This window comes from Equus quagga, chromosome 5, assembly GCF_021613505.1.
Source record: "Equus quagga isolate Etosha38 chromosome 5, UCLA_HA_Equagga_1.0, whole genome shotgun sequence".
In the NCBI taxonomy this organism is placed as follows: domain Eukaryota; kingdom Metazoa; phylum Chordata; class Mammalia; order Perissodactyla; family Equidae; genus Equus; species Equus quagga.
In genome coordinates, this window is record NC_060271.1 from 110,102,563 (window position 1) to 110,390,920 (window position 288,358).

The window sequence follows — 288,358 nt, forward strand, 5'->3', positions numbered from 1 at the left end:
ACTCTATCAAATATGCTAAGAAATTAAGCAGATATTTAAGTTTGATAAATGGTTTGCCCCTATATCTGATAGAACAGTCCATTTCAAAAGTCCTTCCCTGGGAAGTCTTAGGCATTTCTCTAATTTGAGCCCTCCAAACCCTTTTTAGTTTGTATGGATTTGTGTACATTTTCTCAGCCTTTTAGCAGAATGAGTCAGATGCCTCTAGGATGTACCCAGTTCCCCTTTGTTTCAGTTATAGCTCATCTATTCTCCCTCAGTGACAGCTACAAAGAAACTCTAGGAGGGTTTTACCTCAATAGCTAAATGATTCCACTGGCACCAGTTTTTCACCAGAATAGTCCACAAGTGAGCTTTAGAGTGAGTAGAAAAGCTCTTTCCCTCCGGTAGCTTGCCTGACTCCTCCTTTCACAGAGAACCCCAGGGATTTGCTGTGAATCATTCCCATTGAGGTTAATTGGACAACACATTGAGAAAACTGGTCATAAACTCAAACATCGTCTCCTCTGATGCTAAAGACCAACTAGCAAAATTCTAGTTTGTTTTAATTGGCACCCTCCTGTGAGGGGGAGGAAGAAGTTAATTAGCAGATTATTATAATTATCAGAAGCATACCCCTGTGATGATTGTTTTACTATTTTTCCTTTTCCATTCAATAATCTATATTGTCTATGGCATTTTATTTCATAGACAATATCTGGGTTAATAATTACAGCCCTTGCTAACTGAATAAGATATGTACCAAAATGGAAATAAAATGTCATTTAATCTAAATCTGGCTGTGTTTTTCTTCTTATGAATTTAAAACCTAATTTATTCGTCCATTCCACATACTGTGGGCCTTTATTATATGTCAGACATATCTTCTTTGAGAATATATGTTTTAAATATCTATTTAAGGCATATTTTCTCTGAGACATTTTTCCTGGTTTATGTTTACCTATTAATTAGAAATACTTGAGAAAACCTAGCCCTTTTGTAAATGGGTTATTTCTTCTGCAACATATAGGTGGGACAAACCAACTAACCTGAATATAGGAGGTGAGACTATGTTTAGTAGGAAATATCACTGAAATTACTTTAAAAATACAATTAACTAGATAATTAAAGCATTGAGATCTAGAAGGGGAGGTCAGAAACAAATTAACAGCCATCTCTTTTCAATTAGTAAAATTTACTCTATTTATTGTTTAATTATTATCACTGACAACATAGTTGTAGCTTTTTTTTAGTTAATTAATTAATTATTTTTTATGCTGAGGAATATTAGCCCTGATGGCTTTGTTTTTAAAGTGCTAAATTATTATCCTCTCAATTAAATGTTCTTCAGCTCAGGATACTGGACTGGCTACTGAGATATTTAAAACTGATGTAAATGGTCACTACATTTACAATGGGTCAAAAGACCTCTAAGTCAGAATATAGATACAAAACATATAAGTAGTGTGGTATAATATAAAATATGTTTGGTCTTTGTCCCCAGTTCTTAGCAAAGAGCTCCTAAAACCCTTGGAATTTCCCCAGTGATAGGAGTGTCTTTTATTATTCATAATGAGCTGCTTTAGAAGACACTTAAGTTGATGATAATCACGTGACTTAGGGTGGGGCCCTTGCAGAGTCTGGTGTGGAGCTGGACATTAAGCTCTATGAAACTCTTTAGTAAGGATATTTAATGATCTTCTGGGTTGGTGAGCTCATGGATGCTGTGCGCCCAGAGAGGATATGACAGCTTCTCATTCCCCTTCCCATACCTTGTCTTATGCAACTCTTCCATCTGGCTGCTCCTGAGCTGTATCCTTTGTAATGAACCAGTACATGCAAGTAAAGTGCTTTCCTGAGTTCTGTGAGTTTGACAGCAAATTATTAAACCTGAGGAGGGGGTCCTGAGAACTCTCGATTTACAGTCAGTTAGTCAGGAGCATGGGTAGCCTAGGACTTGTGATTGGCATGTGAAGTGGAGGACGGTCCTGTGGGACTGAGCCCTTAAACTATGGGGTCTATGTTAACTCTGGGTAGTTCGTGTCAGAATTGAATTGAATTGTTGAACACCAAGTTGGTGTCTGTAGAAGCAGAAAATTGGTTGGTGGTGTTAAAAAACACCCCAGAAGTAGCATCAACAAATTTTGTAAAGTGCCTGACAACATGGACCATACGCTATAGTATCTATATTTAACAATTTCATATTAACTTGAATATTCTAAGAAACTTATTCAATGCTTAATAAAGAACTGAGTTGATAGTAAATTCACTTTTCTTAGGAACCTATTACATTCTTGTGATCTGAAGCCATTAATAAATTTCCTTTAAAGTGGCTTATTTTTTTTTAAATTTTTCTAAGGAAGATTCACCCTGAGGTAATATCTGTTGCCAATCTTCCTTTGTTTTGTACCTGGGTCACTGACACAGCATGGCTGCTGATGAGTGATGTAGGTCTGTGCCCAGGAACAGAACCTGGGCTGCCAACATGGAGTACGCCAAACTCAACCACTAAACTACCTGGTCAGCCCCTAAAGTGGCTTATTTTTACACAAAATGTGGAAGTCTTCATCTTGGAAAATGAGTTTACATGGCAGTCTTTAGTATCAGGACCTTTTAGGCTATGCTAATGAAGGAAACAATCAAAGGAAATGTGGAAGGCAAGATTCTTATGATAGATAATGCTCCACTCTTTGAGTCATAAAACGATGAACTCAGTCTTGACTCTTACACTTGCTGGATATGATTTATCTCACTTTCTTCTAATGTAAAATGAGAACAGTATCTACCTACTTCAAAGGCTGTCATGAAAATTAAATAAGCTATTGCAGTACATAGTAACATGTATACTACCAAGTATGCAAAATTTTCTGTCAACAAGATTGGTCTTGTTTAGCTCGGTTTAGCTGGCACTATCTAACCATCATTGGAGACAGCTTGACTCATTGTGATGTTGCTACATTTTATGGATTGCTAGTACCTGTTTCCCATTGACAAGCCCAAGGATAGGACCAAACCAACTTAAAATATCTCATCTTTCAAGGTCTGTCTACTAGCTTTACTTCTGTCATCAAATCTGTACCAGTCAGAGGCAAAAGTCACTAGTAAATTTGAACAGGGAAAATTTAATGTAAAGAATGGATTAGCAAACTTTTTCTGTCAGAGGTTAAATAGTAAGTATTTTAGGCTTCGCAGGCCATAAGGTCTGTGATGTTTTTCAACTACTCAACTCAACTACTGAATTCAACTCTGCCCCTGTGGAATAAAAGCAGTCATAGACAATATGCAAATGAAGGGAGTGGCTGTGTTCCAGTAGAACTTTATTGATAAAAAAGGTAGCAGACAGGTTTTGGCCCGTGGGCCAAAGATTACTGATCCCTTATACAAAGTATTATTAACTAGTAAAAGAAGGTTAGCTACAAAAAGTGGTTAAGAGGATTCAAAAGAATATGACTAGCAAATACAGGGGGACTCTACTACCTTTAAGGATAAGAACCCACTTTAAGGAAGGAACCAACTTGGAAAAGCAACAATCCCCTTACCTCACCCAAGGGGCTGACTTTTAAGCTTCACTGGAGACAGTGTGGCTACAGTTCACCTTGTTCTGTATGGCAGAGGAATTTTCTAGGGTTCCATGGTCTGGAGCTGAAGCCTAGGAAGTTGCTGGCTGGGGTGCAGTGATGTTTGTTGCTTACTCAGTTAGCTGTCTGTTTGCAAAAGTAGCTGGATAATGCATTACTAAACCCCACCCAACAGATAACATCTCTGTTGCTTGGGTCACCACAGTAATGGTTGGGGTGCTTAAGTTTTTGGGAAACTGAGATTCAACTCCTTGTCTAATTCAGGCTCGTTAAGACTCATCAACTGGGCCTCCAAGGATGACTGATAGGTGACCCTTTGACATCAAAGATCCGAAAACTCCACCCTCAGATCATGGTAATGCCACCATTTTGTGAACATGCATCCTATGAAGATCCATGAAGCTTAACTATGCTCGCACAGATCAGCAGTTACCTCACTTATCTTCTCTTCCAATCATCTATCCCCACAGTTCAGACCACCCTACCCCTTTATTCCATAAATATCCCTAATCCCCATTTTTTGGGGAGGCAGATTTGACATTTGTTCTCCCATCTCTTCACTTGGCTGCTTGTGAATAAACCCTTTCCATGCTGCAAAATCATCGTCTCGGTCATTGGAATAATTGTGCAGTGGCAAAAATGAACCTGGTTTGGTAACAGAAATTTAGGGGCCTTGTCATAGGTAATAATGCAAAAGCATAATCAATCCAGTGACAACCAGGATTTTATCCTGATCTCAAATATTAATCCACTATCTATAATACTAGCAGGGTGTGTTCCTATAGGAGTAAATTGTATAGGAGCAATGAAGTCTGAAATTTGGTGCCTTTGGTAGGATGTATTACTGAAAGGGTGCTCTGAAGAACACATATTGAGAAAAGCTATGTAGCCTGGGGACAAATAAATTCATCAAGAGTAGAGGTTTGCAAACTACTGCCCAAATTCTTCACCCTGCTTTTGCAAGTGAAGTTTTATTGGCACATAGCCACATCCGTTTATTTGGGTATTGTCTATGGCTGCTTCTGCTACTATGGCAAAGTTGAGAGTTGTGATAGAGGTCATATGGATGATAATGCCTAAAATATTTACTATTTGGCCCTTTATAGACAAAGTTTTTCAATCCCTGAACAAGAATCTTACCAAATAAGGGACTGATAACTGATATAGGAAGAGAAATTGCCTGCTATAAGACTTTCACTTGAGAAAACTTGAAGATTGAGGTATTCAAACTGCTCTATACCCCAAAAGCAAATGGAGAGCTGCCGATCTGTTGGATAGGTAGGTATTAGACTGGTTTGAGGAGGTCGGCTGCATATGTGCAGTGTCTGATTTGGGATTACGGAATATCCAGCTGCCTTTGCTGCCTTTTGACCTGTCCAAGTTAAGATTATAGTACTGGGCAGGTCTCCAGCCATATCCTCAGGCTCATTGGCCAGATCAGGGTATGTTGCTACTATAAAAATATTGTGAAAGAAACTTCAGGCAATTTCAACACAGATCTTTTGCTGTGATGGATGTAGCAAAACAGGCTTATGATTGCCCACAATCATGTTCACTATAAGAAACAATGACCACTCTAGTAAGGTGGCATAGCCACAGTCAACCACATAATCTAAGTCAAGTTATCAATTGTAAACTGATAGAAATACAAATTATCAATTATGTTCCACAATAAAACTTCACAAACTCTTAGTTTAAAATATTTCTTCTCATGCCCAAGCATAATAAAGATAATGAACCAAGTCCTTCTTGTGTATACATGTCTCTTAGGATGAATAATAAATATTTGGAAACTGTATTTACTGTACAATCAGTACACAATTCAAAATCTACTTTGTAAGTTACGAGAGAAAGACATAACCTGAAAAGAATTCTTTTTGACCTCTCTTGTGATCTTTTAATTTTTTAAGAATTTGTTTGTTTGTTTTCTGACTTTATAACTGATGCCTGGAGATGATCTGGATTTTGCAATATTCCTCTGGAAGGCTCCCAGTCTTTTTTTTTTTTTTTTTGGCATCCTCTCTTCTAGTTTCCCAAATTTCTGTCTATATAATCACAGAATATTTTACCATCGGGATAGAAAAGTGAGTGTGCTATCATTGCAACCAGAAAAGAAAGGTAGGGGCATACCTAGGAATGAAACATAATTTCCAATAATCTCCCTTTTACCCTCTACCTGCTCCACCACTGACTGACCACTTCCCGGGAAAGTATACAGTTCTCAGCTTTGCAAATTCCCATTCTTCCTCCAAAGGCTAGCTATCTGTAAATGAATTTATTGGCAGTTGGTTAACATGTGAAATTTAATACCATGTTTATTTACTGTTGAGGTGCTGTGTGTAAATACAAAAGAAAATAGGAGAAGAATTCTTCTGTTTAAGGAGCAGGAGAAGGAATATTAGTATGAGCAGTAAAGTTAAGCTCAAGTAGCGGATATATTTCATGAGTGTCTATGGGAACGCCTAAGAGCATTTTTGTTTTTTGTTTTTGCAGAAATAAATTTGCCAATAGTTTTTATTTGGGCTCAACCTCTTCCTTCTTCAAAACCTCCATGCCGAATGACATCTCAGAGAGCACTGAGCAATGAGCCCAAGTAATGTGCATTCATATTATTTGTAGCCCAGCGTGCGCACAGTTGTTATTTTTGGCAAGGACTCCCCACTGCTCTAAGGTCACATCACAGCAGTCATTACCTCTCTAAAGATCACATTTATCTTTATCAAACTCAATATTAATCTCAAGAGAATATGGAAATGCCCCCTCTTTTTTAGTGTAAGCAGTCATGTATGACAAAAAGGACCCGAAATTAGACGTTGCCTCTGTGACTTTTATAATTTTATAAGTTATAAGTTTATTTTATAAGTTACCCGACTGATGAACACCACAGCCTTAAGAGAGAAAGCACAACTACATTGAAGAAACTGGAGTCAACACTGACCCCTCTCTGGCTGTACTCAGTGCCACATCACTCTGACATTTGAAAGAGTTGTACAGCATTGCTTTCAATGGTAGAGGCAATTCAGCCATCTCAGGGAATGCCCCGGTAATTTGGAAGTTTCCATGTCTACATTCTACATTAATATATGAATCCAGGTAATAGTAAGCTGATCATTAGCTGGGTTTATGAAAATCTGGCTGCACAGTTCTCTTGAGGGTTTCCTTAACTTGTGACTTGGTATTGGCACAATTCTTCTGCCATTGACTGCTTTACTGTCCTGAACTATATTTTAAATTCTTTTGATTTTAGACTTATGGTCTAAGAACCTAATGCATTCTTGCAGCAAGTTCAATTTCCAATTACTATTTGGAATGCACTTTGAATCATTCCGGGATTCTGCCTTCTAAACAAAAGAGAAAATAGAGATTGTAAATAGGGAAAAGGAAAAGGGAACTGTTGAGAGCACTGAAGATAACGAACTATGATACTGAGAAATAGCTTGCCTGAGACATAATGGGAATGAGCAGAGAATCTCAAGTATTAATAAGTGCCTTATCTGTGCTTTTAAGAAGACAGGATTTTGAAAAGCTCTTAACTGAGTTAAAAGGCCACGTTGGAAAAAGTGGATAGAAAACTCTACTGGCTTTAAATATGTGAGATATTCTCTTCTGTGGGTAATTGACTAGTCTAATTAAAATGGAAAAGCCTTAGAGAGAGAATCGAGCAGAGGAAATGAACAGGAAGTTCAACATAAAATAAAGACCTACTTAATCTACTGTGAACGGACAATGGAGCCTCTGACTGTTCAAGGGCATAAATTGATGTCAGCAAAGAACAGACAGATTGTCCAGAATGAAGACAGAACTTCACCTTGCTGGCAAGATATGTCAGCAACACGTTTGCTCTGATCTGGCTTGAACATTTATAGGAAAGTAAGGGAAAGGCAAAAAAACTGTTAGTAAGTTTGACCTACTTTTTTAGAAAAAATGGACAATTTCCAAAGTCCTAAATTCTGTAGGGAGTTCACATGAGTAGAATATTGAAGATACGAGACATTAGAAGGTAGGATGATCTACATACATCATCACATGAACTTCAGATGCTTAGCTATCATATGTATTTTAAAATCTGTTTAAATGTTGCAAGAGAACAGCAAAGCTAAAAAGAGAATGGGGGAGGGTCACATAAAAAAAATAACAACAGTATAGGAAACTGGACAAGGGGGAGAAAGGAAAGGGAAGAGTAACAAGGATATAAATCAAGTTTGAGTCCTAGTTTGCCTGTGTTCTCCTGACTTTTTCAGCCTTCTTTCCAGAAAAGCACATCTATGCCTTTTTCTGGCAGACAGCCCTTTGTGTCCTAGGCATTCAATAAATATTTGTTAATGATGCTATTTCTTATCTGTCTATCACCCTCAAGACAAATTTCATTTCCAAACATCCTTCTCCCATCCAAGAAAATCATTATGTTTACAATTCAGTGTTATAAAACAATTGATCCAAAGCACTTTCCTGTTAAAACATAATTTGATGCAGGAAAAGACATAAAAGAATGAGTTTCTGAGGTAAAATCTCTCTCAAATTACTTTATACTCCTTCTGGACTATCAATGGCCATAATCTGACTGAATAACAATCAAAATTTTGCTTTTTTTAGTAGAGAGACAAACACTTTCAAACATACCTTTATGGCCTGTCATAAAACAACATTTAACTCTTTCGAGTCATATAAAAATGCCTACTAATAAAACAGTCTCAAACAAATATATTATTTTTAGCACCATAGAATGACTCTTTATCCAAAGTTTACAAACAGATTATGTTGGTATTTAGCCGCACAGAATGATAATTACCACTAAAACAAATGCTATGTGTAAGCTCCTTTAAATATAGAAGAAAAAATATACCAACATATTCTTCTGTTAATACTCATCTTGAACTAAAGTGCACTTAAATATTTTCTTCATAATACTTCCCTGTTTCTTTAGTTTAATATAGTTTCATAATTCAATGACACAAGAACCTATGTTTGCTTCACTTCTGTTTCTAGACGTTTAACAACTGTAAATACTTATTTACAATAACTTTATGTCATCACTTCTAACTTCTTTGTGACTAGAGATAAGTTTGAAATACAAATAAAGATGGCTTCTTAAGACTGGCATTGTATTTCTATACAAGTACAGAAAAATTTTTAAATGAATTTAGCAAAATAAATGAAAGATAGGGGAATATTCCTTAAAGCCTTTTGTTAATTTATGAATCATGAAAATAGGTCTTTAGATGGGTGTTTAAAAATCGTTTTTTGTCTTTGCAATTCCACTGGAAAAATCCAAATAAATTTGATCTGAGAAATTTACAGCGTTGTTAGAGATCATCAGAAAGCACTTAAAACAACCTGATCATTAAGAAAAACATGGTAATTGTGCTATTTTCCTATAACTGTGACTATATTTCCTATAACAGATTAGTTGTTTTAAAACTAACAAAAAAATAAAATCCAGTTGCTACTGAAAAATGCAAACAATAAACCTGATAAACACATCTTTAACTTTTCATTCGCAAGAGCAAAATTCCATTATTTAATGTATAATCCCCGGGTTAGGATATATAGACACAGATATAACATTTGGTATTCAATTAGGGGTTGGTAGCCTGTGGTGCATCCTTCCCTAGATCCTTCTATAAAACCGTGAAGACACAGCAAACAGTAGGGAAAAAAAATACCCATATAAAACTAAGACTAATACAAAAGAATAAAACAAGAGTCAAGAAAGATTGTCCACTCTATATAAACTATATGGGGCAGAATTGAGATGGAGCATATTGAATATCCATTGTCTTTAAAGATGGGAAATGGTGATTTTTGAGGTAGCCATGTCATATTCTCACTCCTTGTAAACACTCTCGCATCTCAATTGTTCTACATCCATATCTACATCTGCATTACACTAGGAAAACATCCCTGCAGTGAGCATGCGTGTTTGGATGGGGGTGGTGGTAGGGATAGTAATCTGATAAGCAAGGAACTGATAATAGAGGTGAAATTCCTTCTGATGTAAGTGAGGCAAAGATCGTAAAAATGAAACAAAACAAAAATAATTCTATTTTATCTCAGATAGGAATGCGATAGAATCAAAAGAACAAAGAATACGACTAACAGTGTTTTAAAAATTAGTTGTTTTTTGCATTTTTTAAAAAATAGAGACGTATGCGGCCAGCCCTGTGGCATAGTGGTGAAGTTCGGGCTCACCCCGCTTCGGTGGCCGGGGTTCACGGGTTTGGGTCCCAGATGTGGACTTACACCACTCGTTAGCAGTGCTGTGGCAGCAACTCACATATAAAGTGGAGGAAGACTGGCACAGATGTTAGCCCTCAGCTCAGGACTAATCCTCAGCAAAAAACACCCCAAAAAAACAAAAAAAAACAAAAACAGAGAAGTAAATGGCCGCTGGCCTCAGCTTCTCAACATGTCGTCAGGGACCAAAATCTTCCCCCACCCTTTTTTTCCTTCCACCATCTTATGAATTTTGACTTATGCATTTGGCTTTTTTAGTATCCTTCCTTTCCATCCAGACTTAACAACTGCATTCAAGGAAGAACGCAAAGGGAAAAGACAAAAGGGTCTTTGGTAAGAAATGTATAAGTTTTACTTCAATGTAGGTCTCATGGACCAGAACTGAATCACACTGCCATTCCTAGATGCAAAGGAAGGTGGAAGTTTAGGATTTTTTTGTTTGTTTTTAATCTGTATTTTTAATTTGGCCTCATGGTGGAAAGTGGCAAGGGAGAAGTTTTAATATCTAGTCTAGTACGACCACCTTGGCATACCCCACTGGCTATCTACTATCTGTAGACGCACTTCAAAACACACTAGCCTCTGCCTCATTCAGCCAGTTTCTGTATCCAGGTAGAAGTCTGTATCTTTGTCTGCCCTATGAGGTCGAGATGTGACACTTCATGTTCTAGTGACCTATATATAAGCTAAAAGACAATTTATTTACTTCTAAAATACTCAGTGTATGATGATGGAGAAAGCAGGGGATAACCACAGTAAAACCTCTATTTGGAAAAAGAAAGACAAAAAAACATGCAGCCAATACTGACTCTGGCTCATATAAAATCCAGCTGGTCAAAACAGGGAGACTGCTCTGTTTGAACAGAAAATGATGTGTCTTGTTTGGCTGAACTCCAGTCGCTGGTCTTATCTTTGAACATCTTTCTTGTCTGCTCTTTCATAGCTGCTAACTCTGCCCTTTGGGAGACTTTTTAAAGAATGGGTATTGCTTTTTCACTTTTTACTGAGAAATATATCATACATACAAAGCACAATGCATTAAATTTCCGTGTAGTTTTAAGTATATTAATAACATAAGCACTCATGTATCCATTATCAAGCTCAAAATGTAGGCTAATATCAGTAACTTTAAAGCACCCTGTGAGCTACCCAGAAAAGACATCCTTTTTCCCTTCTAAAAATATAGTCAACTCTGAAATTGTCATTAATTTTCACCTCCTTTTTACATTGTTGTTTCAAAAGCTTCTCCACATGTGTATACATAGAAAAACATTATAGTGATATATTTTGCCTATTTTTGACTTTTATATAAATGGGATCATATTCCACATTTTTGTGACTAGCTTTTGCATTCAACATTAAGTTTTTAGATTCATCTATAATGATGAATGTAGCTATAATTTACTTGTTTTCTCTAGTGTAAATGCCAAGATATATTTATCCGTTTTCCTGATGATGAAATTTTTTTTCTTTCCAATCTGTTATTACAAATAATGCTTCTATGAACATATTCTTGTGTGTATCTTTGTGCACATGTGCAATAGATTTTCTTTATATCTAGGAATGAAATTGTTGACTCTTAGATGTGCTCATCTTCATATTTACTGTTTTTGGAACTGGTTATAACTATTTAAACTACCACCTGCAATATTTGTAAATCATGACTCCTCCATAGTCATAAACACAATCTTATAAGATATGATTTTAATTTGTATTCTTCTGATTACTAGTAAGCATGACTATCTTTTCACATATTTTTGGTCACTCATGTTTTCTCCTATTCTTGTGTATTCTTCTACTTTTTCCATTTTTATATTGATTGGTTTTAATTTTTCTTTTTGTTTTGTATGATTCTTGTTTATATTCTAGGTACTAAATTCTTACTTTTTTTGTGTTGCAAATATCTTCTCGCAGTTTGGAGGAGTTTTATATTTGTTTTCCATGATTTATTTATTTCAGAGTTTTAAAAAATATATTATGAACAGAAGTTCTGAATCCTTTACTGTAAAATTTATTCCTCTGAAAATGTTCTTTATGTTCCCATTTGTGAAATTATTCCCTAACCAGATGTCGTAAAAAAATTCTCCCATGATGTTTTGCCTTTCATATTTAAGTCATTAATCTCATGCTGCATATAAACTTGAGATTCAATCGTATATTTTTCCAGGTAGTGTACTAATAAATGAAGCTTACCCAGGGAAGAACAGAGGCCTTCTATTCAGAGCTTGCTATAGCAAGTGAGTCCACTACCATCACTTGCATTTGGCATAGACTCAAAGGCAAGCGTGGGAGTGGGAAAAGCTTCATAATACATATCAGATGTGCTCTGATAGGATTGTTGGAGGCAGGCTAACCAGAAGTGGGACACCTCATATGACTGTTTGGGGGAGTATATTTGACTTTCTTTGGTTGGTTCAAAGTGGGAGCAGGGGCAAAAAATATGGCAGCTGGGCCAACTGCTGCAGAGGTTGTGGCTTGACTTCTTAAGGTTGTGGCAGAGATTGTGAGTCAGGGTTCTGTTGTTATATGTGGTCTGGCCATTGCCCTTTTGTATACTCACTCTCTCGGCAGATAACTCATTTTCCCTTCACCATATGTTGAAAGCTCCCCTGTCTTTTCTCTAATGATCTACTGGGTAAAATATACCCCACTGGTCTATTTGTCCACTTTTGGGCTAGTAGCACAGTGACTTAATTACTATTGCTGTATAATATTTGTCACCTAGGAAGTCCTAACATCGCTTTGCTCTTCTTCGAGGCTATCTTAGCTGTTCTGGGTCTTTATCTTTCAGTGCAAAGTTTAGGATCACTTTTAAGATTCATGAAATCAATAGAATTTCATAGAAAAGATATTACTAAGATAGCATGTCTTCCTATCCAAGATTATTGTGTACCTATCCACTTATTTAAATTTTTCAGTATCTTGAAATAGTTTTAAATCATTTAATGATTAACTTTGATGTACATTATATACCTTACTGCTATGGTGAATATATTTTAACTAAATTTTCTGTGTCTGTTAGTGTGCAAGAATGCAATTTGTGTATATTCATCTTATATCTAGTATAATTGCTAAAGTGTAGCTTTAACTTGCATAGTTATTAAATAGTTTTGTATCTTTGTATAAGTAATCATATATATTTGAATAACACAATGTATTTCTTCCTTAAATTATATGAATTTTAATTTAATTTTCTTCTTTGTTATATAAGACCTCTAGTAAAATATGGAGCAAAGTTTTGATAATGGGCTTCCTTGGACCATCTCTGATTTAAAGAGAATTCATTTAACATTTTTAAATTAAGCCTATTGTTTTCTGTAAGTTTTTATAGATAGCTTTTATTTAAATATGTAAGGTTATTTTCTATTTCTAGCGTGGATTTTTTACTGCAAATATTTGTTGGAATTAGCAAAATATTTTTCTTCTATTGAAATAAACATATTTTACTTAGCTTATTATATTAGTATATTTCCTAATAATAAACCAAACTAGCTTCTCTCGTGTAAGTCCATTTTGGTTAGTTCATTTTATACTTTGCTGAGTTTGGTTGTATTTTGTTTATATTTTCACACGTATATTCCCTGAGATTGATATGTAGTTATATTAATGTCGCTGCTGTATTTTGTTTTGCTTTGATATCAAGGATATAGTAACCTCATATATAAGTTGCAGAGTGTTCCCTCTTTTCTATCCTCTGAAATATTAGAATAAAATCAGAACTATCATTTTCAGATTTGTTTGTTGGCTCATGATGTCAACGTATCTGAGCCTGGTATTTTCTTTGTGAGAACATTTTGAACTACTGGTTCAATTTCCTGACTGGTTAAAGGATCAGTTCTGAGAATTTTTATTCTTCTAGGAATAAGCCATTTTACCATATTATTACCTTATTTTTAAAAATTTCCTCTACACTTACTCTAATAATATCCTTTCCTTGGTATATCAGCCAACTATCTGCTGAAAAGTGGTTTACACTGAATCTCTTATATGAGGGGAGATGCAGAAATGTTTTTTCATTAGAATGGCTGTTTACTCTGTATATGGATTGACCTTTCCTGGTGAACCATAATATGGCACTATTACTCTCCTTGGTTTTAACGAGCCTGATATAAACATTGTTTCTGACCACGGAATTTCTTTCCTAGTAAAAGAAGTAATGCAGTGGGCTCAAGTCTATGTAATTCACAGATCTTACCACACACTCCATCGTCCAGAAATAGCTTGATTTCTAAGCCAATACAATGATATACTAAAAATAAAATGACAATTCTAGGTGGGAGAAAAACCGTGTGAGTTTGTTGTTCAGTTGTAAAGGAGGTGGTCTATCATCTGAACTCTTTCTCCTAGGAAAGGTCTAGAAATCAGGAGAGGAAGTTGGAATCAAGGAGATAAAGTTAGAAACTAATAACCATTCTCAAATTCTTATTTCCCATCATCAAGATTTTGATTTGTACCGGCTTGGACTTCTATTAGGGGACTCAAACAATGGCTCCATTGGCTTGGAAATTAAGATGCCACTTGGCCATTGAATCCTCATGTCACTGACTTTACAGGCAGTAGAGAGGATTACAGTGTTGCCTGCAGACATTAATTCTGATTATTAAATGGAAATAGAGCTGCTGCTGGCGTGGTAGCATAGAACACCAGGGATCCTCTGAGACACCTCCTACTACTTCTAGATACACTGGAAACAGTTTATGAACATTGCAGGTATGTGCACTAAGGGCTCATTTGTTTTTCCCCCAAGAATGTAGTTTTGGGTCACAACACAGAGTAAAAAAAAAAATCCTAACCAGTGTAAATATGGGCTGAAGGGAAATGGAACTTGAATTGGGTAGTAAAGAAAGGAAATAAGATCTGTAATAGCTTCCTATATTTTGTTATTCTATCTGTAATAAGAACGTATGCATATATCACTATATCTCTAGCCCAATTTCCTCTGTTTTTCTCTCCTATATTTTATAAGGTGTGTTGATGATAATTAACCTTTAAGTTGTTCTTTAAGTTACAGGATATCAAGTTAGGATTGTGATGGGACCAGAAGAGAAATTACCACCACCCAAAACCTATTCAACAACTTCAGGGACATTGAGCCCCACTTTGTCCCCAATACAATGTATTGTGGAATTGCAAATAATTCTGAAATGTGTTGTTAAATTAAAAAAATTCGAGTATTTTTGAAAGCTCATTTTTGTCAATCATATGTGTAAATATATTTTCATAAGAAACTAAAGCAATATATACTTAATTGTTAGCAGGGTTAGAATTTGACAGGATTTATGCTAATTTTTTTATAGTTTACAGTCTTTTCTAATTGGTCTGTAAGAAACATGAATTATTCATATAATAAAATACAATAAAGAGAAAAATTAACATAATAATATAACTATAGAATTAAATTTTGCAGCCATTGATTATGCTATCTTAGGATATGAAATAAGCATAAAATATTAATAAGGAAAATAGGTTTATATTGGTATTTCTATCATAAATTTAAAGTGTTTTAAATTACGCCAATTTAATAAACTAGAAAGATGTACATAAAAATGTTAAAAGTTAACTTTAGTTTTGAGCAATGCAAATGCACTGGATTTGTGTGTGTGTGTGCTTTTGTGTGTTTTACAGATATCTGATGGAGGTTATATGTTACTTTGTAATAGCAGAACAAATTATTACTATTAATAGGATTTTCTTAGAAATAAGTTCTTACATTGGGTTGTATGAGTAAGGTATTGAATTCAAACTAGATATCTTTATTGGTAATAATACCTCCTTAGCTATACATATTTGTAAAATGAGCAAACACTATTGCTTGTTCCTTTCTTATGACAAGAATTATTAAAATGTATATGAAACATATTCTGCACAGCATGAGCTCCAAATTAATTATAATTATGGTCATATTTCTGTCATTATATTAATTATAGTGAGAGACTTAAGTATTAGTGTGTTTTACTATTCCACGTACAATTGGAAGTAATAAGTAACACATTTCAGTTTTGCTTCTTTGCAGCACTAATTGGTCTATTTGGCTTGCCTATTATAGCAACTATTTTCACAAATATTCCTAGCGATTTCCAAACATTGTTACCTTTTTAGAAATGAATAATTTGTGGCCATCTACACTTCAAATTGAAGTATAATTTCAATCTTTTAATATTGATGACTATTGTGACACATTTTGTTTAGTAGTTATTTTCAATTTAATTTCATGAATATTTTATAGAAGAAAGTTTAACACATGCTTAACTAGAATATATTAGCAATATCTTAAGACACAAGATTTGGTAAAAGATTGCTGACAAAAGTATAATAATTTATGCATCTTGAATATGAAGTATGTGTATGTACCTTTCTATCTATCTGTCTACCCATTGAACTATCCGTTCATCTTTCTGTCTATATTCAAAATCATTTTCTTCAATGGTTTTCAATAAAACACTTTACAGTTTCAAAATATATTGACGTCTGGCAACCATATTTGTTTAACTATCTAATTCTAGGGTAAATTGGTAGCTGAGTGTTAGTAATGTCATATTGTCTTTCGTCATTGGGAGCTAGGGAAGGTTAAAGTCCATTTAATTCTTTCTAATATTTGAAGAAACTCTATTTGGAAACATAAAATAAAAATGCTCCATTCGTCATTATATTCAGCTAGGCAAGGAACAATGAAATAGGTCTGTGTCACTTTAGCCTTGATGTTACAGAGAACTTCTAAGTAGCTTTAAAATATATTAAGATCACTATGAACAAATGCTCTCTCTTCATAGATTTTAAAAAGCGAGATCTAACTGATGATGATGAATCTAACTGACTAACTGATGAATACTTTGGGGTAGAAAGGGAGCAATCTGTGCAACAGGGGATTCGGAATTTTTCCCTTTTTTGTGTGTGAACAATCAAGCAGTTGATCACAGTAAATTCCAACTCTATTGGCTCAAACATGAAAGGCTGTATTATCTCAAATAACAGAAAGCCTATGCAGAGGATAAGTTTCCATTTTGATGTAACTAGGCTGTGGCCATGATCTGCTGCAATTCTCTTGGCTCTGCGCTCCTGCCACGTATTGGCTTCGTCTTTAAACTGGAAACAAGACAAGTCCAACAGGAAAACAAGAACCATCTCTGATTTGTGTACTTTTAATTGAATACGTAATATTATTGCATCACTTTGCAAGACACACAGTGTCAGTCTGAATGCTGGTAATGCTTCTGTTGGCAACGCTAAGTGTTCTCTCTCTTGCTAGTGCTCAATGTAATCACTTATATGATGATCACCAAACGGTTACAGTGTAAAATAATATTTTTACTTTGTGACAAGTATTCAGTTAGCACCTACTTTGAGAACCTACATTTTCTACCCCAACAGCCTTTAGGATCCACTGATGATTCTTACTTGTTTCAGTTATTACATTGGTGATTGAAAAACAGTGATTTCTAATTCTACCATTTCTTCTATATTTGATAGCTAAGTATTGTTTTGTAAAAAAATGATTTACACCCTGTTACCTTGCTTTTCTCTCTCACATCCTTTCTCTTTCCCTCTTTCTTTTTCTTTCTTTATCTCTTTCTCCATCTCATCTTTTTCTTTTCTCTTTTTAAAAAATGATGTTATACCATGGACCCATGAATCTTTTCGTTGTAGTTAACATGTCATAATTCTTTAGTGTTTTACTTGAAGTTCAAATTGTCCCAAATTTGGCCAATGGAAAGCCTTCAAGTTTCTTTGTATAACATTGACATAATCTGTTTATTCTTAAACGCTTTTAGGCTTACCATGTACTTTTCCTACTGTAGAACTGAGATCAGCCATTTGTCAGTGTCCTTTTTTGGGGAAATGTCACTTGGAAATCAAGATCACAGCACTCTGGGCACTCACTGTTAACTGAGGCGTCATTGTCTCTAAGTGCTTTCTGTGGGTTGAACTCAGACTGATTTTTTCCATTCAAATCCAGCATCATAGGACTTTTATTTTTCTCTATTGCATATTGATCTTCTTTCTCTTTTATAGGCAGATTAATATGCATGGCTACAAAAATGTTTGCATGGCAAAATATCCTTCTGCTTATGATATTTTGAGCTAGTAGAGGTTAATCATTTGGCTAAAATTCTAGAAAAGGACTTGTTGGGACAAAGAGAAATGCACACATAGTTTCGTTCAATATTGCCAAGTTCCTCTCCGTAAACCTATAAGGTTTTATTATATTGCACCCTCACCAGGAATGTATGAGACTTCCTGTTTACCAACCCTCACCAACAGACTCTTATCAAGTTTATGAATTTCTGCCTCTCTAACAGGTGATAAATGGTACCACAGTACATTTTAAGTTGCATTTAAGGAAGATTAGTTTTTTATCTGTAATATAAATTGCATAATTTTATTCCAGTTTACCGCTTATCTTTTGTCTTTGCTTATCATGCATTTTGCCATGAAACTTTTCCGTAACCAAATTTATTAATCTAGGCTTTTCTGGATCCTGAAGTCATACTTTGAAAGACTTTCTCCAAATCCAGTTTATAAAGGAATTCACTTAAGCTTTCCTTCAGAATTTGTATGGTTTCCTTTTTTTTTAACATTTACATTTTTGATCTATTTGAAGTTTATTCTGGTGCATAATATAAAGTATGGATCCATTTTACCTTTTCCCGAAGAGCTGTTCCAAAGGATCAGTATCCATACCTGTAAATGCACAGGCAGGACAAATTTAAGTCAAGCAATAACTATAAAAATATTTGCAGTTGGTTCATTCATTTGGTTGTATCATGCTGTTAATTAGACCTAAATTATGATCTAGTAATGTGTATTGAGGAATTTTGTTGTTCAAAGTTTATACCTCTAACTTACCCAACTTTTTCCTTTATATCTTTGACTATAAGTAACAGTATATAGATTTTTCCATCTTGGTGAATTCCCCATCCCTTCCTCCAAAGCCAGAACTGCTCTGTTATCTAGGTGGGCAGACTGTTGTGGTAAATAGCTCAGCTGGCCAGAGTAAGATTCTGAGTGCCCTAAGCATGCTAGAACTTTGAAAATAAGCAAGTACAAACTTAAATAAGCAAATACTATAAAAATTCTGTATAGTGCATGCATTAAAATTATTATTCTACAGACACAACCAAATATTCCAATGTTTGCAATTTATAAAAGAATAGACACAGAAAGAGAAATAATCTTTTCTCAATGTGAATAAAAAGAGGAAATAAATAATCCTTTATGCCTTTCTTCTTCAAAGATATATATATACACACACATATGTATATGAATTTTAGAGTTATTATGAAGGATTTCTCTGATCTAAAAAGGATAATTTCTATTTATTTAGCAATTCAGTTTGTTCTTTTGGTTTTTCTTAGTATTATTAAACTTCTATCACAACTGAATAAGATTTCTTTCTGAAACAATCCGTGTTTGTTATCGAGTATTTATTGTTTTAAATTGTTTTCTAAGGAAATTAGTAATAACAAATAATTCAGGAACTGAATAAACTTTATATTTTACAATTTTAAAAAGTAACCGATGCATATTGAAATAAAATTAACGTCACTTTTCGGTTTAAGCATCTTCTTGGCTTTTATAAAAGAATGGAATTATGGTCAAATTGTTATACCATCTTTATTATTTTTGAGCAGTTATATTATTATAAATACATAACACTTTTTTCAAATTTATTTACCTAGACAATGATATTCACTCATATTCCATTCAAGCACTTTTGATATTTTCAAGTTGCTCTGCTTCCTAACGTTAACAACTGTTCTCAGGCATGGTACACAAAACAAAAATTAAAAGGTTAAGGAAGTAGCTTATTTTTGCAGCTTTAGCATTATGAAGTAATAGGGCTTTAAATATTAAACTGCCAATCCTTGAGTCTCAGTATTATAATCTGCAAAATGGTTATCTTACATATCTACCTTAATAAAGTTGCTTTAATGAATAAGTGAAGTATTAATCATGAAACTTCTGTTACTGTTATGTGATATTGGATTTATTTTTTATCATTGTTCATGCTCTTACTATATTTAATAATTCTAAATTTGATATGTTTTCCGGATTCACGTGGATATTGTGTGCTTTGTGTAAAGCAGTCAGTTGAGGGAAGTAGGAGCTCATTAGCTGGTGTCCTTAGGATCTGCTTAATACTTAGGACAACCTCACCTTATAATTTTAGACTGTGTCAATATTGTGTAAATTGTTTCAGTTAGTAGCTGAAACTGTCACTCTGTATTTAATCTCTTTCCTTCCAGGTGAAACCATTTCCTCTCCGCACTTGCAGACTTGATCCCATTCACATATCCTGAGATGAGATCTTGCTTAGTAATGGAATATGTTTATGGAAGGCCCCTGAATGAAGAAGCCTTTACCTAATAATGATGTTCACTGCCCAAATTGCTTATGCTTTCACCTGGCTTACCTATGTACTTTAATGACCTTTCCCCTAATTGCACCCACCTGAGTCTTCTACCGTGGATTGGGTTGGTAGTTTCCACCAGGAAAAGGCGTGGCAGCTGAGTTGATAAGTAATCCTCTGAGTGTGTTGGGTTGAAGCGTGGAACATGAGCTTCGGAAAAACAGCAAGTCTTCTCTGCCCCTCCCTGACCTTCCCTCACCACCACTGTGAGTAAGAATCTCTTTCAATCTGAATCTAGCAGCTCAAGTCAGACAGATGGCCACAGTGTGTGGATCTCCCAGATAATCCAAATATAAGTAATTAGGAGTGCACTATATTTTAATAACTTAGATTATAAGTAAAATAATTTAAAATAATGTTTATATTTTGGGGGCTAGGAGAAAAATTTGGTAGTATCAAATACACATTTATTTATGAGCATGAACAACAAAATTTTACTTGAGAATTTGCATAAACTGAAACATTACAATTTATACCCTTAGATACTGGTACCATTATACATGTAGATTTTTCTTTTCAGATATTAAAGTAATATAATATAATTACAGCCTTATGAGGATTTAAGTGCTTTACTATTGCCCTATGATTAAACCTCACATTTTTCGTATTATGTTGGGAAAAAAATCACATAGTTATTTTCTAGTAGGGCATTTCCATTTTTATTTATAAATATTATTAGCCTACTATATGGTGCAAATAAAGGACAATTACTCCCTCAACTTTTGCATATATAAGAATCAAAATAATTATTTTTATTTTAGAGCTTGTTTATTTTATGATCCTAAAGGTTTTGCTAAATAGTGAAAGCTATTTTCTATCTACTTGATATTGATAAATAAGTGGCAAGAAGCAATAATATATATTGGAGTATATGAGGAAGCCATTTGGTGTGAAACTAATTCAGCCTGACTATGTTTTTCCCAAAGAGCCTGACGTCACCGTTGAAGATGCATTGTATATCTGCTTTAAGGATTTGCTATGTCCCAAAGACAAGAATGATGCCCTTTAAGGTAAAGATGTAACCTCCCTCACATGGGCATTTCCTTAAGGATAAGCATCTCTTCCTAGGCTAGGGATTGATGGCTGACCTGCCGTGAGACCCAGCTTGAGAACACAGACCTGCCACCTGCTGTGTTTATCAATTGCTTTGTGAATCACTGTGCCAGCTAGGTAATCTTGTGACTGTTGTAAAGGGGACATTCCAACCATTTCTGATACATACTCTTTGATGGCATACAGCCACTCTGTGCACCCCACTTCTTTGGAGTGCTCCATTCCTTTGTGAAAGGAGTCTCCCAGGCTATGTAGTCCTCATATCTGGCCCATAATAAACTCACCCCAATTTTGATTTATAGATTTGTTGTGGATTATTCACATTGACAACATCTTGAAAGTAATTTTGCAAAGTGCTAAAAGGAATCATACAAGGTATTAGCTCTACTACATTCTGCATTCTTAAATAGACCAATGACCTAGAATGCTAAAAATTGTCCTGTACTCAACACAAGTTAACTAGCAACAATGCCATTTTACTTAATTTTCATACTTATCTTTTTTCCCTTTTCTTTGTTTCAAATTATGAAATCATATCTACACTCTTCAGCCTAGAGTCAGTCATTTCTTCTTTGATGTCCCAAACTTTATTTTCAAATTAGTCCCCACACTCAAACTCATGTTGTGAATCTGCTTTTAGCTATGCGATGTTTTAAGATCTCCTTTCTCTAAAATATTAACTCCACCCTTTAGCATTCCACCATTAATTCCTCTGTTGTTGTTGTTACTACACTTCTTAACATCCTACCGAGCCATTCTCCTATAAAACGCGGTATAGGCAATGCTAGTAAACCCTCCTGGAAAGGGTCATACTGTAAATTCTTATTAGCAAACATTTTTTGCCATTTAATGCTTTAATAGAGATCAGTAGATGTAGCAGGTAGCCCTTCAGGAGAGGAGGCTTTAGGAAACTGATAGTTCCTACTTATTATTATATTATAACATTCTAGAGTACAGAGCTTGCGTTATGCTTTGCTCTGTACCTTCACATACTACGTAATATCATGAAGCAGAGGAGAGTGTCAAGAGCAAGAGTGCTAAAGACAACTACCTTGGTTTGTATCTTAGCCCTGGTAATTTCTAGCTTATTATCTAGGTGAATTACTTAACCTTTCTCTGAATCAGTTACCTCACCTGTGGAAGGGAATAATAGTGCCTAATTCACATGGCTGTGGTGAGAATTAAATTAGTTATTATATGTAAAATGTTTAGAACAGTGCCTGGCATGTATTAACATTCACTTATATTTTGCTATTATGATTTGCACATAAAAGGTGCTAAGTAAGCATTAGGCATCAGTAATTGGCTATACTGTGATGACGCTTATATTGTTTTCACCTTTATTGAAAACTTTTAGCAACTGCAGAAACAGAGAATGAATTTCCTGCAATTAGTATAAAGAAGACTGAAATAAGAGAATGGCTTCCTTGACAGGATTCATGAGAGATGTGAACAGCACAGGACACAGAGAGGGTCCATACAAGAGAGGAAAGACAAGTAAAAAGAGGCACCAGTAGAAGTCTCCTTAGGTGCAGCTACCCAAGAATTTCTATAAGACTTTAGTACAAACAGATTTCTGCTTAAATCCTATTTGGGAGAAGAGAGTGATAAACAAATAAACAGTATAAAATGCTGTGAAGTTATTGAAATTTCGTATTGAAACTCACTGATTTTTATCTGTAGCTTATCTTTGTAATTATAATTAATCACAGAGATTACACTGTTCAGTATATATATGTATATCTATTCTGTTTAGCTATACTTTATGGATTGGTTTCATTCATTCTAAATTTAATTTGTAAGGTATTTTTATTGTCTTTAGTGAAAGCATTTTTTAGCGTGATTGGATCTGAGACCACTGACTGAGCACGTGCATCTCATTCCTGCTCCATATCTCCAGGAAAGACAGAAAAAAAAATTACATGACAGCTCTGGAACACAAGAAGATGTACACTGCATAGACCCAAAGTCTGAGGATATCTTGAAAGATAAAAGGGACTAGTGACCAACATTTCCACAGGGGAGGGTTTGTGTGAAAGGTGACAGCAGCTACTTGCTTAGAAGCAGCAGATGAAAGAGCCAGGGAGATTTCTCAGGCAGCCGTCAGGGTTATGGCCTGGGTACCTGTAAGAGGAACGACCTGACAGGTTACTGTCTCTCAAATCAGCAGGCAGCAGACAGGTGGATGCCCAGGAGGAGACAGAAAGAATGAGCACCTCATCCCACACCCGGAAGATTAGCTACAAATGCATCTTTCATCCCATCCCCATGATCACTGGAGATGCGCTGCAACACACTGAAACAGTATTTATGGAAAGCTCTAAAACAAAGATGAACATACAAAAAAGAATCCCCAAACATTTGAGAAAATCCAATATTTGGCCCAATAAGAGAGGCACCAAAGTCAAGAAACATTTTTTAAAGCAAAAGTTTAATTTGAAATAAAATAATATGTAATCTCCTCAATTGGAAGATAAACTTCAAGTTCATGTAGCGAGAAGATGCTGTGATATGTGCACATACATGGATATTTTTCCCCAAGATTTCTGCTTCCCCCAGATTCTCCCAGAGACCTCATTCCCTTTGTTCCATTAGGTTTTTTTTTATTGTGAGACTATACAGAAGAAGTTTTTTGAACCACTCCGTGTAACTAGTATTTCTCTGCAATGCCTCCAACACACACACAAACCTGGATGACCTTCTATCCTCTTCATCTGCTACTTCCTCACCCAGATTTATTTTTCATTCATAGAACTTATGACCACTTGATCTATTATAGGTATAATTTTTTTGTTTATTTTCTGTTTTCCTCTACAAGAGTATAATCTCCACGAGGGCAAAGAAGTTGTCTATTTTGTCTTTCTTCAGGACCTCAGTGCTAGCAAAATTCCTGGAATGCAGTAGGCACCTAATAAATAGTTGTTAAAATATTAACACATTTTTGCAAAACAAGTCATACAAAGGGAAGAGGATGTCCTTTAAACTTGGCTGTCGATGTTCTACGTCGCTTACATACATCAACTAGAATTGAACATTTTATCCAAAATTGTGAGATTCAAATATTCTTTGGAGATTTAAAATTATTAATGAATATTTCAAATACTAGATGTTTCTGACAAACAGGTAAAAAATAAGTGCTTCCATTATTCAACTGCTCTTAGGAATGAAGAATGGTTTTACGTAATGATTTTACGTGAGTAGAGGACGGAGGATTGGCCTGGATGTACTTCTTACGAGTCTGTCTTTCTGGTCATAGTGTGAGTTCCATGAAGGTTAGTGGCTAGGGTTCATTCTCCTTCACATTCCAACCTCCTGGCTTAGTGTCCAGCCTGGAAAAGCCATCAATAAATGTTTGCTGAATTAATGGTCGAATGAATGAGTAATTTTACTTTCTAAAAAGTGAAAATTCAGGTTAAGTCATGCTCTCTTTTTTGCCTTCACACTTTTTTCCTTCTTCCTTGTTTATATATTTCAAGCTCTAACTACTTAGGCATTCAGACTTTTTAGCATATATATTATCTCTTTGAGCAGAAATTAGCTGGAGGGTAAAATGTCTCTGCTTTTGCATGATATTTGGTATCTGCTTTCTAAATATCGTCAATGAGCTTGCGGCTAAGGGAGACAAACAAGTTATCAAATACCTGCAATACTATTTTGTACTGAATGATGGAAATCTGCATCGGATTCTAAGGAAGGCAAAGGAGCAGCAGAAATGCTTTAGGAAGGTGTTGATGCTGACTAGATATTTGCAAAGCTGAAAAATAGTGAAAGAAAAGTCCAGTGAGCAGGAGCAGCCAGGCTCCCTTAGGGTTTCTGGGAACAGGGTGTAGTATTCAGAGTCACAGGCAGGACAAAAGAAGAGGTTGTAGAAACAAACTGAGTTAGATGACTGGAGCCTTTTAGTTATTCAGTTATAAATAGACCCAACACACATTTATGAAGAGTCTATTATATTCTAGACTCTGGCTATAAAGCTGTGAAGACAAATCATGGCCCTTATGGGTGTATACTCTAGTGCTAAAGACAGGCCTTAAAAAAGAGATAACAGGAGTTGGCCTGGTGGCATAGTGGTTAAGTTCACATCCTCCACTTTGGGGACCCAGGGTTAATGAATTTGGATCCTGGGTGCAGACCTAGCTCCACTCATCAAGCCGTGCTGTGGCGGCATCCCACATAAAATAGAGGAAGGTTGGCACAGATGTTGACTCAGCAACAATCTTCCTCAAGCAAAAAGAGGAAGATTGGCAACAGATGTTAGCTCAGGGCCAATCTTCCTCACCAAAAAAAACAGAAAGAAAGAAAGAAAGAAAGAAAGAAGGAAAGAAGGAAAGAAAAGAAAAAATGTAGAGTGTGGTAAAAAGTAAGCACTAAGAGAAAAATAAAGCAAGTGAGAAGAATAGGAAATATCAAAGAACAGACAGGGAAAATAACATTTATATAAGGTCATAAAGAAGAGAGAAATGAGCCATGTGCATATAATTGAATGTGTTGGTGGTGGGAGAGGAAACATTCCAGGCATAAGGAACACTGAATGCAAAGACATAGAGGCAGGAGTGTGCATGGACAGTGTGGTGGGAGAGACAGTGTAGACTGGGTCAGAGAGACAATGATGCCCCACAGCTCAGGGGGACTTGTAGTGTGTAATGATAACATGGTTTTCACAATGTCTGAGAGGGATGACAGTGAAGGGTATTGAAGTGAGGAGGGGGACAATGTGACTTACATTTTGACCGGGTTATATGCTTGTCCAGAGGGGAAGGAGGAGCTCCAAGAAAGTCCTGTGTCCTGAAGTCAACTGAAGCAAATGCTGTAAAGAAGGTGGTGTGGTCAGTTGTGCCTAAAGTTTTCAATAGGTCATGTAAGCGTCACCCGAAAACTGATCACTAGATAAAGCAAGAGTGATGACATTGCTAAATCCACTAAAACTGCAGATTTTTTCATGGAAACTTGGGGCAAATGTTTAAATGGAGAAGGCATAAGACAGAAAAAAAGGGAAATCTTCACAAACTTGCTGTGAACAGTAGTAGGGATGTAATCTTGAAGGGATCAGGGGCCACAAAACAATTATTTGCAGGAAAATATAATGGTTTGTTTTAACTCTTTTTCAGATGTCTTACAAGCCAAGTGGCTTGCAGGTTGGAAGGGGTGATGCACGGCGCAGAGTCCCAGAGAGAGGCTTTCCCAATGACAGTCATGCAAGAGGTAAGTATACGGATCAGGATGCTTTGAAAGTGCAAACTAATTTGCCCAGAGAACATTTCAAGTCAATTTTTATATCGTGTCACTTTTAAAAATTAAAAAAATTAAATTTTTATTGGCTGTTTTAACTCTGGCCAGCTTGTTGTATATGAGATGATGCTCACCAGCGAGGTGAGCTAGGTTTCTTATAGTGGAGATGATTGGCTGATGGTGCCTTGTTTCAGGACCTGGTCTCCTTCCTGAGCAATGGCAGATATTTATAGGCTGATGCATTGAGGTTAAGGGTTCAGATAGAGATTGTTAAATTGCATCTTTCTTTGTGCAAAGCTAATAAACTCACACAGGAATGGTGGCAGTGCCCTTGGCCTCATTAGCACTGTTTTCTAGCTTTCCCATGTATTCTTCTCTTTAGAATAAATACATCCAGGGTTGCCATCTGCTTTTAGTGCTTTTATTCCTTCCAATGTTTTATCTTTCATCTCCTTTCAATCAAATCTTATGTTTTTCTATTTTTTTTTAAAAAACAGAACTTCACAAAGCAGTTGCCAAAAGGGTTCAGAAAACCCTGACCAAGCGCCCCAGGCAGACTTGTCATAGTGTGAAAAATTACTGGTCAGCCTGAGCCTTTGCTCTGCCCTGAAAACTTCCCTTTGCTGAAAAACTACAAGAGTTTCCCTTGATTCTTGTCTTCTGAGTTTTCCCATGAATGGTAGAACATTTTTCTCTTAAACTAGAGTTTGAGTAAACAGTTTGTGGGCCCATTATGAAAATGGGCAATCCTTTATGAAATAGTTTAAGGGTAAACAGATTTTCAGAATAAATGAGTTTTGTGCGAGAGTTTTGCTTCACAGATTTGAGGCTTAAGTCTGTACAATAAGCTTTCTTATATGACAGGGGGCAGAGACCCAAATATTTTCAGGGATCAGGCAGATATATAAATGAATGAAACTGTATGGTATGCGTCAATAAGGATTGGTGGAGGTGGAAAAAACAGAGAGTACTCTGCCCAATGGCCTAGGAGGTGGCGGTAGAAACAGGGAGCTAGAATGAAGGAATAGAAACATTATACTTGAGAATGCATAGAGAGGAAGCTGGCCTTTCATTGTTGGAGCTAAGAGTAGAATACAACACAGGAATGCTAGGAGCATAAAATGGGGAATGTAGCACACAAGGTAGAACCAGGTCAGTAGCCACAGCTGGGAAATAGGAGTTTAGGAGACGGTCGGCAGGATAATTCACTTGGCATGGGATTCATCTTTATAAAATGTTTGGGAGTCTGAGCCCCACCTCCTATGGACATACTTGTGCCTTTCTTATAGATCAGAAGTTGACAAACATTTTTGTAAAGAGACAGATAGTAAATATTTAGGCTATGTGGATTGTACGGTCTCTGTCAAAGCTACTCAATTTTACCATAGTCATGTGCAGAGGCAACTAGTAAAAAATGTGTATACAAATGAGTGTGGCTATGTTCCAATGAAGTCTTAGTTGTCAAAATGGGTTGTGAATCGGATTTGGCTAGGGGCTATAGTTGGTCAACCCCTGTTATAGATGATGAAGTTGCTACTATTTCAAGAGATGCTGACAATCACTTGATGCTTAATTTAGAGTAGTTTTTCTCTCTGTTTAAAACCACTATTTCTGCATACTTAATTGGATATTTCTGGACAATTCTTAAGGTAGTTCACAACTACAAATAAATCTTCAAATTTTCTAGTATTTTTTGTCATATATATCTATTTATTCACCCAACATATATTTATTGGGTTCCTATTTTTCACCAAGCCTAATATTTGGCACTAGAAATATAGGAACAAACAAGACAGATACAGTTGCTGATGTCAAGGATGTTTACAGTTTATTAACATTGGGACTTACTCCGTGAACATGAAAGATGGCATTTTGGGTCGATTTTGTCAGAAAGTGTGGAAATTCTCTGGAAACTTTCTCCCTGGCACTCAGGAAAGAACATATGTTGAGCAAAATAAAGAACTGAAAGAAAGGAGTCTGAGTGGAGAGCATTTCTGTCTGCATTCCTCCCACTGACTCTTGTGAGGTGTAACTGTGGGGTCAGCCCCTGCGCAACAGGAAAAGATCATTTTTGTCACCTGCTCTTCAGCTGGTGCTGGTACAGCACAGAGGAGGCAGGGACTCTTTCCATCAAGAACATTTTCACTTTCTTTTTGGTTGTTTCATTCTCATAGAAAATTCCATTAGGATAGAATGGGGAGAGATATGCTAAAATGTGATTAAAATAAGGATTTTTTCTTGGGATGTGATGGCCAAATCTTCTTTTTTTAAAGCCGTGATAATGGTTTCTCGTCATGGTCTGAAAGCAAAGAATAAACTGGTTAAAATGCTTGATAGATCCCACACTATCAGTACAAGTGCTTAGCAAAAGAGCTGAGGGCTAAAGCACCCCATAAAGCAGTCGATAGTAAAAGCGGTGATAGTTCTAGTCAAATAAAATAGGATGGTAGCCAAAGTGAAGATTTACTGCAACTTCTCAAACAATATAATAACAAAAAGAGTGGGATGGATTTTTTTTCTCTATATGATGGTTCAGCAGCCCACAATTCTTCCTTCTGTTATTTTCAAAAATAAATCTTTCACAGTTCTTAAACGTGCCACTTCCTCATTGTAACTCTGCAGCATTATAGTTCGAGATAATCAAGAACCCTGAAGGCAAATACTTTTCAAAGTTTTTAGATCAAGCATGAAAAAATAATCCTTGTGAATGTCATTTATGCTAAATTTCTATCATGCTATCAATTATTTATGTACAGCCTCTGATCTTGATGCATTCTGCATTGACAAAATAGTTGTACAACGGGTGTGCGTGGAGGATGAGGGAAGACGTATAATGGGATGGAAATAGAGTGGTTGCATGAAGAAAGAGAAAACTGGAAATATTTTAAAAAGTACAATGAAAGCTTAGAATAACTCAATTCAGTAGGTAATTTTTATACTGTAATTTTTACATTTAGATCTAAAAAGATTGTTAAAGACATAGATGAAAGAAATCTTCCTTTCCAGTTGGTTTGCTATCTGACAACTGAGGACACGGCCTGGGTGATTTAATATGACGCTTAAAGTGGAATAAGATAAAATCTGATTACTTAACTTTGTTTAATGAAACATCAATTTAGTTATTTGATCATTGCTAATCTGTTTTCTTTTCAGCTTCTTTAAATGATTATTTAACTATGTGATGAGATTTTTCAATCTGCTCCATCGTATGGCAGTTTCATAAACCTGTTTTAAGCTACTTGCATGGGTAAATATGATTATGCATTTTTATATATAACATATATTTCTCCTAGTATGTTTAAGGCAATGTATATTAGTATATCAATTAATATTATATAATATGTAGTATAATTAATTAATATTAAGGCTTTATATATATTGCCTTAACATAGTAGGAGTTTAACAATTTACTTTTTGAAACAACAAATCAAAAGAGATGAAAATTTAAACTCTGATTTAACATGAATGCAAGTAGCATTTTGGAGTAGATCATTGTCATTGTCATTCCATTACCTTTCCTGAGAAAAGGCTATATTTCATGTTAGCAACAGTTCAACCACAGAATTTTTCATGAGACTTGAACAGTGGAAATTTATCTGTGTTAAATATTATGAAGTTCCACTTTGGATGAGTTCCTAATGTATAAGGGTTAGCCTTCAGCCTTTTTGTAACCTTGTTTGATGACCTCACATATACTTTTAAGGTAGGATTTGCTGATTCATTTTGTTGCTATTAATATGACACTCTCAGGCAGTAAAAATGTATGTAGCTGATTGTAAGAGGTTTTGATGATATGTGTGTACTTTTTTTCTGATAAGCAAGATTTGAAGGAACACCATGATCTTTATCATATAACTAATTCTAAATGCAGTTTTTAAAACAGTTTCATTTTTTTCACTTCAATGCTTTGAATATATTCTAGATTTCATCACCAGAAATACATATGGAGATGACTAATAGGTCAAGTATCCAAATTCCTAATTAGTTTCCCTTCTGCAAATATTTTTTGGACATCTATTTTCCTTGAAGTATTATGCCTGACATTTTAGTGAACATCTGAGGTGTTATTTGTTTCTTGTGGAAGAAACGCAGCAAATGAATGAATAGTGATATTATAGGGTAAAAAATAAACGCTCTGGAAGAGGAATAATTCAGTGCTATGGAAATTCACAAGAGTAAGCACTTATAATTTTCTTAGGTGGGAAATAGATCAAAAGTGTATTATAAGGAGTGTGGCATTTGAGAATGATCTTGAAAATGAATAAGATTTTAAAAAACAAACAATAGGCAAGAGACTCCTAGCGGCAGGGAATACCATAACTAAGGAAGGGACAGAAAAGCGTGGGCTGTGTTCAGAAAATGCATATGACATGTAACTTATTGATGATGTACAAGTGGGAGGGCAGAAGAAGATAAGGCTTAAGATGTAGGCAGGGGCCACTGTGGATATACCTTGATCTATGAGTCTACACTTAATCCTTTATCAATTAAAGCAAGAAGGAATTTTAGTATTTGTTTTAGCAGTGGATTGGCATAATTAGAGCTATGACTTTGCAGAAGTGCTTTGCCTGGTGTATTTAGGAAACGTTTAGGGCATCTTTGGAAAGGAGAGGTTGGAAAGCTCACTTCACAGAGGGTATTTGAAGAACTAAGCTGGCTTCAAGGTGGGTAGCATTTAATATTGTGAATTCATCACTGTCTGGTGTCTGGATCTTTGTCTTGTAATCTTAGGGAAAATAGGTGTTTCAAAGTGTCAAAGTTGATTTTTTAAATATGCAAACAAGAACATGTCACTCCCCTTCAATGGACATTTATTGCTTTTAGGGGGAAAATCAAAATATCTCACATGGCTGATAAAGTACTAAATAGTTAGGCTTCTATTAATTTTCAGACCCTCATCTCAGAATATATAGCTCATTTCTGTTTCTATTTTAGTCACATCAGGGTTTGAGTTTCTCGAATGTGCCAGGGGACCCTCCTTGGAACAACTTCTCCCCTCAATCCATTTTCCTTGGTGAGTTTCTACTCTTCTGAGACTTCAGCTCCATAATGACTTTGTCAATGAAGACTTCCCCAACTCTGTGTCATTTCCCTATTAAGAATTCTCTTAGGTCTCTGTGCTTCTCATTGGTGATGCTCATTCTGGTCATAATTATACATTTAATTTTCCAGCTTTTGATTGATATTTCCCTTTCAATAGACTGTACACTCCACATGGCATTTTCAGCCACCACTGTGCCTGAAGTAGAGTTTTCAGATATATTTGTTGAATAATGAAAAAGAAAGAATGAATTTTCTGTTTATTCTAGACAAAATAAAATATGGCTATAAAAATGTAGATTAAAAGCTAATCAAGTCAACTGGCCATTTATATTGAATTGACCAGAGCATTCTCTCATCTATTAAAGCCGCATGAAAAGGATATGTAGCATTGCATTGTATGAACATACCATAATTTATTTCTCAATGCTATTCTTGACAAAACATTGGGTTGTTTCCCATTTTTGTATTACAAACAATGCTATTTTATCATTCTTGGACCTGTCTATAGGCATACATTTTTACAATAACTTATTCAGCAAACTTGCTAAATACAAGTATTTAATACTGTCTATTTATTATTTTTACATATAAACTCATTTTCTGCAAATAATGGAAGTTTTATCCTTATAATAAATTTTATTATCTGTTTATGTAAATCCTTCCTTTCTGTTCTTATTCTTCAACATTTTCTAACCAATTGTTGGTCTTTTGTATTCCCATACAAATTTTAGAGACATCTTGTGAGTTTCTATGAAAATACAGCTGAGTTATTGATTGTAATTTCATTGAATCTATAGACAGGCTATAGACTTGGCAGTTATGTAGGGCATCAAGTAAATTTAGATTAGGTAAACAGAAGAGCATTTGAAAAAAATCTATAATTAGCATACTTAGAGAGATTTGCAAATATATTCTAGTCATTAAAAAGAACAAAATGCCATGAAAAGTGAATAGTGAAAAAGAAATAGTTGGGAGTTAAAATATAGTTTTTTGGAAAGAATTAATAGAAGTCTGGAAAGTTAAGACTGTTTCTCAGAACTATATAGCAAGAAGTCTCAGATAATAACATACAGGAAAAGATAAGATCTATAGAAAATGAGTTCAGAAAGTTTAACACGTCAGGTCTAGGAACTTTGCAAGGAAAATAACCAAAAGTATGAGGGCAGGGAAATTATATAGATTAAAAAAAAATAGAAATAATTTCCCTTAGTTGAATACCAGAAGACAACGTATATTTTGTTCTTGTTTGTTTGTTTGTTTGTTTAAGCAATCTGGTTTCTCCAAAATTAACAACATCAAATTGGCAATGAACTTCTCATGAGTAACATTGGATGTTAGAAGACAAAGGAGGAACGCCTTGAATATTCTGTGAGAAACAAATTCCAATGTCAAATTCTGTTCACTGTCAACTTACCAATAATATATGAGGACATATTATATGAGGATATACTACACACATTTTGAACCATGCTGCAAATCAGAAAAATTGCTTTGTACATTGAAGTTTATGAGGAAGTTACTTGAGGAGATGTTTCTCCAAAATTATAAAATATATAAAAATCAAGAAAGAAGAAAGACAGACCATATGGAACAGATAATTCAACTCAAGAGAGCAAAGATCAAAAGTCTTAGGAGGAAATCTATCTTACAAACCTAGATAACAAGTTCAGATTGTTGTAGGAAAACCGAGGGTCCTGGAAAAAAAATTATTAACAAATAAGACAGGTAAAACAAAATCAAAACAAAGTGACCAATAGATATAATATAAATGAAACTTGGAATACAAATTGAGGATATGCAAAGATATAAAAACATAAGACAAAGGGAGGTAATTCAAAATTCCAGGAATTATATAATTCTTACAAGAAAATCATAGGAAGCAGACTAAATATGATATAAATTTAGATAATTGTTTCGGTATAAGAGAAGAGAATCTATTTGATCCGACATGGACTATTCCCTTTGAGAGGCCTAGGAGTTATGACATTGAAGTCAGAGTGCTTCACACAGAGTGCTGAAGGCAGAGCGAAGTCAGAGTGAAAACATAGTGCTAAAAAACTGTCTAATCTGGCATTGGACAACGCTTCTCCGAGTTCATAATGAAAATGTTACTTATGGATTTCCAGTTTTAAAACTCAACCAATGAACCGAATACTAAAGGTGATTGTTGGATCAGGGGATGCCATTTGCCTCACAATTTTATTATCTTCTATTATTTGCTAATTAATTACTTACTAATAGAACCTATTTTGCTAGAAAAATAGGCTGCCCACCACAGACTACAATTGCCTGAATGTGGCCATCTGACCAAGAAGTAAGATGAAAGTCAAAATGATGTGATGAATCTTCAGGAAGTCTCCTTGAAAAGAAAAGGCTCACAGCTCTTTCTCCTTCTGACTCCTTTTTGGTTTCTGCCTGCCATGCTTCCCTATAGCCAGAGCTATATTAGTTACCTTGGGCCATGTTTGGTCCTGAATATGGCATCTGTGCACCAGAATGGTGGAGCAGAATAATAGAAAAGCCCGAGACTTGGTTGAGAAAGGATCTGGCATTGATCCCAGGACTACCTACCTCTAGACTTCTTTTACAAAGAAAAGCAGTTGGGCCAGCCCCGTGGCCTAGTGATTAAGTTTGGGACAATGTGCTTTGGCAGCCCAGGCCTGGTTCCAGGCACGGATCTGTACCATTCTTTAGCAGCCATGCTGTGGTGGCAACCCACATACAAAAGGAAGATTGGCACAGATGTTAGCTCAGGGTAAATCTTCCTTAAGCGAAAAAAAGAGGAAGATTGGCAACAGATGTTAGCTCAGGGTGAATCTTCCTCAGGAAAAAAAAAGAGAAAAAAAAGAAAAACAGATACACCATATTTTCTTTAACACAATATAATTTCTCTCTTTTGTATGTGGCTGAAACCAATCTAACTGATAGATTTGTGCTTAAATAACAAGAATAATTTATTAATAATTATCACAATGTTGGTAATAGTGAGATGGAAGAATTAGAAAATGAGAGGATTTAGGAAAATTAGAGTAGTACCAATAATAGCCTTATCTTTAGAGTAGAAAGTAAAGATTAAAAAGACAATGAACGGAGAAATAGAGATTTAGCAATATTATCTAAAGTTATAAGTGTTGGAGAGCATATGAAGCAAAACATTAATATATCAATAAGACACTGAAAGAAAGGAATGGGTAGGAAAAAATATAGTGTAAATAAGCTAACTTTTTTTTACTTTTATTGTAGGGAGTAAATGACATACGAAAAGACATGTTGAGAATTTTATGTTTTGTCTTTCTGAAGAACCCAAAATTGCAAATATAAATAACTAGAGGAATATTGCAATATATGTTGAATGAACAATTAAATGGATTAATAACTGAAATAAGAGAAGAAGTTAGAAGATCTTTTTATTTCTAAGTAAGGCCAGGAATAATATTGCAGTCAACTTTTCTCCAGTCCTCAGAATTTATCCTCATCAAACGTTAAACACACTTTTCTTTACTTTTATGTATTGGCTGTTTATTCCTACACAAACAGTACCAGAATGTTTCTGAGAAATTTTTAATCTCAAACAGGCATGTTTGATCATTGTAGTCTGTCTCTATGATAGTGCTATTTGATAACATATAAATTATTTGATCATTTACCTACCTACATGAGTGTTTTGTTTCTCTGATTTTTTTCTATTCATATATGCAGGTATAACCAAGGATATATATTGAAGAATTTGGTAGAACTCACATTGAGCTAGAAATATTGTCTGCTCTGTGTACCTGTATTGAAACCTCATTCTAAGTTCTGTTTCACACAAATCTTTCAACCTGATTGTAGTCTTTAAATATTTAGTGTTTAATATAAATATTTAAGCATTTAATATAGGTAGCTGACCTCTGAAAAACTGATGCTGAAGCGATCTCTCCGTATCTTTCTTTTTTTCTTTGTAGTTTGCCAAAAGCTTTTCAACACATAAACTATTTCCATGGCAAAGATTATTATGCAATGCATGAGATGCATGTAAAATCAAATGTGAGCTGAATAAATGGATAGAATACTAGACTTAGAGAGGTATAACGAATCGATATTTACATTTTCCCAATATTAAATAAAATTCCTTGTGTGAGTAATAATGTTTACTCTTCTATTAAACTGTAAAATCCTCAAAGGTACACTCAGTGAGCTACTTGTTATATCACTTGATCCTTGTATAGTGTCTGAACATACACTATCATGAGTGCAGTAAATACTTAATGAAAACTGAATGTGTGGTAAACATGAATCTTGAGACACAAATTCTATATGCTAGTAATATAAAACTTATTTCCTGATAATGACAATCAAACCTAATAATCATTTCAGTCTTTCATTCTGCCTGGAAAAAATGAAATCTCAATCAACTCAAGGTCGTTTCTACTCTTTGCTCAAGGTGAATCTGAGTTACACTGGAGCTTTCAAAACATCAAGTAATTTGGTGAAAATGAGATCCATCTGGTCTTCTCTGTCATGATATGTTCATGCTGGAATCCATCAATCCAATCTTGCATTCATTTATGGGCCTGTGTCCCCTTTTAAAGCCTTCTTTACAATTGCAAGTCATTCCTGTGTCCCATATTAGCATATAGGAATCCTGTCATCTACTCATTGCAGATTACTGGGTCAGAAAGGAAATACTTTGAGGTTGCCTAGTGTCTCTCCACCCAGACAGAACCACCGTATTCACCACACGCTTCTCCCTGTCATGTACTAAGAGAAGCGAGTTCTAGGTTCTTAGTGCTTTTCCCAGAATTATTCAGAACAGCTCAGATTAATCACATATTCTTTCAAGTCTTCTGTCTCATGCCCAGGTCCTTTGAATTTTTTCATTATTTGGCTGTCTTATATCTTTCCTAGGACAAGAAGAGTAGAATATTGGATGGCTTAAATTGGGGAGTAATGGGAAGCTTATAGATAACAGGCTAATAGCAAACAAATGATTGAATTCAAATAGTGCTTTTTTTCTGCAATGCTTTCCCATACAATGCATTAGATTTACACACCAACCTGTGAGATATCAGTTGTAAGTGTTTTACTTTCATAGATCAATAAATTGGCTCGAAGAAGTTAATTGACTTTCCTAGATCTAATCTGTTGTTGATCCATTTATTGACTTTTCAGTGTCAATCATTTTAATTTCTAAAAGGTTTATTACTCTATTGGTTTTATATATATGTAAATAATTCCTCACTTTATTTATTTCTACGTTGAATAAATGTTTTTATTTTATATTCTGTGCCTAAGGGAATTCATTTTTGTTTATATTTCCTGCTTAGTCTCACTTGTGGTTTGTTTCTTTGCTCTTTTTCCCCCCCATTGTTAAACTCATTATTTGGGGTTTCAAATGAGGCATAATTTGAGGTTTCTGTTGAAGGTGTGTTATTCCATAAACGTTTGCATTATTTTTCTACCAGGTACCCAAGAACACAAGAAATTGTTCTTCTTAAAACCAAATTCTTGGCTTGACCTTTTTTAGACCACCTAAGTAGTATGAATTTGGGACGAGAAACTGCATGAGAAAGATTTCTTTCTCTTTCTATTCAAGAGCAAAACGCAGGGGTCTTGTTCAGAGCATTTTCTTTTTGTTTGTTTGTTTGTTTCCTCTTCTAAGAATATATTGTATGTGGGTGTGAAGATTGATGGGGATTTTTGCTTCACCCATAAACTGAGAGATTAGGCCATTATGATCCCAGTTCTATGAGGATCATTTTCTACTAGATTCCTCTATATCTTATGTCCCGTGGGCTTCAAAGCCATGAAAATCACAGTTAACGTTGCTTGGAATTGAAAAATGCCCACAGGGCAAACACAGCTTCACTGCTCTACTGATGCGTCTGGAGTCTAACTTTCACTTAGTATTTGGCCTCTGAGGATTGTTTCCTTGCTTGCCAGTTTGATGATGTGTTTAAAAGTATAGTTAAAAATACTTCCAGCATTTTTAATTGTTTTAATCAAGAGAGACATTCAACATATCCAATCTTCTAAACTACCTGAGACAAAAATCGAATCCTCTATTGTTGGAATACTAATTTATTTTCTATTGCAGATACTACTAAATCTTTGTGCACATCTTTAAAAAGATTTATAAGAATAATTCAGCAAGTGAAATTCATTGGTCAAATAGCACGTATATATTTAAGACCCTTGATTTTATACCAACATATTGACCATCAACAAGGTTTAATGCTATACAGAGCCAGCAAAACAGGATAGGAGACTAGATATAATTATTATTCCACCAATAAATTCCACATATCTACTAATATGATATTAGTAGCAGAAATCTAATTTTAACTAACTTAATAAATGAAAAAAAAAATTCTAGGTGAAAAAGAGAGAATACTGGCTTGCATAACCAAACCATGAAAAGGTGATATGCTGGGCTGGATGGTGGTCCCTAAATAGACATGCCCATGTCTTGACCCTTGGAACCTTTGAATGTTACTTGGAAAAAGGGCTATTTTCAGATGTGATTGAGTTAACGATCTTGAGAGGAAGAGTTTGTCCAGGATTTTCTGGGTGGGCCCTAAATGCAATCACATGTAACATTATAAAAGATAGTGAGAGATATCTTTTTTGGAGGGGGTGAGGAAGATTGACCCTGAGCTAACACATGTTGCCAATCTTCCTCTTTTTGCTTGAGGAAGTTTATTGTCTAGCTAATGTCTATGAAATCTTCTTGTATTTTGTATGTGGGATGTCACCACAGCATGGCTTGATGAGCAGTATGTAGGTCCGTGCCTGGGATCCTAACCCGTGAACCCCAGGCCACCGAAGTGGAATGTGTGAAACTTAACCACTATGCCACCAGGCTTGCCCAGAGGGATATCTTTATATAAGAGATAGAAAGATCAAGAAGCAAAGAAGTAGGCAGACACACAGAAGAGGAGGAGGCAATGTGACCACAGAGGCAGAGATTGGAATAATGTGGGCACTGGTTAAGGAAGGCCAACAGCCATCAGAAGCTGGAAGAGGCAAGGGAACAGATTTTCCCGTAGAGCCTCCGGAGAGTGTGACTTAGTTGATATTTGTGTTTGGACTTCTGGGTTCCAGACTGTGAGAGACTAAATTCGTCTTGTTTTAAGCCACCAGTTTGTGGCAGCTCTGGGAAACTAACACTGGAAGTTTTAAGAAAAATCTGTATTTCTCTCTATTTTTCTGTCTTTTTTCCTTATCCCTTCTCAATTCTATAGGTGAACTTCATTCCGTAGGTCAGTATGTTTGTATGCTACCTGACAAAAGATCTAGTAAAAAAGATGGACATTCAAACTTGAGTGTTTAAACCCGAGGGAAAAGCTCTTTTTTCACCAATTTTGGTTCCCGGTCCTCGAACAAGTCACCATTACCATGGGGTGAGACACCAGGATGAGTTCAACATGAATTACATAACTATTCTTTTGAATAAAGAAAAAGCATTTATGACTATCAGACACTAATAATACTGCCTGAATAGTTCACAAAAGAAGGAAGAAGATTTCTGAACAGGTACAATTAAATAAATTAATAAATGTCCACTCCAGCTCATCGCTTTATTTTGCACAATACACACAAACACACACACACACAATAATAACTTCAATACCTGGAAAATGTTGCACTTTCCTTTCAGGAACACCCTTTTTGTAACACCTGCATCTCTTTCAATGAGAAAACACCAAAAGTTCTATAGCCAATGGATAAGTCTGGCCCAATGTCTGGCCTCTGTTGTAGATGATGAGGATGACAAAGGTGGCTTGTTTTAAGAGCTGCCGTAGTTTCATCTCATTGACAACAATGACAAACCTACTGTGCCAGACTCTCAATGTGCTTCAGTGAGTGTCCACATAACTCTCCTAAACAAACATGCAAACTTGAATTATTTTCTGCAGTTGTCTTCTATGTCATGTTAAATTTTTAGTCTTAGTGAAAAGAGTGATGTCAAATTTTTAGATCTAATTGTTTCAAATAATGTTCTTGTGATTGATCAATTGATATTTTCTAAATAGTTTATTTTCCTCAGAGGGAGATTATGATGTGGTTCTTCCAGCCTCTACCAAACATACAGGGAGTTATTTTACATTGCTGAATATGAAAAAAAAAAAAAAAACCCTGTAAAGTACTGTAAGAAAGATGGACTATAGGTAAATAATTTCTGGAATTTAAGTCAAATAAAATCCCAAGAGATCTAGGTATAATACACAAATACATAGTTGAGGATAAGAACTCTGTCAATCATTACTCTTAATTACGTTAAGTGTCATACCTGGCATTCTCTAGTCGTGCTGTGGAGAGAATGCAACATTAGAGACGTAATAATAATTTCAATATATATAACCTATTGTACTTGGAAGCAGAAACAAAGAAAAATATGTAAAGCATAAAGATAGGATGGTTTACACTCTTTACTGTCAAATAAAATTTTGTCTCAGACTTTGCTGTCCAGCAGAAAATTTTACATTCCAGAGGTTGAACTAGTCAAAAATGGGTAAATTTCATACTTCACATAAACTACACTGACGATTTCAGAGATCTAGAAAAAAGTCATATAACATTTTGAGATACACTTAGCAGATGAGAAAAATGATATACTACAGGCATCAATTGAACTGCAAGTTGTGTGTGAAGCAGCATAAAACATTAGCTTGGAATTCAATGTGCCAAAAATATGAAATTAAATATAATAATGAATAAATTTGAGAGCCATTCCATCTCAAAGGCAATCCCCATATTTTTCAACAAGAGAAATGATAGATCAGCATGTGACTTCTTTAGAAAGATGTAACAAGATTCTTGAATTCCCAGATCTGATAGATCTGCCAATCATGTAGAGAAAAAAATCCATGCAAAGCTGATAAGTTATTGCAGGAAATGATTTTTCAAAGTAAAAAATTAGCTCTAAGCTACATTAAACAAATTCATATTTCCAGAAAAATGACCACAAAAGGCAAAAGAAAACAAACTACCCCGGGGAGAGGATAGGATGATGAAAACTGTTTTCTTATCACCTTGATTTTAGATATGCTCAAAAGTAAGTATATAATGATGTGGCATATAGAATCCTACAAAAGTGGGCACCTATATTTTCAGGCCCTTGTCTTTAGAACGTATGTTTTTGTTCAGTGGAATTTACAGCCTAATTTCATGGGAACATGTAGACGGTCAAAAGATTTTGTTTGCCTGCATCCTTCACCCGTGGTCTGTGCTGGATTGAGTGACTCTGTGTACACAATGTCAGACAGTTAGATTTAAGCTAAGAATATTCACTCCATTTGTTAAACATTTTCAAGTATCAAAATTTTGGGGTTTCAGTAAACCAAATATTCAATTAGTAGAATGACTCACTTTTCACCTGGCTCTATTCTTTCGCATTGTATAAATTACTAGTTGGCAAACTATGGCCTATGGGCGAGCTATGGTCCATGGATCAAATCTGGCCTGCTTCTTCTTTTCGTAAATAAAGTTTTATTGGAACACAGCCATGTCCATTCATTTAGGCGTTATCTGAGGCTGCTTTCTTACTATGATAGCAGAATTAGGTCCTTGCACCAGAAACCATATGGCCCACAAAGCTGAAATATTTACTATAGGGCTCTTTACAGAAACAGTTTACAATCCTATGTTCTATATATAGTAAATTGCAGTATTTCGTTGAGGTCTTGTAAGAAATAAAGTAATGCTGAAAGTTGGGTCCTATGTTAAAATTGGAAATTCCTCTGGCCACTGGAACATAGGCAAATAATAGCATTCAAACAGTCATAGAAGACAGTTCAGGAATTGGTGTGTTGGTAATGAAGAAAAGTAAATTTTTATTCAGGAAAACACTTCAAATTAGATACTATTGAAAACCCAGAGAAGTGCAAGGAGCTCAGACTAGGTGTGGTCTCACTTGACCTCTTAGCTAAGAGATGAAAAGAGACAAAACTCAGTTTCTTCTGCTCATTCCTGGGCCTGATCCTGATTAAGCAGTGGTTGTGAATGTTTTGTCATTTTGAGTCGCAAGTAAAAGGGAAGCAGTTGCCTTTCGGGTGGAATACTATCTTGCTCCCTGTGTCCCTCAGAGTAAATAATCGGTATGGGAGTATGGGGATCCTGGGTGATCCATGTTATTTTAATGCATCCAATAACCCAATCAAAGTGATCATGTAGCAATTTAATCAATCATTCATTGATCTGCAATTATAGTTTAAAAAAAGAAACAGGTTGACTAGAAAATGATTGATTTGTTTTCATTATGTCCACAGAGGAGCTAAATAATCTCTTTAGCAGTTGTTTAAACAAAATTCACAGAATTACCTGCCTGCATTCATAATGCAAATATGATAAAATGTTTTACAATCTCAGTTTTTAAAATACACCAAAGAGGAGAACAAAGACAATTGTCAAAGGAAATATTGAAAAATATCATTTTAAGTGAAAATTGTGAAATAAAAATTGCATTTGAATAATGATTATAGCTATATATATGTGCCTTTGGACAACAGTTTGAAATTTGTTTTTAACACTATATGTGGAATGGCAATAAAACTTTGTTGTGGTACAAAGCAAAGACTTTAGAGTTAGGAAAAAAAAACAAACAAATTTGGCTTAAAATCTCTGTCCCATCCTGGTGGAGTAACATTTGAAAGTGGCAGGGATGTGGTGCTGGCTCAAATCCTTTTTCAAGATTAAAAGGCTTATCCTCCCTTTCAGCCTCTATGAAAGGAAAGTTGACTGGTGTCAGCTATCAGACCTCTCAAGAAATTGCCCTTGGCTAAAGAGAGCCACCTTTCCTAAAGGCACATCCCCTTTCCAGGGCAGCCTCCATCCAATGACTGGCCTGGCCAATAAATTGTATAAAGGACTGGACCCTTTGTCCCAACTTGAGACAACTCTGAAGGGCTATTCTGGCCTCAGAGTTCCATGTAAGGTTGGCTGAAGCCTTACTGTGACTGCTCCGAAAGCTAAATTATTCATCTGTCAAGTCTTGGTTCTTTCCCTTCCTCAAAGTATTGATCCCAGAGCTCTCTTGAATTACCATCCAGCATGCTAATCTCCATCTCAGTTCTGCTTCCTGTAAGAGTCGGTGGTTGCAGTAGTCTAAGAAAGTGCATGTTTAGAAGAGATTTTGGAGACAGAGCACCCATCCTGCTGGCAATGAAAAATTCATCATAGTGGCAGGTGGAGAACAGATAACCCCTGACTCAAATTAGGTAGCTAATGTGGCCTGGTAGAGATAGAGTGACTGATATCAAGTTATCATGTGACTGTCATGTGATTGGTTCTGTTGTGCCAACCAGGTCATGAAATAAAAGAAGATCAGTAGAATCCATTGTAAGATGGAAGTGCATTTGGGCCTGGGCGTGAGCAGAGCCAGAAACCATAAGCATATCACACAAGCAAGTTGCCCAGACGCCATGTAATACATAGAGTTGAATCAGTATCCCCCATCTCACTTCTATGTCCACATGATAGCTTCCCTATGACCAAATGATGGACGCAAAAAACAAGGTCATGCTGTTTCTCTAATCAGGGTGCTTAGTATAAGTGACTGTAAACTGAAAATGTTTTGCGGCTGGTAATCTGCTTTGGGTTAAATAGAAATGACCTGAATCACTATATAGATTCATGGACAGTGGCAAATGGCTTGGAAAGTGGTCAGAGGATGAACAGAGAAGCATACATAGGTTGGCAAGTTTGTCAGAAGCTGAAAAGAGAAAATTGGAAAATTGATGAGGACATCTGGAATAGCAGCATGGGAAGTGCCTATAGGAGTGGGTACAAAGTGTAAAAATCTTTGTATATCATGTTAATGCCCACTGGTGAGTATCCACTATGGAAGGGGCACTAAATAGCCGAGTAGAGTATGCCATGCCTTGGCTAGTTGACATCACCCAGCTTCTGTTATTCCCCTCTCCCCCAGTTCTGGCACAATGAGTGAATGAACAAAAGAGTCATAGTGGCAAGGATGGGCCCAACAGCATGGATTCCCATTTACCAATCTGGTATAGATACTGCAACTGATGGATCCCATCCTGTCAGAAACAAAGTCTAAACCTAAACTCTGATACAATCTCATCCCTCAAGGAAATCAATTGTCCCATTTGTAGCAGACTTACTACGTTAGACTCCTTCCACATGGAAGGGATGGTGATTTGTTTTGATGGGAATTGATACATATTTTAGGTATGGGTTTTCTTTCCTGCTTGAAGGGCCTCATCCAGGACCACTACCAGGGACTTACAAGTATTTGATACACTTACACGGTATCCCAAAGAACATTGTTTTCAAGGAACTCGCTTTATAGCATAGGAGGTACATAGCATAGAATCCTATGGTCCTATCACATACTATACAACCCAAGAGCGCCCAATCTATAAGAACAATGGGACGACCTATTGATGGTGCAACTGAAGCCCCAATTCAGAGACAATACCTGTGAAGATGAGAAAAAATACTCTTAGCAGCACATGTACCCTAAATCAATGACCATTATATTGTTCTGCATCCACAGTAGGTAGAGCAGACAGTTTGGTGAACCTCTGAAAGCAGAGGGCCCTGATTCCTTACTCCAAGTAACTCCAAGTGACTATTTTGGAAAACTGCTTCTTTCCATCCCTCTAATTCTGGCTTCTTTAGGCTTAAAAGTCATAGTTTTCAAAGGGAAAACACTTTCACAGGAGACTTAGCAAGAGTTAAACTGAACTTTAAGCTACACTGCCACCTGGGCACTTTGAATCCTCATGCTAAAGGACAAGGAGGCAAGAAGAAAAATGATCATCTTGGTAAAGGTAATTGACTCTGATCATCAGGTGGAGATGAAGCTGGTGCTGTGCAATGGCGGTAGAGAGTAACATGTTTGGCATCTCAGGGATGTCCAATTTCATAGTGGACAAGTGCAGCAGTCTAGACCTGATACGTCATGCTAATTAAGAACTCAGACCCCTTAAGAATGAGGATCTGGATGACCCCACCAGGAAATCTACTTAAACCAGCAGACATGCCAGCCAAAGTTGGGCAGAATCTAAAGTGGACATTTTGAGAAGGCAATTTTAAGTATCAGTTTGTACTGAAGGCTAGCTGCTCTAAGGCCTGCAGTTCAACTCACTACCCCTCCTATTACGAAAAGCTTCCAAGGAGCAGAGTCTCACTGGAATTCAAGAAAGCTACTCTAGAACTTATAAGATTCAAGCCTATCAGAGCATCCAACCTATCTTGGTTGCTTGAGTCTACTGTCCATATTTCTCTTCAGTTCAGCTGCTGGAGAATTTTTCAATTAAAGCTCTCAAAAGTCAGCCCTTTCTAGTAATTTCCCTTGGGTGAAGAGAGGCACTCTGACTAAGGTCACCCTCGTTTTATGTAGCGCCATACATCAAATGATTGGTCAAAGCAGTGGTTAAAGTGTCTGGCTCCATAACCCCAAATTCAGCCGTCTCAAGGGCCATTCAGCTTCTGATTTCATCATAGTTGGCTGAATCCTTGTTGAGACTACATTACAGCTCAGTCTCTCCCTTTGCTCTATTCTTCTCCTTTACCTTCTTCCAAAGACGTTGATCCTGAGACCACTAACTAAGAAACTTTTTGTATGCTAATCTCTGACTCAGAGTCAGTTTCCAAGAGAATCCATTTTACAATAGAAAGTTACTTGACTTCTCTTATTCTCAAATTTTCCTTTTCTAAATTGTGGGTAATAGAGTACACAAGACAGAGTTATCATGGTAGTTGAAACAATGTGCAACAAAGTGCCCAGAAAATTGCTTAGAGCATCTGAATATTTAAGTAACTGCTGGTTCCCTTATTTTCCCTGCTTCCCAAAGTAACAAAGTGATTATTGGCAGAATTGACTACTAAAACAAACGTATTATAAAATTTCTTCTAATTTGCTAACTTCTGCAATTTGCAAGTGTCTTCTTCCTGGTGATGTCATGTATCATAATCATGTAAAAATAGACAAACAAACAAAAAGCTATTTTTATTTTCTTTGACTATCAGATCCCATATGACCAGAATACAGTTCAAGAGAAAACTTCACTTCGACCATTGCTTTAGTCTACTTAGAGAATCTAATACATCCTTCCAGGTTGAGTAGTCAACATGGATCAGCAGAGTACATCTCCAGCAAACTTGTGCCTATGGATTGAAATTATAAAATTTTGGACAGAATGTAATTCAATTTGATAATTTTTTGCATCTATTATTAGGTAATGCAAGTTTACCAAGGGAAAGGTAGACCTGAATTGCGATTTAAGGCATGAGTAGGAGTTGATTAGATGGAAAAAGGGAGAAGACATTTAAGTAAAGAGAATAACATATATAAAAATCTTAGGGTCATGAAAGTGTGTGTGTAGATGGCTCTGCATGAGTTGGAGGATACTGGACTGTGAAATATAACAGGGACAAATGTAATATATTGAATTTAAATTGAATAAAACATTATTATGTGTATAGAATATGGTTTGCTTTGTTTCTGAAAGACTGTATGAATTACATGAGAATTTTAATTGGCATGGACCTCATGTGACTCTGACATGGATGCTGAAAACAAAAAAAAACCTGTTGTGCAAGTAGACACATAATATTTTCCACTTATTCCCCATTGAGATCGTTGTGTTCAGATTAGGTTATCACATCGAAAGAAGGGCCTTTTAAAACCAGGAAAGAAAAATCAGTATCCAGAACTATCTGGCAACTACTCCGCTGAGATAACATGTGGTAGTTTCTATGGCAAAGCCCCTGAAAAAGGCAATTCATCCCAATCAAGGATTGAAATTATATTTTTAGTCATTAGCATTATTTTCTAATTAACTGTGTTAGCTCTCTAGTGCTATACAATTTCACAGCTTGTCTGACATAATCTGTCTTCCAAATAGGAAACTTTATAAAGACAAATGAGGTCAGTATAACCAGCTAGACTACAAATAGCTCTGTGGGCCAGATTGTTGGTCAGCCTTCCATTTAAAAAGCCCAGAAACACTGGACAACCAGATCGGTTTGACTTGGATCTGCCTATATGGGTCTCTGCTTCTTTTTCCTGGCCTGACCTTTTGTCTGACTGATCATTACATTGGCTTCCAACTCTATTCGGCTTAAACATTGCTGAGTGTTGTGATTGTCATTCTTGACCTTTTGATAATTATCCTTTCTTTGATTTGGGGACATGTGGGCTAAGAAAGCTGGATAGGAAACATGCATAGCTGGGAATGCTATGGGAATAAGAGACAGTAAATAGGCAAAGTACACCTCTGGCCCGCAACTAAGTGTTTGAATCTTGTGGAAGAGACGGTTTGTTGATATAACTATTCATTCTCTACATATTCGATTTAGGAATAGACCCCTGTCTTCCCCTCTGATGCACCTAGATAGAATTAGCAATTAGGGACTGTCATCTTGCAATATCAGTGCAATCCTGTGCACATGAGCAAAAGTGGATTTATTCATTTATGGATCGCATCTTTAAAGAGGAGTTACTTGCCCTCCACTTCCTCTTTCCCTTTTCTGATTTCTGGGAAATAAGTAAACCCAGAAAGAGAAACTATGTGTCAGGGATGAGAGTCGTTCCTCAAACTTTCATCTTCCCTCAGTCACCTTATTTTTGGAAATTTGTTATAGCAGCTTAATTTAAACCATATTAATAAATGAATCATATTAATCAATAATAAGTGAAGAGAAAATAGGAGGTACCATGATCAATGTGAGCTGCTCATATCAGCCCTAGGAATTAAGAATAACTAAGAAGGGCTGGCCGGGTGGCGCAGCAGTTAAGTTCGCACGTTGCGCTTCTCGGGGGCCTGGGGTTCGCCGGTTTGGATACTGGCTGTGGACATGGCACCACTTGGCACGCCATGTTGTGGTAGGCATCCCACACATAAAGTAGAGGAAGATGGGCATGGATGTTAGCTCAGGGCCAGGCTTCCTCGGCAAAAAAGAGGAGGACTGGCAGTAGTTAGCTCAGGGCTAATCTTCCTCAGAAAAACAACAACAACAAAAAGAATAACCAAGAATGTCTTTCAGGAGTGTGGTGAGAGGTGAATAATATAAATAGAGGCAATAACTCAAAGGAAAATCTAAAGTAGGAAAGCTGAGAACAAGGAATGGCAACAGTAAAAATACACAAAATTGACTCCATGATTTAAATACATGGCCAGTGCTCCTGGCAACTTTATATGAACTCCCAGTTAGATTGGCATGGACACTTCAACCTTAATAGTGATGTTTACTCTTAGATTTCCAGTCCAGGTTCCCTTACTCTTTTCCTGCTGTTCAACTCTGAGCTGTGACATAGAGTCATAGAGAGGAAGGACGCCTAGTCCATTATTTGAAAGCTTGTGCTATAAAACCACTTAGACTTGATTCTGTTCCTTCACTTATTGTTACTAGACTGTTTGAATTTCAGCTTATTCTTCCATAAATGAGAAAAATCATACCCACAAGAGAGAGTAAACATAAGGTTCAAATGAATAAAAATGTCAAAAGGGCTTAGATCATTCCTTGGCACATAGGAAAAGACGTATTTAAACAGTTTATTGTTATTAATGTATTATTATTGATAATAAAACCATAACTGATGCCTATTTTCTTCAATGACTGAACCTTATTGATATTAAAATATCTAAATGTGGAAGCGTTGTGATCTCTCTTTTTTTTATTGTGGGATTCCACCTCAGGGAAGAAGAGAGATGCACATAACCAGAAACTCGTAGAAACAATGAGAAGCTTGCATCTATTTTCCTACTTATAGTGATTACTCACCCAAAGACATTTTTAGTGTGGAAACTCGAAAGTCGATTCTCTGGAGTCCTTCATCCATGCAGAGTACTGTGTACTTTCTCTATTTTCAAGTCACAATTGAATATGGGTCAAAGTCCTGGTGTTTAATGATAAATGACAGTGAGAATGGCCGCTTCAAATGACAATAAATTAATGGGCAAAGACCACAGGTCTGCCTGCATTGCTTACTAAGCTTTGAATCCAGCAAATAGCTTCCCGGAAGTATATTAGAATTATTACAGATAGGTTTTCCAGTACAAAGGGACCTCATGTTTATAAGTATTCATACGGACCATTTGAAGTTTTAGGAACTTTAAATGAGATAGGTAGAGCTCCTGAAGAAAGCAATGAATCTCTGGAGCTGAACTTTAACACCCGTTCAACATCTAATTAGTTGAATTAGAGCCACTTTGTAAGAGAGGTAATCAATTCTCTAGCTTTGGCTGGCCCAATGCTTCTGAAATTTGCTGATGTTATCATTACATTGGAAGGAGACAGTCTGCATTTTAATAGGAGCATTTCTTCTAAGACCCTAGTGGTACAACAGAAGCAAGCATTAAAATATGTATATATGTTCTGCAAAATGAGGACTTCACCAGGACAAGATTATACTCTTATCTGCACAATAGAAAGAAATAATATATTAATCAAATGTAACTTCCTGGAGGGCTAGTCGGTAGGTAGACACTGTACCTAATGCAGTATCTGGCATAGACTAGGATTTAAGAAACATTTTCTAACATCATTCATGTTAATGGTAATACAATTATCCATTTGACTAGACACCTAAGTGCAATGGGTTGCTAACTACATAATATAAGGATCCTCAGAGAAATGTTTCCTTTACCTTTAAGAATATTTTTTCATTAAAATTCTCACATTACCTATTACTGAAATATCCTGTGAGCAAACGGCAAGAGAGTGTCCTCTTTAGTTGAAGTTACATGTTTATATTTGGCAACTACATATCAAGCATGAGGCTAAGTACTTTAAATATATTAACTCCTTCAATCCTTACAACACGACACATTAGTGTTATTATCATGAGTCATTAATAGTTAATTTTGAATGCATTTGAAAAATTAGTGAATTAATCAATCTACTAGGGTTCTGAAAATGCTGGGAATTCAATGTTAGGAAACTATTTTAGAAAATTGGATGTATCTAGATATTAAGAATTCAAGTAAGTAACAATAATTTATATTTTACCTAATTATGGCTTAGCAGTTTAAAAATATATAGTGCTCTCCCAAGTTTGAAGTTGTTACACTCAAGATATATGGGGATAGTAATATGCAAGGCAGAAAATGCAATTTACTATATGTAGTATATTCAAGAGGGAATGAGAAAAAATGCCTTAGGGTAAAATACGTTGAGTTTATATAAATGCCTCCAGCTTTACTGACTGTCTACATTAAACTATCATTTCCCTTCATCAGTTCGTATTCTATACCCAACATGAGCATCATAAAATGCTGTCAGGGAACCTTGAGTCAGGCCATAACTCTTGAAGCCCTATGTTAGAATTCCTGCCATCATGTATTTCAAAAATTTAATACCATTGTGTATTTGTATGATTTAATATCTCTTCTCTGTGCTATATTGTTGATCATCTCCAAACATTATGTACCAGAGGTCTGCCAATGCCCAACATGATCTTTATTGATTTTTAATTGTACTTTTTCACATTATTTTGAGATTACTAAAATTTTCAAATAGGAAATAGGTAAATTAATTCTCTAGTAACAATGCTATAGAACCAATATATTTTTCATATGCCAAATAGTACTAAGCAAAGAAACTTGAGCTGTATTGGTATCTAGTATTTAAGATATTAAACAGGGCAAGCCTGAGGCCTAAACTTGGATATAAGGATACTTCTTGTCACATACCATCCCTGCTGTCACCTTCCCAATGGACTCAACAGAAGAATGAACATGATCCCCTTTATTCCATAAGTACAGCTTTTTGAGACTCATATATAATGATTACTCATTCTTCCCTCTACCCCAAACCCTGCAGTTCCAGTAATACTCTCCATTCCACATCTATTCTAAAAGTGGAGTGTCAGTAAATGAGAGAACAGGCAATTAGGGAAGAAATGAGGGGGTGGTGATTTATTGTATTATGTATGTTAAAGAAATAAAAGCAGAAGTGGAGATTGAAAGGTTTTCATAGGCAATGCCCACTGGAGATTGTAGTTTTTAATATTATTTAGTGTTTCCAGCCAAATTTACCCTGTTTTGACGTAGGACAGCCACAGGAGACAAATATTTGCTAGGCACAAGAAATTACACTAGAACCAGTGTACATCCACTAGCCCTGCAGGTGTTGATCAAGTAAGAGACATCAACAAAATCCAAATCATCAGTAAGTATAGACAAGGGAGAACTATACATCCTGACTAATCATGAGTCCAGGATAATTTGGCAGGAATAAAAATATTGTGGGACCTATAGAAAGAAAATACTGCAGGATGAAGGAAATATAATATCATTCCCACAGCTTAGTAGAATAGCAGAACATGAAAATTATTTATTTCAGTTATGAGAAAAAAATATATAGGAAATCTTTTGGTATCTTCAAAAGAATGCCAGAAGACAATATTTTTATGAAACAGGAGAAGAACATCAAAAAAGACAAAAAGGAATATGGGTGAGAAAATGACAAATTGCAATGAAATACAAAATGCAGAAATATGGTTAATATCCACATTGGAGAGGTAAAGGAATGGAATTAACCTTGTGGAAAATGGAAATAGTGGTTTATATGATACGTTAGAGAAGCTATCCTACGATTAAAAAATATGGAATGAAAATGATGATAGACATGAAGTAGACGTGTTGTTAATAATAGCTAATGTTTAATGAAGGCTTACAGTGTGCCAAGAACTCTCCTTTGTGCTTCACATACGTGAAGTCATTTATTCCTATAATTCATCTACAGGTTTAGTACTTTTAATAGTCTATTTCACAGATAAGGTAGCGTCAGAAAGTAAGGAAGTGTTCAAAAAGAGGAAAAGGATGAGAGCATGTTAAAGAGATCCAAGAGTCAACCTGGAAGAGCTCCTAGTGGCCAAAGCTGAACAATTTGAGCAAGAAGATACTATTGAATTATAACCTAAAGTATAAAATAAAGATATGCCTGTCCATATATGTAAGTAATTGATTGAATAGATACGGTAATGGAGAAAAAGAAACAAATCTTTATGGAAAAACTCCTAAATAATTTTTGCAGATTCCCACCCACCTTGCTCCCCAAGATGAAGCCTAATTTCCCTTTCTCTCTTTCCTTCTTGAGTGGGGGCTGCGCTGAGGTGGATAAAGGGAAAACTTTTAACTTTACAGTGTAGAAACCTTGGCCAGGTGATCAAAGATAGCATCATCAGTGATAACCCATGTCAATGGCATGTACCTTAATATAATATGATGAAAAGGACACTTTTACTTATGTGATATTCTTCCCCTAAACCCATAACTCCAGTATGATGACAAGGGAAACAGCATCAAAATCCAGATTGAGGGGCCGTCTACAAAATACTTGACCACTAATCCTCAAAATTGTCAAGAGAATGAAAAATAAGGAAAAACTGAGAAACTGTTAAAGATTGGCAAGAACTAAGGAGACATATGACTAAATGCAATGTGGGATCCTGAACTGAATACTGGAAGAGAAAAAAAATGTGTCAGTTGAACAAGAAGTGAAATACGAATAAATCCCAGAGTGTAGTTAATAGTGCTGTACCAGTGTTGGTTTCTTCATTATGACAAACACATTTTAATATAAAAAGTTAAAAATAGGTGAAGCTGGGATTGGGTATATGGGAACTCTCTGTAGTCTCTTTGCAACTTTTCTGTAGATCTAAAACTATTCTAAAATAAAAGGATATTTAAAAATATATATTAATAGAGGCTGTTTCCAGTGTGATTGATACTCCCCTAAATAACTATATACTGCACGAAATTAACAAGAAGTAAAAACTACTTGAAGACACTGGAGAGTGAGCACATACAAGCAGATTTTAGAGGGGTGTTGACACTCGGAGAAGGGGATGACTCAGAGTGTTGTTCATGTTTACAGTTTTCAGCCGGAGGACACACCCCAGATACAATACAGGGTGGCTGACACTCCAGTAGAAAATCTCCAATCACGTCTTTCTGGCCTTAAAGAACCAAAGGACAGAGTTCAGGAAACCACAGTTTCTAGAATTTAATGGAGGGAGGGAGGGTCTTGAAAAGGAAAGCGCCAGAAGGAAAGCTGAAAATTCTGTGTATAAACTCTGCCCAAATCTCTGGAGGAACCCTGAACCATACACACATGGTTGGACTCCCCACAGCCTAGCGAAGGATAAAACAACTGAACTGAGATTTGAGTGGACCCCAAAGAACAGAGTTTACAGTTCAAGTCCAGCTGAGTTAATTGCCTGCTAAAGTGACAAAGTATACATTTTTCTCAAGAATAATAGAGAATTAACCTCCCGGAAGGGGAGGTATCTATATATATTATTTTTAGTTGTAAGGAAGATTGCTCTCTTCTCTCCCATTTAATTATTTATTGATCGTTTCATTTATTTCTATCTGGATAGGCTCATATACATTTATTTTATACTTTGAGTATAATCCAGTACTAGTTATTTATTTTCTGGCTCAAATTTTTCCAGCTTTGTCCATTGGGACCTCTTTCAGGTTAACTCATAATCCCATTGACATGCCCTCATTCTTTTGTTTCTTACTTTCTGGCACAACAAGATCTCCCTTGCTGGTCTTGTGTCTTGCCTGCCCCCAACTCTTTCAGTGTGGGCTGTATTCAACAAGAATCCAAAAACATTTGCCTGTAACCTGAAAGTACATATGGAAAAATAGATATGCAAGTATAGCTAGAAAACTTTGGGAAAACGGTGGGAAGAGCAATTGCATGGGTTCATCAGAAACAGGAGACTTATTGTACCCAGTAACTAAGTACATTGTAAATCTATAGCAAGTAAAGTTGTCCCATTAGCATTTATATTCATAAATAAACAACTATAGCAATTTAAAACAATATATAACATGGAGCTTAGAAGTTTATAAACATAAAGGAATTTAATATAAACACCGCTTGTAATGTTAGTATGGAAAAGACGAATTAGTCTAAAATCACGTTAGGAAAATTGTCTTTCCATTAGAAAAGGTCAAGTTAGCTTATTACCTTACACTTTCAGACAAATAAATTCCAGATATATAAACAACTTTAAAAGATAATGATAAAAACAAACAAAATATTAATATGAAAACTCTAAATAGAACATATTTATTTAAGAAAAGGCCAAATGAATATATAGGAGAATATGTTCATGGCCTTTATGGGAGGAAAGAACTTATGAAGATAAAAAGGTAAAACGCATGATGGACAAGAATAGGTAATTTTACCTCAATATTTAAAACATCTGTATGCTGATATAAAAGAGGACATAGTTAAAGAAAATACCTGAAACATGTATCAGACAAGTTACTAGTGTTCAAAATTTTACTAAAGGCAAATAATTCAATTTAAAAATGGGCAAAGTGTATAATAAACAATTCAGACAAGAAAATGCAAATGGATGATGAAACTGTGATTGAAACTTAGTAGTGATCAGAATCATGCTAATCATTGTATCAGTGAGATGTCATTTTTCAATCCAGCTGACTAGCAAACATTTTAAAGTCTCAAAACATCAGTTTAGACAAGAATGTGGTATAGCGGTGCTCTCATTCACAGCTGGTGATGCAGCAAATATGGAGACAATTTGGAAGATTTTAATAACTTAAAAAATTAATATATCCAGGGCTGGCCCAGCGGTGCAGTGGTTAAATGTGCACGTTGCACTTCGGTGGCCTGGGGTTCACTGGTTTGGATCCCAGGTGTGGACATGGCGTCACTTGGCAAGCCGTGCTGTGGTAGGCATCCCATATATAAAGTAGAGGAAGATGAGCACGGATGTTTAGCTCAGGGCCAGTCTTCCTCAGCAAAAAGAGGAGGATTGGCCGTGGATGTTAGCCCAGGGCTAGTCTTCCTCAAAAAAAATGAATATATCCTATGACCCAGTAAAGCCATTTCTTAATATCTATTCTAGATCCCATGCACAGCAGAGTAGGAACAAGGAAGTTAATTTGTTAGTTTCATGGTAATATACTATGTATATGTAATATGGTAAAATATTCAAACAGTCTAAATAGGGGAATGGCTCAATAAATTCTTGTGTGATTAACACTATGGAATACTGTGCTATGCAGCAATTAAAAAGAACAAAGAAGATTTACACATACTATCAAGGAAAGATTTCCAAAACACATATTTCTGGATGAAAAGAAAGTTTCAGGAAAAAACACATATGATATAATTTATGTAAAATCTAAACAATCAGTGATAAAAATATATTCTATGGCTATATGTGTAAAGACATAGAAAGAAAACATATATAAGCTTACATAGCTAATTAAGGATTCCAGGGAGAAATTTGGGAGAAAGTGAAGATTTGAGTCTTATCTGACACAGCTTAGATTTTTATAAGGAAAACATATTAACATACTCCTTATAAAATCAAAACTAATTTGAAATGACTGCAGAAGAATAAACATTGTGTAATTCATACAATTGGCATATTAAATGGCATAATGTGGTTATTGTATATAGCATTGGGCCTGATTGACAACAGTATGTGATAGCTGCATATGGCATGTGTATAGTAGTATAGGTATATGATATATGATAGTATATGATAGTATAGGTATATGATGTATGATAGTATACGAGAGTAAGCATATAATAATTGAAGGATATGTTGCAAAGACATTAACAGCAGTGCAGCCTTTATTTCAGAAAAACAAAGCAAAGCCCTTAGATATCTAAGACTAGAAAGATACACCTCTAATGATGAAAATAAAGGTTTCTCTAAAGCAAAATGATTACATCATTCTTAAAATCATCTCTACTAAAATCAAAACAAGATAAATATCCCCCAGAATCACTACAATTATATAATATTGTTCAAAAATATTGGCCAATGCAACGAGAGAGAAATCAAATTGAAACAATAAAACAAACGATTATAATCACATAATCACTGGAGAAGAAGAGGTCCACATTTTGTCTTTATCATTCAGTGCGACTTTTTTTTTTTTGAAGTGGGAGACAAATGGGTAGAATTAACTCACGTTGCTCTAAAAACTGGGTCTAACCCTGGCCACTCCCATCCTAATTTGTTAAGTATGTAAATACCATCAATGATAACTTCTATACTGGAAAACAAAGTTTAAAAGATTTAGGAGCCATTGAATTAAAGAATTCCATAAATGTCAAGCCTTCATATAATTACAAAAAAATCTGTAAACGTCACACTGTGATCTAAAAGGTCTTATATGTTCCCGCCTCAGATACCACTTGGATCGCACTGACTGTTGACAGTTCACCTGAAATCTTTGTGTGTGTTTTCTTTCGACCTCTTAAAGGATAACACATAATCAGAAAAGAGCACACCTGTCTTGACATCTTTTGACACCGCCCAAAGCCTAACCCGATTTCTGTCCCAATCCTGACTCCTTTGCAGACCATATTTGCGTAAACAGGGGTAAGTCCAAGGTCTCTCACCTCGGTCCTATAATTTCTCTTTCTGTAGTAGGAATGGATTCAGGTTTTACAGGCTCTGATGTTTATACTCATTGCAGGGTCCCCTTCAAGAAAAAGAATTTAAAACTACAGATATCAAATTTAGTATGTAAATACATGTGTATTTAGAATGAGAAAAGAAACCAAACAAATTACAAATGTTGAAAAGCTGACAAATACCACAAACATCACAAAGTAAAACAAAGTTATCATTATTATTAATTAACTGCCTGGTACACTTCTATATTTTTTCTGTATTTTGGGGTGTATTCTAATGATCATGTTCTCGTACGGCAAAGATTTTGTAAACTTTTCTCTAGAGAAAACAGTAAATTCAGTCTTCTCTTTAGGTTGGCAAATAAATTTATTTTTTATTACTACTGGTTTAAAAAAGAGGTTTTCAGCTTCACCTCTTGTTATTGGTAAGGCTGCGTGCATTACTTTCTTAGTAGTATTTTGCTTAGGTAGTACTTTTTTAGAGGTCAAGGAAGTTTCCAGTAATTGTAGCCCTTTGCCAGTTTGACACAATCCCATAGCCCATAATGCAGCAGCTGGTCCAGCTTGGCCGAGAAGCTTGGGTTGGAGTTGGACCCCCTTCCAGCAGGGGGCAGAGCAGAGCCTTCTTCCGTTTTCTGTTTTATATCATTGCCGGGTTGTAGCTGTTTCTTCCTTTGGGAGATGGGAGTGAAGTAGAAATCTCAAATCTGCTTTAGGCTTTGGTCTTATCAGCATTGATTTAATTTAAAAAGTGTTGGTGTAAATAAATGCATGCTCATTATACCAAAAATGAGAAGTATAGAAAATATAAAGAAATAGGGTGGTACTTGGGCCTGCCCAGTGGTGTAGAAGTTAATTTCACGCAGTCCATTTGGTGGCCTGGGGTTGGTAGGCTCCGATCCCAGGCGCGGACCTGGCACCGCTTATCAAGCCACGCTGTGATGGTGTCCCACATAAACTAGAGGAATATTGGCATAGATCTTAGCTCAGCGACAATCTTCCTCAAGCAAAAAGAGGAAGATTGGCAATGGATGTTAGCTCAGGGCCAATATTCCTCACAAACAAACAAACAGGATACTGTTGCCTAGTGGCAATCACAGGGAATATTTTCATTTATTTCCTTCCAGTTTTCTAACCATTTTACATAGTCATGAACATTCTGAACCAATATTTATTATTTGGCTTTATCACTTGCCATTTTCTTATGAATTTGTCCCAAGGCATTAAAATTCCCTAGCGAATATTTATTAGTCTCATAATATTTTATTAACTGAGTGCATCATAATTTACCATTTCTCTATTACTGGATATTTAAATCATTTTGTCACTGATATAAATAATGTTAGCCTATCATCTTTGTGCTTTAACATTTGTCTATAGCTCTGATTATTTTTGTTGCATAGACTTTTAAAAATAGAATTGCAGGTTTTTGAAATGGCTCTGTTTCTAAGGTTCTAGGTGTGTATTGTCATGAGTCTTTCCAATAATTTTTCACTCCCACCTGCAGTGCATAAGATTATTTATTTCACAGCGCCCTTTCCAGCCCTATTTATTAATTAAAACACTTGTCAATTTGAGAAACACAAAGTGACGCCTTTTCAAAGGTATAATATTTGATGATTTTTTCATGCTTTCCTATGTTTTACTTGCAACTGCATGTACTTCTTCACTTTAATACTTTATTTTGTGATCAGCTGGTCATGCAGAGTAGATGTCATCAAACTGTGCCCTTTACTATCAGGCATCCATTACATAGATGAGTATTACATCTATCCAGTCTTCCTTACTTGTATTTTCCATTTCGGAAAACGTGCCCACTTCAGCTAGTCTAACATTAATTAAAGTATCATTACTATAACTGACAAACACTCTTTATATTGATGTCATTTTGAATCTTAGGTTTAGAAATAACTAAGAAATGCAGTGCCAGCAAAGTAGTGGGAAATTAAATGTAGAGATAGGGTCTATCTCTCTACCTATCTATTTATATATCAATCTCTCTATCATCTATCCTCTTTACATATATCAATGCAAAGCACAAGCTTCAAATGAATCATGCACCACTGTAGGTTTGGAAGGAGGAAGTGGTCATTAAGGGCTTCTACGTCTTCATTCAATTTCACAGAGGAGGAGAGTTGTTAGTCTTGGAGAAAGAGTAGGTCAGAGAGGAAGGGAGAGGATTAAAAAAAAGAATACGAGGAATTACTTGAGCAAAAGTTTTCAGGTGGCTAAGTGCCTGGCATCTATGGGTAAGAAGAGGGGGGACTGATTTGACTAGCGCTGTAACTTCAGTTGTTTTTAAATTCTGCTCCACAGACGTTGTACAGCACACTCTACCTACCCTCCTGGCCTACTGTGGTGGAAACGAGGGCTATAAGTGAGAGAGAGACTTTGAAGGGTGCATCCTACCAACACTCTCCCATACCTCATACTCCACCTTATTTACGGCAATTGTTTTCATCTGTTTGCCTGTAGGAATTGCATGTAAGATTTCATGTGAACGCAGATGTGCTTTCTTTTAAAAGAAGTTCAAAAATCTCTGTTGAAGAGGCAGGAATATGGAAAGAAGCCTGTAGAATAAGTGTAGAGGAATACGTTGGTAAGAGAAGTCCAGCAGAACAGCACAGGATAGATTTAATTGAAAGGAGCTTGTTCTAAAAAAGATGAACTTGAAGATTATTGCAAATGTTCAACATTTATCAATCGCTGATTGTTGGCAAGATATCATTAGTCCAAGAGTGAAATGACAAACTCACTCTAGGGCAACAGCACTTGGAATTAAAGAAAGGAGACTATATAAGAGACAGTAACATAGAAAAATCCAGATTTGATGATAGAAAAGGAAAATTTAAAAAGGACCTCAAATTTTTCAGATTGGAAAATTAAGGGTAAAAGTGGTAAGAAAAGAAAAGAAAGAGAAAAAAAAAAAGGAAGACTACTGATAGGACTCTCTTGTATAACTACAACACTGTATTTGTATTTCCCCGTTAGGAACATATGAGTTTGAAGGAATGTCAAAATATTAGAATGGAGTTGTTCTCCTGCAGCTAGAGATGTAGGGTCTACTGTTCATCTTTTATCCAGGAAAGAGGTTTTTGCAAATCTATGTAAAGATAATAATAGAAGCCTTTGTGAATATGACTTCTGATAAAGAGAATTTAAAATGAAAAAGGGAGAATATAATATATTGACCTTGAGAGGCATCCTTGCTTAACTCTAGAAGTAAATAGATCCATTCAGGTAGAGGACGGTCTGACGGAGTCAACAACAACCATCCCTCTGCTGCCGTCTCCCCTGCCCGCATGTCTAGGCTTTCTTCTTCAACAGCTTGAGTTTTTGTTTTTCCATGTGTGTTTCAGGGTGGAGGAGGAGAAGCTAATTGCATCAAATCCTAACTGCTTTGCCTGACCTTCAAGTTGTTGCATAACATGCTCATCACTCTATTGAAACATTTCCTACCTAGTCCCAGGAGCTTTGAATCCTCCCTATCTCTTCAGCAGTGTGGACTTGTTCGTATGTTCTACTTTAAGTGAGGACAATGACTTTTAACTTCCCCTGTTTGATTTGTGTCAGAGTAGATTCTCCTTAAGTGGCAGCTAGGCAGTGGTGAGCTTCCTGCTTCACCATTCCCTTTGCATCACTCTTTTGAAGAAGATAACCCTCCAGACAGAGGAAGACCCTTCCTTACTCAGAGTCACGTATATGAACCATCAAAGAATCTCACAAAGATCATTTGTAGCATAATATGGGACAGTAACGTTTACATGTTCCATTTTTACTAGAATGCTGTTTTGTATACATTCATCCTTCTCTTTGACTTGCTTTCACTTTATTGCCAGCTAATCCTCATTGAGTCCCAGGTCCAAATCAGGCGAGAAAACTATTATACCCCAAACAAATCAAATTTCTCTATTATTTCCTGCTGCATTTCATAATCAGTATCATCACATAGTTGAGGTCTTATTTTCCAAAGTCTGTGGGTCTCTAACAGCAGGAAATTTATCTTAATCCCTTTTTATAGTCATCATAATGCCTATTGTGGTTTTATGCATGTAGGACATTATTCACAAACACTTGTTCATTTGTGCATTTATTTAAAGTGGGTGGAAATAGATAATTCTGAAAAAGTTCAGTACAAAGACTATTAATAAAATGGAAACTGCTGGTTTCTAAAAATCTTTGGAAATGTAAATATGAAAAATTACTGATACTGATGTTATTGTTTCTTTTGTCTCTTTTTATTAAAAAAAACCTCTTACCTAAGTCCAAGTTTCCTAGCAGATATTAACCAGCGGTTTAGGGGATGAAAGTCGTGTGGGAACTGCTAGAGTTTTAAGCCACCAGACGCTGCTCCTGACAATCCTTCTCCCTGTTCTCACCTCTTCATGCTGCCTTTCCTCACTCCTTTCCATCTCTAGTCTTCAGCGACCCTGACTCTCTTTGTTCCCTTTCTGCCACACTGGGCTCTCAGGCTCCTTGTTTCAGACTCTCATTTTGGCTCCTCCGTTTGTTGCATGATTTTACACCAGTTTTTCTGATTCTGGACTATGTCTTGACTTGAATTAATCCTGCCATACTGTCTTTGAGTTAATCCAACCCAAGCTCCTTTTATTGATATATTTATATGTATCGTTGGGACTGATTTTGTGACATTGCAAAGTTGTGGGATTGAGTTGTCAAAAAGTTAATCTGTTTTTCTCTGCAAGGCAAATGAAAAAAAAAAGGCCCCATGCAGTTATTTTAGCCCTACTATTTTCTAAGTTTGATTGGCAGAATGTTGATAGCAGCAAGAAAAACATCAAATGAAAAATTGATGATCTGATGCCATATACAGATATAGCATAAGATACCACAGCTAAATTGATTCAGGGTGAAAAAAATCCTAGTGAACCACCTAATGTTTCTCTTTATATCTTAAACTCAGCAGGATGAGACAGACCTTTAACTCTCTGAACATAGACTTGTTAAGCTATTCAGTACTGTGCAGAAGAAAGGGAAAGAGCTTAGGCCTCAAAGACCCAAACTGATCTACACTCTGTCACATACCAGCTGAATGACCTTAGATAAGTCATTCATCTCTTTGAGTTTCAAGGTATTCTACAAAATTCATGCAATAAGTAGTAGGACAAGATATCATTTAAGTAGATTCAGTTTATTTGAGAGATGCTCAGAAGCGACAGAGATGAAAACCAGTCAAATCATATTCAGGTACTTTGTTTTTTCTGGAATGTATAACTCCAGCCATAGGGCAGCCATCTTTTCTCCTCTCCCTGTCACCCCTCATCCTCATCTCCATCCCCTACAGACACATGAACCACCATAAAACACGGAGATAATACATTTTAAAATGCAAATAAAAGTGTTAAGACACCTAACACACTGCTCCCAAAGGTATTTAGATGTAGCTAAAGCTTTTCTGTCTCCAATTTCACAAAATCAACATAATCTCACTCTTTTTCTTCCTTTTCTGAAGCACAGACTCCCTGTCCTGCTCTACATTAAAATGATCTTTGCAACTACATTTGCTTATTTCTTGAAATCAGACAAATTGGTGGGGGTTTTTTCTTTTTGGAGACGGGGTGAAAGGGTAGGCTTGAAAATGCCATATATCGCTTTTATCTATATTTCATTGGCCAAATCAATGACAACAAGGGAAATGGAAATATGGTCTAGCTGTGTAGCCAGATGGAAAACAGACGCACTCATCTCCCTCGAAGTCTCACCCAAAGTCAATAAGTCCATTTCAAAGGGCAGGGCCTCCAGGTAGGGAGTGACTTCTCCATTTAAGATTCTGAAGTGCCTCTTAGTGGCCCTAAGACCACTCCAACATACAATCAATTCACGGTGTTGGAGCGTGTACGTGAAACAAATAATATCAGCTCTCAATAAACAGAGAAAGAATCTGAGACATAGCAGCCATCAGTCTATAGTAAGTCTGAAATCTTGCCAGGCATCTTTTGTAAAGACTCCTTCACTCTTCATGCAATCCTGCTCTCTAGGAAGAATTCTCCTGGCCATTGTTTCTTGCGGTCTTTGACTGCATCCACCCTCTGAATGTTCTCCCCCATCCATTATTTTTACTGCTCAAATTTGATATGAGGAAAGTCAGGAACTTTTTGAGGATACCTTCTTAAGTATATGCTTTAATCCTAAAACCAATATCTTATTTAATGGGGAAGTATTACTGGGAAACTAAGGAACATGCGAGAACTCCTACTTTCTCCACTACTAATCACCATTGTACAAGAGATTTCAGTCAATTCAATTAGATAAGAGAAGTCAATTAAAGACTTAAGAATGGTTTTGAGGATTGTACAATAGTATACTTGGAAAACACTGAAGGAATAATCATAAAACAAACTGAAACAATAAAAGAATTCAGTGAAGTGACAGGAAATAAAATTAACACACAAAAGTCTATAGCCTTCATATACCCAAATAATAAACAATTAGAAAACACAATAGTAACAAACACCTCATCTATAACAGCAACAAAAAATGTTTAAATGGTAAGCAGTAAATTATTGTTTTTTAAAGCTGTATTGAGATATTAAGAACACATTTTAAAAGAAATACGAAAAATCTCCATGAGGAAAATTTTAAAGTAGTCCTGAAAAGCACAAAATTAGACTTCAACAAATATTGATAATTACTTGTATCAAGAGCAATAAAGAAAGTGAAGCAGATTTATCAAAGCTTAAATACGGATATTAGCATGTAACCCATCTGAGGTCCATAGTAAAGGTATATAGATTGAGCCACCTGATTCTCTAGTGACTTCTTTCCTTCCTTCCTTTCTCTCTCTTTTTCTTTTTTATTGTGACGTATTTTCTTTAGATTTTGATGAGTTGCCAGGAAGAATTAGCACCCCAATAGTACAAAGAAATTCTCTAGCCCGGAACATTTTAGTTCTTTCCTCAACCTACAGATTTGTCTCATGTCTATCCAGTTTTAAGATGCTATTTTCATGCTGCATCTAGATCTCTGTTAGGCCATGTACTCTGCTTTGTGACTCAGCCTAGTGTTGTCATGTACTAGGCTCTCTCGGAAAATAAAAGGACTGTTGAAAGAGTAATTTTTTTGCTGAATCACAGAGCATAGTTAAAAGTTTACAGGATGCTGTCCTCCACAAGGTGCCCATCTGTGCTTGCTGATTTGTGAACTAAGTATAGGGCACAAGAACACTTCAGTTGATGCTAACATGGAGTTAAATAATGCAGCTGTTCAGAAATCTCTGTGGTTCCAATTGCTTAGTAAATTATTGCTCAATCTATAATAACAAAAGCACAGGAGACTACCCAGTGTTCTCAGACTGAATGATATATGCTCACATGCACACACATACGTACATGCACACTTGCGTACACACTGGATTAAAAATGAAAGAAAACTTTACATCGTTAATAATTACTTATAGAACTTCAAAGTCCAAGATTTAATGTTTTAAACTTGTCAACAGGTGCTCTGTGAATGCTGAACTGAACAATATTCTACAGAATCTTGCTGTGCCTTTGGAAAAAAACTAACAACCAAAAAGGAAAGGAAAATCAACTATTAAGAAACCTTGCACATATATACGTACTTTAGAACCTGAATTTAGCACTTTCTGTTTTCTTTCCCTTGCTAAAGATTACGCTTTGTACCGAGGAAAGGACTGACTGAGAAAGTAGTTAAGAGACATGTATTTATTTAAGGCTCCCCTAGGATTTTGCTCAGCTCTTAAAATGAGGAATTAAAGCCAAAATGCTGTGCTTAATACAATAATATTACCCACTTTTTAAAAAGTAAAACACATTGAAAGTTAAAGTTTGAATTCCATAGTCTGTTATCATGTCAAGTACAATATTACTATCCTCAAATAAGTGACCTTTTTCTTTCATTTTTCTGTTCTTTCTGAAAGAAAAGACTTCTTTTCCTTAAGCAGTATGCGGTGGTTTTTATTCATTTTAGTTAGGATGCAGACAAAAGCAGTTTTCAAGGAAAATTCCCTCTAGAAATATTAGCTGTTGTCGAAGCACCTTTGTTTGTTCGTTTCTGCAATACTTTAGGATTATTGGCAAGGAGAATGCTATCCACTGAAAAAGCAAATTGATTCTTTCTATGGGAGATTTTCTTTAAAGCAATTCCTAATTTATTGTCTTTGAAATTGAGAATTCTTCCACTGGAAATGTTGTCAAATTAAATGCAAATAAAATGAGATAAGTGGAAGTTTATTGTGGCATGATCATTTTGATGTCTTAGAGGATAGATGGAGCAGAATAAAAAATGAGTTACCACCTCATTTTGGCTGGTTGCCACATTCACCTCCACCCAAACGGTATGTATTGTGAAGGCATCATTTTGAAAACAATAGACTTTAATGCTTAACTTAGCACATAAGAACTGAATGACTTATAAAACGCTCACAAAAGGGATGAATCTTACCCTTTGTGACATAGGTACCTTCATCATTTCCACTGAGTGGTGATTCATTTCCTCATCATGGTGTCTCATAGGCAGCAGATTTAGCTGTGACTGGATGAGCTTGTGTGTACTAAACACAGAACTCTGTATAACTCTCAAGTCTATTTAGTGTTTCTCCCTGAATTATGTTGTGTGAGGGGTTGAGAGAGTAGGACGCAAGGTAGGAGGAGTGCATTTAGAAATGACTGCAGTGTGTTTCAAATTTTTTTGTCAACAAGAGATGAAACCTTGGATATGGGTGACAGCTTGATGATACTCTTTTTCAAAGAGAGAGTAGAGAGGGAAAAGAATTGTGCTTTTTTATTTGATAGCTTACATTGAGAACAAAACTCAGAAGAAGGATTTGGTAATTGGACTCATTCTCCCCATTCAGTTCTCCCCTAGACAAGCATTTTTGCATTTAAATTACCTCTTCTCTTGGTTGAAGCAATACTTGTAGCAGCTCTCTGAGCATGGGATAAGCAAAAGTGGAAGAAGAAGTTCTATTTTCTATTTTCATGGATGTTTGTGGAGTGGGAAATAAGAGCACCTATGTAGTGTGATTATGAAAGATATAGAAAAGTTGTTGAAGTGTCATCAAGATCTGGAATAAGAATGGAAGAATAGTAGGACTTCCCAGCATTATGCTGGGAATTATGCTAACAATTCCAGTAGCTGCTAGCAATTCTCCAGGTGCAGGGAGAAAGAGGGGCAGGGCACAGAAAAATGGTAAAGCGTATTTCATGACTGGATAATGGGAAAAGCTGTTCAATGACACAATCTTACCTAATGATGTGTTTAATAAACAAAAATCATATTACTGGAATTTAAACTATTTTATTGACTAATCCCTATATATAAGCCCCATAATAAATACATCAAAATAAAATTTAATTTGTCATTAAAACCCAAGGAATAATTTAAGAATTTTTGTCATCAATAAAAGACAAAAATCTACTTATTACTTGCTTGACTTTATGCTTAATCTTAACTGTCTCAAGTATTTTTTAGAATATCTTCCTCAATTCTTTCTGTTTATTAGTTTGTTTATTCTCGATAGCGTAAAGGAATTTTTCACTGCTTTATCTTTTCATTTTACTTTCTTAGTCAAATCTCCTAAATTAGAGATTATCCTTAGAGATCTTTTTACTCTGATGGAAGGGTCAAGAAATCAAAGAACGCATACCGTAACAAAAACTTTCTTTCTTTCTTTCTCTTTTTCTCTCTTTCTTTACTTACTTTCTCTACTTACCTATAGATTTGGAATACAGTCATGAGTCACTTAATGACAGGGATACATTCTGAGAAATGCATTGTTAGGCAATTTTGTCATTGTGTGAATATCATAGAGTGTACTTACACAAACCTAGATGGTATAGCCTACTACACACCTAAGCTGTATTGTACTAATCTTGTGGGATCACTGTGGTATATGTGGTCCGTCATTGACCAAAAAGTCATTATGTGGCACATGACTCTAAAACCAAACAATACTAAATATGTCTTCAATTTTATATTTTTATTTGACCAAACATTCAACATTGAAACTCATATTTCATGACTGGATAATGAGAATAGCAGTTGAATAACACTTCAGGCAGAGAGAACGCAGCCATAAATAAGACTGATACATCCTTACCAACAGGAAGCTTACACTCTAATTTCAGGTTCTAGATAATGAACACACAACTACATTAACAAAATAATTTCCAATAGTTATAAGTGCCGGCAGAAAAATAAACAAATGACATATAATAATGAGTACTAGGTGTTTGGGGTAGATTTCCTTTAAATAAGCTGGGAAGAGAAACTTATCTGAGGAAGTAATATTTGAACTGAAACATGAAACATGGTAAAGAGCCATAAAGCAGCCAAGATAGGGTTTTGCAGAGAGAGAAAACTCGTATAAGAAGATGGAGAGACTATGGTGCTAATCAAACAAAGAGAAGGAGGCAAGTGTGGCAGGTAAAGTCTGGGGAAGGTAGCAGCATGCATGCGATGAAATTGAAGCACTAGGCGAAAAATAAATCATGTGAGGAAATAAATCATGTAAATTGTTAGGCTGGTCTTTCTAACAAGTTTGGTTACAATTCCAAGTAGAATTGGAAGCCATCAAAAGGCCTTATAAAGGGAAGTCACACAATTTATGTCTAAATATTCTTGCTCAGTGGGGGAGTAGATAGTGGGTAGAAAGAGTGAGAGCAGAGAGCTGGTGGTGGGCAACTACAACAATCCAAGTGGGAGATAACAGTGGTGTGTAGACTAGGGAAGCAGCAATGAAGAAAGTGAATACTTTTGATTAAACTATAAATTATATGAGATTATACAGTGGCTAAAAGCTTGGAATCTGGAATGAAACTGGCTGGGTTTAAATACTAGCTTTAATCATACTAAAATTTTGTCTTGGGCAAATCATTTACTATTTGTTTTTTCATCCTTATAACAGGGATAAATAATAGTTTCTACCTGTTTTTATGAAGATTAATAATATATTCCATATGAAGCACCTGGAACAGAGTCTGAAACACAGTAGTTAGTCAATATATTAGCTACGAATGCCTCTATGTTAGAATCAATAGTGGAGGGGACCAGAATTTGTCACCCCAAAATATGTCTTTTTGGCATAAGGATTATTTTAGGCTGATTATTGTTAAGAAACAGCAGACATAGGAGAAGCTCTGAAAACCAAGTAGAAGTTAACCTTTTGTAAGAGAAATTTATAAGGAAAATCTCCATTTATAACCATGTCTTCCTCTTGTACCAGGAAGAGGACGATGACTGAATCTCCAGAAATTTATAGCTGGAGAAGGCACTGACTTCAATCTGTGTAACAACCTTGCCCTTGTTTACCATTCTTTTCCTAGTAATCTCCTATAACTGGCTCCCTGGACCTGCAACATTTTCTTTCCTCTCTAGGTTGAGATGGTACTTAAGGTAGTGGCTTGGGCCATTTGGGGAAGTTATTCAGTTTTCCTGGGTATCTCCCATGTATACAGGAGGTAGACATGTCATTAAACTTCTGTTAGTTTTTCTCCTGTTACTCTGTCTTTTATTACAGGGGTGATTTCAGTCAAGAATCTAGAAGGGTAAAAGGAAGATTATTTTTCCTCCCCCACAAATGAATCACTGTCTAGGTGTGGAGGAAAAGGAGAAGATGTTGAAAAGCTTTGGCTCGCTATTGGATGAACACTCAATATACATATAATTTGATGGTATGAGGAAGGAGTATGAGGATGGTGATGAGGGATAGCGTGGGCATAAAGAGTTCTTTCCTGGAAATATTTTATTTGATATCCCTGTTAGATATCCGAGTGTAGTTGTTAAGAAGTAAGTTAGATATATGACTGTGAGACTTATGACAGATATTATAACTACAGATATTATTATGGAAATTATCTACAGATAAATAAATAATATGTAGTGGATTCAATTATGGAGATTGCTTTGAGAAATTCTTGAGGAAGAGATAGAAACCTAAGATAGAGTCTTGGTACACTGCCATATTTTGAGGTCAATAAGGGAGGTTGACACTGCAAGAAGACTGACAAGCACATAGTTACCATGGAGTAAATTTATATTAATTTTAAAGTTAAAAGAAGGAAAATTAAAAGACAACCCCTGGAGATAAATGCTCTTGCTTCGAAACTTTTAGGGGTTTTGTTGTGAAAATATTTAAGAAATGGCTTACTTTCTCTAAGAAAAACTACTTTATATTTTTTACAACAAAAGTCAACAATGACCTTCAGATCACTGCCATCATAAGGTTATCCAAATCACAAGAATGGAAAGGTTTCTCAAATAGAGAGATGAAAAGGACGCTGCATTTTACATATTGTGATTCCCCCCCCCCCAGCTATTGCTTCTTCATCTATTTCACTACTAACCTCTTCTATAGATTTCTTGTTGGAAACCAGAATTCTGTCTTTGAAAATTTCAGAACGTTAAAGAAAACAAAATTTTTAATATTTATAAAATTAATTAATATTAATTATTTAATTTAATAAATTAAAAAGAAAACATTGAGATCATATTGTCTCAAGATACTATATGCACTGTTCTATTTCTGTTATTAGAAACCGGTTTCTCATTAAAATACTGATGCTCCCTATTAAAACATAATAATTCTAACAAATCACATTTATTGAGTACTTAGTAATGCTAACATTGTAACAACAGCTTTATAGACTTTATCTTTCAGATAATTAATATTAACCCTCAAACAGATATATGAGCCTAAGAAGATGGCATTTGATGAAAGAAAGCAAGATCAGGAGAACACAGGTAGCAGGATGTCCAGGCAGCAGGGGTGGCACACAGAGCTTGGAAGTTGCCCCAAACATTGATAGCAGAACCAGAAACAAGACAGACAACAATGGAGACCAGCTTCCCAAACTCCACAGTGATAATTTAGGTCTTTGTGCTAATATTGTTTTAAAGAAACACCACAGTCCAGCAGTAAAGTAATGCACTGGGTCCATACAGATCCAAATTTTTATTCTGACTGCTTACTTTGTAACCATGGGACTTTGGACAAGTCACTTACTTTCCTTGAGCTTAAGTTTCTCCCATTTGTAAAAGAGTGATAAGTATCTATCTGACTTTATTCCTGGGAGGATAAAATAAGATATGAAATGAGCAGAAGCCTTAGCATATAGTAAACTGTCAATAAATGTTCAGTATTATTACTGTTCAGAAAAGGACAGGACAGTCTGATTATCTCCTATTACTTTCATTTGAATAACAATAGAGCCAACTCTTAATCAACCTTGTAAGGGGAAGCAATGGCAAATGTTTTCGAAGTAATGAGTGATCTCTTCATAGGTGATCAGAGATAACCCTGATAACATATCAAGAGGAATTGGAAGCAAGCTGGGCATCACAAAGAAGGCAACTATAGACATAAAATTGCTCATAGCCAAACTCCACTATGATCAGCTTGGTTGCATTTGTTTTAGCTTTCCAGATGTTATTTAAGACTAAAGGTATTCCTCAGTAGTGACACATCTGATGAAATACTGTGAATGTGCCCACCTTACGAAGAATGAAGTTCAACTATTTAATATGTATTATAGCACCTTCTGTTAGAACAGCAAAAAAATGGGCGATTCTGAACTTCTCGGGGAACCTCCTATAGGGATGAGTAATGTTTTAATAATGAGTAATGTTTTACTCATCCCTGTAGGAGGACCCCTACAGGCAAGAAAGAGTTCTCCACGGGAGATGAAAGAACTCTCCCAGAAACCAGACTACAATTTAAAATGAGGAGCTGCATTTATTCAAAGTTAATCTAAAACTCTAGCATGTTTTTAGGTGGATGGCCATATTAAAAACAACAACAGGGGCTGGCCCCGTGGCCGAGTGGTTAAGTTCGTGCGCTCCACTGCAGGCGGCCCAGTGTTTCGTTGGTTCGAATCCTGGGCGCGGACATGGCACTACTCATCAAACCACGCTGAGGCAGCGTCCCGCATGCCACAACTAGAAGGACCCACAACGAAGAATATACAACTATGTACTGGGGGGCTTTGGGGAGAAAAAGGGAAAAAAAATAATAAAATCTTTAAAAAACCCCCAAAAAACAACAAATGCAAAAGCAAAACTATTTCATTTTCCTACCAAAAAACCCCTGAATTTTGTAAGTTATCCAAGTTTAAACGTTTAAACAATCTCACGGGCTGACTTTATCAATTTAAGTCTCCTGAATACGCACTCACACTCACTCCCCACCAACATCAGCCAAAACACACACACACACACACACACACACCTGTCCTTGCAAGAATTTCATAAATCACCAAGACTAACAATCACTTTTGAGAATATTCCAAAGGGTGTGGTCTTCCTGAGTCTTGTTGGCTTCTTTAACATCCACAAGTTTTCATCCCAGCAAGGGAACACTCAGATTATTTGTGCATTGTTTAGTGCTCAGTGTATTAATCTCATAAAACTACTGAAAGAATAAGATTTCTTTAACATTAAATGAATGATTCTCTTCTAAATATTAAAATGCTTTTTTACATGTGATAAATCAAGACAAATGCAAGAACTTCATATTTCCCCAAATGTTAGACAAAATTTACAGTTTTATCTAATTTCTCTTGAAAACTGAACTGAAATTACAAGTCTAATACATCTGAAAAAAAACCCACCAAAACCCATTCACTTACCATAATGATTACAAACCATATTACTACATTCTTACTGAAAGCTATAATAATGGAAAAGGTTACTATAATTTCAAATTCACTACTTTCTATCATCATCATTATATCACAAAATAATCATCATCATTTTTTTTATTCTTTTTATCTTTGTATGTCTTCCTGAGGTTTTGGTAAGCTTAACACAAGAATACAGAATAAGAGAGTTGTATCTTCTCCCTTCCCAAAGGAAAACTAGGCTACAACGTTTGTTCCTAAGGAACATGTTTAGACAGATACCAAGAGAATGATTTTCTCCTTTTCAACTTGGGATTCAGTTTCAGTAATATAATGGGCTAAATGGACTTTCCCATAGACATCAACTAAAATCTAGGAGGCAAATTTTTAAAAATATTTTCAATGTATTAATGAGCTAGCGATTCTCAGATCAAAAGATTAAGTGAAGGTAGGAACCTTGCTAGGTAAGTTGGCCTAAAGACATTTACTAACCAATATGACATTGAGTTTTGGTTTGCGCAGTCTCAGAGTACGTACAGGAGGGCGAACTAAGTTGGATTGGGTGTTAAGAGAGTCTTGATCTGTGAAGCTGGGAATACAAAGCCTACAAAATTAATATAACACATCACAAATGGAAACACAAATGAAATATATTACTTCAAATCAAGTTATTACGAAGACTAGAAGGAGAAGGGGGGAAAAAGAGTCCCTGAGAAGTTGGAACAAGTGAGTCTTCAACTAGTTTTTAGGGCCGGATACATATCATATGATGGTCTAAAAACACTCAAGGGAAGAGATTAGTTTAAATGATTCAACACTAGCATCCTGTGTCTCCTGGAAGAAACAATGCAAATCTCTGGAGGACACCAACTTTTTCCCAGACCTCAAAGATTTTCCATAAGTAAAGTTTTATGGAAAATAAGCAGCTCACAGTAAAAAATAAATAAGTAAATAAATGGGAAAAGGAGAGCATGTGACAGAATGAGCAGTGTCTTGTGTTCCTAACCTCGTTTGGAGGCTCTGCTTCTTTCCACCTTCCTAGGTAAGGGCGTTTATATAAACCATAGCCTGAGACTACAGTTAATCACAGCCTTTTCCCAACCTTTCTACTACAGATGTTTGGGAAGAAGTTCCAGGATGAGACATTCCAGACCAACCCCTGGTTTCAAGTAGTGGCAAAAACTCCATTATCCTCTGTCTATGAGGCTCTTCAAACCCCTGGTCTCCCTTCTAGAGACTAGACTACAGCCCCCTCTGTCTAATTCTGGTCTAGAGCTTAGCAAGATCATCTTTAGTCATCTTTCCTCCTTGTCTTTGTATCCTATTATCATTGATGAACTTTTTCATTTTTTTACTTTGTCCTTTTACATATTGTTATGGACTTAATGTTTGTGCTCCCACAAAATTCATATGTTGAAGTCCTAATATTCAATGTATGGTATTTAGATAAGGTCTTTGGGAAATAATTAGGATGAGAGTAGCTCATGATGGTGGGCCCTCATAATGTGATAAGTGGCCTTATACAAAGAGGAAGAGAGAGAGAGAACTCTCTCCCTCTCCACATGCACATGCTGAAGAAAGGCCATGGTGAGGACACTGAGAAGGTGGCCATCTGCAAGCCAGGAAGAAGGTTCTTACCAGGAACTGGACCAGCTGGGACCCTGACCTTGGACTTCACAGCATTCAGAACTGTGAGAAATAAATTTCTGTTTGTCAACAAAGGTATCTGGAATACAAGAATTTAGTTAGGAAATCTTTAATGCTCATACAGTTTGCAAACTGGGGAGATGCAGCCTCTGAAACAAATTGAAATGCTCTGGGGAGCATGTGGGAGGGCAGAGCTTACAAAGGCAAAAATCATAGATCACAGGGGTTGTTTTGAAAGCCTTCTGATTCGTTGGTTCCCCTATAGATACTGGTGTTTTAAAATCAGCTATATCAGGCTTCTGGGCATCTGTCAGGAAGGAATGCAAGTTTTTGGTACAAGGTTGGTTTTTCTGTCAGAGTACATGACTGCACCTTGGTCCTGGCACGGCCACTTGACTCTGTTTTGTTCTAAGCCCCAGTTAGCCACACAGAGTCCGTTTTGTCTTTTTCTTTTAAGGGTCCTCTATCTTTTGTTTTGATTCCACCTTTTGATCAAAACTTGCCGCAGGGAGCGTTGATGTTCAATTTGATGTTTGGTGGCCTCTGCCTGCCTCAAGTCCATCTAGTCCCATGAAGGGACTCATGGGCTTAGTGGGACTCAGTTATCCAATTGAATACTTGGGCCATGCAACATAGGGGCCCAGCCAGGTACCTTTAATAGGTCAATTAAGGTCTCAGAGTGGAAGTTCATGGAGGTTCTAGTGATGGTTGCGTGGAAGGTCTGAAGGTATATTGAGTCATCGTGATTCAGGTAGGAATTTCCCAGAAGCAAGCCAGAATTATTTTAAAGACCAAACAGAGGCTTAGTCCTAAACTCAACAATAATGTAAGGACCTAGAGACCCAATCTTTTTTTTTTTTTTTTTTTTTTAAAGATTTTATTTTTTCCTTTTTCTCCCCAAAGCCCCCCAGTACATAGTTGTATATTCTTCGTTGTGGGTCCTTCTAGTTGTGGCATGTGAGACGCTGCCTCAGCGTGGTCTGATGAGCAGTGCCATGTCCGCGCCCAGGATTCGAACCAACGAAACACTGGGCCGCCTGCAGCGGAGCACGCGAACTTAACCACTTGGCCACGGGGCCAGCCCCTAGAGACCCAATCTTAAAAGTGAACTCAGACCTGAGGGTAACCAACTAAAAAGATCTGGAAAGCATGAAAGGAGGAAATAGGAATGAAGTTATAGGTAGATTGGTAAAACAAAAACAGTATGAGAAAAATCTTAAATGATATTTGAACAATATGACAATGATAATATTAAATAGTCATGGAAGTTGATATACAGGCCTGGTCTGGGGTATTGGGATAGCTGCCTATAATAGATGTCAGCTACTTCTCTTCCTGAAAGTTATTATTTTGAGTTGGTTTTATTTTGATGTCTGAGAGTAGCCTGGATTTCTAGTCATCTGAAGGAGTTGGTAAGGCCCTTTCCAATGGGACTCAAGGGCTGTCTTCTTTTAATTATGTTTTCAGATACACAGTCACCAGGCTTTAGACTGTGATCAACAGGATCCTTTAAGTTGGAATCTGGGGAAACTTCTTTAACCTACTGATGATAGGCTCAAGCATAAGACAATAGAGATTTATAGTAGCTGGGCATGCTAGTATAAGACAACGAGGGACCAGCAGAAGGTCGCACATTAACAGACATTGATCTGCCATTGATCCTCTTATGTGGAGTCAGTTTATGTTTTCCAAAGAGGGCATTGCAAACAGTTGACGAGACCAAAGGTGATGCCTTAGTCCAGGGGATTCCAGTCTATAGGTATACAACAAAAGCTCAAAGACAATTAACAGGGTTAGAATCCAAGATTTACAAAGGTGTAATATAATTTTTCTCTCCACAGTTACCCTCAATTATTTTTACCAAAGATAATTACAGTAAAACTAATTTGGTTTTATTAAAAATTTGGCCTAATTATTTATATAGGTAAAAATAAGAATACTCACTGAGAGTTTCTGAATTCTGGATGGATCAGGTAAATTTTTCCTTCTTGTTTACAAAGGTATTTCTTACTCAATAGTTGATAGCCTAAGAGAAAGATTTCTTTAAATCTGGAAAAACAAAACATTAGAGCATTCTCCTTGGTTCATGAAGTCCCATTTAATTAATACTTGTTCTTGATCTTTTGTTAGCAATTTTTTTTAAGCTATCAGTTTCCCTGTCAGAATTCTGCAAGTTTTTATCAAGTTCGGTTTTATGATCTGAAAGTTTATCAGAAACCTGTATTCTAGAGTAAGTAACAGAGTCCTTTCCGTGAATCTCTCTGAATATAAAACATTTTTGAAGAAGCATCAGAGTAAACAACTGGCGTAGATGACAAAAGACAACATTATAATGTAATTGACAAGGAAATTTGGCTATTTACGTGATATACAACATTTTAAGATAACTAGAATTACAAGTGATAACATTATGCAAGAACATGTTAGAAATTTTTAAAATCTCATATAATTTTTAAAACATTTATATTAATAACATAAATGTATGTAAGGATATCTGTAAAGGAGGTTTATCATCACTTATCTGACAATGCTTCCAATGCAGTTTAACATACCAAATAAACCTAAATAGTTTAATATTTCCATTTTTATAAGAAGAGACAACAAATTCTTTGAGAAGTCAAAGAGGTCTGTGGGAAATCCTCAAAGTTACTTTCAGGTCAAAAGAAAAACGTTGGGGCCAGCCCTGCGACTGAGTGGTTAAGTTCATGTGCTCTGCTTTGGTGGCCCAGGGTTTGTGGGTTCGGATCCTGGACACAGATCTATACACTGCTCATCAAGCCATGCTGTGGCAGCATCCCACTTTGAAGAACTAGAACAACTTATGGCTAGGATATCCAACTATATACTGGGGCTTTGGGGAGAAAAAAGGAAAAAGAAAAAGAAAAGAGGAGGATTGGCAACAGATGTTAGCTCAGGGCCAATCTTTTTCACTAAAACAAAACCAAAAAAAGAAGGAGTTTATTTTGAATTTCAATTTTGGGAATTTTGTCAAAAATATCAAAAGGTACTAGAACACTTGGTCAAAATAGACCAGATGTCGCTGTGAAACAATGCTTAGTTATCTGTTTAACCATGGTGACAATTAAAGATTTTCAGGCAAATATAGAGATGTAAATAGTTGTAAGAAAAACCTTAACTCTTGTGATTAAAGACCTGATAAAAACAATTCAGGAAATTTATTTTGATAAAACATAAAATCCCTGCACTTTTGGTAGAGTACTCAAAGGTAAAAAAGAGAAAAAGATCTTGTATAATTTCTTTATCAAAAGCAGACTATAACTTTAAGAAAATTATCCTTTTAAGAAAGAGAAAACCAAATTCTAATTTTGTACCAGCTTGTTTTTGACATTAAAACTTATTTACTTAATTAAATTCATTTTAATCTTAGCCAACTTGACCATACATAAAACAGTTTTATTAAGGTGCTTCTTCCACATACCTTTTATAATTTTCTTTTTTATATTCAGAGTTTGTCCCATGCCTTCCTGCCTTCTTTCCTACTATTTTAGGGCAAATTTACTTTGTTAACAAAACAAACAAACAAAAATATATCCATTCTTTATTCCTTCATTACTGAAAAGATACATCTTACTTTTCTCGAGTACAGAGATGTTTCCCTTGTTAATTTTTAGTAGCTTTAATCACATTCAATAATTAGAACTCTTAATCCTAGAAACCTTAATTTTTAGTGGAAACCTAAGAAGTAGGTAATTACAAACTGTCTTTTCCATTAGCATTCTGTGGATTGGCAGACTTATAAAACACTGTCTAGAAACACATTCTTTCTCGAAAAGAAAGAAATTCTAGAAAATTTCTCAGTGTGGCACAAAATAAGTTTATTAACAAACCCAAATGTTTCAACTTTTTCTGTAACAAGAAGCCAAAAGTAGATAAATCTATGTGTAGTAATTAATGTCTAATATTTTTTCTTATTTGGAAATAATCTAGATACTCAATAAATTTCAATCATTTAATTTAACTTAGCAAAACTCTAAGGTTTTTCAAGTTACCAAAAGATTTTGAAGCTATTTTTAAGTACACATACTATAATGCCATAAGACATAATTATTGTTAAAAAGTTCACCTAGAAATACTTTAATCTTATTACAGTTATTTAGTTTACTTGTTCCTAGTAATTATATACAAAATATTTAATGAGACATTAGACAAGGTCAGCCATAAATTTTTGCTGACAAATTTTGTGACACAGATAACATGAATGTGTTTGTTTTTTGGTAAACCTAGGCAGAACAAAAATTTTATATATAATGTTTATAACTCTAAAGATAACAAATTAGCATTAATATTAAGTATTTACCCAGATCACATGGTCTTGAAATTCATTTGGGTTAATTTTTATTATATTTAGAAATAATTTATGTAAACACTTTAAGCAAATTAAGTAGAGCTCTTTTAGAAATTATACCATCTGGAGGTAGAAAAATATCATATATACATATAACATACATATGTAGACAGACATAGAGACCCCGTAGCTATTATTTTAAAATTACCACTTTGAATAATCAAGTACAGTAATATAAAGCTCACTCGTATTGAAAGAATAGTTGAATCCAAATTTTGTGTCTGGCAGATGGAATGTAGCAGTTTACCAGAAAATCTCTTACAGTCTTGTTCACTCTTGAAGGAGCCCATGCGGGGGCTCTCTTTCAAAGCTAGATATGGGAGTGTCTGTAAAGCCATTAACTTAACAGACTTTTGTATAGTCTTTTCTTTTAGGTACCTTTTATATCTTAGTTTTTCATTGGCTTTTTTGAAACAAAATTTACAATAAGGCCATTTCGGAATTTTGAAGTCTTTGCTTTTAAGTGCACTTCTTAAATGATCTCATCTAATTGGAACGTTTCTTCTAATGGATAATGTAATTTTAAATTATCCCTGGTGATCTTGGCCCCAAGAACAAGATATTTACAGGACCCTGGGCCATGATTCTTAAATATAAACCCAGCTGTGGTACTGGAGGGCAGTTGATCAGCACAAGCTGTCTTTGAACATAGATTCCCCATGTTGAGCTTGAGAGGACTTTATCTTTCTGAATGGGAATGTCTGAAAAATCTTATCTAGCTGTGACAAGAAAAAGGAACTAGTGGTGTGTGTCCAGATGACCAGATTGGAGTCCCTTTTCTCACTTCTCTGAACCTTTAGTGAGGAACTCCTCAGGCAAAAAGCTTTCTGAGTCCTCTACTTGAGAGTGTGGGAGATCTTGGATCCAAGAGTTCTTACCTGGATGTTTCTCAACACTGTCAAGGAGCAACTGGGCTCAAGGGGCTATTGCAGTACTGATGTGTTGGTCCCAGATGGTGTGGGGAAAGGTCTTAGGATAGCTTCATATCCCACTTCTGACACCAAAGAATGTCAACAAAAATATCTGGAAAACAAGAATTTAGTTGGGAAAGCTTTATTGCTCATATAGTTTTCAAACCAGGGAGATGCAGCCTCCAAAACAAATGGAAAGTATGCTCTTGGGAGAATGTGGGAGGGCAGAGCTTATAAAGGCAAAAATCATAGACCACAGGGATGTTTTGAAAGCCCTCTGATTCGTTGGTTCCCCTATGGATACTGGTGTTCTAAAATCAGCTATATCAGGCTTCTGATATATTCCATCAGGAAGGAATGCTCAGTTTCTGGTACAAGTTGTGGTTTTTCTGAGAACATAGCACGTGATGGCACCTTGGTCTTGGCATAGCTGCTTGACTGTTTTGTTTAGGTCCATGTTAGCCACACAGATCCTATTTGTCTTTTTCTTTTAGGGGTCCTCTATCTTTTGTTTTAATTCCATATGTCATTTAAGTCATTCATTTGATGGTATTTTGTTATGACAGCCTGAGATGACTAAGACATAATATTATCCACATTTATGTGTGGTAAAGGAAGTGTCCTCATCACTTATTGCCTTAATGAATATATTTTCCTTGTGATTTAGAGATTAATGAGCAAAAGCAATAAATAAAACTGAGTCCTGGCAAAGGTGCAGATAGAATTTGAATACTCCCCTGGTGCGAATATAAACTGATATTTCTTCTGTGAAAATCATACTGGCAGTGTGCTTCAGAACACTTTTATTTGTTAATCTCATCTCTCAGAATGTATCCTAAGGCTAGAATAAGAGATGTAAAATATTCACTTCCTGCTTATGGTCCAGACAGATTCTCCATTATATTTTGTTAAAACAAACTCTTAGCCAGTATTTAAAAACAAAAAGCCAGCAGCAGTAACTTGGCACATAGCTATGTTATTATTTACTATCCACTTTTGGATAAGTTACTACAGAATTAACTTATTTCTATATGGATATTCACACGCTGACTCAATAAACATATGTGAAATCTGGCTATGTGCCAAATTTACATCTACAGTCAAACCACTTGCCTCAAATCCTGGCTTGTATGGCTTCTGCCTGTCGGACCTTTCAGTTTGAAAGTCTAATAATTATCTCAACTTAATATGCTCTGAACGGATACCTTCTCTGCCTACAACTTTGCATTGCTCAGGCTAAAATATTGGATCAATCTTTCATTCCCATCATTCTCTCACACTCTAGATTCAATACATTGGCAAATTCTGTCAACTCCACCCACACTTTTTAACCACCTCTGCTGCTACCAGACTTTTAGAAGCTACCAATATATCTCATCCGTATTAATGCAAAAGCCTAACTGGACGCCCTTATCCATGCTTAGCCCCTATATAGTTTATTTTCATCACAGTCTACAGAGTGATAGTCTTAAAACTAGTCAGCAGAGGTTACTTGTTATGTCAAAACCCTTCAATAGCTCCTCATCCTCGATATAAAAGCCTTGTGCTTTCAGTGGCCTATAAGCCCTGCGTGATCTGGCTCAATACTGCTTCTGGCTTCATCTTCAACTCTCCCCCATACTTACTACACTCAAAGTTACTTGCTTCCTTGATATTACTTTACTGTACCAAACACAGACCTGCCTCAGGGCCTTTTATTCTTACTTTCCTTCTAGCCAGAATCCTCTCTGCTTGACATCTACAAGACTTACTCCTTCAGATCTTCAAGTGTCTGCTCGAATATCATCTTTTCTGTGAGGGCTTCCTTCCCTGTGTATATCGTTGGCTGTCTGTATCTGCAGGTTCCAAATTTGTGGATTCAAACAGTCTTGAACCAAAAGGCCTATGATGTTTGTACCTGAACTGAACATGTACAGAGTTTTTTTCTGGTCATTATCCCCTAAACAACACAGTCTAACAACTATTTACATAGAATTTATATTTTATTAGATGTTATAAGTCATCTAGAGATGATTTAAAGTATATAGGTGGAAGTGGGTAGATTCTATGTAAATACTATGCCATTTTGTATAAGAGATTTGAGTATGCGTGGATTTTGGTATCTGCAGAGTTCCTGGAACCAAGAGACGACTGTGTTTGACTACAGTCCCAGCTCTCCTTTTCTCCTTATTTTTCCTTATATTTCTTCATAATTTATATACCTTTTTCATACACTGTATATTTTCTTATGTAATTGTTTATTAGTTATTTCTACTTCTACTGACTAAACAAAAAAATCCACTTGTGCAAGGATATTTTTTTTTTTTGCCTGCAACAAAACAAGTGTGCACTAATTATTGGTTAGTGAATAACTACCATGCATCAAGTAAAATACTGGTTTATTTGTGGCATTTAGTTTTTTATAGTGTAAGGCATCATATCCTACTGAAAAACTCATTGACTTAAGAGGAACATACTCTGATGTTCTAAAGAAATCAAAAGTTTTTTCATTACAAATTTCCCTGTCCACACGTGATATGAAAGTATCATAGACTCCTGCCTCAAAGAGATGATACTGACTTTGGCAATGAAAACATCACCTGAAGGTTGGTATGGCCCAATTGCTTGAAAAGCATGGGACAATATTCTCTGTCCAAGACCCAAAAGCCTTTGCATGACCAAGTGGTAGTGATGGAGGAAATCCCAATAGTGACTGAGAGTCACTTGCCACCCTTTTGTAAAGAATGGAACTCGGATTTATATTTTGACTGATTTAGAAAAACGCTGTGACAGATCTTGCACTGAATTTTGTCACATGTTTATATTGCTTATTATATTATTATATATTTATAGCAATATAAATGCTATATATTTATATTAGGATCTAAATTAACAATTTTATTAGGCACAAAAGGAACCTATCTATCTAGCTATTTGCATTTCTTGAACTTCCAGACGTCTAGAAGAGCTGTGATTCTGGAAGCAGCCCTTCTCAATCATCACACTCATTCTTATTCTCTTAAAACCCTCTTACTCTTGATGGATATTGTTCAAAAACAGAATAGCTAGTCATAATCACTAATGAATCTCTAAATTTAACCAACACTCTGTATACATTTAGAAGAAAAATAATGCTTTGTTTGGTGGTAGGTGTCTATAAAGTTGAGTCATCTCTCAGGTGAAAGGATTCTGAGGTAAAATTTTTTTTAAAGAGTCAATATTATTTCCCAAACTGAACCTTTAGAAAGAAAACATAAAGACAAATCTTCACATCACCCACATATATAATTTTTGTCAGAATTAAAAGTTTTAAGAATAGAGATCCTTTGTGGGGGGTTTGCTGATATATTTTCAGTACCTAATGTAGTATTTGGCCTAGAAAAAGATTTAATATATGTTTACTAAATGAATGAATGAGCCTCAGGTGCTCTTTTATTCTGCTAGATGCTGCCAAGAAACTGAATTCTCATGGCCCTTATATGCAGTGCTGAAAACATTGCTTTGGTTTCTTTGCTATCTTTTTTAAAATCATTTCCATTTATTGATTAACTTCAACTTGAACTAGAAGAGTCAACTTTTGAGGGCTGTGACATTCGTTATTTGTCATGTCCAAACTCTGCTATCCCTTTTTGTTTATTCTCCCATAATTGTTTTCCAGTAAGATTTTGAAATTCAGATTCTCATTGAAAATAATCTATTTGTAGACTACATTTTCCTTCCAGTCACAGCCTGAAGTTATCTTTGCATCTGTTTATTGATGAGTCTTCAGTGTATGGTAACTACATAATCATCCCTTGAGGTTGTGTTTTGCTGATTGTGTTATTCATGGTGTCAACCAAGAGGGTGGGAATAGAGGGTTCAGGAAAAACAATATCTGACATGCTAATCTTGAAACTCATGCGAACGTCAGTTCACTGAGATGAAGTCTTATTAAGCAGCATCATCTTACAGAACCAAGGGTTGATTTGCTTTAACAAAACTCACTAAAATAAGCTAACAAACTACATCTTTTTGTTTTGTTACATTTAGACAACATTTAAAATATTTCCCATAAAAATATGGATATATAGTACATCTTCAGATGTCATATGTGAGAAAACTGGGCCCATATTTCTTATGGCAGCTCTTGAGAGGAGCTACAGAGAAGCTACCTCCCTTCAAATGAGTCAAAAATCTCCAAATTATCTAGTTAAAACAAAGAGAGAGATTTAATCATGGACATTACCTACTTAGACTTTGTCGGTACTTGAGTCTGCAGCCTATATTACTGAAATCTATAATCTCAGATAAATCTATAGTTTAATACAGTTATTTGTGAATATGAATATTGACAGGTTAATTAAGAAAAGTTTTATTGAACACCTGCTAAAATGAAATAAACTAGAACAAAATGCCTCAGTTCTCCAAAAGTTGCATTCCTTGAGAATCCTGGATAAGGAAGCTTTATATTTTATTGGATTTTAGCAGAAGGCAAGCTTGTAGCCTCTAAGTTGAAAGTGGCAGAAACAAAATTTGGAATACCACACAGATTTATACATTGATCTAGAGGAAACTGCAGTCTACTCAGGAGATACTGGTCATAGAATTCTAGCAATCATAAAATACTGAGAATTCTTTTACAGCTACTTTTATGGTAGCCTAAATTGATTTAATAGAGCACTGTCAAATCAATTCATTCTCGTAACTCTTGGACTGCATTATCTTAATTTGAATTGTTGGTGAACCAGGCTGTCCAGCAATTATAAGGATGCATGGCTCATGATATATTCTCCATAAGGCGAGCCATCTGAAGAATGAAAGCAGAGGTATAAAAGAAATTGTGAACTGAGCTCTCCATAAATTGAACACCACTGAATGATGTTTCTATATTTGCAGGCACACTAAATGCATATCTTTATACCAAGGAAAGAATTATCACACACACTTATATGCATGAATGGTTGGAAATGTAAGAATTATAGCTCATATAGAAGTAGCTGAACTGAATATACTGTTTTAAGCAATAATTTAATATTTATGAGGCAATCTTTAGCATCATGCATATAGCTTCAATTCTCTTCAAGTTGAAATATTCTATTGCAAGTGAGTAAGTATGTGATGGGAAAGGCCATGTGTTTTATCAGATACACAAAATATCTTGTTAATGGCTAATTATAGCAGCTAATGTATACTAAGTGTTTTCCATGTCCTAGATAGTTTTCAGGGACTTTGCATGTATTATCTTATATAGCATTATGAGTAAGTTCTTGTCATAGGTGAGATTAATGAGGATTAGAGAAGAGATAGCGCTTGCCCAAAGCCACAAAACTAATAACCATCCGAGCTGGCATTGGATTCTGGCAGGCTGCATTGGCTGTGTTGTAGATCATTATACATAATTCCTCTTCAGTATGTCATTACTGTAGAGTCAGAGACCATGATCCTGGAACCCAAATATTCCTTGCGTTTTTTTGTGTGTATGTTACCAAATGAGTGATAAATACTCGCAAAAATCAGCAGGATGATGAACTGAAAAACTTCAAGTGTGGCTTTCTGTTTCCCAACAGAATTTCAAAATTTTGTGGGCTTTTTTGTCAAAATAATTTTTAAAATGTTTTTTTTAATTCTCCAGTGTGTGAACTCCTTACTAAAATATGCACCAAAAAATTTTAATAATTTTATTTCTTGCAGTCCCTGAATATATTTAAGCATCTTCTTGGTTTGTTCACAGTCTAGATAATAAGAATACAAAACTAAACATAATACACATCGATTTTAACTTTTCTACAATAAAATACCATACAACAAAATAAAAGCTATAGAATAAAAAAGAATTTGCAATGGTCTGAGTGAGGATAGAAGTTTTCAATTTTTAGTTTATTAACAATCTCAATGACCAAAACAAGTCATTCATTAAATTGGAAATTTTAAATGGCTACAGGCATGCTTTTTTTTTTAAAGAAGTACATTTTACATTGATAATCAGTCAGGATATATTAGAGTTAAACTAAGTCAGTCTGCTGCTTCACCAAACATTTTAAATCCAGAAACATCATTGATTTACTATTATTGCACACTTAACATTACATATCGGATGTTGAAATATTAAGAAGAATAAGGAGGAGAGAAGAAAAAACTATAGAGGAGCAGACGAAATATGGATAGGGTTTTGACAGATATATCCAATTAACTTCCAAGTCTTTGTAACATTCTGACCAATGCCTATCTATTACAGACCATCCATGTACCTTTTCTCATTTCCCTGAAAAGGGAAATAATCCCTTTAAACTTCGATTTTACTTCAGGTATATATCTTATATGGTATTTCTTAAAGTCAGCTTCATATTATAATTATCTATGCACCTGTTTTATTTACTTTCTTTGACTCTAAGTACTTCAAAGCCAGATCTGTGTTTTTGCATAATTAAATACTTTTTTAATACATGGCATATTTCAGTAAGCAGTTGTTCCATTAACTTCACCTAATATGATTGATCAAGGGCTGTTAGAATAATCAAAAAGGCATTAAAGTACATTTTTTTAGAGTAAAATTCATATAAAGTTCAGCAAGGATCTGAAGCCTTCCACATGAGTGAGCTTCCTGGGTCAGAGACAGAGAATAGTTTGTTATTCATTAATAGTAAAGACCAGAAGAATTCATTGTTTGTAAGTTTCCTGACCTCCAGTTCCCTAGGGTGAGGCAAAGAGGAACAGGTGACACCTGCGTATGCAATGGGTTGCATTTATGTACACCTTAAACCTATGCAATGTTATCAATTATATTTCAATAAAACTGGAAAAGAAAAAGGAGTCTTTACAGGCCCAAATAATGGGGTATTCAGCGAGGAAAGTAAATATTTAGTGAATTTAAGTAGTTTTACCTCAGTAGGACCAATGACTGTCACACAAGGATGCTAGAGGAGACTACCATTTTGCCATTTGAGAAACTGTAGAGAAGAAGAGAGATACCAGAATAATACAGGCATGTAGTTCTTTGCTTTTTTTCCTAAAAGAGAAAATCATGTTTTCCAAACACTATACAAAACTCTAGTAGGATGGATTTTCAAACAAATATTTTATCATCATTTAGCATTAAATAATGTCAACGTTGAGGCCAACAGATTTCAATAGGGACAAATCATTTCAAAGTAACCTCATTTTCCTTTCACAATAGGGTTATTGACCTTCTAAGTGAAGAGAATGAATTAAAAATATTGTATCTTAACTTCAGTAGAAATATTTTACATGACGTATTTACAGAGAAGATGATAAAAAGTGGATAGTGATACTGTGTGAGGGATTTGTTGCTTGTGTGACAGCCACATCTGAAGACTATCAATTTATTTATTTGTTATTCCTGAGAGAGTTCTTGATTGGCATACCTCAGGGAAATTTCCTCTGCCTAATCATGTCTCAATTCCTTTTGTCAAGGACATGAATATAGATTTCATATTTGTCAGTGCTAGAAATCTGAGAGACACTAAGTATATTATAAATGAAAAAAAAAACCTTTCTGAATGTTTAGAATGAAACTACAGACTAAAATCAACAAGATGAGATTTTATAGAAGTAAGTTAACAGGTGTTAAAACAATCAGTGACCAACACATAAGAAGGAAAGAATCTTCACTGCATAATTCTTCACAGAAAAAGTTAAAAACATAATGAAAAATCTTAGAATGAGACTATGTATAAAGTTAATAGAGTGTCAAAAACTGGGGGGAAAAGTTTCTAAGTTTGTAACCTATTTGTAAGCAACGAGTTAGCCTTTCATAGTTTCATGGATAATGGCAGAAGATAAGAGATTCCTGGGTCAGAGTCAAGGGTAGTTTGTTATTCTTTAATAGAAATAACCAGAATGTCATCATTTGTAAGTTCCTTGACCCCCAGTTCCCACAGGGTGAGGTAAAGAGGGCCAGGTGACATCTGCACATTGCAGTGGGTTGCATTACAGGAGAGAAACTCTGAGTTTACAATGGACAGTAAGCAACCTTCTCTTTTCCCCAGAGACAGACATTATTTTTATCATACTGAACAGTAAACAAACCTTCCCTGACTTTGGAGGCAGACACAATATCTCCTGAGGCTATTTGCTATATAAACATCCTTGAAAAGGTAGTCTGGACAAAAAGGGCAGTTAGTGCCTTTGCTCGAAAGCCATGCAGAAATGTGAGAAAGCCATGGAGAAGTGTGTCCCAGCATAAGCGCTTTGAAAATATAAATAGAAGCCTGGAATCCAGATCTCAGACAATCATCGTTTGACAGCACACTGTACTGGTTGCATTAACTGAATTATTTTGTTCAATTTTGAACACCATATTATGGAGTACATGTGAAAAAGTACAAAATGTACACCCAAACCCTTGGGAGAATTCCAAATGTGGAAAAAGCTTCACTTGAGAAATTGTTGAACTACAGATTATAGAAGAAAAAACTAAAAGAAACTTGACTGGTGACTTAACAATGATTAAATTCTTGTCCTTTAGAGAAGGAGAAATTAGTTTGTTTCCACGCTTTCCAGTTCTCAGCTTTGCTACTGCCAATCAGTACTTCCAATTAACAGCTGTATTTCTTTGAGCACGGTCTCAGAATCACTTGAACTTGAATTAGAATCTTTAGACAATCTGTAATCTTTCAAGCACTAGAGAATTATGGCATAAAATATACTTGCTTCATCATAAGACCTAAAAGAAGTCACTGTTTTGGAAATTAAAAGTAATCACAAATTAATGATGTTTCAAGTCTGAGGAGATCTGCAGTAGGAGGAAAAGAAATCTAATTAGTACAATTAGAAAATTCCATGAAATTAATGGTAATAAAAGTGTAGTTTAGAAAGAAGTAGGGAGGAAAAGTACAAGGAAATATTAGAGAATCATGGTCGTTAGTAAGCGAAGGATCTAGACTGGCATCATTTCAGAGATTCTATTTTGAGGAGGACTGCCACTGAGTCACACTCATGGACCTTGTATCATGTTTTCTACTTCTTTTCTTATATATTGTGGGAAATGATGACATGGAAGAGCATTCTCAACCAAGGCCTGGAATTTCAACATGTGAATATTCAACAAAAGCAATGTATGATCTGTAAGTAAAGGACAAGTAGGATAAATTTTTAAGTTTATGGCATCAACTAAGTCTACGACATATTTAGCACATTCTATGTGGGGGAACAGGGGATACAGAAGAAAGTGAAGAAATGATTCAACCAAAAGAGTATGATTTTCAATCTTGTATGAGTGACAAAATATCGCCTGTGAAAAACTGATAACATTTTAATGACACATACACACTTGTAAATCAATATAGACAAAACTGGTCACGTGAAAAAGTCAAGGGAGATGAGTCAATATAGAGAAAAGAAAGATATCTGAAAAGCAATGTTATCAAGGGCTTCTAAGACAATGATATTCTAAATATCTAGACATGAGCTTCAAGAGTCAGGAGAAGGTTTAGAACAGTATTTTCAACTTCTACTGTATCCTGGAATCACTTGGGGGAGCTATAAAAATACTGATGCCTTAATGATACACCCAGGGATTCTGATATAATTGGTCAGATCTGCAGTCTGGGAATCATGTTTTGTAAATATTCCTCATACCTGAGGAATATTCTGGTGTGAGGCCAAGGTTGATGGCCATTCATTAGAACTGGATAGATTAGGAACCATTTACAGAGAGTGATTTGAGGAGTATTAAAAGCCATACTTGCCCAAAGAATTTTTCTCAGTAACAGCAATAGAATGTCTCCCTGGTAACGATATTAAGTTTTTGGAAAACCTTTGTTGAAATACAAGTACTGTCAGGAGGAATAACAATTTAAGTGTAGTGAAATCTGGAAAACGGTAAATACTCAATAAAGTTTATCGTTATTATCAGGGCTGATAGTTAGCTGGCATGCACCGTTAATCCCACAGGTTCTTATCCACAGGATACTGGTTTCTTACACACTGTCTTCTACATTATGTACAATATCCATATTGGTAAGTCCGTGTGCCCTACTGGTCTTTAAATGCCTAAATGATCAGCAGCTATTAGTACTGGTAAACACATTTGTCATGAAGTAACTTCCCATTTAGCAATTGCTAAAGTAAATTAGACAGAGGACGTTTGAAATATCAAAGAAATCAAGTTAGTAGCAAGATAAGATGGCCACAGCAGAAGACCGTGGAGCACTCAGGGTAGGCAGGGGGCTTGGATCTTAGTTAACCGGTGGAAGACGCCTAGGTTTCACTGGGAAGATATTAAGAGGTTTACAGTCACAAGGAAAAGTAAATGGGGGGACCACAGAAGAAAAAATAGTTAATATGTCAACTAAACATGAAACTAGCCTAGTTAAGACTAGCAACAATTTTTTAAAATTGAGCCTAGAGTGCCATGTGTCTGTATTCACACTATAGTGACCATACGCAATATATGGTTAATAAGTACATAAATGATGTTTGTATTAGCAACCTGAGTTTCTAATCTCTCAGTATTGTGACTTTTTAATATAATTTTTATATAATGTCTCAATGAAAATTGATTATAGTCATTATAAATTTTAAAAATTGTTAAATTATAAAAGATAAATAGTGTAGAGATGATTTATTGAATTTTTACATATTTACCTATATATGAACTCCATATTCATTCACGTATTCTCTGATTTATTTTTTAATATATTAAGCTCTATTCCAATGCAGGAAATGGTACACAGGGACAGCAGCACAACTAAAAGGAATGGATGATATTTAAATAATTAGCTCAATAACACTGATATTCATAGAGAAAACCTTAAGGGTAATTTTTGAAAGCATATATAGTAATTTATAGGTGATATATATTTATATATCTTCATATTTGATTTATTTATATATCACATATAAATAAGCTTTGCTATTTATTTAAAATTTTTACCTATACATTATTCATATTTTTTCAAATTAAACTGTTTATTATCAGATAAGTATAAGTTTATATGTAGTTGTAACTAGTAACACAGAGAGATCCCATTCACCCTTTACCCAGTTTCCCCCAACGGTAACATCTTGCAAATCTTTAGCACAAAAACAAGCACATCTTTTCATGACTAGGCTATTATAGTGGGTTGGAATCAAGAGTACACCAAGGCACACGGCTACCTTACCTGGTGGAAAATCTTCTGAGACCTTGAACAATACAGGAGTCTGGAAGGCAGGGCTTAAAAGACATATGAAATTTCCCCCAGTCTCATGGCACTTGAAAGAGATAATCTGGCTTAACGGAGGTCTACACAAGCACATGATAGATTTTTCTCCTGATTACTGGAAAATATATGGACAGAGGTTAACTTTATTTTCTACTCAGCCTCAAACCAGGGCAATCTTTGTTGGGACTGAGATGATCGAATTCTTCTCTATCTGCCAAAGGGAAAAAATGAATGGTGTACTCTTCCAAGGAAGGAAACATTTTTAGTTTTTATGGTTCTTGTGTACAGAATAGCCATCATTCAACAAATAATTATAAGATGTGCCAAGATGCAGAAAAATGCGAAAGGCAATCAAAAGAAGAAAAGGTCATAAGAACAGACTCACAGTTAATTCAGGTATTATAGTTAGCAAACAAGGACTTTAAAACAACTGCTAAAGAGTTTATCTTTCAGCCAGCTAGAAAACTGGACAAAACATATAAAACAACTCTTTTTTAGATAAGAGCTAGCAGGCAGTGAAAGAAAGTTATTTCTGAAACAACAACAATGACAAAAAAGAGGTGAGCCCTGTGGTCATCCTCACTTTCTGACTTGAGGCATTTCTGGACTACATAACATAGGGAGGATCAAGTGGACTGTGGCAGTCTTGCTGAGTTAAGGAGACAGACATCAAATTTTGGGAAGGGTTTGGCATGTGGAAATAGCATGATAGGGAGCTAAACAGAGAAAGAGTTCCAGAAATCTTAATAGGGATAACTTTGAGACTTTGATGGAATTTAAAGCTGCTGATATGTAGGGTGAAACTCCATGAAGTCAGGAAAAGAACAACTTCTGGGGAGCGAGCTGTATTCTGAATAGGAGATGTTCAAATTTTTACCAGCTCTAATGGAGACACTTCACTGAATACCCAGGACATTCAGTACTCGGTTTGCTTTTTAGGAATAATGCTAAGTAATCCTCAGAGAAATGACTATTATAGAAACATCCAACTAAGTATAAAAACATGCCTGGAAAGTATCAAGCTCATCTAAACATAAGATAATTATCTGACAGAACAACACTCTTTAAAGGGAAAGTAATAAAATACAGACACTCAATAATATAACATAGCTATTGTCCAGCATTCATTGGGAAAAAAATTCTGGACAGAGGATGGAGGGCAGAATGTGATCTAAATCATGAGGAAAGTTAGTCAATAGGCACAGACACAGAAACAACAATATTGCTAGAATTTGCAGGAAAAAACCCTTTAAAACAACTATAATAAATATCCTAAAGGACGATATGAAAATAATGAGAGAAAGGGAGACCATTAAGAAGACTCAAATGGCATTGTTTTGTAATATACAATATCCGAAATAAAAATGCATTGAATAGATGTTAGCAGTTTAGATAGTGCAGAAGTGAACTTCAAGACCTAGCAATAGAAACTACTTTAAACTGAAGCAAAGATATAAATAAGTTTGAAAAATAATTAACTGAGCCTCAGGAACCCACGAGGTAACATCAAGTAGTCTAATATATGTGTCCAAAAAAGGTGATGTTTTTTGAAGCAACAAAGATTTTTCAAATAGAATGAAAATTGTTAGTCCACAGGTTTGAGAAACTCAAATACCTCCAGGCAAGGGACTCAAAGAAAGGCACACACAAGCTCATCAAAATCGCGTTCTGAAAACCAGTGCTAACAAGAGAAACAAAAGTGCAGACAGAAAACATGCAAATTAGATATAAGAAAACAGAGATAAGAATATCTCGACATCTTTGCAGAAACTAAGCAAGGCAAATGACAAAGGAACAATATCTGTAAAGAACTGTAAGAAAGAACAAAAACAAAAACACTCACAGCCTATTATTCTCTATCAAATAAAAATATTCTGTCACAATGAAGCTGAGGAAAAACCTTTTTTTTCAGACAAATCAATGTTGGAGGAATTAGTCACCAGCAGACCCACACTATAAGTAACATTGGAAGGAATTGTTCAGGCTAACGGGAAATGATAGTACATGGAAACTCCAGTTTGCCCAAAGGAATCACGCCATCAATGGCAAGCACGTAGATAAGTATGTAAGATTTTTTTCTCATTTAAAATAATTCTGTAAAAGATTATTGAAAATTTAAAGTAAAATAATAACAATGGATTGCTCATAGAGGCTTTATCATAGCCCAAACAGGAAAAAACAATAGTCCAATCACAATAGAATTTATATTTTGTGATATATTTTCAAAATGGAATACACGCAGCCTTAAAAAGAATTGTTACATGCAATAACATGGACGAGTCTTATAGACAAAATGTTGAGCAAAGGAAGTGAAGTATATAAAATAATAATTCTAATGATTCCATTTATATGAAGTTAAAGACAGGCAAAACTAATTTAAGGTAATAGAAGGCAGAATACTAGTTACTCTGGAGAGGGTTTTGTCTCAGATGCATGAAAGAAAATTTTATTTGCTCGAGGTTTTGGAGTTCTCCATCTAGATGGTGATTATCTTGGTATACACATGTACAAAGTTTTATAAAGCAATGTAATAAACATTAGTGCTCTTTCCACACAAAACTGTATTCATTTTATACTTTCATTAAAGGTTTTGTTTAAAAAAGAAAAGAAATATATATGTGACCCATAACTGCCAGGGAGAGATGGGTAGAAAAATATTTGGGATTCCAGGCATTGGTTTACAAAAATACAAAGAAAGAAATGCAGCAGGAGATAGCCCCCTTATTCTTTGGATTGTCGTCCTCAATCTGAATGTGAAGACTGGAACTTTAGCTATTTTCCAACCCTGAGAAGAACCAGACTGAGGATGAATCTTACATGCGAGGGCAGCAGAACTGAGATGTCAGGAGAACCCTTGTCTCCTTGAGGACCCGGGACGCTGCATCACCATTCGTGGAATCTGATCTGCCTCTGGTCTTTTTGCTGAATGCCATCATACATATTTGAATTACGTTTTTAAAAATATAAAAACAAGGCATTTACAATTTAGTTCATACAAATCCTTTTATGTGAAAAAACATAAAAATTGGAATTTATGATCAATTAGATCAGCACTCTTTGGTTGTTTGTTTTTCTACATTTTATAATATTTAAGTAAATCTTATGATTCTCTTAATTTGAATTTAGAGTGTCTTAATGAATCTTCAGGCAGATACTTTCCCACAAATTTTTCCAAGGATGTTTCAATCTCCCAGTGGCTGTCCTGAGGGTATTTCTTCTTATTATCTAATAAATCTTGACTCCTCAAATTCAACAGCAATTTTTCATTACAGTGACAAATTAGTCCTTTGCCTTTATCTTCTCTTCTCTCTTTCTCTAGCTAAATTATTACAGCTATTGAGGCTAGGTGATTGGGGAGGTGGGGAGAAAAACTGATTCATAGTATTAGCTTCTCCATCTGATGCTTAGTGTTAGAAACGGGTAGACCAAAACTGACTGCTAAATAGTCAAGTTTGAAACTTGGCAATTTATCTTAAATAATATTGATATTGATGACTTCAAATTTGCTGAATTCTCTCTTCCAGGCACAACTCATTATTGATATCTTTATATTAACATTATTAGCAACAAATATAATAATATTCTTGTTTTGGTTTTGCATTAAGAAGTTATTTTAGATGCACTCTGTAGACTTATTTCTTATTTCTAGTATGATGTTTTCCAAGTTACATCAAGTTTTTCAGATAAAAGATAAAGATTTTATTTTTATCATGTTTATATAGAGATCTTCCTCAACTCACAACGGGGTTATGTCCCCCCAAAACCACCATAAATTGAACATATCATGTCAAAAATACATTTAATACACCTAACCTACAGACCATCATAACTTTGCTTAGCCTAACTTAAACATGTTCAGAACACTTAAATTAGCCTACAGTTGTGCTAAATCATCTAACACAAAGCCTATTTTATAGTAAAATATTGAGTATCTTATGTAATTTATTGAATACTGCAATGAAAGTGAAAAACAGGATGGTTGTATAGGTACAGCTTGGTCGTAAGTGTATCAGTTATCTACCCTTGTGATTGGTGGCTGACTGGGAGCTGCGGCTCACTGCCACTGTAGAGCATCATGAGAGAGTATCATACTGCAGAATCCTAGCCCAGGAAAGATCCAAATTAAAATTCAAAGCACAGTTTCTACTGAATGCCTACCACTTTTGAAAAATCATAAAGTCGAAAAATCCTAAGTCAAACCACCATAATTTGGGGACCGTCTGTGTTAGATAAACAAATGAAAAGGAAACTGCTGAATGAATATTTGACAATATATAATTGATGGATAAAATATGCGGTGTCAACAATATATACTCCAGATGTTCAGAGAAAAATAAGTTCAAGGAAAGATGAAAGGACAATTATTCTTGAGCATGACGGATCTTGATTTGGTCATTAAAAGGTAAATATTGCCTATTATACTTGGCATGATCGAATGATATAGAAAGCAAAAATGATAGTGGGAACTGAAAATGTTGACATCCAAAACCTGTAAATATGGCACAAGAGGTAACGCACATCCTTTCAGTGTCATACTGGAACATTGCCTATCAGGCCCACGGAAGGACTATTAGGACTATTTAGTTATCTAGGGTGGTGTGCTACGTTTACTGGACTTTCTCTTCACCATTGATTAGAATAGAGACTTTGTGAAATTAGGGGACAACTTGTTGATTTTCTCCAAGTCAAGATGCAAAAGATCCCTGTCCAGTAGAAACATAGCCCCAAAGTTACAGTTTATTGCATGTAGGATGTTAGTAATTTTGTCTCTAATTTTGCGAACATTTCAGTATGTCTTTTCTGGTAGCATACATAGAATCCTTTTTTTCTAATTTTTCTTTGAACCAACTTAGCCATTCAGCTGGTTTCCTCAGTAAGTTAAATAAACCTTTGACAAATGTTCATTCTGTATATACAGGAGTCATGTTTTTAACACTTTTTCATACTTTTACTTTGATAAAAGAAAGAGAAGATATCAAGTACTGTATAGAGACTGTTAAGAGGACTTGCTGACAGAGTGGATATGACAAGTAAAGATAGCATAGTATCAATGATGGCATAAACCATTTGCTTGAGAGTTATTTTAGAAGGCATTTGTACCTCCCATATGAAGTATGTTTCTTCTATAACATATTTTTAGACTAGGTGGTTTTTATAGAGACATGTGTCTTCCGGTTGAAAACGTCTAATGTCAGGGCTTTCACTATTTTTGTGAGACAGTCCATTAAATTTCTAAACTGCTTATTTATTAGCAATATTTTTCTAATAATAAGGCAAATTCCTCTGCTTTATAATTTAATTTTCAGTCCTGTTTTTGAATTCTGAGCTACGAGGAACATTAATACTTGCGTTTTGATATGCCTATTCTACAAATTTTTCCAGCAATTATAGAGTATGCCTCAAATCTTCTCTTTTCTAAGTTAACTATCTCTAATTTCTGTAACTGACTTTCATTTGAAATTATATACAAATCTGTACTATCATCCTAGTAGTTGCTCTACCATTATCCTCAATTTACACTAATTTTTCTTTTAAGATACGTTTAAGAAGAGGAGCAAATACTCTTGTTGGGTTATAGGAGCAGTATATAAGGAAGTGGATAAAATGCAACTGGATTTAGGAATTTTGAACTTACTCGTGATCTGTGAAAGAGAAACCATAAAGGAATATAGCTCATATCGCATCACAGGCAGCTTCTTCTGAGTGTTTTGTTTCAAGAGTGACAAAAATTTCTTAAATTTCTTTCATTTTAGAGTCTTTTGAGAGATGTGTACTGTGACATCCCAGTAACTAGACCTAATTTTCATTAATAATAACAATCATAGAATGATTAGCATATAAATGTCACATCCCCCCCACCAGCCAATCAAAATTAAGTGCTCTTATTTTTCTCCTCACAGCAACCAAAGATTTTCATCCCAGTAAATCATACCTTCTAAGTGTGTGCATGTGTGTGTGTCTGTGTGTGTGTGTGCATGTTGGTGTTATTTGTCTTAAGACTGATTGACGTTCCATGACAATGAGTAAGGTAAATACTAATATTATCCACATTTTACTGACGAAGTGGTTGCTCAATAAATTAAATTTATCGAGAACACACAGTTCCTAAGTAACAGAGACAGAATTCAGACTCTGGTCTCTCTGACAGGAGCAATACAACCTCAATAACTTCGCTATTCCACATTCCATGCAAATACTCTGCATATGACCGAAGAATGTGAGTAAAGTTGGACTGTGAAGTAACACATTTATTTTTCTTATCTTTCTGTGCTTCCCTATACATGGTAATTTCTATGTAGATTAAAGCATAATTATATTAAATTAGGAAAAATGATTAACAAATAAACGTGACGTATAAGAAATGTTTTATAAAAAGCTAAAACTAAAGCAATTATAAGTTTCACAATAATACTGTAAGATACAACTTGAATGTGCTCATATCTGCATCTTTCTAATAAAGCAGGTATAACAGTCTGTTTGGCCATCCTTCCTAACAAATCTCACAAAAAATAATTACAGAGATTTAGCAATGATTTGACTATTTTAGACAGAGAAGGGCACTGCCAATACTTGTTCTCTGAATTGTTTTAAATGTAAAGCAATATAATGGATATAACAGTGATTTAAAAGATAACAAAGTAAATTATTTCAAAAATTGGAGGTAATTATCTCAGTATGGCAGACACACTAATTTCTATTGAGTTCTTTTTTCAGTCTACTTTTGGTGTTTTTTTAGTCTCTTCTGTTTGTTCACATTCTGAATAAGTTTCTTTTTCTCCTCCATCTATAGTGATAGAATTTAATATTTTTCTTTTTAGAAAATGTTCTCAGCCAATCTAATTACTCTATAATTCATGTTAGATAATTTCAGAAATGTCTAAATTTTTATCTCTTTAAAATTACATTGTTTCTTAATATTATATGCACATACTGATAAAAATTTTCACTACTTATCATGACTCCTTTCTTATATATACAAAAGAGAGGGTTTTACTTAGAAAGAATGTTTAATAACATAATTATGGAGCCTAGTATTCCTCAAGGCAAATCTAGCCCACCGGAGTTCTCAAATTTCAGTTATGTGGCTTTTCCAAAACATGTTAGCCTGTTAAAATGATTTACTTTCTCACATTTTATTTTTAGCATCCTTAATTTCTCTCTGCTCACGCCAAGGGGTGGTATTCACAAGCTCCCTCCCCAAACCCCTCTTCTCTGCACTTAGGTGGTCTGGAGATGCTTTGTTATTTAGAATTCTGCAATCATTTTTTTCTGCAAATTTTTCTTGACTCTCCATCATTGAGGCTGGAAACAAAGCATTTTGTTAGACCCCCATAGCCCTTTCTGCAATTTTTAAAAAGAAAAAAGATAAATTCAGCATAGAATTGAAGGCTCTTGATGAAAAAAAATTGTCCCACACATCTGAGATAAATGTCTTAAAGCAAATAGAAGATAGAGTAATCCCAGCCGAAGCCGTATATACTCAGGGCAGGGAAATGCATTTCTGGATACGATTTCAGTAAATGAATGAATTTTGATTCTATTTTGTAGGAATTCTTAATAAAGATATTTCATAAATGACATATATAAAAAAAGAAAATAGGTTGTAAAATAAAGGATTTGCCTTTATTTTAGAAGAAGTAGGGCTGTTTCCACCATGTGTTGGAGAAGGTTAAAGATGATGGGAGAAAGTAGACATTAGCCTAAAAGCCATTCTCCAGCTGGTGACACACTTAAAATTGAAGGAAACCTGGACTTATAACAGAGTTGAAGGCATATACTTTGCTATGAAAATGTTAGACTACATGAATCTGTTGAAAATGGGGTATGTGAGTTGAGAGCAAAGAAGAGAAGGATAGATGATGGTTTCAATTTTGGACAGCTGTATTTGAAATATCTATGAAGAGATCAATTAGGCCATATGGTAAACAGTCTGGTCCTCAGAAGAAAGTGTCTGGGTAAAGGTACAGTTATGGATATTTTTAGAATCCGGTAGTAGTTAAAGCTATAGTGAGGATGATAGTGTTCATAAGTACATGAGGTAAAAAGAGGAGTACATCAATATAGTAACTTATGAAATCGCAATATGCTAATACAGGCCAAGAAAAAGAGCAGAAGTTTACAATATGATATTTTATTAAATTTTGTGTTTATTTATGGTATAAAATAAAAGTCAAACGTTGCTAGTATTATAAAAATTATGAAGCAAAAGTAGTATTATGACGAAATTATGGACGTGGAGGACAAATTAGTGGCTGCCAGTGGTTGGGGACAGGGAGATGATCTGGAGAAAGATAGATGTGGTTATGATAGAGCAACTACAGTACAATATTACAACCAAGAAATTGCAACCAAGAAATTGACAGTGATGTAATCTATCGTGTGTGTGTACTTAGTACTATGCAATTTTATCACACGTGTAGGTTCATCCATCCATCACCACAGTCAAGCTTCAGAACAGTTCTATCACCACAAGGTGATGGAGCTTCCTCCAGTACATACTCTCTGCCAAGGCCAAGCCCAAATCTCAGCCCATACTCAGACAAAGCAAAAAACTCCAGAGAAAAAAGTGGTGTCAGTCTCAGCGCAATGAAGAACAGCTCTTCCTTCTACAGAATTTTGGTTCATCTAATCATCTTTGTTTCCACAGCTCTCTGATGTCTTCAAAAAAGTATGATTTTGTAGTTTATCAAGGTATTTCTAGTTATTACAAAGAGTGATGCCCTTCTACTACTTATGATATACTGCCCTGAGTTGGATATACTACTTTATACTACTACTTTTCTTTTTCCCCATCAAATTGCCTTGGAAAAAATCAAACAATCACATAAATGTAAGTCCATTTATGGTCTCCATTTTTCTGTTCCATTGATACATGCCTGTACTTATTCCATTACTACATGTTGAAAATATTGTAGGCTATTGTATGTCTTTAAAAAAAGCAATAAATCCTCCAAATGTGTTTTTCTTCTTTAAGATTGTATTCGTTATTCCAGATTTTTTCCATATGAATGATAGAATAAGTTTGTCAATATCTAGCAGAAAAACCTGTAGAGATTTTGACTGTGATTATATTTCACTTATATATCAGTTTGAGAAGAAACAACTTCTTAACAATATAATGTCTTCCAATTCATTAGCATGCCTTATTTCTCCGTTACTTAGATTACCTTTAATTTCTTCCAGTAAAGTTTTTTACTTTCTGTGTAGAGGTCTTTCAAGTCTCTTGTTAAATGTATTCCTAAGTATTTTATGTTTCTTTTAATGCTATTATAAAATAAATTGTTTTAAATATCATTTTCCAATGGTTTGCTATGAAAATATAAAAACTAAATTGATTTTTGTGTTGACCTTGTATGTGGTGACTTTGTAGAATTCATTTATTGGTTTTAAAGTGGCTTTATTTTCATAATATTCTACACAATCTTATCATCTGTGTAAAAAAAGAATTTTGCTTCTCCTTTTCCAAACTTAGTGCCTTTTATTTCATCATCTTGCTTTATTGTATTAAGATCTACAATACTATGTTTAATAAATGAGTGAGAGCAGACAACCTTGCCTTCTTAAAATCCTAAGGAGAAAGCATACATTTTTCACCATTAAGTATAATAAATCTGCAGAGTTTTCATGAATATCCATTTGTTACTTGCTAGACATTTTCTGGCCATAAATAGGTACTGAATTTCGTCAAATCCTCTTTCAACATTTATTTAGGTGACCCTATGTGTTGTTTTCCTCCTTTATTCTGCTAATGTAATACATTTTATTGGTTGATTTTCTCATCTTAAACCAACTTTGCACCACTGGTACAAACGCATGTGGTCATGATGTATTATACTTTTTATATACTGTTGGATGTTTACTTCAAGATGTTTGCTTCTATGTTCATGAGAGATATTGGTCTTTAGTTTTCTTTTCTTTCATTGACTTTATCAGATTTGATGCCAGGGTTATGCTGTCTTCATAAAGTTAGTTGAGCAGTGTTCCTTCCTGCCTGATTTTTCAGAAAGTTAGTGTAAGATTGATATTAATTTTTCTTTACGTGTTTTATAGAATTTGACAGTAAAACCATCTGGGCTTGTACTTTCCTTAGTAGGAAGGCCTTTGATTATGAATTACATTTCATTTAGACTTTGGAATATCCAGGTTTTTCCATTTATTGTTGAATGAGTTTTGATCAACTGTTCTCTAAGGAATCTGTCCACTTCATCTATATCAGGGTTTCTTAACCTCAGCGCTATTAACATTTTGGCCTGGATAATTATTTATTGTGGAGGACTGCCCTGCTCTTGAAGATGTTGAGTGGCATCCCTGGCCTTTCTCTACCAGATGCCATTAACACCATTAACACCTCCCCAATGTGACAGCTAAAAATGTCTCTAGACATTATCAAATGTCCCCTGGGGAGCAAAATTTCCCTTCATTGGAAATCAGTTGTCTAAGTAGTAAAACTCACAGCATGAAGTTCATGACGTTTCATATTCATTATTTTGTTTTATTAAGGGTTTGTAGAGATATCCTTCTTTTAGTTCGAAAATTTAGATCTTTCTCTGTGACTGCTTTTATTTTTATTTTTTGATTAATCTTGTTTTTATTATATCAGTTTTATTAATCTTTGAAAGAAAGAACTTTTGACTTGATTTAATTGTTCTGTCATTTGTTTTCTATATCATTGATCTCTGATCTTACTATTTCTTTTACTGTTTCTCTCTTCCTTCTTACAAGAATTCTTTTATATTAATTCATTTTTCTTTTGAGAATGATTAGCACTAAGCTAACATCACCACCAATCTTCCTCTTTTTGCTGAGGAAGACTGGCCCTGAGCTAACATCCGTGCCCATCTTCCTCTACTTTATGTGTGGGATGCCTGCCACAGCATGGCTTGATAAGCAGTGCGTAGGTCCACACCAGGATCCAAACTGGTGAACCCTGGGCTGCTGAAGCAGAGTGCGCAAACTTACCCACTACGCCACTGGGCCGGCCCCTGTATTAACTCATTTCTTTAAATTTATTTTGAATTCCTCTGACTGTTTAGGTATACTTCTTTTGTATTTTATAATGTTTCCTGCAGAGTTGATAATATACATCCTTAACTTCTCATAGACCTCCTAGAATTAATATTTTACTATTTCATGCACAAACTAAGACATTTATAACAATACAAATTTATTTATCCCATATTCTTTTTGCTGTCGATGTCATATTATAAATCCTAAAATGCAATGTTATAATTTGTGCATTATACATTTGCTTTTTAAAAAAATTTAAATTAGGGTTAATATCCAAAATATACAAAGAAGTCAAACAGCTCAAAAACAAAAAAATAAACAATCCAATTAAAAAATAAGTAGAAGATCTGAATAGACATTTTTCCAAAGAAGACATACAGATGGCCAACAGACACGTGAAAAGATGCTCAACATCACTAATCATCAGGGAAACGCAAATCAAAACTACAATAAGATATGTTTACAATAGCCAATATGGAGACAACCTAAATGTCCATCAGTGGATGAATGGATAAAGAAGATGTGGCATATATACACAATGGAGTACTCCTCAGCCATAAAAAAGAATTAAATCTTGCCATTTGTGACAACCTGGATGAAACTTGAGGATATTATGCTAAGTGAAATAACTCAGACAAAGACAAATACCATATGATTTCACTTACGTGTAGAATCTAAAAAACAACACAAACAAAACAAAACAAAACAAAACTTATAGACACAGAGAACAGATTTGTGGTTGCCAGAGGAGAGAAGGGTTTGGGGGGTGGACGAAGTAGGTGAAAGGGATCAAGAGGCACAAACTTTCAGTTATAAAATAAGCCATGGGGATGTGATGTACAGCATGATGACCATAGTCAATAATATTGTGATGCTTATTTGAAAGTTGCTAAGAGTAGATCTTGAAAGTTCTCATCATAAAAAAAGTTGTAACTTTGTATGATAATGGATGATAATCAGACTTATTGTGGTGATCACTTGCCAATATATACAAATATTGAATCATTATGTTGTAGACCTGAAACTAATATAATGCTATATGTCAATTATACTTCAATAAAAAAGTTCATCTTATAAAGGAAAACAAATTAAAAAAATGTAATATTTCATGTTTATTTACGTATATGTAATTTCTGGTTCTCTTCCTATATGTTTGAATTTCCTCTGGTACCATTTCCTCTTAGTCTGTATATCTTCTTTTAGCATTTTTTAAAAACTGACCTGATGTCTATATCTCAGATCTTATTTATCTGAACACAGCCGTATTTCAAATTCCATTTATTTATTTATTTATTTATGTGCTAAATAGAGAGCTATGGATTGAATATTTTTCTTGCATCACTTTAAATACATCATTCCATTGTCTTATAGAGTCCATTGTTTTGATGATAAGCCAGGCAGGCATCATTCATGCTTTTATTCTTCTGCATATCAAGTATTGTTTTTATTCCAACTGTGTTGACAATTTTCCTTTTATCCTTGGCAGCTGTTTGAATATGCTCTGTGTATTTGTGGTTTTCTTTTTATTTATCCTGCTTGAGTTTGTTGAGCTTTCTGTATCTGTATATTATTCTTCACCAAATTTGTGAAGGTTTCAGCTATTATTTCTTCTGTCCCATTTTATTTTTTCTTCCAGACCTAAAATCACATATATGTTAGAAAGCAGGTAACTGAAGTTTTATTTCAAACTGATTTCTCTCTGTCTTTCAGATTGCATATTGTCTATTGCTCAGCCTTCAACAATTCTGCTAAGTATTCATGCTGCTGTCTCCAATCTCCTGTTTATGCTCATTTTCAAAATTTAAAATTTTTATATTTCATATTTAACACCAGAGTTTCCATTGGGATTCTTTTTATTGTTCCCATTTATTTTGATGTTCTCTCCATATTAACTCATTATGATTATTTTATTCTTTGTCTTTGAATATATTTATAATAGTTGCTTTAAAGTCCTTATCTGCTCATTTCAAAATCTGGGTCATCTCAATGTCTATTTTTATAGACACTTTTGTCCATGTCACATTTTCCTGTTTTCTGTTTCAGATGTTATTGGACATGGTGGATGATATGTTATAGAGATGCTTTATCTCTTATCTTCCTTTAAATCATGCTGATTTTTATTCTATTGAACAGCTAATATACTGGCTTATCACCTTGAACTTGCAGAGGCTTGAGTTTATACTTTGTTATGGCAGATGACATCATCTTTAGTCCTGCGTGGTGATTCTGATGTTTCAATGCAAAGCATGAGATCTTTACTAAGGCACTCTAATTTGGGATTATTCAAATGGCAATGGCTGTCTTTTCTGAGACTGGGAACAGTCGAAATTTCTACTCAGCTTTTTCGGGCTTCCAGATGGTGCGCAACACTAAATTTCTTGAACTCTCCTCTTCAGATGCACAGCTCATGGGACTGCCACAAATTGGAGAGGAATTTATTCGTAACTTTGTGGACTCTCCATCCACAGTTCTCTTCCTGCTGGGATTCCCCTCCTCGATTTCTAGGGTCTCAGACAACCTGGAACTTTGTGTTCTGCAGCTAGAAGCCTATAAGACTGAATCTTTCTGCTTGAGTTCTTGACACGCGGCATCATGTGAACAGATTTCCCTTGGGGAAAAACTGGGCAACAAGTATCTCACCCACCGAAGTTCCTTCTTTCAAAGAACAAAATCCCTCCAGGTTGTAATTGCTTTTGTTCATTCTCCAGTACCTTCAAATAGTTGTGTGTGTGTGTGTGTGTGTGTGTGTGTGTGTGTGTTTACGTGTGTGTATTTACCTTTGTATATTTTGTCCAGAGTTTATAATGTTCTTCATGGGAGGATCAATCTTATATAAGCTACCCTACAATTATCAGAACTGAAACTTTTCATTTTTAAATAAAATGAATGAAAATAATTTTAGCAAATATTAGCCAGACTCTCATTTCTTTTCTTTAATATAGATTCTTAGAGTTGAAATTTTATGCTTTAGATGCTTACTACAAAACTTAAATATCTGGGTTTATTGTACTATTTTGATAGCTTTTCTAATATTAATGTGTAGCATTTATATTAGAAAACCTACATAATTCTGCTCACATTTTTATTCTGATTTTATTGGTTTCTGGATTTTGTATCTACACTGAAATAAGGAATGCCTATTTTGGCATCATAATTTGAATCTGTAGTATTTCTCTATTTTCTCTATTCTGTGTGTTTGAAAATTTACATTGAAAACATTTTCCATAAAAGCTATCTAACATTCCCAAAGTAAGAGCTTACGTACTGTGATTTGTCCTGAAAATGCTTCGGGAAGGAAGAATTGCCCTGTTACACCTTAATTAAATTCACCTTAATTTAAAAAACAAAATTAAGGTACAGAATCACTGGAGTTTGGAGTAGAGTGTCACAATCTTAGGAAAAAAGCCCTAAAATTATAGCGTACGTACGACACCCAAACTGGATATGGTTTACAGTTTTTCTGACTCTCAGACTGCTAAAGACAAATATGAAAGACACAGAAGTGGAAAACAGAGCCAGTTTACTGAGATTTAACAAAACAGCAACACAATCACATGGGGCTTAAATCAGAAAAAGAAAAATGTACCAGAACCATTTCGTTAAGAAGTGAAAACATGTTTAGGATCCGTAAGTTCTAAGGAAAGTGTAAAGGGTTTCAAAGGTAGAGTTCTGCTCTGACAGTATAGGATTGTTAAGTTTCCAGGATCTGTATAAATTTTGTCACCCTGTATTTTACCCAGTAAAGCAAAAGTTCCCTTGTTTCACAGCAATAATCGATGTCAAACTAATAGGAAGATTCAGGTGAAAGTGACATGCAAGTCTGGATTTATTCGTATTAGGAGCAAGGTGAGCCCGTCATTTAGAGAGCTAACTGAGAAGCAGCTGTGCGGGGTTCACAGAGAAGGCATTCCTCGAGGTTCTAAGGAGTCAGAGCAGAGCCCATAGAAGTTGGAGAGTTGTGGTGTATGCTTTGTTCTCTTGTTATTTCCCACTGCAGCCCTTCTGAGGAAACATTGTTCCCGCTTCTGAGCCTGTCATGCCTCCTGCCTTTATGAGGCAAACACACTCAGTCTGATTTATGATAATTTGCTTCTTCCTCCACAGAAGGGAGAACTGGACCAAATGCTATTTTGATTCTGGCCAAAAGATTTTTCAAGCCTGAAGAGATCATTTCAAGTCTTTGCTTCTCTTTTCTGGCAGAGTTGCTCTTCAGTTATTCCAAATATATGAACGTGCTTCCCGTTCAGTAGAGCAGCGTCTGCAGTATGTAGATGGTCCATCTCCGTGAGTCGCAGCGTTTATAGGGAGCCTCATGAGGCCTGTTTCTCCTGTGTACTGAATCTCAGCTTGAGTACTTCCGTTGATTGAAGTGCCCCATCCATCACTGAAGATTTTACTTTTCTCTAAGTTCTTGTTTGCTGCTTCTTCAGCATACGCTTTGTAGGATTTTAGAGCGCTCCACACTTAAATTATATATCACTTTGGTATTTAAATCAATGAATTTAAATTACTGCATAATGATTACTTTCAATTTGCTTTCACTTAAGGAAGATGGTATAATTAAACATGTTTGTTTGATCACGTCTTGCAAATGAACCTATACATTTGCATTAGGTCTCTAGAGTTAATTCTCTCGAGCTTTTTAAACCACTAGAAGAGGTTGTCAGTTTTATGGCTAAGTCAGCAAACAGTCTTTCCTACCTCTTTTTCTTCAACCTTTCCTCCCTCTTTATATCTTTTCTTTATGACTTTCTCCCAATTCCCATCTCTCCCCTTTTTTCCCCTCCCTTGCTTCAACTGCAGGCTTATAGTGTACCCTACACCATGCTAAATACTAGAAATAAAATATTGAACAACTTAGAAGCCGATCCGAACTTACGTTTCCAACCAGGGACTAGGTAAACTTGATCTCACTTCCTGTGCCCAAGGAACTTGCAATATTGGTCAGAAAGGTCTTGTGGAAGTTGAAAGGGAAAGGGATTTTAAAGAAAGGTCAGTATGTTCCAAGTTACAGAGAAGGTGAAATGAATGAGGATGACAGGCAATGAACCTAGAAGACTTCACACGTGCTTTGAGACTTTTCACACATCTTCCATGCTTACATTCTCATGCTTCATTGTACCTTCTTGAATATGTGGCATATAGTTATAAAAACTGTTTTCTGTCGCAGTCTACTAATTCTATCGTCTGTGTATTATCTCTGTTTCTCTGGGTTGATTTTTCTCCTCATTATGCCTTGTATTTTCCTGCTTCCTTTAATGCCTGGTGTTTCTTGATTGGATGCCAGACATTAGGATTTTACCTTTTTGAGTGATGGGTAATTTTATATTCCTTTAATTGTGAGCTTTGAACTGATATGCAATTAACTTAGTTGGAACCAGTTTGATCCTTTTAAGACTTGTTTTTACGTTTGGTTATGTGGTACCAGAGCACTTTTAAGTCTAGGGCTAATTTTACTCCACTACTGAGATTAAAAAAAAAAAAAAAACCTTCTGAATACTCTACCCAAAGGCCTGTGTGTTACGTGGTGAGAACCCTAACTATCCTCAGCCCCTTGTGAGCTCTGAGGGCTGTGTCACCTTGTCCTTTCTGGTGGTCTTTCCCAGCCTCAGATATTTTCTTTACATGCACTGACCTATACTCCACTGAGGACTCAACAGGAACTCTCTGAAAATCTCTCCAGAGCTTTCTCTGCATGCAGCACTTTCTTAAGCATATGACTCTTTCCCCTCCATCCGGCAGTCTCCTCTTTGGTCTAGATGCTGCAAGTTCTGGCCAACTTGGTCTCTTGAATTCTCAACTGTATGTCCTCAACTGAGGGAGGGAGTCTGCTGCACTCTGTCTGTGTTCGCCCTCGCTGTGCTGTGACCCAGAAACTGCCTTCAGGCAGTAATTTGGGGCATTCATTGCGTCATCTGATTTGTTTCTCTTATCTCAGGATCATTGTCTTGTGATAAAATTGCTGTTGTGTATATTTTGCCCAAATGTTTTAGCTGCTTAAGGCAAAAGGTATATCCAATCCTGTTACTCCATACAGACCAGAAGCCTATATATGTGTTATTTCAATCTCTCTCATAGCGAGGAGTTAGTACTATATCCATTTGTATCAATGAAAGAGATGAAGCTCATCTAGAATCAACAACTTCCTCAAAATCGCTTATTTACTACAAGAGTCAATAGGCAAATCCTGATCTCTAATACAGAAGTTCATATTTATTCCACCCTTGCATTTGACCACACATTTTTGATCTCACAAAATAGCTTTGGTATGGTGGGATGGATAAAAGCTCATTTCCAGTAATTCAGAAGTAGGTCATGGGAACCGAAGGTGGTAAATGTAGACATTTATTTTTCCAAGAAGTTTTGTAGTGAAGGAAGGAGATAACCTGAAAGAAAGGAAAGGAAGCCTCAGAAGAGTGTGTTAAAACTGAGGGAAATTAGTATATCATAGATACGTGCTCTCAATCTGACTACTCACTTAGAGTAGAGACCAGCAGTGCCCCACCTACCCAGAGCTCAAAAGTCTCAAGGAATAGAAAGATTCTTATGAGAAGAGTGTCAGGAAATGCTTACTGGAGGGGGTAAGGCTTAAGCAAGCTCCTGAAATAGTCACCAAGGATAAAGAAGATTAAAAGGCACCCGGGTCTTCATTGCAGTAGGAAAGGGATGTGGAGTGGGGAGGGCATGGAAACCAAGCTGTGTTTCCTGGGCAGGGAGGAAGAGCACAGGCAGAGCAGAGAGTTTTGTTCACTCTCATTTCCTAGATTTCATTCCAAGAAACACATCTACAAGAGGAACAGTCTGTGGCCAGTGATAAAGGCTAGGACAGCCCATTGGCTTGTCTGACTCCCTCTTCTTGAACACACACCCTCAGCTATTGTCCGATATGATTTACTAGCCTATCTTTGCAAGGGAACTTGGAAGATTTGGGTGGAACCATTAGGAACATCACTGTAAGGTGATCGATATGTAATTGATAATTTTGTCTACAGATAAATGAACTGAGTTTTTTCTATGCCACAGGAATCTAAAGGAGAATAGTTCCCTTTTGTCTCTGTTCTACATTCTTCTCAGGAGAAATGCTTCTTTCTGTCATCCCTTTACATATTTATATAAGCCATCCCTCCTCCAGATGCACATCTTCACCCTTCTGCGGAAAACAGAGGAGCTCTGAGCTAAGGTAGAGATGAGGATTTAATTCATCTTGCTCTTTTGAACTTGATGAAATTATAATCACTTCACACTTAATTGGTGCTACCACTGAAGATCTACCTTAGTCAAAAATCTGATTAATTTGGTCGGTACAGTTAGCTCTTTTCTGTACTTACAAACTTTAGAAATAACTATTCTCATAAACAATCAATCTTAAATATAATATGTAACAATGCAAAGAGAACAATAATGATACTGCCTAAGACATACAAACTGTTTGTAATGGTAATAAGAGAAGAAATGGAGTAAGTACTACATAGGAAAAAAAAAGTAAATACCTTAATACCTACTTTACAGTTAAGCCAGAGTTACTAAATATATATTATAAACCAGCACTGTCATATGAACTAGGTATATTGTCTGGTTGCACGCCCGGTTGCACAAGCAGTGTGGGATAGGTAGTGGAGAGATGGAAGAAAAGACCCAGAGATGGCATATGAGACATACAGGTTTGCTGGGACTCATGTACAGGGAGTGTTCAGGAGTGGCTGCCTGGACAGACTGTGCACCCCCTACCACGGACAGAGAGGGGATTTCTTATACAGACAAGGGAACAAAGGCAAAGTGCTTGCCAGGGACTATCCTTGGTACGAGTAGCATTCACAGTAGATCACAGGGAAGGGCTCTGTGTTCCTGCAAGATGTGAGGTTCTTTGAGTTGGGTTGAGATCCAGGTTGGCCAGGCCCTGGATCGTTACAAATCCCAGAGGGTTGGGATCCTGCCCAGACGGGGGCCAGGAAGACATACGGTTACAACAGGGCAGGTAGGTTATTGCTGAGCAAGCAAGGCCCTATGCGTATAAAAATGGAAAATCTTGGGCTCTGCCCTTAAGGAATTTTTCTATATATCTTAGAGATGACATAAGCATTTAATCTAATGACTACTATACATGTGCAGCAAAGTAGTGTATATGTGTACAAATATGTGATTGAAAATTCTGGGGGTTAGGATTAGGGTTCAAGACAAGCAAATATACACAGCTGCAAAAGTGAGTAGAGAAAGTTTTGGTACAATAATATGAATGTTGCAACAGTATTCTAGTGGAGGGAAACAGCCACAAGAAATTTTTGGGAAAAAAAAACGTAGTAACCAGGAAAGAAAGTAAATCTAACCAGTGTTTCAAAGTTGCCAAATGAAGGTTTCTTAAAACTGAATAATAAAAATCATATGACGAAAACCATTATTCATATGTGTTTTATTATTCTCACTTAGAGATGAGGATGAAAGATGCTTTCAAATTCTTATTTTATTTTAAGAGAAAAAAGGCAAAGAAATCCAAACTAGTAAGAAACTGATAGCAGTAAAGAATTCAATGAAATGTATAATAGTTGCTGACAAGTTTAAGCCGTTAAAGAGACAGGGTATGCAATGGAAGTTCAATTTTATTCCAACTGACAGATAAATCCTGTTTTAAAAATAGCTTTTTGTGATCTGAAAAATGATCAGAAGAAAATTCCGAGTATGCAAACAACTGTAATAAATCATCTGCATATAGAGAAACAATATATCAAATGTGCCAGTTTAAATATCTCCCGAGAAATTGAATTAAGGTCAGCAGTAAGGATCTCAACTAAAATTTAAAGCGGAAGGTCCGATAAAAGGCAGGCTTGTCAATGCCTGGTTCCTATTGCTATGCAATGACAAAGACACATCTTGGTTTGATAGCCAGGACACAGGCTAAGCCGTCTCATCTCACCCTTCAACTTTATTAGTCGTGTAAGCACGGAAGGAAACGCAGACGACCTGCAATTCCTCTACTTTTGTCCAGATGACATCTAAAAGTTATATGCAACAACAAATGTTTGAGTCTCTAATGTCATGCTACAAAGAAGCTATTGCTTCATACATGTAATTTCTAAAGAATTACGTATTTTTAGAAAAAAGTGTATTTCTGGTAGCACTCTGCAAATAATGTGTTTATTTAAAGTATCATCCAGTTCAATTTAATTTTTATACTTTTCGTGTACCATTTTATAAAAATTTTGTTTTTAATTTTTTAATTCTATGACTTTTAGCATATGTACAGATTCACACAATCATTGCCATCAGCAAGATAATTCCTTCACACAAACACCCTCTCAGGCTCCCCATGTATAATCACATGTTCACTCCACCCCTAGACCTGAGAACCAACCTCTTCTCTATCACTACAGTTCTGTTTTCCAGGTGGCATGTGTAAATAGAATTACATAGCATGTAACCTTTGAGAGGGTAACCTTTTGAGACTGGCTGCTTTCACTTAATATAATGCCTATGAGATCCATCCAAGTGGTTGCATGTATTAATAATTTGTTCATTTTTATTAATGAATGGTGTTCCACAGTCTGGTTGCACCATAGTTTATCCATTTGCCCACAGAAGGATAGTTGCATTGTTTCTAGGTTTTGGCAATTATAAATACAGTTGCTATACATATACATGTGCAGGGTTTTTTTTTTTGGGAATGTAAGTTTTTGTTTCTCAAAGATAAATACCCAGACATAGGGTCACTAGGTTATATGGTGAGTGTATGTTTACCTTTATAAGAAACTGCCAAATCATCTTCCAGAATAGCTAGAATTTAAAAACATTATCTCCTCATCTAAAACTCACCATATAATGTTATGTTTTTGTGTTTAACTGTCAAGCCTACTTTAAAGAACTCAAATTGAGAAAAACAATCTATTATATTTACGCAGATATTTTGCATATCTGTTGCTCTTCCTTTATTTCTCGTGTTTCACATTTTCTTCTGCTATCATTGCCCTTCCTTCTGAAAAACTTTTCAGCCACTATTCTTCAAATTATATGAGTGATATCTTCAGTATCACTCTTTTTCTTCCTCTTCTGGGACTCTGGTCATGCAAATCTTATGTATTTTGTTATTATCCCACCGTTTCCTCAGGTTCATCCAGTAAGTTTCTCATTTTGGTTATCTTTGCTTTAGTGGGCAATTTTCCTGGTTAGATTTAGGCCACAAGTTCCAACCTGCCCTCTGAGTGCCATGGTTCCAATGTTACAACATCAGTTCAACATTCAAAGCTTTAAAAAGAAACCATCAACCAAACAAAAGGACAACCTATCAATTTGGAGAAGATATTCGAAAATCACATGTCTGATAAGGGGTTAATATCCAAAATATATAGAGAACTCATACAACTCAACAATAAAAGACCCCAAAGTACCCAATTAAAAAATGGGCAGAGTATCTGAACAGATATTTTTCCAAAGAAGATGTAGAGATCGCGAGTAGGCACATGAAAAGATGTTCAACATCGCTAATTAGTAGGGAAATGTAAATCAAAACCACCATGAGCTATCACCTCACACCCATCAGAATGGCTATTATTAAAAAGACAAGGAATTACGAATGTTGAAGAAGATGGAGAGAAAAGGGAACACTCTTACACTGTGGTAGGAATGTAAACTGGAGCAGCCGCTATGGAAAACAATGTGGAGATTCCTCAAAAAATTAAAAGTAGAACTATCATACGATCCAGCTATTTCTCTTCTGGGTGTTTATCCAAAGAACACAAAAACACTAACTTGAAAAGATATACGCACCCCAATGTTCATTGCAGTGCTATTCACATCAGCCAAGGTTTGGAAATAGCCTGTGTCCATCAGCAGATGAATGGATAAAGAAGATGTAGTGTATACACACACACACACACGCACACACAATAGAATACTGCTTAGCTACAAAAAGGATGAAATCCTGCCATTTGCCATAACATGGATGGACCTTGAGGCTATTATGTTAAATGAAATAAGTCAAATGGCAAAAGAAAATTCCTGTATGATTTCACTCGTATGTGGAAGATACAACAACAACAAACAAACGCATAGATACAGAGAACGGATTGGTGGTTACCAGAGGGGGAGGGGGTAGGGGGGAGGGTGAAAGGGGTAAAGGAGCACATTTATCCAGTGACAAATGGCAACTAGACTTTTGGTGGTGAGCACAATGTGGTCTATACAGAAGTTGAGATATACTGACATACACCTGAAAAAACAAAAGCTTTTGCAGTGGTTTTATTATCTCCTATTCCATGTTCAGTCTAGGAACTTGGTGGAAGTCTACCCATTAACTCAGTTCTCAGTTTTTGGAATGATAATTAGAATCGAATGCACACACATGCAACTAGAGAAGTAAAACCAGAATTCATAAGCAACTTTATGGGATTGATTTCCCAAGAGTCTCATGCTTCACTTTCTAATCTTCCTGGTTCTTTCCTGTTGTCTAGTACTCTCCTTTTTAGTCCTCCATCCAGATGCCATGCATTTCCATTCTTGCCATTTTGTGTGTGGGGCTAAGCAATAATGAGGGGCTAGAGAGTGAGAGACAGGAGAGGAGAGAGGGAAAGAGGAGAGAGTAGGAGAGAGAGAGACTCAGAAACAGAAAAATCAGAAGAATTGGCCCTGCCCTCTTGGAAGGGTAATCTACACAACCTGAAGGAAAGGTCCTTCCCTCAGAGTTTGGCTCTTATGGTTTTTCACTGTGGCTGTTAGGTTGTCACCATGGCATTGTCTGAGAACTGGACTATGAGAGAATGAACCTTTGGGTTATTTTCAGCTTTTTGAAGTCACAAATAAAGCTGTTATAAACATGCATGTATATGTTTTGGTGTAAACAAATATTTTTATTACTCTAGGTATAATACCCAGGAATAAGAATCTAGGTCAAATGGTAAGTATATGTTTAACTTTATAAGAATTGCCAAACTGCTTTCCAGGGTGCTTGTAACATTGCGTATTCCCACCAGAATGCATGAGAGTTCCAGTTGCTCTACATCCAAGTCTGCACTTTTTATCGTCTATAATTTTATTTTAGCCATCCGAATATTTGGGTAGTAATATGTCATGCGGTTTAAATTTTTATTTTCCTAATAGCTAATGATGTTGGACATCTTTCCATGTGATTATTTTCCATCCTTATATCCTCTTTGGTGAAATGTTAAAGTCCTTTGTTCATTTTGTAAGATTGAGTTGTTTGTTGTAGTTTTCCGTGGTTTTGAGAGTTCTTCATATAGAGTGGATACAATCTCTTGTAGATGTATGGTTTGCAAATATTTTCTTGCAGCCCATAGCTTGTCTTTTCATTCTCTCCATAGCGTCTGTGACAGAGCAAAAGCTTTCAATTTTGATGAAGTCCTATTTATCATTTTTATCATCAGATAAGCTTTTGATGTCTTTTCTAGGAACTCTTGTTTTAAACCTAGGTCATGATGATTTTCTCCTGAGTTTCTTCTGAAAGTTTTGTAATTGTTAGTTTTACATTTGATTTATGAAGTTTTTTGAGTTGATCTTTGTATAAGGTGTGAGATTTAGGTCAAAGTTCATTGTTTTTGCCTGTGGACGACCAATTGTTCCAATACCAGTTTTTGCAAAGACTATCTTTTCTCCATTTAATTGTTCTTTTGCCATTGTTAAATATCAAATGGAGCTATTTGTTTGGGTCTATTCCTGCATTACTTACTCTGTCCCAGTGATCTATGTCTTTCTCCCTTTGCCAATACCAACCTCTTGATCACTGTAGCTTTATAGTAGGTCTCAAAATCAAGCAGTCTGATTCCTCCAACCTTGTTCTTTTTTTTTTTTTGGAGTTGTTATAGCTGTTCCAGTTCCTTTGTTCTTACATATAAATTTTAGAATCATCTAAGACAAGCCTTTTCAAAGAAATAATAATTTATGCCTATAATCTTAACCAACACAAGGGTGAATTTACAGTTTCGATTTCTCTTGTTTAAGAAGAAAAAGGAATGTTTTATTTTTCAAATAGTGTATATTTGATGTCTACAGAAACCAGTTTAAATAACGTTGGTTATAAAAAGTTTAAGATTAAATCATATACATATTTTGCATAATATATGTGTATATTAGACCTACCTACCAACTGCATGTTGATTTATTTGAAATTGACTTGTTTGCCATAGACTACTGTTTATATGAAAAGATATAAATACATTAGCAAAAGTAAATTTAATAGTGAAAATGTAGAAGTCTGCAACTGAGTTGGTAGAAGTTTAACACATCTTCTAAACACTACTAACAATGACAAGTTTTGGGTTTGGTAGCCTTCAAGGTGAATAATGTTGTGCCTTTAAATACTTGTTCTTCAATTATGTCACACACTTTCAGCGGCCCAACTACCTCACTACCTTATTTTCTGCTAGATCCCATCCACCCCAGTAGAGGCAAAAATGCCAGATTGTTTTCTTTATAGCCTCTTTTATAATGATCCAATTCCAGAAAATAGGATCGGAGGGAAAATCCACTTGTGATTTTCTGGAAAATTTTTCTCCTAAATGACAGATGGAAAAATGTCTGTTTTTGTCTTCCCTGGATGTAACCATGTTTCATATGTCTCATGCAGCAACCATGCTGTGACAATGAGAGAGGAATCGTGGCCATATTTAGGACTGCTGATGTAACAATAGAAATGTGTATCATTGACTACACTTCTGAGTTGCTGAAACCCACTCTGGGACTGCCTTTTGCTTCCAGGAGTATTATTTGAAATAATAAACTTCCTTATTTTCTAAGCCACTTTTGGTTAGGCATTCTGTAATTTGTAGTCAAAGGCCTCCTAATAGATAGATCTCTACAAACGTACAACCAAGGTGAAAATAATTTCATTAGAGTCTCTTCATGTCTCTTCTGGAGAAACTGATTCCTTAATAGATTAAGACATCTATTCAGGGCCTTTTAAAAAGCCATGGAGTAAAAACAGTACAGTCCATACACTCTGCCTTCCTTTATCAGAAATCTATTTTACTTTACTTATATGGAATTTCACAGCTGTGATCATAATCATAATTAAAGTGGGATGATATGGTGGAAAAGGGCTACACATGGAGTCCTCAGATCTCAATCTGTTGTTGACTTTGCTAGTAATTTACTCCATTGGTTACAGTGACTCATTAACCACTCGTGCTTCAGTTTCCTCAACTGAAAAATGATACATCATATGAAAATACTGTGAAGTCTATGAGAAATTAACGAGCACACCACCCACTCCCATCCCCCAACATACAAACACACTGGACTCCTACGGAGCAGGAGCTCTGATAAGGTCCAAGAATAGGAAGTGTCAGTTTTATTGTACAGGAAAGAGGTTACAAATGTCTACTGCCACGTGGAATGCTGTTTGGGATGTCTTTTAGATTCTTATTTTTGGAAATCACAAAATCTTCTTGCTCCTTTGGTTTGCTTTTTCCTGTGTCATTGGTGGGAGTGTGACAAGCCTGGCATTTTCTCTGCTTTGAGATCACCGTCCCCACCCAGACAAGGACTAGGTGGATGTGGAAAATTCTACTATTGAACTTGCATTGAAAGGCTATTATTCCTGCAATTCTTCTTCCTATTAGAATAGAAAATAAATTAAGTCTACAGTTACTGTATGGGGATGGAGAGATGAGGCCAAGGAGTCCACTAAGCCAACTTAAGCTTTAAGCCAGAGGAGAAAATAAAAGCTGTGCTTGCTTTAAATGAGATCACAACTCCTTGAAGTAACTCTTGCTTTTTCTTCTCTTGCTGATTCTTTCAAAACTTCCACATATTCTCTAGGCCCTCAAATAATCAAAGCCTATCATCTGAATATCTGGCCTATCCTGTTCCATCACTGTATCGATGTTTGGCACAAGCTGATGGAAAGGACAACTGTTGATTAATCTGAAGATGTGAATCTGTACTTTCTCACTGAATAGATGTCAATTTTTGCAATAAACTAAGGAATTTTTGCCCAACTTTTAGAAATGCATATCTCTTATGTCTATAGGGAGAAAAGCATAAGAACTCTAACAAAGATAACAAGAAAAGATACCATAAGACATCTTTAATAATTGGTTGAAACAGGGGTGATGGACAGATTGGCAGAGTGGAGAGAATAGTGGGAAGATCATGTTGTTGAAGGAGGTGTAGGGGAGGAAGACTTTTCCTCTACCTAATGTGGGTTCATCTGGCCGGAGAACAAATTAAATTCACAGGAAACAGAATAGCAAGAGAAAATTAAACAAAGCTTTATGAGGACCATGGCCCGGGGCCTGTCTTCCTGGAAGAAAGGGCACTGAAGAAGTGGGGTGCACAGGGTGGTTATATACCCCCAAACAGGGTGTTTCACATATGATTGAAACGTCCCTCCCACAATAGTCACAAGATTGCCCTGTGGGCACAATGCTTGATGGACATAGCAGATAGTGGGTCTGCTATCTTGGAGGGTAGCAGGAGGCAAGTCTATTGTCTCAAGCTGGATGGTCACAGGTGAGTGCAGCAATTAGTTCCTAGCCTAAGGAAAGATGCTTAATCCTTAAAGAAATGACAGCGTTGGGAGTGGGAGGGAAGTCAGTTACAGGAGGTTACTAGACAAGCACAACAAACAAATGCAGATTTAAGTCCTTGCCTTCCCCATTGATTAAGAGTTTCTAGAGAGGTCATCTCCTTTCTTCTTCCTGTTACAGAGAGGGAGGCACCTTTACAGATAGAGATTTACCTTATAAATGTAAATGTCTCCTAACAAAGGGTAAGTAAATTCTACTTTTCAGTTGCTTTCCTGTCTGCAAAGTAACTAGCCTCAAATAATCATGCCAAAGAGACATATCTTGGGGTGGCCATTTCCAGGTTCCCACAGAGGCCAAAAGAGTGGTAATGGCCTGAAGCATGTACCCAGTGGTCTCATCTATTGACTAAGATTGCAATCAAGATTTGCATGGACATCAAAGATACTAGTTTTCATATCATAATTAGATCATATTTGAGACACCTGAATTTTGAAGATATAACTCATGCTTTATTTAGCAAAAGTGAATTTTTGTATCCAAGGCCCTCTAATAGCATGAGGATTGATGAGGATTTTAGGCTGGTTAATTTTAAAACTGCAGATGAGAAGCAGGCTCCGAGGAGTGCAATTTGCTAGCCCTTTCATGAGAGACAGTTGCATTTGCATTTGTGAAGGAAATCTCCATCCCTCCCTCTCTGTGCCAGGAGGAAGGAGGGATGGCCTTATCTATGGAAACTCTTAATGGGGAAGACAAGAACTTAAGTTGTTTACTGTCTGGCAACCTCATGTAACTGACCCTCCCACCCCCAAATCCTCCTTTGTCTTTAGCTGAGGATAATATTTAAGCAGTGACTTCTGCCATTTACTCAATCCGGTTTGATTCTTATCTAAAAGTTGTGGGACTGCCCAATGGCTGGACCCTATGGGCACTGATACCATTTTAACTTTTTTACATATTTTTTCCTTTGTCTTGTAAGGAGATAACTCACATACCTATGCCTTAAATTTAGCCTTACTCTCCACCCATGTTGGCAGCAGAAGCAGCAGCAGCAGGGGCTCCTCCTGCCCGTGGGCCCTGTCCCCACACAGCAGCCTGACTGCCCATGGGTCCTGTCCCCATGCTATTCTATGCTATTCTCTAAATAAAAGAGCACTACTGCCAGATCTTAAGAGTCTAAGAAATCTTTCTTTCGACTCGTCCGCTCACCGACCCCGCATCAAGGATTACGAAGATTAAAAGGTCATTGATTTTGTCTTCAATAGGCTTAGACAAGCAGACCAATAATCAAATAAGTGCAATGAAATGTTCTATCTGATATAAAGACAAATACCTGTTATAAAGCCTGGCATGCAATAGCTACCTAATGAATGTTATTTTAAAACGAATAGATGAATTCATAAGTATGTGTGTGGCACACTGAATGATGGTTATGTGATCAGAGAAAGGTGTAGGAAGTGTTTATTAGAGGAAGTTTGTCTAGAAAAAATGGTACAAGTTGATCATGGTGAGCACAGAGGCGAATAACATTACAGGCCCAAGACGCTGTGACCAAAGACTCAGAAGGGTACCTTGGAGAACTGTATTTACATCTGGCACAAAGCCTGCTCCAGAGGATGCCTAGGCATTTTGCAAAGGTGCAGAGAGAGTAATCTGGGGACTCCCTACCTTTCCCAAGATGAGAAGTATTTGTAGTCAGTTACCCATGGAAACTTTCCTAGTTACTACTATGTTGGGAATTTGCCCAGTTAGCTTTAAGAAAGCTATTTTGTTCATTCATGAAGTCATACATTCTTGCATTCAACGCATTTCTTGAGTGAATATTTATGTGAAAATCTGTGTTACTAAATCTGTAAGGCTTTGCAGCTCGACCTGTTTCCCAGGGACAAGAAGTATCTGCATCACCTAAGAGCTTATTAGAAATGCAGATTACAGGGCCAGCCTCAGACTTACAGATCAGTCTGCATTTTAACAAGACTCGCAGATAGTGCGTGTGAATAGATCTGAGGGATGCAAAGAAAGCTTGCTTAAAGCTTCCTACGACTTCCTAGTCCAAGAGGGGAGATAAAATACACATGCTAACAAGTATGCTGTAATACCAGTGCCCAAATGGCATATGTTAATACGCGTGACAGCCCGACACAGACTTTGAAGTCAGACTAACACTAATTGAAAAAAACTCAGATGCTTGTTTTCTATGTGAATTTGGACAAGTTATTTTTCCTTTCTCTGACTCAGTATCTTTACCTGTGAGGTTTTAATGACAGCCACTTTACCAGGCTGTTTAAGAATTAGGAATGACCCACGTAAGTGCTTAGCACAGTTCCTGGAGCAGAATAAGCACTGAATAAATAATGAGGATTATTCTGGAAATTTAAAATTTCACTGCAGGTAGATATCCTGTTGTAGATAAATTTTCATGGAAAAGTGACGTTTTCTGTCTCTTATAGATAGACTTTTAATGTAGGGTGTTAAGGATGCACAAGGAGGGGCCAGCCCAGTGGCACAGCGGTTAAGTGCATGCGTTCTGCTTCTGGCAGCCCGGAGTTCACAGGTTCGGATCCCGGGTGTGGACATGGCACCGCTTGGCAAGCCATGCTGTGGCAGGCGTCCCACACATAAAGTAGAGGAAGATGGGCACTGATCTTAGCCCAGGGCCAGCCTTCCTCAGCAAAAACAGGAGGATTGGTGGCAGATGTTAACTCAGGGCTAAACTTCCTCAAAAAAATGCACAAGGAAGATATTCCTCCCCCTAGTAATGATTTTTCAACTATGAAAAGCTCTATTTCTTTCTCTTAGAGATACTACCAGAGAGTCAAGGACCTTATATGTTATAACAGAACATCCATCATGCATTTTAGACCTAACCGTCAATTTAGACATTCATCCATCTGCAAATTCAATAATATAGCATAAACTGGATACATTGCTCAAATGCATTACAAATTTGATTGTTTCAAAATATCTTTGAAATGAAATCCTTTTCAAACAAACAAACTACCTCTTATAGTTTCTTTGTTTAGCTTAGAATTAAAATTAAACGGCTTGGCCTTTTTACTTTCGGAAACACAATGAGGCTTTATAAAAATCATGAAATTCAATCCTGAGTAGTCACAGCGAATGGACAAATACAAAACACGTACCTTAGAATTTGTTGTAATTTGTCAATTTAAGGACTTTTCTTGTTAAAATATAGACTTCTATATATTATGCATAGTTTGATTGAACAAATTGTAACTGCGTAAAATCATTTCATCAAACTCACCTTGATCAAAGCCAGCATGGGTAATAATAACTGGCCTTCACAGTATGCATCGGCAGGAGCTGCCAGTTCTCTCTCAGCATGGACCAAGAGAAGGAAAGTGTCTAAATTCAGCTGGTGAGAGGATGACTGACCCTAGCTGCTTGGTTATGTCATTATGATTTTGCTAAATTTTTAGTTAAAAGTGCTATGGTTAATGCTCATTGTAGAAATGTCCAAATTATAAAAGAAAAAGTAACGAGCTGCTACCCAGGGAGAAATATGAGTACAGTTATTTACTGTTCCAACCTTTCCTTCCTCTCCCAAAGCTCTGCCCAACTACATTGAAAGTGTCTTCAGAGGCCAATAGGAAATTGTAAGGAGACTGGCCCGAGGCGTAGAATAAAGGATTTAGTGCTTCCTCACCAAATAATCCTGGCCTCCCGGGCTTGTGCATTTCCATCTGACGTGGGTTATGCTTTTAATCAATATCCTGGCTTTCTTTTTCTTTTTCTTTTTTTTCCTCCTTTGGGAGCCTATAAGTGGGAATATTAAGGACTTCCATCTGCCTTCCACCTGGTTACTCAAGAGAGTGGAATTTTTGCTACAGGTAAGAGATAGATGAGCAGTTTGAGTTGCTGAAATCTTTTGGGTTTTGGAGGTTGATGAACGCCACAAAGCAGGGATTTCCACAGTGTGTTATGTGGGCTACTGGTGAATGTTCAATATTTTATATATATATAAAATTTATATACTAAATATATGTAACTTATATAATAATATATGTAATTTTATATATAATTTATATAATAATAAATATGTAATATAAAATATATAATAAATAATAAAATTACATATATTTTGTAACTGTTCTATGGGCAATTTGGTCATTTTGGAGAAGAAATGATAAAGTAATGTGTCCACAATTATTTCATAAATTTTATTCTATGTAAGATTCAGCTTTTCACCAAAATACCATGATAAGCTTAAAAATGGCACACATTTTTATCAAAAACTACTTGGAGCAATTTCTTTCACATAACTGTCAGTTTACAGGTTGCTCCTTGTCTCAAGCAAAGTATTTTCCTATCTTCTAAGTGTTATTGTTTTTTATCTTCTAAATTGTCACTTTCATTGTTTTTATTACTTTCTACCCTAAATTGTAATGAGGTCTAGTAACTCAAAAATGATATGTTAAAGCACGAGAGTAGCCGTAAGCATAATGAAAGTTCACGAATCTTGTTAATCCAAAACGAGAACATGAATCTGGGTGTGCTGAAAAAAGTGAATCTGCATGTGGGCTGACTTTATACAGAAATTCTCAACAAAATGTGAAGGAGAAGTATAAGATAGATATCTGAAAATGAAATTTCTTTCTGTAAAGGCAACCATTGTGCCCGTAGTCCTCACTGAATTATCTGTTAAAAATTTGGCCAAGTATCTTGAAGCCATTGATTATTTTCCTGACATTTTCATAGAGAGCACAGTAACCTCTCTGTTGTGTCAATAGATTTTCCTGAACAAGTGCAGAGGAATCCTGTTCAGGATGACTTTGATAGATACAGTCACTAATGGCAGAGAAGATAACAAATCTATAAGACAGCATTTGAAGTTGTTTTCCCTGTGACAAAAATTAGTCAATTGCCTGCACAGTTGCTTATGAAATAACCAATGAAGTCAGTGCCCTTGCAGAGAAATGAAATGAACTACTGTCAAAATCCTTAATCAAATGACGTCTTTGACCATCAACTATTAAGTGCTTTTAATAGGAGATACAAGTACTATCTTGTGTGCAGACTTGCAGATATTTAAACTTATGTTTTGCTAAAACTGCAGTGTATGAATCCATTCTTAGCACATATGGTGAGTATATATTTATTATTTGTAAGCCTTTCTGTAGCTGTGCACAATTTTATTCGAATCAAGGCTGATGGAGCAGTGATGCAAAGAAGAATGCTGTGACACGAATAAAGTTTTGCACCTGAGTACCTGTATACCCACTGCTTTAATCACAGAAAACAGTTGGAAGATAACAAATTGTTGTTTCATCTTGCTTCTGTATTAAGGAAAATGGTGCAAATTGTAAATACAGTCAAATCACAGCCATAGAGCAGTCTCATTTTCAGTGTTCTCTTTGGAGAAATTGGCAGTGAGCAAAATACTTTGCTTTTCCATTCTTAAGTAAGCTAACAAGTGGGCAAGGTGCTCAAATAAGCAATGTAAATGATGGATGGGATAAAAATTTCTTAATGACACTAACAATGCTAGTAAATCACATTTATATAATTTATAATGCATTGCTTAAATGGAATGTTTCAGTAATATAAACGATTTCTTGAAGAGTTTTAACCTATCATTTTGAGACTAAAATATGATTTCAACGTGGTAGATGAAATATCTGGGCTTAGTAGGCAGACAAAAACATAATGCAAGTGACTCAATTGCTGAGAACAATGATGGTTGTTCTTTTCCAGAACATGATAGTTGTTTTCGTTCATCTTCAAATCACACCTGAGGGCTGAAACAGAATGTGATGAAATTCTTTCTAGAGCTGAAAGGAATAAATAAATGTATTAGGAATATATTCATTCTTATCTCCCAAATTGAACCATTGTGACTTGCCACATTTTTCGTATAATAGGCTTGTCAATTTAGCTTATGATGGCGCCCATGGAAAGAGTTTTATGCAAGAGAGTCTTTTTCTTTTATAATTTCATGATTGATCCTAACATAGAGAACGATCTAACATAGCCATCAAGCAGTTACTTCCATTCCAGACCACTGGAATAGTGAACTACTGTAGTGTAATTTAGCAAAAATAAAGAATAATAAAAGAAACTACAGGACCATGATCAAGCTACTCATTACGAAATCAGATACAGGGAAATTATAGAAAGACCGAAAATTATGTCATCTCGGGAGTCTCTTCCAGATGATTTACAGAAATCTAGCTCATCTGAATTCCTATAACATTTCTTCTCATCTGTATCAATTATTTTCTTATTTTTCTGTGCTTGGCTTAGCTCTTCTTCTTTGTTTGATTTATATTCATGTCATTTGTGACTCTTACTATTTATAGTAAGGCAAACTACTAGTTCCAGCTACAGCCCGTGGGCTCAATCTGGCCCACTACCTATTTTTCAAAATAATGTCTTATTGGAGCAAAACCACACCCAATTGTTTATGTATTGTCTATGCCTATTTCAGGTCAATAACAGCAGAGTTGAATAGCTGCAATAGAAACCATATGGCCCAAAAAACCAAAAATATTTCTTTCTATCCCGGCCCTTTATAAACCTTTGTAGGGTGTAAGTTGTTCAAGGCCAGAAATTTAGCAAGTTTCTTCAAATAGTTGATGAATGAGTTGTCTCAGGTTTAATACCATCTGATATTTTTATAGGGAATTTGTTCAACCATGTATAATTACCCTTACGGATACTTTGACCAGGAATGTCACTCATATTCAAACTATCTTCAGTCAAGTTAAAACCATGTTGGAAAATTATGAGCAATTATGCATGAATCAGAGATGTTATCCTATTTACTGCTGGTTTAGTAAAGTAAGCCTGGTAAGCTCTCATGGGACTGAAACAACACATTTTGACAATTTCCAATTAGCACCCCAAACTGATTCTCCAAAATAAGATTACAGCTCCTCAAAAGACCCACGTTCTCCGCAGGCAGTGGTGAGTTACTATAAATCACAGTGACATGGTGCCCTCACCCATAAGACCTAATATAAGGATAGTCTTCTGAAGCACATTCCAATTCAGCTTTATCATAAAAAGCACCTTGGGGCACACTGAAAACTCTATGGCCACTCAAATCTTTTCATCAGTTATAAGTGAATGATTTTTAAATGCAAAAATTTTCTGTTAAGAGAGCAAAGTAAAATATGCATATTTTTGGAACATTTTCAAGATTAGTAACAGCTTTGTGGACGACGCAGACTGAGTTCAGGATCATTTCATTTTCAGTCACATCCAGAGCCTCTAATCTGTAAGATTAAAGTCAGTCTATTTGTAAATTCTTGCAGCACATCCCCATAGCAGCTGACTCTCAAATAAAGAGGTCTATTTCCTCATTTGATTATTTGAATAACGTGGTCATTTCAATCATGTGTCCAGGAAATGTTTTCTTAGCATTGTACATATCAAAGGTATATTTCTGATACCTAAAGTATTTTAGGAGCAAAGAGATAATCAGATGTTTAAGTATTTAAAAAATCAGACTAACATATTTAAGTCATAGTTTTAGAGACAGACAAGATTTTAAGGAACTTCTCTGGTCACACATACTCATTTTACAGATGGGGAAAGAGAAAAGTAAAGTCATTTTTCCAAAGTTGAATAGCTAGCCAGTGGGCAGACTAGGATGAGAAAACTTTGGCCCAATTCCTACTCAGACAACTATGCACTCCTGTCTTTATATAGTGTTAATCCTCAAAGATTTCAACCATTTTATACCTCTTTGAGAAGAATTGGATAAGATTTCACTGAGTCGGACTGAAAGAGATAGGCACCATTATTCACACATGGCAGCTAACAAAATTGAAGATTAGGTGTGAGAAGTGATTTGCCCAAAGTAATGTCACAGGTAAGGATTTGAGCAACTTCTCCACTGTTTTCTTCATTGGACTCCCACTGAGGTTGCTAGTTTCTGCATGAAAGCTTATATCAACAGTTTCCATTTCACAGACAATCAAATGATGTATTTTGTAACTATATGACCACAGGGTATGATTAATTTCAGTATGCACTAATTTAGATGTTGTAGAAATTAAGAGATAATTATGTGTCACTAAAATTATCCGCACACATCACCAATTACCTTAGACTACTACAGTTGGCAGTAACACTGCCCTACAGAAAAACAGAGTGCGAAAATCCATTTCTCTAGGACAAAATTTTCATGTTTTTACTTATCAAAGTGGTCCATACCCCTCAGATTGTGACATTCTTGACGTGTGGTATTGTACTCTTTCTTTTTGGCATAGAAAAGCCTTAATATAGTCTTAAAATGACAATCTGCTATGTTCCTTTCCCACAGTTTATGTATCTAGGTGTTGACTTCAGTTTTCGTTAATTAACTTTTGTTAGTTTATGAGCAGTACTTTGTTGAGGAGCAGATTATAAAACATGTGAAAATATGTATCCAATGCATTACAAATAAATAAATAAATACAACTCTAAAGTATAGCATCTCATCTTAATAAAGTCTTCAAAAACCACCTGGAATTGTGCAAAGAATATCTCCATGTGCCATTTCTCAGAATTTCCCCTTTTCCATATCTTTTTGACGTATTCCTCTAGGTTAGAAATAATCTGCAGGAAGCATGAGCAAATGGAAGCAACATTTTGATGATCATAGATTTTTTTTTATTTTTCATCTTTTTGGAGGAAGATTAGCCCCGATCTAACATCTGCCACCAATCCTTCTCTTTTTGCTGAGGAAGACTGTCCCTGAGCTGACATCTGTGCCCATCTTCCTCTATTTTATAGGGGACGCCTGCCACAGCATGGCTTGACAAGCAATGCGTAGGTCCACACCCGGGATCCAAGCCAGTGAATCCCCAGTCACCGAAGCAGAGTGTGCAAACTTAACCACAGCGCCACCAGGCTGGCCCCTTGATTAGCCTAGATTTTAAGAATCAACTAAATCAATGAAATAAATTAGTTAAATGTATGTCTCACTATCACTATTTTTTTAAAAGGTGATCGATTTCTATGTTGCATGCATAGACTTCCCTAGAATTTTCAGTTCTAGTCGTTAGTAAATTATGTTCTAAGTTTAAATAAGTACTGATAATGTCCGCACATGTGTGGGGAAGGTGAATGGGGGCTGTGCGTGTGTTTTAGGGAGGTATGGCTGTGCTGATCAAACCAATTTAGCTGTCATAATGGAATTAGATGTTTTTTCCTGGATGTATTTTGGCGATTGCCATCAAATCAGAGTGCACAGATTTTGTTTGTTTTATTTCATTTTAAATATTTAAGGCTGTCAGGGGCTTCTTTTCCTCCTCAGATAAGAAATGAGACAGAAGAAAGTCAGAGTTGAGTTTTACTCCAATTGTACAATGTCAGCATTGTGGCCTCAGCTTACACTCCTCTGTGACAAAGGCTAACTATATGTCTCTTAATTCAGGAAAGATGCTATTTAATTGTGTTTCATGGACAGCAATCTTTGAAATTCTAGGTGCCAGCCATGCCTACCACCACTTTCTGAGGAATCCAGCCACAGGGAGTTATTTCTATATAGATTTCTCTCACTTTTTCTGTGTTCTTCTGCCCTGGTTGCAGTAGATTGGATCTAGAGCCAGAAGCAATCAAGGATTAACTGTTAATAAAAAAGATCAACTACGCAGAGGTGATTTGATGTAAGATCTCCCAACAGTAGTGTGTTATATTGGATTGTGAAAAACTGAATCAGGAAAAATTGAAGTGAGGTCCACATAGAAAAGATAACAAGAGGAAAATATACCCTCTTCTGAAAAGATTTAAAGAAAACTAGGTCGTTAGACTTGTTAATATACCTTGAAGAATAATAAGAAACTTTTCCTGCCATCCTTGAAATTCTGCCATTTTCCAGTCTCTAATTTCTGGGACACAAGGTGACTATAGTGTTGTAAATACACTAGTCCCATAATTCCTAACCCCCTATAATTCCTTGTAATAATCGTCATCATATCAAAGAAACCAGGCAATGGAAAAAAAAATCCAATTACTATACTTCAAAAGAACACTTATGAAACTAGAAGGGAATGTAGATGTCATCAATGATAAGCTACTTGTCTTCCTTAGTTAGCAGTAAAGGGGGCAGTGGAATCTACATCTTCAATAGACTTTCCTCCACTTACCTAACTTTCCAGACTTATCTCAAATTACAGCTCCACCTTTCATTCTCCATTCCAAGGTAATCACTAAACAATCCATCCATAAATAATGGCTCATGCCACCCACTCAGCTCTTTTTGCTCCAGCCTTTTGCAATTTTCCTCTCTTCCCCTTATCTCTGACAACATTCTGCTTGCCTTTTAAGGTCTGTCCAGAATGCCTTGTCCATCAACAAATCATCCACGATACAGGACCACACCTCTCTTTCTCCACACATGTGCGTCTCTGTTATCACATATTGTCTCATGTTTCAGTAGCTTCAGCCTTGGTGCTTCTCCCAAGTGATTATCTGCTTTTTAGGGAGTGACGCTAATACTACATGTCTCTCTCTCTATTCTACAGGGACTAGAACAAAGGTGACCATATTGTTGATGCTTCAAAAATATGATGAGTTGAACAGAGGTGAACTGACTCTCATTCTTTCTGTCCAGTTGTGTTGTGTTTCCCCTTTTAGTAGTCAATGGGGTGAAAATAATGATCTTTATCCTTTTTAGGATATCTCACTTCAGAAAAGTTATTTATCTTTAATTTAATTTTTTTCAAAATATGGTTCAAAGAGAGTGAAAATATCCGCTAAGAAAGCCAGATGGTAACTAAAAAAAAAAAAAAAAATAGTAAAATATTCCCTAACCAGATAACAACATAAAATTCCATAACCAAAACTAGTATTGCCACTGGCACAATAAATCCCTTAGTTTTACTAAGTCTCCTTTTAATCCAGTATCTCTTTCAGCCAGCATGTACCACAAGCAGATTTTATCCATTTCCCCCTGAATAATTCTTATGCTAAAAAATGAATTATTTAGTTACTCATGAAAGGTATTAACGGTCTAAGATTGTGAAGAAAACAGTAACTGCTCTGCCTTTTTTGGCTGATTTAACTTTTTTTCAAACAATATATTGCAATTATCTTAGACTTCCTAGATTTTGAGAGCTGGAATTGATCTTAGATATCATTTAGCTCATATGACATAGAGTTAGTAACTGAACAACAATGGTTTCTGGAAACATTTCTTTACACTTCTTTTTGGCCCCCTCCATTATGTTGCTTTTCCTTGCACTCCTGAGGCTTCTGGTGCCTCTACTTCTCCCAGGGTAATTTTTGGTTGTTGGCTTGCTGGTCTGGACTATTCCTTTATACCTTACTTTCCTTGAAATCAGGTACCATGTCTCCCTAACATGAGTATCTTCAGTATCTGCCAGAAACCTACTGGGCACTCAATACATGTGAGATGAAAGAATGAAATGACTTGTTCCAAACATGTTGTGTATGTATCTGATTAATTGTCTATTTCCAACACATTGCTTAACTATTTCCACTCAATGAATCACTTAAATCGAAGTAGAACTAAGCCATAAATGAGATTTTCAAATATTCATTAATCTTTCATCAAGCAGTAAATTACCTTAATCCTTTTTGTCTTTTCTATTCTGGTTCTAATCCCCTCTTTTAGAAAACCACACCCAACTCAGCAACTAAGGCAAAATAATGATAACCAAATAATTCCCTGTATTGTTTCTTTCACCCTTAAACATCCCTACAGAGTAGTTAGGGTAGCACTATTTGATTTCTAGATCATGCAAAGCATGATTTCTAAAAATGAATTCATTCTAACCAATTTCACAATAAAAATATGATTGAAGCTTCCGTAAATTTCACATTTTTTTAATTATAGTAGATTGTGTTCTTTAAGTAGTTATTGGATGTAAATCATGTATGAAATTAAAGACATTTTGAATACTTTCATTTCATTATACTAATAGCTTAAAAATAAACTATTTTTAAAATATATTTTGTGCTTTCATGTTTGCCAAAATGTGATTTACCAGTTTTAGCAAATGACCAGAAATAAAAAGAATCGTTCTGGTTTTTTCTTTTTTTTTTTTTTTTTGACTAAAAGAGAAACTGGGAAGACTCCAAGAAGAGCCAGCCTTTGGATTTGTGCAGAATGGTCACAAGGCTGGTCCACAAGCTTGGCCTCCCCACTTTCATTTATCATCGGTTGAGCATCTGTTAAGGGATACTACTGAATACTTTTTGTATTGAGGTCTATGTATTCCAAGTGTAAACCTTTCTAGAATGCCATCAGAGCAGTGTAAACCTTTCTAGGACGTTATCATAGATAGAATTGGGAGATGAGATTGCCTGACAAGTGAATGCACAGTTATGAGAAAAAAGGAAAGTTATCACATTTTCCTACTATGTACAAAAAATGACTAGACCATTAGCTTCTTTCTAACTTTGATTTGAGGGTTATAAGTTTCATCTCTTTTACTTTGTTTCATCAAAGGAGGATGTTATCTCCATTAGGGCTGGGATTTTAAAATTTTTTTGTATCTTCTATTACCACTGTATGCTCACAATCTAGAAAAATACTTACCACATAGGGGTGAAATAATATGAATTGAAAGAAAGAAAATAAAGGAGTGATTTCATTGCATTCCTTCAATTAAAAAGTTCATATCTTATATCACTTTTTCTATATTTTATTTTTGTGGCTCCATATTCATTAAACTCTTAAATGAAGATAACTTACAAAGACAGATTTTGTATGCTCAAGACCTGAACAATTTATTTTCATGAACCTCTTTAAATAGTTTCTGCCTCTCTATTTTCCCCCACCCATCTTCTATGGACATCAAATCTACATTTCATTTTGAGTTTAATTTTAGATTCACTAACTTCAACAAGCCCCAGTTGGAATCCAGTCATTTTGTCCCTAAAATTTATCTTCATTTGGGTTCCCAATTTGACTACTGGGATACCCTAATCAGCCTTCTAATATACACTATAGCTGCCTCAGGCCCTAATCACCTTTATTCTACTCTATTGCAATTAATTAATTGTCTTGTAATTAATTACTCACAAGCCAACTCTCCTTTCTTCAGAAGATATAAGGTAGATGACATCACTCCCTTCCTTAAGATTCTTCAATGTCTACTCATTGCCTATAGAATAAAATTTAAACTATTTTGACTTGCCTTCAATGCCCTCTAATATCCAGTCAATTTTCCAGCTTTATCTCATTTTATACAGCCTAAAATGTCATTGGGAATCTCCCTTCAATTTTCAAAATAGCCACCTGTTTTAATATTCCCAGATTCAGTTAATGGTTCAAGTCAAATGCCATTTTTTGGATCAAGTCTACTCTGCCCCTCTTTGCATCATTTTGCTAATCGTCTATTATAGCACACATTTCTTTCCATTTAATAGAGTTAGTTATTTATACATGCCTTTCTCTGTATTGCCTGAGAAGCTTCTGGGGACAGGGCTGTGTCTTATTTAGCTTTGCACCTTTCACAAAGCATAGAGTGTTTTACATATAGTGTCCTTTGAAGAATTTATTTGGGTGTACTGTTTCTTCCCCACAGAGACTAGCAAGGTCCATTTTCAACCCACTAATTAGCTGACTGAAGCTCTGCGGAGACTGTGAGTGGCCCAATTTACCTTGTAAAGCTGAACTTTGTCTTAGACATCAGTGCAGATCTGCTGCTCTCTGCATTAGATGATCTGTTAAAACAAATTATATATTAATGATTGAGTCTACTATAATTTCCTCATCAAGAAATAGCATCTAGAAACAAATTTTATTTATTAATTCAAATAAGTATTCTGAGTTGTAACCGCAATCTTAGCATGGAAAGCAGCTTCTAAATAATCATGCAGAAGGGTCCTATGGCCACACCTGTTATTATGAATGCTTTAAGCATATAAACCCAATTATATAATGAGTGGAAGCAATTCTCTAACTGTGTGCCTCAACTAGTCTGTGCTACAAGAGCATTTTCTGCTTATTTTATTTTATTTTTAGTTTTTGTTGTATTTCAATTTATAATGTATTTAATATGTTTAAATATATGACAGTTCCAATGATAAACTACCCCAGGGAAAGCAACCTATGGCATTCAGACTCTTGATTTTTTAAAGAATGCTGAGTGAATCAAATGTCAAGAAATAAAACTATTTAATTTGTGAAAATGCAAATAGGATATGTTAGCCTGAGGCTTAAAGTCTGTGAAAGCATAGGCTTCATTTAAGAGTCATCTGTGAAGCTTTCAAATAATTTAATTAGCTGTAAAGCCAACCACAGTAACACAGAAAGAAAAACAAAATAACGCTCTAAAGCGAGGTCACTGAATGGAGAAAAGTTTCTGAGGAAAGACTTTTAGAAATCAGAACCAAGAAAAAAAAATTTGATAACTGAATGCTCTGTCCAAGAGTCTAGAGTCAACTTTAAGCAAAATAACAAATTATAAAAAGAAAGTTGAGTTTATTCAAAAATGGCAGAGGAATTACAATACAGAACAAGTAAGCGCTGGTGAACCATAGGCAAACTGAAGAGACAAAGGGAAGGTTAACTTTTCTTGGGTTTTAGAAAGAAATTGAGGAGGGTTGCTTTGAACAGAAGTCCATTGGTGAAGAACAAGAGTTTGAGGTGGTGGCATGTCCTCATTGGCTGTCAGCGGGGGTTAGTGCATCGTTGACAGGGCAGGGAGCGATCTTCCTTCCTTTTCTTAAAAACAGGAGATAAAATTCCTATGTGAAAAATGTCCTTTCTTGCCAAAATAATTCTTATTTTCCTTCTTCCTGCTAGCTATGCAGACTGCAATGAGTCTTATGTGTGTGAGAGCTCCCCCTTCAGGGCCTGCTGACGCCACTTTAAATGAAGTTTTCCTTTATCTATTTTCACACGAGAAAAATAAAATTACAGGAGTGTTGAATGAATCTTGAGTTCATGTTAAAGACTCCAACAGGGAATGTTCAAAAAACATCTCGCTATTTACTGCAGTCCACCAACCCCATAGAAGACATAGGAATGGATAACAGGTATTTTTTAAGAGCCCCGAGAGAATGTTTTGATGGTTGAAAGATCAGTAGGAACATTTTGACACAAAAATTCTCTGCATGGAAATTCCCTCCCATCCAAGGCGGATTTATTGCCCATTCTCCTTGGTACCCGATACTTAGTTCTATGGTAACATCTCTCCCATTATCATATAAGTATTTCTTTACCTGTGTGACTTCTCCACTAGACTGCAAATGGTCTTATTCAACTGGTGCTTGACATGAGATGACTGGATGAATAGAGAGAGAATGAATTATTTCATGCACTAGAAGTGGCATAATTTGCAATATACTCTCCATTGTCATTCCTGTTTTACTAATTGGTGTATGTACATGTGTGTGCATGTGCATGCATGTGTGTGCGAGTGTGTGTTTATGATCATTATTCACGTAACCAAGCATTCATTAAATGGCAACTTTGTAATAAGCATCAGAGAGAAAACTATGAGTAAAAAACCTTTAAACCCTGATGAAGTTTACGTTGTAGAGGAAATAAGACATTTCATGGAATTGAAAGCAAATTTCCATACTCTACCAAAATCTGGAGGATTGTTTTTACATAAGGCTAATAAATCCTCATTTTTCTTCATTATTAAAAAATTTATCTTGGAGTAAACTTCTCCTAACATTGACATCTGGTATTAGGTACAGAAAAGTATGATTTTCAAATGTCTACCAGGTATTTACAAGGTAAAATGTTAATGGATTTGTAACGAGCATTGATCTTGTGTTAAGAGCAAAGAGGAATAAGTATTTTGGCTCTAGTTATTTGAAACAATATTCCCATTGTGTGTAGTATATTAAGCAGGGGATAGTATATTTAAGAAAGCACTTTTTTCTTTTTACTGTCTCTGAGCAATAACGTGGTTGGATGTGTGTGGGTATGTGTGCGTGTTGTGTGTGTATACTTGTTTGGAAACAACACTGAGGTTCCCAGTTGGATGACCAAGAATGTGTAACACCCCCACAATGAAGCAATGCCTAAAGTGACAATGCCTACATTGGACTGCTCTTCCCACTTTCCCAGATGATAATCTAGACTGAGCAGCTTAAGTTTGCAAGCATGCTGCTAAAGGTTATTGCATTTCAAGTGCCTTAAACTGAAGGAAATAGATGGATCATTTGCTTGACCAACCCTTAAGGTGGGAGGTGGAATTTTCTAAAAGATGGTGATACTTGTCTGGTCGAGGTTTGAAGGAGGTACTCTCTCAAAAGAATAAAAACTCTGAAGGCGTGTCCTGAGGTATGCATACACAGATTTCTGCACAAAGTCGATTTGTGTCTATGTGTTTTTATCTAGTCTATGGGACGCATCATGTGAATCATACAGTTCTATATCTTGTCCATACTGCACGGATCATCTTAATTTACTCTTGACTCTTGATACGTGTGTAAAGATCAAGAACCAGGATGGGGAGTGAGGTCCAGTAGTTTTGGTAAGTGCTAAGCATCAAAGTGAAATGTGGCTCAGAGCTGAATGATGAGCAGGGAGGAAGAGCAAAAGCTGGGTAACGATTCAGTAAAAGATAGATGTGAGAAAATCTTCTTCTTTCTTAGATACACTGGAATACGACTATCCTGGCCAGACTGGAGGTAGTGGGAGTGGGAAGGGAAGCATGCTGAAACTTTAGTTGTATACATATTTAATTGAAAATTCTACAAGGCAGTAATCCTAGATGCCAAAATGGCACAAATAGAATTTGTATAGAAGTGGGCTGGTTGGGGAAAATTTCATTGTGGCTGTGTGATTATACGTGTAAACAAATTTAACTACAAGCAATACAGTGGTATGGTCACCTTCTTTTGTATACGCCTTCTTCTTAATCTAGGCCTCCTGTGGTTTTCCATAGAGCCAGCGAGAATTTATGGACATGTCCCTTATACTGGCTCCACGTGAGACCAGAACATCAAAATAAAGACAAATATTTAGTTAATATTTCAAGATGTTTTATCTATTATATACTAAGCGCTCAGATGTTAGTTTTATCAGGGGGAAATACTATAAATAAGAAAAATAATAACAGAGAACACATTTTTCCTATTCATCAGCCATTGCCAATCCCTTACCACAGTAAAGACGGACGGAAATGGAATCCACCCTGAGTTCAAGATTTTCTAATACTGCTCACTTTTTCCTCTCTTTTAGTTTAGGCCAAGAATTACCATAATGTACATTATTTTTCAAATGATACAATCTGTTCATGATGATTCTACTACCTACTTTCGAAATCTATAAACCTTATATTGGAATATAAATTGGCCTTTCAATGATACTATTTGCTTCACAGCATTTTTGCCTGAGGCCTTCTTTAAATCTAAAGTCTCTTAGAGACTTAGGAAGTCTGCATTTGAAAATGCCATCTGCTTTAATATGATATTTAGCTCTTCTTCCGTAATGAAAACATTTTCCACTTATATGCAAGTCTAAAGTTTTTAAATTATCACAATTGTGCAACGTTAAGGTGCATTATGATGAAAATTCATTTTATTAAACAATATTTTTTCTTGGTGCTATGAAAGACATATATATTACATATTTGAAAGTTGACAATATTCCCTCTCATAAGAGCATTAAAGCCAGCAAAGATTAAAAGGAAGCAATCTAATTTAATGGTTTGCAATTATAGTTGATGAAGAAATGTGTTAATCAGGAAAAATAACTCGGCTGACTTCCTGTTGGAAAAAAAATGAAATCAAAGAAAGTAAAATGAAAATTCTTGCCTTCAACTTGTTCTTTTCTATACTGATGAAGTGGCAAAGCCATAAGCCAGACATATGTTAAGGAGAGTGTCAGGCAAATGGAGTCCCATTCTAAAAGTGCACCAAGATTGCTTAAAATTATTGTCTTTATAAAAGGAACAAAAATATGGGTGAAACTCTTTCGGCTCTTTGAATACAAACACTAAATGAGATATCATAACTCAAGAAAATAGAAATAAAATGAATCCTTAAGTCAAATTTGTCAATGTAAACAGAAGAGAATATTCTATCTCAGTAATTCCAGCAACTTGCTGTCTTGGATTATGAAAGGTCACAATATGACTTTTTGTCATGCTGTGAAATGATGCTCTATTCAAAATATGAAACACTATTGCAAAAGGCATAATCCAACTTTCAATTCACGATCTATGACCATCAATTTCATTATGACAATAAAAAATGATATTTAATATGTATTTTCCTGTAATTATATACAGTTTTAACAAGGAAAGTTAGAGAATTTTTAAACTAGCATTGTATTGGTAGACTGTCTTCAGGTGATAAACGACACTCATTCATAAATAGTGTAATAAACTGTCTAGAAAACATATTAGTTCAAATTCTCAAAAAGTAAGAAATGTTTTTCTCAATGAATCAAAAAATTGTATGAAATGAAGATAGAAATGATTTAAGGCTAACAAGCAACTAAGCAGGAGCAATGTAGAATGTTTTGTAGGTTGTGAAAATGACAATGGACACTTGATAAAGGGAATAATGAACAATTTAAGGTACCTAAGAAAATGAGCTTGGAGAAATCTTTGTATGCTTCATACTGGATTCAAGAACTGATCTTGATGCACCCTAAAACAATCAGGCATAGTATTTTTTTAGTCTAATAACTTGAGTGAAATCATTAAAATAAAAATAAAGGTGACATTCAACACTTTCATTCTAGCCATAGGATTTCATCTGACCTATTATTCTAGCACTGAGGAAGAAAGGAGTATTCCCACATTGCAAGCCCTTGGATTTGAATGGGAAAGTGTTGCTATTCCAAGACAATATACCAATGGACTATTTAGACAGCATGAACCACACTTTTCAGGTCACATCTGTGGTCCCAGAATATTTATTAAGAGCACACTTCATTCTCAAACATGTTCCAATTTGAGAAATAGGATCACTATACATTTAGGAACCCTGAGGCTGGCATTTCCCAATAACGGCCACACTCATCTCTTTCCAATAGTTTGTCTACGTTCTGCTTCTTGTTCTCTGTGTACCTAAGTCACATTGCCCACAAGAGAGGCATAATAAAATATGTTAAATAAAAATGTGCATTTATTTAAAAACCTCTAAGTTACTATAATGTGGAAAGACTTCAGATCTTTTCAACAAAAGTTTTGGGGGGTATGTTGAGTCCATGATATAGTTTTGTTGTTGTTAATGCTAATGTACACTTGTTTTTAGTCATTAGAGTCAGGTCTAATTTCCCACAATATATCAAGAACAAATACAATTTATAATGATAATCATATATTATTCAGCTTACTATATAAGAAACACCACACATATGTATACATGTGTATAAAATATATATGATTTTTTCAGCTCTTATATTGTTAAAAGATAATTTGAATGAGTTATGTGGAGCCCCCACTCTCCAGTTGTTCATGTAACTCCACTGTCCTTCTATGCACAGTCAATGAAGACATTTATATTATCTATCTGGTCCCTGTAAATATTTGTTTGTGACAAATGACAAATGCTTAACATTTAAATTAATAATAACTCAGTATAATAAAAGAAAACGAAGTCTTAGGTTAGAGTCTGGATTCTAGATCAGATTTCACTACTAATTAGTTTGTTGACCATGAGTGTCTTAGTTTGGGCTGATGCGACAGAATACCATCAACTGAGTCACAAACCAACATTATTTCTCACAGTTCTGGAGGCTGCAAAGTCCAAGATCAAGGTGCTGGCCGGTTAGGTTCCTGGTGAGAACCCTCTTCCTGGTTTGCAGATGGTCTCTTCTCACTGTGTCCTCACATGGCAGAAGGGGCTAGGGATCTCTCTGGAGCCCCTTTTAGAAAACACTAATCCCATTCATTAGGGTTCCACCTTCATGACTTATGTACTTTGCAAAGGCCCTACCTACTAATACCATCATCTTTGGGGGTTAGAATTTCAACATATGAATGTTGGGGGAATATAGACATTCAGACCATAGCACGTACTAATCCCATTCATAAGGGCTCCACCCTCATGACCTGATTAGCTCCCAAAGGCCCCACCTCCAAATACCATCACATTGGGAATTAGGGCTTCAAAATATGAATTTAGGGGGGATGCAAACATTTGGTGCATAGCAACAAAAAATCATTTCTTATATAACTGTCAGTTTCTTCTTCTATAAAATGATAACAGTAGCACCTACCTTTTTCAATATATCCAGATTATTGGAAATGTGACAATAAAGCCCTACAAAAAACATAGAAACCATCCTATTCTCACACAACTCTGGAAAGATTTCTATATAATAAAATGAAAATATAATGAAGTTTCCATCTTTCTGCATAAATACTCAATTCAATATTTGATAACCAAGGCCAGGGTATTGAAAAACAGAAAATGAATCTGCTGCTTTGTTTTCCTCAATGGGCACTCATTTTGTTGATTCTAGGGTTTTGCTCACTTCACTCCACTTTACAGTAAGACTGTTTTCACATCAAATGAATTAAAGATGAGCTGGTAGCATGCGTCCTGCATCTACCTCTTTGAGGAAGTGAAATATGCTACACAAGTCTTTCCAAGGACATGAGTCAGTGCCCCCTAGAAAGGGAGGTGTCATCCCTCTGCCTCTTGTATGCCTTGTATCTAGCAAAGTGCTGAGGCAGCATCAGGCATCTGACCCTTGTGTCCTGCTTTCCGTGTCCAGGGGTTTGAATGTAGATCTTTAGCCAGCATATTCCCTCACTTCCTCTTTGTTCATTTCTGCCCACATAGACATAAGTGGACAAAGCTTCCACGAGCAGCATTTGGGATGAGAAGGTAAAAGATACTCAAAGATTTTAAAGTACACCTCTATTAGCCATTTCTCCCTTTTGCTGTGTTTCACCTAGCAGTTGAACTGACATTCGCTTCCTACCACCAAGCCTCTGAAATCCTGCAGCTATCCCTGGGCCATCTGAGAAATGAGTCCACAGTGGAGCCCCACTCTAGCTAGACTGTTCACATCATGATCACTGATGCAGCTCCCTGCTTTTCATCTCTATGAATAAAAATTGGCCAACTTTTTGTTATTTAAGCTTTCCTGGTTGACTGAATGCCACAGTAATATTTCCCAAAGATGTTCAGAGGGGAATTGAAAGGGCTCAGAGTAGGAAAAGGCAAATAAAATCAGTGAGGAGTGACAGACAAGTAATCCCGGGTCTGATTGCTGGCCCATATTTAAATGTTGAAATGTGAAACTCTCAATTCTGTCACAATGCAGCTGCCTCCCTGAGACCCATAAATTCAGAGGCAGTTGATGAAGCTGAATCTAAGAGTCACGGTGTCGCTGAAAATAAAAAGGCCAAGATAGTTTGCAGTTGTTTGAAACTTCACTTTTCCCTTATATTAGGATAGAAATTTAATTGTCTTTTTAAAAAGTTAAATTTAAGTTAAATATTATCTATAATCATCAATGCTGGGTAATAAAATTAAGCAATAAATAGTTAATTAAAATGATATTTTAAAACCCATCACACATTTTGATTATATATTCTCAGAGTTAGTAGGGACCTCAAAATATAGTTAGTTTAACCTGCTTTCTAATCCTACTACTTTTGTAAAAAGTTATTCAAACTTGCCTTGAAAATCTTCAAGATAAGGATTCATGATCTCTTTTGGTTATCTTTTCTATATTTGAGAAATTTTGACCTAAACCTATTAAATGTCATCATTTCTTCAAGATTAGATGGATCACATTTAAACTATTTATTTTTCTTTTTTGATTATAGAACTCAATTAAGCAACATATGAGTCAACCATATAATATGGCAAATATACTTGTATTCAACTCAGGGAATTAGCCTGGATTAGCCAATGTTAACAAATTGTTGTATTTGCTTCAAATTAATTTTAACATAAAAGAGACAATAGGAAAGATGACATTTTCTTTGTAGTGCTCTCCAATGCACTTCCTTCACTTGTTTCTCAGAAGAAAATATTGTTATAAATTTGATGTTTATTATTTTAGTTTATGTTTATGTACTTTAATACATGCATATGAGTCCATAAAAATAGTTTTACTTTGTTTCTTAATATGGATTCCCCCCCACCATAGGCATACTTTTGCAACTATGGTTTGTTCTTGTTTGGTATCAGTGTTGACATATATTGATCTGGTTCATTTATTCATTTTAACTCATATAATAGTTTTCTGTTATTCTAGCATATCTCATCTTTCCTTTTCAGAATCAGTGTGCAGTGAGGTGGCTTCTATTATGTTTCAGACTAACCCCAGTGCTATAACATCAGTGTTCAAGACTCCTAGACATGAAATTGCTGGGCTGGTAGAACTATTCCCAATTTTATCGGAAATTGTGAAAATTCCTATAAAATATCTGTAGTAACCTATATTTCCCCCAACAGTGTGTAACAGTTCCTGTTATCTCACATTGTCACCAATAATTGGCAATTTGTAAATTTTTAAATCCTATGGATATAGAAAAACATTTCCCTGTTGTTTGCCTGATTAATAGTGAAGCTAGCATCTTTTCATGTGTTTATTTTCCAAAAAACTTTCCTCTTATGTGAAATGCTATTTTATATACATTGCTCACACTGGGCTGTGTGATATTTTCTTATTGATTCAAGGAAGTACTGTTTACATTAGGATACTTACCCTTTCTCAGTAATAAGCAGTATAAAAGACATCTTGCCATCTGTCATTTTATTGAAATTTGACTGTGGAAATTTTAGTATTAATTAAGTTTAATTTTATGTAGTAAAATTTATTATTCTATTCTTTATGTGTAGTGCTTTCTTTACATGTATGTGTTTTAAGAATTTATTTTCCTCCAAAATCACACAACAAATTCACATACATTTTGTTTGTTTTACATGTCTTTATTCTGCCATTTTTAACCTATATTATTTTGAAATAAGAATTTTTTATCTCTTTTTTATACCGACGAAAAATTTCCCTGAATAATTATCTATATGGGAATCTTTCAAATACAGACCTATTACATTACCTTGAATCTTCTTTCTTCTACAGAGGCCTTACATTCCCAGTTTCTTCAACTGCTCCTCACAGTTTTTAATCTTTTTAATATTCTATTGCCGTCCTTAGAGTATGTCTCAGCTTTTCTTTTCTGTTCATGAATATGCCAAATAGAATTTTACAGAGTAAATTAAGTCACGATTGACTTTTTAAGTATAGAGCAGATTAACTCTTCCTTTGCTTCAAATGTTGTATTGCTCTCAGTGAGACAAAATTTCAATACACACTTTACTCATCTGAGTCCTTTTGAGCTCTTGACAATTAAAACCTTTTGTCCTTTCCTAACGATTTGCTATTAACGGTATCTTCCTCTTCCAATACTTGTAAAGTTTGCTCGAATTTAATGAATTGATATTTATTTAATTAATATTTATTAAATTCCATTTTAAATAATAAAACTCATGATATCAATATGGCATGGATTAGCTGAATTCCATTTCTGTCAACTAATATTTCTCCAATTCTACAAGTTGTGTGTGTGTGCATATGTGTCTGTGTGAGAAAGAAAGTATTTTTCCATTTAGAATTCTCGCTCACTGTCTGACCGTCTTAGAAATTATATGAATTTGGAAAATTTTTTTCATGTTCCAGAGTATCCGTAAAATTGGAATTATAATACCTGTCTCTCACTGTGTTAGAGTATTAGGTTAGATAATATATGTAAAGACCCAATACACAGTGTTGAGCTGAAAGAGGGAACTTGTTAAGTGTTCTTTTCCTTCATTCTTATTCTGTAAGACACACAAGTGCTTGTGCGCGTGCGTGTGTGTGCGTGTGTGTGTGTGTGTGTGTGTGTGTATCTTAATTGTACATGGGTCTTTTGCATCCCTTCATTTCCCTCATGTACTCCAGCTGTCCTCAGAGATATCTGAAGATACTCCCAGGTTTCCAGTGCACTTTGCTGTGCTATTTCAGCATGCTCTGCTACAGAGATTTTCCTTCTTTGTTCCCATGAGAATTGACCTGCCATTGGTCTCATTCCCTCATCTCCCTCATGCATCACCACCTATCTCGTGTATTAAATTAGGTCAAAACATAGCTACAAGATAAGAGCCATTATTATATAATGCACCAAAAGTTAATGATTACTTAATAATTATTTAATTACTTCCCCCAGATAGCATTTTGAAAAAAGAAAGACATGAAATGTTAAAGAAGGGCCAGCACAGTGGCACAGTGGTTAAGTTCGCACATTCCACTTTGGTGGCCCGGAGTTCACTGGTTGAGATCCCTGGTGCAGACCTGCACTGCTTGTGGAGCCATGCTGTGGCAGGTGTCTCACATATAAAGTAGAGGAAGATGGGCATGGATGTTAGCTCAGGGCCAGTCTTCCTCAGCAAAAAAGTAATGTTGGCGGCAGATGTTAGCTCAGGGCTCATCTTCCTCAAAAAAAGAAAAAAAGTTTAAAGAAATTTTAGTATTTGAGAAAGAGATGTACATGTGCACACATATACAAACAAATACATATTTCCTTTGTTGAGCTGTGGTGAGAGGCTGCAATTCCCCCACTACTTCTAAAGTAAGCCTTAACAGACAGCTTCAGTTCTGTGTACTTCAATTTAACACCCTAGTAAAATAAGTAGAAATAGATTTTCTAAGCACGATTGTGATTTTGACGTATTATTCAATAAAAGCAGGGTCATAAGTTGAATAGTTTCAGTCTGTGTTCTGGGATGAATTATGCATTCCCACTGAACTCATCCCCACCCCGTTTCCCCCAGAAAAGAACAAGTGAAATTAAAAATCCCTAAAGGTTGGCAGGACTAGAGAATAAATGAGTGCTTGGGAATCTGTGCCATTTGAATAGTTCCGGCGACCTCTCTATTGTCCCTGGGCAAATCTTGGCATTTTTAGGCCTAATTGGCCTCTCACCCTCAGAGATTTTTATTGAATTTTCTACGCTGCTGACACATTTGAACAGTGTTGGAACCAATATTTGAAAGGGATCTTTAATCTTATGAAGGTGATGAAATGCTGTCATCCTTAGACAAAGTGTCTGTCACAAAGGATTTCAAACAAAGCAACAAAGGAGTCAGGTGCCAGTTAGGGGCTGCCTCTTGAGTTTCTCTTTATATTTCTCAGGTGTTCTCATCTTGTCGGCATACAGTAGGGTGGGTGTTTATTTACTTTAATATTTGTACAAAACTTTTGATGACAAGTCTTATGTGTATACAAACATAAGTATATTTGTACATATTCATAACAGACACTGTAAAATATGATACATCCCTGAGTTAATTACTAGATCCTTGGTTACTCTCACATCTTGACTTTCTTAGAGGACACAGAATTCTGAATTTCACTCTCTTGAAATTGGACAAGTATTTGTCAAATGACTGGTTTCACTTAAAGATCAGTGACTTTATGGATTATTCCTGGCATTTTTGCATTCAGTGTTTAACAGTTGATTGTTCAATTGATGGCTACTGTCTTTATTAAGGTCTGCTAATATATCAAAAATGTTTTGGTAGAACTGAGATAAGGATATGTGGCTTCTGCAGTAACCATCAAGGATAAATGTCACTTTAGTTTACTCTGCTTTCCAAGGTCTCTTTTCCTCTTTTTAGTTTTGTAATACTTCTGCTATATGCTATCAGATCCTTATGAGATCAGTAAACTGAACTGACCATTAAATTATCTTGGCAGAAAACCATCAGTGCCAGCACAGTTGATGTAGTCATGCATTCATTCACTCCTTCAACACATACTTAATGATAATTAAGATAATTAAGATAATTAAGATAGTTGATCCAAGCATATTGATGTGCAGCAAGGATGGTACAAAAATGTGTGGGGTATAAATCTTAAAATGAGAAAGATGACTCATTGGAATATACACAAATACACACATGTGCACACATGCACATATAAACCTACGACAGCTTTATTATAAGCACACTATAAAAGCACGACCTCTGCCAAAATTTCCTCAGAAAAAGGGGAAACAACTCCTAGGCTGAGGGGATCGGGGGGAATCTGATGGTCCATATTACACTTAAATAGTATTCTGAATCAGAGATAGGGTCCACGCGGCAGACATAGCATTTGAAAAAAGAGGATATTTCTATGGCATGATCAAATACCCAATGTGTGAAAGGTCAAGATATTTTCAGGGACTGCTAAGCACTTCAATTTCAGAACTATAATTTGGTTGATTTGCAGAAGGGAAAAATATAGGTTGAGTACATACTGGGAAGCTTTGAGTACTAGGCTAAAAAGATCAGACTTTATTTGAAAGACTGAAGGGAACTCTGAGAGGTTTTGGAGTAGAGGAGACCTGATTCTTAAAAGATCAAGTTGGTTGCTTTGTGTAAAATTGATTGTGAGAGGGACAATGAAGGTGAGGAGAGAGATCAAGTAGATAGCTACTGAAGTAAGCTGTATGAGAGGTTGTAAGTCATGGTCTTTATCAGGGGTGAGCAGTTTATAAACAGGAGGTATTACACAGGTTAAAAAAGAATAATAGTGCCTAAAGGAGAATTAAGTGCTACTGCAAGGTTTCAGGTCTTGATTACTGTGAGCTAGACTGCCTGAACTTAAATTGCTACCCTACTATTCGCTAGCTGGGGGTCCTTGGGCAAGTTATATCTTTCTGTGTTGCAGTTTTCTCATCTGTAAAATGAGTATGATAATAGTAGTAACTATATTATAGGAAGTTGTGAGGATAAAATTAGTTAGCACATGTAAAACTCTCAGAGTGGTTCCTGGTCCGCAATAAGAGAAATAATGAGCAAATGGTGATCTAACTTTATTTTGTTACTCTTCAACAGCACTAATGAACAAGGTCAAGTTTGTGGTTAAAGAGAGGAAGCAGCTTTCTACACTGTAGTATTACAGCATAATTTGCAAAATACCTTTGAAAATTCCACCCAAAAGCCCATCTCACATGGGAAGATGGTAGCCGAAATATTTCTGAGTATTTTTTACACTGGTGTTCCAAGGTCTAGCCATTACTGCAATTCTATAAGTCCTATACTCAATTCTTTGAGGAATATTTGACATCAATATTTTATAGAGTAGCAAAAAGACTCAATGGGGCCATACAATTTATCTGAGATCATACCTATTGAGAAGTAGCTACGGATCTAGACTGTTCCTAATCCAGAGGCCTACAAAGTTTATTCTCTGACTTTTAGCCCTTCATTCCAGTGCTGTAGAATTGTTGAGCAATTAGTATAAATCTAGTTTATAGCCTGTAATCATAAGATCCGGGGTCAAGTCCAAGCTCCGTTATCATTCAAATCCTATCAGATAAATCATAATTGGTTAGTAATAGAGTAAGGACTGGAGGGCAGACCTCCTGACCCCGGAATGGGGGGCTCTTTACGCTATATCTCATTTTAACGTAAGTGGTTTTTTCCCCATAGACAAAGAAGAGCCACTAACACACAAGTAACACACACACACACACACTGCCATTCTGTATTTACCAACATAAATGAAAATAAAGAGCTTCATTTGCCTTCTCCTGCTTCGTATTCCCTAAAGAACTAACCTCTCCACAACCTGCATGCACGTATTCAGACACGTTACCTTGTTGGAGAGAGTGCTTTTTAAAATAAATTCAAAGAGGATGGGTAAGGTGGAAGATTCTCAGGTAGAGTACTTATCTTGTCAAAAAAATCTAGATCATAGCATAATTTTTGAGTAAAGAAAACAATGATGAACCTTGTGCTTCATATGATCCTATGATTTTTAAGTAGGAGGCAGAACACATATTCTGGGACTCCACTGCAATTCAGGCATGTAAATGGCCTCTAGTAAATTGGAAGGAGCAAACCATTCAACCATGTCAAATTCCAGGGACCTGTAGAGACACAACCTTGGAGCCCGACGGCCTTTCCACCAATCTTTTACCACCTAGCCATGGCTGTGATCAAGACAGTAATTAGCACCATCAGAAATGTTCTCAACCAAGAGCAATGCATTCATCTGTTGCTTTAATTTAACTTCCTTTGGGGCCTTTGATGAATGAATGGCAAAATTCTACTTTTTTTATTTTTGACAGATTCAGCTTGGGATTTTATTTCTCTAGGGAAATTTATCCAAGTTTTTGTTTTTATTTTTGGGTTTTTTTGGTGAGGAAGGTTGTCTCTGAGCTAATACCTGTCCCAGTCTTCTTCTGTTTTATATGTGGGATGCTGCCAGAGCATGGATTGGTGAGTGGTGTGTTGGTCTGCACCCGAGATCTGAACCCATGAACCCTGGGCCGCCGAAGGGGAGGATGCGAAAGTAGCCCCTGTGCCACTGGACTGCCCCCTCATCCAAGTAGTTTGTCTAATTGCTTAGTTTATATATGAAAACTGTCTGACATCACAGGGGAAACGTCACTGAAATGTTTCTGTTGTTGTTTTGGTTTAAGAAGCTGAGCATTTAACCTTTCCCTCCTTCCCTTCTTCCTTCCTTCCTCCCTCCCTCTCCTCCTCCTTCTTCCTCTTCTCTCTCTCTCTCTTTCTCTCCCTCTCTCAGAAATTTCAGAATGATCCTTGGCAAAGAGTTTGGGTGGTGACTATTCTGATCACCCAGAATCAAATATCTGAAACCCATTGTAGAGAAGATATTTGACTTGATTTGAGAGAAAACTTTTGCAAACCTGCCCCTAACATTTACTAATTTTAAATTTACGTTATTAGACAAATTTTCAGAAAATAGCTGAGAGTTTTCATTTATATCCACAGCAAACACATATGCAATTCACTCATTCCCTTAAAAGTCTATTCTTCTCTTCTTTTGATATAGAGGATCATTTCTCATCAGTTTTATAAGCAGCCCTTTGAAGTGCCTCCCATTGTATTGACGTGAGGTACAATGTTGTATACATTTAATACATATGTACAATTAATTTCAAAAGTGGTTCCTATAATTAAATGCTCTATCTATCCATGGATATTGACTTAAAAAATATGTATCATATATTTGGATAAATACATATATACACATACTTGTACATTATATATTATATATATAAAATGGATCAAATGTTCATAAAAATAAAATGTCTGGAAAAAAGATTATGATAATTTGTAAATAATAAAAACATTTTATTTTATTTTTACTGTATTGTGTATTTATTACATTGTATTTTATTTGTAAACAATAAAAACTATTTTTGGGAACAAGCTATATTTTATAAAAATATAAACATTTAGGGGCTGCCCCTGTAGCGTAGTTGTTGAGTTAGGTGCACTCCATGTCAGCGGCCCAAGTTTGTGGGTTCAGATCCTGAGTGTGGATCCACACCACTTGTCAGCCATACTGTGGAGGCAACCCACATATAAAGTAGAGGAAGATTGGCATAGATGATAGCTCAGGGGCAATCTTCCTCAAAGAAAAACATAAAAAATATATAAACATTTATAAATAGAGTAGGGACTAATTATTCTCATAAGTCAAATACAACATTTTAAATAATGTGTGTAATCACTATCAAGGTCAATGTTATGCTAACTACTAGGAAATAATTGCTTTATCATGCATCAGCTACCACCAACCTTTGGGTCAGAAAACTGTAGAGATACATAAGGTACTGTTGGCTGATAATTTGAGGATTTACAGATAAGTGAGCAAAATTAACGTTAATTACAAGCTGAATAAATAATCAGCTCAAGATTTCTCTGCATCAGAGATTTTTAATCTGACCTCCATGTGAGCACGGACTTCCTTGCTATAGTCTCAGGAGGCATTGGTCTGGAAAGACTCAGTGATGATCCTTTCCAGTTTAATGCAGAGTAACTTGGATTTGACCTGTTTTATACGTTGTAATTTCACATAAGATTTTATTTGAAATAAATGTCTCTACTACCAAAATGGTATTGAAAACCAGTGATCCAAATCCTAACTATATTGACTTTTCCTTGAAAACCTCTAAATGCTTTGTATTTATGAGTAAAGTATGAACTGTTTATGGAGGTTTAAGGGCCCCGCTTGTTCTCTCTGGTGCCTGCCTTCTAAGCTCCCAGCAAAGTGAAATAAAGTACCTGTATTTCCCCAACGATCTCTCAAGATTCCATTTTTTTAATATGTACATTGCTTCCTTTCCTTGGACTCATCCTGTCTCTGACTTTTCCCATGGCTACCTCCTTCTCTCCCAGTTTTTCTTTTTTTATAATAAATGCATCACATGAGATATACCCCCTTCACAAATGTTTAAATGTACAGTGTTGTATTGTTAACTATGAGCACCATGTTGTACAGCAGATCTCTAGAAGTTTTTCATCTCGCAGATTAAAACTATACCTATTGAACAGCAACTCTCCATTTCTTCCTCCCCCCAACCCCCAGCCACCACCATTCTACTCTGTGCTTCTATGAGTTTGATTACTTTAGATACCTCATATATGTAGACTTGTGCAGTATTTGTCCCTCTGTGACTGGCTTACTTCATTTATCATAACGTCCGCAAGGTTTACCCATGTTGTAGCACATGACAGGATTTCTTCATTTTATGCCTGAATAACGTTCCTCTTTTAGTTTTTCTTAAGTCATGATTAACAAAGCACTTACATTTGTCTTGTTACAGCTCCTAGTGTTTAAGTATTTATTCAACTTTATTATATTTGCCTATCTTTCTCCCTTTCTAATTTTAAAGGTATTCAATTCTTCCTGTAGCTTCTAATATAGTACTTAGCACAGATTGGACTGTCAGTAAATGGTGTCATGTTAATGAGAACCTTAGGAACATTTTTGGGAAGGAATATGAGAATGGGCTGGCTTTCTAAAGTCCTCGACAATCATGTATTTAACGAACAACCATTGTGTCTTCAGACTCACTAGATAGAGGACAACTTATTGAACGGTTCATGACAGTAAACACCTCTACGAAGTAGAAACAAAAATGAAATACAAAGCAATGGGTGGAGCTAAAGTTAAGAGCTATGATGCTCCAGGTCTCCAGATGAGCCAATGTTTTCCAACCTTCCTGCACATTAAAATCACCTGCAACTTTTAAAGACTCTCAATGGTTCTCCACCCTACACCAATTTAAATAACAAGCTGGGGGAGGGGCTGTGGATTCTAAGCATCAGTTTTTAAAAAAGTTCTCCAGATATTTCCACCTTAAACTAAGGGTGAGGCCATAGAAATAATGTTGACTAGATATTCAACATCCTCAAAGTACTCCATTCTTTCTTGGGGACTAGGGCAGACTCCTTGCTGTATGTTGGGGACTCAAGTGGCATTCTCTGCTCCTGAAAGGTTATTTTTAAAAAGCTACAAGCCTGCCCTGTGGCCTAGTGGTTAATTTCCACATGTTTCACTTTGGCAGCCTGGGTTCTGTTCCCGGGTGTGGACCTTCACCACTCATTAGCAGCCATGCTGTGGTGGTGACTCACAAACGAAATAGAGGAAGGCTGGCAACAGATGTTAGCTCAGGGCAAATCTTCCTCAGCAAAAAAGAAAAAAGGGCTACAATTTACCATTGTTGGGATCAATGACTTAAAGACAATTCTCAGGTATAGGGAAGTGGGATAACACATACATAGCCAGTGACCAGAAACCTAGACACACTTTTCTTCAGTATGGGGTAAATATTACAGTATTAATGATTCAACAATGGGAGAGAAATGCAAATAATCAATATAAGGTTTATATTTTGGGGATGTTGTTCAGGACATCGATGAATGCAATAGTACAAACTTGTTAGAATATGTGAAATGAATGCAGAGAGAGAAAAATCAAACAAACAAACATGTCTCCTGCCCAACATGAACTTATAAATCAAAATTGAAAGAAATACATGATAACATCTAATATTAACAAATATAACTGTGTGAAGAAGAGATACAGCTGCACCTTAACAATCATACTGCACATAAAATTAAAATAACACAGAAGACAAAATACTGTTAAATAAGTTAAAAACAATTTTCAAAGGGATTAAATTTAGAAATAATACTCAATAACAGGAAAAAATAAATATGCCGTTTAGACATTGTAATATAAGAACAGGTTGCTCTAACAAAGAACCAAATATAACACTTCATAGTGAAAAATATTGTCATCTAAATAAAAATATTCTAAGTAGATGTGACTGATTGCAGACTGGACAAATCAAAAGGATATTTAGTGAACTGATAAATTTACTGAGGAAATTACCCAGAAGTTAGCACAGAAGGATAAAATTAAATTGAAAATACAAAAGAAAGTTTTGGAGATATGAAGAATAGATAGATTGAGAGGCCCAGCATTCATCAAATAGGAATTCAAAAGAATAGAAGAGAGGGAAAAGTAAAGAACTGTTATCTGAATAGGATTTTCTGGAAGGGAAGATTAGAACTCTGAAACTGAAAAGTCTATCAAATACCTACAAGGATGCAGGAAATAGATCCACAGCGAGACTCAAAATAGTGAAATGCATAAAGAATAAAGAGACTATATTAACACTATTAGGAAGAAGAGTGTGACTACAATGAGATTTAAATTGAAAACAGATTTCTGATTAATAAAATTAGAGAAATATCCTCATGTGCTAAGGTAACATATCTGTCAGCCTAAAATTCTAGTCAGCTAAAGCATCTTTAAAGAAAGAAACAAAAAAAGACATTCTTACACATATACAGGCTTTGAGAATTTATCATACATAAACCTTCACAGCATGAACTACTAAAATGTGTATTTCAACAAGAAAAAAGGATGCTGAGAGGGAAAGTATAATATAAAAGAAATCGCGTATGTAAAACAAAACAAAAAAATGTATAACATATATATGTGTGTGTGTATATATACACAGACATAACAATAATATATAAATTATGCATTACATATATATAACAATTATAAACAAATATACACATTCAACTCACTAAGCTGAATTCTATAAGGATAGCATCATCTTGATACCAAACATACCAAAACAAGAGACTGAATCACACAAAGGAAAATTATAAATTATAATTATAAATTATAAATTAAATGTTAAATTTCATTCATAACAACACATAGATACAGAGATTAGATTGGTGGTTACCAGAGGGGAAGGGGGGAAAGAGGAGGGTGACAGGGGTAATACAGTGTATGTGTATGGTGATGGGGGTAATTAGTCTTTGGGTGGTGAACATGATGTAGTCTATGCAGAAATCAAAATATAATGATGGACACTTGAAATTTATGTAATGTTATAAACCAATGTTACCTCCATAAAAAAAGATTTAGGTTTCATACCCAAGATGGACAATCATAGCAGTATGATATTGGCAAAGCATTCAATAATCTTGGAGCTACAAAATCCTTATATGCCAAATCAGAATTATATTGATACATTCCTTGAATCATTCATCAGAAAAAATACTAAACATATTAACACCTTGTAACTTGTAAAGTGTTATAGAAATGAAAAAAATGGACACGTTCAGTGAATAAAAATTTTCATCATATGTTAGATCCACAGAGGGTTCATCCCAGCAATGAAACAATTCACCACATCAACATGTTGAAGAGGGATATAAAAACATCTCCCGATGTGCAGAAAAATCATTGAATCATGTTCAGTTCTTATTTCCAATGGCAAGAAAACCTCCAGAAAACTAGAAATAGATACGAACTTTATTAAGAAACTTCATGAAGAGGATCTATTGAAGTTCAATATCAAATATACTTAATGTGAAAACTTTAGAAGAACTTTTACTATTATTATAAACAAGTAATTGATGCCTACTGACACCTCCACTCTTCAACTGGAGATGGATGCTTTGGAAATAAGATAAGAAAAGAAAATTGTATTTAAAATAAGCAGAAACAACATTCCAAAACTGTGTTCGAAAGTTAAGATAATCTAATGACAAAGTATCAGGAAGTTCAGTAAGTGAGAAAAAGTAAAGATAGCTCACAGAATTCAAAGACATTCTTATACAGGAGTAAATATCATCTAGTTAACATAGTAGCTAAAATGTTTAGTTTAAAACTGTAACAAGTACTACAAAATACTCATTATGTAAAAAAAATGTAAAATTATTAATGGATATGTTAAAACAAAACCTATATACATACAAATATATAATATTTTCGTTGATGAAGAGACTTATGATGATAAAGAAATTTCCCTCATCTTAACAGGTAAATTCAATTTAATTCCTACACAAAATCTGCAAGTTGTCTTTTTATTTATCCAATTGAACAAGCTCACTCTAGACTTAAGTTGAAGAGTAAATGAGCAAGGAGACATAAGATAATTTTGAGAGCAAAAGAATCAGATATTTATTATTACTATATTATGATGTCATTAACCCAGATAAACATCAATATAATCAAATAGAGATTCAGAAATATACTCACAAAAATATGAAAATTTGTTATATGAGGGAAGTGACATTACACATCATTGGAGAATAAATTGTTATAAATAAATGGTATCAGGGCAATTGGTTATTCATGTATAAAATTTCAGATTTCTGGATAATAGTATATGTAAAAATAAATTTCAGATGAATAAATTCTCTCGTAAAATTCAAAACACTGAGTATTTCAGTAAAATATAGCAAAATATCTTTGTGCTATTTGAGTAAGGAATAGTTTCTTAAACACAACACCAAATCCACTGTAGGGTAACACTGATAAATTTAATACATTAAAATTTAGTTTATGTAATGAGACAATCTTGGAGAAAATATTCTTAATGTGCATTTTTAACATAGGAGTAGCATCCACTATGGATAAAGAGCTCCTAGATATCAATATGAAAAGGACAAACAAATGAGTAAGAAAAAAGTCCCAAAATATGAAATTCAAGATCCTCAAGAGCACTAATAATTTGTGAAATGTAAATTAAATAGACAAGATCCTGCTTCATACCAATCAGACTGGCAAAGTTTTAGAAGTGAAACAACTTTGAAAGTATCTGACTATACCAGTCGTAGTCAAGCATACGGAGAAGGAAAAACGTCATTTAAGGGAGCATACATTTGTAAAGCCACAGTAGAGTTCAATTTGATTTTATAAAGTGAATTTAATTTGTGCACTGACCATGACTGGTTTATTTTCCTACCAGTTATACGCACTAGATGAACTCTTCTCAAATATTATTGTATAGAAGAATGACCTGAAGAACTTGTTAAAACAAAAGTTCCAGGACTCTCTTCTTACAGATTCTCAGTCAGGAAGTTTGAATTCATATCTGACATTCATTTCTAACAAGTTCCCAGATGATGCCAATGTTATCAGTACAAGTTTATAATGGGGCCCAGTAATCTGTGTTTAACAAGCTTTCCAGGTTATCCCTGTGCATGATGAAGTTTGAGGAACACAGCATTAGAGAAAGCTTTGCACATAGTCATAAGCAGATAGGTTCAGGGATGGTCTTTGCAGCACTAAATGTACTGGAAATGAGGGCCCATCAGTTAACATATGAATGAAGTAAACTGTACTATTATTGAAAACAAAATACTGTAATGAATTAAAATGAATAAAATACAGGCACAAGTAAAAGAACAAACACATCTCAAAAACACGCTATGGGATCAGATAAAAGTGACTTTGATATAATTTATCATTCATTTTTGTTATTCTTGTTTAATAACCCATACATAAAACTACCTTTTTATGCAAACATAGGAGTAAAAGAAAATAGCCATAGAAACTGTATATTCCAACCTGAGGGTACTGGCTGCTTTGGGTAAGGAATTGTGGAAGGGTACTCTCAGGGATTTTGAATTTTATCTGCAATATTACATTTCTTACAAGCAAACAAACCAAAACATGTGATGTTCAAACGCCAAAATATTAGGTTTTATTAAAGGAGAGTTTGGGGTACACGGTTGTTAATTACATTGGTTTCCTTATATATGAATGTTTCAATTATTTCAGAACCAAAGTAATAAAACAGGAAAGATGAAAATTCAACTCCTAAAAAAAAAGTTTTGAAGGATCAGATAAAAGCTTTCACACAGAGTCATGGACAGAGAATTGATGGACCATAACTCTAAAACTTTACCTGGACTCATGCCTTCTTCTAGGCACACCTCATTTACTTTGGTAGAACAGGTTAGTAATTTGATAAAATACTGGCTGCTCCAACTTCGAGTGACAGACTTCCCCTTAACAATTTACAGGTGTCATGAAATATTCACATGCACTTTGTGTCTCCTCACACAGAAGGCTTCTACAATTTTTTTCCTAGTTGCGCCCCCTTGAAAGTGAGGGTGACAATTAACCAAAATGTTGAAAACCAAACCAGAGGCTGAAAGAGGACCATAAGTCATAACAACCTTTATAAAAACACATTTGTGATCCTCACAGTGAATAATTCTACTTTTCAAATGGTTAAAAAAAGGGCATGTTAGGCAAGACATATAAACGGAGCCTTAGTTATTATAAATAGACATACATGCTAATTTTATTTTTCATTTAATTGTATCGAAATCAATGAAAATAATTTAGGATCTTATCTGATGGGGCATGGTGGTGCATAGAGCAAATAAACGTTTAGATTCTTGAGATCTGGTTTGAAACTCAACTCCGCATGTATTATGCAGACTATGTGTGTTCAGATATATATATATCTGAACCTTAAATTCTTTATCTTTGAAATGAAAATAAACTTACTTTTAATTATTGTGGTGAGAATTAGAGCTCTTACATGCAGTGCATTTGGTCTATGATATAATCGAGTATTGAATTGTGGAGTAAAAATTTTGAAATATCATGGAAACAAAGTATGCATTTCAGGTGGAAACCTTTTTGTTTCTTAGTACCTCAACTGATTCTATTGCATTTTTTTATTATTTTGTATTTTTATAAGTATTCATCAATAAATTAATTATAGAACTACCTAAATTCTGTCCCACATTAGTTAATATAGATCTATAAACGGTATAATTATCCTACATGTGGTTAACAGACTAGAGGAAAAATTTTATCTTTGCAAGTGGGTAAGCAACTATTGAACAGATAATTAACACTAATGACATTTTACAGCAGAAAAAAAGGCATAAAATCTTCATTCAGGGAACTTTTTTTCATCGCGATGTTCACAGGAGGATTAAAATGGCAATCTAGAACATTAATGGCATTGAGTATTTGAGAATTCTTGAAGACCCTGTTAGATTCTTTGTTGAGGAATATTAAAACATTTAGGGGCAGTCAGTGGATCCAATGCTGTGGAAATAAACTATGAGCACAAATACTTGACTATTTTGATTAAAATACTAATTTTTAGCAAACTTCTGATCCAAAAGCTTTTTCCATTTACATTCTCATGGTAGTCTTTTCATATACATTACTCACAGGAATTCATAAATTTATTCTTATAAATAAAGTTATCTTTTCTGATTCATGGTTACATTAATTGTTTGAAATATTCCAAATCACTTCACCCAACCATCCAAGCCTTTTTCTTGTACAATTTCTAACATTCATCTCCCTTCTCTTCTCTTCCAGTTGAACACTTCGTTATTTTTCAAGGTCCTTTATCAGAAGACAGTCACAGTACTTTCTGTTTCTGAGTCCTTTAGGGAGAGTCATCTGCTCTGTGTTTATGTGTGCATAGATACCTTCCTTATAGCTGTAGTCATGTTTTAACATTATGTAATGTATTGCATTGTTCTTCTCTTCTGGTTTTTTCAATGTAGTGTTTGCCTCAAGGTCAGGGACTTGGGCATGGTTTATTTTTCAAGTCTTCAAGACATTCAAATCTATCCAAGTACCTGGGACACAACAGCCACTTCAAAACTGAATGTTGTGTGGATCTCTACATTTCTTTAAGAGAATTAAGTCTCTGTTGTGGGATTTTGAGAAACTTTTCTCTACAGTCAGCATCTGGAGCTCAGGGAAACAGCATCTTCCCTGTATCCGAGTGCAACAATGTTGATTGATCACCAGTTAAGCTCTCAGTCTCTGACGATTTCTGGCCTTGCCAGTCTAAATCTTAAGTTAGGCACAGATCTACTCCATGAATGGGCAGATGTCTGGGGATGTTTTCCCATCAAAAACTGGAGTCACTTACTGACCTTTTCTTCACAAAAGCTGGTTTAATTGGTGATTAGACTGTTCTACTGCTTCTCAAACCCTAGGGAATGGATTCACTTAGGTGTGTATGTTTAACATTGGCATTAGTTTAAAAAGAGTCTTTTTAACAGCATGTGTTTTATTGCATGCACTATTTTATTTGTATTTTATTGACTTTTATTGATTCGTGATTTTTAAAAAAACGACTCCCAGTTAACTTGTCCTGATCATTGACTTTGTGAGAGTTATGTTGCTTGGAGAAACAACCATTATAATATTTGTTCATTATTAATAGTTCGCATTGTGAGGCTCAGGAAAATCAGAATTAGGATCTTAGTGGCATTTTGATGTTACCTCCTATCAGAGAGAAAATCCATGTCATAGAAGAGAATCTAAAAGACATAAACTTTCATGTCAATGCTTCCGATCTCAGCCGTCTTTTGTTGTTGGTCCTCAGGCTGCTGCTGACTTTTCCAGACTGAAGGTGCTGGATGTGCATTTAGGTATTTTTTTCTTAAACAAATAAAATCCATTGTCTAGTAGGAACATATGGAGAAATACATTTACATTTTATGCCTTGAATATAGATTATGGAGAGGGTGTTTTATTTGACTTAATTACTGTAAGTTTCAGCTCTTCTGGCATTTCCTTTATTTCCAAACAGAAATATTTTCTCTCAATAAAAATACATTCCTCTTTGCAATATTTTTGGAAATATTTTGGAATATTTTGGAAAAGTTGTAGAACACACGTTCAATATAAACTTGTGATAGCCATAATTTATTCCATAAAATCTATAATCAATGGGTAATAAAATACACGTATTTAAAGGAGGGACTTATATGAAGCAAATTAGGGGAAGTTAATCTTTAGGTTCAATCCTTAAGTAGGACCTTGCCATTGCTTTTTCTATAAAAATGTCTGTGAAAGTTCACTTGTGAAAAAAACATGAAGCTGTATCAAATTTTGTTTTCTATTGCTTTCTCTTTTCCAACTCTTCTTGGTTCTTAATCCCTTTGTCACACCTTTTCAATTACTCTCTATTTGCAATTATTCTCTCCTTATTTCTCCATATTCACCCGGTCTTCTGTTCTCACTTGCACTGCAGAATCCCGACCACCAGGCAGACTCTTTCAAGCCTAGGTTTTCCGAGTGTCTTTCTGTAATGTTCCCCAGTGACTCAAGTTCGAGAGTCATTAACAGTTTATTTTTTCTTCCTAAAATGTGAAAATATTCCTGCATGTAACTAGATCATTGAGTTTTCCATGAAATTACCATATAAAAATGATTTTAATATACTGTACATATTCATATACATAAATCTCATAGTCCAAAGAGATGTGTTAGTTAAGGAAACAAAATAAATACATATCACCTGAGGAATATATTCATTATTTTTTGAAAGTTATAATATATGAAGAAATTAAAACACCCACACACCTAGTATATATCTATATATCTAATCTATATCTATATCTATCTATCTATCTATAGAGAGAGAGAGAATGAAGAGTTATGTGTATTTATACATGCAGATATTATAGTTAAGTGCTTTTGTCTACAATGTAGACATTCCTTTTTTTCCTAGAAAAAGTTTAAGCATTTCTATGCCTCCATCTAGCTAGCTGGTCAGATATGCAATCTAAATTATTTTGTATGCTCTCTTCTTTCTCTGTAGAATCATACAAAAATCTCAGCATTACAGGAAAACACAGATCAAAACAAAACTGAATAAATAGACCACATTGGAACAGCTAGACTTTGGTCCATAGAGGGTTCCATCTTTATTTATTATCATTCATTCAGCCACATGTATTTGTCAGAGGATGTTGGGTGCTCCTTTAAAATCAGCCCTCTTCCAGAACTGCACACTCAGTGTAGAAACATTCTCCCTGTTCATTCTGAAGACACTTTTGCCTCTGGAATATAGCAATGAATGAGGCAGAAAAAGTATCATCTTCATAGGAACTTACATTATTGGGAAAGATGGGGAGGAGGATAACAAGTCAACACGTGAGAAAGATGATTTTGGAGCCCAAGTGCTATAAGCTGGGCAGTAGGGTAGGGAGTTAAGGAGAGCAGCTACTTAGCTATAGTGATCAGGGAAAAATCCTTCTGAAAAGGTAACATTGAGCTAAGATTTGAATGATGAGAAAGAGGAATTAAATATGTTTGTGACCCTCATATGATCTTGCTATGGTGAAGCAGCAAGACTCACGGGATATATGCAAACTGCAATTTCATTTTGCCCCCTTCCCCTTGTACATTTATTCTGTTGTGTTAATTCTCATTTTGCCAATGGATAAAAATTCAGATGGATTCATGATTTTCCTGTCACTTTTAGTAAATGATACCATCCTTCTAAGTCTCAAATCAGTAATTACAGGTGTCCTGTCCAAAATATACATCAATTTAAATCTCTATTCACAGATACCACTTAGGGAAGCTAGACCTGGTTATAGCTGTGTGGATACTCTTGTAATTCATTCAGGGATAAGGATACGGTTGCTCTTTATCTGTTTCTTGATCTTATTATTTCTTCTCTTCCTTCACATTGCTAACTAAAGTTTGTGATCCCACCAGTGTTTAAGAGGTAAGGGGCATGTGAAGTTCACACCCAACTGGGAAACTCTATAGATGGATTTGTTCTCTCTGGGCCAGGCAGATATTTAAAGCTGAATCTTTCCCTTGAGGGAGGTTTCCATGGGTGCTTCAGATGACCACCCCTGTCACATCCACCTGCATTCCCTGGGACAATAAATAACATACTTACAACTCTCTCTGTTACTCAATCCTTTCTCCTTTCTTCGTTTCAGTTTTCTCTTTTTTCAGGTTTTCCAATGGATTGCAAACACCCTTATAGTTGGTCCTTTGGAGCAGGATATTAAATTATTTCTAGCAGGCTCTTTCTCCTGCACATGCCACTTCTATTCTGTGTAACACACATGTGTCTCCTGTCATCACAAGTGTAGTTATTTCCTAATGCAACAGACTCCCTCTATTTCTCTTTCTCCTTTGCCAGCTCAGACTCATTGCTATACATTTACACATTCACACCTTCAGATTCCTCAGGTCCATGTCAAACACTAGTCTACTGTTCCCCATATTTATCCAGGAGATTTGTATCAAGTTCACTGAGGGGCCTTCATAAGGCTATTCTCACTACACTTTAGGTAAGCACAAGACAACCCATCCCTCTCCTTTATAAAAAGAAAGAACATAGGCTAATGCACTGAGTAGAGACATCATTGGTCTGAACTTTCTCATGATAAAGGGGATTCCTTTTTAAGCAGCTACTTTGATGAAGAAAAATGTAAAAAATGGGTTATTACGCATGAGATAATAGTCAGGAATACATTTTAGTCTTTTCCACCCCTCTTCATTCTTCCTTCTTCAAGATACTCCTTAAATAAAGAGCCACCTTGAGAAAGACAAATTGAAAGGGCAGAACATCGTTTATCAGGAAAAAGCATTTCTGCTTAATGGCCCCTTGAGTAAAGTGTTTCTTTAGGACATCACAGCTTGTGTGAAGGCAGATTTACAGGCCAGGGCATCAATTAGAAATCCACAGTCTTGCTGCCTAATCGCCCTTTGTATGGCTTCTTTTAGCAAGATAAAAATACCACCAAAATGGGAAATGAGACTTGCCAAACAATTTCAGCACTTCCCTTAGGCCACAAATGTTCAATACTATCAGGTACAGCGTTTCTGAGATCCTAGTCAAGTTGGGAAGGATTACATAATATTTTCTGTGGTTTGTTGCTATGTGCAGTGCTGAGTAAAAGAAACAGACATCAGTGATGAACCGTTCAGTACTGAAACATCAGCCCTGGCAATGACAAGTTTTAAAATCAAAATGACAAACTTGAAATATACAAAAATTTCATCATTAGGACAGAATGAGTGCTAAACATAAAAGAAAAAGTCAACACATAGCACTTAATAAAAATTAAAATGCACTGTTTTTGAAAATATACCAATAAAGAAATTGAAAAAAAAAAATAAGCCACAGACTGGAAGAAAATATTTGCCATGCGGATATCTGTCAAAGGACTTGTCTCCTACTCTATTAAAATTGTACCTCAATAAAATTGACCTAATACACATACAAGCACAAACACAAACACACCTTAGTTGAATGTATGTAGTACTCTGTGCAAACTCAGATATAAGAATAACCTCAGTGCTTGCAATCCTACTCCTCTAAAGCCATCTAATAGCTGTGATAAAGCTGGCTTGGTTACCTTCAAAATAAATGAACAGAACTTCAATAACCAATGGCACAGTGTCAAGGAGGCTAACAAAAAATGTAATTGGAATCTCAGAAAGAGAGAGAAAGAGAATGACATAGAAAATATAACCAAAGAAATATTGACTGAAAATTTGGTAAGTGTGATAAAAACCAACAGATCCAATAAGTTCAGTGAACTCCAAACCAGGTAGATGCAAGGAAAGCCACACAAGGCTATATTATTTGTCAAACCTCACCTCTTGATGAATGTTATATCTGCCTTTTTAACTGGTATATCTAAACAGAAAAAAAAATTATACAACTAGTCATATTATATCATTATAATTCATAGGATACAGATTTTAAAAGGTCATCATTGCATTCCATGAATATTCAATAAATTTGGTAAATTCTCTAAGAAAGAAGTATTAAAGAGAAATCTTAGACATTTTTTTAATTTAGAGAAAAGGATACAATATTGAATTATAAAACACAACCTAAAGTTGAATGTTTAATAATTTAATCAAGTTGTGTGTGTTTAATAATTTTGTAATTCTCCTTATATAATGAAAGTACTGATGCATTTTAAAAACATGAATCTAAAATTTCATCTCTTCTAGAAATATAATGATAAGTTTAGGCTTAGTTAAAATAGAAAAACATGGCATATACAACTTTCATTCTTAGCACATTGTCTTTAAATATAATTTTTCTAGTGATTTCTTTGCCTGATTTAATTTTCAATTTAACATAGTCACTACATTTTTCGTGCTTTAAAAACAATAGTATAATCTCATTTTATATCTTGCTCAGAAAATTAAATTAGAGTATTTACTAGTACAATGATAAAAGCACAAATATCATTTTGAGGTCTAAGTTTGAAATGTAAAAAGAGATGCTCACTCTAACTAAAATCATTCACCCAGAAGGCATAGCATCAAAGTTGTAATTAGATTTGATAAGCAAATATATATACGATCAAACAGCCAAAAGCAATAGCATTTAAGAGTATTAATGTACCAACGCTAACTTTGCTTCTCAGAGTAGTATTAGAACTCACCTTCAGGATGACTGACAACACTAAGCAGAACACGAATAAAAACTATGATGTATCCAAAATGAAAATCTAATAGGATCTCAGAAACTATTCAAAATTGTCTCAGCAGGAATTGAAAACAAACAGGACAAGAACTCAAGGGGCCTGTATTAGCGTGGAAAAAATACAAAGATGCAAAGGCAAATAGAAATTAAATTCCCCAAGGATTGTTGACAGTCAATACAGAGAATCCAAGTCCATAGCTCAAGAATGGGAAGGATCAAGAAAAATGTTTATCTGAAAACAAGTTGAAATAAAAGAAACCAGACGGGAAGCAAAAATGTGGAGGTTAAACTTTTGCTACTGCTTAGCATGAAGGATGTCACAAGAGCACATCCTTTTCACCTGAATCACAAAAGCTTGCTGGATAAGCTGCAAAAACAGAGATTTAAAAAAACCATAGAGCTAGGTTACACAGAAACCTAAATTAACTCAATTACAGAAAGCAACAAGCCCTATCTTGGAGAAAAGAAACTCATGACTTCTTCCATCTTTGTCAGAGCACTATTAAGAAGAAAAATCTACCATAAATAGAAATAAAGACAAACATCTAATGAATTTGTAATAGTTGTGTGTTGGTTAGCATGATAGATTAGCATCCTGAGCAGCTCCAAACAAAGAAGGAGTTTTTATTTACCTGCCAAATTTTTCTCCCAGACCTTCTCATGTGCATGACTTAGACTGATGGAGACTAGATGCATAGTTAGAGAGCTGAGAGAGTTTGCTCTCTGGCAAAATGGATTTTCCCCAGTGAGAATCAACGGCCTTCTTCACATAGGATTCATGGCAGAAAAGCTCAGAGAAATATTTCCATGGTTCTCTGGGCTTACTCTCTGAACCGCAGGAAACTTTTGAAGCTAAGGTAAGGCAGCAGGGCAGAAAGGAATTTCTTTAGGTGAAGAAAGTCATGGGTGGGACGAGATAGGAGAAAGAAATTTGCAGAAATCTAGAAAACTGGCAGTCAAGCTAAAAATCAGAAAGAACTACCCCCACAGTTTGGAAATTTTAAGGGTGAGTTGTTAATTAAAAAAAAGAAAAGTTTTCCAGAATACTGTTTATGCTTACATCTCAAGACCTGCTGAAAGAAATGTCACAATTTTGCCTTCAAAATATTTTAGTTAAACAGTGAAATGAATCCAAACTAAATATGCCACAAAGCTGAGTCATCTCGGCTACAGACTAGATTGACTTCGCACTCCAAACTTATAGCCTTAAAGAGAAGACATGCCTTATTAGGGGGGAATATTATTTATTCTAGTCCCTACAGTTCTTTTCATAATACCTAACATACAGTAAAAAATTTACAAGACATTTAATGAAATGTAAAAATATGACCCATTGTCAAGGAAAAAGATCGTTAATGGATGCAGATCCAGAATTGGCCCACATATTCTAACACTGATAACTATATTAGAAGATGTACTATAAAAGGGGAAAATATTAATGAACTTATGAAAATATTCAGCAAAGAGATAGAAACTTACAAAATAGAACAAAATTGAAATGCTAGAAAAAAATATGATATAAATTTAAGATCTCATGTGAAGAGCTCAATAAAAGAATGAATTAAGCATGAGCAAAGATGAATAAACCTGAAGCCAAACTGATATATGAAGAAAAGAGAAGAGTGAAAAATGAACAGAGCCTTCAATGCCTATGGGACAATATCAAATGTTCTGATATATGCACAGCTGAATTTTCAAAAGAAGAGAAGGGAAAGAAGGGGACAGAAGAAATATTTGGAAGAGATTAAGTGTAATGGGGTGGTGAGGAAGTACACCTCGGCACATCATAATTCATCTGCTGAAACCAAAGAGAAGGGACACTTCTTAAAAGTAGCTAGACAGAGGGAGAGGGGGTGAAAAAAAAAAGATATCTTATAGACAACATAACATTGGTAAGAATGATGGCTGATTTCTCATCTGAAACAATGGTGGCCAAAGATTGTGGACTGATAGATTTAAAGTGATGAAAGAAAAAAAATACCTGTCAACCAAGAATTCTGTATACAGGAAAAATATCCTTCAAAAAGGAAGCCAGAGTAAAAATATTTCCAGAGAGTCAATTGTTTAGAGAATTTTTGTGCAGCAGACGTCCCCTGTAAGAAATGTTACAAGAATTTCTTCAAGTTAAAGATATATAATATGAGAGCCACTAACTACAGGTAGAATAATTCATATAGGATATTCATTTAAAGATGAATAAAAGACAACAGAAAGTATAGCTAAATTTTTAGATATAAAGCTATATTGACTAAAACAATGCAGTGTTGTTTTAAATGTAAAGAAATAGATAAATGGAACACATTGAAAAATTCAGACATACTTATCCTTACACTGTCAATTGACTTTGAATCATGTCAAGTTAATTCAATAGAAAGTCTTTTTAACAAATGGTGCCAGAACAATTCAGTATCCTTATGAAAAAAAGTGATTAAATAAAACTTTACCTATCACACACTTCATATGCAGAATGGATGGATCATTGGTCTAAATATAATAGCAAGAAACATACAAATTCTAAAAGAAAATAATGAGAATATCTTAGTGACTTTGCAATAAAGAAAAATTCCTTAGAACCAAGAAGTTTAAACATAGAAATATATAAATTTGAGTTCATCAAAAGGAACATAAATAAAATGAGTAGAAAACTTATAGAATGGAAAAATATTCACAATACATGAACACACAATTCAATTCAGAATACAAATGATTTATATCCAAAATATGTAAGGAACATCAACAAATCTATGGTAAAAAGCCAAAAAATGACTACAAATATGGGCAAAAGATACAGTTAATTTATTTGTCATCAAAGAAATACATTTTACAACCACAATTTGTTACCAATTCACTCACGATAGAATGGTTAACATAAAAAAGACTGAACACCAAGTGTTGGTGTTATGTGAAGCAACCAAAACACCTACACTTTGCTGGTGGGAGTGTAAAATGATATGACTAGCCTTTACAACTATTTATCAGTTTCCTCTACAGTTAAATAAATATTAACCCATGAGACAGGCTGTCTAATCTTAGCTGTCTATCCTACTTATGTCCATTAAAAAACACTTTTTTTTAAAAGATTTTATTTTTTCCTTTTTCTCCCCAAAGCCCCCCAGTACATAGTTGCATATTCTTCGTTGTGGGTCCTTCTAGTTGTGGCATATGGGACGCCGCCTCAGCGTGGCTTATGAGCAGTGCCATGTCCGCGCCCAGGATTCGAACCAACGAAACACTGGGCCGCCTGCAGCGGAGCGCGCAAACTTAACCACTCGGCCACGGGGCCAGCCCCCATTAAAAAACACTTTTACAGACATGTTTAAAGCAGATTTACTCATAAACCAAACCTGGAAATAACACAAATATCCTTCAATAGGGGAACGGAAAAACAAATTGTGGTATGTCTTAGCCATGGAGCTCTACTACAGCAATAAAAACTTAACAAGCAAAATGAATACATGCAAAGATGTGCGTTAATCACAAAAAGATTAGGTTGACCAAAGAAGTCAGACACAAAAGAGTACATACGATATTTTTTGGTTTACACGAATTTTTATAGCAGCAAACAGACTAATAAATGGGAACATAAATCTGAATTTTTTTTCCTTTTTAGTGTATGTGGAGTGGAGATCCACCAGAAGGGAGCTGAGGGGAACATGCTGAGGTGAGGAAAATGTTCAGTCTTGAATGAGGTGGTGTTTATCTGGAATATACATTTATCAAAACTCAATAAATAGTACAATTTAATATATGGGCATTTCTGTAGATATAAATTTTACCTCAGGAAAAATATATGGGGAGATTTAGAGTAACTACAATAATAATGCTGACGGGATTTTAATGGCTGTTTTGGCACAAAGTCAGCTCTCAGCCTACCCCAACCTGGCCACGCCACATCTTGATTACTGCATTTCATTTTAGACACCAAATTTATAACACATACCAGTGTGTGCATTTGTAGAAGATTGCAGAGGAGGAAGATGGTTCTTAAACTATCATTATAGAAGAAAAGAAGAAATAAGTGAAAACGCTAAGTATGAGAAATAGAACATACCTTCTATAACGTAAGGGCTTAGTAAATGTTTTCAAACAATGGAAGGATAGTCATATGAAGGAGGAATTAGATTAGTTATGTATGAAACTAAGAGACACAATGATAAATTGATGGAGCCTAAAAGATGGCAAGATTTTATTTTTTATCCACGTAAACATGAAATCAATCTAAATTGAATTTTTTGTGATAGAATGAAAGTATATCGTTTTGTTTCTGGTTGTTTTCAAGAGCAGGGAAGGAATCAGCACTTTTATTATTATTTTACTGCTCTAGAGGCATATCCTAGCTTTATCAAAGGGCCTGCAAGCAGAGTCAGTACAAAAACACAGAAAGTCCCATCAGTTTAATAACAACCAAAAAAAACCCTAAATGGAAAACTGAGGGGCAGGGAAGAGGCCCTTGGGCCAGGGGAATGGGGAGCTCTTGTCACGGCGCCAAGGCTGGTGGGTTTTGTTGTTGTTTTGGTATTTCCATAACACTATACTGTATAATAACAATTTTAATCTCCCTCTGAGACCTAACAACACAGGAAAACGAATTTGTTATACATGCACAAGAAATCAAATTTCATTCTCTAAGGCACTCACATTACTTTTTAAAAGAAGATCATTAATTGACATTAGTGTCCACTAAGACTGATTTATGCATGAATTTCCAAGAACACTGAAGAATATCAGTGATGTTAGAATTTCTATAGTGAGGCTAATTGGAAACTCATTACTGTCAGGGACTGGGGAAATACAACTGGGCTACAGTCCAAATTTTATCTAAATCCATTGCAGAATTGTTGTATTTTAAATAGCGTCTCTCCTAACCCCCAAATTAATAGACTACTATTTTAGTAGGAGCACATTTCAGTATATTCTCTGATTCCTGGACAGTCTTGTCCTCCCCAGTGGTCCGGCTGGATTGATCCTGAGAGCTGAAGATAGCCGCAGGAAATAGAGTGAGAATTATCTGCTGATATCGGCTCAAAGGACACTGTCATGCCTTTCTGTTTCAAATCTAGCATACATGTGGCATAGCTGGAAGCATATTGTAGGGATAAGTATCTTCATAATAAATCAAAGTGAGTGAGAGGAACATTTACATGTATGGAGTCAAAGTGAATGAAGTGGGATGAAATGTATATTCTGAGAAGTCAGGGTTTCAGGTAAATGTAAAAGTCGTAACCAGCTTCTAGGGCAGCACTTAGCATCTTTTCAGGGCAAATATTTTATTAAAAAGTGTCTTCAGCCTATAAATTTCTCCTAATAATAATTTAGAATTTCAATTTTCTAAAATGTTATCAATTCAGAAGAATTCTTGATGTCATTCGGAGTTGTTAGCTGGTGTAGATTGTATGATTTGTCCACAATTCTTCCTGTCCTCCCCATCTTAGCCATGTCTTCCCTGTGTGTAGAGTATACTTTCCTACCCACTAATTTTGGTCTTTGTTATGTGAGTTGCTTTACACAACGGAATGTGGACAAAAATAACAGCTTCAAGATGAGGCTTTAGCAGGATTGGTAAAATCTCACCAACCTTCTTGGAGCTGCAGACCTTGGACGTAAGAATGCGAGCCCAGGAAGCCTTCCTTTGGTCCCAGCATGAAGATACTTGCAGCAGACCTAAAGTTGACTCAAAGCCAGCTGTCTACCCTAACCCAGAAGGCAAACCTACCTAAGATCAATCAAATTGCAGTTTACATACAAATCCATAAGCATGAAATAAATTACTGTTTTTTTATAAGCACTGAGATTTTTGGCATTGGTTGTTATGTAGCTTTATCACAACACTTGTGTTATCCAGAGCCTGAGTCTGACTGAAACATTACTTGTTTATAAGGATTGCAGGTTTAGGTGCTATATATATTTCAGCTAGAGCAAAGATTATTCATTTATTCCACAAAGCTTTTTCTGTGTGACTACTATGGGTTAGAATATATGCACAAAATTATGAGTAAAAACTGATATGGTCCATGCTTTCATGTAGTTTACTTTCAGTTTAGATAGACTGTTATTAATTAGAATATTACAAATACAGATGTAAATTTCCAACAGTTTAAGGGCTACTAAAAGAACACCTGTAAAGGAAGTTTCAACCTGTCTAAAGATGTAGGGCTTCAGCTATGGTACAATCATTTCTAGGAATTAATAGGCGAAAGGAGAAAGAGCATTGTAACACAGACACAAAGTGTGTTGAGCAAGGAAGATCACGGCAAATATAAAGGAACTAAAATAATGCCAAACTTGGGAGTGTGCAGGAAAGCACTTAGAATTTTATGTGAGATGAAGCTGAAAAAGTGTTTAGGGCATTTTAAGCTGAATTTGGGCTTTTGGCTTTTTTCTGAAAGCTCCAGGAAGCCATTGAAATGATGGAAACAGCATGATAAACATAATAGATTTTGCATTTTAAGGCTATGACAATTATTCAAGTGAAAGATGTTTGTTAATTTAGACTAATATGGTGATAGGAGAGATTAAAAAATAAGCAACGATATTTGTTAGGTAAAATAAAAAGAAAATCTTGCAACTGATTATTGAGGGAAAGGATGGAGTCAAGAACCACTCATGTTTTGGGCCTGTGCCATTGGAGGAAAAGTTAACAACTGGCTATAACATCTCAAACAAAAATAAATTCATATATGTCTCTAGATTTTATGGTCATTTTCTATATATGTTCTACTTTAAAAGAACTAACATTTTAAAATTGTATTTTGCAGAGAGAATCTTTATGGCTCTATCTGCGTACAGAGCATACCAAACAAATCGTGGGAGCCCTTGGCTTCAAAAAGTTGCACCTTTGAAGAGGTTTCGGAAAAGCTCAGTCTTGAAAAGTTCAAAAACATAGCAATAACAAAAAAAGATTAAGTATCTTAGATTTCAGGAATAGATTTGGATATCGGTGGTAGTTTTAAGAGCTCAAAAAATGTGCACAGGGAACAGCCAGGAATAACTGATTTCTTACAGTCCACTGTGGGGTAGATCACAAAAATACTTATTGTTTTTAGTTAGATGGACTTGTAGAAATAGTGTCACTGAGAAACGGTGTGATAAAATATTTTGGGTAGAAATTTAGGAAGCTTGGCTTCAGATCCTGCTTTGTTGAAAATAGTTACAAGTTATCGGTCGAATCTTGCTTTTCTTGGTCTTAGTTTCTACACTTATAACATTAGGTGATTAGACTAAATTAATTCTGACGCGTCTCTTGAATTTCCAATCCTATTTTTATAAATGTTTGTAACTTCTAATCATATGATTTAAAATAATATTTCAATATAGTGGCATAAGAGCAGCACGTCTTTTGGACAATGAGTGTAATTAATTCCTTTGGAGAGAAGTAATAGCTGGCGATGGCTCTGGGACTCATTCACTCACATGCACAGAGACACGTTCTGGCTTAGTTTGTGCACTCTCGTTTCCCAAAGCCAATGGCTGTCGGTCCGTATTCCATAGTGTGCCACCATCTCCACGACGTCTTTAGCTAGAGGTTCCATAAATCTGTGTGTACTTAACATATGCAATGAAGTATGCTATATTGTGTGAATATTAAATAAGAAGCACTTGAATAAATTTATGCTGTGCAGTAATTTATATTGCATCATAAATTTAAAGGATATCAATTTTCAGTAAATTTTTTTCAAGTTCAAATTCACTCCCTCGTTTATTTACTGATTTTCTTCTCCATTCTAGACATATTCATTGAGTGCTTGCTGTGTGTCCACAAAGATTCTAGGCACTGCAGGACAGAAGAGAACAACAGAGAAAGGAAAAAGAATAGATTCAGGGAACTTATGTGATAATGGGAAGAGAAAAGAACTATTGAAATACACATATATGCATATTTGTGTATGTATAAAAGTATATATAGATCAGATATTTCTAGGATAAAATAGAGCAGAGAAAGGAAATAGGCAGTATGAGGTAGAAGATGAGTAGATATCTGAAATAATACCTACTCAAATAATACGGTAATAAGACATATGGATATGCAGGGAACAAGCACCAGCAAGCGGAAGCAGCAAGCACAAAGTCTCTGAGTTTGGAGGATAATTATCATTTTGGTGAAACTTAGGTGGTAAAATAGCTATAGCAGGGTGAGTGACAGGGTGAGAAGGAGGAGATGAGTCAGAGGGGTAAAGGATCCAGATCATGTAGGGCCTCATTGACCATCCTAAGAATTTCAATTTCTTCTCTGAATGAGATGCTATATTAGGCAGGGTCTTGGCAGGAAACAGGTGGTACATTCTAAGAGGTAACAGAGGAGTATTTATAAACAAAGAGAGACTAGATCCAGAGTGTCAAATGGGAAATATCTAGCAGAGGTAGGTGGCCATGAAAGGCTTCTGAACCCAAGAGTGAAACCTTTGGTTACATTTTTTATTTTACCATTACATTTTGATTCTACTGTTACTTTGTGTAGTATTCTACATATCACTTATGTCAGGTTTGTTCATTGAGTTGTTCATTTATTCTATTTTCTTTCCAATTTTTGTTGGATTCATTTATCTACTCATAAAGTTATATTAAAAGCTTCCATTATGATTATGGTTTTGTCTATTTTTCCTTTATGTCTTTAAAGGTTGCTTTATGTATTTAAAACTCTATTATTTGGTACATACAGGTTTCTAATTTCAATGTGTTTTTAAATGTTTTTGTTCTTTTATCTCACATTACCTCCAGTAATTTTGTTTTCTGTAAAGTATACATATTCTGATGTCAATATAACTATGTCAGCTTTATTTTAGTTTTTTTTATAGTATATAATTTTCTATGATTTACTGTGATCTACTTTCAACATTTTCATGCCTGTATATATAATGTATGTCTCTTGTAAGAAGCAAATAATTGAGTTTTGTAGAATACTGCTTGGGGTTTTTAGTTCAATTTGAGTTAAAGTAATTATCAATATATTTGCATGTATATATTGTTTATTTCTTTTTAATGAATTTTTTTAGGAAGATTAGCCCTGAGCTAACATCTGCTGCCAATCCTCCTCTTTTTGTTGAGGAAGACTGGCCCTGAGCTAACATCCGTGCTCATCTTCCTCTACTTTATATGTGGGACACCTGCCACAGCAAGGCTTACCAAGCGGTGCCATGTCTGCACCTGGGATCCAAACTGGTGAACCCCTGGCGGCCAAAGCGGAACATGCAAACTTAACTGCTGTGCCACTGGGCTGGCCTTTAATTAATATATTTTTTTTAGAGTTCACCTCAATTTATTACAGCACAAGAAATTATTATGGCTACCATTTCCCCACTAATGTGAATGAGCACCAGAAACATATTAACCTCACTTAGCCCACTGGTTATTTTTACATTAATGTTCTCATGCATTTTAATCCTATTTGCCCCAGTATTAATGTGCTTTGTCCAGTGACTAATGTCAATATTTACTAATATTTATCCACATATGTATCCTTTCCATTGCTCTTTATTCCTTCCTAAATTCTAAGTTTCTCTCTGGTATAGTTTTCCTCCTGCTTGAGGAAATACGTTTCATATTTCTTTTAGAGAAGGTTTACTCATAGTAAAGACTCTGAGGTTTATTTTTTTAATTTTTTTTATTAAGGTTATGAAAGTTAACATCCTTGTGAAATTACAGTTGTACATCATTACTAGTCATGTTGTAGGTACACCACTTCACCCCTAGTGCCCTCCCCCCACCCTCCCTTTCCCCTGGCAACCACCGATCAGTTCTCTTTGTCCACATGTTAACTACCACCTATGAGTGGAGTCATACAGAGGTCGTCTTTCTCTGTCTGGCTTATTTCACTCAACATAATACCCTCAAGGTCTATCCATGTTGTTGTGAATGGGATGACTTTGTCCTTTTTTATGGCTGAGTAGTATTCCATTGTATATATATACCACATCTTCTTTATCCAATCATCAGTTGCTGGGCACTTAGGTTGGTTCCATGACTTGGCTATTGTGAATAATGCTGTGATGAACATAGGGGTGAATGGAACTTTTGGAATTGCTGATTTCAGGTTCTTAGGATAGATATCCAGCAGTGGGATGGCTGGGTCATAAGGTATTTCTATTCTTAACTTTTTGAGGAATCTCCATACTGTTTTCCATAGTGGCTGCACCAGTTTGCATTCCCACCAACAGTGTATGAGGGTTTCCTTTTCTCCACAGCCTCTCCAACATTTGTCACTCTTGGTTTTGGATATTTTTGCCATTCTGACAGGTGTAAGGTGATATCTTAGTGTAGTTTTGATTTGCATTTCCCTGATGATTAGTGATGATGAGCATCTTTTCATGTGTCTATTGGCCATCCATATATCTTCTTTGGAGAAATGTCTGTTCATGTGCCCTGCCCATTTTGTAATTGGGTTGTTTGATTTTTTATTGTTGAGTTGTGTGAGTTCTTTGTATATTATGGAGATTAACCCTTTGTCAGATAAATAACTTGTGAATATTTTTTCCCAATTAGTGGGCTGTTTTTTTGTTTCAATCCTGTTTTCCCTTGCCTTGAAGAAGCTCTTTAGTCTGATGAAGTCCCATTCGTTTATTCTTTCTATTGTTTCCCTCATGTGAGGGGTTATGGTGTCTGAAAAGATTCTTTTGAAGCTGATGTCAAAGAGTGTACTGCCGATATTCTCTTCTAGAAGACTTATTGTTTCAGGACTAATCTTTAGGTCTTTGATCCATTTTGAGTTTACTTTAGTAAATGGTGAAAAAGAATGGTTGATTTTCATTCTTTTACATGTGGCTGTCCAGTTTTCCCAGCACCATTTGTTGAAGAGACTTTCTTTCCTCCATTGTAGGCCCTCAGCTCCTTTTTCAAAGATTAGCTGTCCACAGATGTGTGGTTTTATTTCTGGGCTTTCAATTCTGTTCCATTGATCTGTGCATCTGTTTTTGTACCAGTACCATGCTGTTTTGATTACTGTAGCTTTGTAGTATGTTTTGAAGTCAGGGATTGTGATGCCTCCTGCTTTGTTTTTCTTTCTCAGGATTGCTTTAGCAATTCAGGGTCTTTTGTTGCCCCATATGAATTTTAGGATTCTTTGTTCAGTTTCTGTAAAGAATGACATTGGAATTCTGATTGGGATAGCGTTGAATCTGTAGATTGCTTTAGGTAGTATGGACATTTTAACTATGTTTATTCTTCCAATCCATGTGCATGGAATGTCTTTCCATCTCTTTATGTCGATGTTGATCTCTTTCAAGAAGGTCTTGTAGTTTTCATTGTATAGATCTTTCACTTCCTTGGTTAAATTTATCCCAAGGTATTTTATTCTTTTTGTTGCGATCATGAATGGTATTGAGTTCTTGAGATGTTTTTCTGTTAGTTCATTGTTAGCATATAGAAATGATACTGATTTATGTATGTTGATTTTATACCCTGCAACTTTGCTGTAGTTGTTGATTGTTTCTAATAGTTTTTCTATGGATTCTTTGAGGTTTTCTATATATAAGATCATGTCGTCTGCAAACAGCGAGAGTTTTACTTCTTCGTTGCTTATTTGGATTCCTTTTATTTCTTTTTCCTGCTGAATTGCTCTGGGAAAAACCTCCAATACTATGTTGAATGAGAGTGGTGAAAGTGGGCACCCTTGTCTTGTTCCTGTTCTGAGAGGGATGGGTTTCACTTTTTGTCCATTGAGTATGATGTTGGCTGTGGGTTTGTCATATATGGCTTTTATTATGTTGAGGTACTTTCCTTCTATACGTATTTTATGGAGGGTTTTTATCACAAATGGATGTTGGATCTTGTCAAATGCTTTCTCTGCATCTATTGAGATGATCATGTAGTTTTTGTTTCTCGTTCTGTTAATGTAGTGAATCACGTTGATTGACTTGCGGATGTTGAACCATCCCTGTGTCACTGGTATAAATCCCACTTGATCATGGTGTATAATCTTTTTGATATATTGCTGTATTCGGTTTGCCAAAATTTTGTTGAGGATTTTTGCATCTATGTTCATCAGTGATATTGGCCTGTAGTTTTCCTTCTTTGTGTTGTCCTTGTCAGGTTTGGGGATCAGGGTGATGTTGGCTTCATAGAATGTATTAGGGAGTGCTCCATCTTCCTCTATTTTCTGGAATAGCTTGAGAAGGATAGGTATTAAATCTTCTTTGAATGTTTGGTAGAATTCTCCAGAGAAGCTGTCTGGTCCTGGACTCTTATTTTTGGGGAGGTTTTTGATTACTGTTTCTATTTCTTTACTTGTGATTGGTCTAGTCAGATTCTCTATTTCTTCCTGATTCAGTTTGAGTAGGTTGTACGAGTCTAGGAATTTATCCATTTCTTCTAGGTTGTTCAGTTTGTTGGAATATAGTTTTTCATAGTATTCTCTTATGATCCTTTGTATTTCTTCGGTATCTGTTGTGATTACTCCTCTCTCGTTTCTAATTTTATTTATTTGAGACTTCTCTCTTTTTTTTTTTTTGGCAGTCTGGCTAAGGGTTTGTCAATTTTGTTAATTTTTTCGAAGAACCAACTCTTTGTTTCATTTATCCTTTCTGCTGTCTTTTTTGTTTCAATATCATTTATTTCTGCTCTAATTTTTATTATTTCCCTCCTCCTACTAACTTTGGGCTTTGTTTGTTCTTCTTTTTCTAATTCCATTAGGTGTCGTTTGAGGTTGTTTATGTAAGATTTTTCTTTCTTATTGAGGGGAGCCTGTATTGCAATGAATTTCCATCTTAGGACTGTCTTTGCTGCATCCCAAATCATTTGGTACGGTGTGTTTTCATTTTCATTTGTCTCCAGATAATGTTTGATTTCTTCTTTAATTTCTTCAATAATCCACTGTTTGTTCAGAGGCATGTTGTTTAGTCTCCACATTTTTGGCCCTTTCCCAGCTTTATTCTTGTAGTTGATTTCTAGTTTCACAGCATCATGATCAGAAAAGATACTTGGTATTATTTCAACCCTCTTGAACTTATTGATGCTTCCTTTGTTTCCCAAGATATGGTCTATCCTTGAGAATGTTCCATGCATGCTTGAGAAGAATGTGTAACCTGCTGTTTTTGGATGAAGTGTCCTATACATATCTATTAGGTCCATCTGATTTAATTTTTCATTTAATTCTATAATTTCCCTGTTGATTTTCTGTCTGGATGATCTGTCCATTTGTGTTAATGGGGTGTTGAGGTCCCCTACTATTATTGTATTGCTGTTGATGTCTCCTTTTAGTTTTGTTAATAGTTTCTTTACAAATTTTGGTGCTCCTGTGTTAGGTACGTATATATTTATAAGTGTTATGTCATCTTGGTGGAGCATCGCTTTTATCATTATATACTGCCCCTCTTTGTCTTTCTTTATCTGTTTTGCTTTGAAGTCTACTTTGTCTGATATAAGCATGGCAACACCTGCTTTCTTTTGTTCATTATTAGCTTGGATATTGTCTTCCATCCCTTCACTTTGAGTCTGTGTTTGTCTTTGGGGCTGAGGTGTGTTTCCTGGAGGCAGCATATTGTTGGATCTTGTTCTTTGATCCATCCTTCCACTCTGTGCCTTTTGATTGGAGAGTTCAATCCATTCATGTTTAGAGTGATTATTGAAACGTGGGGGCCTACTGTTGCCATTTTATCACTTGTTTTCCGGTTCTTTTGCATTTTGTCCTGATGGAGAGCTGTTACTTTGTGTTATTGTCCTTCTGCTTATCTCCTTTGTCCTGGATTTTGTAACCCCTTCCCTTTTTTAGATTTTTCAGGAATGAAGTTCTTCCTGAGCATTTCTTGAAGAGGAAGTTTTGTGATGATGAACTCCCTTAACTTTTGTTTATCTGGGAAAGTTTTTATTTCTCCATCATATTTGAAGGATATTTTCACTCGGTATAGTATTCTTGGCTGCAGGTTTTTGTCCTTCAGAGTTTTGAATATTTCATTCCAATCTCTTCTAGCCTGTAAGGTCTCTCCTGAGAAATCTACTGATAGCCTTATGGTGTTTCCTTTGTAAGTTATTTTCTTCTGCCTGGCTGCCCTTAGTATTTTCTCTTTGTCATTGACTTTTGCTAGTTTCACTACTATATGCCTTGGGGTTGGTCTTCTTGCGTTAATAAAGTCTGGAGATCTATTGGCTTCTGTCACATGTAGTTCCATCTCTCTTCCCAAGTTTGGAAAGTTCTCAGCTATTATTTCTTTGAGCAGCCCTTCTGCCCCCTTCTCCTTCTCTTCTCCCTCTGGTATACCTATAATCCTTATGTTGCATCTCCTAATTGAGTCAGATAATTCTCGGAGAGTTTCTTCATTTCTTTTTAGTCTTAGTTCTCTTTCCTCCTCTGCCTGCAGCATTTCTATATTCCTATCCTCCAAATTGCTAATTCTGTCCTCCATATTATCGATCCTACTGTTCAGAGAGTCCAGACTTTTCTTAATTTCCTCCATGGTGTTCTTCTTCTCCAGTATTTCTAATTGGTTCTTCTTTATAGTGTCAAGCTCTTTTGTGACATAGCTCCTGAACTCATTGAGTTGTCTATGTGAATTCTCTTTTAACTCGTTGAGTTTTTTTAATAATAGCAGTTTTGAAATCATTGTCATTTAGGTTATAGATTTCATTGTCTTTGGGATTATTTTCTGGGTGTTTATCATTTTCCTTCTGTTCTGGAGATTTAATTTATTTTTTCATACTGCTTTATGGCGTGGATTTGTGCCTCCGCATAGGGATAGAGTTTAGTTGCTGCTTCCACTTGTTGTGACTGGTGTGTGTGGGGGGGCAGCTGTTTAGACTGCACCAACCAGGAACCCTGTCAGCTGTTACTGACTGGACCTGGACCCCTCCTCGTAGTCACAGTGGTTCTGTGGGGTCCCTCATTGGTTGTGGGGGCAATCACAAGGGGGCCTCAGGCTGCTGGTGCCTACTGTTGCAGCCCACTTAGACGCGCTCCCTCCTTGTGGTCTGCAGCGGTGTTGTGGGCTTTCCCAGCAGCCAGGAACAGGATCACCTATAATCGCCGCTTTGTCCCTAACAGAGCCCACAAGATCACACTTGTCCACTATAGGTCCCAGCAGAGCTATGGGTATCTTCTGCAGTGTATCATTAGCTCACCTAGCTGTGCTACTTTTGCCCCAGGGCCTTCCCGCCTTGCGATTGCCAGTTGGGACCTCTCCACTAGTCCTGTGCAGAGGCTTTCACTGAGGCTGCTGTAGAAACCTGGAGTTCCCCCCTGGGCTACATAGCCATTTCACCTGAGCTCCACTCTGCCCCACTCCACTCTCACGGGATCTCTGGGAGCCCCTTGCCTCGTCTGGGACATGGCCAGAGTCTGTGGGCCTGGCGGTGGCTTGTAAGCTGCTGCCTTGTGGGGAATTCTGCTTTAGGGAGCTTCCTGGTGTTCCAAATGCTGGGTGGGGCCTCCCTGCCAATGGTGAGCAGAGGCCCTCCCTGCTGGGGGGGTGCAGGACCCTGGAGCGTCCCCCCGGGCCACAGAGCTGGGTGTTGGAGCTCCACCCAGTCCCCAAGCATGTCCATGGGAAGTCCGGGCACCCCCTGCACCAACCTGTGTGCCGGAGACCGTGGGCCCAGCAGCAGCTGGCGGTCTGGGGCAGTGCCAGGGAATCCTCCCACCGGGAGCTTCCCTTTGTTCTGGATTCTGGGAGGGGTCTCCCTGCTAGTGGTGATTGGTGCCTTCCCTGCTGGTGGGTGCGGGACCCTGGGGGTTCCCCCTGGGCTTAGGTGTAATCACAGGGGGCTTGAGTAGGGCTGTTGTCACCTGTTTCCATTGCCGCTCCGCTGGTGAGTGCACACTCCTGCCCTTGGTGTGTGGCGATGCTATGGGGGAGTCCGCTGGAAGAGAGCCTCCTGCAGGAACTAGGCTGTCCAGGGCTCGGGGGTTGGGGGTTGGAGAGTTTTCACCTATTTCCACCTCCTCCCTGGGGGAAGTCTGTCCACCTTCCGATGTACAGTAGTATGAGACTCTTAGGTGTCTTGAGATGCTATCTGGATATCCTTTGTTAATTGGTGAATGTCCAACTAGTTGTAGATTCGATGGGAGAGAGACAAAGAAGACCACTCACTCCGCCATCTTGGTCCCACATAGCACACTCTTATGGCAATTGTCCTCTTAATTGGGTTGGTACCCAGTGTAGCTGGTTGCTAGGCTCAGGGGCCTACAGTTGTGATAAGCCTGAGGCCAACAAGGCTGATGCCAGTCCTCTTAGGAGTGCAGCTGAGTAGGGCTAGCCCTAGGCATGGAGACACTCAGTTGTTTCAGGCTTTGGAAGGTGGGGCTGATCCTTTTTACGGCTATTTGTGAAACACAAGTCTTCTGCTGCTGATAAACCTCACCCCGCTCTGGACCACATACACTGTCAGCACAGTCCTGGTCCGTGCACACTTTTCAACCCCCTGGAGTGTACCCCACCGCCACATTGCAGAGGCCCCAACCTCTGCCCCAATGCTCCCCACAGTTCACCAGGTCCTCACACAAGCCCTGCCCCACAGAGGCAAACACCTTTGCCTGCCTGTAGAGGATCAAGGCATTCAGTCAGTGCAGGCTGAAAAGTAGCCTGAGGGCTTGCTGTTAGGTGGGGCCAGTCCCTAGGGTGGGTTGCCTGCCCTGGCTGAACTGGATTAAATCTGTTCTCTAGTGGGTGTGGCAGACCCCTGGGCTAACAGCCCAAGGGAGGCACCTCAATGGCCCCCACCGGTGTCCATATCAGCACATCTGGACCAGCTCAGAACAACCGCCCCCACCAATGTCTCAGTCTCTGGAGAGGATCCTCCTCTCACCAAGATGTCCCCAGAGCCCACCAGGTGAGTCTTGTTTCACCAAAGGACAGTCAGCCTTCTCTCTGGTGATTTTAGGTTGCTGCAATGAGTGAGTTTGTGCGTGGGCCCTTTAAGACCCGGATCTTTTCGGCTTTTGGCCGATAGATTTTCTGGGGTGTCCTCGCTGCAGTTAATAGCCAGCAAAGCCAGACAGTAAGACCCCCCCTCCCCTTTGGGCTGAGTCCAAAGGATAGTTATAGCAGTATTGCCCCCGCTCCGGACCTCACTTCTCCAGGGAGGGCTGCGTAACTTAGGTTGGCTCCAGCCTGGCCAGCTGAGAAGCTCCGCTGCTCCCAAAGGTGGCTTCTTTCCTCTCTGGCCAGAGTTACTGCCTCTTCTGCTTTCATCAGGACTGTCCCTTGTTGTGGGGGTTCTTTTTATCCAGTTTTCAGTTTTCAATCCAGGGTGATTCTTCCTAAAATTGTTGTAACCTGGTTGTGTTTGTGGTAGGAGGCGAGTTCAACGTCTGCTCACAGCACCATCTTGTCGAGACCCCCTCTGAGGTTTATTTTACATCTTAATTTACTTCATCTATACCTTTTTATTTTGACAAAATTCAGGCAATTAAACATTGCAAAAATCGTACAAATAACTCCTGAATACCTTTAATTTTACTGCATTTGCTTTCTTTATCTCTTTTCCTCTCAATATACATATATACACACACACTCATATAACTATACACACATCACACAAACATTATTTTTTAATCATTTGAAGTAAGTTGTAGGCATGGTGTCCCTTTATTGTTCTAACTTCAACGTATATTTCCTAAAAATAAAAGAATTTTTTTAGATAACTACTTAGCAACTACCCAAATCAAATCAAGTTCAATAATATTATCTAACATCAAATACTACTCAGGCTTTGGAAACTTTCCAAAAAGATCACTTTTCAAAAGAAAATTCAGGATTTTTCCTTTAAATTCTAATGTCATGCTTCTTTGTTTTCTTTTAATATGGAATAGTAAGTGAGGCACTATTTTGTATTTCACAACATTGACAATTTTGAGAGGTACAGGATAGTTAATTTTGAATATTATCCATTGATTTGGTTTTGTGTGATATTCCTCATTATATGGGTTATATGCATTTGGCAGAAATACCATAGATGTGATGCTGTGTTGTTCTCAGTGTATTATATGGAGAGAAGCATGTGCTGTCATTTTGACTAATTACTCCTGATGTCAACTTTAGTTACTGTTTAAGATGGTGTTTGTCAAGTTTCTTCATTGTATAGTTACTATTTTATCCTTTATACTTAAAACATAACCTTTAAGAAGATAGTTGATTATGTAACTATCCTGTTATCCTCAAAATTTGCCCACTAGTTTTATAATCCACTAACAGTTCTTACCTGAATCAAGTATTATTTGATGCTTGACAAATGTGATTTTCTAATTCCTCTGTTTATTCCTAGTTTTTTTGTTTTTTAAATATCAACGTGGACTCCTGTATTCCTATTTTCTTCAATAGATTATACTAAATTACCATTGGTTTTATTTTGATGTTAAAATTACTCCAAGTTCAGCCAGTAAGAGTCCCTTCAAACTGGCTCCTTTAAGCTGTCTTTTTGACATTTTTATTACTCTTTCAGTATTTCCTTACTTTTTTGGCACCCCAAAATGTTTCAGACTCATACTTTTTCCTGCACTAGCTATGCAATTAGCCAACTATTAATTTAAAGGGCCTTGGACACTTTTAATTGAGAACAATATTTAGGAACCAATAGGTGAGTACTAGGTGTGCTCTTTGCTACAGGTGACATTTCTAGGTCCCCTCAGCAGACAGAGCTAGACAAATACACACACATACACATTTCATATAGCTATATACAAGTTTATTTTGTGTATTTATTTCTAGAAAAATACACACTAATATATGTTTTATAATTATCTATTAAAACGTTGACTTATTCAACCTATTTTTTATATTTATCTATTTTTATATACTTTTTATTATCTATTTATATCTGATATCTATTAGAACATTGAATATTAAAACGTGAATTGATAGTATACTAACAAATTTAGTTTATCAACACCATTTCATTCTAGCATCCCCCTTTTGTGTTGGTAACTTATTTTTCTAAAAGTGAGAAATCTGCTCCCAATATTCCAAATATATTTATTTATTTTCTCAGTCTTAGAATGTACAGAAAGTAGTTTCAGGATTGTTAACCGATGCTTCTGCAGAAGGAATCTTACTGACTACAGTTCAATATTGGTTAAGTGTGTTTTTCCTTTTCTGAGAGCATTGAATCCAAATTCTGTGTTTAAAATTTACTTGAGTTAGTTCTGTCTGCCCCCTTCAAGTCTCTGTCAGTTTTGCAAATCTGTTCCAAACTTGTCTCCTCATCTCCTTAGCCCATTGAGACAGTAGCTTTCAGGTGGCACCATTTTCCCACAGAATTTTCAAAACATCTTCCATCAAAAGTCAACGTGAATGTGGAGCTCACCTTTTGTGATTCCTTATTCTCAAAGTTTGAACCCCTCAGGACATGCTAGCATTGGTTTCTCTCCAATTCCTTTCACTCATGGCCGGAAGAAGAAGTCAATTACAATCATTTTAACTTTCTGGTCAGCCAACTCAAGTATCTGTGTTATTTGTGGGCCCTGTTTCTACTGTTTTTAGTTTCTCTTGGTTTTCAGTCATAAGTTTTATCTTATAGCTCGTGAGATGACAAAAGAGTTTGGATTGTCAAATCAGGATCAACACAAATTATAGATTTTAGCCAGTACCAAGTTTCCTAATGATTCATAAGATACTGACACAAGTAAATCACAAGCCAAGTATTCTTCTCTTGAAGAAGTCTGAAGCAATCAGGTTCATAAAATGTCATTCTTTTCCCACTAGAGGATTAATTCTGCTCTAGATTTAAACAGAAAGTTAAAGACGGGTGTTAGCAAAGCATGTGGCATATTGCTTGACTAGAGTGAGCCAATTAATTTATAAAATATCTTCTTTATATCCTTTTAATTACATTACCTATCAGATATTTTTAAAGGAGCCTAGCTATACATTCACAAATTTCAGTATTATTTACAATAAAGAACTTACATAGATCCAGTAGTTTCTGTTGATAGTATTCCACAAAGAATAGTTTTCTCGCTAGTAAATAGCTAGGAGGTCTGTTGTTAAGCATGGCTGCACATCTATTCTTTTTTATCCAAGATGTCCCCAGTAAAGACAAAGAGTAGATTTCAGGATGCTGAAATCTATCTCAGGTAGGCCCCTTCCAAGCATACCTAATAATTTTTGATTGAATATGTATTAACTTGTTTTATAGGCTCAAGATGATGTTATCTTTTTGGAGAGTGAATTTGCCACACCTTCCACTACTAAGCCAATGTGGTGGTGGCCGACCACCTTAATCCAATCAGGGATGTGATGGGCTGAGACTGGATTTCATCTCTGGTGAAGCTCAGTTTACTACTAGGTTACCAGTCACCTTACAGGGTTTTGAACTGAAATCTTGATAAATATGTTGTGGTCTCTTCATCTGGCAGGTCTAGATCCCCTTTCTTTATTCCCCATGTTTCTGAAAGCTCCACCCTGTCTCTCCAAGATTGTATGCTTGTTTTCACTCTCTGACCCTGTGTTTCAGAATAAGGTAAATGCCCTGAGTGGCACAGTGACCATGTACTTGAAGCTCCTGGTCTCCACTAAAAGGTCTGCTGAATGTTTCCCCCCGCCCCAGAAAGTTTGTACAAACCCTGGATTCTCAGCCTCCTTTACACACCCAGTGTTAGCAAATAACTGTTGTTAAAACCACCTAACGTTTGCCCCTCCCACTGTCTTAGTTCTTGCCTTAGTAACTCTCCACTGCGTTCATACAACTGCCCTGACTTTCTTACAACTTTACTTATTGTTCTTGTCATATTGGAGTTTTCTGCTTGCTCCCTCATCCTATCTCAAAGTAGAAGTCCTAGTTTGCTTGATTATTAAATGAGATAAGCCTCCACAAAATTTAAAAGTTTGCAAGAATTCTAAAAATAACATAAATCCCTAAAGAATGTAATTTTTAGAGAAGTATATATATATTAGAACACTGTAAGAAATCACATTATCTAATTTTGTAAACACTGACAGCAAACCACATTTCTATAGAAATTAATTTTCCCTAGAAAAATTTATGTTGATGTAGTACTCCAATGTGTTAGTAATATCTAAATAAGTATTTAAATAGGTGTTTCATAATAAAGAAGAATTTGTCATTACTGTGAATATGACCATTTACACTTACACATTGGCTTTGGGAAGAATACATGTTTTGCCTCTTTTTTAATTTACATTAAAAAAATCTATTTAGATAAGTTACCATGAAGAGCGCATAAATTAACAAATCATTCAGAGAGACAAGTATTGTACATAATTAGCACCTGAATACTAAGAGGTGGTTAGTATCCATGGTTACAGTGTCATTTCTGGAATGTGTGTCCCTCCTAACAGAGCAGAGTGAGCTACTTTTTTTTTCTTTAATCACTCAAACATTGGAGGTGGGAGAGGATGGAATCATCTTTCTAAGAGAGAGTGAAGTCTTCATATTTCAAAACACACCATTCCATTGAGTGTTTACTGATCATCTAAGATTTCTCAGTTGTGCTCAATACTATAGAGGAAACAGGATTGGAACAGGTAGCTAGACTCCAAAGGGGTCACAATTTAAAGAAGTGGGTAAAAAGCTGAGCATAGTTTGGGATATCCTGTCTTTTAGATCAATTGAGACAATTGGAAATATGTATCTCATTATTGAGAGAGAGAAAGGGAGAATAAAAAGATAGATTTGGTAGTCTTATTCATGGAGGTGATTAATGAAACTATGAAAACTAAAGAGATTGCCCGAGAGGAAATGTAGCATACAAAGAGAAAAATCTGAAGGTAGCGTAGAAACTTGATATGTTTTATATTAAAAGGGGTAATGGTACTATTTGTTAAATATTTCCCTCCCCCAGGTTATTCAGGAAGATCCATTTAACATGTTAAAATCATAATTTAAGGTCTTTTAATTGAGGTTCTACTCAATCTGTATGTTAGCTGAGTATTACATCCTTTTGCTTATTATGAAATATATCTTAATATTTATACCTGAATTATATCTTGATACTTCGTAGGGCACATTTAGGAAGACTTAGCATACAATATTAAATTATGCTATCAGACTATATTGTATTCCCATTTAATCACATACATATACACACATCTTGCATTAGGCTTTGTTAGAATGGTTCTAAAATCCATATTTTGTGCCTTTGTGAATTACATCTATTTCCCTTTTTTTTGACTGATTATTACAGGAATACATGCTGCTAATTATTTTTACATATATTTGCCTTGACTTTAGTTGACTCATTATCCTTGTTATTTTTGGTTGTTTTTCTTAGGTTTTCAAAGCATGTAATCATATCATCTACAGATGGTCAAAATTTTGTCCCATTCCATTCATGTTAAAATTCTTACATCTGTTTCAAGTCACACTGGATTGATTAAAAACTTAACATTATATAATCATATAGGAGCAGGCATTTTTATGTTTCTTTTGACTTTAATAGGAATACCTTTATTATTTTACCTCTAAATGTATTTTGTTTTATAGTTTGAACCCAATCTTTCTAACGCTCAGGAAGTATACTATGCCTTAAGGTTTCCAGGTTGTGTGTGTGTTTTCACTTATGAATGGGTGTTGAATTTTTTGAAATGTTTGTTTGAAGTTATGATAATCATATGCTTTTCTTTTCCTTTGTTGACACCTTGATGTACTTTATACCAATTGATACATTGAGTGCATTATTATATTAATATATATCTTAATATAATTAATTACTCCAATATGATTCATCTTTATATAATTAATTCATATTCTGTTGGCGTTGAATTTGCCTCTGGTAGCCAAACATAGACTCATGGATGTTAAAAGCATAGTAGATGAATTTGATTTTAAATGAAAATCACGACTATGAAATATAAAAAGTGTTATAAGAGAAAAATGGTTTTATGTTAACGAATAGAGCATGGACCAAGTTTACATTGTCGGTGGAACAGGAGCAGTGCTTCTGAAGAGGTGACTTTTAATCTGAGACTTGAAGAATGTGTAAGATTTTAGCGAGTTGAAAAGCTGAGCAGAAGAAATCCAGATTACAGAAACCATGCGCGTGAGTGAGTGAGTGTGTGTATGTTCACCTCCAAAAGTAAAAGAAAGACAATTACTGTGGCCCAATTTTTTCTGAAAAAAAAAGAGTTGCTCCAGCTAGGGCTGGCAGAGATAGTTGGAAGCAAAATCTTCCTTGTTTTATTGGGTTAAGCACTATTTGTGGTAAATCACTCAAGTGAAATATAGGAAAATTTGAGTCACCACTATTTATTTCAAATTTTCACATGTGTTTTGTTGAATTAGTGTGGTCTATAGGGAAATGTGTTAATCTCCCCTGAAGATCAAAGATTCATTTGAAACTCTGATAGAATTCATAATCTCTCTCCATTTTATGTGACTACACGTTTGCTGACACAATGGATTTATTTAATATTATAGTCATCATCGTTTTTTTATGCTTCTTGCATTTTTTTCATCCTTGGTGTTTGAACCGATTTATTATGTTTATTATTTCAATAATATGAGATATATAATATTGTTTAAATAGCATTTAAATAGTACTTACTAAATAGTAATATTTAATATAAAAATAAGTGTTTTCTTACAGACATTTTAAAGAACAAATAAGCAAAACCTAAGAAATGAAAAATTACCCATCACCCTCAGGTAAGGGCAATTTATACTCTGTGTTTGGTATCCCATTTTCATGTGTACATGTATATGCTTTTCAATAGAAACAAGTATTGTTAATAATTTTCTCTTTTACTCTGCAAAATAGCATAAATTCTTTGCACTTAAGTATCAATTTAAACATAATTTTAATAATATTAGTTAACTTTTTATAGATGTTTGACAGAATAAGATTATCTGATATTAAGTATTCTTAGCTCTGCAATTACTTGATCCCAATATCCTTTACCATATAGTAAGGCAGCAGTGAGAGCTGTCTGTGTACGCTACACTCAGAGAGAGAGCTAATATGACTGAAAGATAAACGTAAATTCTTTTCCTCAATTTCAAAGATAGCTTCTTGAGACTCATTGTGGAGGCAAATCAGAGCTTCTTGAGAAAAATATTTATATAATGTTTTTAAGCTCCAAAGAATCAATTATATTGACGTTTCAGAAAATAACATTTATTCTGTAGAATGGAAAGGTGTGAAAATGGAAAACCAATTTTACCTTGCACAAAGAGACATAAAAATTTGATTAACTGATAAATGAAAGAGATTCAATGAAACATGAGGGTTAATGTCTCTGAGAAAGGGCCGGAATCTCATCCCCTGCACTGTGACTGGGGATTGTCACTAGAAATCATAGATGGTTTTGTGAGACCTGAGAGAAGAGAGAATTTATTTCTTAGGAGAAAGCCATTAAGCCAGCAAGTCGAATAGAGAAATCTCCTTGTCCAACAAGGTGCATTCATGTTGGCAAGCCCTAAGCAGGCAAATTTAATCTGAGGCTTGACCACATCATCTTCTTTGGTGGGACAAGATTTAACTGTTCATTATACTACTGAGAATTGAGGAAGTGTGATATATATGAGCAGGAGGAAGTGACCAACACAAATTGGACATCTGAGAAGCAAAGAGAAATGTAGATATGTCAGCTGCAGATGCATTTGGGTGAGTTACAAATCACCAAAGGCCATTAGAGGTTGTACGTTTTAATGGAACCCAGCATGATCAGATGCTACTGTAAAGAGAAAAGACTCTGGTGTGCTTAGAATTTATGAGCTGCCATTTGAGGCAAATGGAGGTGCTTGAGAGCTAACTTCAGGTATAGATTAAGAAAAACATGAGATTGTGACTCGAAGTCTATCCACTACAGATGTATCATAATATATTATTAAAATTAATCAAACAACAAATTGTTCAGAAAGAGATGATTCAGTCAAATGTTCCAATAAGAGGTGAAATCTATATCACAACATTCTAATGGTTGTCAAATATCCTGGATTATATTTATGTTATAAATTTATTACAATGGATATACTTGTATCATTTTTACTTAATTTCAGATACATACATTCTATTCTATATTTTTCTGTTTATCAAACTACAAAGTAAAATACTGATTATTTTTAAAAACGTATATTTTGTAATGATCAGTCAAGTATATAATCTTTATTTCTTTATCCCCAAACCTAACTAGAAATCAATAACAGAAGTATAATAGAAAATCTGTAAATATTTTAAAATTAAACAAAACACTGAAGGGTAAAGAAGAATAACATATTTTACTTGCCCCCATTTTTATTCATTTTCCACTTTCCATTGAAACAGTAACTTTGGGTAAACAAGAATACTTGTCTCTTTCTTTTCCTTTCTTTTAACGGATTTGTATGATTTTGGCATCAGTGAGGATAATGCTGGTCCCATGTGTTTAGAGCTGTCTCCTTGTCTACTATTTTCTGGAAGAAATTGTGCAGATTTGGTGTTATCTCTCTAAAGTATTTGGTAGAATTCATCATCTAGGTCAATTAGGTCTTGAAATTTCTTTTGGAAAGATTTTTAATGAGTTTAATTTTTAAGTTATAGGACTATTAAGTTCATCTGTTTCAATTTGGTGAGTTTTGGTAGTTTGTAGTTTTGAGGAAATGGTACATTTCATATAAGTGGTCAAATTTACGTTCACAGAGTTGTTTTTAGTATTCTATTAGTTTCCTGTTAATATTTGCAGGGTATGTAGTGATATCTCTTTTTTCATTCATGATATTGCTAAACTGTGTCTTCTATTTTATAGACTTTCATTCTGGCAGAGGTTTACCAATTTTATTGGCCTTTGATCAACAAAAATCTTATTGGCTGCTCTTGGTTTTGTTGATTTTTTTCTATTAGTTCTCTATTTTCAATTTTATTTATTTCTATTCTTTATTATTTCTTTCCTTCCACTTGATTTGAATAGCTTTTACTTTTCTTTTTCCAATTTCATAAGATGAAAACTTGGATTCATGATTTGAGATGTTTCTTCTATTCTAACATAAGTGTTTGACACCATAAATTTCCATATAAGCCCTGCTTTAGCTAAATTCCACAAACGTCGATATAGTTTGTTTTCATTTTTGTACAATTGAAACTACTTTCTTCTAGGCCAGCCCTGGTGGTCTAGTGGTTAAGTTCCACATGCTTTGCTTCTGCGGCCCAAGGTTTGATCCTGGGCCACTATACCACTCGCCAGTGGCCAAGCTGTGGTAGTGGCCCAAATGCAAAACAGAGGAAGACTGGCACAGATGCTAGCTCAGGGTGATCTTTCTCAGCAAAAAGAGGAAGATTGGCAACAGATGTTAGCTCAGGGCCAATCTTCTTTGGCACAAAAACAAAAACAAAAAACCCACTTTCTAATTTCCTTCAGGACATCCTCCTTACCTATGAATTAATTAGAAGTATATTGTTTACTTTCCAAGCATTCAGAGATTTTCTTGTTATCCTTCTGCTATTGATTTCTAGTTTAATTCCATTATGGCCTAACAACCTACTTAGCATAATTTCAAGTATATTAAATGTGTTTTGGCTTGTTATATGAACCATATATGGTCTATTTTAGTAGGCTGCCTCTTTCCTTACCTATAATTTGCATATTGTTTAGGTCCAGATGAGATAAGCAATAATATACATTTTTAGGACTTTCTTCTCCTGGAAAAAGTTCTGATAAACTCCCATAATAGAATTGATCCATAATAACTAAATTCCAAAATATCTTAGAAAGAAGAAATCTAGCTTTTTGTGGGTGGGGGCTAGATATATTCTATTTTAACTTAAATGTGTTAATTAGGATTCAGTCAGAAAACATATACACTCTAGGTTTCCAGATAAAAGACATTCGTTATACAGGTATTGCAAGTACAAAGGAGCCAAATTAAGGACAATGAGATGACCAAAAGCTTAGAAATAGCAAGGAGTCTCCACTTTTAGGAAGGAGGACAAAGGAGAAATTATGTAACTAGATCTCAGGAACTGTTATCCACTAGTGGGAACTGGGAATTTATTGGGGCCTCCTGGTTGGAGCTGACGCCACAGAGGATAAAGCTATCTAGTGGAAGACAGAACAGAGGAGATGATTCAGCTGCTCTTAGAGAAATACAGAGAAATATATTGTCTTTTCCCACCTCCCAACTTTGTCTTCTGCTAGAGGCTCTCCTTGGCTGAAAGTTCCTAAAAGCCAGAAGGCAAGGGATTGTGGGAAATACAATTTTCTGCAATATACAGCAGGGCAAGAAAGGGCTGGAAATGGATCTGAGAACAAACAGGAAGATGACTAGAACACTGTGGATAAATGCTACTGTGCTTTGTTTGATGAGAGAAAAACTTAGGAAAAGCTACTGAAAAGTAAATGTGTCAGAATCAAAAGAATACAAGAATTTATCTGTCAGTGTATAATTCTAGCTATTATTTCAAATTAAGTATTACCTTGTTTGAGATTACCAAAAATTGTATCATACTTCCAATTATATGAGTTTATGGTGCTATTCTACTAATTGTACATTTGTTTTACTTAATGCAATAACAGAACTATCTAACATACTCGTATAACTTGTGTCTTCTGTCAGTACTGAGAAATGTCAAGCAATATAAATTTGAAATCAGACACTGGAAATTATGTGATAAATTAATTGGTAGGATAGGTTTGATTTCTTACCTAAAGTGAATATATAATTTGAGCAACTCAAACCTCAATTGAAATTATTTTGGGAAGTCAAGCTTGCAACCTGTTGTCATCTCCCAGAAGCTTTACTTACAGTTTTAGAGATGCCCCAGGGGCAACTGGGAAAGACAAGTTCACTCTCCTGAGCAGATATCAGCATCATGGAACCTGGAGATGCTTGTCACAGAACAGGGCCATTGACTTCTGTAATGGATAACTCTATGCTGAATGACACAGCCTGTTTTTTTTCTTAAACTAGCTTGAATAGAGGCTTCATCCCTTCAATTGATAAACTGATATGTGCAATTAAAATGTTCCTTTGACCATATATGCAGAAACAGAAAAACACTTCCACTTAAGATAAACCTGTTTGTTTTTTCCTTTAAAGTTTACTTTCTAACATCAGTGATAGAAAATTAGCAACAGCTGAAAAGCTTCATTAACACAAAAAAAGAAAGAAAAATCACCCTTTATTTGTTAGAAATATGTGTATAATGATAAAAAGAAAAGAGTAGTGAATCTATTACTCTATTGGTAATAATCTTAGGGTTTCATTTGGCAGAAATGATACCTATAGTTATAGAAAGTATTGTTTCCTAGGGAAAGAGCACAACACACAAAGATAATCAATTTTAATAAGTATATTGCCCAGCGTTTATAATCAGGACTGTCTTCACATGCAAGTACAGTCATCAACCATTCTGGCCCTAATTTGAGGGGGTCTCCGAGGAATATCCTGACCATTGGAGGATCTGACTTCACCAATCTAGATTTAAACATTCCCAAAGCTGATGCCATTTTTTCTTAAGTGCAAAGAAAAAGGAATAAAATCAATTACTTCCAGCTGAGATTTCCTGTTACTTATTTGTAATAGATGATGTTTATTGAACAAGTATCTTTGTAAAACCATTTTCTAAATCCTTTCAGGTGTTATTTTATTTAATCATCAGAAAAACCCTTGAAGTAATGAAGTAGTTACATTTACCATTCCAATTTATAGTGGGAAGAAACTGATGCTTAGAGAGTTCAATTAGTTTACCCATTGTCATACTGCCAAGAAATGTTGGAGTCTATGTTCAAACCCAAATCTGTCTGAATCCAGGGCCTGATGATTTAAACATTTAAAAACAATTCTTCAAAGGTTACTATTGTATTTGTAAGGAAAAGGAAGTTTAACAAGACTCAATAACTTGTAGAATGAAAATACAGGTATTTATTAGAAGAATTGGAATTGAAATCTAGATATTTCTCCATGCTATACCATTCCACTCTTGGGAATTATAACAGACAAAATACTGAACATCCCTGTGTATAAGAAACAAAGTTTAAACACAGAAGCCTCTGAAAGGAGAGGGACTTGAGAGACTACAAGGATCCAGATAAACACATTCTTCATCTTCAAAGATCGTTCTAACTGACCTCACATATTTGTGAATGATTAATTTTTTAATATTTTTGTGTGTGAGGAAGATTGACCTTGAGCTAACATTTGTTGCAAATGTTCCTCTTTTTGCTGGAGGAAGATCGTTGCTGAGCTAACATCTGTGCCAATCTTCCTCTGTTTTACGTGGGATGCCGGCACAGCGTGGCTTGACCAGTGGTGCTAGGTCTGTGCCCGGGATCCAAACCAGCAAACCCCGGGCCACTGAAGCAGAGTGCACAAACTTAACCATTGCACCACCAGGCCAGTCCATATGAATGATTAATTTTGACTGAAGAGAACTTATATTCCTCAAAACTCTGAAAACCAAATTTAAATTTCTCAATATGCTTAGATCAGCCTACTTATTTTACTAGATTTCTTAACCTTGAAATTGAAATACCAAAGAGTAAACGTACTACATACAGTAGTATCATCATCAGCAGCAGCAGCAGCAAAGCAATACATATTGAATAGATGCTATGGGACAGGCACAATGCTTATTGCTTACAAGCATGAGTGCATTTAATGAGCAATGCTGCAATATAGTAACTAATTATTCCTATTTTGTAGGTGAGGAAACAAACTTAAACTTGCTAATTAACATTTCCAAAATCAAACAACCAGGAAATGGGAGAGCTGGCATCTGTGTATATATTGTCGAACTACAGTGTTCATACTCTTAGTTGTTAAGCAATACTTGTTCTTGTATATTTAACAAAAACTCAATATATAGTTACAGATAATTAATTTATTGAATGTTATAGGATTAATGTAATCAACCAGCTGAACATATTTTAGTTATATATATGTATATATACATATATATATATACATTATATATAGAGAGAGAGAGACAGAGAGAGAGGAAATAATCCAACTGTCTGAAATGGAGTGAGGACTCTAAGATCATATAATGATGGTAATTTTTTCTCCTCTACCCAGTGGGTAATACCTGCAAATTGCAAACTAGTGCAAAATCTAGTTGAATATTTCTATAAATACCACAACGATTTTGCAAAAGTTTCACTATTGTGTGCTTCAAGAGCATTTCACTCTGTGATGTAAATCGGTAAGGCTCTCCTTATTAAATAATTGTCACTTGAAAATAATTTTTCCTGAGCCCTCTTCTGTGTGTATGTTAGCCTTATTTTAAAAGAAAATAATAAATATGAAACAATTATCCTCCAGTCATTGAGGGATTCTGAATAAGTATTTCTATAATATTTCAGGATGGCAAAATGCCTTTAAAAGCCAGCAAAATTTATATGTAGACCATCAAGAGCGAAACCAGGGACTAGAGTATATTGCTGTACAGTCAAACTCATTTTTTTGATCCAATTATCTGCATTTGCTATGACCATTATACCTGTCAACCATGTTCACACAAAATTGCTGAAGGTCAATGCCTTTGCTATTGGCTCTGTCACACGAAGCCTGAGTTAAGTGACATCAGAAGTTGACAGATTGTGAATAAGAATAGGTTGCTATTCTGCCAGTAAGAGTTGATATTGACACTAGCCACTACTGAGTTAAGGTCGTTTTCTAATGACACTCACCATGACGATCAAAAGGTCCTCTGGTACAAGATAAAACAAATATTAATCTAAGTTGAGGGAATTGAAAACAATGGATATGTTTCCAGTGTAGATTAACCCTTGAGTAATGATGGAAATATCTGTAGGCTGAAAGTATCACACACAGCAGGAAGATAATAATTCTACACAGGCTTCTCCTTTTCTTTATCATGAAGGCCATTTTCGTATTTTATTAAGAGCGGGTTTCTACCATAATTATTACAGTTAGTCTTTGAAATGGCATTTGCACAGGCCAGCTTTCTTAAACTATTTTGAATGCCCCTAATCATTTTCCCTCATCTTATTACAACCTGTTGCCCAGATAGCAAGCTGTTCTTTGCACTGCCTGGGCATATGTTATAGTCATTTGTTTTGAATGGATTTTAAACATTCCAGGTAGTGTTTGTATTAATATACACAAAATACATAAAATCACAGCTTAACTTTTTCTATGATTTGTTCAAAAGCAGGGGCCTGGGACAGGAGTCCAGATTGACCTAAATGCTGAGTTATCTCATGGTGAATATCAGAAGGGAAATCAAAAGTCTCCTTTTTGGTGCTATGAGTAATCAAATGAGGAAAAGCAGGTTTATCCTCCAAAGGATCATCTCCAAGATATTTTCTTAGATAATGTCACTTTGATCTACCTTTGTGGCTCCCTGTCTTAATGGGCATTCCTTGCTGAACAGGAGTTTTGTAGATGAGAAAAATGGAATTCTACCTCTTTCCTTTGTTCCCAACTTCTGCCATATGCCACATTCATGACATGCAAAACCTACCTGACAAACACATCACAGTTCCTGGAATATGAATTAGAAAATACATGTTTCTATATGAAGGCATGTGGTCAATTTATTCTTTACTTCTTCAGCTTATTTATCCAAATGCTTTTGTTCTAAATCAAATTCAATGCTTCGGGTGTTGTAAAGGTTTATATGTATTTCACAGCCGCTAATGGTGCCTCTGAAATAGGCACCCTTGAGACCTCAGTCACATGGTGTGTTTTGTGATATTTTCCAGGTTAAGTATTTGGCACAATTTAACTGCTTCACCTTTCACAGTGCATATTATCATTTCTTTTATTTGTTATTGTTGAAGAAATGTCTGTTTGTTAGATAACGGCATGGACTTATAACTCGTTCCACATAGTTTAGTTTCTGTCTAAATAGTATATGAACAGTCAATAAAGGCAGTCTCGAAAGTTCATTTATAAATTGGTTGTCTAGAAGTTAGTAATAAATTGTGGTTTGCAGTTACATTTTACTAATGTAAGTTCTATATCCTGGGACCAATGACATTAAAATGTACAAGAGAATGAAAAAGAGGAGAGATCAGCTTTTTCTATGATAAATACAAATAGAATTTTGGAAACAGAGAACTGTGATTTTGATAATTTAAACTCTTCCTTTAAGGACTGTGCTGTCACCTCTCCAATCACATTTTCCCAGACCCCTGCACAGCCCCGCACTGCCTGGGCCCGCCCTTTATCAGCCGCTGCTGCTGCTGCATCATGCTTACCACTGCACTTCGAAATTCTCATTCTCCTCAATCACAGCCTTTTGTCTTTCTAAGAAGAATAATTCAGCCAAGGGTTGAAAGAGGTCAAATTCACTTCATTTCGGCTGTGAAAGACATATACAAGCTACTATAAAGAGACCTTGGCCTCTCATTCTTTTATCGTCTTCTACTGCTCAAGATAGTATTAGGTACTACTTAGCAAGTACTCAATAACGTTTTTAATAGATAACCATAGTATCTTTTAATTCTATACCTAATAATATGCATTAACCTCAAATAATGTTTATTATTTACTATTTTCTATTATCTAATAAGAGTGATATTTTTAGAGATTCTTGTCTTAAACTGTTTCTTCATTTTTAAAGGAGCTGAAATTTAAGTTAAAGGGAATAACATATATTTAGCATCTACTATGTCCTAAGCACTTCAAAGGTTTTATACAAAGTTTCTCAAATGAAAGTAAAATCTGAGGAATAAATATCCTATTTTTTAGATCGGGAAACTAAGAGCTCATGAGTTCAAGAAACTAGACCAAGATGGTAACTATTAGAGCCGGCGTTCAGACTCAGTTCTGTCTGACTTCAAATCTTATACTCTTTCTGCTAAAAAAGCAAAAAGAGGAAATGTTTTAATAGCTAAAATTATAATAAATATAGCAAAATGAAAATAAAGATTTCAGGAAGTGTGGAAGAAGCATGTTGATGGTTTCTGTTGTTTGCTTGTGGTGGAACCCTCAGGTCTTAAAAGTTATTTGAGGGTCTGCCCCTAGGTTTACAGCACCTTTCCTTTTTCCTTCCTATCTGAAGCCTTATATTTTCCAAAACACTTATGTTCTCTGAGGAGAGGCACTCGTGGTATGCATTTCGCTACCTCCATATGAAGTTATGCGCCTAACCACCCACTAATACTTAATAACTATTTTTTGAATGAATAAATATTTTTCACATCATCAAATGGGAAGATTCCCATTTCTTAACTTGAAAAAACAATAAAACTTTCATGGATGCAATTTTTCTATTACTACATACATTAACTTATATTTTTGTCTTTCCATGCACTGCCCTGGATTTTTTCCTTCCTTTTACTTCAATACTTACAAATGCCAGTTAACACTTTACACGTATGACAAAGCTATAGCTTTTGATAACAAGAGAAATCACCAATCTAATTTTCTATGTTCTGTGAATAAAAAATGGTTGCAGGCAGTTTCTTTCTACAGAGAAATAGTAGAAATTTAAGCAATTTCCTTGTTTGCATCAAGCCAGGCAGCTAATGTGGATAGTTCATACACTTTTTGTATTAACAGAAAAGAAAGAAGGGCTCTTGCCAGAAGTTATTCTGACAGTTGCCTCTGAAAACACAGATTGGGATTTGGCTTTGTGGTTTTGAATCATATGCAGGAATTAAACACTTCATTCATCCTCTTCCCAGGAGATCATCTAAATGTAGGAAGTCAGCCCCACTCCAAGGTACGGCTTTTCAGACAAGTTGAGAAGAATTACACCAACACCATTTGATTCCGAGCTGATTTGGCCCTTAAATACTCAAGGTCTCTCTAATAAAAGAATGAATTGAAACACCAGTTTAACCATACAGAGCTTTAACCAGGAAGCCAGTCTCTCTCTGTGATGTTTTGAATCTAGGAGACTAATTTATTTCCTCCTAGTATTTTAGGGTGAACAGAGTCTTCCACCAGGTTAACGTTGGTCTCTGGGACTTAAAATGTGACATTGAGAGAAATAAAAATAAATCTCATTATTTAATTTAGGTAAAGGGATAAGTCTGAGTCTCTCAATCTCACTTTCTTTTTCTTTTTTTTTTCATAATTATTGTATTTTACCAGATTGGGCTGGCTTATGCTGCCAAATATTAGCGGATTCACATAACATAAGTGTATTTTTTGCTCAAATTATGTGAACAATATAATTCAGCAAATTTACTCAGAGACCAAATCATCACGACACTGGGAAAGAAATGCAGCAAAAATCCAAATCGTGTGCTGCCCCTTCACCCTCTACGTGGAAGTGACCTCCCATCTTGTCCAAAGCAATTTTAATGACCATGCCTAACTTCAAAATCAACTGCGACGTGCAACCTCCCATGTGCCCTGGAAGGCAGAGCACTGGAAATGTGTGAAGATCAGCATGAACGACTACCACGTGTTTCTTAGACCACATACTCCCTTCACTCTCCCAGCAGCACAGAGCTTCAGATCTCAGATCCTCACTTCAGAAAGTCTGGAGCCAAAGCAGACTGAGCTACTTCCTTGCTGCAGAATCTTGAGCAAGTTTCTAACCCCCTCTATGACTGTTTATTTTCATCTGTAAATGACGATAAGCAATGCCGCCTCCATCATAGGCAAATTTCTTATTTTTACGATGGGCTGTTCGTGAGCATGTTTTTTCTATTCCATTTGTGGTTTTTTTTGCCAACACCTCACCATCTTAATTAGTTTAGTTTTATAAGAGGTTTTGGTATCTGGAGGGCAAGTAACCCTTTACATATGTTCAACATTGCATTGGCAATTTTGGCCTTTTATTTTCTATATGAATTTTATAAACTGTAAAGTTTTAGGAAAAAGTGTTAAATATTTACGTTGACATTAAACATTAGTTAGGGAACAAATGACCACTTTATTATATTGAGTCTTCCTAGCCACTAGCCCTAATATATTCTGCAGATTATTCAGTTCTAAATATTTTCTAGTTAGCATTATGGTCTCTTCATTAATTCCTTAATTACTTAGCAGAATTCCCTTCCAATTTCCAGAATCACTTTTTATATTTTGCTTTATATTAATTTCTAACTTTATGGATTTTTTAAAGAAAATTATATGTATGTCATTCATTCTTTGGTATTTATTACTTTCCTTATGGCTTAGTAGGTACATCGGTTTTTCTGATAGGTGTTTAGGAAAATGTCATTGGTTGAAGGATTCTATAGAGGCACATTAAAAAGAACCTGTTGTTCCAATCTTCTATGTTATTGTTTTAATCATTTATAATCATCTTTTTTTTTCTTTTTTACTTAATGGTTCAATTACTGAGCTAGCCGTCTTAAAACTCCACTAATATAATATGTTGTCTTAATTTCTCTTTATAATTTCATCATTTTTGACTTTAAATATAGTGCAGCTTTTTTACTATGTGCTATTCGTTCAGAACTAGTGTATATTTTTGGCAGGTTGCTTCTCATCAATATGTGGTGGCTCTTTTTACCTTCATTGTTTTTAATTTTCAGTATATTTTTTCTGATATTGTTAAAATAGCTACTCTACTCTTTCGCTTTATTTTGTTTATCATTTACTGGTACATGTTTTCTTCCCACTTACTTTTAAACTCTGCATTGCTATATTTTAGGTAAGTCTCTGTTAAACTTCATTTAGATGTTTTTGTTGTTGTTTTCTAATCTGAGAGTCCCTCTTTCTTTAACAGCTGAATTTATACACTCTGTACTTATTTCGGTTATGGGTATATTTGTTAGTATTTCTACCATGTTTTGGTCAACATTTTTCCTCATTTGCCATAATGATATACAAAGATCCAGTAGGGTCATTTTAATCCTAATTAATAATCTGTTATTTATTCCTCTATTGTGAAAGAGAGTGTTTTCATTTTTTTTTTTTTTTTTGCCATTCTAGAGTAGTATTGAGTGTGCTTGAATACACCTCCTTGTTTATGTATGTGAGAGAAATCTTGGGTAGACACTGAGAACTGCCCAGTTAAAATATACACATCTTTAACTTTAGTATCAATCACTAAACTGCTGTCACAAATGGCTGTATTAATTAAAAACCCGCCATCAGTTAGTATATTAACTTATCTTAATTTTTTCTCAGTAATAAAATGGATCCCAGTAAGGTATTGAAATTCACACTGCAAATTTAGGGTTTGAACTGTAATTATTAATACTGGGCTCATCCATTTACTCCAAGAATGGTCCTTTTCACAAATGTCTTGAAAGTATCCCGAGTCTTTGGTGCCCAAAGATTTCTTGATTCCTCATTATTTGTCAGAACGTTGGTTTCCCAATGGACCTAGCCCTCTTCCGTATTTGTTCTTGATTTTAGTATCTCTTGTCTGGCTTCTGCCACTGACAATTTTCTCTGCCTCTCCGATTTTTGTGATAGGCCCTTTCGTGCAGTTTGCACACTGGTACTGGCCTATTCTTTAACAATTCCATCCTTGCTTCACCTTGTCCAACATTATCAACCTGTGGCTACCATCGCCTTACGAATTTTTAGAAACAAACCCTTAAAATAAACCAATAGTGTAACCTAGTATTAAAATCACTTGTTGGCACTCAGGTTGTGTTGATAGAAGTACAGAGAACAGAACGTAAAACTATTATTTTTGTGTTCTGCACCAGTCAAACTACGTGTAAAATTATGAGTGGCACATTTTAAAAGAGAAATTGACAAACAAGAAAGAAGACAGTGAAGGGAAACTGGAATGGTGAACTGATGGAAATGTCGTGAGGGAAAAGGTAAAGGAGAGAGAGAAAAAAAAACCTAGAGACTTTCTCCCCAGAGAAAAGAGGTCTCAGTGGAGACTTGACAGCTGACTTCAAATATTTGAAGCGCTGTCAAGGGACAGAGAAAGAGCATAGAATTTTTCTTTGTCACTGTTGAAGGCAGAATCAGGATTAACGTGTGGCTTAGAAAGACATGGCTCTCAGCCCGTTGTAAGGAAGGTGCTGGTCGTAGTAACATTCATCCAATGAAGGAACCATCTGCCTTGAGCCGTGGTAAATCCCCCAAGAGTTCCATCTGAAATAATATAAGATAGATCACTTGAAGGAGTAGAATCTTTCACTATCTTTAATATATCTATGATCCAAATTCCCTACAAATGGAAAAAACTGAAGGAGTAGAATCTTTCACTATCTTTAATATATCTATGATCCAAATTCCCTACAAATGGAAAAAACTGTATATATTTAATATGCACATTTGCATAAAAACAGATCCTTCCCTAATATGTGTTAAAATTCCTACTATAAAATAACATTGTAATTTAAAATATTTTACATATTTAATATCTTCTCAAGTGCTTGACTTAGTGTATTTATTATAAATAATATCTAAAATTGTTCCATGAATTCAGTGCTTTGTGTATCAATTAATTACAATCTTAAGTCACAATATGCTTCACTCAGAAACACAATTAACCAAATTCTAATGCTAGAATACAAGAATGACATTCAATAAAATTCAAAATAAGATGTAGAATTCACAATCCTTTAGCACCTAATATTGATGATTGCGATAAGAAGGCCTATAAAACTTTATGAACTAAAATACATCTTAAGAAATTCTGCAGTGTGGCTGATGAGGCCATAGTGAACAAGTTTTTTGTGATTCCACGCCAATCATGTGAGCATTGTGTGTCACCATCCACTAAACTTGATCTGGTTACATTTCTAATGTAAATGTTCACATTAAATAAAAGATTAAAGCTATCTGCAGAATTCTAAATTTTTTGTCATCTGTGGAGGTTTTAGAAATTACAAATTTTAATAGAAATACTAGTGATATGTCCATCTCATTGATTTTTTTTCCTTCCTACCACTATGATTTCTTTTCTACAAAACCTCGTCTTTTAACATTTGTATTTTTATTGGGAGATTTTTCCTCCACTTCAATCAAATTTATAGGCTTTTAAAAATAAATCTTAGTGGAAAAAATATAATGAAAAATTAACACTCAATCTAAATATTTCAATAACAAGTCATAAAGCATGTCTTATCAAGTTTTTTCATATTATAATTACAGCAACACATCAAGGTAGGAACAACTCTCTAGCTACCAAGTTGTGTAGACATTTTCATTAAACTTTCCCATGACTGGACAAAATTTGATGTAGAGCATGTTTATAAGACACAAAATAGCTGATAATTGTATATGAAAAATAACTATTTCTAAGAAAAGGTAGTAAGACATTTAACTTGAATTTGAATAAAATGAACACATAACCATAGTTATCTTACTAATTCGTCAACAGTACTTATTTGGATTCTACTCTTCTAGGAAAGAGAAAGATAGATGAATTGGTTTTTAAATCACTCATCTAGGATCTTGCTATGCAATAACTTCACAAATTAGTTGCAATGAAAATGGAGAAATTGTTGGAGTTAAAAGGCCATATCGAATCATCAAATACTTATATGCTTGATTCTAGCTCATAAAATAAGTAAAATATGTAATAACTAGAGACCATTTTAAGAAAGTAGATCTTACCCATTAGTTAAGTTCTCTTACTCCTAAATTTCATGGAAATTATATATATATATATATACATATATATATATTTGTATTATATATAAATTTGTTAATATATACATATATTTGCAGAAGAAATCTATGACAAGATGGAAAATAACTAAGATGATTTCCTTGGATTAGAAATTTTTAATACATTTCTATGACTCAGAAAACATAAGAAACTGTTGACTGGTTAATAAATGGGGAGAATCGTAATTAGAAACCCATGTGTACAAAAGAAAAAGTCTATAGCAGATATACGCTTTATTTTCTTTGTTTCCAGTGTATACCTTCTTATATCCTTTTACTATTACCCTATTTGTGCCTGTGTATTTAATGTATGTTTATGGTAGACAGTACAGGCATACCTCATTTTACAGTGCTTCACTTTATTGCTGTTTCCAGGTATTGCATTTTTTACAAATTGCGGGTTAACCCAACCCTATGTTGAGCAAGTCTGTGGGTGAAATTTTCCCAACAGCATTTGCTCACTTTGTGTCTCTGTGTCATGTTTTGGTAATTCTCACAATATTTCAAAACTTTCATTATTGTTATATTTATTATGGTGATCTATGTTAGCGGTCTTCAATATTATTATTGTACTTGTTTGGGGATACCATGAACCATGCCCATATAAGGCAGAGAACTTAAATATTGAGTTTGTTCTGACTGCTCCACCGATGGGCTAGTCCTACCTCTCTCTCCTTCTCCTCAGGCCTCCCCATTCTCTGAAATGCTACATTATTGAAATTAGGCTAATTAATAACCCTGCAATGGCCTCTACGTGTTCAAGTGAAAGGAAGAGTTGTACATCTCACACTTTAAATCAAAAACTAGAAATGATTAAGCTTAGTGAGGAAGGCATGTCAAAAGCCAAGAGAGGCCAAAAGCTAGGCTTATTGCACCAAATAATTAGCCACGTTGTGAATGCAAAGGAAACGTTTTTGAAGGAAATTAAAAGTGCTACTCCAATGAACACACAAATGATAAAAAAAGCGGAACAGACTTATTGCTGATATGGAGAAAGTTTCAGTGGTCTGGATAGAAGATCAAACTAGCCACAACATTCCTTAAAGCCAATCCCTAATCCAGAGCAAGTTCCCAACTCCCTTCAATTCTATGAAGGCTGAGAGAGGTAAGGAAGTTGCAGAAGAAAAGTTTGAAGCTAGCAGAGATTTGTTCATGAGTTTTAAGGAAAGAATCCATCTCCATAACATAAAAGTGCAAGGTGAAGCAGCAAGTGCTGACGTAGAAGCTGCAGCAAGTTCTCCAGAAGATCTAGCTCAGGTAACTCATGAAGGTGGCTATGCTAAACAACAGATTTTCAGTGTAGGTGAGACAGCCTTATATTGGAAGAAGATGCTGTTTAGGACTTTCGTAGCTAGAGAGGAGAAGTTAATGCTTGGCTTGAAAGGACAGGCTGACTCTCCTGTTAGGGGCTAATGCAGCTGGTGACTTTAAACTGAAGTCAATGCTCATTTATAATTCTGAAAATCTTAAGTTCCTTAAGAATTAGGCTAAATGTACTCTGTCTGTGCTCTATAAATGGAACAACAAAGCCTGGATGACAGCATCTCTATTTACAGCATGGTTTGCTGAATATTTTCAGCCCACTGTTGAGACCTACCGCTCAGAAAAAAAGATTCCTTTCAAAATATTACTGCTCATTGACAACGTACCTGATCACCCGAGAGCTCTCATAGAGATGTACAATGAGATTAATATTGTTTTCATGCCTGCTGGTGCAACATCTATTCTTCAGCCCTTGGATTAAGGAGTAATTTCAACTTTCAAGTCTTACTATTTAAGAAATACATTTTGTAAGGCTATAGCTGTCATAGATGGGGATTCCTCTGATGGATCTGGGCGAAGTAAATTGAAAACCTTCTGGAAAGGATTCACCATTCTAGATGCCGTTAAGAATATTCATGATTCATGGGAAGAAGTCAAAATATTAACATTAGCAGGAGTTTGGAAGAAGTTGGATGGATGACTTTGGGATGGATGACTTTGAGGGGTTCAAGACTTCAATGAAGGAAGTAACTGCAGATGTGGTAGAAATCGCAAGAGAATTAGAATTAGAAATGGGGCCTGAAGATGTAGCTGAATTGCTGCAATCTCATGGTAAAATTTTAAAGCATGAGGAGTTGCTTCTTATGAATGAGCAAAGACTGGTTTCTTGAGATGCAATCTACTCCTGGTGTAGAGGCTGTGAAGATTGTTGAAATGACAATAAAGAATTTAGAATATGACATAAACTTGGTTCATAAAGCAGCATCAGGGTCTGAGGGGCTTGACTCCAGTTTTGAAAGAAGTTCTACTGTGGGTAAAATGCTATCTAACAGCATGCATGCTACAGAGAAATTTTTCATGAAAGGAAGAGTCAATCGATGTGGCAAACTTCATTGTCATCTTATTTGAAGAAACTGCCACAGCCACCCCAACCTTCAGCAACCACCAATGTGATCAGTCAGCAACCATCAACATTGAGGCAAGACCCTCTACCAGCAAAAATGTTACAACTCACTGAAGGCTCAGATGATGGTTAGCATTTTTTGCAGTAAAGTATTTTTTAATTAAGATATGTACTTTTTTTAGACAAAATACTGTTGTACACTTAAAAGACTACAGTATGTAAACATAACTTTTATATGCACTGGGAAACGAAGAAATTTGTGTGACTCACTTTATTGTGATATTTGCTTTATTGCAGTGGTCTGGAACTGAACCCACAATATCTCCGAGATATGCCTGTATATAATTAGGTCTTGCTTTTTAATCCAATGTGTAATCTCTGTCTTTTAATTCCTTTTTAAAGGTGATTTGCCATTTGATTATCCATTTGATTGATCTAAATCCACAGTCTTGCAACATTTCTTTTTATATTTCATCTACTCTTTGTGGTTTTTCTTTTCCCTCTATTTTTGCCTAACTTTGGATTAATTGTACATTACTTATTATTCCACTTAATTTTCACCATTAGTTTATTAATTATATGTCTTTTTCTACTTTTTAGTGGTTTCCTTAGGGTTTGCAATATAATTTATGACAGTCTACCTTTGTATTATACCACTTCATGATTACTGTAATCACTTTACAATCTATCCAAGTTCTTCCTTCCCATCCTTCATGTTATTGTTGTCATATTTTTCACTTTTATACACGTTAAAAATCTCACATGTTGTAACTATTTCTGATTTTGATGATTATCTTTTAGAGTAATACAAATAATGAAGATATATTTCTATCTATATTAATGTTTAGCAATTCCGGACTTCCTCATTTCTTTGTGGAGATTCATGTTTTGATCTGGTATCATTTGCTGTGTTTTTTTTTTAAGAACTTCCTTTAACAATTATTGTAGCACATGTCTCCTGGCCACGAATTCTCTTATCTTTTGTGTTTTCTAAACAACTGTTTATTTCACCTATTTTTAAAGTGTATTTTTACTGGGTTTAGAATCTGGATTAACAGAAATTGGCTTTTTTTCCCTCAAATTTTAAAAGGCACCACATTTTTTCTTAGAGTTGGCATATTTTCTGATTAGAAATCTACTGTAATTCTCATATAAGTTCTTCTCCTTTTAATGTTTTTTTCTCCTCTAACAGCTTTCAAGATCTTTCCTTTACCTTTGGTTTGTAGCAATTTAAATACCACATGTCTAGATGCATTTTATTTTATTTTTTTCCTGTTTGGTGTTCTTGGAGCTTCTTGGTTCTGTGGTTTGGTAACTCTCATTATTGCAGAAAATTCTTGCCCATTATGTTTTGTCTGCTTTATTCTGTGTCTATTCTTTCTCTGGAGCTCCAATTAATCCTATTTTCAGCAATTTGATATTGCCCCACAATCCATAGCTCTTAGATCCTCTGTTCTGTGTTTTTTGTTGTGGTTATTGTTTTCTTTAGGATAGATTTTGTTGATTTGTTTTAATATCTTTTGAAGTTCATTGATTTCTTCCTAAGTTATGTCTGCCAATGAGTCTGTCAAAGAAATTTTTCATCTCTTATATCATGCTTTTTTATTTCTAGAATTTCTATTTGACTCTTTTTTATATTTTTGATCTCTTTGTTGAAAATTCCTATCTGTTCATTCAAGTCATCTACTGTTTTTCACTGTCTTCTTTAACTTATCATAATATAGTTATTTTAAAGTCTTTGACTTATATTTCCAACATCTTGGTCATCTGTGAGTATGGTTCTGCTGATTTTTTTGTCTCTTGACAAGTGATTGTATTCCTTGCTTTTCTTGTGTATCCTTAATTTTTTATTGAATGTTGGACATCACATGTAATAACAACATAGACTGAGGCTAAATAGTGTTCAAGTTTGAAAATTAGGGGCCGGCCCAGTGGCGCAGCAGTTAAGTTCACACTTTCCACTACTTGGCAGCCCAGGGTTCGCCGGTTTGGATCCCGGGTGCAGACATGGCACCGCTTGACACGCCATGCTGTGGTAGGCATCCCACATATAAAGCAGAGGAAGATGGGCACGATGTTAGCTCAGGGCCAGGCTTCCTCAGCAAAAAGAGGAGGACCTGCAGTAGTTAGCTCAGGGCTAATCTTCCTCAAAAAAAAAGTTTGGAAATTAAAACATCTCTTATTCTGTCAGGCCATTATTTGACAGTCTGATTAGCAGTTGAGCTAGGTTTGAGTTTTGTTTTCTCTATGGTTACAGTTAGGACATGTCTAACATTTTAATTCCATATTTTTTTGTAAATCTACTCACTTCAATTATTCGTAAATATTCAAGAGACTAAGGCTGACCATTGAAATTATATTTCAGGGATTTCTCCTTAAAAGATAAATATTTCTTTTCTTCTCCTCTTGGGTGGAACTTGAGTTTTGTGGCCAGAGTTCTATCAGTCATCTTAATGTTGAGGAACAAAGAGATAGTATCTAACTGGAGGAAACCTGGAAAGAGAAAGTGTATGTGTGTGTGTGTGTGTGTACATTTTCATTCATCATATTTGGCAATCCTATATAGTCTTCATATATCTAAAATTGGAAGAATTCATTAATTTAAATAAGTATATTGTTATTCTTTTTGTCTTGAGGAAAGGTCATTATTGATTCTGTCCCTTCGTATCTATTATTAGAATTTGTTATGTCAGCCAAATATTGTACATGATTAATGTTATCCTAACATTTTTTATCATCTTGAGCTTTTGTTCAATTCTGGAAAATTTTCTTATGTTTATCTTTGACATGCCTACTTTGAACATAGTTATATATATTTTTATTATTCTGTACATCAGTAGAATGTGTTTTCCTTTAGGTAACCATATTTTTAATTTCCATGAACTCTTTCTAACTGTACCCTTTTAAACCAGTCTTTTCTAATTTAATGGACAAAATATTTTCTGTTATAATAAAAGCTATCAGTTCCCCTCTGACCTCAAATATGTGATGGACCTAAGAAGAATTGTTTATTGTCAGGGCATGAAACTTTTTTCTTCTTATGATAATGGGGATAACCCCTAAGCTCTTTACATATCAGAGTCTGAACTGTTAAGTCCAAGTTTATATTTTGTTTTTAACCTAAAGTATAATGATTCAGCACAGTTGAAAATAATCGGACGGGAGGATAAATATCAGACAAATGCATAATAACCAAGAGAGAGTTAGTGTAGGCATGCTATTATCAGATAATAGGCAATAACATCAGACTGAAAAGATATAAAGCAAAAAAATGACAACTTTATAAGGAAAGTTTGATAAATCCATTATCATTTATGAAGACTTGTAACATATCAATCTGAAGTTGATAGACAAAAATTAGTAAAGAAAGAGAAAATTAGAACAGTAAAATAATCAAACTTAATCTAATGAATATTTAGGCAATCCTGTATCCAACAATTCTAGAAGGAACTTAACTTTTAAGCACTATACTTTAAAGCATGCGGAACATTTTCAAAAAAGTGACCTTATATTTTCCAAAGAGAAAGTCTCAACAAATAAAAAAGATCCTTTTTTTATAGACCATGCAGAAATGAATAAAAAAGATGTGTATGGTCATATGGCAACCATTCTGCTTGCAGAATTTTACAACCCTCTCCCAAGTTTATTGTCCTCTTCACTTTTAACACTCCAAGAAGTTTGATGGGTAAGAAGTGGGCAGGGATGGAATGAGTTGGGTGGATATCATCCTTAAAAGAAGCATGGATTGTGAGTATTATCACAGTAAGGGGATGAGCTCTTTAGAGGTCGTCTTAAATCATTGTGTGTTTCAACAGGAAGTGGTATTGAATCCCCTGTCTCAACTACTGAATGATTGTTCTTTACTTCACTACAAATATAAACAGCATGGGTTCATCCTGCGTCTCCCCAAATTTTCAGGATGATTAGATTAAAAATTAGCAGAATTATATGAATCTTATGTAATAATTAAGGGAAAGATAAAAAATTCTGAGAAAACAATGGAATGATGGTCCAGTTTGGTCCAGTTTAATAGGTAGTAACGAAAGTTAGGGGCTTAACATCACCTAAAGCAATAAGAAAGGGAGCTGAAATATTGCTAATATTGAAGAATAGCAAGATAGACATTTTAAAGAGCAAATTTGGCACTAAGGCAGGAGGGCATTATAACTCTGTGATTCATTATTATTATTACTCTTTAAGAATTCCCCAACACAGCTGTGTGTTAACTGATACCAATTTGTAGACATACTCTTTTCCATAGACTGGAATTAGTATTTCTATCAGTGAAGTCTACAGTTGTATTAGTCTTTCAGGCAACCACATCACACTGATGGCTTAAAGAGAAATCATAGTTAAGTAAACCACAAGATTTTGCATAAGTGTTTGCTAACTGAGGTCTCTTCCACTGGATAAGTTTTCAGTTATTTTATTTAACTTACTGATAATAGATTTTGATTTATCTTTATCAAATTTTATTTTGTTAGCTGCAATGCAGAGCTCAAATTCATATGGTTCTATGGAATGCCTGTCATACCCACATGCTTTCTAGCTGACCAGGATGTGGGGCTAAAGACAGAAAGGTGGGGAGGATGCTCGTACATATGTTGGTTTGCACACGTGTGTACTACTTTCATGGAAAAACATAAGGAATGGTTTTATTCTAAGATAACTTTTTCCAAAAATGGCTATATGGGCCAGGATTCAAGTGCCAGTGAAATTTTCCAATGCAGTGCCTGACTGGGTGACTAATTATTAAAACTTGTCTTGCCTTACACCCAATGCAAAATTCATGTGACAATTTCCAAGAAAAAAAAAAAGAAACAAAGGAAGGAAAGGAAGTGTCAGGTGCTTATCTGAAATGGTCTTTCTCTTTCAGTTGCCTATATTCTAGGCATTCTCTTTTTTTTTTTTTTTTTGAGGAAGATTAGCCCTGAGCTAACTACTGTCAATCCTCCTCTTTTTGCTGAGGAATACTGTCCCTGAGCTAACATCCGTGCCCATCTTCCTCGACTTTATACGTGGGACGCCTACCACAGCATAGCTTTTGCCAAGCGGTGCCATGTCTGCACCCGGGATCCGAACCAGCGAACCCCGGGCCGCCGAGAAGCGGAACGTGCAAACTTAACTGCTGTGCCACCGGGCCGGCCCCTATTCTGTGCATTCTTAAATGACGTTTTGCCATGAGTGGCTTTGTGAAAATTCCACTGACTGGAGTAGAGATGCCCAATCCAGAGACCTTTATGAGCTAGTGTATTTCAGTAATTTCAAATAAACAAGTCAGCTCTATTCCCTTCCCATTATCCCTTTAAGTTTAGGAATTACCTACTCAGGGCACAGCGTATGTTGATATGAAATTGATTGGAGGATGGGTGATATTGCTATTGTGGGGTTACATAATAAGAAAGGAAATATAAAATAGACCAGTCTTCTGGAGTACATTGACAATGATATAGTTACCACATTGGTAACTTGACTTTAAAGTCAACAGTACGTTGACATTTATCAAGAATGCCCCAAATTCCTTTATGAGGGACACTTACTAATTATTCTGGATTGATCTGAATCAGTAGTTGTCAACTGGACGTTTGGCTATATCTGAGAAAATTTTTGATTGTCACACTGCAAGTGGGAGACTGCTCAACTGCTACCAGTATCTCACAGTGGAGCCCAGGGAGGGTGCTAAATATTCCACATGCACAGACTAACCCCTACAATGAAAAACTCTCTGGCTCCAAATGTCAATAGTGCCATATTTGAGAAAGGCTAGTCTAAATACAAATTCTAATTTCTTCTTCTTTTTCTCTCCTGCAAATGCTACTGCCTCCAGAAACCAAATGATAAGACTACAAAACAGTTTTTCAGAAAGATTATTAAGAATTATGTCGACATTTATGAAGTATTACTGTTCTAGTCAAAGTCATTTAGAATATTAGTCTAACACATAAAGGGCATTATCGAAATTAGATTTTCAATATTTTGAGAACAAACATAGTGGAATATATCCCCAAATTGAACTTGACTGAGATTTTCTTAATTATTTCGGTAATTCACTGAATCATTTTGAATCATTTTGTGCACAGTAATATATACTTAAGTGTGTATTTTATATACTCAGTTGCAATTTGCATATATTGTTATCCTTTCATAGGCCAGGCAATGTGTTTTTTGCTTTTAAATATACTATCTCAGTTAATTTTCAAGACAGCTTATAGGGTAGAATTATTTCTGTGAACATTCTGCAATAAGAAAATTGAAAGTATGGAGAGTAGATGATTTTCACATCTATATGATTAATAAATTGTAAAGCCATGACTAAAAGTCTGGTCCTCTGAATTCAAGATAATTGTCTTATTATTTTTAGAGACCAGTGATGGAAACACATGAGACCCAAACTTAGAAGATGGGAAGTGAAGAGTCCCAAGTAGGCCAGGCCTGCTCAGACGGAAGTGAGTTTACAAATTCAGTGTGGGTTGGGGGAGAAGGGGGAAGAAAGCAAAGAGGGAAGAGTAGAGAAAAATAGAGAGGGTCTTAGGTAGGTGTGTTATGCTACTCATAAGATCTTACTAGGCCATCCATAAAGTATGTGGAGGATACAAAAGGAGAGAACACTAAAGAGTGGGTGAGTGGCAGCTGGCTCCATGGCCTGGTAGTTAAGTTTGGTGTGCTCCACTTCAGCAGCCCAGCTTCATGGCTTCAGATCCCCGGTGTGGACATACACCACTCAAAGGCCATGCTGTGGTGGTGACTCATATACAAAACAGAGGAAGATTGGCACAGATGTTAGCTCAGGATGAATCTTCCTCAAGAAAAAAAGGTGAAAATTGAAAACAGATTTGAGCTCAGGGCAAATCTTCCTCATCAAAAACTAAAAAAAGGAGTGAAGTGGGTGAGTGTATATGCACGTGTGAGAAATGGTGTAGGGGAAACACCAAAGCAATACCTCCAAACGTATTTCAAAGTCGATACTGACCTCATCCATTAGTAAATGTGGCCCATTTATATCATGGGATCTGAAAATAAGATAAATCATTTCTTACTGGTTAGAGGGGCAAGAAGGTAGAGTTAACTACAGGGAATTTCAAGAACCCACAATATTATCTAAGCAGAGAAGCCATGTAAAGATTTTCAAGTAGAGAGAATAGCACATGAAAAACCATGGAGGTAATATTTAACATGGTGCCACAATGAAAGTGAATTGTGAGATATTTAGATATTAAAGAGGATAAGAGGGATAGATAGTTTGAGTAAGATCACAAAATCTTTTAGGCCAAGGAGTTTTGATCTTATTTTAAAGGTACAGGGAAACCACTTAAAGATTTTATTCAGGAAAGTGATTACTCAGTTGCTCTTCTGAAATCAGGCAGCGTAGCATAATGGTTAAGTGCTGAATCTTTGGAGTCAGATTTCTGTTTCTGCCACTTGAGAGTATGACCTTGTGCCAATGACAACTTTTTCACCTTTAAAGCAGAAATAATACTGCTACCTGTATCACTTTGTGTGTGTGTGTAATCAATGAGATAACTGATATTAGATTGTGCCTGACACATAGTACTGAGGAAATGGTAGCTATCATTATCAATACCACCATAATAATACATTTACATTTTTGTTTTGGAAATATCACTTTGGGTACATTTCAGAGAAAGCTTTGTAGAATAGCTAGACAGAGATACATAGAGACTAATTTTAGATGTCCTTGGAGTATACAGATAAGAAATAAAGAAACCTGAAATAAGTCAATAATAGAAGGCATTGAAGAAAAAGGTCCAGATCAAGCAATAGCAAATAGACTTGATACACTTTATTGGCAGGTAGATATGGCAATGAAGGAAAGGACTATTATTTTTCCTATTTGGAAAACTGATTGAATAATGCGTTATTCATTGAGATGGGGACACAAGAAGAAGAGCAGATCGATGGTAGAATATAGTAAGTTCAACTTTGAATGTGTTGAATTTTAAAGAGTAAAGAGAGTTAGAGAGCTGAGTAAAAATATCCATCCGTCTTAGCATCCATGGGACAACATCTCAGAATAGAGAATGAAATTGGACATATATATTTGAGAGCCATCATTAAATTTAGGGGGGAAGGGGTTTTTCTCTCAGGGGAAGGAGATCACTTCTGGAATACCCCTTCCTCAATCCATCTTATAACTGACATCTGATTATTTTAAAGGAAAAACTGGATATAAGAAACCCAGCCTCTTTCATTCTCCTTTATCTTGGGTGCCATCCTGTCTGCAGAAAGCATGTGCTCTTGAATGTTCTTTGTCATCTTGTGTGTTTTGGAGAAAAATCATGTTTCCACAGAGCAGACCACAGTGGTCCACTGTGGCCAAGGAATGGGTAGGTAGCTCCCTATTATAGTGGGCTTCGTTATTTGGAATTCCATGTTTCAAAAATATATATAGGCCACATTCAAAGAAATTGGCTTTTTCAATAATATAAATACTTTTATTTCCATCTACCTAAGTTTCTGTCTTATATCTCTATATGTTCAGAATTCTGCTGGAGAAGAAAGGTATTGTCTATTGGACCCCTTTGCAGACTCTAATCCACATGCAGGTAGCAATCAAAGCTATTGGTATGAGTGAAGGGAAGGAATGCTTCCAGAGTATCGTAGAAGAGAAGAGAGGAAGAGATGGAAAGGAGTGTTGAGAAGTGAGTTAAGTTGAAGAAGAAGAGGATCTAATTCTAAGGGAAATCAGTACTGAAGAGTCAGTCCTGTAGCATCATGGGAAGGAAACCTCCTGATGAGATAGACAGAGATGAGTTGGAAAACCTGTGTTACAAGAACGCATCAAGAGTGAGCTCTTCTAAAAGAAAGTGTGTGGGTGGGAGTGGGGACCAGTCAATAAAGCCAAGTACTGAAAAGTTGTCAAGTAGGATAAAGGTTAAGAGCTATCTTTAAGATTTGGTAATTGGAATGCAGTTGGTGACCCTAGAGTGAGCTATTTCAATGAAAATTGAAGCAGGAAGCAGAGGAGAAGTGGGGTGGACGAGGCTGTCATTCTTTCTACTATAATTGCATGTGTGCACATGTGTGTACATAGATAGATGTGTGCATATTTTCATATTCTTCATCTTAAATTTTTTCAATCAGAGAAATATCTTAGGAATCCCATTAAAATTATTCTGGGCCAGAATTTTTTTTTTGATGTAGCTCTTATCAGCCATAGATCTGATTCTGAATGAAACACAAAAATATACCACATAGGACAATCTTATGAGTGAAACATAAAAATTAAGAAACATACTCTGTCATATTTTACATTTTTTCAGAGATTTCCCTTCTTAGGAGGCATAATTTTTGGTCAAAATATTTATGTGGTATACTCACAGTATGGAAAACTTTAGGAGTATCTATTTGCAAAGCTAGTCCTTATTTTAGCCAATCAGTGCAAAGGACCACAGGCAGATCAGTTATTAAACTTCTGCTCACAAAATTTGAATACGCCGTATGTGTCCTGAGCTGTTTTAGGCTCTGGTAATATTTAAAATGCTAACTTAAAAAATAATAAGCCAAGCAGTGTCCTATTGTTTTATGTGTAACTTATAGCATGTTATGGTGAACCTGAATATTTAGTCAGCATCAAAAGTTAAAAAAAGATAAACAGAGCCAATAAGCAATTCTTCTAAGGAGTATTGTTTCTGGAACACTGAGCTCATGCTTTTTCAAGGAGCACAAGGATAAAATTGTCCATGATTGGGCTATAGTCTAATTTATGAGTGAGTCTAAAACAATTTTAGGAGCTTAACACTGCAATAGCCCTTTGGGGTATTAACTCTGTCAGCTGGCTTGCAAATCAGAAAATTGATAGCTCTATTATGAAGGCATGTGAAATATCAAATACATGGACTGGATGTAATGCTTAACTGCTTTATGAGGTGACCGAAAACTGCTGACTGATTTGTTGGCTTAAATCCTGCTGAATGGATCTCTTTAATTGCCCTAAGGATATTCTGCTAAATAATTCAAAAGAACTGTGTCTAAATGGGAAGAAATATATAAATTCAAATACATTGTATTTAAATTAGAACATGTTTTTGAGGCAAGGCTTGATATAAAGAGGGTTACTATTTCAACCATGGTGAAAAACTAAAACCAAAACCAAGTAGGATAGAAGAAAGAAGTAAATGGGTTTTTTCGCTCAGATATTCCCTGTTCCTTTCTCAATCATTCTCACCACACTGAGAGTATCATTATATTCATAGAATATTTCTAATTAAAGCATTCTTAGCATAGTATATTGTACCTATTGGCAAGTCAGTGACAAAATTGAGTAAAAGGAATATATTAGTTGTCTACTATGTACCAGGTATTTTGTTAGGTGGTCAGAATATATGATAAAGAAAACAGTCCCCGCCTTAAATCAGCTTCCACATCTCATATGTAATGCAGGCCCTTTTGCATAAATTTCATTGTGAAGATTTTTAAAGACATTATGTCATATTATGACTTTAAATAACTTTTTCAAAATGAACTTAAGGAATCTTATATAAATACAGATTGGATTTTCCTGTGAAGTAATTAAATAGAAGTAGCAATATAAAATGGAAACAAACATGAGGTCAAAGCACCAAGTACATTTTGTAAAGTCCTCTAAATTCACCAGAGATTGGAGATTTAATTGATTCTCGGCTTTCTGGCAGCAAGTTTCATATTACTTCAGTACTGGTTAAGATATTGTGCTCTGCAATTGGGAGGTGCTCCGAAATTGGTGGGTAAAATTGATAGCTCCAGAAGTCTGCAGACAATTTTTCTTTTATCATCTTTAAAAATTCTCTTTAAAATTTCTTCATAAAATTTCTTGGATTTACCTTCTTGTGACTCTGTCTATTCACTCATGAGACAATGACCAAGTGGGAATTATTCACTGATTTCCTCCATTATATCCTGCCCGCCTGATGTAACTGGAATTGCGTTATCATACCTGAGGGCAGTCTCCAGCTTCCAACATTTTAACTCATTTCTCCAGATTTATTTACAGCAGTTTTGAGTGGATGACTGGGAAAAAGAACAGGATGTTTCTTGGGATAGCCCTAACTGATATTAGAAATATTGGGCTAGACTCCTATCAGATGAGGAAGAAACCTGGTAAGTCATCACACAAGCTCAAAGAATTTTCTTTCAAAAGAGAGAAGTACCCCTTCTAATCTGTGCTGGCTAGTTATGGCCACTCTACACACTATGTACGTGCATAAAGAAAACAAAACAATGATAGAAAAGAAACTTGTTTCAGAAGTTCCCAAGATGATGTGTCCTCGAAACATATCATTACTTACTCCCTCAATCTTTCCTGCCTTAGGGATTCTTTGAGTCATCTGTGATGACATTTTGTTGAGACTGATTTCTAAGATAAGAAAGGAAGTGTGCAGCCATAAAAAAATAGATAAAATTGTGCCATTTGCAGCAACACAGATGGACCTTGAGGGTATGATGTTAAGCGAAATAAGCCAGACAAAGACAAACATCGTATGATTTCACTCATGTGTGGAAGATAAACAAACACATGAATAAAGAGACAGGATTAGTGGTTCCCAGAAGGGAAGGAGGTTGGGGAGTGGGCAGAAGGGGTAAAGGGGCGCAAATGTATGGTGAAGGATGAAAATTAGAGTAGTGGTGGCGAGCACGATGCAGTCTATGCAGTACCTGATAAATAATAATATACACCTGAAATTACACAATGTTATAAACCATTATGACCTCAATAAAACAATTGGAAAATAAACAAAACAAGGGAAGTGTGACTATCCCCTTTTGCACACATTCATAGCTGGCTCATAATTAGTTTATTGTCGTGACAACTGGCGTGGGTGCGTGAAGGTAAGAGCCTTTCAAGGTAGTGTGATAGACCACGGTCACACCTATCGTGCTCAGCCCCATCTTGACCTTGGAACACAGAAGATGTTTGGTTCTGAATGCTCACAGACTGCCATTATTGTATAGTTATAATGCAACCTGTAGAGTGTGAAGTCTAGAATTAATGTAACACTGAAGGTGGACTTAGTAAGTGTGCCCCTGAAAGAAATTCCATTTTTGATGTATTATTCTTGTATTCATTTATGAAAACATCTCTAGAATCCAAAAATAAATAAGCAAACCAAAAACTAAAAATAACTTCTTAATACGTTAAAACCCCTCAAGAACCAAAAATGATTTTACTGTTCTTTAAGCCTTATATTCAATCTCAGAGAAACTTTGTTCATATGGTTACTTTTGCAATTATTAGGTTACTTGAATTATAAGATAGAGAGCTTATGTCAGAATAGAATAGTGATGAGATAATTATAAAGTCTTTTTTCTTCACTAACTTTGTCAAGGAATCTTTAATTACTACCCTATGGAAGAGGCTCTGACTTAAAAGAAAAAAGTCACCTATCTTCTCACTGTTAATTGAATGAGGAAAACCTTGGGACAATTTTGTTCAAATAATAGCAAGGCTAAGATGTGGAAATCATTGAGAAGAGATTGACATCATATTTCCTTAGATGTTTTGATAGCCTATCTGAGATGAGCTGTTAGGGACCAAGAACGGGATAACCTATGATGGTGAGTCAAGGAGGATTTTCATAAAATCTTTTCTACCCACCTTATCTGCCTTATCTTAGGAAGGAAGAATCTTCATTCTTGTCTAAATAATAACAATGATAATAGAATGTGACTGTTTCAAGTATGTAAAGCCACATTTTGATACTAAGATTTAAGGTTAAAGTGCCTATATGGGAATAAATGATACTCAGCCTGTATTATGGGTGGATTAGGTTAGTTTTGGAATTAATTTATTAAGTATTTTTTATTGTAACATCTTATATAAATGATGGATTTATCCCTTTCTCTACTTGCCATTCATCTTATTACATGGAGCTCTAAATCTCTTAATTCCACATAGCTAATAATTTTTCTAGTCTCGAACTAGACTTCTGGTCTAGTTCCTTCTCTGACTCTCAGACTACCAACATATAGAAGAGGTTCCCCTGTCCTATATATTAATAGTAATTCATCTTTCCCTTCATAGTGTTTAGCATAGTTGTTATTTTATACTCAGTGAAGTGAACATTTGTTTACTGTCTGTCTCTGACCATTAACTAAACTCTCAGAAAATGGAGACCATCAAACACTGATGTCCAAGAATGTTCAGTTTCAGGGAATGTTCTAGTCCTCTTACCTCTAATGACCATATCGAAATCTTTTAACTCTCAATGCCTAGTCAGATATGCAACATAGGACCAAATAAATGCCACAGAAGAGACTAAAAGACTAAGCAAATTTCCATGTTGTTGAGACATTGCTTAGATTATTGCAAACTAGATCTGGTATCATTTAGATCCATTCTGCCTTTAAAAAGTTAATTATTAATAGTTTTATTTCAAATACATTTATTTGGGGACATTATTCCATTGTCTCTAAAATGTATTGTTGCTGATAAAAAGTTTAATTTCTGTTCCTTTGTAAGTGCTCTCTTTTTTCTTTCAGGCAATTTTGGGGATTTTTGATATTCTACAGTTCAATCGTAGATTTAGTTTACTAATCATCTTTGGGACTGAGTGTGATTTTTTTAAATCAGAAAAAAATTATTTCTTTACTAAATTCCTCTCATTTTTTTCTCTCTGTTTTGTATTTATATTAGGAATATACTGGCATTTCTGGAACTAATCCTGTGTATCTTAAACTTTCCCTTATGTTGTCCAATTCTAAGCCTGTTTAAGTTTTCTGAGATTTCCTCAGTCTTACATTGAGGAAACGCTACAATATTTCCTTATATATAATATTATTAATTGACCTTCAGCTTTGTTGGTTCTCTGATTTTCAACTTTTGAATTAAAATATTTTAGTCTAGGCAGGAACTTTTTTTAATTGCTGAATTTAGAGCCTCTCCGTATTTTATAGATGTGCCATCATTACTAATAGTAATTAATGCTAATGTGTAATGACTGATTACATTGCACCAGGCACTATTCTAAGTGCTTGTAATATATTAAATCTCACATCAACTCCATGTGTTATCCTATTTCACAGATTGGGAAACTGAGGGGGAGAGGGTTAAGTGACGGGCCTAAAGTCACACAGATAGTGAGTAATCCTCTTAAGATTTCTACTTTGTTGATTTACAGAATTGTCTGATTTTGTTCCATAATTTTACCCTGTTTACTTTATGGATGTTACTAATCCCTGTATTTTTTAAAAGCGCATCAAATATTTATTTATTTATTTGTTTATTTCTCCCAAAGCCCCAGTACATAGTTGTATATCCTAGTTGTAGATCATTCTAGTTCTTCTGTGTGGGATGCCCTCACAGCATGGCTTGACGAGTGGTGCGTAGGATCTTAGCTGGCAAACCCCAGGCCACCGAAATGGAATGTGCGAACTTAACCACTCAGCCACGCGGCAGGCCCCTCAAATATTTATTTTAAAGTCCCTCTCAGTTTACTCAAATTCCCAGTCATAAGTCCTGCCAGCTATTCAATTTATAACTATCTTTCTTAGCATTGAACTTTCTCATGTGTTCATTGGTTGCACATATTTGTGGTAAGAGAGGTCAAATTCCATGGAATTACATCTCAGGAGTCTCGTGTGGGTGGTGCGTGTGAATGCCTTCCAGAGCACGGTTTCCTGATTACCTCTGTCTCTTTTCTGTTGTGTTTACCAATTCTGAAATAGATTGTATGTGAGCTTTCTAGACTTAGGGTTTGTGTACTACATGGTTTGCACAAAGTTGAACCTCGAAACTTTATATTTTAGGCTGAGGGTTTCAATTATTCATGATTTCTTTTCTCCTTACTTCCAGAATACAACTTTAGACCAGCATATATATATGAGGCCATCATTTCCTGAAACCCTGCTTCAAACTGAGATCACCGTCCTTACTACTTAATGTACACAGTCCTTCACTCTCCTTTTGTAGAAGTTTCACTTTCAACTTATAAATTACATATCTGGTTATAGTACCTTATGGGTTGCTCAGCTTTGATTCCGGGTTAACAAGGTTATGAGGTACTTTCTATTGTTGTTTCATTTTGCTTTTAGGGCACTTAGACATTTCCCTTCCATGTCTGTGGGTTCAGAGATATACTTAATATTTTAAATGTATATCATCCAGCATATTCTATTATTTCGATGAGGAAATCATCTTCCATTCTGTTCAATCCAACATCTTAGTCAGAAGTCCATTCTTTTAAATTTAAATCTCTTACACAGTAAATCTTCTCTAGGAATGGATCACCAAAACTTTCCTGGGTGAATGGCTATGGCTTTTACACTTCAATATTTATCTTTCTCTTGACACCAAGAGAAAAGATGTATTTGTTTTTAATGTAGGAATGTAATGCTTTTTTCTTTGTCATTTCAATTCTAAGAAGGAGTCAATTACATCTCATCAGGAACAATGTGAAAACACAATACAATCGCTCATGATTTTACTGTTTCATGGAGATATGAATACATTCTTCAACATTTATTTTATGTCCCATTAACTTGGATAGCATGGAATAGGCATGACGTATTTGCAGAAAGGCACACACAAAATGAGTGGCTTTAGTAAAATGCACGAAGAGAATATTTATCTATTGAAATTCTGTGTGTGTATCTTTTGAGTAAGAGAACTTTCTATGTGCCAGCCTGAATTTAAGCCTTAGACTTCTCAAAAAAAAAAAAAAATACTTCCAGAAGTCATATAATGGCAAAGAAAAAGAGAAAATTGAGCCAAGATGTTTCTCTTTAATACCATTTCCCTTTATTCCCATCGGCAATCTGACAAATCTATTACATGCAGAAGTAAACAGAATAAAGAATATTCTCAAACTGATCTCGTTGATTAAGAACCCTATTAGTAGAGCAGGAAGAAATGACAGGGCAGTGTATACCCTTTTTTTGTTTTCTTTTGTGAGGAAGATTGGCCCTGAGCTAACAACTGTTGCCAATCTTCCTCTTTTTGCTTGAGGAAGATTGTTGCTGAGCTAATATCTGTGCCACTCTTCTTCGATTTTATGTGGCATGTTGCCACAGCCTAGCTTGACAAGCAATCTAGGTCCATGCCCAGGATCCGAACCTGTGAACCCCACGCCGTCAAAGAGGGGCACACAAACTTCACACCACCGGGCCAGACCCATTGTACCTTCTTTTAAATAATCTCAGAGTATTGAGATGTTTCTTCAGCAGCCAAAGCCTGGCAATATTATAATATTTCAAACTTCCAAGTCTCAAAAAACCCTGCAAGTTATTATGTTCTAATTAGATGTAAGATTCATTTCATTGTTGAGACTCTTGGTTTAGAAAAAACACACAAGAGGTAGTTTAAAAACCTTCCTCAACTAAGTGTTGTATTTCAAGAGGTCCTTGAATGAAAACTAAGAGCAATTTCTCCACTGGATTTATTTGCTTATTGAATATTATGGCAGGTGTAGAAAAAATTTGGAACTGGCAAGTCATCAATGTAATCTGACAAACACGTATTTAATGGGAACTCCGTGCCAGGCATACCTGATAAGTGTTTTAAATGAATAAGGTGGAGTCTGTGCTTTGGAAGAGCTCCCATACTGATGGATGAGATATATGTATAAGCAATTAAGTTTCAAACAATGTACTAAGTGCTATAATAGCAGATTATAAAAATGCTTTTAGAGCTGAAGAATTACTTAGGCCTGTTTGCAGGAGATCAAGGTCTAATCAGTAGAGCATGTTGGGATTACCTGAGGAATGAAGGGTTAAATTTTATCTATGCCTCCAAATATTCTGATACTCCTCTTGGGTGAAGGAGGGACACTGTACTTCTTCTATTAGTGGAAATATTTCCCCTTGGCTACACTGATTTGCTGTAACTTGTGGGAGTAAGTTATATCACTCAGGTATATTGAAGACCTTCCCCCAAATAGTTAACTATGACTGGCCTATTATCTCAATATGGGGGAAGCAGAAACCTGGGGGGAAAAGAGTCAAATGCATGCAGTAGATTGTGAGACACTTAAATGCACCTCTCCTTGTAATTCATTCATTTATTCAACACTTATTGTAGTAGTGTTGAATTAATTTCCCACTTATTTCAACTATGCTCATGTGTCAGCTCATACATGAAAACTATCTTGATATTCTGATATAAAAGAGCATTTTTCTTCACCCTTTGTTGTCTTATTTTATGTTATTTTTAGCACTACCTGACATACTCTGTATTTATTTCTTTGCTTATTACTTGTTTCTTTCCAACTAGAATATAAGCTCCCTGGGAGCAGTTTTGTTTTGTCCATTTCTGATTTCCAAAGCCTTGGGCAATGTCTGTACGTGGTAGGAGCTCAATGTACATTTGCAGAATGACTGACTGCCCTATGAATTAATTATGTTACAAAGTACCTATTACAGGCCAGATCTTATGCTATTGTTGTGAAGTCAAAGATGATTATTTCTTCATCTGTGAAGGAGCTCCTTTAAATGAGGAGTCTAGATACAAACAAATAACTGGAAGGTAAGATGACAACTGATAAAGGGGATGTACACGCAATGCTTTGAGCAAAAATGTGATATTTTTGGAGTAAATGAGATATTCAGGGAAAATTGGGAAGATTGCAAGGAACAATTTATACTAAAGCTTGATCAGTGAGTAAGACCAACATGTGGAAAAGCACAGTCATGACAGCAGGGGGTGAAGCATGTGAAAGTTCTTTAAAAAGACTGAACATCTATATTTGCATAATAGTTACAAGTGAAGAGTAACTGGAATATAGTTTACGTGGGTGGAAGTATCAGGAAATGAAACAGGAAAAGATATGTTAGAAATAAGCCTGAAAGGGCTGCACAGAGCAATGTGCATCAAATATATGACTTTGTTCTAAGCCATGAAATATTGTTTATTTGCTTACTTTTATTTTTTTTTCAAGAAGAGACATAATACCACCTGTAGGTCATCAAACTATGACTCCTTGGATGCTTCCTGTTTTTATAAATAAAGTTTTATTGAAACACAGCCACACCTATTCATTTACAGATTGACTAAGACTGCTTTCATGCTACTACAGCAGATTTGGGTAGCTGTGATAGGGAACCAATGACCTGCAAAACTGAAAGTATTTACTGCTTTACCCTTTATATAAAAAACTTACTGACCTAAGAGAAAAAAGAAGCAGGCAGAACGATGAAGAGACTGTTGCAATGCTTCTGGCAAGCATGGATGATGGTGTTAATTGAGTGAGATAGACTTGACAGGATTTGTTGAATAAACACTTGAAGAGATGTGAAGAAGGGAAAAATAAGGGAGAGTTCTGTCACACATAAAGGGACTAGAGGTTTTACTGAAGTAGTCAGTGGTACCTCCTACTGGCTGAGAATTTTAGATAATATGTGGTCTAAATCCCCAGAGGAGACGGAGTTTCCTCCTAGTAAATTCTATGATCACTTGTGCATCCTCTGCTGATGGCACAAATTCAATAAATGTACTTGCTTGGTAACTAGAATTGTCATTATCCCCAGGGAGAACCACTTTCATCCTCAAAAGTGTTATGGAGCCATGCATTCCTTCCACAAACTTTCCTCTCATGACAAAATTCTGTGTTTTATTTACAGGAAACATTAGAGATACTATTGGTCAGCAGTTTTGAGCTGCCTAGAAGCACCTATCGATTTAATACAGTAAGATAAGTTCACTCAATGAACTAAAAACTAGATGAAGACACATCCCAAACGAGTCCTGGGAAAACTGGGGACAACCTCAAAGACAGCTTGCATTGAGATTTGAAGACCACTGAGAGTGCTCAGGGAATAAATGACCATGAAAAGATTTACACTTTATTCTTCCTGTTGAAAAATATTAATCCCAAACATAATTTTTAAAGTTCTTTAAGAGGTATTTAAAAGTAAATATAAAGCTGACAAGTAAATAGTTTCCCTATACATTACATAGAACCTTAATGAATAAATTGTTAACAGACTCCACTGCTATACGTAAATTTATTGTAATTATGAAACCATGATTAAAAATATATGTATTTTTAAATCCTTATTTTCTCTATCTTTTATTGCTGAGCTATCACCAGGTAGGAGTATTATTCTAGATTAAAACCTGTTGTATTTGGCCCTAGCCTCGTCCCACTGAGGCCTTGGGAAAATTATTTACCTGCCATTTCTGTTTTGTTCTGTCTGCCTTCTCACAAAATCCTATCAAATTTTGCCAAGTTTCATGCAGCATAACGAATAAGGCCATGGAATCAGAAGTTATCAGTCACAGAGCCTGGAGAAAGGTCATAAAGTACCCTATTTAGGAGTACAGAGTTTTGAAAGCCAGGTGGATCTGGTTTCATAAACTGATCCCACCATACAACTCACTCAGCAGATTATTTAAACTCTCTGAGTCTCCATTTTTATCTACAAAATGTGGACGCAAATATCTATTTCTTAGGTGGATGTGAGTATTTAATACATTTTTGTGCATAAAAAATTAAGCTCAGCTTCTGGCACATAGTAGATGTGCAATAAACAATAGCTTATACAATCGTTGCTCTCAAATTTTGCTGACTTTCCATTTTTTAGCACTGCTAGCCCTCTGGTACCATCATACCTTTTTATTCGTTCCCAACTTACGATCTCTCATTTCTGCCTTCTGCCTGAATATATTATATTTGTTTATTCTTCCATCAACCCATCCACTATCCTTGACCCATCGTTTCCTTAGCTGAACTTGTGTTATATATGCTACATCTCTTCTGTCTTGCCACATCCAGAAGGTTGTACATAATTGCATCTAATTCCTTCCAGGCTGCTAGAATCTATCCACTTCTGAAACTTGAAAGAAGGTGTTACTTATAAGTGTTACCATATAATTTACAATCGAACAAGGATAATCTGGGGAGCAAAAATGAATGCTATCAATAATTAGAGCAAGGCATCTGGCGTAAACCATGACCTTCTAGGGCAAACAGGTATGTCTGGCTCTCATACTTATAAACAAAGTTACTGCTGAAATTTTACTTCGAAAACACAGTGCAGTGCATTTCCTCATTGCCATCTATCATTCAGCACCTTGCAAATTGTTCCATTTTCTAAAAAGTGCTGATTGGTATGGTTTCCGTATGCTCAGATCAGCTTTATGTAGTGAAATGGGAACTGGCTCAATGCCCCAAATACTTGCAATCAAAAGATGCAAGTCATAGTCTTAACAGCAGAAAACCCAGAGGAACTATAAGGCCAGGTAATCACTGACTCTGTGTGTTACCAAATCACATGGACCATTTTGACAGTGGGGTTTTATAGTGATTCATTTAGTTGCCCAAATAAAGATTGATGGAGATGGCCCAAAATAAATTCCCCTAGCTTCGCTTACCAAATACAAATGGTGCCAAAACTCATGAATGACTGTAGCAGCAATTAATCTGAATCACATACCTGATAGCTATGGTCAGTGCAGTTTTTCTGTGAGTGCACTAGGTTTCATTTAAAATGGCAAAGTAAGGGTAAATAAATCAATAAGTTGTTCTCTCGGATTTCTGTTATGAGTGTAGAGTAGTTGAGCGCTAGATTTGGCAGCAGTCCCCGTTAAGTCAGTGAACATTCAACAGATGCTATATGTCAGGCACTATGCTGGACACTAAGGGCACTGCCCTTGGTTTGCGCTGGAAAAAAACAAAGGCAGACATTTGTGATACTTGTCACTGCACGTCTCTTAGGTTTCTGGGACACATTTATCAACTCCAGTTTTTCCATATATGACAGACATGCGGGTTAAAAGGGGCATACTTTTTTCCCCTTTGAAAAGAGAAATGAATCATTTATGCCACTCAGGGAAAGTTGGCAATATTTGCTCGTCACCTGAATACTGAAAGAAGCTTCCTTCCTGGATTTCTGCCACCAGTTTATTCTCTCCTGGGAATTCACTGTTACCGGAAACCGCTCGGACCCCTCCACCACAATCTCATCTCACAGGTATTCCTGCCTGTTGGATAGGTGATTTGTGTCCAGGAGTTGGCTCTCTCCTCTGCTTTAAGGCAACCACACCTCCTTGCGAACTAAGGACCTTCTCCATTAATTTAAGCTTGATTTCTATCAGACTTTTGGGCAGCCAGGATACTGTACTGAGCTGTCTGGTCGCTTCCATCCACTCAGAATCATTATTGATGCTTTGCTCCTCGGCAACATTATAAAATTGTCTGAGAGGCTTAGAGTCCCTGGTCTGTCTATGTATTAGTTTCCTGGGGCTGCAGTAACAAATGACCACAAGCTAGGCAGCTTACAAAACAGAAATTCATGCTCTCACGCTTGTGGAGGCTAGAGGTCTGCAATCAACGTGTCAGCAGGGCCATGCTTCTTGAGACTCTGGATAGAATCCTCCTTGCCTCTTCCTGGCTTCTGCTGGTGGCCATCAATCCTTGGCGTTCCTTGACTTGTAGCTGCATCACTCCAGGCTGTGCCTGTGTTGTCACATGGCATTTTCCTCTTCTTATAAGGATGCTGGACATATTGGATTGGGACCCACCCTAACAACTTCACCTTAATTTGGCTATATGCGCAAATACTCTGTTTCCAAACAAGGTCACATTCACAAGTATCTGGGATTAGGACTCCAACATATATTTTTGGGAGATAAAATTCAGCCTATAACAGTCTACAATATATGAATTCTGCTGGAGAGCCAGCTTTCAGGGAAACTGCAGAATCAAATAAAGCAAACTCTCCGCTCGCTGAAAGTCTTCCTTGATAGCTAAAGCAAAGCGAGTCTCTCTCTTCACTTATACATACGTTTGCCATTATAATCACGGTCATGAGTTATATTTATTTATTTGTCAGTATCGCACTCCATGAGGAGATCCTTGGAGAGTAACATGATAAGGAAAACAAAAAGATGGGCTTTGGAGTGAGAATCGTTTTAAGTTCCAATTTCATTCCTAAGCAGTCTGTGAGGGATGCTGGCTAATGATTCTATACTCCCTCTGCCATCATCTCTCCTCAATACTGTTTTTAGTTTTTTGAAAAGGGTATTTTTATTTGAATACCAAACTACTTGACCTTGTACGTGAAAAATTGAAGTGATAATTTGAGCCTTTGGACAATATTATCTTTCTCTGGTATTGACTTTGTTTTGGCAGGCAGCTAGAGTATGGAGATATCATATTCATTCAAACAAAGATTGAATTGACAGGGGTAAGCGTTCTGATCTGTTTCTAACTTGCAGTTCCTCCTAGAATGCAGTCCTTTAGGAGTTCCAAATGAGATCCTGGACTTTTGTAGGGACCTTCTTCGTCAGCAGGCCCTTGTTTTTACTTTTTGTCCCCTAAACCACGTAAGTCTTGCAGAAACTCTTGACATTTTTCTTCAAATGATGTACTACATCCATTGATTTATGAATGTTGAATAAACTTTACATTCCTTGTATGAGCCACATTTGATGATGCATTATCCTTTTAATATATTGCAAAATTTATTTACTATATTCTATGTTCATGAGAGATATTGGTCAGTAGTTTTCTTGAATGACTATCTGGTTTTGGTATTAAAGTAATGCTAGCCTCATAAAATGAGTTGGGAAGTGTTCTTTTCACTTCCAGTGTTTAGAGAGATAATATAGAAATGGTATGCTTTCTTCCTTAATTATGTGGTAGAACTCACCCGTAAAACTATATGGGCCTGGTGTTGTTTTGTTACTGTTATTTTATTTTTGGAATGTATTTAATTACTAATTCAAAGTCCTTAATAGTTATTGGGGGATTCAGTATTTCCTCTTATTCCTTGGATGAGTTTTGGTATTTTGTCTCTTTCAGTAAATTGGCCCATGAGATTTAAGTTATCAGATTTATGGACGTGGAGATGTTCATAGTATCCCATTATTATCTTATTAATTTCCATGGGATTGGTGGTGATGACTGGTGCTGTATTTCTGAGATTGATAATTTGCGTCATCTGTCTTTTTTTCTTGGTCACTTTGGCTAGAGGTTTCTCGATTTTTATTTTGTTTTCAAAGAATAGGATTTTTGTCTTGCTAATTTTCTCTATGTGTTTTCTATTTTCACCTTCATTGATCTCTGCATTAATTTTATTGCCTCCCTTCTATTTGCTTTAAGTTTAATTCCCTCATCTTTCTCCTGTGTCCTGTGATGGAAGCTTAGCTTATTGATTTTATATCTTTTTCCTTTTCTAATATATGCATTTAATTCTATAAATTTACCTCTCTCAGCGCTGATTAAGCAGGACTCCAAGATTTTTGATGTTATATTTCAAATTTCATTTAGTTCTAAATAAATTTTATTTTCTTTTAAGTCATGTTATTTTTGCCCATGGATTATTTACACGTGTTGTTTAGTTTGTACATACTCGAGAATTTTTCAGCTTTCTGGTATTGATTTCAAATTTAATTTTGTTATACTCTTAAATGTGTTTCGTATAATTTCTGTTCTTTACATTTATTAAGTTATGTTTTATGGCCCAGAACATGATCCATCTTGGTGAACGTTTTATATAAGCGTGAGAAGAAAATGTATTCTGCTATTGTTGTTTGGAGTGTTCTTTAAATGTCAACCAGGTCAAGTTGATAGACAGTGCTGTGTAGGTCATCCATATTCTTACTGATTTTCTGCCTGCTTGATCTATCAATTATTGAGACAGGGGTGTGGAAATTCCCAACTATAGTTGTGGATTTGTCTATTTCTTCTTTCATTTCTATCAGTTTTTGTATCATGTATATTGACATTCTGTTGGTGTAATATACTTTTTAAAATACTGCCTTGATCCAATTTTGAAGCTCTGGTTAGAGAACAGTTGCTCTCTTTTGAGCAGCCAACTAAGTCCACATTCCCAAACATCTCCCTTTTATCAGTCATCTGGTTCTCAGGCTCTCCCACTATGCACCTACTCTAATTGCTCAAGAATGAGGTACCAGAAAACCAGGGACAGCCCCTATGCTCCAGAGCCTGCCAAAATTATTCAAATTAGTCATTCCTAGACCTGCTTATCTTGACTTGCCCTTTCCTTCCACAGAAATCTGAGTGGCCCTACATGATATACTGTGTTCTTCCCAGGGAACTTTAAATATATCAAAGTGTAAAAGTTTCCCATTTCCTCTCTCTTGATCTGTGTCTGGCCTCACCATACCTCACCCAAGTTTAAAACAGTTGGTAGGTACATACATGTTTAAGATTGTTACGTCTTTTTAGGAGAATTGACCCTTTTACCATTGTATAATGTCCCTTCTTATCCCCAATGATCTCCCTTGGCTAGAAGTGGGCTTTGTGTAAAAATTATTATAGCTACTCTTTCTTTTGATTATTTGTTAGTGTGTTATACCTTATTGTATCTCTTTACTTTTAATCTGTCTACATTTTAAAAAATATTTGTCATCAATTTCAAGTAGGCAGCACTTACTTGTTTTTTTTTAATCTAGTCTGTCAATCTCTCGATTTTAACTGTTTTAAAACTATTTACATAAAAAGTAATTTTCAATATATTTGGATTGACATCTTGGTTTTTTCTATTGATTATATTTGTTCATTGTTTACGCCACCCCCTTCAGCCTTCTTTAGTTTAAATGAGAATTTTTATGTTTGAATTTTATCTAATCTGTTAAGTTATTTATACTTAAGAAAACTAGTGGTAGCTAGAGAGTGTTAAATAAGACAGATTGTTAAATAATCTAAATCTACCTATAATAGTGCTGTACTACTCATGTGTGGTTCAGGAAACTTATAAGAAAATACTCAAAGTTCCTCCCTCTCATCCATGACATGGTTCTCATTAATTTCTCTTTTACATATACCTTAAACACCCAATACTTAGTTATGTTTCCTTCAACATTCTGTTTTCTTTTAAGTCAATTTAGAATAAGAAAAAGAAAATATTATATTTAACCTTTATTCCTTTTCTGACTGCCTTCCCTTTTTTTTTTCCTTTTTCATGTAGATCCACATTTTTTACCTATATCATTTTCTTCTCCCTGAAGAACTTCTTTTAGCATTTTTCATAGGGCATATTGACTGGCAATGAATTCTGTTAGTTTTGTTTGTCAGAGAAAGTCTTCAATTCTCCTCTCCTCTTAATGGACATTCTCACTGTAAATAGGAATATTGGTTGGCAGGGGTTTTTCCTTCCTTCCTTTTAAGACTTTAAAGATTTCACTCCATTCTCTTCTTGTTTGCATACTTTGTGACAGAGTGTCTGCTGTAATTCTTGCTGATTTTTTGTTTGTCCAGCTTGGTGTAAGAGTGGGAATGTCAACTTCCAAGCTCTTTAACTGTCCAAGTTGTAACTAGAACTCTCTCTGGTTTATTTTAAGATAGTCTCTTTATGTCTTTTGAATATGAATATGTTTGAATACATGAATATTGATGTAATTTTCTCTATTTTTCTTGAACTTGATGTTCAGTGAATTTCTTGGACCTGTAACTTTTATCATTTTCAACAAATTTGAAAAAGGTGTTCCCATTTTTCTCTTCAAAAAATATTTTCCTTATAGACTAATTAAATATACATATATATCATTTTGTTTTAAATTCTTTTTTATGTGTTTTATTTTGCATATATTCTATTGCCATGTATTCAATTTTACTAATTTTTTCTTTTGCAATATCTACTCTGCTGTTCATTCTATCCAGTGAATCTTTCAATCACACATTGTAATACTCATCTCTTGAAATTTGATTTGGGTCTTTTAGTTTTTTTATTTTCAATGTATTTACTTAGTTTTAATAATATATAGCCTTGAGAGGTAGAAATGCAGCAATGGTTCCCTTGAACTGGAATTTGAGGATGGTACCTAGATACCTTGGTCTCTTCACGCCAGTGAAGTAACAAGCAAAGAAAAGGGGTGCTGTACTGGCTGGGGTGATTCACTCTGACTATCAAGAAGAAATCAAATTGTTTTTGCCCAAAGTGAATAAGGAAAAATGTATCTGGTGTGCAGAAAATCTTCTAAGGCACTTCTTAGTATTCTGATGTCCTGTAATTAAAGTGAATAGAAAACTGCAATAATACAGCTTAAGCAGGACTGATAATGGCCCAGACTTTTCAGGAATGCAATTTCTGGTCACCTCACAGAGAATGGAATCATAACCAGATGAATTATTTGCCAAGGGCAAAAGGAATGTGGAATGTACAGTGAAAGAAGGTAGTTATAAATACCAACTACAGCCGTGTGATAACCAGTTGCAGAAATGAGAACTGTAATTGTTATGAGTATTTTTTCCTAATTTTCATAAGAATATGTTTGTATATAAAAACCAATTCACTTGTTTTATCCACATAATCTAACATAGTATTTGTTAATAGTTGTTAACTTTATAACTTAGTATTGAGAAGTGCAAAAGACCTCTTGACATACCATGACTCCTGTCAAATCTCTGCACTAAGAGACTTGAACAAACTCGGGCATATATTCTAGTAGGTTAGGGCCATGTCCCTAGGATAACCCCAGCCACCCTTTAAAATGCCTGCCTGAGAAAGCTCAAAGCAGCTAGGAAAATTTACTGTTTGTTCCGGGCCAAACCTGGTGATAGAAAGATAGGCCCTTGAATCCCCTTTAGAGCAGTTATTTTATGAAGCTTACAATTATAAATCCTTTCTCTAACCCTTTAAGATGTAAATCTTCCACCAGCAAGAACTGCCTCCTCAAGGACCTGAGATGTGTCTCTTTGAAATGCAGACATTCAGAGAAATAACCCTGTGCAAGGATAAGAACAGAACTTCAGTTGGCACCATGCTCCAACTTGTATCATTACCTCCTGTCATAAAGATAAGAAGAGTTTGTTTCTCCCCCAAATAAGCACCAGTTAGCAAACTTGCATGGCCTGGTCACATGGACCAAACTCCCCTTTTCACCCTTCAGTGCCCTTCGCGTAACACATCCCAGCCTTTAAGAATTCTCCTGCCTTTTGTTTCTGCAAAGTTGAGTTTGATACATCTGAACTCTCTTTTCTATTACGATAGCAATTACTGAACAAAATCTGTCATTACCACTTTAACTAGTATCCACTTTGTTTATCTTTGACAGTATTTAGTATCAAAAGGATGGTATGAATCAGTTAGGAGAAAAATAAACCTTACCCAAAGAGAAAAAAACCACTATGTGTCTTCTGGGGAAAGGTTTAGCATGTTTTTGGTTCTGTGCGGAATAGCTGTATCATATTAGTGGAGTATGACTATGCTCTTCTTTTTATTTGGAGATTAAGTATGATTTAAGGAGACATTTTTGGATGTTTCTAAGGGGTAGACTGTGAAGGCTTTGTTACATGTCAACTTGGCTAGTCTGAACTAAATTTTCTGGAATTACATTTCCCTGTATGGTTGGATGGTTGGTTAGGGTGGACTACAAGAGCGATTTGGAGGGCAGAAGGGAACCAGCAGCCATTTTTGAAGCTTGCACACGTTGTCTCTTATCTGCTGGCTTACCTTATTGGCATGAGGCAGCAGATGGCTTGTAACTGCTCCACCTTCCCAGGATCTTTCTTCAGCTTCTCCAACTCTTAGGCAAATTGTGTGTGCCTATCTCCATGAATAAGGGCCCCAACTTCTGTAGGACACTCACACCATCAAGGTCAGAGGAAGTGAGAATTGAACTTCAACATATGCTTCTGGGTCCTGGCTTGCTCTTGTTCTCTCCTGTTTTACATCCATTTTCCCTTTCTCATTGCCTGTCTGAAGGGTTTCAAACTCCAGCATTAGATACAAGAAAAGCAGCTTTATAGCTACTGCATAACCAGTTCTCATAATTATGGAGAGACAAATCCTTATGTAAAAGTCTGGGTCCAATCAGAAGATAGAAACCACACAATAGGTTAAACTGGAGAAGTTTAATGTAAAAATTATTAATATGACAAGTAAGTAACTATATGGAGACTATATGGCGTCCTAGGGCAGAGGGAAGAGTACCTGAGGAAGGGCAGATTTTGAAGAGGTTCACATTTTGTTGCAGAAGTGTGGTTCACTTCACTGGGTAATGAAATGTTCACTGGTTTGGCCAGAATTGGAACTGATCTAGAGTTGCTAGGTAAGCAATAGTCCACACTCTGGGGTACAGGTGGGAAACAGATGGTCAGCAGATGGTGGGGACAAGATTTTGGGGACGGATTCTGGGGGCAAGAGACCTTCAGAGAGCGCAGAATATGTGGAGACTTACGGAAGGAGCAGCAGCTCAATATGTGACCCTCCAGGCCACAGGCAGTTGCTTGTAGCCCACATGGAGGAGTCTGGAGGCCAGAGCCAGCAGGAAGCCTTCAGAGCACAAAAATTGGGGAGAGGAGGTTTCCAGTTTCTGTGAGGAAACTGAGGAAAAGTTATTGCAAGACTGAGGCTGCGTGGTTGCAGAATGTCCAAGGGCCAGTGGCTGGAGCTAACTCCAGGGGATGTCTTCCTACCTTACATCTTCCTAGCCCACCTCCTGTCTGACAGATTGCACTGGAAATTGACTGAGTGCCCTTTCCTCCCGCAATGTCCCTCCAGCACCCTCTGCTGAGAGCGCTTCACATTCAGCTCACTTTAAAGGAGAAATGCTTTGAAGATTGTTGTTGTTTATCACACAGCATATGCTGAAGGGGACATTTGGAGCTTTCAGGCAATAAATTCATAACTGACACATCCTATAACAAATCCTTTAATATATCTCAGAGTGGTTCTGCTTCTCTAATTGAACTCTGAACTGATGCACTCTCTCATTGAGGTATGGTGAATATCCAGTGAGATAAAATATGCAATTCATGGCATATCGTTAGCTCTCAATAGACATTAGATATTGATATTAATAAAAATAAATATAAGCTAACAGTTTATAAAGCAAAGTTTTATTTGTGAAAAATAAAACTATGTGTGAGGTACGCAAGTACCAGAGAATAAATGAGTTTGGGGAGTTGATGTCTGATCCGGCTTTAGGAAGATGAAAAGAAATTCAAGTGAACGTAGGTCTGGAGAGGGACCCATTCTCAGAAGGGAAAATGAACTGAGCAACATGACATTACTGGGACAATATATAGGACTGTGAATGTGATTCTTACTGCCCTATAAAATGTTAGTTTCTGCAATGTGTGATTATAAAAATCACCTGTGTGATCCAAAAGACACATTCCAGTGCCCTCCTCCTCCCACCCCACAATGGTTCAGAATCGACAGGGGGAGGAGCCTGAAGATCTGTTTGTTGGGCACTTAGATATCAAGATCAGGCAGACTGGAGGCTTGCTACACTGAAGAATGATGTTGTATACTGAAATCGTATCTTTCCAATCAATATGGAAACACTTTCTGAAAGAAGCTGGGTAACTGTTTTTTCCTTAGAGTTTCAGAGATAAATTCATTTACCAATACCTCCCCCCATTATATACTTAACATTCTCTAAACTTGATGAATTAGTTAATTGGTTGTCATTGGTCATTTGAGGATTCATTAAGATATTTCATCCATGCTAGTCTCATAAAATATTAGATCATCATGAGGTCAGGAAATTAAAATATATGACAAAACTCTTCAAAACTTTGTATTGCCAACTTCATCATTTTATTTTCTTTACCCAAATATAACTTCAAAATTTATTTTGTTTCTAACTCTCGTCTTTCACCTCACCCTCATACATGTTGTACAAAACTCTCAAGCTAGGAACTTTCTCCTCTTCTCGGAAAACTCACCTGACTTATTCCATGATCTTGTTTGAGCCATTTGGGAAGTATTTAAAATTGTCATGAAGAGAAAGTCTTTATTTCTCTATACTTCCTGCTCCAAAAGGTACAATTCTGAATGCCTCCAACTTATCATCCACAAAAACAAACAGAGAAAATGAAAACAAGTAATAATTTAAATCCTCTTGAATGTAAATACTGTAATAAATTAGACTATTTATTAGTTGTTTTGTGCAACATTTAGTATTCTAACCAGACATAATTGTATGTTAATAAATTTTAAATTGCTTAATTAAGGAGAGGCTAGCAGCCAAAACTTTGCTTTGGTTGATATTCTTTTTTTCGTTGCTTGAATTTATTGGCTTTCTTTCAAAATCCTTTGTCTTGTTAAATCCATAATTTTGACTGTTCTTCATACCTTTGAATTCCTAATTTGGATCACTTCAGTTTACACAGTTAGCTCAAGTTACATACCTAGTGCTTCTTGTTCCTTACTGTTACTCTTTAAAAGTGACTTTATTTTTATACCATCATTTTTTAGTAAAGAATTTAACTGTCAAATATGGGCACGGTATGTTTGCAAATCTGAATAGTGGAAAGAATTCTTTCAAATCCAAACTCATTTTTTACTTCAAAACACACTCATTCTTCCCAAATATATATTCTGTAGAATTGGTTTTAATTAACTTGCTTGTTCTTTTGGATGTTTTGTTGAGCTCCAATTCTTTTGCAGAATTGCTTTTTGATGAGATCCTTCCATGTGTAATGCCATGACGTTACTTTGACCCACCTTTACATTTGGGGAAATTGTTATTATACGCTCTTCTTGAAGGGAGAAAACTTCCTTAACCAATATGGACAAAATAAACTTTAAAATTAAAATAAAACATATTAAGGTAGGAAACTATAAATCAAAGCATGTATAAAAAATATTTCAACAAATGTTAACAAATTACAGCATGAAAGAGGATTCTGGATTTTAATTTTAGTGTGGTAGGGATGCCATTCTTAATGGAGGTAACAGATAAAAATAGTAATGACTATATATTAGATGATTTTGGTTATTTTTGGTTTACTGATAAGTGAAACACATGACATCAATACTACAAGCGATGGGAGGCAAGAATCGGAATAATCTATTATAAGGTACCTACACTACCTGTGAAACAATACAGTGTTGTTTGAAAGTGCACTAATATTAGTTGTAAATGTTTACTGCAGACCCTAGGGCAACCACTAAGAACCTTTTTCAAAAGAATAGTTCATGTTCTAAGAGAAGAAAGAAAATAGAATCATAAAATGTCGATTAAAAACTAGACAAGGCAGAAAAAGAGTGGAAGATAAAAAGTAAACAAAGAAAGAAATAGAAATAGTTAAAATATGACAGTTACTAATCCAACTAGATCAACAATCATTTTATATGTGAATGGTCTAAATATGCGAGTTGAAAGATGGAGACTGACAGAGTAGATTAAAAAGAAATCTCAACTCTATGCTGTCTACAAAAAACCTACTTTAACTATAAAAATGTATCTAGATTAAAATTAAAGGTATGAAGTCTCACTTGTTTATTTTGTTTTTGTCTCTTGTGCTTTTGATGTGAAATCCAAAAACTTATTGCCAGCCTCAAGGAGCTTTTTCCTTATGTTTTCTCTGGCAGTTTTACAGTTTCAGGTCTTGCATTTAAATTGCATTGAATGTGTAGTTTGCTTTGAATAGTGTGAATGTTTTCAGGATACTAGTTCTTCCAATTCTTCCAGTCTATAAACATGGCATATCTTACTATTTATTTTTGTCTTCTTTAATTTCTTTCATCAATGTTTTATAGTTTTCAGTGTACATATTTCACCTCCTTTCACCTCCTTGGTTAAATTTACTCCTATTTTATTCTTTTTGATGCTATTGTAAATGGGATTGTTTTCTTAATTTCCTTTTCTGATAATTCCTTGTTAGTGTACAGAAATGCAACAAGTTTTGTATATTGATTTTGTATTCTGCAACTTTACTGAATTTGTTTATCAGTTCTAAGAGTTTTTTGGTGGAGACTTTAGGGTTTTGTATATATAAGATCCTATCATCTGCAAAGAGAGACAATTTTACTTCTACCTTTCTGATTTGGATGACTTTTGTTTCTTTTTCTTAACTAATTGCTTTGGCTAGGACTTCCACTGCTATGTTGAATAGAAGTGGTGAGAATAGGCACTATTGTCTTGTTCTTAATCTTAGAAGGAAAAGCTTACAGCTTTTCATTGTTAAGTATAATGTTAGCTGTGGGCTTGTCACATATGGCTTTTATTATGTGGGAGGTACATTCCCTCTATATGCAATTTGTTGAGAGTTTTTATCATGAATGGATGTTGGATTTTATGCTTTTTTGCATCTATTGAGAGTATCATATGATTTTTATCCTTCGTTTTGTTAAAGTGGTGTTATATTAATTGATTTATGTATGTTGAAACAGCCTTGTATCCCAGGGATAAATCCCACTTGAACATGGTATATTATCCTTTTAATGAACTTTTGAATTTGGTTCAGTAATATTTTGGTGATACTATTTGCATCTATATTCATCAGGGATATTGGCTTGTGATTTTATTTTCTTGTACTGTCCTTGCCTTGCATGTCAGGGTAATGCTGGCCTAGTAAAATTAGTTTGGAAGTGTTTCTTCTTCTTCAATTTTGAAAAGTTTCTTCACAGCAAAGGAAACAATCAACAAAAATAAAAGTCAACTTACAATATGGGAGAAAATATTTTCAATCATATACACAATAAGGGGTTAATATCCAAAATATATAAGGAACTCATGCAACTTAGCAGCGAAAAAAAACTCCCAAGTAACCCAATTAAAAAATGGGCAAAGAACCTGAATAGATGTTTTTCCAAAGACGGCATACAAATGGCCAATAGATATATGAAGAGATGTTCAACACCATTAATTAACAGAGAAATACAAATCAAAACCCCAAAGATATCACCTCATACCAATTAGAATGTCTATTACCAAAAATAGGAGATAACAAATGTTGGCAAGGATGCAGAGAAAAGGAAACCCTTGCACACTGTTCCTAGCAATGAAAATTGACACAGCTCTTATGGAAACAGGATAGAGGTTCCTCAAAAATTAGAGATAGGACAACCATATGATCCATCAGTCCCACTTCTGGGTACCCAAAAGAAAGAAAATAAGTATCTTGACAAGATATCTGTACTCCCAGGTTCATTGCAACATTATTTACAATAGACAAAATATGGAAACAACCTAAGTGTCTGCCAACAGATGAATGGATCAAGAAAATGTGGTAAATACATACAATGGAATGTTATTCAGCCATAAAAAAGGAAGAAACCATGCCATTTACAACAACATGGATGAACATAGAGGGCATTATACTAAGTGGAATAAACCAAACAGAGAAAGATAAAAACTGCATGGTATCACTTACATGTGGAATCTTAAAAATAAATAAATAATAATTGTCAAATAATAGAACCAGAGAGTAGAATGGTGGTTGTCCTTCTGGGGATGGGAATGGGGAGAGGTTAGTCAACTTTCAGTTATAAGATGAATAAGTTCTGAGGATCTCATGTACAGTGATTATAGTTAATAATACTGTTTTGTAAACTTGAAATTTGCTGAGAGAGTAGATCTTAAGTGACCCAAACAAAAAAAAAGAAAGTAACTACGTGAGGTGAAGGACATGTTAACTTGATTGTGGGAATCATTTCACAATGTAAGTTAAAGCTCAGAGCTCTTAGGGCAATGAAACTATTCTGCATGATACTGTAATGGTGGATTCATGACATGTATTTGGCAAAGGTTATAGAACTGTACAACAAAAAAAGTAAACCCTAATGTAAACAGTGGAATTTACTTAATAATAATTTATTAATATGGGCTCATCAATTTTAACAAATTCACCTCACTAATGCAAGATGTTAATATTAGGAGAAACTGTGCACAGACATGCGGAGTATATGGCAACTGTTTACAGACAGAGAGAGTAAATGGGAACTCTGTAATTACTGCAAACTTTTTCTGTAAACCCAAAACTGCTCTAAAAATTGAAGTTTATGAAAAAACAAAGAGGAAACAAAAAATTTTATATTCCCATAAATCAGAGATAATCAGTATAAACATCAGTATATTTTATGCCAATATTTACTTGTATTTCATAAAACATAAAAAGATCGTACTTTAATATAATTGTATATTATATTTTAATTCACATTGTAACATAATATTCCTTATAATATTAGAGATTCTTAGGAGTTTACCATCTTTCACAGACTGAGTAATATTCCATCACTATTTATACCTCAAGGAAAAAGGGCCATTATGGAAAGCAACACATATGTAGAGATGGATGATTGAAAAAATATATATAAAATACATAATGTATGTAGAAGTGCTGTTAATGATTGCCTACCATATTGTCAATACAAAAAGATGGAAAAATGGTACCACTAGTTTGCAGAAATGTTTGAGAAAGAAGTAACTAATTTTACTTTCAGTTTGTTAATAACATTAGGTAACATTATACAACTCTTATTCTATATCAGTCATCCATATAAGTCTTTTCATGTATTATCTGATTGAATTGCAATAATTTTGAAAAGAAAGTGCTAGTATTATCTCTATTTACAGATGAGGAGACTGAGTCTCAGTAACTTTTGCACTGTCATACAAATAATAAATGTGAAAGCCAAAATTCAAATTCAGCAATCTAGCTCAATATCTCCTGGTTAGCACCAGAATTGTCTACTGCCTCAAACCACTGACTGTTCCTCAGTATGACTATTGGAAACAATAATATTGTTAGTTCTACTATGTAGTTCCCCCTCAATAAATATTTTATGTGACAAATAAATTAATGAGTTTGAAAGTTAGGAAAATGTTGTCTGTATGTTAGGGCAACTACCTATAGCAATTCATGTCACTTTTAACTAGATGAACTAGTTAACTAGATGTCCTTTAATTAAATGATCTGAGACATAATTATAGAGTTAATTTTGTCCAAATTAATTATTTTAATGAAGAATTAAGGATCTAAACAAGTGAAAGGGAAAAAAGGGGAAAAAAAGCAATTGACTTTTCAATTCTCAACATTCGAAGTGTATTTGAAAACAATGTATAGATTTACACTTAAAGAATCCAGCAAGAATTCAAGAACAAAGAGGGAAGGAAGTGAGCAAAATGAACTGAGAGAGGGAGAGAGAGAGAAATCAAGAAAAGTTCCAACAAACTGAGCAAATAAAACAAAGAAAAAAGGAAAAGAATTTCTGGACTCAGTTTTATCTCAATATGAAGAGAAATATCTCTCCCTCATTCCCTTGTATAAAGTTTACTATGCTTTAAAAATTCTCTTCTATTGTGTGATTTTAGGATAATTTTATAAGCCCAATGCTTAGTAATGCTAAAGAAGAAAAAACAAGTTGAAACAAATTCTGAAGCAATAATCCGTGACGTATTCCAAGAATAAGAAAAGTTTAAAAGCCCTGTAGACATCTGAGTTGCAATTTACAATTTTTATGTGTAAGAATTCCTTGGGAGATTCTTTTTAAAAAACTTTTCATGTTTCTTAATGTTTTCCATCTGCCGCAGAACTTTCAAGTTGCTACAGTGCAGTTGTACAGAGAATGCCTGGGACCTTTTTAATGGGTGACTTACACACTGCTAGGAAATTACCCTGTTGCCACGGTTCACTTGATAGCACCTGGTGGTCCAGCAGGTCATGGTTTAAGGACTTACTCCATAGTGGTAATTTATTACTGGTTCTCGTTGCACTTCAGCATGCATCTGGGTCAAAAGCACCATTATTATCCTTCACTTCAACTTCATATATGTTTCGACCCATCATTTTTACTTTGCTAAATCTTCTCTTGAGAATAAAAAGTGCTGTTTATCCTGGAAAAATGTGTGTGTGGCTATAGACAGTGGATAAGAAATCATTTATCAAAATAAAGATAAATTCTTTTAAATTTATTCCATTTAGTCTATACACACACACACACACACACCCTCAAACACTCCCACAGGAAAGTGTAAAATATGAGGGCTTTGAACAGTGGGTGAGGGCAATAATTCACATTCCTATTTTTTTAAATAGCTATGTAATATCTTTTCTCCATTAAAATCCTGCTCTTACCAACATCTCTCAGCTAATGACACTGCTTCATACTTTACTGAGCAAATAAAAGTACTCAGAGAGAAGTTCTCTTCTCTTTCCACTATATCCGTGTGCATATTCTCCTTTTCACTGTTTTACAAGGCAAGAAAACACTCTGCTCCTATCAGTGGAAAATCTCTTACTTGGGTAATTGGCCCAAGAACTCATCCTTCATCTTCCCAAGGACATCAATCTTACACATTATCTTTTTGCTTATATCAATAATTTTTCTCTTTCTCCTGGATGTTTTCTGTAAGCTGACAACAAGCTCTGATGTCTGGAAAATCAATCAATCAATCAAATAAATACACCAATAAACAAACGTGAACCTTTAGACACTCTAGCTCTTCTGCTACTTTCTCATTTCTCTGCTTCCTTTTACAGAAAAGATAAAAGAAACACTCTTGAAAAAGTAGCTTATATTTGCTACCTTCAATCCATGCTCTTACATTTTTATTTTAAACTAAATGTATAAAATAAAATAGTGAAATTTCTAGAATATCACATAGTGAATATATCGTCATAGCCTTATAGTATGTGAAGATTTCTTAAAAAGAACACACATAGAAATATTGATAAATTATACTATATTGAAGTTAAAGACATGTGTTCATAACAGACATTATTAGAATGGAGAGGCAAGCTACAGAATGGGAGGAAATATTTGAAAATAAAAATCTTAAAAATAACCTGTGTCCAGAATATATAAAGAACTCCCACACATCAATAAGAAACAGATAACACAATAATATTGGGCAAAAGATAAACCAATACTTCACAAAAAGCAATATACAAATATAAAATATTTATTGAAATATTTATGTCAAATTTATTAATGCTCAGGGAATAAAAATTAAAATGACAATGAAATACCAACATATTCCTACTAGAAGGAGTAAAACTAAAAGACTAATAATACTAAGCGTTGACAAGGATGAGGCTCCACTTGACCTCTAGTACATTGTTAGTGGGAATATATGTGCTACCATTTTAGAAAATTGTTTGGTATTGTCTCTTAAAGCTGAATGTACTATCCTTAGGTAGGTACTAGATATAAATGAATATAAATATTCATCAAAAATATATAAATAAATATTTAAAGAAGCATATTTTCAAATTTGAAATGACCAAAATATCTATCAAGAATGGAATGAGTAAAGAAATGTTAGTATATTGATTCAATGAAATACTATGAAGCAGTGAAAATATTGACATATTGATATATATGTTTGTATTTCATGAATTTCATATTTGTATTTAGTTAGAGAAACCAGACATATAACAATACATGAAATATGATTTCAATTATATTAAATTTCAAAAGTTAAATACTATTCAAAATTCCAACACCATAAATTTGCTTTACATAAATCATACATCTAAACTCTAGGGATTATTCTGAATTAACCACACCAATGTGAACGCCACTCATCAAGCCTCCTGAATGCCCAATCCCAATCATTACTTTACGTTATGAATTTGTCCTTTGCACCAACAGTGAAGCAAGTGGCTGAATTTTCTAACTCCAAAGGTAAGTTCATTAAGAAACAAATGGTACTTACTATAGTAAAGAGTTCCATAAAGCTTTCATGACCCCTGTGATGGCCTAAATGATTTTCATAAAGAATGTGAAAGGAGAGTTACTTAGCAGAACCACTTCAGACTTAATATGATCCCTGTCTGTGATCATCATTCCTGTCTTCTAATCCTCACTGTCTGTCAAGGAAGAGTCATTTAAAATCAGATATCTGAAATGTTTTAATGTTACTAGCATCCCAATATATGGCAAGAGGAAAATGGCTTTGCAAATGCATGTAACTCGTTATATGCTCAATGCTTTACGCAACCTGAGTTTACTTCCAATGGTTGATGAACAGCATCTTGCCCACACATCTGGACCTAGCTAGGAATTGTGGGTCACTGGGACAATGTCCTAATACACTTTATCAATATTCCATATCATCAAAAATGATGTGTTGAAATTTTTAAAGTGATAAAGCTGAGGCTCAGTAAGATTTGTAGCTAGTGAATAGTACATTTGATTTGGAATTCTTTCCCCCCGCCCTTACTTTAAGTTTATGCTGCCAATTATTATAAGCCATTTTAGAGAAATTATATTTTCGATCTACTCACTCTTAACTAGGCATAATATTATCTTGATTGTTATAATATGTTTCACAATGTGTCTGTTCATTTATTCTACCAATATTTATTGAACATTGTTTGCAGGAACTGTTCTAAATGTTGGAAACTCAAAACTAATATCTTTACATTCTTGCAGTTTATGTTGTAGAGGGCAGCACTGGAAGAATAAACATAATAAATAATAAACATAATAAACAAGTAAATTATATTGAATATTAGAAAGTGATAAGTTGTGAAAAAATATCAGCGTGAGAGGATCAGAAATTCTGAAGAAGACGTTGAAACTTTAAATATGGTAGTCAGATGGGCTTCTCAAGAAAGATGTAACTATGCAAAGACTTAAAGGAGCAAAGGCAGTGAACCTCAGATATGTGAGGAAAATATGTTCCAGGAAGAAAAAGAGCCTGAGGATAGAGGGTTTTGGGGTAGTTGTAGCAGAGAAGGAGACAAGGTGAGAGATATGAAGCACAGTCAGATTGTAAGAACCTTGCATACCATTGTAAGGACTTTAGTTTTTATTGTAAGAAATGGTAGTTAGGAGATGATTCTCAGCAAAAGAGTGATATGATGTAACATATTTTTACAGAATTATCTTAATGCCCATATATATATTTTAGGGGAGCAAGAATGAAAGCAAGAGGTTGGATCTAAAGCTACTTCAACAAGGCGGGAGAGATTTGATTAGCAACATTGGAAGTGGCAAACCTGGTTGTATTTTGAAAATAAACCCAACATATTTCCTGATGGATTAGATGAGGGGAGTGAGGGGAAAAAAGGGAGTCAAAGATGACTCCATGTGTCCTTACTCGAGCAAACTGAAAAAAATTGAGTATCATTGATTGGATGTGTAAGTCAATGGGTGGAGCTGGTTGGAAAGGACCATCAGTTTGGAGTGTGTTTAGTTTGAGATGAAAATTAGATATTGAAGTAACAATGGTGAATAGTAGGTTGGGCCTATTTGTCTGGGTTTTAGAAGAGCGGTCCACACTGGAGATATGAATTCAAGGATCATCAGCATACAGATGACTTTTAAAGACACAAGAATGGATGAAATTACCAGACATGTGAGTGGAGGCAATTAGAAAAGGGAAGATGCCTAAGAACTAAGCATCTGGGTACCTCAAACTTAGAAGTTCTAGGAAAATAGAAGAAATGAGAAAATGAGACTAAGAAGCACTGAAGATGTTAGAGGAAAAACAAGAGTGATATCGTAGAAGTCAAATAAAGATTAATCTTGGTAAATGCTGTTAACAAGTCAAGTAAAAGTAGAATTGAGAACTAAATAACAGGTTTAATAATATGCAAGTTATTGATGTCCTAGGATAGTAGAGTACAGTAGAATCATGGGAAAGAATGCCTGAGTAGATTAGGTTTAAGAGAGATTGGCTGAAAAGATATTACACTGTATACAGTAGATATCGGAAACCCTTTAAATCATTTTTCCTATTAAGGAAAGATAGACTCAGGGGTATGGAGAAGAAAGTGGATTTCCTAAAAAGCTATTTATAGCATTATAAATTTATGTTAGGTGAGACAAATAACAACATGTTTCTTGTCTTAACGATTAGGGTAGAGGAAAATTTTAATGACGTAAAAGAGGACAGAGATATGTTGTAGCGTTCGTCCTCAAGTAGTAGAAAGGGAAGGGATCTGATTCCATGCTTACTCCCTTGTACTGGTTTTCCTATACATCCTAGCCATGGTCAAATTCTCACTTATTAACATGGTTTTCTTCTGTTACCTCACTGTCATCTTATGTCTGACTGTGTTTCCCACTTTGGATGCCACGTTAAAAACTATCCAAGTTCACATGCACTTTTTTACCACTCAATAATTGTTATGGGAGCAAAAGAGCCCAATTCCGGGACCAATTACAGAATATGCTCCCTGGCAAATATAAAAAACTACGCTAATTAGCATTTGGTCCTATGGTGTAATAGAAATGAGAAAATGAGACTAAGAAGCACTGAAGATGTTAGAGGAAAAACAAGAGTGATATCGTAGAAGTCAAATAAAGATTAATCTTGGTAAATGCTGTTAACAAGTCAAGTAAAAGTAGAATTGAGAACTAAATAACAGGTTTAATAATATGGTGTGTCTTTCTCTTCTTATAAGGACACCAGTCCTATCAGATTAGGACCCCATCCTTATGATCTCATTTAGCCTTAATTACATACATGTTAATTTCCTCCCCTTGGGTATCAGTTCCTCATATAACATTGACTCTTGAATTCTCGGCCCATTCGCTTCTTTTCCAGAACTCCTTAACAACTAATGCAAATAGTTTTTATGCAAAGATAATCTAGCTAAGGCTTCTGTCATTGCAGTAGACCACTCTCTGTTCATTTGGGGATCTGAGAAAGCAGAATCTCTATATCAAACTTTGTTTTAAACAATCAAATGAAAGCAGAGAATGACAGGTGGAAAAGCAGCAGCAGAGCTGTGTAAAAAGCTACTTTTCTGGGAAGGAGTGAACTCGTGTATGTATGTGGGTAAAGAGGCACGACAAGAAAGGAAGAAAGATTTTTTGAACTGAGAATGGCTATTCATTCAGGAGTTCAAAAACTGCAACCCTACAGAAGTCTTAACTTATTTCAACCTCCGAAGACTCACAAACAAATAGATTTGACCTGGCTTGCAGACAATCTACTCCAGCTGGACATTCCTTGGTTCACATTAAGCAGTAAAGTCAATATTCCTGGGCTCTGCCTCATTTGAATTTCATAAAATGTCTCTAATGAGGAAACTTTCTTTTTCTTTTTTCTTAATTTATTTTCCAGGTCAAATTATGGCCCTTAAAATGATAAGAACCGAGAGGTTAATTTTTGAGGAACTAATGACGGGAAGAAATCATAAATGTATTTTTAAAGTGTACAATAAGAGACATTTTAAGAATTAAAGTAAACAGTGAAAGCTACAGTGCTATGTCTAATCATATTCTGGCCTTAGGCTTTATTGTGATTTTATTGCTTCCCAAATTGAATTAAAATGTTCTCACTCATAAGTTTTCCCCTTTGTCAGTACATGTTGTTTGTTAAACAACTGAATGACGTTATTTTACATATTATCTTAGCTGCATTCTACAAAAGCTTAAGCAACACAACAGCGTAAACAACCAGGCTGGAGCCTGAACTTTTGTTTTTCGAAGAAGTCTCTTCTACTATTGCATTTCTAATTTTATTTCTGAAATATATATACAGAATTCATTACATTGCTAATTATTTCCATTTGTTTCATATCCATTGAAAATGGAGTACTATTAGAAAATTTTAGGTTCATCTGTTTCTTTTTCATTGAAAACTAATTGGAATTAGCTGAGTGCTTTAAAGAATACGCTATTTTAATTACTGTACATTTTTTAGTTATTATCAATATTCGAGTTTTGTCTACTACTTATTAGTAAAAAACATTTTAAAATCATCAAATGCTATTTCCTAATATTACTGACAACTGGAATAACTGTATCTTTTCTAGAAATTTTTAAAATAGAATTCAGATCCAATGAAAGTGCAATTCTTCAAACTACTTCTCTTTTCATATACCCTCTTAAAAATAATATCTGGAATTGATATTCAATAATATACACCTTGAAATTCATTACAACCTCAATAGTTTTACAAACAAGAAAGAGAAATTGGTTTCATATAATTCATCAGAGAAAATGCAGACTCAGCTTCGAGAATATAAAATACAAAGCAAGAAAGAAAACAATCAGTTCCATTTATAAAAATAGTAGCTCTCAATTTGATTGGTATAAGTTTATCAACCCTAAAATGGAAAAAAGATGCTGGTGTAAAGCATAACAATGTACATCCAGAATGGTGAGAAGTCAAATGTAGCCCAGACAGCCTCAACATGGGGCAATTCCTGTTGTTTTATTATTTGGAGTGTTCCTTTTAACTCTCCCAAGTATGGTGAAAACTAACTATGGAATGTATTCATGCGCTTTTCAGACAAAGGGATGCCTCTTTGTCTACTGTCATTACTTAACAGAAAATTGGTCCAGTTATTTTGAATGGGAAAAATACGTGTTACTAAAAATATTTCTTCTCAATATTTACATCTCCATTTTAGATATTCTTAGTATAATATGGTTTCTTTGTCAATTTTTTTCCTTTTTCCATGCTTGGTCAGTTACATCTTTCTGAACTGCAAGGCATATGAAAGGCTATTAACTAAGGAAGTGCATGAAAAATAGGAATTCAAGACAGTTCCAGTTTTGTTTCATTATAAACCAGGGTAGCACTGGGATAACTGATTTGCAGAATAGGTTAAGTACTTGACAGTGAATTAGCTGAATGTCCAACGCCATCCTATTATACGTAACATTTGCAATAGGAAAAAAACCCTGTTTACATTCTAGGCTTATTTACTCTGAGGGTTAGTAACTTAAAACAGATGAGGTAAAAGAGAAAAGAAACATTTCACTTGTGGCTGTTTTCATTTTGAACTAAAAGGACATGTCTGTACTTTTCAGTAACAACAAAATCTATCTCCAACTGTCAGTCTCGGGAAAAAAATGTTGTTCATATAAAATTCATAGGACTAAAGGAGTTCCTGTCATAATGCTTTTGAGAGAGCACTGTCAAATCTCTCAGGGCCTTTAGTTTAAATGTCATTTCTAGTCAACTGCAGGGATTTTTAAAGTGTTTCAGTATTGACTTTTTTCTAGGGGTATATTGGGTCTTTCAGAGAATTTATGTTTTTTAATAAAAGACACTCTCCTGCCAATCCTTGTAAAATACCCTCCCAGATATTGTCATTTGCAAATGACTTGCAGGAGAAAATATGCAAGAATCTTTAATTGGTTTTCAAGTGGTAGAAAATGGACAAAGACAGCCAGGATAAGAGCTTCATGAATAATAAGATTAACCCTAGAGGGAAATTACAGTGGGATGCTCCTATAATCCTACTCATTGTAGGGAAGGGTTAATTGGGAGTGAAAAATGTCCTGGGATTCCTCCAAAGGGATTCCAATATTGGATGAGTCAAATGATTCCGTACTACACTGGATCCACACAAAAGACCATCCAGTTATGGTAAGTCTGGCAATGATCTCACAGGGACATTTCAGTACCTTAATCTCTTTCACTAGCCCTTCCTAACACAAATACTCATATACACTTGTGATATTCTCTTTCCCACTTGACAATTTATAATTCATTTCAACTTTTGTAAGATGCATCCATAAAAAGAATCTTTCCTTTCTTTCCAAAATCCTTTGGAATGGTTTCTTCTGCCAGACTTGATCTTAGATAGATTGTTGTCTTCTACTCAAAATATTTATAGAGTCATCTTTTTCTTCACCTACCAAGCCCAAAAGAGTCAAAGTTAGCCTTTATAATGAAAAAAACTATCCACAGCAGCAGTCCCCTCTTTATATGTCAGTTATTGTTTACATTTGTATTTCAGCTTATTATTCATTTAGCCTTCACAATTCTTGTTGTGAGTTACTAAATAGCAATCAAATCAAATAAATTATACACATGCTATGTGAATGAGGAGAAATGTTTTGAAACTGAAATCAAATGAAGATGATAATTCCATAGTTGCTGAAAGTATCACTCTGTCCAGTCCGGAGACAGAAATCACACAGGAATTTTAACGAGAGAAGTTTAATAATAATCATTAAGCTATGATGGAGTAACTATAAAGATAAAAAGATCATTTCAACGCATTTCCAAGGCTGAGGAAGAGTACCGGAGGAAGAACAAAGTTGAGAGGAAGCCACCTGCCCAGGGCTGCAATTCAGACCTCGTTGGAGAGGATGTGATTGCATCCCACTGATGATGGAGAAGTTTACTGGACTGTCTGAGGTAGAGTTTCCAGGCAAGCAGGAAACAATCATCTGGGCTACAGGTAAGAAAAGTTGATGGGCAGTCATGCAGAGGAACTCAGAGTACCAGTGTGGGCCTGAAGAATGCAGTGCATGGTGTCTGTGCTGAGAAAGCTGTGGACAGGTTGTCACCGGCCCTGGGCCAGAGCTGTGTGGATACTGAAGAACTGTGCACTCTTGATATGGCTGGGGCAAGGTTCCACTGGCTATCCTCATGTACCTGCATCACTGACTGACCATGCAGGAGGAAGAAAAAGCACAACTCAGGACACCAGAACCATGAAGAGATCCCCCTTCTTCCTGAAATGTTCCTCCAGCTCCCTTTACTGACAAAGCTTACTATTGTTCTCACACTTGCATTGCTTCACCTATTGGAAATGATTCCAAATACCTAGGAAGATGTGCTTAAATTTCCCAATTCATTGTCATGGAGTGGGCACTGAAGAGACAACTTTGAGCTGAGAGGCAATATGTTGGCAACTGACACACTGAGATACTGAAACTTCTAATCTTTTTCTTACATCTCAGAACACTATTATCTACGATAATCAGTCAAACAGGTAAATCTCTGACATTCGTTCCTTGCTTTTCTATTTGGATTCATTTCCAATAGGTGAAGTAATGCAAGTTAAGACATATTGCAAACTACTAAGTTAGGAAACTGCTGTTTCTGTAAATGGGACTATAAGAACCATTAAATGTAAAAACATAAAGAAAAATATCTGTTTCCTTTTGCATCATTTCTCAAAAGTTATCTCAAAGACAGAGTGTGTAGCTAAGCTATGGCTGAGTTAAATCCAGAAATAATTTCAGCGCAGCACTTTTTACTTTAACATGGCTTCATGTCGATTCATCATGGTTGACTCAAAATTTAACATTTGTTACTATGTTGATTCGCAGTGCATATTCAAATAATATATAGGCAAATGATTAATTGAGAAACCATTTGGCATTGATGATCACTGTGATAATTTACATAAATACTTTGAAATTCCAATTTTACAATGAGACAAAGTGACACAGAGGAAATAGAATTGTTTGGAAGTTGATTTCTGGTTTTGCATTCCAGCTCTTCTAACTCTTAGCTGTATAATTTAGAACATGTCATATTTTATTAAGTAATATTTGTAATATAAAAGTAACCTATCTATAATTTAAAAAATAGTAGCAAATGTAACCCCTATGAAGTCACCTTTCAATTTTTAGGAAATAGATTGTTACTAGGGCGAGTAAAAACATCTGTGAGCTGCATTCCCATCCTATTTACTTCTCTGTATTCTAGAAGTAACAGCTAACCTGAATTTTGTGTTTATCATTATTCTACTTTTTGTTTTTCAACAAAACATGAGAGGCCCCAAAAGTACCAGTGAGCATGAAACTGATATTAACTGCTTACTAACTTTCCATTTCCCATGTGGGCCAGCTGTGCTTCCTTCAGTGTGATTCTGCAGAGGTCTTTAATAACCCTAAAATAAAAAAAACCTTTATTTAAGTTACCTGGAGCTGTATTCCTACAATCAAATTATTCTTTAATATTATTTGTATTGCTTGTGCTTTTCCAAATTATTAACATGGTATAATTCATATTTTTCTCCAACCCTGCCTCATTCACTCAAAATTATATTTCTAAGATTCGTCTCTTTTATTGGATAAGAGCTATTCATTTATTTTTTCTCGTTTATATAATATTTCACGGAGGGAATCTAACACTATTTATTTATACGTTCTTCTGTATATGGTCCTAGCTGTTCTCAGTTCATTGCTCTGGGTAACAATACCAGTTTGAATGTCTTTTTACATGTTCTCCAGTAAAACAGGGCATGCTTTTTGTATACTGTATATTCTCAGTAGGGGAAATATCAAGTTGTAGGTTATGTGCATGTTAAAGTTTTAAATTAACTGTACCAATTTACACTGCCATCAGCATGGGGTAAATCTTGCAGATGATCCACATTTTTGCAGATACCAGCTATTTTCCAGCTTTTTTGTATTTTGCTAATCTGATGGATATGAAAATGTATTTCACTATTAGATCTAAATTATTTTTTCTTGATTATTCATAATTACCTCATTATCTGTTCATACATTTATTTTCCGCTGTGTTTTCTCTTCCACAAAATTCCTGTTCTATTTCTAGTCCATTTTCTACTCATTTACTGATGTAATTGTTATTAATTTATTATGTGAGTTGTGGAATCTCCCAGTCTATGACTCCTATTCAGGAACTTATGGTGTTTCTACATGAATAGATATTCATAATTTTAGTTGAATTTACCAACATTTTCTTTTCCAGTTACTGTGTATTTTATTAAAACATTCTTCCCTTTCTAATGTCATAAAGTTTTGCATTTTCCATTTAAAACCTCGATATACTTCTTAGGTATGAAAGTAAATTAATATCAAGTTTTATTTATTTTTTTCTGTATGGATAACCAATTGGCTCAGCACTAATTATTGTTGAGTTGGTCTTTTCCCAGGAATATATAATGTAACTTTACAGAAGTGCTGATGCATGTGTGGATCTATTTCTATACTTTTTAGATTGTTTTATTGATAAATTTTTGCTATGATTTCACCAGTACCATATGGTATAAATTAACTAACTTTATAATATTTTGCAAATTGTCAGGAAAAAATTACATCGTCTTAATCTTCTTCCAGATTTTCTTGGTTCTTATAGTTTTAAAATTTTTTTCCAAATATTTTTTAGCATCAGCTGGTCAATTTCCTTGAACTAACTTGTTGAGATTTTGACTGGAATTACACGGAATCTAAAGATGAATTTGAAAAGAATTGATAACTTTGATACAATAAGTTTATTTTTCAATGAACAAGGAATATCTTTCACTTATTTAGGTATTTTTAACTTTATTTTAATAAATTTGGTAATTATCTATATTAACATCTTGAATATCTTTTGTTAAAATTGTCTCTAATTTTTTTCTTGTTACAGTAAATAATTTCTTCTTCAAATTATATTGTTTTATAGATATTTGATTGCTTTTTTATACATCAATCATACAAACAGCCACCAAGCAAAACTGTAGCATTAATTCTAAGAATTTCCTTGTAGATAGTTTTCAAATTGTTCTCAAAGTAGTTTTATTTTTTCCTTTTCACCTTTTTTTTGGTGTAGTTACATTAGAAAGGATTTTCAGAATATAGAATAAAATGTTGTGATAGTGTAAATTCTTTCTGTGTTCCTAATTTTTTAAAGGGAAAGCACCTAGAGATTGAAGCAATATTTTGAAATATTTGAGAAAAGATCTTATAAGACTTTTATAGAAAACCTTCATAGGATTATCTACAAGGAGAGTAGATAATTTCATGCACAGCTTTCTAGGCATTTTAAAAATATATAAGTGTGTGAATTTTTATCAAATGTTCTTTTTTAAAAACTCATATTACTTATTCGAAGAGTCTTCTCTCTTTTTTATGAGCAATTTCCCAGAGGTTTATTTATATTATCAGTTCCTTTTAAATATTGAATTCTGTTTTTATTAAACCTTTCTGTTACAGCTATGTGTTCTATTTATTAATTTTTATTCTTATCTTCTCAACCTTTTTCTTTCTCCCCTCTTTAGATTGATTTTGTTGTTTTTTTAAGGTATATAGTTGGAAGTATACTTAATTAAGTGTCCTCTTATTTTAATTTCTATTATAAGTATTTAAGACTACACATATTTATCAAAATATTACATTTTCTGTGTTCCACAGTTTTGATCTGTGGCATTTTTATTATTCTTATGTTACACTGTAATTTTTATCGTGATTTAATCCTCAATTGATGTATACCACAGGCCTTCACCTGGATTCCTGGATTTCTCCTAGCTGCACTACTGTTTGCATATGAAATTGTGGGGCTTATCTGTTTCCTGTTTCTCAGGGATCGTTGTCTTCCATTGCCAGGTGTCCAATGTCTTGAAAGCTGTTGTTTGAGGCAAGGGGGTAAACCTGAATCTTTGTACTTCATCTTTGCTAGAAACGCAAGTCAGATCATAACTTTTTAAGTTTTTAAAAAATCCATCAGAAAGCTGAGAATGCATAGAAAACTAAAGGAATTCAAACAAGAAAGCCATCAGTCTCTGTTAATAGAGAGGAGGCCCAAGTTTGCTTTTATCCTTAGAGGAGCAGTGGGAGAAGGTAAGAGGTGCTACAGCTGTGAATTAAAAACAAAAATGCTGGATTGCTCACAAATGCTTCAAGCCCAAGTGCAGGCTAGCTTGTTGGTTTAGAAACCTAAAAGAACCACCTGCCAAATTTTTCCCAAGAAATCTCATGGTAAGATTAGACTTGAAAAGTTACCATTCAACTAACTATGTACTCTCTGTGAGAAACATTTTAGATGCAAGACACAGTGATGCTGAAAGTAAATGGATGAAAAAAAGATGCACCATGCAAACAGTAAGAATAAGAACTAAAAAGGCAAGAAGGGATATATATCACATAAAATAGATATCAAGACAAAATGTATTACTAGAGACAAAGCAAGAAGTTTATTTAGAAAAACGTGTTAATTCATAAGGAAAAAATAAACAGATATAGGATAACAAATGTACTACATGATACATGCTGCAGAAATGAAAGAATTAAAGAAAGAAATAGAAGAACCCAAAATAATGATTGGAGGTGTTAGCAATTATGATTATTACAATTCTAGAAATTTCCCAAGATGTCTGTCCCCTGGTTAACAATCAAATACTAATCTCAGTACTGCTATGAAGGGACTTTGCAGATGTAATTAAGGTTACTAACCAGCTAACCATAAAATAGGAAGATTATCCTAGATTATCCAAGTGAGCCCAAAGCAGTCACATGAAACCTTAAAAGCAGAGAGGAAGGAAGAAAAGTCAGTCAGACAGATGCGTCAGGAAAGTAAGACAGAAGAGACGAGGCAGAAGGGAAGGTCAAAGAGGACTGAAGCATGGGAAGACTTGAAATGTCACTGATGGCTTTCAAGACGGGGGAAGGGAGAAATGAGCCAAGGAATGGCTGAAAACAACCTCTAAATGACAACCTGTAAGGAAATGGGGGACCTCAGTCCCACAACAGCATGGAAATGAATTCTTCCAACAACCTATGTGAGCTTGGTAGTTCATCCCCAGGGCATCCAGAAAGGAGCACAGCCCTCCAGGCATCTTGTTTGGCCTTGTGAAACCCAGAGCTGAGAAACAGCTGAGTCACGCTGTGCCTGCACTTCTGATCCACAGAACTGTGAGATAAGAAATGGGCATTGTTTTAAGCCACTAAATTTGTGACAATTTTTTACAGCAGCAGTTGAAAACTAATTCAACACCCTTTCTAAGCAAATGATAGAGCAACTAGAGAAAAGAATCAGCAAAGGCATAAAAGGTCTGAAAGGTACAAACAACCACCTTGACCCAACTGAGGTTTATGGAACATTACATCCAAACCCTATAGCATACATGTTCTTTTGGGATGTACATTGGATGTTTACCAGGATAGACCATATTGTGGCCCAAAAAATCCCAATAAACTCGAAAAGATTAAAATCGTATAGAGTGTGTTCTCTGAACACAGTAGAATTAGACTAGAAATCAATAGCAATAAGACAACTAGGAAAACTCCAATTACTTGAAAATTAAAAACATACCTCTAAGTGTTTGATGAGCCAAAGAGGAAATCACAAGAAACTTAGAAATATTTTTATAACAAAAATGCAAGAACATCAATGCTTAAAGAGAAATTTACAATGTTAAATATGTATACTAGAAAAGAAGAAAGATCTGAAAATCAATGTTCTTATGATACAAGTTCATGCCTCAGGAAAAAAGAGAGCAAATTAAACACAAAGTAAGTAGAAGAAAGGGAATTGTAAATAACAGTAATAAATAAAGTAGAACTTAGAAAACAGAAAGTCAATGAAATCAGATGACTATCTGAAAAGATCAGTAAAATTAATTAGCCTCTAGATTGATTAAAAAATAGCTAAGAGATAAGTTACCAATATCAAGAATATTATAACCGATCCTACAGGTTAGATCCTGAATTACAGGATCATAACGAATGCTGGATGATAATTTGGGAAAATTATGAATAATTTATGCACAAATTTGATAACTTAGACAAAACAGAAAAATTCTTAAAAGATACACATTCTCAAAAGTGATCCATGAAGAGATACAAAATAGAAGTCTGAGTAGGTCTATTTTACTTAAATAAATTGAAAATATAATTTAAAACCTTCTCTTAAAACGAGCAAGCAAACAAACAAACAAACCAGAATGGTTTCACTGATGAATTTTATCAAACCTTTGAAGAATAAGTAATACCAGTCTCAAAAACTCTTTAGAAAATAGACTTGAAGAGAACATTTCCCAATTCATTTTGTTAGGCCAGCATTACTCTGATGCCAGAATCAGACATTAGAAAAAAAGAAAAATAAAGCCCTGAGAAACAGATTTAAAAATCCTTAATAAAAATGTTAACAAATCAATTTCAGTAATTGTATAAAAAAGGAAAATGCAACTTGACCAAATGTGGTCTATTGGAAGCATTCAAAAGCATTCTATTAACATTAGAAAATTAGTCATTGCATTTAGCCATATTAACAAAGTGATCATCTGAATAGATGCCAGAGAAGCATTTGACATAATTCAAAATCCATTCATGAAAAATCTCTCAGCAAACTAGTAATTAAAGAGAACTTACTCAATAGATAAATAGCATCTACAAAAATGAAAGGAAAAATATACAATCATTTCTAATGGTTAAAACCTGAATGCTAAAAGTCAGGGGAAAAAAATGAACGGATGTTTTCTGTCTCCAGTTTTATTCACCATTTAACTATAGTTCTAGGAAAGTGCAATGAGAGAAGGTAAAAAAAGAAAAGTCATACAGATTTAAATAAAAGAAGTAACATTGTTTTATTTGCTGACAATATAACTGTTTATGTAGAAAACAAAAGGAATCTACAAATAAAAGCTGCCAGATCTACCATATATGAATGTAGCAGGGTTTGAAGATAAAACATAACCATTTAAAACACAATTTTTTATCATATATCATGATAAAAAATAGAAAATGAAATACAAGTTTAATTATTAATAACATAAAAATAAAATATTTAGGAATAAATTTAACCAAAACATATAGGGTCTGTACATGGAAAACTACAAAACTTTGCAAAGAGAAATTTACAAGGACAAAAGTAAATGGAGGGATACATTATATTTAGGGATTGAAAAAGTAAATATTATTAAATACGGATATTCTCTCCAAACTTATCTGCAGATGGAATTCAATCTCACTCAAAATTCTAGCAGGCTTTTTGGAAGAAATTAACAAGCTGATTTTAGAATGTATACAAAAGCAAACGATCTAGAAAAGTCAAAAGAATTTTCTAAAAGCAGAACAATTCAAAAGACTTATTTCAAAAGTGGGGTAATCAAGACAATGTAATCAAGATGAAGTGTTGGCACAATAGAGCAACAGAAAAAAAGAGAGTTCCGAAATAGTCACACGGTCAATTGATTTTTGACAAAATTGCCAACATAATTCAAGGGAGAAAAGAAGCCTTGTCAACAAATTGTTCTGGGACAACTGAATATCCTATGGTGGTGACTGGATAAGCCTTTGCATAAAAAATAACTCAAAATAAGTGGTAAATCTACACACAATAACTAAAACTATTTACGTGAAAATATGGGAGACATATTTTTGTAATTGGGATAAGCAAAAGTTTCTTAAAGAGGGCACAAAAAGCACAAACTACTAAAGTCATAGATAAACTTCACCAAAATTAAAAATGTATTCTTTTCAAAATACACAGCTAATAAAATGAAAATACAAGCTACAGTTGGGAGAAATTATTTTAAAAACGTACATCTTGCAAAAGGCTCATATTTAGAATACATAAAGAACATTTACAACTCAATAACATCAAGTCAAACAACTCAGAAGAATGGGCATGCAATTTGAGCAGACACTTCAAAAAGAAGATATACAAATCACCAAAAAGCACATGAAATGTTGCTCAATATCTTTAGTCATTAGAGAAATGCAAATTATGACCATATACCTATGTCAATGGATGCAAAACAACTATTCAACAGATTTCAATGCCCATTAATGATAAAAGTTCTCAGCAACCCAGGATAGAAGAAAACTTAATGTCATAAGTGGAATTTACTAATATCTACAGCTAACATACTACTCAGTGAAGTGATGAAAGCTTTGTTCATGTTTTTGGGAAAAAGGCAAGCGTGTTTGTCACATCACTTTAATACTTGACATCCTAGCCAGAGCAGTAGGCAAGAAAAAGAAAAGAAAACGCATGCAGACTTACAGGAACACAACTGTTTTACTTGCGACATGCTTGTGTATGTTGGAAATTCTAGGAAATGTTTTAAAAAACTTATTAGTATAAGCGAATTTAACAGTGTTGTAGGATACAAAGTCAATATAAAAAATCAGCTGCATTTCTCTGTGATAGCAATGAACATTTGGAAAATGAAATTAAACATATATATATGTATATCATTTACTATATCATCCAAAGTAATAACATATAAGCTTCCCATTTACCCAAACTCATTAATGTGCTATTATTTCAAGTTCTATTTAACACTCTAGTTTTCCATTTCCAGGAAAATGTGCTTTAGGCTTGGTGGGTGCTAGCGTCTTCAATGTAAAATGTTAAGCTTCATGAGGGTTATAGGTCTACAGGGGGACGACGTTTGTTTATTCCTACTCCGGAATGTATTTACTTTTTTCCACAGGGTTTTCTAGATTGCCCACCATGGACTTCCATCTGACATCCTGCCCCTTAGTTCGGGATTTTTGGAAATTCCTCAGCCCATCATAAGGCGTCACCTGCATGACCCTGTTAGGAGTCCTCAATGCAGGCAGAAATGACAGTATTGCAGCAAAATATGCAAAAAATCAAAATCCCTACTCCTGACTAATAAGCCTGATGAAATGCACTTAGCAAAACAGATTAACCAAGCAAAATTCACAGTCTATACTAAACAAGAAGAAAACCCTGCCAATTCTTAAAATGTATCACTCATTACACAAAAATGGAGAAACAGCTGGAAATTTTAGCTGCTATGAAATTATGATTGGTACGTAACGTAGTTCACACAAAAAGATGCTTCATACGTATGACTGGTTTTAACAAGATGTCTAATAGGATTTAGATTTGGCTGTGAAACCCAGTACGTTTTAGTTGGCTTTATTTTATCAGCCTTATATTAGTATTCTTAATTTTTTTCTTATGTTGGTTTTTCTCCCAGATTCAGTTGTAAATTTCTCAAGTGTAATGGGTGAGTCTACTCTTGGCTTCATATTTCTCCAGCAGTAACTCCAGTGTTCAGCAAATGTTGACAATCTGAGTTACTATATGAAGAAAATTGATCAGAGATTGACAGCCAAACCACCTCTAAAAAAAAATATTTCCAACTTGTTCTGAGAAAGGAAAGACTTCTCCAATTAAGATGACCTAATAAACTGTACTTTTAGGCTCTTATTAAGTACATCTCAAATTTTATACTCATATCGCTACCCCAGAAGCCCTGGAACTATTGTCTAAGAATGATGCTCTTGTTGACGCTCAGCAGTCTACAGTGTTCGCTAACTGCAGTTTCAAATTCACCAAATATTATGAATTACCTCCTGTGGGCCAAATATTTTTACATGATATTTCTTGTAATCCCATCATTGTGTGAAGCAAGCAATGTTTTACCCATTTTAAAGGTGAAGGATCTGAAACCCAATGAAGTTAAGCAACTCACTGAATTTATTGCTGGTAGCATAGATAAGACTTTCAGCTCAGGCCTTCTGACTTGCTGCCCAATGGCATTCTGTGGTCTGATGGCCTGAATTGATTGAATTGATGAGCAGATCAAAGCAGAAAAGAAATTCTAGGCATTCACTCTATCTCTCTAATATATATGTCATACTATATTTTAAGTATTTATACTTTATATACTAGATATAATATTTTATATACTAGATATAATATAATTTACACTTTAGATAATTTTATATAAATTTATATTTAAATTTTAAAATAAATTTTACATAAATTTATACTTTATATAAATTTATACATATAAATTTTTATATGTATAAATTTTTATAAATTTTATATAAATTTATAATTTATGCTTTATATAATTTTATATAAATTTTATATAAATTTATACTTTATATACTAGATATAATATAATATATACATATTAAAAGCTGTATGCATTCAGATTAAGTGGGGGGGAAAAACTTTGTTAAGGTTTATCTGGGAAATTTCATGCCAGGAAATAAATAAATGTGGTCTGGTATTGAACTCATAATCCTAAGAAAATATTGAAAAATTTTCTCTGGAGACAAGCCATTTAATGGCTGAGCTAGTGTTCAGATTAATTAATTAGATTAGTACAAACCATATTTACAGGTTCTACTAAATAGTTCAATCCTTACCTACCTTATTAAAAACAACACAGCCTCTTCTAAGCTACCTCCTTTTCTTGTTTGATTTTTATTTCTTGTTTCATTGATCTTTAATTGTTTCTCACTATCTCATATAGACAGTAGTTTATTTATCTTGCTTACTTTTATTTTTCCCAATAGATTGTAAGCTCCATGAAGGCAAATGCTGTTGCATCTTTGTTTGTTTCCTTCCTATATGGCGTGTCTACAATAACACCAGACATATTTTAGGTGCTCAATGTATTTTTCTTTTTTGATGAGTAAATAAGTGAATGGATGAACACGAGATTATATTCTTTTAGGAAGTAGGTCTAATTGCTTGAAACTTTAAGGGATGTTATTCTCTCAAGCATGGAACTGAAGAGAAGGAGGGGACATATTTTTCAGCCTTGTTGGCTGGGGCAGATCAGCAAGAGAAAGTTAATCATCTGAAGCCAAGAGCTTCAGGGAGTTTGTTGTGAGTCATAGTGGTTCTTATTCTCTAGCTCCCTTAGTGTCAAGGGGAGGTCATTTATCCTTCTTCAGTACTACAATCTTTGAGAGTTAACCAATAGCCACTGAAGTAACAGCAATAAGTTGTTTCCAGCAGCAAAAGCTCAAGTATACTCATCCCAGCATTGTTGACTTATTCTGCCTCTAAAATTTCCAATAACCAAATGCAGTTTGAGGAGATAAAGAATGAATTAACTCTAAAGAGTTGTTTTATGCACTTTTTCTTGACAGCAAGTAAGTGGAGTAAGATAAGCAAGGACTCTGAAAAGTTCTCAGAGAGGCATCCTTGGGAAACTGGAGTGATGTTCACTGAATGGTAGCAATGGAAATTTCTTCATTATGGTTATAAGAATGATTTTTGATTTGTTATTTGTATTTTTATATTGTTAAATATTTTACAATGCTCACGTATATTTTCCAATAAATATAATGCCATTATTCCTAAAAGCAAATGTACACAATCGAAGCAGAGTAAGCTTAGAACCAATAATATTTTCTGATTCTAAAACAAACCTGCAGAAATAATAGTAATAGGCAGCAATGATAGCAATAATACATGGGAGTAAAATTTTAAGCAGGTTTCCTTCTGAGAGTACTTGTTCAAAAGCAAGGCTTACTGTGAAGAATGAATGAGTGCAGAGTGACAGAGAGCCTAATTTATTGAATATTTCAGTAGTTTGATGAATAGAATATACAGATTATACAGTCTAAAATGTATTTCTGCCAAACATTTATTGAGTGAACAATGAACTGTATACCAGAAGCTAAAGGAGATATAAAGATGAATAAGCTTCAACTCCGCCATTAACAAGCCCGTAATTCAATAGGGAAGTTAGGACCAGTTCAAAATTTATTTTAAATAAAGTAGATGGAGGACAAGGAAGTGTGGAATCATGTTACTGAGGGAATTAGGGAAAAATAGGATAAAAACATATTGGGATAAGTCAGGGAATGTCAATAACTAAAAAAGAAATGATTGTATATAGCAAGTCTCTGCATATATTACACATGCAATCTCTCTGACTAGTTAATATTATTATTTGCAGTTGTTTTCAATCGCTACTGTAGCAAATCATCACAAATTTAGTGGCTTAACACAGCACAAATTATTCTCTGAAAGCTCTGTAAATTAGAAATCTGACCTGGGCCTCATTGAGCTAGACCAAGATGTCAGCAGGACTGCATTCCTTTCTGAAGGCTCTGGGCAGAATCCATTTCCTTGTTTTTCCAATTTCTAGAGGCAACTTCTTTGGCCCATGGCCTGCTTCCTCCATCTTCAAAGCAGCAATATCGCATCTTTCTAACCATTCTTCCACCATCACATCTTCCTCTGACTCCAGCTAGGAAAAGTTTTTTTGATTTTAAGGACCAAGAGAGCTCATCCAACAAATCCAGAATAATCTCCCCAACTCAAGGCCCTTAATGTAATCATATCTGCAAAGTCTCTTTTGTCAAGCAACACATTCCTAGGTTCTGAGAATTAGGACAGAGATGTTTGGACCCATTATCCTGCCTACCATAATCTGCCCTGGGGATCTCAAAGATTCACCTCCATCAGACACGCAAAATACATTAATCTCATCCCAAAGTCTCCAGAGTCTCAGTCCATTACAGCAACAATTTGAAGTCCAAACAAACACTCATCTAAATTTCCTCAGCTCAACAGCTCCACATCTTATCATCTAAATCATCCAAATTAACTGTGTCAGGTATGAGTGAGACTTTGGGTATGATCCATCTTGAGGCACAATTTGTGGGTATGTGAAACTCAAAAAACAAACTTTCTGTTCCCAAAATACAGCAGTGGGGCCAGGATAGGATAACAGGAATAGATATTCTGAGTCAGAGAAATTACATTCTTGTGTCATAAAAATAAATTTCCCTTAACCTTTTCCCATATTTTAAATTTAATATCGATATTCATCTGTTCCCCTAATACAGGACAAAGAAGAAAACTCAAAGGTCACCCTTGCTGCTGAAAGAGAAAGAATAACTGAATAGATCAGGGAATTTTCAGTTATTTTTTATGTAGATCATGCTAAGAGCCCATAAAAACAATCAATTGCTATGTGAGGCCTTAATCAAGGAAATTCTTTTCCAGTTTAGGAGTCAAGGTAGCATGGCAAGGGTGCCCCCTTCTATTTCTTTACAAAAGAATGCCCCATTAGTTTCTGTTTGGGTGGTGGGAGGTAAGGTAAGGCTGGAGAAGATGCTGTTATATGGTTGCAACAGAATATGGTGATTTTCACTTATATAAACCTTAGTCAGATTTAATCCTTTTGGAACTAGGCTTGAGAAATTGCTGCCTCTGCTCCCATAATAGTTGTAGCAATAAAAGATCAATAAACCTTTCTAAGATGCAGCGGGCCAGAGTAGGCTCTGTTTGCTTTGTTACCACAGATCTCTGAAGTACTGCAAGGGTGGGAGAGACACATGCTAATAAATAATATGTATTAGAGAAAAATATTTTATTTTCTACGTTTATATATATATTTGATATATTACTAGAATATGAAACGTGATAATTTCTTTCATATATCTACTATATTACAGAGCGTATGCAACTATATTTATACAAAATTAGTTTATAACTAAAATAGATTTTGCCTCTGAAAAACGTAATAAATAAAAAGAGCATCACTTGGCTTCTTCCTCTAATTCTGAACTTTCTTATTTCACAGGAATGCCTGTCACTACGAGAGGTGCTAATGTATGGGGAGTCCTGTCTTCCCTTTGGCTTGAGAGGGGTTCTGAATGATGCCTCCAGGGACGTGCAGAATATGAGGTCTTTCTTCCTCACTACCTGATCCTAAGAGGTTTCTTCCTTTAGCCTCAGACTCTATTAACCACCTCTATGGAATGTCTGAGAAAATGCATTTTCCTGAGAGGGGAGGCTAGCTTCAGGGAGGCATAGAAATTACTATAGCTATTTGCCATGGATCTCTAGCTAGGCAGAACCACACCGAGAAATATCAAGAGGCAGTCCATGAATATGTCTAGCAGAAATGCTACTGACCCTTGATCCTGATAGCCTTCTGCAGCTTTAAGAAGCCACGTGCTCTCAGTTTCTCTCCTGATACCTTCCAAATTAGGCTTGCTCTCCCCGTTGGGTTTTATTGCCTCATTAGTTATAAATGAAGACTCAATTTTTTGGTTTCCTGATATTAAATTTAAGCATGGGAGAGAAATATGAATAAATAAAAATTAAAATCTTTGGTACTCGACATAACTCTGCTTAAGCTATTAGCCTATTAATGATCAGGAAGAGAGTGTTCTTACATTTTTAGGACATTAGATAAAATTCTCATAAAGGCAATAAAAGTAGTAGCTTCCACATGTTTTAGTAAATCGAGCTGCACTGCAGTAGTTTCACTCTTATGTGCTGAACTCCACCAAAAGGAACTTGAGTTCAGCTCAGGTTACGTGCTGAAGTCTTCTTCTTAGGGATCAACAGGTTCAACCTGAATTCCCGAGCATTCTCCTGGCTGTACTACTTTTCTCCTTGCATATTACTTTTACTTTTGATGCACCCATCATTGTGACTTTTAAAACCTAAAGTCAAGTTGTACTAAAGACAGATGCTTGCTATTAGTAGCAGGCAATTACTTAGTGGCTTTGTTTTCATGTTTATCAGATTGTCAGTTGTCTTCTAGTCACAGGGGATCAGCTTCTATTCCGATTTAAATAAGTATGTCTATAGCAGAATACAGAATATACTGGCACTACGGTATCCTTATTGTTTTTTTTTTAGTTGATGCATATTCTGTCTCCCAGCCACTGACTTTTTATTATACAGTGTACTACCCTTAGGACGATTTGAAAAGAGATCTGTTCATCCTGCCCCTTATGGCTTACTGTAGAACAGATCAGTTAAAATAGGAATAATAGTAATATTTCAAACATAAGATTGGTGCAGAAGGTAATCTATATGCTCAAAATTTATCTATCTATCCATCCGTCTATCTTTCATCCAACTAACTTCAGAGAGACCAAAAAGACAAAAAGTATTATCAGAGAAGAAACTACAACCAGTGTTTTTGCCCTAGATATACTATTATTGCTAGAGAAGATTGCCCTCTGCTGTTAAAAATTTGTGACTCTCTTGTCAAATTGATTGAACTCTACTGGAGTTCTTGAAAATTCCTGTGCTTAATATTCAAAAATTCTCCCCATAAATAGGTGTTCTTCATAACAGGAATGCATTATTAACAACCATAAAAATGTTAGATAATGAGTCATTTCCCTTTTTAAGCCTTATAGATATGATAGTCTGTCTCCTCTTTCAAGTGTGATGTTTCATTGCATTCTAATGAATGTAAATTTCTAACCGTATTGGTAAATATCATGAAAGATTAATATTATTTTAAAACCCAATTAGTATATTGAACCAGGCTCAAATATATTCCAATGAAGCTTTTGTTTTAGCCTTTGATAGAAGAATCCTACCAAGCTATCAGTCAAGACGATAAAAGATCCTAAACCAAATATGGACAACATCTAAGTTGTACTTGACTTTTGAGAGATGATGTTGCCAAAAATTTATAGACAAAGATATTAATTTCTCACTGAACAGTCAGGAAATGATAGTTGAACACGTGGGAACAAATCTTTCTGCTGCCACGCTGTGATGAATTTGAGGTTGATCGAGCTTGCTTGGTAATGTGGCATTAGGGGAAATGAAAATGGGATGTCAGTTTCAATAGCAATTAACCAGAATGATTGCAAATGTCTAAATGATGGCATATTAGAGTTGACATGTTTTTGACTATAACTAGGCAGAGAGTCACAGTTTGTCCTGTGTTGACTCCAAATTTTAATAGAAGCTTCCAGAATAGACAGAAACATGACAGATCTGCTCATTTAGGAATCTTTATGCTCAATGTAAATTCATTGGTCATATCAGGTGTGTCACACATCAAGTGTGAAAACATCCATAATTATGTTACTTTGCACACATACACTTGGATCTCTAATTTACTAATTTCTTAAGAGTTGGAAGAAATGGATAAGGTTCCTCTCCCAACTCTGTTTTGCAGATGCATTTTTTTTTTTCTTTTTTAGGAAGATTAGCACTGAGCTACCTACTGCCAATCCTCCTCTTTTTGCTGAGGAAGACAGGCCCTAAGCTAACATCCATTCCCATCTTCCTCCACTTTATACATGGGATGCCTACCACAGCATAGCTTTTTGCCAAGTGGTGCCATGTCCACACCCGGGATCCGAACCTGAGCACCCTGGGCCGCAGAGAAGTGGAACATGCGTAACTGCTGCACCACTGGGCCGGCCCCCGAAGATGCACTTTGAACCCATTTATCCCATTTTTCCTCCCTAAAAAAGGGATATTTGAAAAGATGCCCAGGAAGTTGATTTGCCTTCAGGAAGATTCTGTGTGCTCTGCTCCACACTGTAGTAATAAATCCTTATGTCAAGACACTTTCTCTTTGCATTTTGCCCTAAAAGATATCTGATGAATTAGATATAATGATTCGCTTATTTTAGTTCAGGAAACAGAAGATGAATAGTGAATTTTTTTAAGGTTATAGCTAATAAGTGGTAGGGCTAGGACATAAATTCCCATTTCCTATTTCATAGCACTCTTGATTCTGAAAGTCTTTCTATAGTTTTAAATGTAAAATTTGCTAGAAAGAAGTAAATACTTGCTTGACCAAAACTTTTTTCAAGATTTACCTCCCATTGCTTTGCCTCTGAGTATTATTATTTTTTTCATTTTGGTCTATTTTCAGTATTTTATGTCTTCAATATGGATAAAGATGAGTCGTATTTGTTCTTAGAAACAAAGTCAGTATTTCTTATAATTTAACAATAATAAATCAAATGTGTGTTTTTCATTATCAGAGAAAAAAAACTAAAATATGAAAGAAAATCCATGGCCAGCAATAGCTTACAATTTCACTGTGGCTGCAGAGCCTAATAGAGAAAAAAATGGATATGAATAATTTTTAAAACAATACAGACATGTATATGAATAAACGTTAAAAGAAAAATACGAAGTAGTGATTTTAATGTTTTTTGGCAGATATTCCAAAAAAAAGATTGGATAATGATGCATTTCCTTAGACATTTTTAATTAACATCTAAATTTTTATAAGTGCAAATGGTTTAAATTTTTATGTTTATGTGTACATAAATAAAAATTAATTTTTTATTTGCTATGACAATAAAGTTCTGAGGTAAATAAATTTGGATTATGTTATTAAAATTGCTTTTAAAATAGAACTCATTGAAAACATAACTTCATTAAAAAATTGTTAATTATTACACATAAAAAACAGAATATTGGAAATGCCTCTCTGAGGTTAAAAATGAGTTTATAGTATTTTATATTAATATGGAATACAATTCACTGCCAGAAAGAGAATAGTTCAGCATGGGCTTTCTTTCTTTCCTTTTTTGGCATATATATTTGAAGTGCTGGAAAGACTTCTGTACATACACAAGTAGATAAAAATGGCAAGCCTTTAGATGGGGCAATGTCATTCAATTATTTGAACCCTTCTCAAGTTATATACCAAAAATTGTGTGACTTTTTACAATCCACAAATATTTAAATAGTAGTTCATCTCAAAACACATTTGGACTTTCCTTCAATTTTGTTTAAATCAAAGAATTTTAAATCATGTAGTTTGTAGAAGGATTGTATCCAGACACTAAAGTTAATTATTTTCTTTATTCCTAATTAAGTATCTTATAATCATACCCACTACTCCTACTTTTAGAGGTAACTTGTCTTTGGAGTTGAAATTAGCCGAAATAGACATTTAAAATAATCCCTTAAAATTGGAAGTGTTTTAGGAGTTTGAATACTCTGCTTTCAGGAGCACAACTTAATTTATCTTGTAGGTGTTAACAGAAACAAAAAAAGAAAGCCTTTAGTAAAAAGTCTTTATATACAAAAGAAGGAGGAGGAATCAGCTTCTGGTAACTTTGAGGTTCTTTCTCATACATCAGCCAATCTTCTATAATTTTTGTGAGATGTAATAGTTAATGGCACGAAAATAGACTCGTCAACGCTCCCATCACGCCAGTCTACAGTACCGTATACCTGAGTTTGATTTCAAAACCTTCTAACTGCGTTTCACATATTCCACTCCGCATGCCATGCCTCACCTGAAACAGATAGATGCGTGAGCTAAGGAAATTCGCGAAGCCTTCCCAGAGGGATGGTGCCTTCATTAAAGAAGGCTTCTCAGACAACAATACTTAATCCTATTTTTCTGTTTGCCTCTCAGTACACGATAGGAGATTCTTGTAAGTGTCATAGTTTTCTTCCTAAAGCGAGGGAAGACAACTATGAAAAAGGAGATAGAAAAAGAACCAACGCAAATCTTAAACACAAATGCTTTCTCAATAAGATCAATTTCCACAAAAGTAGAAGTCTGAGTCCATGAAATCCCTCCTGCTGCATACTGCTCAGAAAAATTGTATTTACGTCATTGTGATGTCCACACCACTGTGACAACAGCTGATGTAAAACAAGTACATAGAAGTATATAAAAGGAATAAATCTGTGTAGGATTGATGTCAATAAAGGCTTCTATGGGGGATGTAGAAATTGATCTGTACCCATAAAGATGAAGAGTTTGACAGAGAAATAGTTGAAGACAGGGCACTCCAACTATAGCTAAACATAGCAAAGATTCTTAGAATCACAATGTACGGTATTTTGGGGAGAGCGAAGAGAATAACTTCAGCGAAGTAAAGAACTTGTTGGGGCCGGCCCCATGGGTTAAGTTCCTGCGCTCCACTTGGGTGGCCAGGGTTTCACCCAGTCAGATCCTGGGCTCGGACATGGCACCACTCATCAAGTCACGCTGTGGTGGCATCCCACATAGCACAACCAGAAGGACCCACAACTAGAATATGGAAGTATGTACTGGGGGGCTTTGGGGAGAAGAAGAAGAAGAAAAAAATTGGCAACAGATGTTAGCTCAGGTGCCAATCTTTTAAAAAACATAACTTGCTTAGCTGGTTAAGAGGGATGGTGAGAGAGATCCTTTGTACCTCAAGCTGGGGAAGGCCGTGCTTAAACTTTATCTTGTAAAAAAACACTTGTCAAAATGTAAACTTTGGACTACCTGCTTTAGAATCACTTGGGAGTACTACTTAAAACACAATCTTGACTCTGATTCCAAACCTTCTCAAACAGAATCTCTAGTGTCTGGTATCTGCAGTTAAATCAAGCACGCAGGTGAAAGTTATATAGTAGGACTATATGGCGACCCTCTGCTATACGTGTTGGAAACACTGAAGGATTGCGAGCATGGAAGGACGTTCACGATGCAGGAGTTTTGTGGCTGCATCAGTTGGACTGGGTGGACTGTGGAGAAGTTAGGTGAGGCAGGGGACAAGTTAGGTTTCACATCTGAGTGACTATAAGATGATGATGTCACTGGTGAAGGGAAGGCCACGCTCAGGGGATAATGACATGCCTCGTTTAAATGGTCATCACTTTTCTTCATAATCTAATTTTGTTTCCCTTTGAACTTTATTTTCTGATAAATCAATCATCCAACTACTCATACTAGGTTCTTCCAAATTCCCTGTCTGCCATTTGTGTTTCTCAGAACAGAAAAAATAAACTAACCAATTTAAATCTATTAGATACCATATATGTTACCTAAAACAAATCAGAGTATTGGATTAAAGATTATTTTACGTAGTATTTGAAGTAAGCACTTTTTCCAATTTTCTAATTTTCTAATTTTTCTAATATTCTGTAAAAGTAAAATAAAAAGTACAACACAATTTGCTTCCACTGGTGTAGCTGAGAAATGCCTCATTCACCCTTCCTCCTAAACCCGCTACCATTTGATTTGCCCTTTCACTGACCTTAATTTCTCTGGGAACAGGCTCTTGTGGAAATGCTTCTTGTCAGGTTTACTCAAGGAAGGAGACAAGGGAGAAAAAAAATTTGTAATAATGGTTTAGTAAGGAACTGACATTAAAATGACCTATTCACTTCAAAATCTTTATTATTGGCCAGAAAGCCCACAACAACATTGGAAAATAACATAAAGGTTGATGGGGGCCGGCTCCGTGTCCGAGTGGTTAAGTTCGCGCCCTCCGCTGCGGCGGCCCAGGGTTCGGATCCTGGGCGCGGACATGGCACTGCTCGTCAGGCCACGTTGAGGCATTGTCCCACATCAGGCAACTAGAAGGACCTGCAACTAAGATATACAACTATGTACCATGAGGGTTTGGGAAATAAAGCAGGAAAAAAAAAAAAGGTTGCAACAGTTGTTAGCCCACGTGCCAATCCTTAAAAAAAAAAAAAAAAGGAAGCTTGGCAACAGTTGTTAGCCTAGGTGCCAATCTTTAAAAAAAGAAAATAACATAAAGGTTGATAAAGGGAAAAAGAAAGAATGAAAATAATGAAGACTCATTTTCATTCTTCGATTCCTTATTTTTAACTCAAGGGGAAATTAAATGTTGGGTAAGAAAATATTGTATATAAGAACTCAGTTCCTCAAAACCCAAGAGCAAATATATGTAAATTCTGCTTTATAAATAGCTCAAATATTATTCTTCTTACCAAGTTTAAGATCTTTAATTTGCTCTCTGAATACTTATTTTGGTGTTTTAGGAAAATCCCTCTCAATATGCTGAATAAGCACCAAATTCTTCCTATCCCAACCCTTCCCAAGTGTTTCTATTTCATCCTCTAACACTTGACTAAAGGTAGTAAAATGCAGCAGGCCATAAGATATATTCACATAACTTTTACGTAATATAAGATATATGTAACCATGAGACAGAAAAAGGTACATATGTAAGCGTATTCAAGGGACTTATGTAGGAAGTTTCACCAAACTAGGATAAAAAAATCTTCACCCTGTCCCTTCCCCTATCCTCTTCTAGCATCATATATATGCAGATTTTATAATCTAAACATCGTTATGACTATTAATCAGCATACTGAGGTTAATTTCAGGATTCCGAGTACTGTAGAGGAAGTAGGATCTTCTAATTTATCAGGAAAGATAAAAGAGGGGAAAAAAAGAGAGAGACCTGTTATGACTCCTATGCCACACAATGACAAAGCATTTAGCGATGGGGTAATACTGAAAAGAGTTAGTTTTTCAGTCCCACTTTATCCCTTTTGTATTACATGGCTTAGTGGTGATGGAGATAGCCAGAGATAAAGAGTGAGTCAGGAAGAGTCAAGGCTAAACCAAATTGGACTGGAAGTTTACAGCCGAGGAGAGGGCCATTGGCCCAAAATGGAGATTCCAAATAGATTTGATATTAAAATGTGCTTCTGATTGGGGTCAGCATTTCTATCCCAAAAGATTCTACTTGGGCATACTAAATGACAACAGAAGTCTCTATCCAGGTGCTGAACATACTCAAAGTGAGAGTTTTAGTCCTCAAGATGGTCCATATTAGATGGAATGGAATCCCAGCAAGTTGAAATATAAGAAACTAGTCCCTGAGGAAAGGGACTGGTGAGACTGAGGCAAAGTTACCATCTCCAGGCAGAAGGCTAGCGGAGCTCAATTGGTACTGGAAGCGAGGCTGGGAGGCTGGGAGATATCAGAGGATAAATATTATGCCTTACTTCACTTTATATCTTCAGTACCTGGAACATAGTGGTTCCTATAAATAGTTGAAAGAATAAGTAATGAAGTAAACAAGGATAGACATTGTCACATAGCCCAGGCCCAAATGTGAGTGGTTACAACAAAGGCTGAAGGCTACTGTATATGCTCATGGTTTGGGCTTATCCAGGCACAGTGTGATTTGGAAATCAGACCTAATGAGAAGGCGAAAAGGTACATTTCAGAATCCACTGACTTGTGAGACTGAGCTTCCTCACATATATTCTACTTTAGTCAGTATCCAGAGCTGAAGTCCTCAGTTGTGACAGATTTACTAACTGAAGAGGAATTCGGGGCCGGCTTGGTAGCGCAGCGGTTAAATGTGTATGTTCTGCTTCTTGGCGGCCCCCGGTTTGCCTGTTTGGATCCCGGCTGTGGACATGGCACCCGGGATGTGAGCACGGATGTTAGCTCAGGGCCAGGCTTCCTCAGCAAAAAGAGGAGGGCTGGCAGTAGTTAGATCAGGGCTAATCTTCCTCAAAAAAAAAAAAAAAAAAAGAGTCATTCACTGATATACCAAATTTTAGGTCCTTCATGATTAACTCTGATATCTATTGTTCTTTATTTTCTACGTCTACATAGCTGTTGATCAATGTGAGGTCATCAGGATCTGCTAGAAATAACTATGTTTGTGCAAATAACTAGCAAAGGGTTTTTCTTGTATCCAAAATTATCCTTCAGAAAATAAAATTGCCTTATATTTTAGTCTTCATAAAATCTCTCATAGAAAAGAGAACTTTCTCTATTGGTTTGTTTCCAACAGCACACTACTGTTTGAGGAAGATCTTGCAGGCTTCTTGCCACATAAAGTGTGCTCCTTAGACCCCAGTGCCAGCATCATCTGGGAACTAACTGGAAATGCAGAGTCTCAGGCCCTCTCTAAGTGTGTTGAACAAGAACTTGCCTTTTAATAAGCTCCTCAGGAGATTTGCATGCACGTTGAACTTTGAGAAGCAAAGCCCTGTTAATCAGTATTAGGCTTGGATGCCTATGGTGATCTTCTGACTAAATCAAGCAGGAGGCAAAAAAATGTAATAGACATTAAGTTTCTTTTCTTTTTCCTTAAGGTTATGACTTCACAACTGAAAGCCTTGGTGTCAGTGTATGAGTGTGTGTGTGTAAATACCTACTTGTTTTGTTCTCTTAAAAGTCATGTATGGACAAAATAGATAAGAGTGAAAGCTTGAAGATAAAAGGAAACTGACACCCTTGTTTAGTGTCATGGAAACAGCAGAGTGGAAGGGCTGATATTAGCTGGAGACTTTGAGACTGCAGGCTCTGTCTCAAGGAGGTTGCTGACAAAGCCCGTTCAAATTGGAGTCATCTAAGAAGGCAGCCCCACAGTTACTAGATCTTCAGACTTTTCAAGATATGGAAATAGACGTGTGCAAAGTTGCCAAATTATAAGCATTAAAATCTGATTAGATTTTATGTTAAAGAAAGAGGGAAAAAAACCACTATCTGGGCCAAGACTTTGTGGAACAATAACCATGGGTCTCGTGTGCAGGTTGCCATTTGTGATCTTTTTTCTTATCACTGAGACAAAACCAAATATCAATACATACTTATTTGAATATCCATGCCATGTAATAGGTGGCTAACTATTTACCTATATTACTTTAAGCCTGATCTTAAAATAGTACTCCAACCTAGTTCTAAGGTCCCAAATCTGAAGTCTTTGGTGTCTATAAGCTTCATCTTGACATGTGTGGGCCCTGTTTCACAAATGTTCAATGTATACATAAAAATACATTATCATTCATATTTCTGTGAAACTGTTTACACAAAAAGAATTTAAGAACTATTATTCTAAATACTGTTAATTGAGAACTTGCTATATGTTAGTCATTCTTTTTTTTTTTTTTGAGGAAGATTAACCCTGAACTAACATCTTCTGCTAATCCTTCTCTTTTTTGCTGAGGAAGATTAACCCTGAGCTAACATCCATACATATCATCCTTTATACGTGGGACACCTGCCACAGCATGGCTTGACAAGTGATGTGTAGGTCTATACCCAGGATCCGAACCAGTGAACCCCTGGCCGCTGAAGCAAAACATGCAAACTTGACCACTGTGCCACTGGGCTGGCCCCTATATGTTAGTCATTCTTTTGCCACTTTATAAACTCATTTAATCTTCAGAACAAACCTCAGTAAGTATTTTCTTTATTTCACATTTAATGGAACCAAGAAGAAATTTCTGGAAAAAAGACTTCCTTTCCACTGACTCCCAGAAAGGTAATTGTGTCCAAATTGTGTAGGTGGTTTCTAACTCCCAGAGGCCACCTCCCAACCTGGCCAACCCCAGCTTAACCCCTAGAGTCAGGCAAATCTCTTTTGCAACTATATCACTGGCTTTCAGCTTTCTTCCCTTGTCTCTTATCCTCCAGTCAATACATCTGTTGTTTCTTTCCCTTTTTATTTTCATAGCTTTCCTATCTACTAACACACGTTAATAACAACCATAAGTTTCATTATACTTCCAAATGTATTATGAAAATTGTTGTTTTAAAAATGAAATAAATGAATGAATGAATAAACAGATAAGTAAATCTTACTGGTCTGTTTCAGAATTGTGGAGAAACTTTTGTTGTTTTCTGACAATGGGGAAATCTTGTATCACTCATATACCACGATTACCTCTCATTACTTTTTATACATAGGACTAGCTGTTATAGTATATGTCCTTGATTTCCGAAAGAAGCATTCTATTAAGAAAGATGTCTCATTTTAATATTCATGAAATAAAACAAAGAATTGAGAATTTTCAGCCCATCTTCTTCTAATTGATTATAAGAATTCAGACAATTCATCCAATTGTATTTTATCTAATGAGGTGATTGTTAAAATGGTTATTACAAAGTAAAGTGACTGAATTTAGTGAACACATAACATCGAATACTGTTGAGGATCTGGAGCAACAGGAACTCTTGTTTCTTGCTGGTGGGAACGCAAGTAGATACAGCTACTTTGGATGACAGCTTGGTGGTTTATTATAAAACTAAACATGCTCTTACCATAAGATCCAGCAATCACTCTCCTTGATATTTATGCAAAGGAACTGATAACTTATGTCCACACAAAAACCTGCACGTGAATGTATAGAGCACCTTTATTCATAATGGCCAAAACTTGGAGGCAACCAATATGTCCTTCAGTAGGTGAATGGATAAATGAACTGTGCCACGTCCTCACAATGGAATATTATTCAGAGCTAAAAGAAATGAGCTACCAAGCCATGAAAAGACACGGAGGCATCTTAAATGCATATTACTAACAAAAGAAGCCAACCTGAAAAGGTTACATACTGAATGATTCTAAATATATAGTGTTCCGGAAAAAGCTAAACTTCCAGGTTTGGAGGCAGGGAAGGATGAACAGGTGGAGTACAGAGTGTTTTTAGGGCAATGAAAATACTCTGTATGATGGAAACATGCATTATACATTTATTTATACCCATAGAATGTACAGCACCAAGAGCTAATCCTAAAGTAAACTATGGTCTTTGGGTGATTATATTGTGTAAATATAGGTTCGTCAAGTGTAACACGTACGTCTGGTGGGGGATGTTGATAATGGGGAAGGCTAGGCACGTGTGGAGGCAGGGAGTATGTGGGAAATCTCTGTACCTCTGTCTCAGGTTTGCTGTGAACCTAAAACTGCTCTGAAAAAATAAAGTCTTGCAAAAATTGTTACTTGGCATGCAAAGGCAACGTGAGAAGAGGAAAATGGGAAAGCAACCATTTTTGCAAGGAAAAGTAATCAATAGATGCCAACTCTGAGATGACTCAGATGGTGAATTATCAAGGACTATAAAGCAGTTATAACTATGCTCCACAAGATAATGTTATGTTCTTGAAATGGATGAAGATATAGGAGTTCTCAGGGAAGAATAGAGACTATAACAAGAACTGAAAAGTAGTTTTTGCATGAAAAATACAATATCTGAAGTAAAAATTTCACGTTCTGGCCTCAATAGCACAATGGAGAAGAAAAGAGAGAGAGCGATTTTAGGATAGAGAAGCAGAAATTATCCCATCTGAAGCACAGAGAAGATAAAGTTTGAAAAAAATTAGCAAATGAACCAAGAATCGTGAACTTTGTATGACAATATGGAGAGATCTAACTTTTATTCATATCAATGGAGTTCCATGAGGAAAGGAGATGAAGAATGCTTCAGATAATGTATTTGAGGAAATAATGGCCCCAAATTCCAAAATTTGACGAAAGACAAATTTATAGTCTCAAGGAGCTCAACAAACTCCACAAGGAAAAGCCTAAGAAAATCATGCTTAGAGAATATTATCAAAGAACTGAAAACCAAAATAAAGAAAATTCTTGAAGGTAGTCGCAGAGAAAAACAGGACATTACATACAAGAAAACAAAAATTTAAATAACTGCCGATTTCTCATCAGTAACCATAGCTGGAGGAGGTCATTGAGAGGATGTAACCACCAGTTGACCTGCAAGCAGCACTTGGGCAATTGGAGGCTCCTCACCCACTCCCCTGTCTTTGGAACGCATGGTCCACCTACCATTCCCACAGCTGAAGCCATTTTCAAAGATGCAGCCTTGTGAGAGCCAAGTGTTGTTGAGACCGTCTGAACAGTATATGTGACTAAACCCTATTAAGACCTCCATATAAGCATTTAAGATTTTGGTGGGCAGGTGTGGAGATCTACTCTTCTTGCAGTGATTTGACTCTAAAGATTGTGGTGTAATTTTAATGAATATAGATGTAATACATATGAAAATTATAACATAAATGAGAGAAAGTAAAGGGAGATATATGGTTCCAAGTCTTCTTCATTTTACTTGATGTGGTATAAAATTAACTAAGTAGTCTGTGAAAAGTTACATATGTACTTTGTAATCCCTAAAACCATCAAAAGAAATACAAAGAAATATGGCTCAAAAGCCAGAAATGAATACTGTATAAAACGTTACAATAATCTAAAAGAAGAAAATTAAATAAGGTTCTTTACCTCACATAGTTGTAGATATTTTAACATATTTCTTTGATAGGGACTTTCTAAGGAAGTAAACCATCAGCTCTCCTTGATAGCCAGCTTGCCGACTGCAGATTTTGAGACTTGTCAGTCTACATAATCAAGTAAGCAAATTCCTTACAATAAGTCTCTCTGTCTCTGTTTCTGTCTGTCTCTCTCTCTTTGAACAAATAGAATAAAAATTTTGCTTTCTGGTGACAAAGAAGATAGGAGAGAGAGTGACTTTAGGCTAGAGAAGCAGAAATTATCCCACCTGAAGCACAGAGAAAATAAAGTTTGAAAAAAAAGTAACAAATGGCCCAAGAGTCTTGAATCCTGTGTGACAATATGGAGAGGTCTAACATTTATTCATGTTAATGCAGTTCTGGAAGGAATATATATATATATATATATATATACACACACACACATATACATGTACATATACACACATTTATATATATACATAAATATGTTTATTTATGTATATATGTTTATATATATTATGTATATATATAAATGTGTATATATATATATATCTGTTCTGTTTCTCTGGCTATCTCTAATACAGGCAATAACCAATATCTTAATTTAGGGATATTTACAAGGATTTTACTTCAAAATCTACTTATGCTTTATCCTCTTCTGTATTTCTCAATAAAACATAAAACACACATGCAAAATAAATAGTTACCAATCTCTCTCTAAGTATTTTTATGGAACCCCTATCACCTTTCATTGTTGGGGTCTTTTATGCAAAATGCCTTTGAATTTTAGTACAAAAATGGCCATCCCCAAAATAAACTCTTCCCTCAAAATTAAACTTTTGATGCTCACCAGATATTTTCATCAAGTTTTCTACTTTTTGCTTCCGTTTTTTTATCTCCAATAATTTAGGTAGTGAGTTTTAATTCTCACAAAACATCGAAATGTAAATATTTGCTTCTCATGAAGGTTTTCCTTTATGTTCAAAGATAGGTGAGAAAAGGAAATAGAAAGCCGTCAAAAGATATAGTTTAATTTTGGCTTGCAATAAGATGCAAATTTCTGAGGGGAACATATTTCTGACACATTACTTGACTGGATAAATCAGTTGGTAAGTCTACCACATATCTTGAAAGTTCACTGGGCAGAAGAGACTTCCTATCATTAGTGGCACCTCAGGGCATCTTTTAATCTCCTTTTGGTTTATGCAACTTTGTATATGTAATATATTTCTGGAGAGAAGATACATAGCTTCCATCATATTCTCACAGGCATCCTAGAACCTTCATGATGAGTTGCTAGTCCAATTTTTTTTCAGAAAAGCAGTTGGTTCTTGTTATTTCATACTATTCATATTCATAGATATTGAGTTAGAATTACCAAAAAAATACTAGACTAGGATTGATAATTGGTGAGAGACAGAGTGCCAATTATAGGGACATGACAAATCCTGTTAGAATTTCTATGCCTCAGAAGTGATCACAGTACAGTTGATACACTCCTGTGAGATATGTTTATAAGTAATCTAGGTCATCATCTTTGACTTGGATGTGGAAATTAGTAGAGAGTATAAAAGATGGCTAATTTTGTATCAATTATCTTGTTTCTTGGTTCACAGGATAGATGATGACACAGACTGAAAAACAAATGCTTCAAATTACTAAATGATCTCTTTGTTACCTGACATATGTCATGTGGCTTCCCAGAGTGCCACTTTCTTTTCAACAAAATACTAAAGCCTAAAAATAACTGAATCAGTAATTGGAAATGTACATAATATCTACTCTGTGTCATAAAATATCAAGACATGGTTAAATGGCATGAAATATGTAGAAGGGCTCTGTAGAGTATATAATTCTATAAAAATCAAAGTATTATTGTTAATTCTTATGGTTTGCTAGATGTTTCTTGCCATTTAATTGCATATTTATATGAAAACTATAATAAAATGCATCTTTTAATAAGATGCACTTGATTCTAAAGGCATACTGAAAATAATATCATGTCCTATGTTTTATTAACGTGTGTAATTGCATGTACAAAAGAACACATATACATATGTACACATGTGTATGAATATTCATACATATATGAAGATAAAGTGTTCAATCTTCACTATATTATTATATGCACATATATGAAGATATATACATATATAGATATATGTATACATATATGAAAAGTGTTTAAATGAGCTAAAAAGAACAAAGCATATAATTTTATGTACATGTATGTACATGCAATCACTAGTTATAAATTATAATATCCTCATGTAAGTGTAGAAGCTTTAAATAATACTTTTTTCTCATTAATTTTTTTAATTGCAGTCATAATGGCTTAAACAAAGTGAGATTTCAGTTGTACATTATTGTTTGCCATACACCATATAAGTGTGCCCCTTCACCCCTTGTGCCCACCCTCCACCCCCCTTCCCCCAGTAACCACTAATTTATTCTCTTTGTCCGTAAGTTTGTTTACATTCCACATATAAGCGAAATCATATGGTGTTTGTCTTTCTCTGTCTGGCTTATGTCACTTAACATGACGCCATCAAAGTTCATCCATGTGGTTGAGAATGGGACTATTTTGTCCTTTATTATGGCCGAGTCACATTCCATTGTATATATATACTACATCTTTATCCAATCATCCTTCTATGGACACTTGGGTTGCTTCCACGTCTTGGTTATTGTGAATAATGCTCCAATGAACATAGGGGTGCATAAGTCTCTTTGAATTGTTGATTTCCAGTTCTTTGGGTAAATACCCAGTAGTGAGATAGCTGGGTCATGTGGTAGTTTTATTTTTAATTGTTTGAGATGTCTCCATACTATTTTCCACAGTGGCTGCACCAGTTTGCACTCCCACGAGCAGTGGATGAGGGTTCCCTTTTCTCCACAACCTCTCCAACATTTGTTGTGGTTTTTTTGGTGATTATCGCCGTTCTAATGGGTGTAAGATGGTATCTAAGTGTAGTTTTGATTTGCATTTCCCTGATGATTAGTGATGTTGAGCATCTTTTCATGTGCCTATCAGCCATCTGTATGTCTTCTTTGGAAAAATGCCTGCTTATATCTTCTGTCGACTTTTTGATTGAGTTGTTTGGTTTTTTGTAGTTCATTTGTGTGAGCTCTTTACACATTATGGAGATTAACCCCTTATTGGAGATATGATTTCCAAATATTTTCTCCCAGTTGGTGGGTTATGTTTTCATTTTGATCTTGGTTTCCTTTGCCTTCCAGATGCTCTTTAGTATGATGAAGTCCCACTTGTTTATTTTTTCTTTTATTTCCCTTGTCTGAGTAGACATTGTATTCGAAAAGATCCTTTTAAGTCTGATATCAAAGAGTGTACTGCCTATATTCTCTTCCAGAAGTTTTATGGTTTCAGGTATTACCTTCAAGTCTTTGGACCATTTTGAGCCTATTTTTGTGCATGGGGAAAGATAATGGTCTATTTTCATTCTTTTGCATGTGGCTGTCCGGTTTTCCCAGTACCATTTATTAAGGAGGCTTTCTTTACTCCAGTGTATATTCTTGGCTCCTTTGTCAAAGATTAGCTGTCCATAGATGTGTGGTTTTATTTCTGGGCTTTCAGTTCTGTTCCATTGATCTGTGTGGCTGTTCTTGTACCACTACCATGTTGTTTTGATTACTACAGCTTTGTAATATATTTTGAAGTCAGGGATTGCAATGCCACCAGCTTTGTTCTTGTTTTTCAGTCTCGCTTGGCTATTCAGGGTCTTTTATTGCCCCATATGAATTTTAAGATGTCTTTGTTCTATTTCTGTGAAGAATGTCATGGGATTCTGAGTGGAATTGCATTGAATCTGTAGATTGCTTTAGGTATTATGGATATTTTAACTATGCTTATTTTTCCAATCCATGTGCATGGATTATCCTTCCATTTCCTTACGTCATTATTGATTTCTTTCAGTAATGTCTTATAGTTTTCTTTGTATAGATCTTTCACCTCCTTAGTTAAACTTATTCCTAGATATTTTATTCTATTTGTTGCAATTTTAAATGGAATTGTATTCTTGACTTCTTCTTCTGTTAGTTCGTTATTTGAATAACAGAAATGCTACTGATTTTTGTAAGTTGACTTTGAACCCTGCAACTTTGCTGTAGTTGCTGATTATTTCTAATAGTTTTCCAATGGATTCTTTAGGGTTTTCTATATATAAAATCATGTCATCTTCAAACAGTGAGAGTTTCACTTCTTCAGTGACTTTGGATTCCTTTTATTTCTTTTTCTTGCCTAATTGTTCTGGCCAAAACCTCTAGTACTATGTTGAATAAGAGTAGTGAGAGTGAGCATCCTTGTCTTGTTCCTGTTCTCAGAGGGATGGCTTTCAGTTTTTCCCCATTGAGTATGATGTTGGCTGTGGGTTTGTCATATATGGCCTCTATCATGTTGAGGTATGTTCCTTCTATACTCATTTTATTGAGAGTTTTGATCATGAATGGATGTTGGATCTTGTCAAATGCTTTCTCTGCATCTATGGAGATTATCATGTAGTTTTTCTTCCTCATTTTGTTAATGTGGTGAATTACATTGATGGATTTGTGGATGTTGAACCATCCTTGTGTCCCTGGTGTTAAGCCCACTTGGTTATGGTGTATAATCTTTTTAATGTATTGCTGTATTAGGTTTGCCAATGTTTTGTTCAGGATTTTTTGCATCTATCTTCATCAGTGATATTGGCCTGTAATTTTCCTTCTTTTTGTTTTCCTTTTCTGGCTTTGGTATCAGGGTGATGTTGGCCTCATAGAATGTGTTAGGAATATTTCCATCTTCCTCAATTATTTGGAATAGTTTGAGGAGAATTGCTAATAAGTCTTCTTTGAATGTTTGGTAGAATTCTCTTGAGAAGACATCTGGTCCTCGACTTTTATTTTGGGGGAGGTTTTTGATAACTGTTTCAGTCTCTTTACTTGTGATTGGTCTATTCAGATTCTCTATTTCTTCTTCATTCAGTCTTTGGAGGTTGCAAGAGTCTAAGAATTTATCCATTTCTTCTAGATTGTCCAGTTTGTTGGCATATAGTTGTTCATAATATTCTCTTATAATCTTTTGTATTTCAGTGGTATCCTTTGTAATTTCTCCTCTTTCATTTCAAATTTTATTTATCTGAGCCTTCTTTCTTTTCTTCTTAGTGAGTTTGGCTAAGGGTTTGTCAATTTTGTTTATCTTCTCAAACAACCAACTCCTTGTTTCACTGATCCTTTTTACAATCATTTTTGTTTCAACTTCATTTGTTTCTGCTCTAATTTTATTATTTTCCTCCTTCTACTGAGTGTGGGTTTTGTTTGTTCTTCTCTTTCTAATTCTGTTGGGTGTAGTTTAGGATTATTTATCCGAGCTTTTTCTTGTTTGTTAACATGGGCCTGTATTGCTATAAATTGCCCTCTTAGGACCACTTTTGCTGCACCCCACATGAGTTGGTTTGGTATGTTTTTGTTCTCATTTGTCTCCAAATATTTTTGACTTTTCCTTTTATTTCTTTGACAACTCATTGGTTGTTCAGTAGCATGTTGTTTAGTCTCCACATTTTTGTTCCTTTCCCTGCTTTTTTCTCATAGTTGATTTCTAGTTTCATAGCATTGTGGTTGGAGAAGATAGTAGATATGATTTCAATCTTCTTAAATTTATTGAGGTTTGCCTTGTTTCCCAATATATGGACTATCCTTGAGAATGTTCCATGCACACTTGAGAAGAAGGTATACTCTGCTGTTTTTGGTTGGAGTACTCTCTATATATCTATTAAGTTCAGCTGGTCTAGTTTTTCATTTACTTCCACCATCTCCATGTTGACTTTTTGTCTAGATGATCTATCCATTGAAGTAAGTGGGGTGTTGAGGTCCCCTACTATTATTGTGTTGTTGGTAATAGCTCCTTTCAGGTTTGTTAATAGTTGCTTTATGTACTTTGCTCCTCCTTTGTTGGGTGCATAGATATTTATAAGTGTTATGTCTTCTTGGTGGAGGGTCCCCTTTATCATTAAATACTGCCCCTCTATGTCTCTCTTTACCTGTTTTATCTTGAAGTCTACTTTGTTTGATATAAGTATGGCAACATCAGCTTTCTTTTGTTTGCCATTAGCTTAGAGTATCATTTTCCATCCCTTCACTCTGAGCCTATGTTTGTTTTTAGAGCTGAGAAATGCTTCCTGGAGGCAGCGTATTGTTGCATCTGTTCTTTAATTCAAGCTGCCACTCTGTGTCTTTTGATTGGAGAGTTCAGTCCATTTACATTTAGAGTGATTATTGATATATAGAAAGGCTCCTTAGAGCATATAATTCTATAAAAATCAAAGTATTATTGTTCATTCTTATGGTTTGTTAGATGTTTCATGCCAATGAATTGCATTTTTATAATTAAACTATGATAAAATGCATGTTTTAACAAGATGCACTTGATTCTAAAGGCATACTGAAAATATATCATGTCCTATGTTTTTATTGTGTGCACATTTGCATGTGTACAAGAACACATATAAATATGTACATGTATATGTATTAACATTCATACATGTATGAAGATACACATATATGAAGATAAAAGTGTTCAATCTTCACTATATTAATGCATATACATATATGACTATATATACATATATGTATACATAGATGAAGATTAAAGTGTTTAAATGAGCTAAAAGGAGCAAAAGATATATGTTTATGTATATGTATATGCATATACAATCATTAGTTATAAATTATAATATCCTCACATAAGTGTAGAAGCTTTAAATAATACTTTTAATTACTAGGGTATTGAAAATTATAGAACACACTGTGTTAGTAAGCATTAATAATGTTAGTTACTTTACTTAATCAGAGTGCCCAGTTATTTGAGAGATAATTAAATATTTTCAAAGAATTAACATTAAATAAAATATACTTCATTCTAAAAATATACTGAGAATCATTTTTAGGGGTAACTTTGAGAACACTACAATATCAATGCTTCAGATTAACTGTATTCCTCTATACAAGTTTCTCCTGTCTTAAATGAAGAGATATTAGGTAACAGCTCCACACTCCAGAATGCTGAAGATCAGCCTATCTGGTACCTGCCAGACCTACAGTGATACAAGCACATGTAAATTCAAGACTTTTACTTTGTTTTATAAAAGTAATATTCTTTGACATTTTCACTTTGCCTTAGAATTCTTCATTATAGGCACTTATAAGCTTAAAGAGGGAAAAATCTGTACCCATCATAATTTTGGTATGAAAGATATGTTAAAATGAGAAAAGTAATATACGGACTTACTTTCCATGGAAGTATCAGACACCAGGGTATTCATTTCATTTTTATATAAGTATATTGTTAAAAGAGTAAATCCTATATTAGAGCTAAAATATTTCTAACTGCAAATAAAAGACAGTAGATAAACTAATTGTTAAAGATTCTGAATGTATAATATTTTACTTTTTAAAATTAGATTCATAATATTTTAATTATTATAAACTATAATTTATAATAATTTGAAATTTGTAATATTTTCTAACAACAATCTCAAAGAAGTAGTACATGTTTACAGAGGTGATTATGACCATAACCATACTGAAACCAAGGCTTTTCAAGTCATTATGATGGAACTGGAAAGGAGGACATAGTCCAAAGGAATGTGTGTCTACAAGTTCTTTAACAGTCGAAAGTTTGGAAGAAAACACTTAAATTTCATTGAAATGGAATAAGATTTTTCTTTAGAACCTTAAAATAAACCGTTTCTACACATCCAAAGCACATTATCATAGTCTTTGCTACCTATTGTCCTATGACTGAAAACAATTGCCTCACAAATTTTGTCCAGACATCTGATTGTTTACAATGTGAGGGCAAGTTTTATAACAGCTATTTGAGTATGGCTAGAAGTGGAAGTGACGTTCAAATATTTTATTCTTACGATTCCAAGCAGACATAAAATAATTCCTCTGTATATGAGACAGAGATGGCAGAAATGGAATAAAGGGGGATACTTTTCTTGTCATCTAAGATAGAAATTAGTGAGACAGAGAATGTCCAAAAAATTCACAATTAGAAACATAGGTGATTAACCATGTCTTTGCAAATTAAATGACTAAGTGTTATCAGGCCTGTAAACTTTAAAACATCTTAATTATGAAAATAAAATTAGAGATATTGAATGTTAAAGTGGAAAAGAATTTTCATTTTTACAAACGAAAGTTTAAATAATAAAAGCATGGGGGCCAGCCCAGTGGCCGAGTGGTTAAGTTGGCATGCTTGGCTTTGACGGCCCAGAAATTCACCAGTTCGGATCCTGGGTGCAGAGCTGGCACCTCTCATCAAGTCATGCTGAGGTGGCGTCCCACATTGCAGAACTAAAATGATCTACAAGTAGAATATACAACTATGTACTGGGGGGCTTTGGGGAGAAGAAGAGAAAAAAAAAGATTGGCAATAGATATCAGCTCAACGCCACTCTTTAAAATAAATAAATAAATAAATAAATAAATAAATAAAAACAAATTAAAGTATGAATGAAAAAATAGTCAATGTTTAAAAGGCTACGTGGAGAACAAATTGACTAAACTTTGACAAAATAGTAAAATGTGTACTCTGAGCAATCAGTCATCTTAAGGATGTGAGGATTTGCTGAACTCTGATGTCTTTCTCTAATATTTTTAGATCATATCCCCAAATCCTTTTTTAGTAAATATTTTTAAAATTAGTGAGTTATCTACACAGTCTACAGTCAGGAAGCGTATTTGTTGTGGAAGTCCACTATGTCACTTTTCTTCCTTTGATGGTGCCAAATTTTGCAGCTATCAATTTCTTCTCAGATTTTTATTCTAATTTGTTCTTTATCTCTCTGTATGTTCTCCCAGCAAAAGCACTGTTAGGATAGCTTTTTTTTATGAGTGTTTGTGTTATGTACGTATGTGTAGTTATGATGAAAGGGGCATGTCCCATCCCCAAAGATATATTGTTTCTTAAACAAGATCAAAATCTTAAGGACTAAAGTGATGAAATGTTAATGATTGTTTAGGCGTCCTTTAAAAAATGAGAAAGCAAAGAAGGATGAAATGCTGGCTTCAGGGACCTCTTTGTACCTGAAATTGAACCAAGTAGTAATTGACTGCTCTGCTCAGACATCTTAGCACAAGAAAATTTGACTCCTTCTATTTCACATCCAATTCTGAGATTACTTAGCCAAATGAAACGTTCCCCAAATGTAACCACTGTGCATCAACTTTATTCAGAATAGTAAGAGTTTTCAAAACTACGCTGACATTTAGGATTAAATTTAAAAACCAAGAATGGTCCCAGTAGCTGTATATTTTAAATACTACCCACCTAATTCTTAAGTACACAGAGTTGAGAGCTGTTAGTTTTCATCCTGTTTTGAACTTTCAGTCCTGGTCTTGTTTAGGCTCTAAGTGATTGGCATTTTCACCTTAAAACTACTCTGATTTATCGTGTGCTATCTTCAAAACCGTTCTTTAAACAATACTGCAATCTTACTTTGCTTGTCAGAATTGTCATTGAGCATAATTAGCTCTAAATGATTTTTGACTCTTTCCAAAATTTAAATTCATCCTTAAATGGTAAAGACTTACAGACATAAAAAGGAGGCAGCACTCCCAGAGAGCATTTGTGAAATGTTTCGTACAATGATAGCGTAGTTCAAAGGTAACTGAAATGAACCAGTTCTTTTGAAAATGTTCAAATTCTTATAAGGTAGTTTCATTGTTTTATAGTGATGACTAATGTGATAAACAGGGAAGTATAAATTATAATTGCTCTCAAACATTTCTCGTAATAGTTGAAATAATTTGTATCTTAAAAGTCAGCAATTCAATTCTTTTAAATTGGATTCACTGAGATTTAATCTAAATTGAGTTTACTGTTGTACTTTGTTTTTTAATAAAAGCCTTAAAATGCACTGACATGCATGAGATTTCCAGGGACATGTTTAGCATACATAAAAGAAATTATTTAAGACCTTTAACAGCATTATGGTTGATTAAAAACATTCTTTATCTTTTGATTAAAACAGTCTTTAAAGGATTTATCTGTTTCAAAATTATTTTATCAATGAGACTTTTAAAGAAATACGTTTTGTTTTTCAAATGTTTGGAACTATTACACTTTCCAAGTGTGATATACTGACAAGAAGAGACCAGAAGCAACTATCTATATAAAATTATATTAAGCTCTCCTTTAAGGCTGAATATATATACTTGTATTGGAAGTGAACTAGCCACACATATCAGGAGCAGGGGCAGCATCTCTCAGTGGAGTGTCTCTCAGTGCAAATGCTAAGGAGGGTTGGCTGCTGCCAGTGAAAGCATAAATGCAAGAGAGGTCCTAGCTGTGCCCTTGTCCTTTGAAACATGGAGTTAAATAACTGACGTTCATGAAGAACTGTCCCAACCAACCTATGCACCTATAGCCTTAGTAGGAAATGTTTAGGATATCCATGACCCTCTTAAGCCAAACTTGGCATCAGCAAAGCCACATCCTCACCCAGAGTGGACAAAAGAGTTGGTGCTCCTGAACAATACCACAGCTTTCAGCTTTGAAGAACTATGGAAAGTTCATTTTATCAATCTCTAATTTCAACTGGGGTGTTCTGATCCTGAGTTTGGTCCAATGGTCTTAATTCATTTTTCCATATGGACATTTTCCACATAGATGTTGCTATTCTCCACCAAATTTGAAAGATCATGTTCAATTTCAGTGTTAATTTTGGGCCACTATTTGGTTATATAAATGTCATATCAACAAATTTAAATTGTATTTGTATTACTTTAGAAGAGGCTGTATATGGATGTCATTAATAAATATGCCAGTAAAATATGATAGTAGATCTCAAGTTGATGGTCTACTCCAAATCAGTTAATTGGTTTAGTAGGCAGCCATTTTTCCAAGAAATACTTTTTTTTTTTTTTGCGGAAGATTAGCCCTGAGCTAACATCTGCTGCCAATTCTCGTCTTATTGCTGACGAAGACTGGCCCTGCACTAACATCCGTGCCCATCTTCCTCTACTTTATATATGGGCCGCCTACCACAGCATCGCTTGCCAAGCAGTGCCAAATCCACACCTGGGATCCGAACCGGCAAAGCCGGTTCACAGAATGTGCGAACTTAGCCACTGAGCCACTGGGCCGGCCCCCAAGAAACACTATTTATTTGCAATATTATCACTGGAAGAGCAAGGTAATTTTTTGGGTATAAAAGGTATTGGTTTTTCAGAATAAATGTTGAAGTAATGTAGAAGCTTATACTCGTAGAATTCATCTCCTTGTTATTCCACGCACAGTTAGACTTTCAAAATGATATGCGTCTTGAAGGAAGAAAAGCTATTATATATTTCCACTGACTACAATTCTTCATGAAAAATCTCAATCCAAAATACTTAATATATTTGTGCAAACTGCAAGTAAAATATTTTAGTCATAATTAGGCAATCTTATTGTTAACAAGTGATGAACTAATAGATAAGATTATTAAATCTGTATTACTTTCTCTGTCTAAATCAGGGATTTGCAATCTTGGTGTGAGGTCAGTGGACTTGAGGAATCCTGGAAATCCAGAAACTTTGTGCATGCATATTTGCAAATACACATGCATTCATACACACATATTCATTTTGTGGTAAGGGACTTCATCAAATTTTCAAATTTATCTTTGGCCCCAGAAGGACTAAGAAGGATTGGGCCTCTTTTGTGCTTGGCTATAATGTGTGGCATTCCCACCAAAGATATGAAGAAAGACAAAATATCTTTTTTATATTATCTGCTCTACTGGTCTCAGAGTTAAGATGAGCATATATCCTTGTTTATCTGAAAAGTCCCAATTTACACCTATTGTGCCTTTCTAATTATTACTAGAGGATTGCTTTGCTCTTCCAAGTGTCCCACTTTGAAAGATAAATTATTTGGTCGGTCCCAGAAACACAGAGTCTGAAACCAAACTGGGACTGAATTTCAGCCCTACCACTTCCTATTTGTATGACTTGGGATGACTTAGTTAAATATTCAGTTTGTTCTACTGTAAAGCAAAGCTAATATCTTCACTAATATCTGCTTCATAGGGCTGCTATAATGAAGAGTAGGTTAATGTTTTTGAAATTTTAAGAAAAGTGATTACACATGTAATGTATTTGTTAGATAAGTAACAAATTTTAAAGAAAATGGATTGGTTTACGTTGTTGTTATCAAGAGAAACTCTCTAATTTTCTACTGTCACGGTTCACCTCAATCCATTTCTTCTGAAATACCAAACCCCTCTTTCTCTGCCTGTCCAGTTACCCTTTTCCTTTTACTCAAATGTACTTGAATCCTTCCTCAATCCTGTGTTTGATTTCTAGAAACCTCCCATAACTCTCTACATCTATTGGAGTACCACCCTAGAGAAAAATCTCTTATTATCTACCTACCATTCCTGTAAGATTATAATTTATTAAATATCAGGACAAGATTTTTCTCTTTTCTATTCACCCAAGCACTTACTAGGGTTGTGGCTGGAGTTTTTAGGCAATATAATATTTTGAATGAAAGAGAAGTTCCTTAAAATCTAACTTGTCCTCAAGAATATTTGAATTTCATCAGAGATGGGAAAAATTCTTAATATGCTATAGAGAACAATACTTATATAGAAGAAATCTGGAAAAATCTGGAGTATTCTAGCCATAGCAGTAAGCCAGCCACAGTGGGAAGACACAGCCTTAAAAATGGATACATTTTATTGAGATAGAATTGACATGTAACCTTGTATAAGTGTCAGGTGTAAACATACTTGTTTACCAGCATAAGTTTAGTTAACATTCATCCCCTCACAAAGTTACAAATTATACGTCAACTCTATCTCAATAAAACTGGAGGAAGAAAATGTAGCTGATACATAGGAGGCTCTCAATATACATTTGTTCAAAAAAAGGCACATTTTGAGATTGACTGCTCAAAAAGCAGGAAGCAATCTTATTTTGAATACAGCAGACCACTATGTTCTTGGGAAGAGAAAATAGCCTTTGTGTCCCTAAATCCTTCATTTTTATTATGCAATTTTATTTTCTTATCACCTTGAGGAGTCACAGTAATTGCATCATAATTTATCAGTAACTTCAGCAAAATAAAGAGAGATACAACTGAACTGAAACTAATACTAGTTTTGTGACCCCAAGCCCATAAAACAGTTTCCAGCGTTTTTGTTTCTTAATCAATTTGGCCTTTTTAAGTTACTATGGAAACCGGTGCAAATAGCATTCATGAGAGCATTTAGACCTATTTAGTTTTGATTAGAATAGTCATAGCAATTTTAAAGGTGAGGAAGACAGGTTAAGTATCTTTCCCTCAGGTTAAATGGAACTAGCACTTCCAAAGTATTTATCAGAAGTCTCCAAAATTTTGATCACACTTTTGAAAAAACATTGTTTTAGCTTATAAATGTTTATTACTTAAAGGTTTCATGCCCTGCTATCAATATAAATATTGAATATCAGTAAAACTAAATATTGCTCTTTTATTGATAATGAAATGTTCATAAGAATTCTATTTTCTTGATTTTATCTGTTGTGCTTCCACTTCTTCTTCTGGAATAAGATACCTGTACTCTAGGATTATTGTGAGAATTACGTCAGCAAACGTATATCCAGTGCCTAGAATAATTGCTCAACAAATGTTAGCTACTCTTACTATCTTTGCATCTCAATAGAATGTATTTTCTGCCCTCTGGGGTTCGCACATGCCACTTTGAAGACCACTCTTTTTTAACTGTTGTTATTTTCTGTAATTATATATGTTTGCTAGTTTTTCACTCAGTGTCTTAAAATTTCCATGTTGTCTAATATTTCACTCTTTACTTGAAATTGAGAAAATATGATGTATTAGAAGTTGAATTATTGTATACTCAAAATATCAACTACCAGTCACTTAATACTAACCAGAATATGTATCCCTCTATATAGAGATGTTTTGTCTGTAAATTATATTAATTATGCCCTTATTCCCTTCACCAAAAGATATTGTAAGAAGTCTAGCATGTGAAAATTATTTGAAATCTATTAAAAGAGGCAAACAGGCTAATGTATTTTGAATACTTATTAGACCGGAGGCACTGTGACTGGTGCTTTTTCTTAAACTCATAAATAAATCAAATGTTAATAAAATGATTATTATCATATTCATTGAGAAAGTAACTATGCCTAGAAGAGAGCTGCAAATGATTATGAAATATTCGTCTTAATTGTTTAAGAGTTAAAGCCCTAAATTAAATAATAATATGCTAGTAAGAATATTCAGGGATACACCCAAGCCGTTCAAATTAAAACGAAATTCCCCATGATTTCATATAAAAGAAAATTTGTGATATTTACACTACCTTTTACTGAAAGCTCCAGTTTGTCCTCAAGGAGAAAAACTGAATAAGACTTTTTATCTCTTCTTTTCCACCTTCTCTGAGGGCACCCCCTCCACCGCCCAAGTAGGGGCTTTGCATATGGTACTTAAACCTGGTTCTTCATTAAGAACTACATTTACTCTTTTTTACTCCCCAAAGAAAAGTTGGAGAGAGCATTAGTGTAGAAACAAGAAGCTATGAAGTAATTACACCCAGACATATTAAGGTAATTTCTAAGTGCTTTCTAAATCAAAGTAATTGTGTACATTAAGCATATGTTTGAAGTAATACCTGACTTAAAATGAAAACATTTCCCCTTTGACTTCCTTTTTATAAATTTCCAGCTTCTTTGAGGTTTAATTGACAAATAAAACATTTTACATATTTAAGGTGTACAATTTAGTGTTTTGATATATGTATACATCATGAAGTAATCACCAAAAGCAAGCTAATTAACATATTCTTCATGAGGGGAGAGGGAAATGGGGAGGTGTTAGTAAAGCAGTCCAAAGTTTCAGTTATACAAGATGAATAAGGACTAGACAAAAAAATGTAGTAACGTGTGACTACAGTTAACAATTCTCTATTGTTTACTTGAAATTTGCTAAGAAGGTATATCTTAAGTGGTCTCACCACTTTGGTTTTCTATCATTAAGTAGCTTCCATTACTCATTTCATCAGCATCAAAAAAAAGTTGTAAACACACAGTAAGTGGAGGTGGAGGGAACAATTTCTAACTCATGTTATAAGGCTTTTATTACCTGACACCAGAACCAACCAATAAGATGACATAAAATGTAAACTACAGACCAATATGCTGACAAAACAGGAGAGGGCAAAAGGACAGACACACAGATAAATGAAGCAGAATAGAAAGGCCCCAAATAGAACCATCTGTACAGTTAATTGGTTTTTAATAAAGATTCAAAGAGCATGTTGGAGAAAGGATAGTCTTCTCAGCAATTTCTGCTGGGTAATTTGAACATTAATAATAAAATAAAATAAATAAATGTGTCAATTCTACATTGCATCATATACAGAAATTAACTCAATCATAAACCCAGATATAAAGTCTTAAATCATTAATCTTCTTAAGGATAGTAACAAATCTTTGGGATCTTGGATTAGGCAACATTTTCCTGGCCATGATACCAAAAGAAACTAAATTGACACATTGGACCTCAAAATTAAAACCTTTCCTTAGTGTGGTGTATTGCATTAATTTTTTTGAGTAAGTTGAGCCATCCTTGCATGCCAGGGATACATCCTTCTTGGTAATGGTGTATGATTGCTTTAATGTATTGCTGAATTTGGTTTTCTGGAAATCTATTAAGAATTTTTCATCTATATTCATCAGGGGCATTGACTTGTAGTTTTCTTGTAGTATCTTTATCTGGCTTTGGTATCAGGGTAATGCTGGCTTTGTAAAAAGTGTTTGGGAGTGTTCCCTCCTCTTCAATTTTTTGAAAGAGTTTAAGAAGGATTGACATTAACTCTTCTTTAAATGTTCGGTAGATTTCACCTGTGAAAACATCTGGCCACTGGCTTTTCTTTTTTGGGAGGTTTTTGATTGCTAATTCAATCTCCTTACACATTATTGGTCTGTTCAGAATTTTTATTTCTTCTTGATTCAGTCTGGGTGGGTTGTATGTTTCTAGAAATTTATCCATTTTTCTAGGTTATCCAATTTATTGGCATATAATTGTTCATAGTAGTTTTGTGATCTTTTCTATTTCTGTGGTATTAATTGTAATGTCTCCTCTTTCATTTATAAGTTTTTTAATTTGAACCCTCTCTCTTTTTTTCCCAGTTGGTCTACATAAAAGTTTGTCAACTTTGCTTATCTTTTCAAAGAACTAACTCATAATTTTCTTAATCTTTTCTGTTGATTTCTTGTTTTCTATTTCACGCATTTCTACTCTAACCTTTATTATTTCCTTCCTTCTGCTTTGAGCTTAGTTTGTTCTTCTTTTCCTAGTTCGTTGAGGTGTAAAGTTATGTTGTTTATTTGAGATCTACCTTTTTTCTTGATGTATATGTTTATTGCTAAAAACTTTCCTCTGAGGACGCCTTTCCTGTATCTCTCAAGTTTTGGTATGTTGCATTTCCTTAATTTCTCTTTAGATTTCTTTCATGATCCATTAGTTGCTCAGGAGTGAGTTGTTCAATTTCCACATATTTGCAAATTTTTCACCTTTCCTCCCTTATTGATTTCTAGTTTCATACCATTGTGTTCAGAAAAGATACTTCACATAACTTCTATCTTCTTGAATCTGTTGAGGCTTGTTTTGTGACCTAACATATGATCTATCCTAGAAGATGTTCTGTGTATTTGAGAACAATGTTTAGTCTTCTGCTGTTGGATGGAATGTTCTGTATATGTCTGTAAGGTCTATTCGGTCTACAGTGTTGAAAACTTTTACATCTAATTTTATCATGGATATTGGCCTGTAGTTTTCTTTTCTTTTAGTGTCTTTGACTTTGGTATCAGGGTAATGCTGGCCTCATACAAAGAGTTTAGAAGTGTTCCTTCTTCAATTTCTTGGAAGAGTTTGAGAAAGACTGGTATTAATTTCTCTTTAAATATTTTTGATGATTGATTCAATCTTGTTACTCATTATTATGAAATCTCATTCAGGTTTTCGATTTCTTCATGACTCAGTCTTGGATAAAGATCACAAGATCATCTCATCAGACAAATAAAAAGCATTTAACAAAATTCAACACTGTTGAATGATTAACACCTCTCAACAAACTAGGTATAGAAGAAATCTATCTCAGCAGACTCAAGGCCATAGATAAAAAGCCCACAGCTAACATCAAATTTAAGAGTGAAAAACTAAAAGCTTTTTCTCTAAGATCAGAAATAAGGCAAGGATGTCCATTCTCATCACTGCTATTCAACACAGTACTGCAAGTCCTAGCCAGAGCAATTAAGCAGGAAAAAGAAATAAAATGCATCTAAATTGGAAAGAAGTATGTAAAATTATCTCTATTTGCATATATAGAGATTTTACATATAAAAAACCCTGAAGACTCAACAAAATACCTGTTAAAACTAGTAAACAAATTCAGTAAAGTTGCAGGGTACAAAATCACCAAAGAAAATCCATTGCAGGGAGTTTCAGTTATGCAGTTATTAAGATAAATAAGTTCTAGAAATCTGCTGTAAAATATTGTGCCTATACTTAACAATACTGTATTGTACACTTACAATTTTGTCAAAAATATAGATGTCACGTTGTCTTAATATGATTAAAAAAAGTAAAAACAAAAAACCTGCCCTTTGAAAGACATGATTAAGAAAATGAAAAGGTAAGCTACCTATTGGAATAAAACATAGTTAAAATATAATCTGGTAAAAGATTTATAGCCACATCATAAAAAAAAATCAACATAATATAAATTTGGAAAAGATGTAAACAGAAACTTCACCAAAGAGAATATGTAGATGACAAGCACATGAAAGCTGTTGAACATCATTATTCATTAGGAAAATACAAATTAAAACACCAGTGAGTCACTATTACATGTATATTTGAATGGCTAAGATTAAAAATCAAAAACACTGAAATTACCAAGTCCTGATGAGCACATGTCACAAAATAGAATGCCCATATCTGCTGGGGGAGTGTGATACCCTTCAGACCCTATGGATTAGCAGTTTCTTCTAAAGTCAAACATATACTTACAATGCTACCTATCAACTTCATTTCTAGGTTTTTGCCCAAAAACAACGGAAAGTGATATTCAAAAAAATCCTATACACGGCTATTTATAGTAGCTTTATAGATGATCTCTCCAAACTGGCAACAACCTAAATATTCTTCAACTGGTGAAAGTATATATAAGCTGTGATACATCAAAGAACAGAAGAGTATTCAACAATAAAAAAGAGCAACTACTTATACACACAGTGACATAAATGAATCACAAATGAGTTACACTAAACTAATGAAGCCATACTCATGTTGTATGCTGAATACTGTATTCTGTATGATTCCACTTATGTGACATTCTGGAAAAGCAAAAATTTTTCAGACAGAAGATAGCTCAGTGATTGGCAAGGGGCTAGGATTGGTGAAAGGGATTAAAGGAAGTTGGGGGAGATAGAACTACTCTTTATCCTAATCATGACAGTGGTCATAAAACCATATGTATTTCTCAGTAACTCATATATCTGGACATAAAACATGTGAATCTTGCCTATGTAGATTAGGCCTTAGTAAAACTGACTGAAAAAACTGCCAAAATTTAGTAGTGAAATCTATTCTCGTTATATGTTATTGATTTTTTCTAAAGATCTTCTTAAACCTTATGTTTTATACATCCTGTCAAAAATAGAACCCCATTATTTTTGTTTATTTTTGACATTGAAAATAAAAACTTATAAACTGCAGTGATTGTATATCCAAGTTAAACTATTGAGATATTTGCATTATTACTACCATTTTTTGCAGTCAGGACGTTACTGAGCAATGAACATATGAATTTGACATAAAATCAACTGAGCTTCTCATCTGAACTCTGCCACAATATGGATAACACTTAATAGTGATGTTGTGACACTTAAGTCCATGTATTGAAAGCACTTGTCACACAGTTGGCACTTCTTAGTTACTCAGTGGCATTTAGATCTCCCTTATTGTGAATGAGGGAAATGAAGGTGCCTCAGTAATTTACCCCAAGGTTACAGGTAGTAGTTAATGAATGGGAACCCAAATTCAGGTTTCTGACACCACATTCCATGACTTTTACACGTACAATATTTTCCCTAACTTCTTGTTGTGAACTAATTATGATGTTTCATTGAAA